The 250,465-nt window shown below is 27.7% G+C and overlaps 5 protein-coding genes across 10 annotated transcripts in view; 1 reads left to right on the top strand and 4 right to left on the bottom strand.

Annotated features, from left to right (window-relative positions):
• Window positions 1-12,877: 12,877 nt before the first annotated feature.
• On the bottom strand, window positions 12,878-27,316 carry LOC129984613 (protein BTG4-like). The gene is made up of 4 exons (XM_056094537.1): window positions 27,105-27,316; window positions 23,616-24,017; window positions 19,094-19,172; window positions 12,878-15,532 (listed from the first exon to the last, which is right to left on the bottom strand). Exons 2-4 carry the CDS (start codon window positions 23,924-23,926, stop codon window positions 15,212-15,214), a joined length of 711 nt encoding a protein of 236 aa, XP_055950512.1. The 5' UTR covers window positions 23,927-24,017; window positions 27,105-27,316; the 3' UTR covers window positions 12,878-15,211.
• Window positions 27,317-30,863: 3,547 nt separating this feature from the next.
• Window positions 30,864-41,995, bottom strand: LOC129984782 (uncharacterized). 2 transcript variants are annotated; one of them, XM_056094739.1, is made up of 8 exons: window positions 41,903-41,995; window positions 41,223-41,384; window positions 39,122-39,188; window positions 36,431-36,497; window positions 35,522-35,579; window positions 35,166-35,209; window positions 31,134-31,348; window positions 30,864-31,048 (listed from the first exon to the last, which is right to left on the bottom strand). In XM_056094739.1, the coding sequence occupies exons 2-8, from the start codon at window positions 41,376-41,378 to the stop codon at window positions 30,948-30,950; spliced, it is 708 nt and encodes a 235-aa protein (XP_055950714.1). In that variant the 5' UTR covers window positions 41,379-41,384; window positions 41,903-41,995; the 3' UTR covers window positions 30,864-30,947. The 2 variants fall into 2 exon arrangements, with proteins under 2 accessions (XP_055950714.1, XP_055950713.1); XM_056094738.1 differs by lacking the exon at window positions 41,903-41,995 and adding an exon at window positions 41,590-41,669.
• Window positions 41,996-42,230: 235 nt separating this feature from the next.
• Window positions 42,231-67,775, top strand: LOC129984649 (COP9 signalosome complex subunit 1-like). Of its 3 annotated transcripts, none has more exons than XM_056094569.1 (16): window positions 42,231-42,388; window positions 43,734-43,820; window positions 48,726-48,818; window positions 50,924-51,105; window positions 52,339-52,500; window positions 52,611-52,746; window positions 53,254-53,331; window positions 53,542-53,682; window positions 57,943-58,037; window positions 58,919-59,024; window positions 59,166-59,246; window positions 60,326-60,463; window positions 61,946-62,032; window positions 62,349-62,396; window positions 64,387-64,463; window positions 67,623-67,775. In XM_056094569.1, the coding sequence occupies exons 1-15, from the start codon at window positions 42,350-42,352 to the stop codon at window positions 64,456-64,458; spliced, it is 1,545 nt and encodes a 514-aa protein (XP_055950544.1). In that variant the 5' UTR covers window positions 42,231-42,349; the 3' UTR covers window positions 64,459-64,463; window positions 67,623-67,775. The 3 variants fall into 3 exon arrangements, with proteins under 3 accessions (XP_055950544.1, XP_055950543.1, XP_055950545.1); XM_056094568.1 differs by having other exon boundaries at window positions 64,387-64,468; window positions 67,625-67,775; XM_056094570.1 differs by lacking the exon at window positions 43,734-43,820 and having other exon boundaries at window positions 64,387-64,468; window positions 67,625-67,775.
• Window positions 67,776-70,831: 3,056 nt separating this feature from the next.
• On the bottom strand, window positions 70,832-229,513 carry LOC129984355 (uncharacterized). 3 transcript variants are annotated; one of them, XM_056094224.1, is made up of 16 exons: window positions 228,820-229,513; window positions 225,566-225,624; window positions 223,085-223,252; window positions 184,044-184,310; window positions 152,759-152,828; window positions 147,862-148,037; window positions 127,866-127,998; window positions 107,258-107,308; window positions 98,703-98,801; window positions 85,632-85,784; window positions 80,642-80,758; window positions 77,662-77,802; window positions 75,440-75,466; window positions 75,242-75,286; window positions 75,021-75,089; window positions 70,832-72,509 (listed from the first exon to the last, which is right to left on the bottom strand). In XM_056094224.1, the coding sequence occupies exons 5-16, from the start codon at window positions 152,816-152,818 to the stop codon at window positions 71,577-71,579; spliced, it is 2,004 nt and encodes a 667-aa protein (XP_055950199.1). In that variant the 5' UTR covers window positions 152,819-152,828; window positions 184,044-184,310; window positions 223,085-223,252; window positions 225,566-225,624; window positions 228,820-229,513; the 3' UTR covers window positions 70,832-71,576. The 3 variants fall into 3 exon arrangements, with proteins under 3 accessions (XP_055950199.1, XP_055950200.1, XP_055950201.1); XM_056094225.1 differs by lacking the exon at window positions 225,566-225,624 and having other exon boundaries at window positions 223,085-223,348; XM_056094226.1 differs by lacking the exon at window positions 225,566-225,624.
• A 15,657-nt stretch (window positions 229,514-245,170) lies between these two features.
• LOC129985135 (uncharacterized) overlaps window positions 245,171-250,465 on the bottom strand; it is a 21,140-nt gene continuing 15,845 nt past the window's right edge. The window contains exons 5-6 of the mRNA XM_056095052.1: window positions 250,420-250,465; window positions 245,171-245,343 (exon numbers count right to left, since the gene is read on the bottom strand). The exon at window positions 250,420-250,465 is cut by the window's right edge and continues 146 nt beyond it. Coding sequence (XP_055951027.1) covers window positions 245,171-245,343; window positions 250,420-250,465 — 219 coding nt within the window. The remainder of the gene's footprint in view (window positions 245,344-250,419) is intronic.

Below are 250,465 nucleotides of genomic sequence, written 5' to 3'. Positions count from 1 at the left end.
GCTACTAAAAAAAACTTTGATATGGCCTGAAAATTAGTTATGTCGATTTATAATTTTTTTTTTTATTTTTTTTATTTTATAGTGATGATGGGAGTTTACCATTTCTACTGACACCAAAGTTATTTGCAGGAAGGTAACGTAAAAAGGATTCAAGAGGAATTCAGAAAAAGTAAGCACACTTTTTTACATTAGATTTCAATTTTGAATTATTTTTAAAATGTAAAAAGTATATAAAAATAATAGATTAATATATTATTCTTATGAAAACTACATAGCATAGATTCTCACAAAAAAAAGTTTATATTTTTTGTGTACTTCCTAACGGAAAAAATTATTTTTACAGTGTGTTCTCTTAGTGTTTAATTTTAAAATGATTTAATATATATTTTTTGCGAATTATAGCGTAAAATCTTCTTTTAATATTTATGTGACATTGCCTGGAATTATTTCTATATTTTTAAAAGATTCAAATTATTATCTTTGCTAATTCAACGAAATAAATTTCATTTCAGTTATCAAAGAATTTTTTGAGAGATTTTTCAGTTCGCTAATTTTTTAAGAGTTACTGAACTCTATGGAGAAAAACTGACGCAAAGCTAAAAAAAAAAATTTTAAGACTATTAATATTCTAAATGTATTTTCTAGATATAAATAACAATATCGGCAGAATATATATCTGTATGCATCCCAGAAAACATTCGTTAAGAATATTTTCTTTTCAGAATTGTTCTTTTGAAAACAAGAAAACAAAATAATGTATGCAAAAAATATTTTTTAAATATCCGATGATTTATGTGACATTTACACAAACTTATATGATGCAATAATTATATCTTAAATAGACAATAACTTAACAGTTATTTTCCAAGCATATTAATCGAAGGTTTTAACTCCCTAAAGCTGAATTCCTTCTAGGCCTAGTATTAACCTTAAAATTTTCCCCATCCTTCATGTATTGATCACAGCCTTTAAATGATTTCTATAACCAACCATTTTTTACTAGAAGGTTAAATACCGCAAACACGATTGCAAATCACAGCTATTATGCGCTTTGAAAAGGTCCATTGTGAATTCCCACCTGCTTTAACGAGAAAAAATAATAATAATAACGAAGCCATAAAAATAAAAAAGGAATGTAATGAGTCGGAGAAGTCGCCACGCTGTCTGGCAAGCTTGTCATTAGCGGGACCTCAGGGCTCTGACGTCATACCGCAGGTGCGTTTCTCGGAAAAAGCCCCACCTAAGCCAGCAATTAACCCTTTTTTAATGCAATGCATAACTTTTTCATCAAGCGGGAAGGGTTTTTCTTTTTCTGGTATTAATTAATCCTCTCTGTAAAAACCGCCTGTGGTCGTTCTTGGAAGTGTCTAGATGGGAATTGGCAACATGGAACTCACGTGTCTCTCCATTAAGAAGTTCTCAACTTATAATCCAGCTGTGCGATTCGAATTCTTGTTGTTCGAATGGAAAAATAGAATCAGAAGATGCTTTCATTCGAAAGGTCAGCGGTGAAAAGAATTTAACCTGTGATGATAGTGTGGATGTCTTCTAGAATGATTCTTCGATCTTATTTGCGTGTTTGTAGTCACGTACAATATCGAATTGACTGATGATTAAAAAAATTCTTTAATCAATGAAAACATCTTAAGATTAACTGTTATAATCGAAAAATAAAAGTTTTTTTAGTGCTATGAATTTGAAAATTTTATATGGCATAGTAATTGTTTTTAAATAATTTATTTATTTATTAATAATTTAATTAATAATTATCAAAATGAGAGTTATAATAATTATTATTCTTTCTGTGTTTTCTATTTCCGAAGAAATTAAAGCACGTGTTTTTGATTTCATAAACAAAATATCGACAGAACTTCGTTAAATTAAATTTAACCTATGTGGCAATATTTGCGATGAATGTTTCGAAAAATGTCGAAAATAATTGCTTTTTTGAATTTTTTGCATGAAATAAATTGAAAAAATATTTATGAAATCAAACTTCACCAGTTAAATGCCAAATTTTTTCAAAAAAATAAAATTAAGGTTTCTTTGGCTAATGAGAGGCAACAAGTAAAAACCTTCTATCTTAGACGCTTATTTTATTTATCCAAAATTTTGTAGATAACTTAGAAAATATATTGCCTAGTTTTTGAACTAAAAAATGAGCTGCATTTCTATCCAATCTTTAAATATTGGGATTCGACTAATAAATAACATGGGATTTTCAATTTTTTAAAATTCATATAGCATTAAAACAACTATAGACATTTTTAAATGAACAGATTGCTTATTCTCTAATTCAGGAACTGCAGAATATATTGAGAAATTTTTATACCAAATTTGAGCAAAAAACATGCATTAGAATTTAATTTATAAGATTTTTTGCAAATTTTTGTAATCAAAATTTGGAATTTGAGAGATAGTGTTTTAAGATGTAAAATAACATTAAAACGTGCATTATTCAAATATAAAAATCAACGTAACTTTCCAAGGATGAACTTAGAACAAATTCAAACAGTTTTATAAAGAAATCTGTTCATAAATTAAGAATATTGGATAAGAACAAATATTTAATGTTTCTTAAAATGGCGACTAACTAGTAAAAGGTCTTTTGCTTTTTAGAAAAAGCCAAATCATCATCATCTGTTTCGATGTAGCGAGAATTCTGTAGAAACAATAGAAAAAAATGTCGGGCACTACATATCTAGAAAAGTCTCCAGGGATAAACGGTGAATCTAATAAATTATTAAAAATCTCCCACACTACCAAATTCAAACTTTACTTAACAATCGCCCTCGTCTTTAAATTTAAACACTTCCCCTCAATTTGAAAAACTACTGCCGTGATTCTTATTTTTAAGCCTGGAAAAGAACCTACTGGTTTGTTAGAAAAAAAATCATGGAATACCAAATGGTTTACAGGATTTATGTAATGAAATTAGAATAGGAGTAATCCGCAAAAAATCAACATTGCTAGTTAGTTGTAAGCTACAAATTCTATAACGCAGTATTTGGAAGATTTCCTCAAGTCAGTATACGATTCCGTTTACATATTGTACCGCCCTTAAATGATCAATTCTTAGAAAACAACCATTTCAAGAAGGTATTAATGAAAGCAGCATCGACCTCTAGCGATAATATTCTCTCTTTTAATTGAATAAAAAAAAAAGAACTAATATAATAGATGAGTAGCCATATTTTTAAAAAAGAAGAAGGGGGGGGAATCGAAAATCCAAAGTCGAAAAATTTCTTGTCAAGAGGTCGGTCTTTGTATAATATTCACCAGATTTTCACAGACTAATTAAGTCTGAACATCTAGTTATAAATGAGAGATTTGATTTAAATTGAATAAAACTAACATTTCTAGCGAACCAGCTGATCATCAAAGGCGATTGATTACCCATCTCTTAGAGTCTTCATAAGAATTTACTTTAAAAAAAAGTCTCTCTCTCAAATACGATTTCAAACCATCTATCCAAAGTACTCTGTTATATTACTGCAGTGAAATGGCGAAAATTCTTCTATTCTTTCTAGTCAGTTCCGACGAGTTACGGAAAGAGAAAGATGGCCCTCAGCAACAGTGCTTTGAAGCTTTTTAAAGTGCGGTCGGCTTACCAGGGTGAGGCGGTCAATCTTCTTCATAATGAATGACAGGTCGCATTTGCGAAAAAACTCCACACAAGTTGTTGAAGGTCTCGAAAACATACTCATCAGCTGTGTCTGTGGAGGAAAACATGTTTGTGTGTTTGCTTTGGTTAATATTCTCCCGCATAAATGCATTTCAGAAATTCTTATCTTTATTTACTAACTTGTTAGAATAGTTTTCAAACTTCATTCTGTTTAGTTAATATTTTCTTAAGAGTTATTTGAATTTGGTTGATAAAAATTTTGAATTACAGAAAATATGAATTACAAATTGCAGAAAAATTGCAAAAAATTCATGATTGGTCAATTAAAAAAAATAATAATGATATATTTTTATTCAAATATTTCATTTGAAAATGCCACACTAAAATATTACACAGGAATCAAATTAATTAGTTTAGAAGTTCAAAGAGAATGTAAGATTGTTCCAATAAAAAAATTAAGTGATCATGAAATTTAAACTAAATAGATAATTTAATTATCTCCAATTAGTTTAGATTTTATGAATTGCAATTATAAAAATACCCACTAGTAATCCATAGTTTGCTTTTGTACTTTTGTCCAAAACGGCAATCTGAATTTTTTTTTAAAAGCCTACTCTATAATAAGAATAACAGAAAAAATGTATTGAAAATATTACATGTTATTATAAAGAGTTACTTTGCAATGACTGATATTATCTATTTTCCTATTAACCAAAGATACAGTTAATTTTAACTTTCAAATCAAAATATAAAATTTAAATAAAAAATAATCACAAAATATATATATAGAGAGAAATAATAATGTCACATATTCGATCATATTGCAGAAATTTATTATATAATATAAAAAAAAACAATACAGAAACTTTATTCACTTTATAATGCTTCATTTGTGGGAAAAATACCGTATAATAATAAATTCAAAATTTTGTAGTTTTATTTTATATTTTGGGCTCTACAAGCCAAGCTGTTTAATCAGAAGCTTCAAATACGTCATGCTTATATGTTAGAAAGTGAGAACGGGTACATAAGAGAGATCTTTTAAAATTTTAATTAATTAAAAATTTTCGTTATTTTCCTTCAAAAATACAAAAATAATTTTTACACAATTTAAAAAATTGTTTTTTATAATATATATTAATTATTGTCCAATTTTTTTCTGCATTTTGAAAAATAAATTAATACTTTTCTGAATAGTTTTTAGCATTGCTGTGAAACTAAGAAACCATATTCAACGTTTCATTGAATGTAAAATCACATGATTTTTTTTTCCATTATTAAAAGATGAGATAAAATGACGCGATTCTGTTTATTATTTGAACAGTTTGCAAGAGGAATAAGCAAATGAAGTTGGAGCATCATTTAAGACAATGTGCAAGTAGAAAATATATTCTTTTCACAGTTAAGCTTTTAATGGTATTATGATTTATGAGCCTGGATTCCATTATACATGTTCTTACGCACATTAAACCTAGTAGGCATAAGATTGTTATATATTATAATTTTATGTCTATTATAATAATGCATAGAATTGTTTAGTTGAAAGAAGGATGAATAAATTATGCATAAGAAATTTATTTGAAATCGAACATTACTATTATTTTCGGCGAGTCGGCTGGTTGCCAAAGACGGCTAGTTTATAATAAATATATAAGAGCACGACAGAAATGGAACATTTTTTTCTCATAAATTTAAGATATTTTAATTTAAGATATTAAGAATTTTTTTAAAAAAATGTTTACATTAAACTGTTTATTATGTCAAGGAACTTTGGAATTTTAAAAAGGTGAATTGGTGAATTTTTCATTTTTTTTTTACAAATAAAATTTATTCCTTGAAAATTTATTTTCATCTCAAAAGTGTCTTCCCACAATAAATTTAAAGTAGCATTACGATAACAGATTGTAAACAAAATAGGTGAAAATATAATTGAAATCTTTGAAATGTTCCTATTTTTATAAGCAATCTCAATACATTTTTTGGGAGAGTATAATAATAAATTTTGCTTTGTAGTACGAATGAAGATATAATTTCCATGACATAGTCAATACTTTTTACTAAAGATTTTTAAAATTTCTTATTCTGAATATTATATATATTTCTAGTTCAACTTAATTATCATCAATATAAGCAATTTAATTCTTGTACATATAGATGGCAGCACTACAATAGTATTGGAATTTCTCAGTTTCTGTAAGATGCAGTGATAAAATTAATGCGCTATGTTCCCTCTATAAAAATCCAGGGCTAGAATAAGGGTTAAGTCTAAAGGAAAAAAAGCTCTTGATCTTTTTTACGTGTTTCTCTTTTAAAAGTGCAATGAATTATTACAATAATTAATGCCATTATCCGGAAATACTAAAGAAATTAAATTTAAAGTGTCACTGTTCACACTACTGTATAGTAAAAACATCACATTTTCATGGCACAATACATTTCAGAACCAATGTTTTGGATGTGTTACGTGGCCTGTACATTTAAACTGTGGTAGCATGGATCAATAAATATCTATTGCGTTCACAATATTGTAGAGGCGACATTTTTAGAACACTGAGTCTGGCATCTGTACGAAACTCAACAGTGGTAATATTGTATGTACGTAAGTTGATCCAATCTTAAATATGTGCAAGGTTACGAACATTTAAAATCTATGTTTTTCAAGTATTAAGATATTTTTTTTTAACTCCAGGGTTCTAATTCATTAATGAGTCTTGAATTCGAGAATGTAACTGAATGTTTAATTTTTGTAAAATGTTGTTGCAATAATTGTTGAACTTCCAGCACTAGAAAGTATACTATCATGTTAGAATACGGTACAGGCGGTACATATCTGTGGATACGGTTCATATCTGAGCGCTACTGGAGAAAATGCTAAAAGAGATAAAATGGAAAGCATCAGAAACCTTAGAAACATATTACTTTTTTTTTTCACTTTTTACGTTTTGAAATAAACCTGTATTTATTCCAATTTTTTTTTTTTTTTAAGTAGTAGGTTTTGTGACTCGGAAGTATATTTTATCCTTCACACTAAGACAGAATTGCCACTCAAATTTGGAGGGGGGGATCTCCTTACGAATATTCAATATACGACGTGCCAAGACGACATACCAAACGTGCGAATTGCACTCATGTGCTCTTTATAATGGAATATGGTTTTAAAGAGTGGAAAAAGCAAGGAGAGGAAGCAACAGTTTAACGTTATTCGAAATAGCATATTAAAAGGAGGTTTATAATTACATATAGGAAAATAATTATCGTTATTTATTAAATAGAATTTGGCAAGACAAAATTTATAAATTAAAGGGGGGGGGCATATTTCTCTCGTGTTCCTTAAATGTAAGTTGCACAAATTTAAGGACTCGAGTGAAATAAATTACAAAACATTTTTGTTATCATGATACAAATCATTTAATGATTACTTAACAAATATACATTAAAACGCAAAACTGCTTTTTTTATATACATTTTAGCCAATTCAAGTATTTGGGCATTGATTTCTGCAGATTTTTCAACCACCAGTTTCATGGAGCTAATAGATCTAATCCGTAACAAATAAGGTACATTTTTTAATTATTTCTCTTTTAATGAGCATATGTGAAAATATTTCTGATATATCATTGGATGCATTAAAGGATGAATGCGCGCAACACATTTTAATGCCCATAAATATTTAGCTTTAAATGAACGTTCTTGAAGCTAAAAAGTTAGAAATTGGTTTATTTCTGGACATAACATCTGAGGTGTGATCTTTTCCAGTATTCTTTTAAGATACCAAGTCCAACATCAATGATGACTTTTTTGAACTAGCACGCAGTCTTATATGTTTTCCACATTTGGCATGGCTAGTCAGTGCCTATTTTCCCATAATACTTAGGTTTATTATCTTCTTACAAAGCGAGCAGTACGCATTAAATGGAACCTATTCAGCAAAATCAGGATTTTTTTTATCCGTGCTTTTTGCATTAAATATGGATGTGAGCAACTCATTGTTTTTTTTAAAAAAATCTCTCGTCTACTTAGAACAAGCTCACAGTTTCTCAAATAATTAACAAATCATTCAATAAACTCAAGTATGATTGACTAAACACCACTGTGCTGTTTCCGCGTATTGAATGTTGCTAATCCCGTCAGAGAATGATATTCTGTTCTTTCAGGCAGTTATTAAAGTCTCACGCACGCTCATTAACTGCAGTTCTGGAGTTTCACGGTAAAAGAACAACTGTCGCGCAAATCGAAACTGGAATGATCTATACAGAAAAAAAAAAAAAAAAGGAAGAAAGGAAACGCATGAGTTCTCGCATTACATGATCCCGAATGACACAGTTTCGTTTTTAATAGCTATGACTACGATCATTTTATTCTTGCCAACTTTAGATTATCGGCATTTTTTATGGGAAAAAAATAACTAAGAAACTTCAAATTCCTCTGCATCTTCCGGTGTTTTCCTAGGGGAGTGGCAATCCAGTAGAAAAATGTAACTTCATGCATAATTATTCACCTAATACAAGAATATGTTTATTGCTCCAAAAAATAAATATATGGAAGTGTTTTAAGTTGAATTTCCCATAAAAATTAACTTACATCTTCTCTTCTTATCACTCTGTTGGTATTTCTAAAAACTAAAATTAAAAATAACTAAATAAAATGTCAAAATGATGCACCCGAGTGCAAAGAGTTAATTTATCTTATTTCAGCCTTTGAATTTGACAGATATGCTTTAGATCAACATTTCATGGTCCATATATTTGTACAATGCATAGGGTACAGCAAATTATTTCAGAATTCTTCGATGTGAACTTGATTGTTATATACGTGGTTACACAACTATAATTATTGCAGAAAACACTTATAATCAAGCATAGAAAGATGTAACGAGAGCAAACACCAATTGTTTTTAAAAACAATATTAAAATATCTATTTCAGATATAGCCTGTTAATTCGAAATTCAATTTTTCTATGTAATTCAATATATTTCAATTGAGGATTCTTAAATTTGTTAAAGTAGAGAATATTTTTATTAAATAATTGTTGTTTAATGTATTATAAGATGTATAGAAGTAGCTCTTCAAAATGCTGCGAGCAATATATTGTGTTAAAAAATATATAGGTTCTACGCTCTTAGTATTCATTATTTGGAAAACAATATGCTTACACATATTGGTTATGTTACTATCAATTTCAGACATTCATTCAAAAACATAATTCAAAATTTTTATCATATTTTATATTAAAACAACAACTAAAAATAAAAAAAAAATAAAAATGCACGTGTTTTTTTTGAACCAGACAATCAGAACAAGTTCTCGATAGCACTAGATATTCTATGGAGACTTGAAATGCGTATATCAGAGAGTTGTTTTGAATTTTAATTAAGTACAAGTTAGGATAAATTATGGCGTTTTTTAAGAAAATTTCCGAAAATGTTTTTTACCCATAATTTTTTTTTCAAATCTTTTTAATGACAGTAATTGATTTGTAGTGTGATATTTATGTAAATTTGACAATTGTTTTTTTTTTTTTTTTCAAAATTTTCTACCATAAATTTTTGTTGCTAAACTAAAATTCAAACCTTTTTCATTATTTCATCAAAGCAGCTTATATAAAATAATCTAAATATTTTTAAAAAAAGAAAAAATCAGTTTTTTAAATCTTAACTTTTTGTCAGTATACTTCTCACAGAGTAGAATTCCTTTTTATTCCTACAGTTAATTTTTTTTATATTTACAATTCAAAGTCGATTAGTTAATCTAATTTGTTTCAAATATTTCTATAAAAGAGATTTCTTTTTTAATAAAATGAAATCCAATTAGAAAATTCTCCTGTTTTCCAACGAGCATTTTCACATTGCTTAGTTTCAAGGGGGGGGGGGGAAATGATTCCAAGATTGGCGTAATTAGCCAGATCTGGTCCTTGTGCCGTGAAACCCACACTCACTCACCCATTCAAGGAGGGGGAAAAAAAATCATAATCTTATAAAAAATATGACCAAATATCCTTCTAATAATTCTAGTAATAGAATTACAATCAAAATTTTTAATTTGGATAAGATTTTCACTCATGTGTTCATTTATCAATTTAATTAAAATGAAAAAGAGAGAGAGAGAGAGAGAGAGAGTAGATAAAATATACTTTGTGTCGATGAATAATTGTTTTGAAGAAAAGAAAATAATGATTCTAAAAACACCAAAATTGCAAATATTTTTAGAAAAAACAAGTATTTTGTTTCATAATTTCTAAGTTACATATAAAATAGGAAACAAAAATCAAAAAAAAAAAAAAACTCTTATTTTTATACATTTGTTTTTAAAACATTCGTAGTCATTTTGTCTGAAAATAGAAAAACTTTAAGAGCCAAAAATGATCAAATAATTTCCACAATAAGAAAAAGGGGGGGGGGGGGTAAATAACAATAGTAATAAAAAACGGCAGCAATTAAAGATTTTTTGGTGACCTACATGGACACACTTTTATATGCAAGGAAAATGACAAAATGGACATACTCTTGAATGTTTTGGACAGCTTGCGGTTCGTTGGGCCCTCCATCAGATGAATAGAAAAATCCGATTTCAAGTCACAGTCACAATCAAGTCATCTCAGGTCTTCGAGAAAGAGCGGCGATTGAATTTCCTATTGTCCTTCAAAACCTGGGGTACTGAAAATGCACCAATCAAGCAATGACGGGTGCATTACGAGTGTCGATCGTCAATTGGATTCAATCACGCAAATTATATCACCATTACGGCCGACCCGATTCCGGCTACACCCAGTTTCTTCAAAAATCTTTTTTCTCCTTAAAATATAAAGTTACGAAACGTTACAATAACAAAATGATCTGAAGTGTTACACAAGCGGAAATGTCCAAAATCAAGATGTAAAAGGAGTTGAAAAAGATCTCTTCTTCACAAAACCAAAAATTATTTAATTAGAAAAAATTCAAGAATTTACATAATTCATACAAATTATCCATACTATTCATGTATAACCATTAAAATCGTAAATACAATCCTCACTTTAATGTTTTGCCGAAATTTACAACACTTTCTGTGTTTTCACACTATTAAAAATTTTCCAGTTAATGTTTTAGACATTTTATGCTACTCTCAGTTAAAAGTGCACAAGGCAGTTTCCAGTGGGGGGGGGGGGGGATTGAAGCGAACTGACATCAAATTAACCAGAAATGTATCGAATAATAAGAGATATAAATATAAAACCATTTTGAATTATTTCAGTAGGAAACACTAGTTGTGTTTTTCATCCAGAATAGAATAAATAACTAATAACATTATAAACTAATAGAATACTCGGTATAGCTCGCATTTTTTGCAATTAAAGAGATGTAGACGACTGAAAACTACTATTCAAAAGAAATTATTCCATTAAAACAAGCATACACTTTACACATACACTACCAGTTTTTTTTTTTTTTTTTTGGGGGGGGGGAGGTCCAAAATATTGACATATATATAACCGGGCTATTAAACTATCCATTTGAGATGCATTTAAAATTTCACCTTCATATTTTACAAGGCTAAGAATTATAAATTTAATATAATTAAATTTATTATAAATTACTATGGGTGCAAATTAAAAAATATATTGACTACAAAATTAAAGTGAAAGCAACATCCTAGTTTGCAGTTAATGCCAAAGAAATAATAATAAAACTTTAACACTGGCAAAAGTATCAACTGAATGGTTTGAGGAAACAATGAAATTAGTTTCCAATTCATCATTACAATAAAACATTGTAACAAATTATGTATAAAATTAAACTGAAAAAAGTTCATTAGAATAACTGAAAAAAAATTGCACAGAAATAAAACTTATATCACTGAAAGCCACTTTTTTAAAAGACGATTTAAAAACCCTTTTTGCGAGAAAATACTTTCAGAAGATTTAGAAGGAAAACTTATTTAAGCTTTAATTAACAAATACTTAAAGTAATTTTTGGACTTTGAGACAGCGATCTGTCTTGTTTTAAAGAACTCCATCAAAACTGAATGGAAACTCGAGATTTATGTAAGGAAGACTTATTTCATTACATATATACAATTCACTACATTAAATGTTACATATATACTAGTAATTAAAATTTAAATATTTCCTTCAGAGAAGCAATATTTATTGCCTCTGAAATAATTCCATATTCATCCAATAAAATATAACCAAATTTATTAAAATACATTAAATTAAATAACTATTTTTCTTCAAGTCGGTGAATAAGTAGTATATAAAAAAAGAGAAGCATTAAATATTAATTTATACTGGAAATTATTTAAGGTATGTATTAGGAATAAGTGCAAGTCATACAATAATGTGCATAAGTGAAATGTTTACTTATCTCCCCCTACTCAAGGAATCTTTCTACTTTCCAACAACTCATCTTAAATCTGGAAAAGTACAAAAGAGGGTTGATGTAATAAAATGTCTGCCCAAATTTAGTCATTAACCTTTCAAACTCGTGTCTGGAATAGCAGCCATGAAATATGTAATTATTCAAAAAATGCTGAACATTAAATTCTTTAATTGGATACTTTTTCAGCAATTTAATTAAATTTTCCCTACTATTTTAGAAAGCATTGTTATTTTAATTCAAATTAGAATCTATAGAACGTTTGAAAATGCTATAAATTACTTGTCATATTTGGATCAATTTATAAAATTAAATATATATATATATATATATCATTTATATTTTAACATATAAACAAAGACTGGATACAAATTAAGGAGTTAAAAATACTACAATGGCAAATAGAATGTTAAAGAAAAAAAAAAATCAGCTATGACTGAATGAAAGAGTTAAGAAAAACACACACAAAGATATGTTTGATAATGCCAACCTGAGCTTACATCTGAAGAGTTCAATTTATCTAGAACAAAATTTCCAAACAGCCATGAAATTCTCAATGAAAGAATTTAAAATTTGACATCTGAAACAAATACTCGCGATAAAATTCGTTATTTAAAAAAATTCTTTAAATAAAATGCATAAAAAATAAAATTATTAGAATTTGATAGGTTTGCAACACTTTAGTTCAATGATAAAATTTTACTAAGATAATCTCCAGAATTATAATTCTTATTTTAACATTTCTTTTCAATTTAGCTAAGACAGCTTTATATAATGATTCAATGATTACAATTATCATGACTGATTTATTACATAACTGAAATCTAAATTTCGGAATGGTCTGTGGCTATAGTGAGCAACAGAACCAAAAACAATTCATTAAGGAAAAAAGCCACACTTGTTGAACATCCAAGCACTTTTATTCAAAAAATATCGACAAGTTACAAAAAAGTAAGTTTGTTCTTTAAAAGATAGATTTTCTTTCTTTCACCGTTACAAAGGGGGAATAATACACCATTGCCCTGAGAGTTAGAACATCCTGAATGCAAGTAAACGATTGTTTTTCAACAGTTAGTTGCAAAATGAGAAAAGCTTTCCAACTCTCAATGGCTCTGTAACTAAGAGCCTCGAGCGAAGTCAAGATTATATAAGCGCACTTAGGAAAGGAACAAAAAACAAAATTAAGATTATTTTGAAAATTTATTAATATTGCTGTAACCACAATAAACATGCCTGAATTATATGGTATATGTAAAGGAAAAGGGATTAATATTCAACTGTAAGATAAATTATCAGCTAATGTAAGAACTGAACAATGTTTTAAACATTCCAAGAATTATTATACATATTAGGATAACTACATTATCATCTAATTGTTGGTAAAATTTTTATTACCTGGCAAAAGCTAAATTTCTTGTTTAAAAATCAATCAAATTTGATTTCTTTCAGAGCTTTGAGCTCAACTTTACATCAGTGGAAAAAGTTCAGAGCCATAAATGTTCAATGACTGGCAATATTTTTTTATAATCCCGATTAATCTGCTGAATTCTAACGCTTCTTTCAAATAATTCTAAAATTTAAGAAGAAAATAAATAGCAGAATGTAACTAACTGTATTAAATTTAATATATTTTCTTTTACTTGATAATTTTAATATGCAATCCAACTTTTCAACTTAAAGAAATATTTTACTTATAATTTATTTTGAGGTTCATTATTAGTGCTTCTTACATTTAACTTATCTGAACTAAGTAACAATCGAAAACTGCTAGATCGCAAATAAAGCGATCCTCAGGAGTTGCAATTATCTCCTTACAATGGGCAGATATCAATCATGAAATACAAAACATTTTATTTCTCACTTCAAGAATATGCATTGGTAAAAAGTGTAGGAATGAGATATTTAAGTAAAGACTTATTGGGTCCTCAGATTAACTTACAAGGCCTTATGGTGCATATATTCAATTTTCCCCATTCTAAATTGATATACAACAGTGACTCCAAAGAGAGCAAAAATGAATTGCTTTTATTGAGAATAGTTTGCTTTTTAAAAAGAGATGTGTGCTCAAAGACATTTAAAACTGTCAATAGCAAATGACAGATGTTACAAAAAGGATTGTGCATAAGCTTCACTAAAAAGCATTTTCTACAATTAGTCTACTATTTAAATAGAAAGCACTGCGAATTATCACCTCACAAAATGCTTTGAATGGAGTTCTTTGAACTGGAACCAGACATGAATGAAAGTGAAACTGGCTCTCTTCTTCCTAAATGCCCGAAATAAAAAATAAATTACGTTCTGGGACTGCAAGACCAACTTTACAAGACTAGTATTTATAGAAATTCTTAGAATGACAATGGGTAAAAAGCATTGGTCTTGCAACATTTTATACAATGCAGTTTGAACAATGACAAACTGAGATGAGAAAACATGGAATAAATTTACAGTTTACAATAGAAAAAATTACACAGATCTAAGTATATTCATATAAACATGGTTTTTAAACTGTGGAATAATTTACAAAAACTTAACATTGCCAAAGTTACAATCTAGATGATAAATCCTGAGAAAGTTTTTTTTTAAAGCACATCCTTGGTCACATCTATATATAAATATCAATTAGTATACCTCTAAAACAGGTACCTCATATATTTGAGGTATCTTTGTGCGTTTTAATAGAATAATACTAATTTAATATCCCTCATATAAACATTTAAGTGAGGTGAATATTAGACGAATGCTAAGATAAATATGCAATGCATTTGTTTGTTAACCAAAAAAAAAAAAAAAGGCATACCAAAAAAGTACATTAAATAGATATAAACTAAAATATTAAGTGCAGAAATACAAAACTATGTATAAAGGTTTTTAAACATAACATATCATTAAAAAAATGCAAAATTATGCATGTATAAAAAAAATGGCAGCTACAATTACATAAAAGAATCATACAATTTCAAAACATTTAATAATCATACATACATTTTTAATCAAAATTCAACAATTGCACCTCAATCATATAAATTACAATAATTTCTTAACTTGGAAAGCTCACATATATAAAAGGAATAAAAACACCGGGAATTAAATACATTGATATATAACCCTTTGATCTTAATACATTTCTGATTTTTAAATCTTCAACTTTAATCACAGAATCATAAAATAGAATTTAATAATAAATGTAAAATCTGAAATCCTTTTCTTCTGTACAAATAAGTTGGTGCAAAAATCACTTCCTTGCCCAATGATATCTGTCATTGGGGTAGATGGGGCGAATGGGTTTCTTGGGACGACGGATGAATGGCAAATCCAGCATATTGGATCCATTGTTACGAGGATATCGTGCAGAAATCGGAATACCCGCAGGACTCCAGTCGAAATAGGTATTAAAGTAGCAGGGGGCACCTTTGGAATGGATGAGAGGAGATTTAGGATTGAAACCTTTCGGTGGACAAGGCTGAGTAGTGGAGTTTCGGATGGTGGTAGGTTTTTTCTGCTTTTCTAGAGGCTTTCTCCGGTTCTTTTGTTTCTTTTGGCATTCAGGTGAGTTCTGAAACATGTTTCATGTTATTTAATTCATATTATAATTAATCCTCTAAGAATTAAAATTTTACATGTGAATTCAAGTTCAATCAAGTGAATAAACTTTGAGAAATTACACCATACTTTTTTACAAAATTCTTCATAACAGTTGCTTTATAGAATACAAAGTTTATGTACCTTTACTGACTGAAACGGTTCAATTTTTAGTTAAACTTGGAGATGGCAGTCATATTTTAAATCTCAAAATAATTGCAGATTCACAACATTGTAAGCACATCCAGTTATTTAATTTTAAAATCCAAAAAATTTTGCTGATTTTAAATTATTTTTATGAAATGTTTATCACATACCAAATACATGAAATGATTATGTTAAGAGAAATATTCCAGAAAATTATTCTAAATCTATATCTTTATAATAATATTACATAATATTATAAAAGTATATAATCTCTAACCTTTATAAAATTAAATTACTTATATCTTAATACTATACTTTAATACTAATAAGGCAAATTTCCTTCCAAAAAAACTTCTTCATTTACTATACTTTGATACTAACAAGGTAAATTTCCTCCCAAAAAACTTCATTTTTCAGGTTGGAAGATGATTTTGCATTGACAGCATAATATATGAATTCTGCCCAATTACATTTACTATTAAACTTCTTTAATATAAGATCTTAATAGAAGAAATAGAGCTAAAGAATAAACTTCTCATTCTGAACAGATTTATCATATATTCACAATGTGAAAATGCTTATCAAAAAAATTTCACATCAGCAATATTGCTTCAAACTGAACATTAATCGTTTAGAAAATGATCTTTTAAGTTGTTCATGTAAAAGTAATAAAGATGCATATATAAGTTGCACAGTTTGACAAAAATTGGATATTCTATTTGAAATGAATATTGTATCTCATTGAAAACTATTTTCCTAAACACATGATTGCTGCTATTTGGTAGTTTCTCATGCATGGGATAGCATTCGGAAGCTGTTGGGCTTGAATAAGAACATTTTGGCACACATTTTTTCTAGCCTTAAGCAATTTATATTAACACACATGATTAAATACTAAATAAAAAAGAAAAGAAATGCAATCATAACTTTATTTAAAAGTAAAAGCAACATATTAAATTATTCCAGCAATTTAAAATACTTTGGCAGTAAATACAATTCTTCCATCATTAACAATACAAAGTACAAAGAAAAAAAATGGCTTTGCAAGGAAGCACATATGAAAGCAACTATGTAAATGAGAGTCAACTTGAAAATATACATTTTGAGTTACAACTATTTTTAAAAAAGCAATAGAGGACAAAATAAAATCTAATAATTATAATATTAATTGGTAGCTAATAGCAAAATAAAAACATTTTAATTTATAAAAATATTTAAATTATTGTAAAACTTGCAATAAGGCCTCAATATTTCAATATTTATGAGAAAAATTCAGCTATGCATCAAATGACAAAAAAAAAACTGATATCAAATCATCTGTATCACTCACTATATGGTAATAATGTCCATTTGAAAACATACAATTAGCACCCAACAGAAAAAAAATATTAATGCATATATAAAAAATACATTTTTTAATAACTATATTTTAAAGTAAAAAAAATATTTTTAAATACTCTTAACATCCACACCTTTCTCTGAAATAAAAATAAAAATATCAAATGAAATTTTTTTTTTTAACTGCCTGCTTCTCCTCTTCCCCTCCCCATAAAAAAACATCATACTAAATAATTCCTAGAAATTGATAAAATTAATTTTTTATCTCCATATGATAATTATTTTTAGGAAGATCAAAAATTTCACTAAAGAATGCGAGTAGTAACTTGGACACAAATGAACTCGACAGTTTAAAATATCTAAAATATTTTTATTCAATAGGAATAATACTTCTCACTATACAATTATCATTTCTACACCTGGAAACATTTACTGCTAAATTAAAATTAATTATTAAATTGCCTCTCATGAAATTTTATTCATGTATCATAGTATTTACAAACTATATATTTATAATTAAAAAAATAGATCGCTAGTTTGAATTTCTGTTGCATTTAAATCATATATGAATTTTCACTTTTATTTATATAAATTACAATATCAATAATTCTTTATAGATTAGATAGCTGGTTCAATCATTACAATAAATATATTCCTAGGTACAGTTTGCAAAAGTGAATATAAGAAATCATAAATGATTCTCAACTTTACAACTGTTTCTATTTATCATTGCATATAAAAGAATATTTCATTCTTGTTGAATAGATGCATAGAGAAAGTATACAGAATTTGCTTTAGGATTTGAGTCTCAAAATATTGCTTAAAAGAAACAGACAAAACACATTTTAAATGTTTAATCACTACTGCACATCTTGAGACAAGACTAGAGCATTTTAGTAAAACAGTTAAGAGTTTTATGAAAATAATCTATTACTGTTTTAGATTATCATTTATTTCACTAATAAATAAGTGATTAGACAAACTACCCAAATCCATCTTTTCGATTGTTTTTAAATCGAAAAATTTCATTATGAAAGTTCTATTGCTAGCAATTTAAAACATTGAGTTCTGCAGAAATAAGCTTTTCATAAATCAAATTTCTTTTATTGAAAATTTTTTTAAAAAATAATTTAAAAGTATTTATATTTAGTTCAAATATTTTTATCCACTTTTTCTTTTGATAAAATGAAAGGTGAAGTTTTGAATCAATATTAAGAACATAATACATATAAAATGGAAACATAGAAATGATATTTTGAAAATAAGAATTTGAAAATTTAAGTAAAAGAATAGAAAGGGTGAAATTTAAACAAAAGGTGAATTCAATATTTGTATAGTATCTGCACATATAAATGGCAAAATAATGATACTGAGTGGCTTTGTTATGCAATGGATTTGTTTCAAAAGTAATTTTCAAGATGTAATATTGAAACTGATACCTAACATATATTAGGGGTCAATTTATTTAAATTTTATTTGCAATAAAAAAAAGATATAAGTCAAAAAAAAAAAATCTAACACGAAACAACCAAATTAGATCGGAAAAAAATTGAAAATTAGTTACAGATTAGTTATGACTACTTCTTTCTTTTCTTTTTTTTTTTTTATTTCCATAAAGCAGCTTGAACATATTAAAATAGAATTACAAAATGTTTCTTTGAAGATAAAACAGTACAATTTTTAAAGGTTTTCATCAATGAATAAAAAACAATAAAAGAAGGGGGGAGGGGAAAACGTATTTTATATTTGTGAAGGGTTTGCAAACGAGTGGAATGTCAAACATATGACTAGTCATTCTAAATTCAAATTATTGTTTCAAATGAAGCTACAAACTAAGGTATTTTCATTTCAAGTAACAAAATATAAAGGAACTGAACTAGACAGTTTAATAATAACAAAAATAATACAAGACTAAATATTAGCTGCAATAGTTGTTTCTTTCAAAAATAATAATCTACAAAAAAAAAAAAAAAATTAAGTTTATAAAATATAAAGTTAAAAAATACATTTCCTATCTCAATTAAAATATTTACAAAGAAAAATTGCTTACTTGAACATTATTTGAACAATTTTCTTTATTATCTTTAAAACAAGCGACTGTACAATATGAACCTTCATTTTCCCCAAACCTGAAGTATAAAAAATACATCAGCTTATTTCAGTATTAAAATGATTTAATTTTAAAATACAAAAAAAAATATATGATTAAAAAAGAATACAACATTTGCATTATTTGATACATTTCCCCTAGTAGGGATACACTTTAATTAATTATTCATGACAAATTTTGTGACATATATGTTGAATGTTTAGTAGCATTTAAACATTATATTAATCGAAATACCAGTGAAATAAAATTAATGGAAATAAAAAAAATTTTCAAGTATGTCTTCATATTTCAAATACCACGTAAAGACAAACATTTTGCTAAATAAAAGAAACATCAAAGAGGTCATTTTTTATATTAGGAATTTATATAAAGTTAAAAAGTGGTTACTAATACTAAGAAAATGTTGACAATTAAGAATTATAACAATTAAGAATTATAATAAGAGTTAAGAATTATAATAATTCTTAACTCTTAGAAGTGTTCCATCAATTAAAAGAAAAATTAAACCTACATTAAGAATATGAACAATTTCTTTTGCTTATTAATCTTATCTATTAAAAAAAAAAAAACTGCAATAAATGGTGAACAGAAAATGCTTGAATTCATAAAACAAAATTTTATATAACATTAAATAAATCCCATTGCTTGATTATTAAAAAGAACAAACATCTTTACAAAATGCATTGCACTCTTCTAAATATAAAGTAATCAGTTTTGGATGAAAATAATTAAAAATTTAAAGGAACAGAAAAATGCACATGAGCAATTACTTAAATTACATCAGTTTAGTTTCTGAATCAATATTGTAATTATTTTTATAAAAAAATTAAGACATTTTTATAAGAAAAAAGAGAATAAAGAAAAGAACAAAATATTATGTAAGCACTTTAGTAATACTATAAATTTTTTTAAAGTTGAAATATCAAGAGTTTATGAAAAAACTGAGTACTAGAAAAATTTTTAATAATGAAAAAAGTTCTCATAAAAAAAATAAAAAAAACAGGATTACAGATCTGCAGTAGCTTAAGACCACAGTCCATTAAAAAAATTATGAAATTGACATATAAATTGATCAAAAATATAAAATGAATGAATTATAATGTATAAAGATAATATTAACAAGTAAGATACATCATTAGAATCACTAACAATATTTATAAATAGTGAGCATCTATTTAAATAATAGTGAATACAAATGTGAAATTAAACAATCATGGATTATAATAAATAAAAACATATGTATTTTCAAATGTTACCCCCCCCCCCAAAAAAAAGAAGACGAAGAATTCATCAAAATGGTATAAAGATAAAAACATACAGAAATGTGAAATTACCAGTTTTATATAAAGATGAACCCAATACCATGTATTGAAAAAATCTAATACTGTAACTGAATTGGCTCATTTTCCTTCCAAAATATATGAATGCAATATATGGGATTCAATTACAAACAAATGCAGCTTAAACAGATTACTTTGTTTTACAAGTAATTTTTCCTAATAATATATATATATATATATATATATATATATATATATATATATATTTCCCATTTTGTTTCAAGTATTCCATTTCCAACTGAGAGAAAATTGATGCTTTTGAGATTCCATCCCATAAATATAAACAATGTCAAATGAATGCATGAAAAGGCAACAAAACTTTGAATATCCATAAATATAAATAATGTCAAATGTATGAAAAGATAACAAAACTTGAAAAATGTAAAAAATATGTTTGTGGAACATGCACAGCTAAAAATTAAGAAATCAGCAATCTGGATACACTGCTAAATCAAATAATGAAAGGAATACATTTGTATACATCTTAATTCATTTCATAGTGAAAATTGATGAGGCAATTCATAAAACTTTAATGTTTCAAGAAAACTAGAAGAATTTTCGACTATTTTAGTTCTTTTTTTTATGTGTATTCAGATTTTTAAATTGTCAACATTTAAACTAAACCAGAATTATAATATTAGCAAAAAGCATGCCTTTTCTTTTATTCAAAGCTGCTATTCAAAATGATTGCTGAAATGAATGATTGTTACTGGTATATGGGAATAATAATTTTAAAGAAATCAGATGTTCCCCCACAATTCTATTCACAGAAGGGGGGAAAAGAATTTACCAGTGTGAAAAGACTATTCATATTATTATTGTTTGTAGTACCATATAAATTCAATAAAAATTTTATAATTTGTAATTTTTTAAAAATATCTTTGCAACACCAAATTGTGTTTTGAAGGTTACATAATTTCTACTTAATACCAAATAATTTAAAGCTGTTATTAATCTTTAGCAAAGGTTTAACCAACATTTACCAGAATATTAGCAATTGAAAATCGCAAATTCCTTTAGGACAATGACATTCAAAATTAGAGATTCGTCATTTGAAATTCTCTTACAAAGAAAAACATAAATTTGCAGATGTTTTGCTGTTGTTACTGCTGTCACTAAAAATAATGATCAACTCAGAAAAAAAAATTACTTCATAAAAACATAGTTTACATTTGTAAGAATCTTTTTCATGTGTTTCTTTGTTTTTATGTGATTGGCTACTGTGACAAATTCTTTTTTAACATAATAAAGTCGTTACAAAGAATACACAAGATTTTTCCTCCCACACTACACTGTATTAATTTTTCCCATAGTTTCTTTTTCTCACATTTAAATTTTTCTCTTTTTCTTTCTTTTATTTTTCCAACAATATACTGCAATTTTGCTTTATCAGAAATGACAGTCCCCACCCTAATGAAAGAGAACAAAACTAACAACAATAAAATTAAAACAACTATAAAAATGTTTTAAAAATATTGCAAAGATAAAATAGCTATTTTCGCAGAGAGCTAACAATCATTTTTTTCTCTAACACTCAAAATTTGGAACAATTGCTTCCCTTCATTTCAGATTGGATGAAACGAAAAGTGAGAAAGAAAAGAATTCCACCCAATGCTGAAAAGTAATCACAAAACACAAGCAAAACCTCACTATTCATCCCATGGCTTATGACAGGACTCAGAATGGCTTATGGCAGTATTATACAATTTGCTATGAATTCGAAATGCTTTTACATTAAAGCTGCAAGTAAAATTTGCAAAGAACGTGCAGATTTGTTTGCATACTGCCTGTGTCTTCTTTGACATGCCTTCCCCCCACAGGTGTGTTGTGAAATTTTGGAGGGGGGGAGTGCCAACTCAGATGTTATCTTCATCATCTGATCGCAGTTCAAAATTACAAGGTCCATCCCAAAATAGCCCTAGTGTTACTTTAACACAGGACGCTAATATAACTAAACCAAGCTAAACTTCACATGCTTCCCTCCTCCCAAGTTACAAAAACTTCAATACAGATTTACATGAATCCCATGAATGATAAAATTCGATTCCAAAAATGCCGATATCTGCATTTCTGTGGAAAAGTTTTCTGCTCGCCCCCTTTTTACACATTTTTTTCTTCCGCAATGTTTAAGTCCTTTTTGGTTTTTTAGCTGTGTTACAATTTATAAAATACTGCTCATATAGCTCAGGCTTATTTGAAACTTTGCTTATCATTTCCCTAGTTGAAGGTGAGCATTTATAAGCTTCTAAAACAGAATACACAATACCTAGATCAAATCTACATAGTATTTCAGCAAGAATGCATTACTAGTAGGAAAGTTATTATTTTGGCCAAAATAACATGTTAATACTTAAAGCACAATAATGATTACATCATCAAAAAGTTCAAATAATTCTCAAATCAATTGCCATATTCTTATTTAAATTCTTCTCATTGACAGGGTTTTTATTTTATTTTATGATTTCAAATTGATAATTCATTAACAGCAGAAACTAAAGAGTTAATAAAAATTTATTAGGCATATGTAATGCTAGATTTTTCTTGCTGATTAAAATAAAGTGAAACCACTAATGTAAACTGCATCTGCATTATGTCATCTACATTTTCTCTATTAAATAAAACTACAATATCCATTATATAGTTCATATAGTTAGCTTTTTTTATATTATTTTTATTCAAATTTTTATGTTTTTTTTACACAAAATCACACCAAACACTTGCACAAAATTTCCTAATGTAGTCCCAAACTATATAATTTCAAAATTTAAATATTTATTTTTAGACATTCACATTAAGTCAGTAATGTCAGATTTCTAAAGATATTGATGAACTTTTTATAACAATAAGATTATTGTACAAATGAAATCTTTTAGAAGTAGAATGTTTTAAAGAAAGTAAAATAATAATAGTAGGGTTGAAATTGCACTCATTTTTATATTCATCATATTTTATTATCTCTCTATTCTCTTTCTCAATTCAAAAAGAGAACTGACACAAATAAGACACTAATTTCAAAATCAAAAAAATTTAAAAATAACTGAAATTTAACATATTGTGAATCAAAGGATAAGAATCCTTCATGAATTTTTTTTATAGAAGAAAGAGAAGCAAAATACACATACCTACAACAAACTTCAAGAGGGTCAACCCATACAGTTAATTCAGCTGGCAAATTCAAATTTTCATATCGAAGGCCACATTTCTCAGCTGCTTTTTCCAGGACAGGATCCCTCCGTTCATTGCCATTGACCCTGATACAACGGTAAGCTTGGCCTTTATTAGGTTTTTCTGGAAACCAATGTCCTTTAAACTTTTCTGTAAGAACTTCAATCAGTGTATCTTGGAAATCTTTCATTTGATCTTCACTAATACCTTCATATTTACTAACAAGACGAGTTAAAAAGTTAACTGCAGCCCAGATTTCTTCTTTCATTTTGGATTTCTTGGGTGAGTACGTAACACAGAAAAGAATAATACATGCAGAGAAAATGGATTCAGGCTGTACAGAATATATTATTTTAAAGCTAGGGAAGAAAAAAAAAAACTTTTATTATTGGATTTTCCAATTACAATTGCTACACAGCACCATAAGAAATATATAGTGAATTTTGTACTTTTATTTCGCGTTAACAAATAATAATAATTTCAGTCTGCAGAAAAAAGGTAATTAGAAATGAAGTATTTAAACTATACCTTTTCCAAATATTAAGTATACTATGTGTCAACTAGGGGGACACCTCTCGCCAAATGTTTTTGTTTATAGTGAGTGATCATTGTATAAATAGATTTTGATAGGGAAGATCCATTTGAAATAAGATGGAAGTTACTTTTTTCTTGGCCATCAATATGAAGCAATAAAAATAGCTGCTCACCATTTGTCTTCTCACTTTAGCTGCAGTTGCATGTGTCTTTATATTCGCTAAGTTACTTTTTAAATATTTTATTATTAATTATTATAAATTATTTGTAAAGTTGTTTTAAAAAGCTTGTGACAATTGAAAATAAGTTACAAATCAAATTTAGATTTTAAAAAATTTAAAAACTGATAAAATGATAATTGTAAATTTTGTGTTTTTGAAAATATTATACACATTAGAAAAAATAAATAACGCGCACGCACACACATATACATAGAAAAAGTTTCAGGCATATTTAATAATGAACATTTTATTTTATACTAATATATAAAAAACCTTTTATAAAAACCATGAAATAAATGATTAATTACACTAACATTTTTATATTAAATTAGACAAGATTATTTTACATTTGCTCCAAAGAATTTGATGTTAATTACTTACATAAATTTAAAACAAATGAAATGAAGACAATTTTTTTGTCATGAATTGATTCTACTTTAGATTACATAATAGAATTTTTATATAGAACAATTTGATATTTAAATAATTATTCAGCTTTTCCATTTGATTTGTGGTTTTCTTCACATACCAGACATTTTCAAGCTCCCAAGTATTCAAATACTTTTAAGCTTAGTAAAATATTTTTTTAATTTATTTTCAAAAATTAAATGCAATAATACCATATATCACCAATGTGGTGATAACAAGCCGATGCAAGAAACTTGAATGAACTTCTGCCTATGCAAAATGAACTCTTTCTATATTCTTTTCTTAGAAACCACCATAAATAAAGACATTTAGAGATAAGTGTTCTAAAAATAGACACAGTTTAAAGCAACAAAATTTAAAGAGTGCAAAAAGACGAAAATGGTATTAGTGATTAACGATGACAAAATAAATTATTGATTTCAAAATATTAAATATACAATATTTACTTTTAAACAGCTTATATTATAATTTAGATCTATTTCTATATACTTCTATGATAATTGTTCTCCAACTTTAATGACATAATAACAATGCAGCTGCAGAACATATAAAAAGATTATAACATGAAAGTAAGCTGCAGCATTCAATCAAATGATCCTCCATCATTTGCTAAAAGAATGTTCTATAGTGTAAAAGCTGAAATAATAATGTGATGCATTTAAAACAGACAATCACATATTTTACTAAAATTTAAAACCAATATCCAGTCCATTCTTTTTTCTTTTCAAAATAAAAGTAAAAAGCATAAAATTGATTCTCCAAAATTTTAAAAAAAAAAAAAAAGAGAGAGAGAGAGAGAGAGAATTTTACATATATTAATTAATCCTGGCATTATTCTTAAGAATTATTTGTAATAAACAATATCAATTCATTATACATGGCACATGGAAATTTGTTTATAAATCTTTATTCCATTTAACATTGAGTTTATAAATATACAAATAGAAGTGTAAAAATTAAAATATAATAAAAAGAGAAGAAATTTATGACAAAACATAATGAAATATATATCTCAATGATATTATATATAACTCAATTATATTCTTGTACACAGATGGGCAAAAATTGCAAGCTGAACTAAAAAATATATACATATGCTTATTTTTTTAAAAATACAAAAAATTAATTTTTGATTTTTTATTATTTACATTTATTACTTACAAATATTTTTCATTACTTACAAAAAAAAAAAAAAAAAAAAAAAAAAACAGAAAAATGTGATCACCTCTCTAGAGAACAGCTTAAAGTAGCTTGAAACACTAATATTCAAAACAACATATTGATACAAAGAAAAACATACGAAGAAATATTAATGAAATAATATAACTGTCAATCTGAAAAAAAGTTATCCCTTTTAATAATTTTATCAAACAAAATAATTTCAAAATAATTTTTTTTTAACTAAATGTGAAAAAAAAAAAAAAGATACATAAAAAAATTCCAAAAGTAAATTATTCTTAATATAGTGCAAAATCAAAGGGTCTAAAAAGATCTACAAGAACTCAAAATAATGATTTGTGTGAATGACAAACGAAATAAAGCTAACTTTTTTTAAAAATCCAATTAATAATTTATATTCATTATCAAAATTAATTTGCATAATTTTGAATAAATTCGCAATAAATTTATAATTCTAAATATAAAAAACTTGTACTGCAAACTTTGATTCGTTTTTTTTTTTTTAAATAATATTAAGGTGAGCAAAGACTGTATCTCTCTTACATTATTATATGCAATCGGTATTGTTTGAAAACACTGCATATGTAAAAACAAATATTCACATAGTACATGTGCATAAAAAGCATGATAAATTTATTATTTATTTCAAAATCAGGTAAAAATAATTAATGCAACAAATTTCATATATTTTAGAACGCTGCAAATACATTTATGGAAGGTACTATTTAATTTTTTAAAATTTATAAACTTACTACAAACTAATATCAAAATCAATTAAACAACTACAAAAATTTAAAACAATACAATAACAAATCATTTAATTTTTGGAAGAGCAAACTTTTCAATATTTACATTTTGAAAACGGAAGTATATTTGCATGCAACATATGTTATTGAACTTTAAGTAGTGCGCAGGAAGTATGCGTCCTTCAAAACAAAACACTTTTATACTAAGCAAAATTTAAAAGATGCATCTTTATTTTTCAGTATCACTCAAAAATTTGGAAATTTAAAGGTAAACAGAAATTAAATTTCTGATGACACACACAAAAAATATCGCATTAACCCAGATACAAGAACTAACCTTTTGCAATCCACGATCAGGATAAAGTTTAAATATAATTTAAAGAATTCCGTAATCTACTAACATAATATAAACTATTTGATTAATTTAAATCTAGCTCTTAAGAATATTGAAGACAATAATTAAAAAATAACAGTAAACTTAATTAACAAATGCCACAACACAAATTCACCAATTGAGGTGAGAAAATCGAAATTAAGTTCCAACTTCTACGTTGCCAATTCCGATTTCGAAATAATATAGAATATCCGATGCTGCCAAATCTTAACTATATCCTTTATATGGTTGATAATTGCTACTTTCAGTTACTCGAATAATATACAATTGAAAAAATGTTTCTGAACAAAAGATCTTGGAATTTAATATTCGGATATGTACTATATTAACCTTAGGCCATATCGATACGAACTGAGACATAGTTTTTTTTTTTTTTTTTTACAAAAATCTTTTTATACGATTTTTGCCTTTGTTCTGACCATCTTTCTCTGTGGTTCTGACCATGTTTGCAATTTGGTTCTGTTTCTGTTGATTTTACTTGATAAAAGTGCTAAAGTTAATATAGATATCTGCCTGGTTCATTAGGGACAGACGACTTCTGTTGTGCTCAAACTAAATTATCTTTCTTTCAAATTTCAAAAGATTTTTTGCAAAAATTGAATAAATCAAGCTTTAACATTTCTGGCATGTGTTCATTTTCGAACACAATAGATTCCTACTAGCACAGGATACTGAGTGATATTTCTACAATGTTGTTCGATATCTTTTATAATATCATGAAGATATAAATAATTTTGTTGAAACTTTGTGAGATAATAGAAAGGGTTAATAGTTTTTGTTGCTGTAAATCTCTAACTCATTGCTTCTAATCTTAATAAAACAAAAATTTTTAATCTGAAAAAAATAAAGACTTTTCATCTTTTTTTTAGAGCAAAGATAAAAACAAATAAAATAAAACAAAGATGAAAGCAGTATAAAAATTCAGAATTAAATCTTTTATATGTACTATTTCAGATACATATGAGTAAAAGATTCAATTAAGATTGCGATAAAAGAGAGGGAGGGAATAAATCTTTTAGAAAAGAAGTTTTTAAATATGAAACTTTTTTTTGTGATGCATATATATTTTCAGTAACATACATTTATTAATTGGCAATGACTTTAATTAAATACCTAATTGATTAATTGTTATATTGATGATTTATGAAGTAGATATAAAATTAATGTCATTATTATGAAAATTCATTTATAAATGCAAATATTGAATTGAAAAAAAAAAGCAGCTTTCAATAACTACTTCATATTTTAACTTAATAATTATGATACAAATTAACTAGATCAGACTCTTTTGACAGATCCAGCGATAGTAAAAAGAAAAATAATTACAATAACTTTTTCGGAAAGAAGATATAAAAGCTAATCACCAAACGGTTTCCTTAATATTGTTGATTTATTCTTGTCTTAACAACGAAATGGTTGGCAAGAATATTCTAATTATTCCCTTTTCTCACAAAATGCCCAATAACATTGTTATGAAATCCTCACAAAGTTGTCCAGCATTTAAAATATCGAGCAACATTATGTAGATATCGTATAATATGTTGTGCTAATATGATTAATACATATGGAACTTCAGGAACGTACTGTAACGATTTTATTGACTATTTTGAATTAGTAAGGCTAGAATATTATTACGATATCTTGAAGTAAAATTGGGTAAAGATACCGATGGCGTAAATATTTTCATTTTGAATTCAAGAATAACACTGCCAAACATATGCTACATAATGGTAGTGACATTGATTTTAAAGAAATCAGTATTCATCAAATATTATTCACATTATTTTCAGTTTTTTTTTTTTAATACTAGGTAGCTTTGCATACCATTGACCTTGAAGTAACAAAGCAGAAACTCATTCCACAGTGCAGCGCAATAGCGACACCACAACAAAAGGTTCCGTGTTTGTTATCTGGGTTATAGTAACTGGATCTGTTACCATTGTACAACGAAACTTTCGAAGCGAGTATGTGGTAATGCGCCTCTGGACAAAACCAATCTACTGAGTTTAAAGAAACAGGAAGTGTGTTGAAACAAGTCGTCTGGTAGGCCAAGAGTGTCTAAAGAAAATGTTACTAAAATCCATCCTTTATTCAACGAAGTCCGAAAAAATTGTTGAGACAACAGTCTTCATTTGGGCATACTCAAATCAATTATACATATCAATTACATAAGGTGGTTGTCAAAAGGCTCTGCCTAACTGCATACAAAATATAACGTGTACATGAAATCAAACCAACAGACAAAAACCAGAAACTAGAGTTTACTGTTATTATGTTAAACATGATATATCTAATAATGATTTTTTTTTAAAAATGAGATTTTTACTGATGAGGCCACCTTTCATGTAAGTAGTACTGTGAACCAAAACAGTAGAATTTGGGGTTCACAGCTGCCTCATGAGTTCTTGAAACATCAACATGACTCACTGAAAGTGAATGTTTGGTGCAACCTTAAGCATAACGAAGTTATAGGTCCCTTCATTTTTGTAGAAAGTTTCATAAATGGTGATGCCTACTGTGAAATGTTACAGGAGTATGTTTTTCCTCAGTTGGTTGATGCTGAAGTGGAGAAAGCTTCTGTCTACATTTAGTAAGATGGAGCATCACCTCGCTTCAGCTTAAGTGAAGCATTGGATAATCTATTCGGCAACAAGAGAACTGGATGGGCAGGGCCTATTTCTTGGCCTCATGGATGTGAAGGAGGATGTTGCCAGTTTATGTTTCACTTCATAAACAAGGTTTATCTCAAAAATACAGAAAAAGATGTATAAATAGCACTTCTAACAGTAAAACAGAATATGTTTGCAGATTGGTACTGCACAGAACAAAATCATTCAACATAGTGCTACTAAATTTGGCACAAATAAACTTTGGAGTGTGGGAATGAGCACCTTGGAGTAATTTTAGAATAGAATGTGTACTAAAAATCAGACAAGAATTCAATTTTTCTGCAATAATTTCCAAATCTACAACTCCACAAAAATTTTATACCATAACAATGATTTTGAACTGGCATCAAATAAAATGTGTAATAATATGTAATGGTCTTTTGTATCATTAGGTCTGCAGTATCAACAAAAAGTGTAAATGTATATGTTGAGATATATAAAAATAAATTCCAAGATTCCAAATTTAAATAAAATTTATTGAAAGAATTAAAACAAAATTTAACATTATTACATAATATAGCAGATAAAATAAAAACAAAATGTAAAAAAAGTTTTTAAAATACATAAAAATGAGAATCAGTTTCTTAAAATATATCAATAATAAATTACAGAATAAAAAATCATTTCATAAGTTTTAATGTGACTAGCATTATTTCACATTTTTATTTTTCTTAAATTTTTCTTCTGTTCATTATTAAAAGGAAATCATATTCTAAAACTATCAAATTTATTGAAAATAAGCATTGTCTACAGCAAAATATGAATGAGAAATGTATAACATTTAAAAATGATAATAAAAATATAGTTGCGAAAATATAAATAAATTTTATATAAATAACTTAACAGATAATATAAATATGACCAGAAGAAAAATCTAAAATTAAAAATTAAGTACAAATTGAATTCTGAAACAGGATGATGTAAATAGACATAAAAAAAAAATCCTACAAATTCAAACAGATGTAAGAGAGAAAATACAAATAATCTTTAACTAGAAATTTTAGATATTTTCTCTAAAACAAAATTACACCAATGATATATATAAAACATAAAATGTATCATTTACATATTTTCATAAAAATTATAATAACATCATTTTAAATCAAAATATATTATTTTATATTTGGTTTAACTCAGCTGAAATTTCACTTGAAAAATAATTTTGTCCTTCAAAGAATAGGAGAGAATCAGACCCTTCTTCACATGGATTAAATTCATCTGTAATATAAAAAGAAATAAAAAGAATTTCAAAAGTGTATCTTCAGTAAGAAAATAGACAGAAAACTTTGAAGAGAAGGCTTACTGTCATTGAACCTGGTGAAAGATGGAAGCATGCCACTATTCTCAGATGGATATGGCAACAATTTATTCTTACTTTTATTAGATCTAGCAGGAAATCCACCAAAAGTTTCTGATGTTGGAATACATGTTATCATTCTTGGATCACAACAAGAAGATATTTGAGGACACTCTATAATTGAAGTAAAGTTTTTCTGTTGCAAATTCAAACTTTTGGACCTAAAGAATCATAAATATTAATAATTAAATGCGAATATATAACTTTTCTATTTTATTATTTTCTGGTAACAATGCCCTAATTTATGTATATAACTTATCTTTTTGAAAAGTCAGAGAATATTCCTTATTGCTGCATTTTAAATAAGAATATTTTTTTTCATACATAAAATTTAAATATTTCCATAGCTTTTGATACAAAGTATATGCCCATAATGGTGTGGCATTAAAGTTGGTTGTTATAATAATAATAATACTAAAAAATCCATCCAAAAATATTTCAAGAATTTATACATAAAACGATAAAACATAACAAAAAAAATATTGGAAATGTTTATAATAATAAATACAATCCTCAAAATAGAATTTTAAAAGAAATATTCATATATCATAGTTTGCATTGCTACATGGAAAGATAGAAAATATATAAGATTGTTCATAAAATAATGCGACAAAATTTATTTAAGTATCAATATCATTTAACAATGTTTGCTACATAAAAAATATTCCAAAAAATACTTTTATACCAGACAATAATACTCAGATACATATAGTATATTATTTATTGAATAAAATTGTCTAGTTGGTTTTTTAAAAATAAAATTAGCATATATATAAAAAAATAAATAAATTTTTTTATAAAATTATCATAATATTAAAAATAATTTATTTTTATTGATTCTGTTTATAGTTATTGCACATTGAAATATTGTTTCATACTTTTGAAATTACAGAACAATCTAATGCATATTAATAAAAATTAAGAGAATTACAATCATTGTTATTTCTTTTTCATTTTAGATGATTTTAATGTGTATTTTAGAAGTTTATTACTATTGTATTTGGAAATTTTATAACAGGATTATTTGATAAATAAATGAAAGTTCTTGCAACAGAATCGATACAAAAAAATTCTCTATAGTTAACATATTTTTTCAATTTCATATAGATTCTTACAACTTCATTCTTTTCAGAGATTTTATATGCAGTGCAAATCTTTAATTCAGATAACGCTGAATGTGCATGCAGACCATTTGATCTGGAACCACCAAACTTGGCACATATATAATTTGGAGGGTGAGAATGTAAACCTTCAAAACTTTAAAAAAATTAATTAGAATTGCCACTAAATAAAATTTTGGCCTTTTTCTACAATAACTTCCAAAAATATTACACTACAAAAACAATTTGTATATTTTCTTAAAATTCAAAAAAATTATCTTTTCAATGGTATCAGTGTTTTTATCATATAATATTGTTTCTAAATTTTAATCAATTTTTAAAAAGTTATTTTAAGTAGATTTTTTTAACAAGAATCATAAGAATTCTAGATGAATATTAAATATAGTATTTTAATTTGCAGAATCTCAGCTTTAATCTCATTATTTCTTACTTTTATCTGAAAATTGATAATTTATATCTATTTGCATTCATTATAAAATTTCTCCCTATATATTAATTTGAAAAACATTGCATACTTCTTTTTACCATATGATATTAAGTATTACTGTTTAAACTTTTATGTCTATAAAGAGAAAACAGAATTCTACAACAAACTGAAAAAGCAATTTTGTTTGCATAGTTATTATTTTAAAAAGCAAATTTATCAAAAAAAAAAAAAAAAAAATCATTTTGAAATAAAGTTAATACAGTAGACTCCCGATTATCCGCGCCTGCCGCACAAAGTTTTTTTTTTTTTTTTTACTGATTTTTTTCAAAAAGGTGCAGTTTTACAGTTATGCTTTTGTAATTACATAATACATTACAGTATTAAAACAGTACATATGTATTAATTTTTCTATGTATCCTTGACGCCTCTCGTAAATACAAAGAACTTTTCTGTTTTCATTAACAAAATGCATTTTAGGTTAGTTTTGAGTGATATATTAGCATTAGTTAAACTTTTCCTGCTGTTTATTTTACGTTTTATTGTACATAAAACGATTTTTCAAAGTTGGAATGACTGTTTTCTTTTTTGCTATACTCGTTTTTTTTCGGATTATCCGCGATTTTTGTTATCCTCGGCGGCCGCGCCACCCAATTCCGCGGATAATCGGGAGTGTACTGTATTTATTAATTTATTAGCTACTTTCAGTGACCACTTGGTTAGCAAGGATTAACAATTGCTAAAATTTTCAATGAAATATTTTATAAAACTTCGTTCTTTAAGCGCAAGCTTTCTATGAAAATCATTTTTAAGCTTTATATTTTTATAGTCATATAACTTATACTAATATAGAAATTTTATACTTCTGTTCACAGTACTATGTATTTCTCTAATTTTCTGTTGGCTCTCATAAAATTTGAACCTTAAAATTGACATGTAGCGATTAAACTTTAAGTAATACAAAAACTCTTTTGCTGGAATATGCTTTTTAAAAACACGAGTACAGAGAACAGTATTAATCTAATTCAGTATTAAAGTCATATTTGTACTACACAATATTTTTTTTATAATTTATAAAATATCTCAAAGATGTAAAAAAAAATGCTTTGCTTCATCATAAAATTCAGTTTTTAATTTTACTATCAAAAAGATTTAAATGATGTAGACAGCAATATTTATTTTATTTCAGTAATAAATATACTTCTAAAGAATTATGAAGTCTAAATTTATACTTTAAGAAATGGTCTTTAAGAATCAAATTCAGTGAAATATTACTGACACACCAACTTTCAAATTAAAAAAGCAATTCTATCACTCGCAACCAATTATGAAGTTTTGAATATCACTATTTAGGACAACCATCAATTTCATAATTTTAGACTAATCAGTGTTAGACTGATTAACCTATTTTCTTTAAGATAGTCAATAGAGTGGTCCAAAATCATATGTTTTTATAAGATAGTGATATTCAAATTTTTAAATCTCTCAGTTTTAATTACAATACAATAGGTATTTCTTTTTTTTTTAATTTTAGTGTCACATAAATAATTTGCTAAATATGACTCGTAAGAGTGAGAGACCATATAAAAATATAAAATTTGAAATTCATCACAGCATTTATCGACTTAAACTACATAAAATATAATTATTTACTTCATTTAGATCATTTTTTTCTGGATGTATATACTTAATATAAATTTAAAAAATATTTTGTATATTATTTAGAAATTATCTGCTCAAACCTTATAAATGTTAACCTGTATATATACATACATATATATATATATATATAAACCATGTTTGCCTCAAACACTACAAAATTATTCAATATTATAGAAGTATTAATCGATCATGGAAAACATTTTCTTTCTAGAAAATATGATATTTCATGCTTATTTTATTTATTTCAGAAGTTTTTTTAACTTATATGGTTTAGTTTGTACTAAGATTTAACTTAATTTTTTTAATTTGATCCCTTATCAATGGATGGCAATACATTGAAAAAACCTAATTTTCTCCATGCACACATAACAAGCTCGTGCGTAAATTTAACGCACAATAATAAGCAGTGAAATAAATAGAAAGAAAATGCGCTTAAAATTTTTTTAATTGATTAAAAATAAAAACTTAATTTATGTATTAAAAATGGGTATCATTGAATATATATATATTGAATTTTATAATGATGAAAAAGTTGATTTTGTGCTGTAATAGTTTTGGAAATTATTATGAAAAAATGCCAAAATTTTCCCTATCTTTTTTAATTAATTAAAATTTTAATTGACCTTTTTTATGGGAAGAAATATAAGAATGTGGGAGTAAAATATTTAACAACAGCAATTCATAATTAACTTTTAGCCCAATGAATAAATAAATATAAATAGGAAATAAATTTATTGCACACAATCACAAAAAAAGTAAAGCATTACTAACCAATTAGAACTTGAAAAATCTGCTTTTTTACTATCCATAAAATCCTAAAAAACAGAAAAGAATAAAAATTAAAAATAATGTGTTCATTCTTTAATGTAAACAAAACAGTCTTCAGTTTGAGACAGAAATGCAATGATGTTTTAAAGTTTTTTTTTTAAAAAGTTCATTATGCTGTTATTACAATAACAATGTTTAATATAGCGCAGATCACCAGCACAAGTGAAAATTTTATTTAAAATACTTCCTAACACAGTACAACTTTCTGAGAATAACTTGAACGCATTCAGAAATTTATGAAAAGTGATTGTAATAATTTAAAAAAGGACAATATTATTTAGTGATGAAAGTGCTCCTACTCGTGAATTTAGAGTTTCCTCCACTTTTCTCCACCATTTCACTGTGTCTTTTATTTTCCTAGAAGATTAAAAAAAAATGTATTTTTTTAATAAATCATACACATATCTTTTCAAATATTAAAAAAAAAATACAGTACTGACAAAAACAAATGCAGTTTTTGTCAAAGTATTACATGATTAAATGTTTTTGCACATATTTAGTATTCAGATTTTTAAGAATTCTACCTTTTAAGATTCTGGTCATTGATTTAAATAATTTTTAAGTATAAAAACAAATAAAAAATAAATTTTAATATCAGTTTAAATAGTAAAATATAAATTATGTCTAATAATCATAGATTAAATGTGTAGAATATAATAAAAGAAAAAAGTGTGGAGTCTGTTTAAGATGGTAGAATTTACATTAATTGATATAATTATATAATACTGTGAGACAAATTTAAATATTGTAGTTTATCAAAAATAAATTTAAATTAGATTAAAAACTTAAGAAGATAAAATTTGAAAATATTTAAGTAATGATTTCCAATAAACAATATTAATTTTATAATATAGAACTCATATTACATTCATTAATAAAAATATTTTCATTAAATAAAATAAAATGTTGTGGACCCTAATTTTTCAGAAGCATAAAGTAACATAGGAAGGGTAAATGACAGTAGAAAGCACAAGCAAGAGAAAAAGGATTTATCATATGGATGCTGAACAAATTATTATGTTGCATGTGTACAAACAGGATTAAATTGATTTATTTTTAAGAACATTCTTATTTATGCATGTTTATAGATAACTTCTTTATTTATTACAAAAATTAATTTTTAGAAATAATAATTTTATTATTTAAACATGGAAAGAAGATAAAAAATTTCATTACTGTAATTATTCATATGCCTCATCTTTACTTACCATAATGCTTCTTCATGAAGAAGAAAATTTACAAAATCATCTTGGTAACTTTTCATTTCATCAGAACCTAAATTAGAATTTCATCAAAATCAAAAAGTCATTTTTATCACTGAAATAAATAACATTTTAAAACCATTCACAACAAAAATCAAATATAGAAAATATTAGATATTTTATCAACAAAATACAAAATTCAGGCAGCCTGAATTCAGTAAGGTAGAACATAATTGTATAATTGAAAACATTAAATACTCTCTGAGTACTGCTAATGTAATTGTAACTGCAAGGTTGAGGGTTTATTTAGACAAATTATAAAATGTAGAAAGTATAATAAAGATACGAGTTTCTACCTTCTTAACACTGAATCTGACATAAATGGTCAAATGACTATTTTCCAATGGTGAAATTCTGGTAGGTTTGGTGTTAATTTCTATAACATTTTATTTTCTTTGGATACACAAACATATATACTAAAAAGAATATTTGGTATGAGAGACCAGGCAAAGAGTTCTCTGAAATGATTTTCTTACTTCTTTCTAGAATTCAGAAATTACAATAAAATTGAAGTTTGAATTCAAATGATTAGAAAATAATTTTAAGAATGAAGGTAAAATGAAATTATTATATATATTTGTTTAGTAGATGATATATTGACTTTTCCATGATAAAATATTTTCAGGTGATAAAATGATTTGATATTAAAAAAGATATATGTTTTCAACATCTTATTAAAAAAGGTTTCTACTTTTATCTGCCAAATAGGTGACTATTTTGCAATAAGAGAACATTAAAAAAACAACACATAAACACGTATTTCTTTTAACAAGATAAATTCGTTCTGTGAAACTGGGAATATTGCTGACAATTCAGGATAAGTTGAATTTCTACTAAAAAAATATTTTTAGCATGTAATAATGATTTAGATTTGGAGAGGATTTAGAACATGAGAAAAAATAAGTTATTCCTTATTGCAAAGAAATTTCTTTATTATTACTTTCACAAACAACTCATTCACTAATGAAAAGGATTTCATGCCTGAAAAAATCCCATAATTACCAAATGGCTAAACAATGGTTAAAAATTATTTTATAAAATTAATTTAATATTCAATATTTAGATATGATATTACAAAGGAACACTTTTTAAGGCACAGGTGAGAACATCCTTCACTTTACAGCATATAAAAATTAATAGGATTAAAAAAACAAAAAGACTACTGTTTTGATTTAGAAATTGGCTTTACATAATTAAATGAAAATCTACTCATATTCTTAAGATGACATTTTTAAATAAACAAATCTAACCTTATTCCCTACCTACATTGCACGAATTTCTACATTTTGAGCTTTAGAATATGTTTAAGAACACACCAAAATGTATAAGTGCATATAAATAATGAATTAAAAAAGTGAAAATTTCATAAACAATTATAATCAACTATATCAACAGGCAAATGATTAAACTAATACAATGAAAAATTTAATTAATATTTTCCTATAGTTAAATTTCACTTATCAAAAGAACCTTAAAACTTTTACTGATTAGTAAAAACTTTATATTTAATAAGAGATTTTAAATAACTGTTAATAACAGTTAAAATGTAAAAAACAAGTACAATTTAAAATAATCTGAAAAAAAATTTCACACAATACTAATCTGTACTAATAATAAAGATGAATGTATGTGCTGGTGCTCAAACAGTAGTCTGATTGCTGCCACCAAATTTAGAGTATATATACCTTAGCAGGTAGAAATGTGCAATTCAGAGAAGGCTTTTAAAATTTTACTAAGAATTGTAATTAATGAATGTATGTGCAGGTGCTCAAACAGTAGTCTGATTGCTGCTACCAAATTTAGAGTATATATACCTTAGCAGGTAGAAATGTGCAATTCAGAGAAGGCTTTTAAAATTTTACTAAGAATTGTAATTAATTAAAAATTAAGCAGAATTTTCAGGTGTTTTTCACTATAATTTCCAAAAATATTTTTACATAAAACTAAATTTTACACTATTTTAAAATTCTGAAAATTATCTTTTAAATGTCAATTTAACAGTTGTGCAAATTTTAGCTGAATTTTGGCAATTTATTAAAAATATTTTTTTGTTACATTGCTGCTATGAAATTCAAATTATTTTCCTTGTTTCACCAAATATTTTTTCTATTGTTGAAATCTAAAGAAGGATTCTTTTCAACTTTAAGTTATAATACTATAAAATTTAAAAAGATAAATGAAATTGATATTTGTGTTTTTAATAGCTGTATGATTGATGGGACAATCTCCACTAGAAACTTCATGTATACTATAAATAGAATTTAAGTTTAACAATTAGAATAACATGACTTTAAAGCCAAAAATCATTGGCATAAAGTTGTATTTAAATGATTTATTTGAAATCAAACATAATAAATAGTTCCAATGAACCAGTTGGTCACCTGAGGTAACTATAAAATATATAAAATGGTTTAAAAGTTTTGAATTAGGAAGACTTCATGATTAGTTACAATAAGAACAAAACTATCATGAGTGTAAGAGCATTATAATTTCTAATATAAAATTTAAGAATAATATGTTCCATGCTAATAAAATATTAAACAAAATAAAAATTAAATGTTACATAAAACTATAAATACTAGGGCAGCTTAATAACATTTCTGTTGGATGATGACATAAAAATTAATGCAAACTTACCAACTTTTTCAATAATTTCATCTTCTAAAGACTGGATACGTAATAAAGAGACACTTAATAAACTGTCCTAAAAAATACACAATAGAAAGAAAAAAAATTACATATCATGAGTAAGCAGAAATTTTGCACCTGATATATTATGTAAGAAAAAGTGATTTGCTTGATTAAGTGATCCAAAATAGTTTTGAACATTGTGAACCAGCAAGAGTTGTCTTCCCCAAATGTTTCTAGATATTCTCTAACAGAAGTGAATTTGTATTTTAGATATTTTCCCCCTAAATTACTGAAACCAAAGTTTCACACAGAACAACAATTGCAATCAGAAAATCGCATACGAAATTTGATACATTTAAGTCATTGCGTTTTTTGAGCTGTCATATTTATATGCTTCTGAAGATGCAGACATTCAAACCCTAGTTGGATTTGGCTTAAAGTTTGATAAGTTTCTAAAATATAGATAATAAATTGATGTATTGAATTCTGTTTATCTAGCTCTCTTTGTTATGTAATTATCAGGTTAACTTGTATTGAAACAGCAGTCAGACAAACTTCCTCTGAATAAATCTTGCTCAAAGTTTGATAGAAATCTACGAATTTAGTGGGCAGACCATATAACAAATTTCATCTGTCTAGCTCAAAGCATTTTTATGTTATCTTTATCACAGAGAGACAAATAGATTGACAGAATACTAAAAATGTGTTTCTGGAAGGCCTAAAAACATAGAGATTAATCAAAATTTTGAGTTTGACGATTAATGTACTTTATATTTAATTACTAATTAATTAAAGGATTAATGTACTGATATATTTTATACAGGAGAAACTAGAAAATTACATATCTTGATGTATTTAGAGCACTTTAATAATTAATGTTTTTCTCTATTTCCATAGATATAAAACCTTAATTGTGAGATCATTTTGTACTGTTGAGGGTACAATCATTAAAAAATAAAAATGCTAAAATTTAAAAGAAACTGATTATTTAAAGAAAATTTATATTATTTAATTTATATATTACAATTTTAAATATTATTTTAAATTTATATTATTTAATTTATTGTTTGAATGGTTTTTATGTATAAGCTTTCCAGCTTGCACAGGTAAAATTACTACAATTCCTTTATACAGAAATATGCCATTGAATATTGTTAACTAAAATACTATGCTTAATTGGTCTCTGTATGACAAATAACAAGTATATTAAATTAAATTCCTTGCTTAAAATAAAATCCTAGACAGCTATAAATATCATTAATAAACTATTTGCAGAGTAATGTTTTACTATGGGAAATAATTTTCTCCAAAACTGAAGAAATAAATAGCAATGGATATAATATTAGAAAATCAGTTGATCTTGACATGCAGTATATACACAATATAGTACATACAGTATATCAGTACAGCATATCATGAACTTATTATAGTTTCATTGAAATATAATGAAAGTAATAATATATCAGGTGGAGGTTTAAGAAATCGTATGATGCAATTAAATATGAATAAGAACCATAGAGAGAAAGAAGATCTTCAATAGTTAAATTGAAAAAGAAGAAATATTGAAATTATATAGAAGTTTAAAATCAATTCACTGCATTCTAAGATTTTATTCATTAAGCCTATTCCAATTTTATGTTCCTCGATTAATAGAAAAATGATGACTAACAAAGCTGGAATTAAGTAAACTACTAAGCACTATTAAATAAGATAGCATGTGATGGGTACATTCCATTTTCTATTAGTACTAAATTCAAAATAATTAAATTTATTTTGAGTAGTTATCTGTGCGTTTATTAATTTTCAAAGCAAAATGTTAAAAAAATTAAAAATGTTTAATGTGTTTAAAAATTCCCTTTGAGATTAACAAAGCAATGATCACAATAATACAAACTGTTTTCAAAAGAAAAAAAAATGATGCTATAAAAGAAATATTAGCAAATTAACATATTTCTGTAGTTTTTTCCCAATTTAAAATCACTGAAACCTTTCTGATTGTTGAAAAAAGTAAAAAACAGTAAGCATTGCAGGCCTCAACAAAGTTAAATTTCTCAATAAAAAAAATAAAAATAGAATATTTATGAGGTCAAAAAAGCTAAAAAAATACCTTTGTCGCTCTATTTTGAGACATTTCTTTCAATTTTGAATATAAGTACTGCACATTAGAGCGATATTTAGTATCAGCATGGCGATGTCTAGTTTTGAGAATATTAGCATCTAAATGAAATGATTTACGGATTCCATTCTTCGGTAATCTGCCCATAATTACCTAGAAAATAAATAAAAATATAGCAATAAGTAAAATATTTAATTTCACTATTGCTACATTATAAATAATGAATGACGGAAGTTAAATAAGTTTATGAAAATTCTAGCAAAAATGAATTAAAAATTAAAGAAAATCCTATATAAAAATATAAAAAGCATAATCATTTCTATACTTTTAAATTAATAGGAATAATTATAAAACAAACCGATATAATGAATTGAAACAAAGGTTCTTTTCTAATACCACCAATTTATTCAGCATATAAAACTGAATTAAATAATTAATAATGGAAGAGGGAAATGTGCAACTTCTTATTTTTTAATACTTCCTATATGAAATAAATTTTAATAAAATAAAATGATTGCAACTTTGACAATCCTGCTATTTCACTAAGAACATTTCTATAAAAGAACAAAACTAAGAACAGTAATTTCGAACAAAGTTTCAAATAGCATATTATCATGATAGAGTAAAAACAAAAGAGGTAAAAAGAAAACGGCAAAAAGAAATGCTCTTACGATCGTTGAACTGAAATGCAAAACAATTCAATTCTACAATAACATTAACAATTAAAGAAATAAAGCGTATTAAAATTTCGAAGTCAAGAAAAGCGCTCACAAGAAACTTAGAATCGAATAACATGATGCCATATTATCGTAACAAACAAATAGCAAAAAAAAAAACTGATGGCAAAAATAACAAGATGCACTTTTAATAAATTAATTTAAAAAATTTAATTACTTCACGACGAATATATTTGTATTTTACAGAACAAAATTTTTTGTTTAAGTCATGCCATCTTCAATAAATTAATCGGATTTTGTTGAATGGCAACAGCTAATGGGCTCCAGTAGAGCGATTACTGTGATATGATGCTCGTGTATTTTGCTTTTGTGTTTAAAATTTGATGGATATCGGCTTTATTTTCTTGTAAATATCTTGTATTGAAATATAGATTATTTAAAATGCCGTTGCCGGTTCAACCATCCGCTGGTTTATTTCAGGTATTTACTTAATTTCCTGTCTGCGATTTTTAATTGTAAAAGGGAAAACGTTTTGGATCTACTTAACAAAAATTCATGCATACCTGACTTACGAAACATTAATTTTATTTATATATATTTGTTTCAACTCTAGATTGACTTCCACTTATAAATTTTTTCCCAGGAGTTTAGGATAAAAAGCTCTGCATATTTGTTTCCTTCTTAAATTGTTTCATAGAATTTTAATTGCGTAGTGATCTAACTGTCAAAGTATGTTTCTAACAATTTGCTGGAAATTCTATAGAATTATATGCAATCCGTAAATAAAACACAATAATTATATCGATCGAAATTATATTTTTAAAAATGTTTCATAAGAAGTTTTGTCAATATTTATTAAAATTTAAAAATTCCTTTTGATTGTTATTTTTTATTTTCTGCTTTTGAGACTTATTGAGAATAAGGACTTTTAAACAACAAAATTGTTCAGAGAATGCGACTTTAATTCTTTGGATGCATTAAAGAGAAAACTTTGTTTATATTTTGCTTTATTTTAGCTTTGAAGTTTATTCCAAAGCTCTAGTTGGAAAATTTATTTTGTTTACATTTGCTTGGGCGAGTTGTATCATTTTGAAAGAATTAAAAAAAGATTATAAATCAGTAGATATTTGGGTATTTTTATGCATGTTCTTGAAATATAATCATAGAGACGAAGTAGAATATGCATTTTATTTTATTTTTTGCCAAGTGAAGGAGAGGATGTAGTAATCTTACTTATTATGGCTCGGAATATAGTGATATTTCTTAACTTAGACAATCAAACAAATATGTTTGTCATCAAGTATTTTTCTTATCTTTAAAATCTTGATTTTTTTTTTTTTTTTATTGAGATGTTGACTATTATGTAAAATCTTGCATAAAGCATTGGCTAGATCATTGAAATGCATAAAGCATTTGGCTTGTTTCAGATGGTGATCATGATATTGAATATTTCTAAGTGAAATTGTAATGTCGTCATTCTGCTAGTTGTGTTTTAAGTTCCACTTTGTGAAAGAAAATTTTAATATTTTGATATTAGAGGCAAACAGTCTGAGAATTTGCATCAATGCAATTTTCTTTCCATGTTGCCTTATATATATATATATATATATATATATTTGACCACTTTATTTTTTATAATCCTATAAAGGCAAATAATAATATGTTATTCAAGATGAATTTTTATTGAAGATTTCTTTCATCTTAGATTTTGTGCTTTCTACACAGTTTTGATACTGTTTTTTTTTTTTTTTTTTTTTTTTTTTGTGGCAAATAACATTGCTCTTTTTTGTTTAACTACTGAATGTAATTTCTTCTCTTAATTCAGAAGAATAGAACTCATACTAGACGAAATACAGAAGATGGCCCTATGTTTGTTTTTAATATCAGATCTGTTGATAATAGAGATATGCAGGTGAGAGATTTTACATCATACAAATTTTTTCTGGCAGAATTCTTGTGTTAGTCATCATTATCTTGTAATTTTGGTTGTCTTAAGAATATCATCAGTTAAGTGCTAGTTTCCCCCCCTCTTTAGAAAATAGATGTTTGATTCAGAGTTTCCAGAATTGGTCCAGATTTTTATTTTTATTGATAGAATATGCGAAAAATCCTTATTCTATACAAATAAAAAAGCAGCTGGTTTATTCTTATTTAAGTTAACATTGTTGCTTTTTAACAAATGAAAGCCTACATATTAGAAAATTTTTTAATATTTAAAATAAGCTACATTCTGCATTTTTAAATTAAAAATATAAGATAGATAAAAGTATTCTATTAAATGAACAAAAAGAAATGTGATAAATAAGGCACAATAAGCTGTTCATTTCTTTAGATTGATAAATAAAATTATCAAAAAATGCTATCCTTAAGGCACAGTTATATAGAAAAAAAAATTTTAATGTCTAAAGACTGTTTAATGTATTCATTAAAAAAAAAAAAATAGTGGGTAAAACGCTATTACAGTACTGATTTTTCAACAAACTCTGCTAATTAGTAGTGTGTTATTAGAATAATAAATTTTTTCATGTAGGCTATTTTCTATTTCTAATGTTTGTTATGTGAAATGTGTATATATACAAGTTGGAAAAAATAATTCAGATATTTCCTTTTTTTTTTTATCTTTAAATGCTGAAGGAATTTGTATGTTCTGTTGCTTTAAGTTACTATAACTGATTGCTGTGGATACTTCTTTATATCTTAAATATGGAATAATTATTGTCCTCTTCAATTTTATTTAGAGTAATTTCAAGGTGAATCATCAATATATTAGCTACTATGCAACATAATCTGAATATATTTTGTGTACAAATATAAAGTGCTAATATATTTATTTTTGGATTATTAATATGGTGCATTGATATATTGAGAATTTTGAAAATGTTGCATATTCAGCATTAATGTCTATGGTATATATAAGACTGAAATACCCATTTCTTTGTTTTATATTTAAAGCTAATTTTGTTATCTCAAAGAAATGATATTTGCATTGTTTTATTTTTAATTATATTAGAAAACATGTAAAACTGGCTTGAATGATGTTTTTTTTTGTTTATTTCGTACATATATATAATTATAATAATAAAGAAGAATGTGTGTGTTGGTATTGTGCAAATTAGACCATTTCACCTAGAATTATCAAACTTTAATACATATATACTTTAGAGGAAAGAAATGTGCACCTTGATTTTCTTTTTGAAATTTTATTTATTTCAAAATTAAATGAGATTCTGACATAGCTTTCGACTTTGCCATAACTTATGGGTAGTTTGACCAGAAATTATTCTTACCTGTTAATATTAAAAACATTATTTTCCATTGATATCAATTTTGTTGCTGTAAAATTCTTTATCTAGATTTAATTAACTTCTTAAAACATTTAAAGGTGTTTTTTTTTTTTTTTATTGACAATGTTGCCGCCACAACAATCTCATTATTGAAATGAAATGCAAATTGCTTTTATTGTTGCTACTAATATTTCATCTTGGCATTCCATCCACCCACCCCATTGTTAATGATCAGAATATTAAAATTCGGCTTATCTTTTCATGCTCAGTTTAAGTATTAGGCATGCTTTCAATAAATTTTTTGAATATTATGGCAATTACATCCAAAGTTCAACTTCAGAAGTATGCATCAATACATATTTAATACCCTGACATTTTTAAATACTTTTATAGTCTCTCTTAATATTTTCATTTCCTGTTGCAATATGTTTCTGATTTTTTAAGTAAATGAAATATATTCTGGAGAGCATGCAAAATTTCAGAAATAAGACTTTTCTTTCTGTTATATTCTTTTATTGTTTTGATACAACAGGTATATTACTACATTAGTTGAAATACAGTTATTTTCTGTTTCAAATTAAAGTATGAATTTTATTTAAGATGGCAGGGAAATTAAGAAATCTCATAGCACTATGAATAGAATGATATCCTAATATAATATGAATTGCATGATTTTCAGAATTTCAGCTTTAAAGTTACTTTGCTAAAGAAGCCTTTAAAGAGTAAGTTAAGTAGAAAAAAATCAATTAAAATTTTATATTTGCCAATAATTCTGATGAACCAGCTAATCAACTAATGTAGCTAATATATATAGGCTTTTAAAATTATTTTGTAACTGCTTCTATTCAAATTTTAAAAAAATACAATAATAACTTAACTAAATTAACTTCTTAGTTGTGAAGGTTTATGTCTTTTCCACACTTTTCAAGGTCTAATTTATGTAACTATAGTTATCTATTAAGTTGCTGTAAAACATGAAAATCATGAGCTTAAAATGAAGGATTAATGAAATTTTGAAACCTTCTGGAACAAATCTCCATGTATTTGAATGTGTATAAAAACTAAGCACTTTTTCACGATTTTTTTTTCCACTCAAACATTTATGCTGTAAAGATGCAATCGATGGCTGAAAATACAACCATAATGAAAAGCCATAAATTAGTTTATTTTAAGCTGAAAACTTGTTGAGTTAAAGTTAAATTTATTGCTAAAATATTATTGTTTCTTTTATCAAACCATGATCATGAGAGAGGTATGTGACAGAGTTTCGCCTGTAAGAGGTTCAAAGCAAAAATAATGAATTGGAAAAATTGGCTGTTTTGTAACAGATTAATTTCAGAATTTTTATTTTGGAGGTGAAACTGAAACTAAAAGGAAAGAATTATTTGCATGGATGTGTAAAACAATTAAAGATACCGCTATTTGAAACTAAAAAGTATAGAAAGTTTATGCTTTAATCTGATTGAATAGAATTGATGTCTTTTTGGATTTTGTATATAAGTTGTGAGAAAGAAAATTTTAGAAAGTTAATAATTTGTATTCTTTACTTATATATAATAATTTCAAATTATCTATTCTAAAAATAATTATTTCTTAATCACTAAAATGCAAGTTTTTTTACTGTATGACCCAATATCCAAATGTCTTTGTGAAATTTCCATTTATTATTTCCCATTTAAAGATATATAAATGCTAAATGGGTTCCCAGTGTCTTTTTCTCTGCTTTCTATCTTCCTGCCTTTTTGTAAGTTAATATGGGAAAATGCCAAATCTCTATTAAACTTTAATTAAAATTTTTTAAAATTGTTCTAAAATGCATATTTAAACTACTTTTGCATCAAATTATTAATTCTAGATCAAATAACCTCTTCTATAATGCACTAGCTCACACGAACACATGCAATTTTTCCTTTATAAGTATCTAGTTACCTTTAGCAATCAGCTAATTTGTCACCAATATTGATTATATTTTATTGCATTTAATTTGTTTAGATATTACTAAATGTTTATGATTTCATCTATGTCTTACAAAGGCATTACATAGATATTTATAATTTCATCAAAATATCAGATATTAAAACCATGTTAATTGCTTGACAAATGTACTATCTATTGTGTACATGGATCTTTCGAATAGTTATCCATGCAATTATAGCGTTGTTAAAAATGTAAACATGCAATACATGAAAATATTAAAACTCAGGAAGAAGCAAATATAATTGTTAAAAATATAAATACTCTTCTATCTTTTAAATTTTGTGGTATTATAATTACTTTTTTTTTTTGGAGGGGGGGTCTTGTAAACTACATATATATTTAAAAAATGCTTCTTTAACTTTTAACGTTAAAAGAAAATTGAATGATTAAATATCTTATGAAAAACTGAAGATGGGTTGAATTTCAGGATAACAGTACAATCTAATAGTGTAAATAAGACCAAAAAAAGTTACTGGAAATTCAGGAGAAATTTTTATAACTGTTAAATTGGTAATTAAAAAGTTAATTTTGAAATGGTGAAAATATATTTTTGTGCAGTAATATTTATAGAAGTTATTGTGGAAATATATTAAAATTCAGCTTAACTTTTAATTAAGTTTCGGATTGAAATTTTTACCCTTCAATACTTATAAGTGCCAATTTTCTTAGCTGAAGATCGGATATCTGTTTTGTGGAGCAATAACGCACATGCACATATTCATCTTATTTATTATTAGAGATAATAAATATATATAAAGTGAGAATATATTACTAGAAAGAATTAATAACTTAAGATTGATATCATTTGATTAGTAACATTCGTACAACTGCTTATAATTAAGTGGGCAACCAATTATTCAAAGCTGATTAAGAAATGATCAGTTAAAAAAAACTTTTTTATTCTGTTCATTGATTGATAAAATCTAGGAGGAATAGCTATTTAAGGAATGCAAAAGCCAGCATTGCATAGATGTCAAAATGCTTTTGTGCTATCTATTTATTTTTTATTGTTGCCAAAAACATTCAGTAGATTGTAATAATTTGTAAGAGAATTTATTTTATCCAAGACTGCATCTTTAAAACTATTCTCATACAATAAGCTAAGATATGGACAGATGTAAATTAGTTAAAATGTCACCTACAAAAGTAGAAGAATTATATAGCAATTCTCGACTTTTAGTATTAGACATATCAAATCCTAAATAGGATAAGATATTTTTGATTTAAATATAAAAAGTAGGTTAGATAATAGTATAAAAAATTTGAGAAATATTCATGTTCTATATATAGTCTGAAAACTTGTGCTAATCCAAATCAGGGATTCAGCCTTCGTAGCTTACCCAAAAAATTTCTTTTTGTATCATCACAGTGTAATTTAATTAATTTCATCTAAATGCTGAAAGCAAAAAATAAATTTTCTTCAGGTGCACCTTTACTTTTGTTAAATGCAGAAGAGTACCAATGAGTTTTTGGATATATATTTATATATATAACTGTTCTGAGACCTTATATTTGTGTATTTTTTTATACTTGACTTTTCTTTTCTTATCTTTCAGAGCTCCTCGGTTGAGCCAATGCAAGTAGATGCACCACCAGAAGAAAATGATGTTGCTGAAGTAGAAGTGTATCTTGTTGAAAATCCTACTCTTGTAAGTTGTCTGAATTTTAATAATTATTATAGAAAATCTGAAATAATTTTATAGGCTTCATAAAATTTCAATGTAAATTTTTTTAGGTTTTAATAATAATTATTATTATTATTATTTTGTCCTTACACTTTATAAATTTTTCATAAGAAATGTTTAATATGTTTTTGTCATTTTTTAACTAATAGTTTTTAAAAGTCAATACAGAAAGTGGAAGAAAGAAATAAGTAGACTCTAAAAAAGAATGAGTAATTGGGAGGGAGATTTTATTATTTTTTTATTAGTTGACCGCATTACCACCAAGTTAACTGTAGTACAAAGTATTTTTCAGGTTTTTTTAAGAAGCCCTTTAACCCAAAATGTTTGATTGTTCATAAAGTGTAAAAACTTTATGGTGCACCCATAACCCTACAAAATCCCCAGTGCATACTTAACAGTGAACAGTTACTTTATTTGGCATATTTTGATAATTTATCCAAAAGGAAAATATTTGGAATATGTTTCAGTTGCTGTTGGTTTACAAAAAATTTAAATTTTTTCTTTTTGCATTCAAAAACATGAGTTTTTGAAAAAAGAGTGGCAATTTACTCTTTATAGATTTCATTTAAATATTTTTGACAAGACAAAATTTAATTTTTAATTTTTTTTTTGTTTGTTTTTTGAATTCTTCTCTTTCCCTTCCTTTTATATGTTCACTTATTATTCTGGCTTAAATTTCTAAATACGAGCATGGCATATACAACCCAATAAACTTTTAAAATCAATTTAAATAATTATTAGTAAAAATATTTTTTGAGGGTTATTGACCATTATTTTCAGTCTCCAGCTTAAAAATCATTTGAGGGTGGGGGATCCCACAAATTTAGCTTATTCAGAACCCTTTCTCTTCACTTGTGAGGAAAATGTGGAGAAAAAGATACGAAAAGGTTTATTGTCAAAGGTTAAGATGATATACTTTTCTGCTGTGAAATCATTCAATTATTATCTTGAAATACAATATCTAATATATTTTATTAGATATTTGTATTTTATTATTTGAATGCAAAAATTTTTTAGGAATATTGGCAATAGCATTCTAAGTGTAATATTAGGAATTCTGGTTATTACACATTGAATGCTGTGCTGAATTTCTTACAATGTAATTTATATGGGCTCTCTGGTCAACAGTGACACCCACAGCAGTCATCTTATTAATGACATGTGTAAAACTTTGTGTCACTGTGTTAAAATTATTCATTATATTACATGTGAAATTCATAGTTACCAGTATTTGTTTAGTAAAATATTGTATCAATCTTAAGAATTTACAATTTATTGTAAGGTTTGATCTGTTTAAAAAGTATTTGATCATTCTTATTGCTCATAATCTATAAAATTCAAGGGAAATATCATTTATTTTCAAATTATGTCCTCTTTAAAATATGTAAATTGCATTTGCATAAGAAGTCATCTGCATCTTTATATTTTCTATTGCCTTTAAATTTTTTGATTGCAAATTCTTAATTTTTTTAAAAAATTAAATAACTCTGCACGATGACAAATCTCCAGAAATTAAGTATTTCAATGTTAAATTTTATTAATTAACATTGTATTTTGCAAATATGTAAAAATGTTTTATGAGTTTTGATTTATTCTGCAAGTGACACAGAAATTGTCTAACATGTATAAGAATTTTTATTTTGTAATTATAAGAATTTTTCCATCCTAGATTTTTGTCATTTTCATATCTAATAATTGTTTTGCATTGCATTTCTATACGCCATTTTCAAATATTTCATGTTAGCCATCTCGCAAAATAATGTTCTTTTTTCCTTGTTTAGAAGCTATGCTTTTAGATAAATATTTGCAATCCCCCTAGTGGTAAATCTAGAGATTAATTTCACACTGCAAGAAAATAAAATATACAATAAATACCAACATATATGCTTGATAAAATCAATACAACTACTAAAGAATAGGAACATGATGAGAGCAGGATATATATTTTGGAACTCCAAATATAATAGCATTCATGTGTACTTAAATGATATGCTTAAACATTTTCCTTCTATAACATCTTAAATCAATTCATTCTGATTAGAAAGTAATATATGTTCTTTTTTCCCCAGGATTTGGAAGCTTATATAACTAGTTATACTGGCTTAGCCAAATTGTACAGATTACTTTATATAGCTGATCATTGTCCATCACTACGAATTGAAGCTTTAAAAATGGCTATTTCTTATGTACAAACTACCTATAATATAAATATGTATCAAGTGATTCATAGAAAATTGCTAGATGCTGTTGGGTATGTATAAAACTTTATTATATCATTTTATTGTTCAAAAGCTAATTATTATTAAATTAAAATAATTATAATGCAGAAGCTAAGTATTAAAAAAATTAAGAAATTGAACTCATGTAGAAGCTATAATAGCTATTAATTTATTTTAAAAAAATAACATACATATTTTCTTCAAACAAATTTCAGAAAACAATCTCTTACTTTACAAAACATTTAATTTGATTTCTTTTTTTTATAAGGAATAATATTGATTGGCTTAGAAGTGGATGCTAATTGTCAATGTTGCTGCATCTGTTTTAAAATAAAATTACCCTAACTTTCTACGCTTGTTAGATTTAAGCTAAAAGATTACATGTGAAAGAATTATTATTCTTTCCAAGGTATTTCTAATCTGTAACTATGTAGATTGGGCAGTAACGTGACATTTAATTATAATGTCATTATCAAGCTGAAATGTAGATCTTTATATTTTGTCAAAGTATTTGTCGTATTTTCAACTATGATAAATTACTATGTTACATTTAGTTCTGCAATTTAAGTTCAAACAAAGTCATATGAATATGGCTTTTTTTGAACATCCTTCTCATGTAATATGCAAACAGATTATCAACAGTTCTCATTTTAAGAAGATAATTAATGTGTTGCACCACATTTTGATCAAATGTTTTGTAGCAATCAGAAAATGCCTCTTGCAAACTATTCTGTGCAAAGCATTAAAAAGTAGTATGCTTTTTCCACCACCTCAGATATTACATTGCGAAATATTCTTGAAATGTTGTTACAGTTGTAATTGCTTTAAGAATTATTCTGTAAAGGCATCAAGTTTAGAAGTTTGTTATTAATATTTAAGATTAATTTTCAAAAAAACTTTTATATATAATTGTATTTTAAATATAATCACCCAAAAATATTTTATATATAATTATTTATATTTATTATAGAATATATGAGGCTTTGTTATGACAAGGAAAAGTATTTTTGTAAAAGAGTAGTTTAAATTTTCAATGGAAAATATGTAAATTTGAAATTGTAATCGTACATTATATATATAATTAAAAAAAACTATTTATTTATGACTTTGCAACTTATTCTTTTTATGATGCAGCTTGTTTTCTCACAATTTTTTAAAAAAATATATTGGGCATGAAGAGTACCATAAATATTTTTATTCCTTTTTCTCCTTAGAGAATATGAATTTTGTAGGTCTTATATTTTATGCATTATTATTATTTTTAGTAATTCAAATTTACCAGATGTTACTGGAGGTTTGAATGCTGGAGTTGTTCCATTGGATACTCAATGGATTGAAACAAAAAGTAAAAAAGCTGCACTCAAATTAGAAAAGTTGGATACTGATTTAAAGAACTACAAAAGCAATTCTATAAAGGAAAGCATCAGGTATTTAATTTTTTTGAATCATTCTCTCTCTCTCTCTGTGTGTGTTTTTTGTTGCAAAGGTCATTTTATAAAAATTTTATTTCTAAACTCTGTTTTAACTTTGATCATAGACGAGGTCATGATGATTTGGGTGATCATTACTTGGATTGTGGAGATTTAAGTAATGCTTTGAAATGCTATTCGAGAGCCAGAGATTATTGCACAAGTGGAAAGCATGTTATTAATATGTGTCTTAATGTAATTAAGGTAAGTGAATTTTCTAAGTTAATTAATTATTCACCTGTTTTGATTTTAATAAATAAATTATTGATTAAATATGCATTTTAGTAAAGTATTTTATTACATCTATGCCTATTAAATTATTCAAATTAGTTAAAGCAGATATTAAGTAATAGGAACATGCATCATTGCAAATGAAGGAATTATACAATAGTATATACCTATAATATTATCCAATCCGTAACTGATTACATAATTTTTCAGAATATTGTCATTTTATAAAATCATCTAAAGATCTGACATATGTTGTTCAGAATTTTTGTGATTGCTTATATTGTTTTTCTTAAAACCAATGCCTTAGATAAACTAAAAGAAAATTGATATTATTTGCAAACTCGCTAAGCAGTAGTCTTTGTAGTGTTTTAAGTTTTATTTTCTACCCTTGTGATTACATGAAACTTTTCACTGTTTATTTTAACATCCTTCTCATAATATCATTTGTACACTTGATATTTCATTTTGAATATTATTTAGGTTAGCGTATATCTTCAAAATTGGTCCCATGTATTGACTTATGTCAACAAAGCAGAAGCTACTCCAGAAGTTAATGATGTAAGTTTAGCTTTCATTTTTGTGCTTTTTCTGTAGAAATAATCACATTTTGAATTTGTTATATGTTGAGATTTTCATTTTTTGTAGAAGTTCTGTTAATTGTATCTGAAATGTGAATTTTTTATTTTTTTAAAAATATATTGTAAAGAGTGAAATGATATTATGATACATTTTTTTCCTTTATTGTTAATATTCTGAATTTAATTTTAGATTAATAGTAAAGATGCAAATCAGTTGGTATTGACAAAATTGAAGTCTGCTGCTGGTTTAGCTGAATTAGCAACCAGGAAGTATAAGTCGGCTGCTAAAAACTTTTTACAAGCTTCATTTGATCACTGTGATTTTCCTGATGTAAGTTTTATACATTTTTGTAGCAAAAAAATATACTATCAAATTATTTCAAATTTTTTTTTTTTAAATATTTTTTTATGCACATTGTATCTAGTTATTTATCATTGCAGAGCATTGCATTCTTTTTGTTTACCATTTTATCAAAGAGAAAGTATTTAAATTGTCAAAAAATTAGACCTTGAAATTTATGATGATCCTTGGTCTGACAGTATCTTTTTAAAATTAAGTTCATCTGTGTATGGACGCATTAAGTCAAAAATGACTTGAACGTACTGAAATTTAATATGTGGTCTTGTAAAGAACATTGTGGTTATGAATTCAATTTGTGTTCTAATTAGATAGAAGGAAATCCAAATTGTGTTTAATTTTCTTCACTGTACATACATGTTTCACAAAGCATATATGTAGTGGGGGAGGAGAGGAGGTGAGGACATTGGAATTATGGGAGATAATTATATATACATATACATACCTTCCAAATAGCCAGATTTGTTCATTTCTTTATATTCAGCTCAACCTGGCTAACTCATTATTTTCTCCATACACTTTTACAGTTTTTCCACTGAAAATTGTTCAGGTTATAATTATTTAAATATGTGCATCAAAAATATTATTTATCTTTTTAATCATCTGTTTGGAATTGGAAATTAACATATCAAAATAATTTTAGTTTGTAATGGTAAAATTCTGCAATCACTTCAACATTAGGGAATTCAAGTAATGCATTGTAAACATAGATCATCATATATTTGTATCTGAGTATCAGTTACGAAGACCAGTTGTTTCTGTACCTTTCTTTTTTCTCTTATATATTAATAAGTTTTTTATAAAGTTCACCCTGCCCTTCACAATTATCCTTTTCCCCTCAAATTTTTTAATAATAATTTTAGAAGATTTATTTTTGATTTTACATTTTATTCAACTTTTTATAACAGTTGTACTAATGAATAAAAACTAGCATTATTATAATCAGTTATTCACAATCAACTTCTATGTAATCTTTGGACTTGTTTTCATGGAACTAAGTTTTATAAAGTCTGGTTCAAATGAAGATAATTTTGTTTGATCTTTGTTAAATGTACTAATATACCTTTTATTTATTAAATGAAGATGGGCTTATATTTCTTTTCTTATGAGCTTCTGAATCTTTATTATTATTATTATTATTATTTACTCAAGTACTGTTGCTGTATAAAGCATCTTTTCTGCCCTGTAGCTTTAAAATTTGTGTTTTTTTTTTTTCCCCACACAAACATGAGAAAGCAAAATTTCATTTCTTTATTTTAATCCTTTATCTTTTGTACTTTCTATCATTACAAGTATTACTTTTGCATACTCCTAACTATTTTGGGGCATGAAACTGTACTGTACTGTAACATTTGTACCTCCTACAGGCTATGAACTTTTTTATATCCTGGTTGGGTGAGGTTCGCTCTATTGATAGGGTTACTTTGTCAGATATTTGAATTAATCTTTTTGCTATTTTGTAAAAGTACACAAAAAATAAATTTAAAAAAATCAATGTCATAACAAGGCTAATTAAAGCACTGCAGTTAAAATGAATAAATTATACATAGTATAATTGTGGCATTTACATGACTAAAAGGAAAATTGTTTTTAATGAACTTAAATTTATTTTACCATGGTAGCAGGGGTGTTTGTGCTCCGGGGAAACCCCGGCATTCCGGGGATTTTGAACTTCGATACCCGGAAATTCCGGGGATCGTCGTTCAAAAGGAAGTAGGAATAATAATGAATTATTTATTTTGATCTGGGTAATTTTGTTTGCTTTGAAAGCAGAAAACGCAAGGGCAGTGTGTGTGGTGAAAACTTTTCCTTTCTTTCGCCAAAGGCAGTGATAATGCGTGAAAAGGGGGGAAAAACTTCTTTTTTGTTCTTTCCTTATTGCGAGTTATGACTCATTCCCCCAGTTCTTGGACATTCTCTTCTGGATTCTTTTCGGCAAGTAGGCGCGGCAGAAAAAAAAGGGAGAGACTTCGTTCGACCAGATGTGCGATCACGTGACTCTGGGTTCAAAGGTCTTATCTCTCCTGGCGTGGCGCCAATAAGTAGAGAAGGGGGATTTTTCGCCGTATTAGCTATTTGTCATTGATCGCTTCGCAACTTTTTTTTTCTCCGCTGTGTAAAATTTTCGTTTCATTTATTGATGCTCGTGTAAATTTTTCGTTTCGCTTATTGAAATATTTTTTTATTTATGTACGCAAGAGAATTTCACTTTGAAATTTCAGCACATGAAACAGAAATTACCCCTTAAAAATTCATATCTAATTAGTTTTACAGCATTAGATACAGAGCTAAGAGGTAAAACCAGTACAATATTAGCTTTTGAAAAATTATCATCTTTTATGTCCCATATTTTTAGTGATAATGAAAAGTCAAAAGTAGAAGCTGAAATAAGGTTATACCAGAGTGATATTGATATCACCAAAGAAATGCTCTACACATCTGATGAAAGTGGAAATCAAGTCAAGTGTACAATTGATAAATATTGGTCTAAAGTTTTTAATTTAAAAGATGATTTCACAAATGATTATAAGTATCCTACATTGGCTAAATTGGTCAAAGCCTGCCTTAGCTGCTTCCATGGTCCATTAGTGGAAAGTGCATTCAACTTAATGGATACACTTGTCACTGACTATAGAACCTCTCTTAAGATTGATTCCCTAGATGCAGTGCAGATTATTAAATATGATGTAATGGCTTCTAAAGGAACCTCATGTGAAAAATATGGCTCAAAAAATCCAATGACTGATCCAATTCACAAAGATCTCTTACTGAATATGAACAGAAGTTGGAAAACAAATCAAGAGGACTTAAAAACAAGTATTTCAGATGAGTCACCTATAAAAGTCTCTGAAAAACCTTCTACATTAGCAGAAAAGCAAACTGCTTCTACCTCTGCATGTGAAGTTCTCGAGGAAATTTCTTCAATTGTAAATGAGGAAAATAAAAGTCAATCTTCCTGCAATTATGAAGTTCACCACAAAAGAAAGACAAGCCCACAAACATCCGAAAATAAAAAAAAGCAGCAGAAATTAGATAATTTTTTTTAAAGAATTAATTCAGGTAATTTAAAATATTTGCATAAAATGTAGTAGTTTATATGTTTGAAAATTTATGGTTATTAATTTTGCAAAAAAAAGTAATTAATTGAACTTTTATAATTAGGTCATTCAATATTTCATAATTGTAATTTTTCATCCCCCCCCCTTCTCGAAACTCCAAAATACCGATAGTAAGTCCGTAAAAGTTTCAGGGGATTTTTTGGGGTCCCACAAACACCCCTGTGGTAGGGATGTGTAGTTCAAACCAGAAGATAAGAGTGAAAGTGACTATTTTTCCCTTTAGTGGTTTTATTATGAGGTTTCCATTAGGTATTTAATTGATACGTGTCAACTTAGGGAAGGGAATCTTGGGTATCTTTGAAACATCTGCATAGACACTAGGGATTATTATCCCTTTGCTTGTGTGAGAGATGAAGAAAAAAGAATATTTAGAACACATGTTGGTGATAATTAAATAAAAAGTGGAATTAGGATCAGGAAAAAAGAGAATATTTTGGTAAAAAGTAAACATGGGTTAATTTAAAATAGGAAATTAATTAAGATTTTAATTAAACTAGGATCTATCTATCTATATATATATATAAAAGGAGATGTAATTAATATACACTTAATATGTAATTAATATACACTTGAAAAAGTTCTTAGCATAATTTAATAATAATAATATATATATATATATATATATATATATATATATATATATATATATATATATATTATTAAACTATTAAATTGCAATTGCATATTTAAAACTTACAATATTGGAACATATTGCTCTTTAAATCTACTGATCTCTCTCTGATTATTGATTATTTATAATCAGAGAGAGATCAGTAGATTTAATCCAGTTGATTAGATATATTTTATCAGTAGATCTGATTATTTATTATCATAACTTATAAAATTTGAATTAAAAAAGGAATTGAAATGCAAACTTATACAATTGCTTCTTGGATACCAGTTTTTGCCAATATAATATGGAATATAATTAAATGCATCCTGCCTTTGATGCAGGAATAAAATTAATGGTACTTATAAAATATTAATTTCAGATGTGCATGCAAAATATTTTTTCTCCATTTTTTAAAATTTACTATTTTTTCAAATTTTAACAGTACTGTGTTTAGCGGATAAAACAGTTTTTCATTATTCTAAGACATCTTTGCTTTTGCAGTTGTTGTCTGCAAATAACATTGCCATGTATGGAGGATTATGTGCACTTGCCTCTTTTGATAGACAAGAACTTTTAAAACATGTAATATCTAGCAGGTAAGTCAAACTTATAAATCTTGATGCACAAACCGTGTTTGGTGTATTGACAAAATATCTAATTGCTTGATACCAAAATTTCAAAAGTTTTTATTCAGTACAGCTTCTAGAGGGAAAATACCTAAATAATTGCAGCACAAAGTGTTTTCTGGTTTGTGTTTGAGGTTGCCTCTTGATTAGTTTCACAAAAACACACACACACACACACACACAAAAGCATGTCATATACAGTTTATTTCCTATTTTATGAGGTGTTAAAATGGATGACATATGGCAGTTTTTTACTTATTATTTGACAGCTTTGTATACTTATTTTTGTTTGTTTGCTATTTTGAAGATTCTTTTTTCCTCTTATTCCATAATTCTATATGTAGTTTTCTCTCATTACAATTCTTTTAAAAAACACATTAAATTTAAACTTGTTGAATAAAAGAAGGATCATACATTTTATTACATCCCTGGTATTCACCAAGCATTTGATTTCACCAAATTTTTTTTCATTCCTTTTTATCTTTAATGTAGGTACAGTTCAGAAATTCATTCATTTCTGTTTTCACAACATTGTAATTAAAACTAATGAAATATAGTAAAAAGTAAAACTGGAATTGTTTTATCAATGTCTCTATTATTGAGTTTTTTTATGTATTAGTTTTGAAATTCTGTTTTGTATGTGAATTTCTAATAAAAACAATTCAGAATATTTAGTTGTTATCTTTTAATATCAGCATTTTGTATACTTGCAAGAATTCTTAATCATTTTTCATGTATGAGGATGCATGCATACATATTATGAGTTATTTTTAAAATTTTTATAAGAATGCCAGCTAATTGCAAGTTTTCCCACTATTTCCTGGGGGATTGATATCTTTTTTTTTTTGCAGTAGTTTCAAGCTGTTCTTGGAGTTAGAACCACAGTTGAGAGACATAATATTTCGATTTTACGAATCTAAGTATGCATCATGCTTAAAATTGTTAGATGAAATTAAGGTATGGCCATTTTTTAGTATATAATTTTCATAGATTTTTAATAAATGATAAATTCTGAATTTATTATTTATTAAATTTACCTTATATACTATTGCTATTTACTTTATGTACTTATTTACTTACTATAATTCTTTACTGTAGGATAACTTGCTTCTAGATATGTATTTGGCTCCTCATGTACTAACGCTGTACACTCAGATACGTAACAGAGCTCTTATTCAGGTATATACTTAATTTTCATATGTAATTAGTAGATAATTTAATGACCAAAAGTAATAATAATTAGTTTGTTAGATTCTGTATGATTTCATACAATAGGAAATTTTTTTTATTATTTCTGCTGTATGAAATTTCTATCAATTAATTGTTCATTATACTGTTGTATTCCTGAATACTTTTGCTGCAAACAGTTTATATTATTAAACTTTGATGAATGAAGAAGCTCTTTCTATATAATGTGGTAAGATTTTTAAAACTTGTAAAGAAATCCGTTTATAATTTGACAGTATTTCTTATCATTTCTGCATTTTTTTTAAATGATTTATTAGTGATTTGTATTAAAATTTTTTAATTTATATTTAAATACTTTTTATTGGTTAAAAGGTTACTTATCATATATTAGTAATGTTACAATATTACTCTTGAATATTAGTAATATTATTATTTTAACTTTAATAAAATATGCTGTGCTCGGATATTTTCAGAATTCCCTTTATCCCCCCTGCTGTTTTTTTTTTCCTCTTAACATACAAATTTTAGATATTGTTCTTTTTTTTTTTTTTACTTCTAAAATTATATATAATATATAATTTTGTCTCTTGTTGCCTATCGCATTTTTTAAAATTTTATATTATCAAAATGCCTATGAGATTGAAAGGTGTTCTTTATCATTTTTTTACTTTTATTTTGGTTTTTGAAATGCTTATGAAAAATTTGTTATTACTTTCATTAGATTGATAAATCTGTATATTAAAAATGGAATTGCTGTTAAGTTGTTTGGAATCAGATGAGTAAATATGGAAATTAAAATTCAGTATTTCTGTTATGAATGGAAAGGAAAGGCACTGAAACCATGCAATTTCTTGATGTAAAGATTAAATATTATGCATTGCAGATATCTGAATAGATTAAGATAATTAGTAGGTAACGAAATTTTTGAAGAATTACGATTATTATAGTTACCAAAGATCTTTTGATTTTCAGCTTCTATTTTAGAACTATCATCATTTAATGTATTACTGAAAATGTAGTTTTTTTTTTTTTTTTGTTAAATTAATGACATAAATTTATCTTTATTTTAGTATTTTAGTCCATATTTATCTGCTGATATGAATAAGATGGCTGCAGCTTTCAATACAACAGTTAATGGCCTGGAAGATGAGCTCACTTTATTGATTCTGGATAACCAAATACAAGCAAGAATTGATTCTCATAATAAGGTTTGTATAGTTGAACTTTAGAAAATCATTGTATACCATAAAAGCAAAATTACTGAATTACAGTGCTAAAGAGAATCTTTATTCTAATTGACCATTTAAAATTAACAAATAAATCTGATTTAAATCAACATATATATTTATGCATAAGATTTTTTAAATTCTATTTTAAATTAACATATATATTTATACATAAGAACATACTATTCTATCTGTTATTTAGTAGATAATGTTTCATATGGATGTAGGATTATTAAAAAAGGAATAATAAACATGTAGTCAGATTTAAATCTTGTAAATTTCTTGAAATTATTGCTGATTAATGGTGTTTCTAATTTTGTCAGATTATTCAGAAGAAGAGAAAAAGAAAGAAAAATCAATCATTTATAGCAATTCATTTAGGATCATATTCAGGATTGTCAGGGTGTAATAGTACTTCATGAAGATATTTCTGTACTGTAAAATTGAGTTGTCATTAATAATAGTTTAAATAATTCTAAAATATTTAAAATAATTTTATTTCTTATGGAAATAAGTTTACATTTTAACAATAAAAAGAATGTGCAATGTTATTTAGTTGATTGCTCTTTGTTTAATTTGTCAACATTTAAATTCATTCATTTTGTATGTTTTTTTATTGGATATAAAAAGTTTTCTTGTAATTGTGACCAACAAAAATTAACCTTTTCCGGATGAGATTCCTCTATCTTAGACGTATACATGGGATGGAGTGTACACGAAAGGAATCATCATACAGGATGGGTGTTTTGCATCTCTAAGCTTAACTTTGAAAAAAGAAGGGGGGGGGAAATCACAAAAAATAAAGTTTAAATTCTAACAACCTTTTTTTTTTTCCCCCTAACTTTTTTAAAATATTAGTTATTTATAATATGAGCACATTTTTCCCTCTGACGAAACGTTTTTTTTTTTTTTTTTTTTTTTTTGTAATAAAAAGAGAAGTGCGTGAAATGCATCTGAAAACTGCACAAAATACAACAGAACTAACTGATGGTAAAGCCCACTAAGGCTAGTTACAGTTGCACAGTAATAACAAAAAAAGGAAAGAATTCAGAGGGAGATCAGAAACACAAATGATTCTATCAAGTGGAAAGTTACCCAATCCAGCTCTGTTTATTACATTACTATTACCTCCCTTCTCCCCACGAAACAGTTGATAAGTAAAATACAAAAGGCTGAATATGAGCAAACTTTAGGCCATGATACTAAATCTATATTTCAAAAGTAATGGACACAGGGAACTATCTAGTTGTATTTAAAAATTGTTCCATTTTTAAATGCATCAGAGTCCCATCAAGTTCGATTTACAGAAATGCAAAGGTGGTATGCCTAGCTGCGAGAGATGTTCGCTGGTGATGCATATATCACATGCCCGTTGCGAAAGGGTTAATACAAAAATCTATATTTTGCTTTTCCATTTATCAGTTTTAAATAGATTTTGAAGTATTCTATTTGCTTTCAATCTAGATCTTATATGCAAAAGATGTTGATCAGAGGAACACTACATATGAGAAAGCTATTAAAATGGGCAAGGAATACCAAAGGCGTACAATTGTAAGTTTGGCTTCTAAATCATAAATTTTATGATTATTTGTTATATTTATAATTTACAGATACAAATCATCTTTGATTTTGATACTGTAATTAATTATTAAATTATTTAATATTTTTATTGCATTTGATTTTTATTACAAATAATTATTTATTAATTATAATTTATTTAGTTGCTTAATTTTATATATAATTTTCTATACAATATCTTAAATAACTTTATAGTTTCAATGAAAAATTATTTATGCAAGATTTATTTTTGTTCTTCGTATTATGATATATAAGGTTTACATATTTTTTTTTGTTTACTTTTGATTAGCAACTTATTTTGAGGTCAGCCATGCTTAGGAATCAGATTCAGGTTAAAGTAAGTGAATTTCTATTTTTCTTATTATACTGCAAAATTAAATAAATTATATATAAATAGCATTTATAGTAAAAAAAAAATTTTAAGAACAGTTCTTGTATTGAAATTTTATTATTTTTAAACTTAAAAAAAATGCATCACAATATATGCAAATACTAAATTCCTGTGGACATTTTCCTCAAGAAAGTGGCATATTTCAAAGTTATTTCCTCTTCCAATATAAATAATTTTCATGAAATAATTTAAAAATATTTTATAAGAATAAAATTACTTAAAATTTTTCTACATATACATTCCTAATTACTACTAAGTGTAATGCAAGATATAATTTTGTGAATTTAAAGTTACTACAAATACTTTATTCAGCTAATTGCTGGGGTGGAGGTCATGGAATTAATTGTTAAAAATTAATTAAAAGTTAAATCATTCTGTAATGTAATACTTAAAACCTCATTAATTTTATTTTTGTCAATTTTTAGAATACTATAAAGTTTGTTTTTTTTTTAATTCAATGTAGCATATCACATTTTCATCAACACTTTGATTAAAGTTAATATAAAAAATGTCATTCTGTTAAAAGTTTGAAGGATGACAGTGACTTTCCCAATATACTTTATATGAAAAATTTGTCTAAGCTATTCAGTGCTTGGTGCTTAGCAAGAAATTCTATAACAAAATAATTTGCTTATATATATATATATATATATATATATATATATATATATATATATATATATATATATATATATATATATATATATATATATATATATATGTTGAAATCTGATTGCCAATCTAAAATTATGTTTGTTGAAATGTATCAAATACTTTCACTGACATTTAAAAGAATCAATAATTGTTTCATGATGCTAAACATGTTTCTGATCACTTTTCCCAATGGTTAGAAATTAATCAATTTTTGGCAATTTTATGATTAAATTGAAAAATATACAAATTGTCTAATTGTAATTAACGTGGTAGAGTTTACTATTAATCTCCCATTAGTGTAAATATTGATATGATGAATTACGAGGTTTACCAAAGAGATCACCTCTTATTAGCAATGGTTGGCTCTGTGTTAGTATCATCACCCTTCTTGTTTGCATTTTTAGATCCTTGAATCTCTTTCACAAATTGCGATTACCTTGTTGAGCTTTGTAGATTATCATCATCATATATATATAGGAAATTTCAGATATTTCCTATATATATAAATATATATAGGACATTTTTCAGAAACTTCACTTCTGTATTGAAATTTTCTTCTAAAGTGATGATTTCTTAGAGATATTAAAAGTCATATGTGCTTGACACAAGCATTGAGCAGATTGATTCTGTATGAATTTTAAAATGTTCATAAGCCTAAGGCTGTAGATTTTCAATGAATGAACTGATAGAATTTGCACCTTTAAGTCGTGACGTGCTTTCAAAATATTTTCAGTACAGCTATATTAGAAACAAAATCTTGTTTGTTTTATGAACAGATTCATCTTAATGGCTTGAATAATACTAAATTACATTATTATCATTATTATTTTGTGATTTATGTTTTTGGAATTTTCTTAGTTAAGATTTTTTTAATGAAAATAACATTAATAACTTTGTTAACATTTGCAAATTTTTCCAAAGTTATAGGATTTTTCTTTTGACCTAATTCTTAAGTTTTCTTATACTTTTACAATGCATAATTTCTTGAATAGATGATTTCAGATCAATCTTTTTACACATCTCACTTTCTTTGATCATTTTACTTTTTCACTTGTGTAATTTCTTAGAATTTCAAAAAATGCCTTCTAACCTTAGAGGTAATATTTTGCAGATTTTGTACTGCTTTTAAAATTTCAGTGAAAGTATTTAATATTTATCGACAGTGTGGATATCATTAACTAAATTTTGGATAGTCATTATCCATTTCTAGTAAATATGATAACAATAATTTAGTAATGCTACGGATGGTGGGCTCTGCAATAAAATCTGTAATTTATTTTAGAGTCCACCTCGAGAAGGCTCACAGGGGCTTGATGTATCTGTTTCTCCTCTCAACTGCACGCCCAGAAGTTAATCCTGCTTGAGTAAGTTATAAGTTTTATTGGTTGCAGCTCTTAGATTTGAAGCAAATTTATATGAATTTTTAAAAAATTATGCATTATGATATGTGAAAAATCCAACAAAACTAAATTGCATGAAATGAATTACTTTTATTTTATTTGAAAGGTTATATATTTTGTATCATAACTTTGCAATGTTCATTTGGTTTAATTCATGCAATTAATAACTAATTTAAGCTCCAGTTATCTTCTTTTTTGCAGATTTTTTTTTTAAGAAAAAATTTTTGTTACATAAATTTTTAGAAATATATTATTTCAAATACAAATAGAAATGCATTTCATGCATATTTTAAATGTGCAAAAATAAGTTAAAGTTAATAAAAGTATAAAATAAAAAAATTGGAAATTAAGAAAACATCCTAAATAAAGCTTTACAGTTCTCAGAATATAATTCAATCATTTGTCATAGAAGTGGGAAATATTTTTTATTTGATCAAAAACTATCAAATAGACTTAAATATTAAAATATGAAAATCGATTTCTTTTGAAGAAAATAAAAAGTAACAATCATACAGCTGCACAAAAACAAATTTGGGTGTAATATGAAATATATTATGGAGAGATTTCATGGAACTCATACATATTTGAAAAGAAATTTTCTACCCTAAACATATTCTGCATTAGTTCATAAGGTTTTTTTAAATCAAGTATTACTTTTAACTAAAGTATACTTTTGCATAAGAATGTATGACATTCTTTTGACCAGAAGTTGAAATAAAATTCTCTCAAAAATATAAATGCCTCAATCCTCTTCAGTGAATGATAATCTTACAAACGATTAAGAATTGCTGGAGAGAATCCTTTGTTTTTGATTCTCGCACCGCAGAATTGCCACCTCTGTCATTTCCACTGACTGAAGTGTATAGTGTGTAATGAGTTTTCCCTTTCTTACTCTCTCAATGAAATGTTTCATCAGAGTTGCCACACCATCAGGAAAAAATCAGGGATTTTTAAGCTTCTTAGCCCCCACCCCCTCCCAATCTAAAAAGTGCCGATCTCTAAAGGTTAAAAAAAATAATTGATTGTAGTCATAGCTCTCAAAAATGAAACAATACCATTGGCAATTATATAATGCGGGAACTCGCCCCTTTTCTATGCTCTCCCCTTTTTTTTCTATATAGAACAGTCCACTTTCAATTTGCAAGACTGTTGTTCTTTTTCCTTGAGATACCCAAATTGCAACTAATGAGCATATGTGCGACTCCTGCAACTGCGCAAAAGAATAGAAAACGTTTCTCTGACAGGAACATTCAATCTGTGGGAGCAGCACAATGATATTTATTCTACCTTACTTGAATTTATTGAATGGTTTGTTTATTATTTGAAAAACTGCCAGTTTATTGGAAGTAGATTAAATAATATTTTTAAAACAATGAACTGCTCAAAATCCATATTTAATATAAATTGGGTGGATAAAAAAAAATCAATCCTGATTTTACTGAATGGGTTTGATGAGTTCCTAAAAATCCATTTGTTCTGTACTGCTTGCTCTGTTAGAAGATAATGATCTTAATTAATATGGAAAAACAGGCATCTAGTAGTCATTCCAAAAGAGAAAATCTTGCAAACGTGTACAGTTCATAAGAGTTATCATTGATGTTGAATGCATCTTAAAGAAATACAGGAAAAGATGTTATGTCGTTTAATGTCCGAAAATGAACCAATTTCGAATTTTTTAGTTAAAGTACAATAATTTAAAGCTGAATTTTTATGGGAATTAAAACGTGTTGTATCACATTCATCCTTTAAAGCATTCAGTGATATATCAGAAATATTTTCACTTGTGTTCTCTGAAAGTGAAACAGCTAAAAAATTTACATTAGGACATACAAAATGTCCTACCTTATTTATTAAGGATGAATTTCATGGAACTAATAACTGAAAAATCTGCAAAAGTTCCTGAAATTTATGCCTAAATACATAAATTGACAAAAATGGATAAATTAAGAAAAGCAATTTTTACCATGTTTTTTTGTTGAGTAATCATTAAATGATTTGTATCGTATTGGCAAAAATGTTTCGAGTTTTTATTTCACTCATGTTCTTAATTTTGTGTGACTTACCATTAAAGAGTATGAGAGGTAATATATCCCTTCTTCCTTAATATATAAATTTTGTAAATTTTTTTTGTACATAAATATAAACTTTCTTTTAATGTGCTATTATTTTGAATAATGTTAAATTATTGCTTCATTTCAGTGCATTTATAACTAGCAAATGCATGCTATTCACACATTCCCTCATATCTTAAATGTATGAACAGGGAGGAAAAAAAAAAAAAAAACCATAGGGAAATTTTTTTCCAGTTTTAAGTGGCAACCCTGTTTATGTATTGTTTAAATTATAACCAAATGTTTTTTTCAACTTCGTAACATCTTTCTAGACTTGAAGAAACATCTGTTATGTTTCCATTTAAATTCTAATGCGTGTAATATGTGATAAATCACCTCATCCCTTGTTCTATTAAACTTTTCCGTGTTTAGATTAATTCTGTTCTGAATTCTTTCATAATTTGTTTTGAATATTTAAAGAAGTCTCATTTTATCTGGAAATATCTTTAGAATGCTAAATTTGCAAATTAGATTTAATAATGCACACTATTCAAGCTTCCTTTCTGTTATGCTATTTATGAAATTTTTACTCTTTTACTTTAATGGTCATGAGCTAATTTGGAATTTTACTATAATTTATATAGTAAAAATCTGAAAAATTCCAGAGAAAAAAAAATGACACTGTGGAAAATACAAATAAGATAGTTAAGAATTCTTGCCTCATCTTCATCGATTGAAAGACCATTTTCTTAGATTTGTGAAATGAAAAATGTCATTTAATCCTTAATTCTAGAAGTGCTAGTGTTAAGTTTTATATATGAATATTAGGTGATTAATGTTATATTAAATAACTACAGAAATACAAAATTATTAAAAGTTTTTTTGCAGAGTTATTTTTAAACTATGGTTTGAAGAAATATTTCAATGTCTTTTTTTTTTCTTAATTATGCAAGCAGTAAATGTTGATTAGATATTCAAAACATATGTGTAAAATTTTATTAATTTGACTGTCTTTAAAAAGTAATAGTTATTTCCAGAAAACAGTGTAAATTTTTGTTGATTCTTACAGTCACAAGATCATGAAAATGGTGAAATGAATGAAAGTTATCCTAAGAAAAGGCAAAAAGTCAGTTGATGTCATCTTCCATTGTGTGGAGGAGTCTCTCATGCTCTTCACAGATTTGTAAATTCGATATGTAATAAAGACTGTGTGTTTAGTTCTAGGTGTACAGGATTTTGCTTTGATATGAAAAATGTAAGATGGAATATAAATCTGACCCTTTTTTGAAAAGCAAAAATATTGTATGATTACCATAAGTTTTAAAAAAAAAATCTATGCATAACTATAAAATTTATGTTTTATTGTTTTTTGGTAAAATTGTGATTAAAATGTTTGTAGAAATGTTGATTCATATTTAATTTTTTCTGAACCTTAGAAGAGACATATAATATTAATAAATTGAAAATTAAATCGCTAAGTTGTTTCAACTTATAGTTTTGAGGAATTTCTTTTTGTTGAAATTATTTTAGAGTATATTTCTAGTTGAATTCACAAATAGGGAAAAAAAAAAAAAAAATTATGACAGAATAACCATTATAACCATTACTTTCAAAATGTGAGGATATATATTAACATTATTGATTACATTAGAGCTATTGCAACAAACATTAATGGAAGAACATTTTTGCAATAAGGATTATAAATAAATAAAGCTTTTTAATCCATAGACTTAAAACAGTAACATCAAATAAAACTGTGCCATGTATTTTTTGTAGTTCTTTCATCTTGTGTTTGTATATATATATATAAATAAAGCCTCATCATGCTTTTATAGTGATTTCTCTTGATTCAGAACTCACTTTTAACTTCTCCAAGGAGGAGTTTTTTAATTTAAAAATGATTAAACTATAATATATTTTTAAAATCTTCTATAAAATTTATTTTGGTAAAAATTTAGTGACCCTTGAAAATCGAACAGGATTTTCTGAAAATTAACCCAAAAAGTTAAAAAAAAAAAAAAAAAAAAAAAAATTTGAATTAAAAATAGACATGTATGTTAGTGTGTAGGAAGCAGTTAAATAAGCTTTTATTTATTACTGTTTTTTTTTTTGAAAGAATTTATTTAACGGATCATGCATTTATTATTTTAATTACATTTGGCTCTAAATATAGTGTAGTCCCTTTCTGTAGAAGCAGCTTTCTGTTTTCTTTCTTCCCCACCCCAATTTAAACATGATGCATTTTTAATTGAAGTTCATTATCTTTCTTAAACCATACATTTTGCTTTACTGTAGTGGAATACAGAAAAAGCAAAAAGATAATAGGATGCAGAAACTTAAAGTATAAAACTTCAAAAACCATGCACATATCAAATTAGAGTCAGAGTTGGATGTAATGAAGGTATACAAAAATAATTCTCAAAATCCTAAAATATTTTGAGAATTTGCAGATTGAATGAATTTTTCATTTTGATTGCATGCAGGAATGAATTTTCTAGAAAAGTTGGTAATTGCTGAAAGAACAATATGAAAGTCGCTTGTTACCGTTTGTAAATTGTCATTGTTAATAATATTTTATGGATTTGAAATGATTTCAATAGTATATGTTCCATTAAAGTTCATTTCTATACTAAGTGTTATCTAAAAGCTGAATACTTGGATTCGGCTAGTGAGGAATTTATGATTAACACGTTGACTGCTTTGGGGATCATCGGACCATATGAATAAATTACATTGTGAGAAATTCAGAGTGCCAGTCAACATTTTAATATCAGAGTGATTTCACGATTATGATAGGGAATTGATGAAACTTTTTTTAGGGGACTTAAAACTGTTGAGAATAAGTTGTATCTAGTGCTTTTGTATGAAAGCACATAAAATATCTATACTGAAATTATTGTTGCAATTCATAGAAGCATGAAATGTTTAGTGTTGAACCATATTTCAAAGATATGGTGAAGTTATCCTATATGGACTGCCTGGTATGATAAATAAATTTGATAAAGGTAATGTTGGCTCAGGTTTCATTTCAACACGGTTCAAATTAATAAGGTCCTTTCTAAAATGGGATGATAATACAATTAACATATAATTAAAAAATATTGCCAAGTTCAAAACTTAAAGTAATTTTTTTTATGCAAAAGATTTTTTAGTGGCTATGATTTTTTTGTGATCTGTGTAATCTTAATGGATCAACAAAAAAGAGTTAAATTGCATTGCTTATTTAAAATTGATGTGTTGGAACACATCAAAAATTGGGCATTCAGCTTTATCATGAAATCACTCAATTTGCAATATCTGAGCTTTCTCTACATTTTTCCAAATTCCTTTGGCTATTCTGTATCATATTACCACAAATCCTCTGTGCTTATTATGCTACAAATTTTGAGGAGCATAAAATGGGTTCATCTTTGGATTTTTTTTTCTTTCATTACACTTGGGAAGAAGACACTTTATTGCAAAGATTTATTACGATATCTTAGATCTGGATATCATATATTAATTTTCAAAACCAACAATCAATAGAATGGAACTTGATTCTGGAATACTAAAAAAAATGTCTCATAGAGTTTGGATTTTATATATGAATTCCTAATCACATGTCATAATGCAATTACGTTCATCTGCCTGTGTATTGGCATTTCATTTTTTCTCTGTAAGATCATAATAGATTCTAAAATGAATTAGCCATAACACATTTGAAATGCATACATGAGCAGGGATTAATTCCACTGTAATTTATCTGAAAAAAGGGACATGAGCATTCTGTTTTTGTTTAAGAAAAACGGTCCTGGGTTTTGAGGCACTGGAATTCTCATATCAGATGGGGCATAAAGAATCTTTAAAAAGCACAGTTGCTCATATGATAAAAAGCCTCAGACCCAGAAAATCCATTTATGGAAAAAGTGCTTATTGTAATACTTGCTGTTACCCGTTAAATGAGCACCTAGAGAGGATTTTGTATTGTCTCTCTGAAAACAAGAATTGAATTTTTCTACTGAAAGAAGAAATCCGTTTAAGTCAAGTTAACAATAAAGCATATGTGTGTAGGTAACTATTTTCTTTATTCTTTTAAGTGATGACATTTTTTTCTTATGTAATGTGTTGCAAAGCATAAATTTGATATTGTATTTTTTGAGTAAAAAGAGACATTTTAAGTAGATTTTTTTATTTTTTTTTTTAAAGAAAAATAAGTTGAATGAACACATTTACCTCATTCTACTTTACACATATATATATTTATTTTTACAATCAATGAAAACATGACAAAACAATTGAGAAAATATCCAAAGAGTGGAAATAATAATAAGGAAAAATTACCAAAATATGCATTCCTCTTTTCAGTTATTGTTTTAAATGTTCGAGGCTAAATTTAAAATATTTTCAATCATATAATTTATTTTAGTTCTTGAAAATCTGTGAACACTTTTTAAAAGAAAAATGTTTTTATTTTTATTAATAAAAAAAGAAGTAAAAGGCACAGTGGCTGTGATAAGAATAATTTCTTATGCCGTGAGCCATTTTTTGAAGTGCAACTGTTTGAAACTAAAAAAATAAACAATCAGGAAACATTTTCATATGCATTTTGCACAAATTCGACTTGAGAGTCCTTTCTGAAACTTAAACATTATAAAAGAATTAAAGGGGGAAAAAAGTTGCCGGTTTGTTAAAATTATACTGAGAGTTGATATTGCAATTATAAATTATTTATCTTAAAAGTCATTTCGCTGTCATATCTTGCAGTACAAGTTCTGTGTTGTTAAATATTTACTCGTCTTAAGCCAAACCGACAATTGAATCAAACTTAATCATTATCATAAATTCAAACTTTCTTTTTGAAATTATTCTTTAGTTTTTTTAAGCATTCACCCAATGCTTGTTTTTCTTATCATTCATTAACCACAACAGTTCACTGACACTACTTAGTAGTTTTCAGTTAATGTTTTTCCTACTCGTTCTTTCTTAAAATTTGTGGTTTAATGACCGGCGAAAAGTTATTTATGTCAAAAAACGGACGTTGATTATATCCAACCACTAATTTGTTTGACAGCTTTGGTTATTTCTCGGTGTACCAGTGCACTAATAGTGCCACCTGAAGCTGCTACAGAAACCCCACAGCTATAGTCTGGCGGAGGAATCTGTGGGCAGTCATCTAGTTTCTTGTTACCCGAATATAAGTCGCATGTACTGTGACCTCTTACCAGAAAGTTGTTGCGGTATGCCGCAGGTAATTGATATGATGGTGTAATCGCAGTTTGCCGTCCACCAGGGAAGCTTGACACCTTTCCGCTTTTGTCACTTATAGGAGACGACTGTCTAGAATTCACGTCTGTGTGAGGCCTTCTGACCATGAAGAAATTCGACGAATCGACTACTTTAGTTTCTCCTTCCAACTGCTTCCGGGTCCTGGAATCGTTCGTTTCCCTCCTGTCTTCAGACCGACTTCTTTGTGCCAACTTCCTGTTGGGACCAAGTACAGGATAGCGAAGAGGAACGATTGTTTTGTTGCCCTCGATTAGTCGCGAAGACGCCCGACTGACTCGGATTTCCGATGGTGGCTCGGGTATGTCCGGGTAACTCCAGTTCAGTCCACTGTCGGATTCGGACTCACTTAAAGCCGAATCTGCAGAATCTTTGTCCGAATTGGTTTTCGATCCAAAGCCAGTGGAGGTACTCGAAGTTGTGATGGTCTTTGTTGTTGTGTAGATGTTTTTCTTGGAAGAATTGTTTGAGGAATTGGATTTGGTGCTGAGGTTTGGAGAATATTTCGAGTTATCTTCGTAGCTGGAGTTGTCCGAACGGAACCCGACTGGTGGACGAATAGTTGGGACATCAATGAAGATTTCTTCTGTTCCTAACTGGCCACTATCGCCAGATAGGAAAGCTTCTTCGTCCTCGTCTATGAAATGGCTTTTAATGTCTAACAGATTGAGTTGATTCAATTCTGCAACAGCCTAAAAAGAAAAGTGATTTAATGCCATTGAATTGCATTATTTTGTAAACATATATCAGCAACCATGGGAACGAATGCTATGTTTTGGCAGATCAATTGCAAAGGTGATTTAAAAAACAACATATTAACTGAATATTAATACCAACTTTCATAGAAAATTGTTTGAATGAGTGCAAAATACAACTTAATGTAATTTTTCTGAAAGTATCAGATTATACTGTGCTATAATTCTTTACAACAGTATATAGCAAGACATTTTGTGCCTATGAATCATTATTTCTTTTTATTTTCGAATATATATATAAACGCAACTAGATGTCTCTACTTGCGAATCTGTATGACCACAGCCGGCTTTTAGTCTATTAGATGGATTGCTTCTAATAGAACTCCATGCCGGAGTATTACAAAAGTATATAGAAAGTTATTCAAAATTAAATCTATGTTCAATCAAAGTATCTGTTTACTTTTTGATAGTCACTTTCAAGATTTTTTTTATGCTTTTAAATTCGCTTGCTGATTTATGCGCGGTTTATTTATTTATTTTTTTTTTTTTTGCGGGATAATTTTTGTGATGATATATTAAAAAGTAAGAAATAAAATACCAATATAAGAAATGACCTACAATTGGGGAAATACTTTTAAAATCAAAAATAGCAATTTTAGCTATAGGTATAAAAATTTTATTTAAAAAAAATTATCAGTTATTTTGGCTGTAAGCGTAATTTTTAAAAATTTAAAACAATAATTGTGTTTAAGAACATTTACTATATTTCTTCTGCATGCAGTATAGAAATCTTACATATTATGTATTATTTGTTGTAAATAATTCAAATCGGAATCCATACAATGCCATTAATTGGATTTATGTCTAATTATGATGATTCTATGACAATCCAGCAGGAATGGTCTCTTCATAATTTTCTCGCATAGTCTTTAATAAATATATTATGCCCTTTCCCTCGCATAAAATTGTGGACTTTGGATAAGGTTACAAATGCCTAGCATGAAACTGGAGAACATTAGTTACGAAATGGTGATCTTTGGCTTGAATATAGTGTTTTTACTAAATCTATAGTGTGATCCTTGGTTGCATGTATGTGTGTGTATGTATATTTTGGCGATTAATCCATGGCATGTGGATAATCGTACATGAAACCGAATTTCAGTTTTAGACGCGATTTTCCAACTGATTGAAATAAAAATTTAACACAGAACTACAATTGTAGTCAAAAATCACATACCAAATTTGACTTGTTGAAGTGACTGCGTTTTTGAATTATCGCTTTTGCACGTTTGTGAAAGTAAAGACCGACAAACGATTAATACCTAGACCGATTTGATCCCAACTTTTATAGGTATCTACTCTTAGATGTTAAATAAATGTACCGTATTTTATCCATATGATTCTCTTCATTCAGTAGTTATCGCGTTATATTTGGACAGACAGACTTTCTCTGAATGCATTTCGTTCAATATTTGACAGAAATCTACGAATTTAGAGTAAAGATCAAATATGAAATTTCATTTGTCTAGCTCTAAGCTTGTTTGAGTTATCGTGTTCACAGACCATCAGACAGATATAATGTCAAAAATGTGCTTCTTAAACTCAGGAAGAACCGTGGAGATATTTCAAAATCTTCAATTTGACAGTTGCAATATTTTTTCTATAATTCATATGCGAGAAAGTAAAAAAAGGTTAGATTACTTCAACCTTCTTTCATTTTGTCGACTTCAGCCTTTTTTTAATCTATTGATTTCTCTCTATGTATATATTGATTTTAACGTTTAAAATTTCCAGTGTTTATAAGACTATTTTTTCTATCTAGAAAGAATTCTATTAGAACAAATATGAAAAGTTATAAAGGAAAGTCAAATGCTCATGATGAAACTTTTGGCGATCGCCATTCTTGGTGCCTATATTGTTTTGATGATAATGGCGAACAGATTTAAAAAAAAAAAAAAAAATAACTGTATTTTGGTATTTTTAACTAGAAATTTTCAAATCTAAAACCCTGTCACCAATGATATAAAAAATCATTTCTTTTTGTATAAAACCATAATATTTAATAATGAATTTTGACAAACGATAGCTAAGCAAATTTAAAGCATAAAGATTTCATATATTTAGAATTAAAGAGAATAATTTACATATAATATTTCTGATTAAAACTGCGATTATTTTATTCTCTTCAAATTGGACTACGGAGCTGGAATATAATATCAAGCAGACAGCATAATATCGAAGGAAAAAATATTGGAAGTAAAAAATAAAGTAAAATAAATCTACCGAAGAAATTCTTACGAAACGAAGAAAAATATTTATTTTCCCATTGTATGTAAAAAATTGTACAATATACGGCGCATAGAAAAATCTAGTTCATTCAATTTTTAAATAGGATATTCCTATTAAGAATCCCTCTTTTCTGACTTCGTTTGCTTTACAAGTTAGTAAATGGTTAATAATATATTGATTAAATAGAATAAACCAAATTTATTTTTCTTCCGGACTAACCTTCGGTTTCTTCATTTCACTTTTCAGAGTAGTGACTTCTTCATTCAAGTCTTCACACTTTTCTTTCAGCTGAAAAAGAATACCTTCATTAAAAATGTTTCAATAAATTTGTTTATTGTCATAACAGATACATTTTAATAATTTTATTTACATTTATAACCTTTTCTTGAAAAACAAACAGAGAAAAAGATAAATTCTATTAAAAAATAAAGTGCACTTACTTCCATTTCTATTTGCATTAAATTGATCTTGTCTTCTTCAAGTTTCTAAAAACGAAAAACAAAATTTTACACACATCAAGAATTTTAGATAAAATAAATGGATTTATCTTTTATTTTGAAAGGATAATTTGACAACAGAAACAAAAATAATTATTCAATAATAATAATTATAAAAATTACTCAGAGCAAACAAATTACCTTAAGTGCTTGCCGGAGTAATTGAACCTGGAAAAAAACAAAGAAAAAAAATTAAGAAACTTTTTTTTAACATCGATATTTTGAAGATAACAGACGCTATATATTTTTCTTTTTCTTTCAAATTATAATAATGTCATTAGTTTGCTGTGATACCGATGCAGCTATAAGATCAAACATTAACTCTGTATTTCATTAAAATATTTTGAATGGTATAAAAGTTTTCCAATTTATAATAAAAACATTATACAGTTTTATAATATACCCAAACAGTTTTTATAATATAATATCTTTTTATATAACTTATTATAATATAAACAGTTTTTAATGTTATCATGATTGTTGAAATGATTGATTATAACAGTAAATACAATTTTTTCACTATCCCTGCACTTTAAATTTTTAAAGTATCCTTTGAAACGCCTTCAATTAAACCATCTATGGAAATAATTGTTTTTACTTAAATTTTTTCATCATTTAAAGAAATTTCTGTTTCTGTATATGAAATAATTTCAATGACTCTTATAAAATATCTCTAAGCCTGAGTTTCAGCATGATAAAAAAAAAAAAAAATTCTCTTTCACTTCCAAAATAAATTTTAATATTATATATATATATATATATATATATATGCAGCAGAACATTGATTTTTGAACAAACAGAGGACGTCATACTGATAAACAAATAATTTTGAATCTATTTATATTTATAAGAATATCAACGTCTAAAAAAACGGAAGGCAACAATTAAATGATATTTTTTGTTTCACCAAAAATTTATGCTTGAATTTGATAATCAGAACAACCCATTCCCTTTTATCCGTAAAAAATAATTCTAGTTCTTTATTTATAAGTTCTTCATTTTAAATGGCTCCAATTAGAATTAACTTGCATTCTGATGGCCTTGCAAAAACAAGAGAAGACAAACAGATAAAAACTAAGAAAAAATAAAAAACATAGATCTTCCCAAGCAAATTTATGGAATGAACTCTTTCAAGATCATATATCTCATTTTTGATTAATTTAATATGGTAATTTAATAAAAATAAATCTTTCATTCTCTGTTAATTTTAATAGGTATTAAAATTAATCCGAATTTGATTTATAGGAATATAAATCTCCTTATGAGAATAGTTAAAAACTTTCATATATAATAACTATATACGATCGCATCTATAAAACGTAGCAAAATAATTTTTCGAAAAGCATTTATATTGCTACAGTATCATAAAATTGTTATTAATGGCATTAAACATGAGCATGTCATTTAAGATCCAAGTTATCTGACGCTATATTGTGATAGCGGTCTTGCATATTGCCTTACTTCCAATTTAAAATTCGGATTGCTCATTTGGTATGTTCATGTGATAACGAACTATCTCTTAATATCAGAATTTATAATGTCTCACAGTTTAGACAATTTTCTTTAATCTCATATTTGCTGGTTTTTATATATATTTCGTGTAGGGACAAAATAAATGAATTAATAATTCTTGCATCTATTATTTACAAATTATTTGCCAAAAGTTTAAAATCTCATTCATTTTTTCCAGTCTCATAAGAATGAAGCCGCATCTGCTTTGAATATTGGCCATCAAATTGATACTAGCTGGTCGTTTGACTGAGAACGAAATATATATAGTTATGATAATAAACATTTTGTTATTAAGTCATATCGAACATCTAAAAATAGTTTTATCGTATGTATAAATTCTTTTCTTTTTTTTCGAAATAAAATTTTATGCACCCAATTTGTTGTAGTTTTTTTTCTTTCTTTTTTTTTTTTTTTTTTTTTTTTTTCCTCCTTTTCTTTGCTGGAACACAAGTGAGACAAACGGTATCTATCAATAAGTTTTACTTAACTCTTATATCCTACTCCTCCAAATTCAACTGCGACTTCGAAAAAAACACCATGAATGTTAACATTCTATAAAGTTTAAGTTAACACTGAGAAAAATGTAAAGAACATGTATTTATATATATGAAAAATATATGCAATAAATGAAATTGTGCTAATAAAATAAAATAATCTATTTCAGATTTTCAGCACTATTTGTGTTCGTAGTTTTAAATTCACCTTCAGCGCTTATGCAAGCACGAGAAAATTTATTTTGGGTATAATTTAAATTTTTCTCATCCCCATCAAACAATACGTGCCCAGTGGCTATCACCACAGACATACCCTGTATCATGGACATAAAAAGATAGGTTTTGGAGGGAACTCACCTCATTTTGCAGACGTTCATTCTCCGTTTCAAGGTTGTGCTTGCCTCCTGTGACGTGCTCCATGTCCAAATAAGATTTTCTCCATACTTCGATCTCCGCCCACACGCTGTCTGTGCAGGGCACGCAGCGGGCTCTCAGCTCCTGTCAAAGAAAAGGAAAGGGGGGGGGGTCATCATTTTTCTGATTTCTATCAACAAATATCCTTTCTTTCAAGGATAACAAGTTGACGGCAATCGTTTCTGGGTAGATCCAATTATCTCGGCACATAATTCAGGATTAAATGGAGGATTAAGGTTGCTGGTAGTGATAGCTGTTGAGTATTGGAATTAGATGTTTCATTGGAGCCTGTTCCTGATTTGTTTGCAATGTAAATAAAAGCTATATCTGTTGTAACATTTGACTCATCATATGTAGGTCGTCCTTAAGTTACCTGTAAATCAAGTTCCTTTCATTTCTTTCCGATTATTGTAAAAGGAAATAGATATTTTATTCGGCATCCTACAGATGTGGGATGGGTTTGCTTTTTTATTTTTCTCGTATATGAAGCATGCAAAGAGAAAGTATTGTAATCGTCTTAAAATTCGACCTCGAAGTCTGGACCAGTCTTCATCTTTTAAACCTTCTTAAACCCTTGACATTCATTTTTGAAACAATAACTATCTGTCAACTCCAATGCATTTAGACGGAAGAAATTCTGCGTTTAGTCTTTATTTCAATATTGTAGATAGGCTTCAAATCAATAGCAAATCATTTTTGCCAAAGTGCACCCTACTCAGTTTGTGTATGTGAATATGATGCCCTCCTAAACTATAACAAACTATATGATGGAAATTTGGCATCGTTGTCTTTTCACCGAGACAGTAGATATCTATTTTATTTTAAATTAAACTGGTCAATGAAGAGAGGAGGTATCGTTTTAAAATGTATCTTAACTTTTTTCACTAAACAACGAAGTTAAATATAAACGCGCTGTATTACGGAAGTACAGTGAAAGCTGCGGAGAGAATATATTCATATATTGAACATATGAAAGTTTGTTTAGTTTCTAAACCTCAAAAGATTGCTTTCATACTCTATTTATCATAAGTTTTTCTTGTTTATATTTACCACAGGAAAGAGGATGAATATGAGGTCTAATGAGAAAATTTAAACAGTTATGCAACTTCAACAAAAGCTCTTATTCTAATAAGTATCTTCACAATAGGATACAGATTTGACAATAAAATTTAAATACAACATTTAAGTTGTTGTTTTTTTACTTCCTTGATATTTGAGGACTACTAATTACACTATTTTTAATTAGAGCGAGATAATTTATGGTATGAAGCTCAGAATTATTCATTTTATTTTTTCTTTCTTTCATAGTATTACTTACATGAAAATAAAATCTGTTGAATTTATTTCAAGTTAATTCTTATTTTTATACTTCATGCTTATCTATAAAACTATCGATTAACAATAACAAAATGAAAGACACATTTTCTTTTTCAAGCTTAAATAGATAAAAATTAAAATGTATTTTTGCATTTCTCTATTTTTTAATCTACTTTATAGTATAAGGAGTTATTAATTTCTTATATTTAAAATTAGAACTAAGGGGATAAGTTATAGAATAATCGAATCTGCTTAGAACATTGACTGGAGATAATTCCAATTCCAGCAGTCTTCGAAAATTCAGCATATTGCAGTGTCTTTCTCTCTCTGGATTACTTTCTATTCAAAGATGCATCAACAAGAAAATCGTGAATATGTATCAACTGAACTGACATTAACAATTTAGGAAAAGGGCTTGGACAGAAACCAGCGCAAGTAGTCTCCCTGAAACTTTCGAACATACTATCCTATAAATGTATTTATAGATTACTAAGTGCATGCCATTGACGAATGATAGTTACGAAAGAGCCTATTGACATTAGATCTTTCACGATTTCCTTTGGAGATGGATTGCAGTTAATACACAAGTATCAGAAAATTGAATGTACTTTTTGGATGCCTTTTGTCCAACTGACTGAAACTAAAATTTCAGATTGAATTACAATTTTATTCAAAGAATCGCATACCGAACTACATTTGTTTAAGTTAAGTTTTAGCTATCGCATTTTCACGTATGCGAAAGTAAAGATCGACATTCGATCAACTCCTAAACGAATTCTGTTTCCAAATTAGACACAGATATACTTTTTAGATATTACATCTGTACACCAAATTTTATACATCTAGTTCTTTAATTTTTTATTTATTGTGTAAGCTTATATTTGATCTCTATACAAACTTCTGAATGGAAATTTGACAGAAATCTACAGACTTTGGTATAAAGACTATAAACCTAATATCAGTCATTTAGCTTAAAGAATTTTTATGTTAATACGTTTAGAGATGGACAGACTGATAGACATGAATTCAGAAATATACTTTTCGTATTCAGAGAGGTTTGAAACGTAGAGATTCATCAAAATCTGAAATTGGAACTTTTTCACGATTACAATATTACATAGAAAATGTTGTATTAGAAGGCAAGAGATCTATGGCGTTATAGCCAATCTTCTGGGCATTTGTAATAAATAAATAAATACTACAAAGAAAGTAAAAATAGAAGAAAAGTTTTTCTTTTTTGATGTTCATCAAAACTGTTCATTAAAAAAGCCAATCTTCTGGGCATTTGTAGTAAATAAATAAATACTACATAGAAAGTAAAAATGGAAGAAAAGTTTTTCTTTTTGATGAACTGTTCTGTAAATAAACACTTAAAATTAATAGTTTTAATCACTAAATCGGAGCTTCTAATGTAGCATTAAAGAAAAAGTCAATATAAATCGACAAACGAATATGAAATCGAGGATATTATTATAAAATTGTTTAACACTTAATCGTAGTGAGTTGATAAGCATTAGTTCTTATAAGCATTATCAAAGTTTTAATTTTTGAACATGCAAAATCAGTTCATAAATTAAATAAAAGTTATTAGTGAACATTTTCTTACCGTCTCTAAGGCGTTGATATCTAGTCCAGCTTCTTCTAATTCGCACTGAAGTCGTATTCTGTCGGCAGGTCTCGGACTAGTTTTCAGCAAGGTATTTAGGAATTTTAAAGCTGCAGTCTGAAAGAAATTTGGAATATTTATTATGAAATTAAACTGAATAATTTCTTAACTGCTTTGCTAAGGGGAACGCAGAAACTGTCTCACTTTTTCCGGACAGTTTTGCATTTGACGCTAATAAACCGTGATACTTTCGTTATTATGGCGAACTTTGCGTAATCGTGGCATATAAATAGCGATTTAATATACCCTGCCCTTAACTTTTACCGGCTACTCCGACCGGATCACAGCGACAGCAACATTTGGTGGGAACAACTGTGGTTGAGTCCTAAGGACGATCACCGGCCACAGTACAACCCTTCCAGCGGGAAGCACGTCCTATCATCGACATGAGGCAGCCGATCCCAAACCATTACTGTACCCATCTGGGTGGCGAGAACCAACTACTATACCGGAAGCTTCTCTTCCTCATTTCCGAGGTGATCCCCCCTCCCAGTGGGATTAAACAAGGAGGTAACTTTTATCTTTAACCGACCATTTCAACCTCCCGGAAGGCACACGGATAAATCTGATTGACTGGACCGCCGTGACAACAATACTGGCAAGAACTATAATTGAGTCATAAGAGCCATTCTGGCTACAGTACAATCTTTTCATTGGAAGTACGTCCATCATCGCTAGGATGTAGCCTACCCCACTATTCTGTACCCACCAGTGTGGCGAGAACCAACCACCATATCGGAAGCTTCTTTTCCTCATTTCTGAGATGACCCCCGGAGGGAGATACAAAGAGACAAAATAAACCACGTGGAACTGAAATGTGACTGCAATAAAGGAATACAAAATTAACAGAAAAAATTTAATCCAATAGAACGTTAAATTTTCCAAACATATTTTCTTTTTAATAATTAAAAAGAATGATTAATTTCTGAAATAAAACTTCCAGAAGAGAATATATTCGTTTTGACAGACAATGGTTTTCAAACTCATAGAAATGTGAAATGAACTGATATCACAAACTAGGAATGGAACATAGTATTATGTAACGGATTGAGATATAATTGTGAAATGGGCCATTTCCAGCTCTGTTCCCAAAGAAAAAAAAGCATAAGTAATAAGAATCAAATTCTGAATTGTTTGGATGATTTTTTTTTTATTTTTTAAAAATCTCTTTAATACAGTAATTACTGCAATTTATTTGGATATTTTCAAATGAATTTATAAAACATAAAATATCTAATTGATCATGAAATCCAAATTATTCTAATTTATATACTGCAGATACTGTTAAATGTACCGGTAGCAGAGAAAGTTTTCCCATCTCATTACAATATTTAGTTTTTAAAACATAAAATGTTCTTTGCATTAGCATTTTATCTTTATGAGACCTTTCAACATTGGCATTATATTCATCAATATATCCTTGCCCTCTTGTTGTTACACCATTTATTGCGAAATCATTATTTTCAAATATTGATGGAAATGTTGATATACTTTTACGAAATGTTGATATCCAAATGTTGATATACGTTATATAAATGTTGATATCGAAATGTTGGTATACGAAATGTTGATATACAAATATTGCGGTTGATATACTAAATGTTGATATACATATATAATGTTGATATCCTTCAAATATCGATACACTGATGATTGAAATATTCATGTATTTTATCAAAGATAAGTTAAATTCGGCTTAATTTTCTAATTTTGAAAATATTCTTATAATAGAAAATAAAATAGACGAAATAGTATTTCCACTTAGATCTGATAGAAAAATTATTACACAATAATGAAAAATTGGCATTTTTTTATTTCATTGTAAAAGTATACATATTGCGGTAATTTTCAGAAATGTGCAGTTCAGATGATGATGCTTTCTTTTTCAGATGAAATACAATAATTTACTATCAAAGCAGTAATTTTCGATGATCTCATCTTTTCAGAGAAAGGAAACAATCCTAATTTCCATGTGATTTTTTTTTTTGTCCTGTCACAGCAATTTATAAGGTCCTGAGAGTTTAACCTTAGAAAGTGAATAAGTATGCAGCCATAAAATCTGCAAAACAAAGAACGTTGGTGGTCTATATTTGGGAAAAATTCATGAAATTGCGTAATTTCCCCAGTTATGTTTAAATTTATGGAATAAAAAAATATTCTACATCTTACAGTATGCTTTGACACTTAATTCTATTTCAAGTCAAACCTAAGGTAAATAAGATCAACGATGCGGAAAATGACATAAATTTCGATTGTCTGAATTTTATAAAATTGCCTCGAAACTAAAATGCAGCCGCACTTTCACGACTAAAAAGAAAATTTGAAAGATATATTAGAAAACTGTTCAGACTTTGACCTTTTTATTGACTGTATTTCTCAGGAAACTTGATTTTTCTATTGTTTGCAGATGTGACTTCGAACGTGAAACGATAAATATTCTCGCTATCCGGAGAACTAGAAGAAAGTGAATTTAATCATTTGTTCTTAAATCAGAAAACGATTTTTCTTCAGCAGCAAGTGAGAATGTTTCTACTTACCCCTCTTTTTACGTACTTTTTTATTTCTATTTCTAAGAAATAATCTATAACATTTATTAATCTCATTTCTGTCATGGTTAATTGAACTAATAAAAAAGGAAATAAAGAGATCGATCAATTGAGAATGTGTTTCGAATGGTTGTGAATATTTTCTTTATTTATCAATATTTTTCAGTTTTAATGCTCTTATGGCAGGAAATGAAACGATAATGCGATTAAATTTTTCTGAAGAGAGGAAAGCAAGAGCGTGGAATTATTTTTATAATTTATTTGTTTCAAAATTAAAAACAGGACGGAAAAGAGAATATATTATCTCATAAAAAAAGAAAGAAGGAAAGAAAAAAAGGAAAGATGAATCTCTTAGAAATACTTATGATTATAAATTCACACATTTGTTACGCTAATTAATAAAAGTTGCCACAAAATAATGTGAATTTTATTGAAGTAAAAGATAAATACGAAAATTTGATACATAGAAACGACAGTCAGCATAATTTAAATAGAAAAAGGGAAAATAGTTGATGTATCGTAAGACTTAAAGAGAATAAATAAATTTATTACATTAAATTTAAATTCCAATGAGAGAGAAAAATATGAATTAATTATATAAAAGAAGGGGGAAATGATTAAATGCAAATCATAAAAATTGACAGAGGAAATAAAAAATAAAAATAATCATCTTACGAATCTGCTAATAATCGATGAAGAAAATAAGTTTTCAGAATTTTTTTTTTTATGGGAATTAGAAATGGAATTACATTTGTAAAAATTATTTATCCTTAGTAAATTAAATGAAAAAAAGTAAAGGCTTAATTACATGCAACAAATTCTTCTTTCTCAACAATTAGAATTTCTTTATCTAGATGTTTGCAGACGATTTCGTCCTCAGTAGTCATCGTACATCTTTCATTAGTATTCAAGAACAGATATGCATAACTCTTAGTATAATAGATAACTTAATACATATGCATAACAAATAATGTATTGGAGGCGAAAGAGAAAGGATTGATCTTTAAAACGATATAATTTGAACGACAAAATAATTTTAATTGGGAAATAGAAAATACTAATGTAAAAAGTTTCAAGTAATTAAATTTTCCAAATATAATCAAATACACTGTATTTAAGTGATGTATTTGATGGATTCTTTTAAAGAGGATTCATAATAAATTTTTGCGCGAATGCACAAGATTAGTTCAATTATTTAGAGGATAACTAAAATAAGTGAATAATTTAATTTGCAAAGTGGACAGCTGACATTAAGTGAAAAAGTTCTGAAGTCTGCTTGATTCAAAGAACCTTACATCTCTTCTTTATTATTTAAGGAATTTAAGAAAACTAAAATTTAATTTTGGAAGATTTCTTGATTAAAAAACGAGAAAAAAAAATATTCTGTTATTGTTTCAAGAGGCATCTCATTCTTTAGCTTTAATGAAAGAAGTACAAATATGAAATAGAACCCAAATAAATACAAGAATATAGAACATTTTGTTATGTTGAAATGTTCTATTTATGGAAATAAAGAAAGATCCTTGCAGAAACACATTTTGGATGTGATTTAAAGGCAGTTTTAAGGAGAAAATGTTTTATAATGGGTTTTCGAAAATATTTAAACAGTTCCAAAATTTTTTCAGTTTTAGAATTTTTTTATAAAACATTCGAAATCTATAGAGATGTCAAAAATTTACTTAATTATAATGACAAATCGGATTGAATGCAGGAAAACTAAGAACTAATGTACGTAAAAGAGTTGCTTGCATTAATTCTTTAGATGCATACTAAAATTAAAACTTTAAATATGAGCATTTTAAATATAAATATTTATTTTCTAGATAAAAGAACACACCTTATTTGCAATTATGATAAAACCTCCTGATATCATTAAATTATTATATCAGATAAGTTGAAAAATTTAATACATTGAAGCTATAATATAATTGTACAAATAAATAATTTTTTATAATTGTAAAAATATAAATTTTATAATTGTAATGTTATAACTGTAAATATTAATGCATTTTTTTTGTGCTGCGTAATTTTTTTAAACAAGAGCAATAGTTTTAAATTATTATTAGGTTATAAAATTATTATTATTTTTTAAAGTTAATTATTAAATTATTATTATTAAAATATACAATGTTAATAGAGTTTTTTTTAGGAAGACAGATTTTTCATTTCATTTAGCTCTATGAAAGAGTGCAGAAATTAAGCAAAGGTAAAAAAGCTTTAATATTTCAATTCTTTAGAAATTTATTTTTTCAAGATTTTTTCTTTAAGCTTATGTTTTGATTTTTAATTTACTTTCATATATATATATGATTCATCAAAACTCGTAAATTCCCTTATGATTTTGAGAGTTTCATTAATATATTAGCAACAAAAAGATAAATTACCTGAAAGGCAGGCGGAGAAGCAATACTACTTTGCAGCAGGCCCACCAGAAACTTAAATCTCACTGGTTCTCCGAAAAGTACTCGAATTGCTGTGAGAGCTTCAAGAATCAGTGCGTGACCGCGACTAGAGATCTCCAGAACACGGACCAGCAGCTGAAAGAACAAAATAAAGCGGCCATCAATTAAGCAAATTATACTTAGTTTCTATTCCCTTTCTTCCTCCCCAAGCTTTGCAACTAACTACCTCTTTTCGTATTCAGCCCTAAAATAAAACGCAACAATTAAACATTGCTGAATTAGAAGCTTAATTTGACACCGAAAAATATGATCACGAAAATGATGCATTGTTCTTAATATTCTTAAAGTTTTCGTGCAGAAATTGGAACTATTTTTTTTTAGATGGACTTTTTAAATAATTATATAAATTAACACTGAAGCATTCTCTTTCCTTTAAACGGAAAACAATTCTAAAAACAGAATGCAAATGATAGTTGGAAATTTCATTCCAGGTTAAGTTTCAATAATTGTTAATGTTAAATAATATATTAAATGTATTGGGTTTTCAAGTTGCGAAAGAATTAGATCACAAATTTAGGTAGTGTTTGCTCAAAGTCTTTAACGCATAATTAATGCGCATTAAGGGAAATAAAATTAATTCAGCGGAACTAATACCTATCACCTCTTAAATAATTTGACATTAAAAGTGGAACAAATTTGACTTGGATTTCAAAATGATTAAAAAAATGCAAGATACATATTTCTATTTGGAAATGATCATACAGATAGTCACAAGTTTATTAAAACAGTTATTTTGCTCTTAATTTTCCTAATAGAAATTTGATTCGTTAGGAATAAGGGAATTTTTTTTTATTTAATCAAATATTAAAAATTTATTAAAAAATTTTTTTTGTTTATCGGGATACCAAATATTTATTGAAAATTTTTAATTGCCATACTTATTTTCATTAAACAGAGATTTAAAAAAATAAACCGTCAACAATTTGGCGAACTTAGTTCAACATTTTATAAGAATTCGCATTTTAGATGCTAAACCTGCGTACCATATTTTATCCATCTAGCTTTTTATGTTTTGCAATCATAAGTTCACATCAAGCAATTAGACAAACAGGCTTCCTCTGACTTGACGTCTTCCAAAATTTGATACAAATCTGTACATTTAGTCTTAAGTCCATATGCCAATGTTTATATGTCTAGCTCAAAGCGGTTTTGAGTTTTTCATGCTCGCAGATACACGTTTTTCGAAATGTGTTTTTCGAACTCAGGGGATATGAAAGGTGGAATTTCGTCAAAATCTCCGATCCGAATTTTTCAAAGATTACAATACTTTCTTTGTATTTCTTATACAAAAAAGTAAAAACGCAATGGAAACAGAATGAACTAATCTCTTGAATGTGAATTTTGTTTCACTTTCTACTTTTAAATAAATATCTTTAAAACAGAAAACATAGTAAAATATTTTTAAAGAGTTGTAACACAGACCAGCTATTTTGTGAAACAAATCAATACTATCGTGAATTCAAATCACAAACGTCAGTGGAATAAACTTTTTATTATAAAAGTTGTAAATTCAACCTTGTTATTTTGCTCGTTTTTGTGCAACAATGTTTCACTTCACCGCTGACAGAAGAAAAAAGAGCAAAAGAAGAAAGTGGACGATCCAGAAATTAAAATTCAACAACAAATCAAGATTCTATCGTAAATTCGAATCACATCATCAGAGGAATCAGTGATAAACAAAGCAAAAGAAGAAAGTAGATGGTCCAGAAATTAAAAACAAACAAATCAATATTCTATGGTGAATTCAAATCATAAACATCAGTGGAATAAATTCTTAATTTTGCGTTGTTATTCTGCTCGTTGTTGTACAACAATGTTTCATTTTGCTCCTGAAAGAAGAAAACAGAACAAACGAAGAAAGTAGATGGTCCAGAAATTTAAATCTAACAACAAATCAATATTCTATGGTGAATTCAAATCATAAACATCAGTGGAATAAATTCTTAATTTTGCGTTGTTATTCTGCTCGTTGTTGTACAACAATGTTTCATTTTGCTCCTGAAAGAAGAAAACAGAACAAACGAAGAAAGTAGATGGTCCAGAAATTTAAATCTAACAACAAATCAATATTCTATGGTGAATTCAAATCATAAACATCAGTGGAATAAATTCTTAATTTTGCGTTGTTATTCTGCTCGTTGTTGTACAACAATGTTTCATTTTGCTCCTGAAAGAAGAAAACAGAACAAACGAAGAAAGTAGATGGTCCAGAAATTTAAATCTAACAACAAATCAAGATTCTATCGTGAATTCAAATCACAAATATCAGTGGAATAAATTTTTAATCAGAGAAAATGAAAACGAATAATTCTGCTTCGTTATTTTGCTCGTTTTGTACAACAATGTTTCATCTCACTGCTGACAGAAGAAAACAGAGCAAAAGAAGAAAATGGATGTTCCAGAAATTAAAATGATTTCTTTTGCGACAGCCTAGTGACAGGTCGCTAAGTTGAAAAGTAACAGTCGTGGCAATTTTTTATTCCCGTTCATTTACCAGCAGAAACGTTGCCGACAAATGGATGAAAAAAGAACACGCAATCAGCTGCAATGTAATAAGAACCATTCATTTTATTTTCCAGGCATTGTTCTTTTAGAACAAAATCTTTCATCTTCTGAGAATAAGACATCGACGAATATTAATGATTATCAGCTTTCATTTTTCGGAATTCCTTTTGAAAAGAGTTCGAAGACCATTTCTCATATATTAAAGACATTACATGGCATCAACATTTTAATCTAAGGGCTGTTTGCATTTAAAAAAAAAGAGGTTTTAATGACTTGTGATTTTTTTGTAAAAGCAGTTCTTAAACTTGCTTGAAACAGTGATATATTGCAATGTCAGTCGAAACTTCAAATTGGTTTTTTGCAGCTGCTGCTATACTTTTGAAGACAAAATGATCGATCATATTTCGTTTGCATCAGCAGATGGAGAACGAATTGAATGCAGATGATTTGCGTAACCAGAAATCTTGAATGGATTTAAGTTGAACGACCCTTTAAATATCTTTTTATTCTACTGTCAGATGGAATGCTTTTCATGGTTTGAATCTTATCTTCAGAATAGCGCAGAATCAAAATAACATTGTTTGATGGAAATGGAAATTCATGAAGGAAAGTCGTTCTTAGAGATAAACAAATTAAAAATTTTTTAAAAAGAAAGATGCTGTTTACTTTTCATTTTTTTTTAAAAAAATCTTTATTTACTCAAGATAAGTTTATTAGGAAGGCTTTTGACTTTAAAGGGCGTTACTAATTTTCGAAAAACTCTTAAAGTATTCAAAATACTTTTGCTCATTTTTTAAAATAACATTTGCCAGAATAAATTAGATTTTCAAGTAAATAAAGTCAATAAAGGAAAAAAATACTTAAAAGCGTAAATAACTATGTTTCTATTTCATTAAGCAGGTTATTTCATTCTAAAGCAGGCCTGAAGAAATAAAAAGTTTTGAAGCAAAGTAAATAATAATTTATTTGTTTAATATTATTTTTCCAAATCCATTAAGGATAAAATATTCGAAATGAATCGTGTTTGGGAGCTTATCACTACAAGAACAAGTTAAATAAATGATATTTAAATCATTTTGATTTCAGGTTATAAATTAAGAAAAATATTTTCCCAAGGAAGACCACACAGACGACGAACTCAACGTATTTGTCGCCTGTAATAATAAATACTCGTATTTTCAAATCCACATGAAATGTAGTTAGTAGTCTGAGAATTTTAAAATATTTTCAAACAATTATCTTAAGTTGCATCTGAATGTTGATCTACTTGAAATTATTTATCAATCTATTTTCTTCCTTTGACTGTTTTTTAAAGTGTTTTGTTTTTGTTTCAAAGCATTTAATGCGTTTCGTAATGTCTTTACTGAAGTTCTAGAATACAATTTTAAACTGAAACCATCAATCCCAAAAGTTCAATGACATATGTCAACAAAACTGCCGTTTCGCAAAATTTGAACTGACAAAACTTGGTTACTGAAAACAATTTTGCAAAGCTATTTCTTAAAAATTGTTAGAAATGTATCTGTTTACAATCTGGATATTATAAGATGATTGATAAAAGTTTAGTTATCAATTATGCGACGCTGTTTTGAAAAATTCCGAGTAAATTGTAAATTTATTGCCTTCACTGTTCTATGTTTTGCTGTTTTCTTTTTCTAAATTTATGAAAGCTACAACATCTATTTCCCGCATATTTAAATTGAGTCATCTTTCCATTTTTGCTTGACTCTTTTATTTACCAACTGACAGTTTAGAATATTATATATATATATATATATATATATTCGATACAATTTCGAATTTTAAACTTCGCTTTTATTCCATTCCGGGAGGCATATTTTATGCACAATAAACGAGTTCGAACTGACGCCCATTCATCACCGATACAAGAACAGAAAAGCTTAAAACGGGACAGAAAATATTTTTACAGGGTTATTTATACTATGAGATTTTGACAGGGATTTCTTTACACGTATCGATTTAGGTAAGGGAATTATAGGGATCTTTTAAAAAGAATTCGCTTTGATTGACAATTTTTCAACACAATTCACTCGGAGCGTTTGAAAGTGCAGATTTAAGCATTTTTAGAGCTCGTGTTGAATTAATTAAATAAATAAAATGGAATTATGTGAGGAAATAAGAGAACATTTTAGAATGAATTTAATATGGGCTAAATCAAGATAAAACTTTGGAAATTAATTAGGATTAAATTAATTTATAAAATATCACACACACTATATTATATATATATATATATATATATATATATATATATATATATATATATAATGATATTTTAACTTTAATTTCAATTTAATTAACTTCCAAGAATTTATCTTAATTTAGCCCATAGTAACTTCATTCTAAAATATTCTCTTATTTCTTGATCCAATCCCACTGTCTCTACTTAATTAATTCAAGAGAAGCTATGTAAAATTGCTGAATCGATTAAACGCCGACACATTGTCATGGTCCGCTTGAAGGGATAGGAAACTGTCCAGTAAGCACATTCTTTTTTAAAAGATCCCTGTGTTTCCTTTACATGTGATTGCCAGGCGTCAGAAATCTTTAATATGTAAGCATTATTTTACGTGAAGCAGAATGCAATTTGAAGACTGTGAAGAGACTTTTGATTTCGTGACGTCGTTTTATTTTATTTTGAAGAAGCAGGTATATGTACAAGCGATGAGCACACAGAATGACACAGAAAGGAATATGAGGAAAAAGCTCTTGGACATTTTATCCCTGGTCTTATATAACCAGAGAAATTGATAGGGAAAATATTTCTTTACAGTGCTAATATATAATGAGATTTCAATAGGGATTTTTGTTACATGCGCGGACAAGGTAGGGGAAACACAGGGAGGTTTTAAAAAAGAATTTATCTCATCAGCAGTATTTTGTCTCTTCACACAGCGTGTGTGAAAGTTAGTTTTTTAGCTGATTCAGCAGTTTTATAAAGCTTCTCTTGAATTAATTAAGTAGAGACAGTGGGATTGGATCAAGAAATAAGAGAATATTTTTAGAATGAAGTTACTATGGGCTAAATTAAGATAAAACCTTGGAAATTAATTAAATTGAAATCAAGTTAAAATATCATTATATATATATATATATATATATATATATATATATATATATATATATATATATATATATATATATATATATATATATATATATATATATATATATATATATAATTGTTTTTTTCCTACCAATGTTTAGATAGTAGTTAGACATGTCAGCATTTAGGACTGAATGATTAAAGACATCATAAAAAAAAGAATGGAAAAATGAATCATGGTTTAATTATATGATAACAATCTAGATAACCTTTATTACTCTTAAGATAAGTTTTCTCTTTAGATAATTATTATTTAATAAATTCCTTCTATAAAAAAGTCACGGTTCATATTACGAAAGAGTATCAATTCATTTAGTGTGACTGATTGTAATTTTAGTCATTTATACTGTAGAATTTTATTTCACTATTATATATTTAAATATTAGAAAGTTTAGAGTTCTCTTAAATAAAATTGAAGAAATTTTTAAAATAATTCTATATGACTCTATAGTAATTGGATGCAAAAAATTGAAAATACTTTCATAAAGCTACCTATTTAAATGAGCAACGAGTATAGAATTTAATTTGCTGTAATTATCTTTTGAATTCATTACAATTTGTTTAAATAAGAAGAGTAGTTTGCTTTTCCCAAAACTTATGCTTATAATTATGATTGTTTAATGACTATGAGTGTTTTAACAGATTTATAGAGCTAAATAATTGCGAAACATCTGACTTGTCACCATTCGAGAATATTTTATCCTAAGGACTAACTTTAAAATCAGGAATGACAGGATTCATAAAGTTTTTAGTTATTCCAAATGTATTTGTATTTGTATAGAATAATAAAATTTGTTTTGTATTATTTGTAAAATTTGTATTTGTGAAGCATTTGTGATTAAATGTGAAACTTCTAGAAATTATGTATAATCTATACCAATTGACGAATCAATATGAAAACTTAAAACATGATATTTCTTTCTGATAATTACTGCATTAATAGTATTTTTATTATAAATCAAAATATAAATTGCCTCTTTGTGTCGTTTCGTTTAGTTAGTGCAATTATTTTATTGTTATGCAACATTTTTTTAACAAAGAAAATGTAGTCCAGTCATTAAAGAATTAACACCATTAAAAATATGAAACATCCATAGAAAAAAGTAAATTATCTGATTTCATAACTTCAGAAAAATTTGAAAAATAATTTTAACAACCGTAAAAACATGAATTTGCAATCCCTTCAAACTAAACTTTGAAACCACAATAAAACAACGACAAACTCCAAATGAGCCCAAAGAATACCCAGCACCACCTTTTATTTCGAAATTCTTTGACTATCTTTTGCAGTGGCAAAGAATATGAATATTTTGTCACCACCCATTTGTACCACTTCTGTCGAAACAAATCCATTGTTTTTAGCCTGCTTGAAAGACAAAGATATCACTCTCTCATTTGAATTTCTAAGCATCCATGCATGATATGCAGTCGCTGTCCTACAGCCGTAGAGGAATTTCACTTCTCGTTGTAGTTCTTCCTCTTCTAAGCGGATAAGTGTGTCACATTCATGGCTGGTTAGAACTTAATGATTTAACAAGTAGCTTTCACACCTTAAATAATCCATTCGAATAGCAATTAATGGTAATCAAGGCTTATTATAGAAAAGCTAAATATAGGCATTCTGCAGATCTATTTTCCAACATCCGTTTGTTGGCAGAGCTGAAAGCATGAAGGATAAGTTACATTAACATAGGAAAAAAATATTTTTTTTTTTTATGTCATAACGTGTATATTTATAGATATTTTTAAATAGGAAAACGTTGGCAGAATCATGAAAAGGTAAGCAGGTGAAATGAGACCTAAACTTTGCACTCTGACTGTCTTTCATTGACGTTAGACAGAAAAGAGCATAAATGCAAAAAATTATTTGCTTCAATTTAAATAGTATTTTAATTAGTAATTTATAGTAGTAATAGTATTTAATAGTATTTTATTCAATTTAGATAGTAATTTAATAGTAAACAAATTCTATTGAAATTTGTTAACATTTTAAAAGTGAACGACGAAATAAAAAGTATTTCCTAATAATATCTCACTAATTTTCAATGAAATAATTCAAAACAATAATCAAGTATCGTATCAAGTATACTTTTGGCACTGACAACACATACATTATTTTGTTAATAGAATTATGAATATAAAATTATACATAAGAGATTAATCGATATTTATCATTTCGGAATTTATATAAAGCCTGAAATTTGAATTGCCCTCCTTTTGAAATTAAACGCTACCAATATTCAAGATAAATCAGCTGGCCGATTTATCTTGTACAATATACACATAATACACATAATTACAATATACACATAATACACATAATTATAATATAAAAGAATTATTAATCATTGTTATAAAATGAATATAATTTAAAGTTAGGAACTGAAATCAAAGTTGAATCCGTTGGATATAATTTAGACACACACGCGCGCGCGCGCGAATGCATTCACGCACACACGCGCACACGCACGCACACACTTGCTTTATTGCTATTTTTATTGTTTCTACCAAATTGAATTTATCTACACTCACACCTAATTGCAATCAATAAAATGCTTTGCAGAGAAAATATATCAATTTTTAACTGAATATTAGCAGAAATGCTGGAAAGAGAGTTAAGGCAAGCAGACCTCCGTCTTAGTTTAGTTTTAAAGATATAAATTCAAATACTAAAAAAAAATCTGCATTTTAGACATCGGTATACATTGAATATAAATATACTGCGTAGTAACGTGTTTCTGTAAATAGTATTCATTCAAAAACTTGAAAAATGATAGAATAACAGAAGTCAGGTTTCAAAATATGATGAGTCATTATATTTAAAATGAAAGTCAATTATATTTTGCTTCCAGAAAATTGAGAAAGTGTTGTTTTATTTGAGATTTTTTAAAATTTGCTTTTGATGAGTTATTTTAAACATTTTTTTCCTATTTTCCAATTTGTGGAATATCTAGTTATCATTAATTCATTGTTTATCTTAAAACTTATCAAAGATATTTAAGATAAAATTATTTATAAGGAAAATATTTTTAAAATATTTATATTTAAATTAAAAATATTATTAAAATATTTTTCTACTCTTCATCTAGATGGTATTTCAATATTTAATTGGTTTTCGAAATTATTAGGGAAGAAAAAAATATGAAAACATGGAAAAATAAAAATAAATTTATAACAAATGATTCTCAAAAGAAAAGTCGTATGAACACTTGAACCTTAATGCACTCAAAACATATTTTTTTTCATATGCGATTTTACAGCATTAGTTAATAAAATACTTATCTAACTATTAATTTATCTTGAACTATTATATTATGAATTAATATAATAATTCTTTTAATTCTTTTTATTTATTTATTGTCTGTTCTGTTTCCTCTATGCCTGTGAAAGTAGACGTATCTACAGAAATGGAGGGCAAAGAAACCCCTAGGGCAACAATTGGGGGTTGCTGAGATTTAATATTTTTGAATTTATTATGTTTTTGCCTGCTGATATGGCAAAGTTGGTGAAAAAATTAAATACCGTTCGAATCATCTATATTGTCTATTGTACAGCATTACTGAAATATACTAAAAATAATATCGTTTGATTTGTAAATTAAAGCATTTCCGAACTTCATGAGTAATTTCTAAATATATTTTCTTAAATAATTCATAATAAAATTAATAAATTCATCTAGAGGTTTTATACATTTTATGTATATTGATATATAAATTTCAAAAGAACAAAATTAGGGGAAAAAATAATCGTTTTTTTATATATATGAATTTGTGATTCTGTCTCCCGGCCATTTTAAAATCTTCAATATTCGAAATTTTCCAAGGATATTTTCAAATATGAGAGGACTATGTTTAATTTGAATTTCATTTTAGCGATATCAGAAATGTAAAAATATAAAAATTCTTCAGAAATGTAAAAATATAAAAATTTTCAGTATGCTTTACAGCTTTCAATTTCTAATGCGAATTAAAAATTATTACAGAAACGTTTAAAACAAAAATTTTCAGGTCTATTAAATCTGAACTCGTAATTCACCATAATGTCTTCTAATAACAGGCAATTTGTGATTTTTAATCAGAAGGAAATAGAGAATGAAGACTTACAGAAAAAAAAGGAAGCGGAAGCTTATGGATAAAATTAAACGTTTTTAAAAAACCGTCTAAAGGAAAGTGACTGCGTTGTTTCAAGTCATTTCTTACATAAATTCAAAAAATATTGAACGGATCAACATATTTTTTTAAAAAACAGAGGATTTAAGAGGCATGTAATTATTCTTTTAATGTTTTGTGCGCATCAACAAAAGAAAATAGTTAAGTCAAGTAATAATATACCGTAAATGTTTATGATAAAAAACGTTTATGATAAAAAATTGAACAAAATACCGTTATTGACTTAATTTACAAAATTAGAGATTTTTTTTACAAGATTTAAATATTTATAAACTGAAATTTTATCAGAGAATTAATCGAAAAGAAAAACATAACTGAAGGATTTAAAAAAAAATGAATTTTTTGTAAAGTTTTGTTCAGTCTTTTTTAAAAATGAAATTATCGTAAAGTAAAAGTCCGAATTATTGTTTTATCAGAATCAGCAGAATTACAAAAAAAAAAAAAAAAAAAAAAAAAAAAATTCGAATCCAAATCGATCGCATTTTTATGAAACTTATTAAAATGGGCTGAAATTAAGTCTTACAACAATTATTTTCCAAGATTTATCTAGTTTTAATCTAATTGAGTTTTGGAATTTCTAACAGTAAGACGTTTTAAAATTGTTTACGAAATTACCTCAAAAACCTCGTAATTATTGATTTCATCCCTTTCTTTTTATTATATAGCTTTTCACTAATATAATAAAATTTATCCCACCTAAAAAAATTCTGCAGGATAAATAATGAACTAGAAGTTTTGGCCTGAAAACGGACAAAATATGTAATATTAAATTTGACATTTCTTATATTTTAACTTTAAAATTTTACTCGTTATTATGGGAGCTATTAAATAACTCTTAATTTCCCATTACAAAACAAAGAAATTTCATATTTACAAAAAATAAATTGCAAAAATAAATTCAATTTAAAAACCGTAATATTAATAGCGCTATTAATCGTGATTTCCATGAATTTCTTATATCACATTTTTGAATTCAACACGATGCATTTATTTCAAAATGAAATCTGAACTCCGTGAACAATTAAAGTTAGTCACAAAAAAATCCAAATTTTAACTCATTTTATTGAGACATTTTTATATGACGACGACAACACCTAAACCAGCATTCTCCCTCTAAGTTCCACGCCACACCAACGAAAGATCGTTTGATTCTTGATACTAGTTTTAACATTACCGACATTAAACTAGATTTTCTAAATCTCCCTTGGCGAATTCCGAAAGTAAAAGCCGAGAACTTACCACAAGATCACCACGTTCTTTTCGATACACACAGGAAAAAAAATCTGAAATATTTTAACTCAAGAAGCAGTTTATGCCATTTTATTCCTAAGTTCTGCTTCTTCACAAATCTTACTAAAATTTCTTAAATTTATTACAGGGAGAAAATGTATCTGTGATTAAAAGAAGACATGAAAATACACCGATAATGATTGACTCAGGAGGATATAAAATATTCACATTATGATAAATGAAATGTTATTTCAAATTTAAAATTGATGCATTTCTATCAATATTTTGTTTGAAATCGTGATTATATAAAGTCTTTTGTTAAGACATCTATTTTTCTATCAAGCCATTTTATGAGTCTCAAACTTTTTTAAATACAAATCAAAATATGTTGTGTTTGGAATTTGTTAAAAAAAATTAATTAATTTGTTTATTTAAAAATTTATTTATTTAAATTATATTTATTATTATTAAAAAATTAATTTATTTGTTAAAAAATAAATAATATCTATTAACATGAATACAAAGAATCAGTATTTACGTTTCAAAGAGATAGTCAACATTTGTTTGCTGAAAAAATAATGTAGTGAGTAATAATTAAAATTTTTATTTAGTCAAGCAAAATTATGTTGTTTTATATTAAAAAAAAATCCCTAGAAATTATCTTAAGTTAATTTTAAAGAACATAGAATTTCAGTTTGAATTTGTCGAAATCTTTAATGCTATTTAAATAATTCTTTCGAATTTCAGAAAAAAAAAATATTTAGTTCGATACTGCTTTTTATTTCTATAATTCAGATTCAAATTTCTTTTAAACAAAGTAAAGCAAAATTTTAGTTGGGAAGATCGTAGGATTTTATAGCATCTGTGTATGATAAGAAAAGTAAATGAAAAAAAAAAAAAAAAAATGAGGCATTCTCATTATAAGAAAGCATCTTACGAAAAATCTCGTTAGATGTCGCCACGACAAGTAGCAGAAAAAAAAATGAAAGAAAGAAGTAGAGGCAGAAGAAAAAAAATCTTCCATAACTTTTCTCAATATTTTTGAAGAAAGAGTATAAAAAATATCGATTTTTTTTTAAAAATTTTGAAAAAACTACGATAAAATAACTGAGAAACTTTCATTCTGTTGAAGCAGACGAAAATGCAGTACAAAATGCGGGAAAATTTCATCTTCAAATATTAATTTTAATCATAAATTTTCGTTTTTTAATTTTGTAAAATTTCTCTGCTATCTGTTGAATATCGTATTTTATACATAAGAACATACATATAAAATATTTGAAATTAGATTAGGCTTATATCTCAGAACTATAGGGTCATTAAATATCAATAGTTTAACTTTTCAAGAAAATGTAATAACTCGGAAAAAAATTACTTTTTATCTGTGACAATTACACTTTTATAATGCAATCAAATAGAGATAGAATCTAATTTCACACGCAAAATTGTAAAAATCTGAAAATTATCATTTTGCATAAATGTTTATCTGGTTCCGAGATGTAGATATTATAAGAATTACTTTTTAAGTTATACTGATACAAAATCATTATCTTTTCATAATTTGGCATTTGAAATCAAGTTTTCCATATGAATTTGATTATTCTGCTTTCTTCCGATGAATTTTAGAAATTAAAAGTCGTACACACATTTTTATGTGCCATTAATCAGATATTAATTGAATTGGACGAAACACGCACGCACCTATAACCTAATTTTATGTTTTATTTTATCATTTAGGAACTAAACAAAATGTTGTTTTTTTTATTTTGTTTTCAATAGAAAATGTTTATAATCATTTCTCCCCATTTTTCCTGCCTTTGCTTCCTAAAAGGGCCACAGAATTGTATCTATTTTTGTGACTTCAACATCCACAGACATTTGCAACGACATCATTATTTTAAAAATATTTTCGATTTCGATGCTATTTTAACTTAAAAATGAATGAATTTTGCTTGAACTTACCTGCAAAGCAAGTATTCGGGATTTTGGAGACGTGCTCATGAAACAAGAACAGATGCTCGACAAGCCGTGAGCGTCGTCTGTCACACGAATCACAGACTTCTGTAAATAAAGAAGGGAATTGATTCGTATATAAAGAATACAGTTTCCAAATATATGTCAATCAATATAAGTCAAATTGTTCGAAACGGAAATTTTATTATATTGAGCTGAATTCTAAGTTAAATTTTTTTAATAATAGAATAAAGAAAAATTGAAGCACCAATAAAATTTCAAAAATGAAAATTTTCTGATATATTTAATTAATTAATGATGTCATCAGAATTTGTTAAAAACTAAACTGTCAGTTAAAAAAATGTGACTATATGAATTTCTAATAAAATTTGATTTGAAGATGGATTCGTTGCTTTAACAATAAAAACATCTTAGAAATCAAATGATTTTATTAAAATGTTATACCATTCACATTATTTTTCTGAATATTATTGAAATAATTATTTAAAATTAAAGACACTATTCCATTAAATTTTCGCAGGTGGAAAAAAGTCCACAAAAATAGAACCTTTAATGCAGTAGTACTTTCTGTAAAATTGTTTTCTGGTCAAATTTTTATATTTTTGAAAATAAAACCTATTTATACAAAACGTTATTAAGTCATTTTTCAGTAATAATTAATTTTAACATATACTTAGATCATGAAACTCATAGCTCCTTAATTTATTGAATTATTTTTATATAATATTTATCCTCTTCAACAATTCACATAATATTCCAAAAACATTTATTAACAAAAATGAAGAAATCTACATTTCATTTTTTGTAAGGGTTAAAGATAATAAAAATATTTAAAAATTCACTTTTATTAGCTTACAGAAATACAATTTTTTTTTATCTTAAATATTTTTTAATTTTTAAATTTTAAAATTATAAATAACTATTAGGAAATCTTATTATCAATTTTTACCCTCAACTTCACAGCTAGGTGGCGCTCTCAAAATGTAATTATCTATTAATTGTTCTGAAAATTGAAATTGTGTGCTATCATTTAGAACACATTAGTATACAAAAGGGTTCAAAATAGTATATTAGAACACCAGGAAATGAATAAAAAAATTGATTATAAAATTATTATTTGTACAAACTTGACACAAATCAAGTTAATTAAAAGTGTGTAAAAATTTTTTTAATGAAATTTGTGGCTTTATTCATTAGCGATTTAGAATATTAAAGTTTCTGTTACAGATTAATGTTTTTTAGAAATGAATACAATCGTTCTTAAGTAAAGTAAGCACCAACACATCTTTTAACTTTTTTTACTATTGAAAGAGTTAAAAAAATTATTGAGCATGATTTTATAATTCACTTTTCTGATATTTTATGTTTAATCATGGACCATAATGAAGACATTAACTACACATCTATACCACACTTTCGATGAATAGTTCTCCCTCCAGAGTAAAAAAAAAAATACAAAAACAAAACATGTACTAATATTTCCTTCCACTTTTATTTTGTGTATTAAAAAAACAATATATAAATTTGATACTGTATTTTCTCGTTTATAGAATTACAATGATAAACCAATAAGAAATGAGAGAATATAATAGCTGTGATAAAATTATAAATATCTTAAGAAATTTGTTAGCTTAAAAATATATAATAAATAATTTTGAAAAATTAATGAAATCTTTAAATTTGTTGGATTGATGGCATGTTGAGCTGTGAAGATTTTTGTATAGTCATCAACAAAAATAATGGGACACCTTTGAAACTTTACTGTTTATTTTTACATCTTCACTAAACTAGCATCGATGGAAATAGCGTAAAGGGACAGGTTTGTTTAGATATATTAATTGACTGGGTTAATTAACATAGTTAATTAGTATCTCGAAATTGTCCCATTACACCAGCCAATTTTTTTTCTCTCAATAGATTGCTTATCAGGAAATTAGCCACCATAATTTCTTTTGTAAGCTGCTGATGAAACTTTCGAGAGTTATAAAGTTTTGAAAAATGATGCGTCCGATGTTAAATGGATCATAAAAGCTTTTGGCGATATCTCGAAAATTATATTTCTCAAATATTTTTAATTTATGAAAAGAACATAGTTTTACAACATAAATGGTTGAAATAAATTAAAAATTTTAAAAAAATTAATGATTTTTTTTGTACATGTTTAAATATGACTGTGATAAAAAAAATGAATTGTAACATAGCAAAATTTTTACATGACAGCAAAGTTAAGATATTAAAATATCGGAATCCTAAAAATTGTGTGAATATCTATAATAGTTTTTGAAATATATATAAAATTTTTTTGTAAAATACCCACTGCCGATTGGTAACGCTTTGACATTTTTACATGTTGAAGGACTATATATTATTTCTAATTGTTTCTATCGATTCACTTATTGTTTAGTTTGAACAAATTAAGATGACTTTTACACAAAGTGGAATGTCTTTTCTTATCAGTATTTAATCAGTAGATATTCAAGGTGTGGAATATTAAGAAAAATTTCTTATTAGAAGAAAAAATACTAATGGTACTAAATCGCAATTTTTAATGAATCACTTATATTTTTTTTACCTTTTTTCTAAGATTTAAGGATTTAGATGTGTCTTAAAAATATATAAAGAATTTTAAGAAAAATTTAAACTATTCTTTTAGTTTAAATATTTTCGATTTTATCTTTCGATAAGGATTTAAAATTAAGGCGATAAAAAACTGCTTCATTTATAAATGATAGTAAAAAATAGTGACAAATTTCTGCTTTTCATATTGAAAAACCTTACTTATTGAGAACTAAAAAGAATGTTATTTTATATTTATTTAAGATATTCTATGGTTAAAATTACTATGTTATCTGAGGTTTAAATATAATTCTATATTTTTTTCCAAAATATGCACATTAAGATAGTGTATCGCAAAGAAATGAAATCCTTGAAACTAAATGAAATAGTGGTCAACAATTACCATAACGACTAAAGTAAATAAAATTTAACATAACGTTTTCTGTTTCAATAATAAGAGTCCACGCTTTATACTGAACCACATCTGTAAATAGTTTCACTTCAGAAATTTAGAATGTAGATACCAGAAATGGTGTCTATCAACATCGATATTGAATAACCGGTTTTATGATGAATTTTCTTCTAATGTGACAGGAATGTAGACTCCTTTTATTTCAAATGTATTCACTTTTATATCCTCCCTTGGTGCTAATTCAGCTGTCTATTCTTATTGAATTTCTCGTTTTATATTGCTAAAATAAATCTCGTTTGATATTGAAAAAAAAAATCTCGTTTTATACTACTACTCTTAGTTTTTTCATGTTAATTTGGTTATGTGTGATTAGCAATAGCAACATAAATGTCATTCTCATTCAAATATTCAAACCAAACAATAAACCACGTTTTTTTTTTTTTATCCCATAACGTTACTTTATAAAGATAACTAAAATGAAATTTAAAAAGAACGAAAGTTATATATCCTTAAAATAAAAGTATGTTTTAAAAAATCCGATGATATATTCTTATTTCATATTCGATACAATCCTGCTTATTGCTTCTCACATTTTTATAATTTTAGGTGCGAATGAAAAGTTACATTATCGTAAATTTTATACGTAAATTAACAATATTTATAGATTTTTATTGTGATTGTCCTCATGGTTGTAGACATACTGTTCCTGCATTGCATTTGAATACAGTTACTGAAAATATCCAAAATAAAATTGATTTTTTGTTGCTTTATAGTAATAAAAACATGTCTTTTGAAGATTAATTGATTAAATCGAAAATTCAGTTTATGGCTGTAGTTTTGGAGCTAAAACTACTCGACATATTTCATATATCTAGCTTGTTGCCTCTCTAAGAAATCTCGTTAGAACGCTCAGGAATCGATAGACTAACTGGTAGTTTGACAGAGCTGATCCAAACTTTGATGCAAATTAAGTCTTGCGATAAAACATTATTTTAAAAATCATAAATCCGACCTTTTTATGTCTTTCTCACACATGTGGTAGGAGAGAGAGACATAATAACTTCCTTTATTGAAAGTTAATCGAAACTTGATATCATGCTACAATTTTGTTGTAAAGAATAAAGACGAAATTTCAATAACTCATTTGTTTCCCTAACTCTTCCCTTTTTTTTTTTTTTTTGCATTTCATTCTTGCAGACAGGCAGATATAATTCCAAGTAATAATTTTTTTTATTAAAGAGGAGGTATAAAAAGGATTATATATTAAGAAGGTATAAAACATTAAGTTTTAGTTAATTCATGGGATCAAATTATCAGACGATTACAATGTCTTGTATATTTAGTATAAGAGAAAATAAAAAAAGAAAGAAATATTTAATTATAGTGGAATAAATGAGGAAAAACATTTATTCCGGTGATGAATCATTTTATCATCAGAAATATCACCGCATACAGTTATTAGAAGAAGTCAATGGAATTTTCTTCAGTGAATCAACTTTTATTTCTGTAGTTTAAAATCAAAAACTTTCTTATTCTTTTGATCTGATTAAAATATTGTTGAAATCTGTTTAAAGCCAAAGTGCAATACTTTTATAATAAAAAAAAGTTCTCAGCTTAATGAATTTTCTATCCGATTAGCAATTGATTCTTCCTTAAAACAAAATTTCCTTCTTTAAGTAAAGGCTATAAATTCATTGGCTTAAAATACCTTTGTGTGAATTAGTTTTTTCCGACTGAAGTAAAATTTCGCTTAAAAAGGCGTGGAACATTGCATTTCATTCATAATAAAAATTTCAGGGTGTTATTGAAATATCTATGGCAGGATAGAAAATATTTTGAAAATCTTTAAATTTCTAATAAATTTGAAATTCCATGTGTTAGTTGAACTTTCAGAATGAAAGATCAGACCGAGCTTGGAAGGTTTATTTTTTATTTTTTTGGAATTTCAATGAAATAAAATGAAATAAATGCATTTTTTGCTTTTAGCAATTTCAGATTTACTGGATATACGGTCCTTAGTGGGTTGCCTCTTTTCAGGCGGAGTTTAAAGCGAAAAAAAAAAATTAATTATATCTCAAGAATTACAGTGAATTTTGGAATGAAATTTGATACACAAATAGAAAAAACATACCGGAACGAATTATTGAAAAATCTCGATTTGTATAATGGGAAAATTCTTAGATGTTATTTTATTAATTCACTGAATCAGTTTTTCGATCAAAATAAATCTTGAACAATTTCCATTGACTCCAATTTTGTGAAAATGGGATACTAAATAACAAAATTACAGAGACGTTCTATTATTTCTGTTGACGTCAGTAATTATTTCTAGATTATTGTACAGTATAAATTGTACTAATCTAATCTAAATTATTGTACAGTATAAATATTACGATTCCATTATACTGCCTAAGTTAAAAATATTCCCTAAAAAATATAAAAACACACATAATTTGCTATTCATTTTATAGAAAAAAAATCTTTTATACAGAATATGCTAAGCAGTGTTTCGAACTTAGTTTTATTTGCTGTTGAAAAATGACATTTTAAACAATTGTAAACTTTAAAGTTTTATCTAATAATTTACAATATATTCTTTCGCTTTTCTATTATATGTATCATGCGAAAAGGAATAAATTGAATAGATGTCTAAGAATGTAAAACTTTTGCTAAGAAAGTTGATGTGTTTTAACACGATAACGGCTTTAGACTGGAATTATGTCTGTAAATTGCGTGATTAAGAAATCATTACACACTAAGTGCAACGGCTGCTGATATCTAACAGAATGAATAAGCCTGTTAGTCGATAAGTTATGAATAAGCCTGTGAATCGATTATTTACACGCGCTATTAGAATCGATTTGTCTTTTCATTATTTTCAGTGAATGTCTGTTTACCAAACAAATTTGAATTATTTATTTGTTTTCATCTTTCTCAAAGTTTCCAAAAAGTTCTATTTTTATACTTTTTTACTTATACAGATATTTTTCAAAACTGTTTGGGATTTTACTTAAAATGCTATCGGCAAGCGGAACTCGGTGAAATTGCTTAATGCAAGAATTTCTCTTTTTAACCTAGCTAGGTTATTAACTGGCTTTCTTTCTATAAAATGTAAGCTTTGCATGTAAAGCCAAGTCTAGATATTATAATGCCATATTGATTAAAATTAGAAGTTCAAATTATTATTTTTTTTAATTAAAAAGTATATTTCAAAAGATTATTTCTAAATTTTTATTGAATCTTTAAGAATATGGAAAGAGAAAAATGAAGATTTTATATTTGTCAGTTTCATGTTAAAATGACTGAGTGGATTACAGAATTGTTGAAAATGATATCGATATTCTTTTAAAGTCATTTATTTTATTAAAAGAGGTTTAATGATTGAAGGTCTAGGTAGGGCCAACAACTGGTACAGTACATGAAATTGCAGTCAAAACCTATCAATTTGCCTATGTATAAAGATTATTGTTTATTTCTATATCTGTCTATTGTATGTTTTCTATGTCGGGTATTTCAATGGGTAATTACCAATAACCATTGAAAATAGTTTTTTTTTCTAAACGTAAAATGGTTCTGGCACTTTATTCGAAATGTACTAATTTTTTATGATTTCATTTTCTTCGATTAAAAAAAAATATTTTGGATTTCCTTGAAAATGAGAAATTATTGAAACAGATTTCATAATTCATAAAATACAAGGCCTTTATCTTCGCTGAATAGTTGCTTTCCTTCACGCTAAATAAGCAAGAATTGTAAAAAGTACATAGGTCATAAAAAAGTTTTTTGTTTTCATAGGTGTAATTAAATGCATACGGTATGATCATTAAATCGCTTTGTTAATGACAGAAATAAATACTCAAGAAAAAGTCACCCATAACCAATAGAGAGAACCGAATAGAAAGCCAAATATCAATGAATAACATGAAAAAAAAAAGGAAATCGTGAGAATGAACTTATTAGATGAAGAATTTGCATTCAAAAAAGGATCTCTTCAAATTACACGGATATTCTCTAACTCGAGTAACTGCTTTTTATATACATAATTAAACTATTTTTTGGTCGTGAATTCTTGCGTGATTTGCTTAACGCTTGTCTCTAATCCGCAATCACTGAAAATTGCGGAAGACAATGAAGACATTAACCCGAATTTTCCGTTAAAAGATCCCACTTGAACTTTTTTTCCTCGCCTGAATGTAAATCATCATTAATTTTGGCAGTTAAGCCTTGTTCCCGTCGACGCTAATGCATCTACTATCAGTACTTAGACGTAACCTTGGGTAATATTACATGCATAGAAAAAATAACATTGAAAAATGAAAACAGGGAAGGGCAAAAAAGGGAAGGGTGAGAGTAATTTTATTGTTTCTTGTCGAAGCAGTTTTCACATTCTATTTAGGGTTAATTAACTTTCGAAACCTGATTAAACAGATGTGTGATGTGTTGCCGAACAGCGGAAGCTTGTTTAGGGTTTCCAAGTGCTTAATTTGCGTAAATTATTTCTGGTGAAAAAAAAGGAATCATCAAATGAATATGTGCTGTTTGTAGTAAATGATTTATGGTTGTATTGATTCGAGGCAATAGTTTTTGCATCCCTTCTTTTCCCCCGGATTGGTTAAACAGTTAATGTTATATTATCGCCAGAAACGTGCAGGCAGAGAATATTGGGTTAGCACTATAGGTAATAAATCACGACATACATTAATGATTATTTATTACGCAGAAATTACACAATAATTGAACAATGGCATTGCCAAAGAAAATATCGACTTTGTAATACGACTTTGCAATACGATACTCATCTAATTATTTTGTTCTTCACTATCTTTAAATTTTGAAACGAATTTCTTTTGCTAAATAAATGAATATTTTTGTTAAAAAAAAACTAGATGAGTTAGTTCCTTTATCTACACATCGATATCTCCTACTTTCTCTTTTTTTTTTTAATTCTGCATTTTTAGATAAAACAGCAAGAATAAAATAAAACATGTGATAAAATTTTGAAACCTTTGCTTTCATAGGATTCGATGATGGGGATTATGCACTATTGAAGTCCCTGATATTTCTTTATTTTTCGTTCATTTATTATTTATTACTTTAATTTCTTAAATTTTATTAATTTAAGAAATTAAATTAATTTAAATTTGTTAATTTAAGAAATTAAATTAATTTTAATTTATTAATTTCAAATTTTATTAATTTCAAATAACATTTCATATTAATGTTCATTGAAATACACGAATGTATGAAAAATTCTCAAAAAAAAAAAATAATTGACTTGTTTAAAGCAAATGACAAAGTAATGTATAAAGCTGTTGTTCACTGACTTCTAAAGTCAGTGGACTTGTCTATGACAAGTGCCATTAGAAACAACAACAATAAAGCTGTTTTTATATTGATTGATATCAATGTTCCTCCATAAGGAATATACAGTAAAATTAGATTATTATATAACTTTTTTCTTAATTTATATTTTAAATGGAAATAAGTCATAAAAATTCATAAGACATAATCGAGCAATTTTTTTAGAAAAGAATAATAGGATAACAAAAGAAAATTTAAATAAACTGTTACTTACTGGATTTTGAACAGTGTATTTTAAGCACAGCAGACAGTCATACTGAGAGCTCTAAAATGAAAATGAAAATAATTTAGTCTCTGGTTAAAATTAGAAAATGATTATATTAAATATTGATATATTTCTTTATTTTTAATCAATATATTTGTAACAATTCTATGGCAGTTATTGTTATTGGTAATAATATAATTTTAAACTCGTGATATCATTTAACTAGAGTAATTGCTGTGAAATTGGGAATAGCTATCATTCTATAGCTTATTTTATATCTATTAAAAAGTTACAATTTTTTAATTACTCATGATATTATTATAATCTTTGACATGTAAAATAAAATTATGTACAGTGCTTAGTAAAAAATATATTATTGACTTTTGAAGTACTAATATTTTAGATTTTTAAATTCTTATTCTAATTTAATTTAACATCTTTACGAGCTTTTAACTATCTTATTTGCACATAATAATTATATATCCGATTTTGTAAAAATCACTCAGGTGCATCTTTACACAATAGCAAATAAATAAATAAATAAAAATCATGAGCTATTACTTGAAAATATGATTAGTTAGGACAATCAAATACATAAAAAATAATTAGAGAATTGTTTTAAACAAACAATAGAAGGCATTGAAGGATTTCTAATTTCTTGACTGATAAACTCAGAAAGAATTAAAAATTACTCAACATCAAGAAAAATTACATCCAATAAAAGTTATATTGCCGAAAGATAAAGTTTACATTAAAATAAATTCTTTCAAAAATCGATTAATTTTCAAAATACGAAACATTTTGTTAAGATTTTATAGAAGTACTTCCGCAAATTTCACATTAAAACAAATTCTTTCAAAAATCAATAAATTTCAAAATGCGAAAAGTTTTGTTAGGATTTATTAGAAATACTTCCGTAAATTTAAAATTACAACAAATTCTTTCAGAAATTGATAAATTTTCAAAATACGAGCAGTTTTGTTAGGATTTGATAGAAATGTTTCAATATATTATTGTTTAATTATATCTTCAATATGTCACCTTTACGAGAGAAAATTTTTCTTACATAAAAATAAATTACCGCTACCTTCGGCCGAGCCGGTGTTACCTTTTAGTTACATAAAAATAAACTTATACATGGTCAAATATTTTTATCAAGAGAGCTAATGATGTAGCTAAATTCAGTTTCCAGTCTTCGAAAGAATCATAATTCCAACCATTAGATTTATTTCTTTTCTTTAACAACTAGAGCAAATCTTTTATAAATCATTGAAGAAATGGTGATTTACGGCAGGAAAAAGTAGCACTTTTATTATTATGTAACATACAAGGAAAAAAATGCACACACACAATCCACTCCCACCTTTGTAAATATTTTGTATTTTTAGAAGATACATTAAGTGCAGAGCGATTTCTTGTAGAACTTTCTTTCATGGAATGATAAAGGTACAAAACGCAAATCTATTTTGGTAAAAGCATCATTATTTGAGGTCTATTACTGATACAGAAGTTAATGCAATTTACACACCCTACGATCTGAATACTGAAAATATTATGCTCATTCAACTCGTCGGAGTTTTAACAAAAGAATAAGATACTGTTCACAGAAAGATTGCAGAAAGGTATATTTTCTTGATACTGTATAATGATGCATTTTTATGGTTTGTTTTTTCTGATGGTAAATTCGATAAGATAAAGTAATGATAAGAAAATATTAAACATTTCCAAACATTGTATAACAGTCATTTTAAATGTATATTTAGAAAATCTGAAATGGGATTACAATATTTTTTTAATTTTAAAATAATTTTATATTTATAGCTTAAAAATAAAATTATTAGGAAAATTAAGTTTGAATAGTCTCGGAAGAATTCCTTGATAAGAAACAGGTGAGGATTTTTACAGTTTTGAATACAGCATAGTTTATTGAATTTTTTCCAACTTTTAAATGAAATCTAGTATCTTCATTTTTTATAATAATGTATTTTCTATTATAGTTTAATTCAAATTGCGTTCTGTTTGAAAGCAAAATTACTATTACTAAAGAATCTCATTTAAGAAATATTTTTGGAATAATGGATTAAAATGATCCGAATTAAATGATTATGTAGTTGGCTATCTAACTATAAATTTTTAAAAATACAATTTCATAACTTTACCAAAAAGATTAGATATTTATATTTTTGCATCTGTTGAATGCAGTGGTTTTTACAAAAGTATTCAAAGACTTAAATAAGTGCGAAGAAAAAATATTTCATAAATTTAGTTTTTGCACGTATTGAAGCGTTCTCAATACATTACGGTTACGAAACTGCTATACTCCTTCAAATGATCCAAAAATGAATATATTAAATTTTTCATACTGAATGGTTGTTATCTAATATATAAACATGAATTTTTGGTTGTTTGTATTTTATGCACTGCCGTATCATTCAAATAAGTGCGATAAAACTTTTCCAACTTATTGCTTGCACTTGCGCGAAGGTTATAGGCATAGTACAATTATTATACCTAATAAGTAAAAGTGAAAGGTTACAGCCCGTAGTAGAATTATTATATTATATATAATATATAAAAATGAATTTTTGCTTGTTCGTATTTTATGCACTGCCGTATCATTCAAATAAGTGCGATAAAACTTTTCCAACTTATTGCTTGCACTTGCGCGAAGGTTATAGGCATAGTACAATTATTATACCTAATATGTAAAAGTGAAAGGTTACAGCCCGTAGTAGAATTATTATATTATATATAATATATAAAAATGAATTTTTGCTTGTTCGTATTTTATGCACTGCCGTATCATTCAAATAAGTGCGATAAAACTTTTCCAACTTATTGCTTGCACTTGCGCGAAGGTTATAGGCATAGTACAATTATTATACCTAATATGTAAAAGTGAAAGGTTACAGCCCGTAGTAGAATTATTATATTATATATAATATATAAAAATGAATTTTTGCTTGTTCGTATTTTATGCCCTGCCGTATCATTCAAATAAGTGCGATAAAACTTTTCCAACTTATTGCTTGCACTTGCGCGAAGGTTATAGGCATAGTACAATTATTATACCTAATATGTAAAAGTGAAAGGTTACAGCCCGTAGTAGAATTATTATATTATATATAATATATAAAAATGAATTTTTGCTTGTTCGTATTTTATGCACTGCCGTATCATTCAAATAAGTGCGATAAAACTTTTCCAACTTATTGCTTGCACTTGCGCGAAGGTTATAGGCATAGTACAATTATTATACCTAATATGTAAAAGTGAAAGGTTACAGCCCGTAGTAGAATTATTATATTATATATAATATATAAAAATGAATTTTTGCTTGTTCGTATTTTATGCACTGCCGTATCATTCAAATAAGTGCGATAAAACTTTTCCAACTTATTGCTTGCACTTGCGCGAAGGTTATAGGCATAGTACAATTATTATACCTAATATGTAAAAGTGAAAGGTTACAGCCCGTAGTAGAATTATTATATTATATATAATATATAAAAATGAATTTTTGCTTGTTCGTATTTTATGCACTGCCGTATCATTCAAATAAGTGCGATAAAACTTTTCCAACTTATTGCTTGCACTTGCGCGAAGGTTATAGGCATAGTACAATTATTATACCTAATATGTAAAAGTGAAAGGTTACAGCCCGTAGTAGAATTATTATATTATATATAATATATAAAAGTGAATTTTTGCTTGTTCGTATTTTATGCACTGCCGTATCATTCAAATAAGTGCGATAAAACTTTTCCAACTTATTGCTTGCACTTGCGCGAAGGTTATAGGCATAGTACAATTATTATACCTAATAAGTAAAAGTGAAAGGTTACAGCCCGTAGTAGAATTATTATATTATATATAATATATAAAAATGAATTTTTGCTTGTTCGTATTTTATGCACTGCCGTATCATTCAAATAAGTGCGATAAAACTTTTCCAACTTATTGCTTGCACTTGCGCGAAGGTTATAGGCATAGTACAATTATTATACCTAATATGTAAAAGTGAAAGGTTACAGCCCGTAGTAGAATTATTATATTATATATAATATATAAAAGTGAATTTTTGCTTGTTCGTATTTTATGCACTGCCGTATCATTCAAATAAGTGCGATAAAACTTTTCCAACTTATTGCTTGCACTTGCGCGAAGGTTATAGGCATAGTACAATTATTATACCTAATATGTAAAAGTGAAAGGTTACAGCCCGTAGTAGAATTATTATATTATATATAATATATAAAAATGAATTTTTGCTTGTTCGTATTTTATGCACTGCCGTATCATTCAAATAAGTGTGATAAAACTTTTCCAACTTATTGCTTGCACTTGCGCGAAGGTTATAGGCATAGTACAATTATTATACCTAATATGTAAAAGTGAAAGGTTACAGCCCGTAGTAGAATTATTATATTATATATAATATATAAAAATGAATTTTTGCTTGTTCGTATTTTATGCACTGCCGTATCATTCAAATAAGTGCGATAAAACTTTTCCAACTTATTGCTTGCACTTGCGCGAAGGTTATAGGCATAGTACAATTATTATACCTAATATGTAAAAGTGAAAGGTTACAGCCCGTAGTAGAATTATTATATTATATATAATATATAAAAATGAATTTTTGCTGGTTCGTATTTTATGCACTGCCGTATCATTCAAATAAGTGCGATAAAACTTTTCCAACTTATTGCTTGCACTTGCGCGAAGGTTATAGGCATAGTACAATTATTATACCTAATATGTAAAAGTGAAAGGTTACAGCCCGTAGTAGAATTATTATATTATATATAATATATAAAAATGAATTTTTGCTTGTTCGTATTTTATGCACTGCCGTATCATTCAAATAAGTGCGATAAAACTTTTCCAACTTATTGCTTGCACTTGCGCGAAGGTTATAGGCATAGTACAATTATTATACCTAATATGTAAAAGTGAAAGGTTACAGCCCGTAGTAGAATTATTATATTATATATAATATATAAAAATGAATTTTTGCTTGTTCGTATTTTATGCACTGCCGTATCATTCAAATAAGTGCGATAAAACTTTTCCAACTTATTGCTTGCACTTGCGCGAAGGTTATAGGCATAGTACAATTATTATACCTAATATGTAAAAGTGAAAGGTTACAGCCCGTAGTAGAATTATTATATTATATATAATATATAAAAATGAATTTTTGCTTGTTCGTATTTTATGCCCTGCCGTATCATTCAAATAAGTGCGATAAAACTTTTCCAACTTATTGCTTGCACTTGCGCGAAGGTTATAGGCATAGTACAATTATTATACCTAATATGTAAAAGTGAAAGGTTACAGCCCGTAGTAGAATTATTATATTATATATAATATATAAAAGTGAATTTTTGCTTTTTCGTATTTTATGCCCTACTATACTGTTCATTCTATTGCGATAAAACGTTGCAAACTTATGTTTTGAACCTAGAAAATCCATGTTTTTCATATGGTCAGTTAAATGCTCACGAGTCTGGTAGCCAAGAAATTGATTTGTTTTTGCTGAAGACGGAAAAACAAAAAATACTGTTTGCCCTAAAGTACACTTGAAGAATAAGGTAAAAAGAAAAAGGAAAGAATGTTATTTATATTTCTTTTTATATAACTAAATTTCCAAGAATGCATTCCTTGTCGAACAAGAAAATAAATCTGTCGTTCCTAATTAAATAAGATAACTATATCAAATTCCAAAAGATATTTCCAAAATTATTTTGTCTGTGGCAGCAACGCGTCGGGCACCAGCTAGTATTGAATAAAATTTACGATAAAACATCCCAAAAGTTGCTGCATTTTCAGTAGCTGATATCAGAATATTTCAAAAATATTTTTTTTCAAGAGTTTTGGAACAGCTTCTTCTAACGATTTGAAATAAGCCCATTTAATTTAAATTTATTCCATTTGATAAAACTATATTCTTTCCAATTTTTTTTATTTAAAAATTTTATTTAAAATTTATTAGCGTCATCTTATGAAATACCTCATTTAATCAGAAAATTGCATATTATCTTACTTGAAATAAATTACTATAATGATAAATAGACAAAAGTCGAAAGATATTTTTTAAGTTATTACATTAAGAGGCAAATCATTAATCATCTACGAAAAATGCATTTTCTACGATAAGAAATTCGCTGCTGCATACCACTGTTATGACGAGAGATTAACTGAAAAATTTCTAAATGCTGAAAGAAGCAAAAACAAACCTGACTGAATATGAATTGAATTTAAATATACCTCACGTAGCTTTCTTTCACTTTACTACTTTGATAACTACTATTGCCCTTTGCCTTTTACTGAAAATTCCCACGGTAGCTCTTGTCAGTAACTAATCTAACTTAGTAATTTCTTGGTCGCTTCCGATACCTGCAGTTTGAATAATTACTCCGAAAGGTAACTCTCAAATAGAAATTTCTTTTGGAGCCCAATTCATTAACTTGGCATATTTATGTGCGGAGTCGGCCTTAATGGACTTTTCGTACTGCCGCGATAAGAGAGTGCAAAGAACATGCCACCCAAAACGAGTTCCTAAAACGATTGGGTATAATCAGTTGTCAGACGTAACAAATTGGATGATTTTGTATGCACGGCAGGAGACGAATGATCAGACATTAAATGGTATCATTGTCCTTGTGATCTGTACCTCCACCAATTAATAGCCGGTGTTCGATCACCAATTGAATGATATAATTAATATGATGCGGAAGCTAAGAACGGTTATGCTGGCTTGTAGAACACCAATAAAGGATCTCTTATGCAAGAGAATTATTTCGCTAAGTTTTCTTAATAACGGGCCTTTTATAGTCCTTCATAACAACAAGACCGCACACAATGGTAATAAAAGTTAAATAACTGATATGGTAATGAGCTAATGAAATTAGCATACCATTATTGCTTTAGAACATCATAAAAAAAATTCAGCCTGTTTTCACCACATGTTTAAAAAAAAGTTGATTTGACAAGTAGTATTGCTTTGCATATGATTGTCTATACTTATATAAAGCTCAGTGTGTGTGTGTGTGTGTATGTTGGCGCTCTAAAGACCCGACCGTTCTATCTACAGCTACCAAATTTGGCATATACATACCTTGGAGGTCGAAAATGTGCACCTGGGGTCCCTTTTTTTGAATTTTCAATTAGAATTTTATTATTAATTAAAAACTAACTTTCACGCCAAATTTTTTTTTTCTATTTCTCCACCGCTAAATGAGTAAGGCTTCAGTTTTTTTCCCCACTCTAAAGAGGTTAGGCTTAACAAATTTTCGGCCGATTATTTCAAACGATTCTGTTAAATTTTCTTAATATTTCATGCATTTAAAATTAAACATTGTTAATTAATCGATCTTTCAGATTCATTCTGAAGTACTTTTGAATTAAAATAAAACAGAATAAATGAAATTAAAAATTTCTAATTTGCATAGCGTTACCCCAACTAGCGTAGAAAATTCAAGCATTTGCGTTACCATAATTGGCGTTGAAAATTTACGCATGCGCATTGTGTTCTGATTGTTGAGAACTATTTTCATCTAGTTTAAATAAAATGGGTTCTAGTTTAAATAAAATGAATCTAGTTTAAATAAAAATGGGTTTTCAGAAAATAAAGAAGCATGTTTGTTTGTTTATTTCGTAAATAAATATAAAACATAATTTCTGACTTTTGAATGCCTAATTTCAACCGAATAGAGCTTTAATACAGAAAAAATAAGTATAGCGAGTTTTCAGGATATGGCTCCTTTGAAAAATAATGCTACTAATGGCGACTATAAGGTACTTAAAAATGTATGCAAAATAAATCCTTAATTTATAAGTACTAATATTTTCATTTAGTACTGTTAATGTATTACATATTATTAATGTTATGTTTCATTATTACAGTGATAAATTGTCATGTGATAAATCGTTGCATGTGTTGCGGTGATAACTGATCCGATATACTGAGAGTCATTGATGTTTTCGGATGTTTGTTGAGTAAATGGTTTGAACATAGTCAGTAAGTATTACCTACAAATTAGACCTTGATAAATCACAGTCTTTAAGATATATACCACAAAGAAGTAAATGCCACATATTGTAATTAGGAAAAAACAGGGCACATGATCGTGAAAATGAAATAATACGATTTTAAATTATACAATTATAGATCAAAAAATATCCCAGCTTTTTGCAAGCCTTTTTTTTTTCTTAGCTCACAAATGTATAAAGTAAACCAAAATATAGAAATTATCTGAAGTCTGATAGTTTAGCATAAGATTGGCAGGAGATTTGTCTCTGAACTGAATGGAACGCTTGTTTCTGAAAAAGAAACTTTTCCCTATTCCTTGAAAGAAAATAACTTTCACAATAGCGTTTATTATAATAATAGTCTTTGAAATATCAAATATGAACATGGAACATTCCGAAAGAAATCTGAACAAATTATTATGTAATTTTTATTTTAAAGCACTTGGTGAACGACCAATCAAAATTTAAATGTAACTTCCTTCTAAAAAGAGATCTTCAACTCCGTCAAAACCAACACATTGCGCAATGAATGTTTTTACAAAATAATAATAATGATAAACTTTAGTTTATAATTAGTTAATTCGAATTAATGTAGCACTAAGAAATAAGAAAATAATTAGAAAGTAAAACGACTAAATAATTTTTCTATATTAATAAATATTTTTGTGGGGAAAATTGACATATGGCTTATATAGTTTTTTAAAGCAAGTTCTATTCCATAGAAAATCAAATAATAAATTAATATGGATTGATCTTTATTCATGTTTACGATTTTAATGTTTAAAAAAATATTCATATTAACCCTTCGCACTCGGAATGATAATTCGTTGCATTATTATTCACTCAATTCATGGACCTGTTTATTACACCAAAAAATAAATACAAGCAACTGTTTTAAGTCGAGTTTCCCTGAAAAATGAATCTAAATCTTTTTAATATTCTATAAGTATTTTTAACAATTAAAATTAAAAATTACATAAATAAAATGTCAAAATGGTGCACCGTCTTGAATAGTAACTGCGAGAAAACATTAGAGTGCAAAGAGTTAAAATATTAATAATATAATATTTTATTGTGAATACACATGTTGCCTTACTGATGTTTCGTGGTGCGTTTTCAATTAATATTCCATTAATTTCATCACGAGAAACTAATAATAATAATAATAAATCTTTTATTTAAAAGTGAAAAAAATTAAATGAAGCATCACTATAATAAATGAAATATCATTAGAAATGGTAAAGTTGAAATTTAAGTAACATATTTGATATTCAATTCAACTTGTAATACAGAACCTACATGCAAATTATATGTTTCCAGCACTCCCCTTTCTGCCACTTAGTTAAAAAAAAAAAAAAAAAAAAAAAAAAAAAACTAAACATTTTTTTATAAAGACTCTGTGTTATGTGATAAAAATTAAGACATTTGGCGACGTATCAACAAGGAAATTCAGTGGAATTTAGTAGTATTCACATAAAAGGAACAAATTACACTTCGAATATGATACACTAAAACAATGATTTTATTTCTGTGTTATTGAAAAAGTATAAAAACGAAGAGTAACAAATGCGATTACACTGTTAGTTTAGATACTGTTTTCGATTATTTTAGAAAGGTTCGAAAATGTATACATACGCTGCCATAATGCTAATGAGAATGCGTAAAAACACCAGCCAGTGCTCTTTTATTTCTTTGAAGGAAAAAATAAAGTAAATTGGTATGTATTTTACTATGGAGATGTTACAGAGAAAGTCAAAATATAGCATCTATGTTTTATGGTTTTCGAATATCTTATCATTTAAATTACTTTATTTACAATATCTTCAATACCCTATTCCATCACATATTTATATTTTATACATGGTTATGTTTTTGAATATATTTTTTCTTAACAATGTTTAGAATTTTCGACTCGCGGTTATTTACCTCTTATGTAGAGGACAACAACAATTTCTTCTATGTAAAAAGCGTCTTCTATGTAAATAATTCCAGCAATTTTCCTTGGATGTTCGAAAACATTTAAGCAAAAGTAAAATAAAGTTTTCTGTCTTCTTATTCGTTTGTTAACAAATCAGACAGATTTGTTCAAGGCCTTTGTTATTCGAAAAGGATGGAAATAGTCAAATTCTTTTACAAATAAAATTTATAAAAATAAAAAAAAAAACAATCGCCTTTTCAAAAACTGATTTTTGAAATATCATTAAAAAAAACTAAAATGAAGACAATATAAGTGTTTTATCAAACCATAAGTAAATCTTAAAAATTCAAAATATATTCCGTGTATGCTATCAAAATGATTAATGACTTGCGTGTTTTCTCATTTTGCATCCTATATCTGATGTTAATGATACTTTATTGATACTGAATTCTATGGTGTATTTTTTTTTAAATTCATCTGAAATTTTTTCCTGGACAATTTTTAAGAGGTTTTCTTTTCCTTCTACAAGAATAATGAATCACTAAAAGTGCAATTCTGGTTTTATCTGATTCTTCGTTCGACAAGCAAACATTCCCACACCCAGATTGGATTCTTGGACTAAGGAAACAAAGGGCAAATTCTTTCGAGAATAAATAAAATACAAAAAGATTTCTTCCGATATGACAAACCATTCAAGGTCGAGGCCGTAGCACATCAAAACTAGTTATTACGATTTATTGCAGATATAGTGTGGAAAGCGAAAATTTATACTTCCTGATAATCTGAGAGCATGTATCAGGAGAAACAGGTTGCGAGGAATTTTTAGTTTGCCTCGGTCGGTCCTGAGAATTTGATCTCACTTTAAATGAAGTGTGCGGTTTTGCAACGTGCAATTACAGCGGACGTCGATTTTTTATCGATACGGTTGCAGTAACTTCGGCGACATGTTGCAAAGAATTGATGCTTTATTGTTCTTCACGTGAAAGGTAAATAACCGAGAGCACTTCGGGATGGAAAATTCCTAAGAACAATACAAAAGAGCAGGAATATGTACAAATATAAATAAATGATGTTTTTTTAAGTGTTTGTTTTGTTTCGTCCAGAGGTCAATGCTGAAATTCTTAAAAAAAAAAAAAAAAAAAAAAACTTTCATTTATTTTGGATGAAAATTATTTTCTCCCATCCAGGAAGAAAGATAAAGGGAGTTTCTTTGATCAAAAATGAAAACAGAAGATTATTTTGGTTTAATGCTCATTTCGTGGTTTATTTTGGTTCTAAATATTGACAGAAATAATTACAGAGCGCGGTTTAAGTTCAAATTTTCTGTTTAAAATACTATCTGCCTCGTATTTAGATAGAGGATAACCTTTGCATTCAAGAGTTGCTCTAAATAAATAAAAAAAAATTAATTTTAGAATAATAGTAAATATTTAAATTTGTTTACTACTACTTTTTTTCATTATTTACCTTAAACCATATTTACTTTATCGTAGTGAGATTTTACAATAACTGTGGAAACACTGGACCTCATCTAGAATCAAATTAATTTCATTACTTACAGCAATTGATACTGCAATATATTTATCATTTAACTCTCTGACTGCTCAATTCTTTAAAATCACTATTTAGATGCTATGTTTGCAAATAAGTTCAAATATTTTTTAAAGACAGTGAACTGATACTATGTGTTACACGATAATAATATTATATAATAAAAATCTGTAATTGTAAAAAGGAATACTCTAAACTGCGAAAAACGCGGGATGCAACTTGAAAATGGACTGATTGCCAACCCGTGGAAATCGCGGGATACGCAGCTGGAGAGTTAAAAGCCGATACGATTGCCCTCAATTCCTTAGAAGATAATATTTTTGAAAACTGCAAATTGTGCTGTGTTAAATAATATATTTTAATTGTGCATAAGGGTTTTAAAAGTATTCTAGATATCATTTGTATCATAGTAAAATCGTTTATCATATTTTTTTAATCGATAAAATATGAATTTCTTAGATATTAAGCACGTAAGATATCCCAAATCTCTTAAAAATGAGTTATATTTGGTTATCAAAGACGAATTAGGTAAATGATGTGTGTGATCAAATAATGAGAAGGTTATATTTGGCTGATCATTTACTTATTTGTATACTACATTAATTTGAAAGCACAAGATTTACAATACATTTAATCTTTATCCAATGATTTAATGGAACTTATATTCGTATTCGCAGCCATTTTCAACATGCCTGAATACGGAATAGATAAAGAGATTTAAAGATTAATAAAATGCGAAATATACAGGGTGCTCATTAATTATTGTCGGAGTTTCCGTACCTCATAACTTTCGAAAAAAAATATTATGCAAAAACCGATTACGTATTTGTAAATTACAACTCAAAGAATTTTATTAATGATATTAAAGTGTAAAACTTGCACAATTTGCACTTTGTAGGCATTCAGCTGAAGGCGATTCTTTGAGTTGTACTTTACGAATACATAATTCTTTGAGTTGTAATTTACGTATTCATAATTCTTTGAGTTGTAATTTACGTATTCGTAATTCTTTGAGTTGTAATTTACGAATACATAATTCTTTGAGTGGTAATTTACGAATACATAATTCTTTGAGTTGTAATTTACGAATACATAATTCTTTGAGTTGTAATTTACGAATACATAATCGCCTTCAGCTGAATGCCTACAAAGTGTAAATTGTGCAAGCTTTACACTTTAATATCATTAATAAAATTCTTTGAGTTGTAATTTACGAATACGTAATCGGTTTTTGCGTAATATTTTTTATTCGAAAGTTATGAGGTAGGGAAACCCCGACAATAATTAATGAACACCCTGTATATACCAGCAATTTTATTGGTTTAAATTATTAATTGACTATCCAAAATAGTTTGCACCCGGATAAGTTATCGGCTAAGAGTTGGAGGTGTGGAGGAAGTTGAGATGCCGGTTTTTCCTTTTTTTATAAAAAAGCCACTCATCTGAGAGGAAAAGATTAAGAGTAATTATAGGTATTAAAAAAATTTGTAAAATGAATTGTCGAATGTTACAATGGCTTAAATAAATCAAGAGTAAATTTTAATTAAGCTCAAATATGGGAAATTATTTTTATTTTTTAAAAAAATTGGAGCAGAATTTTATGAATTTCAATTAAGTAAGTATTAGATAGAAAGAAATAGCTGGTAAAACGTTCTTGCATATCTGCATTATTTTTTCGAAAAATGACTTTTTTGTTTAAAGAAAAATAGGATCGTCAAAAAATTATCTATAAGTACGTTTTCATCAATCCGAATTCAGAATTTGCCTATCCAAAAAAAACTTTATTCTAAACGTGTAATTTCTTAATTTCAAATAATATCATGATGGTCGATTTTTCAAAACAAGAATGAAGAGTGAAGTAAGGCAATGACCGTTTGGCTCGCAAACACTAACTATTATTTAAAGTTTTTCGAGAATCTAGCCCCCACAAAATAAGACTTTTTTTTTAGTTTTTCAAATTTAATTTTCCTTATCTTATTGAAAATTGACCATCATGGTATTATTCATTAATATGCTTTAAGAACAGCTTTTTTTTCTTTTGCTTCATGAATTCAGATTTTAAAAAAGTATTTGCAAGCATTTTTCTGACTATCCTGTTTTTTTTTTTTTTTTTTTTTTTGACAAAGTCATTATATATATAATTCAAATATCAATCTGATTTTTTTTTTTACCAATTCCTTTTTATTTAACAAGAATTTAAGCAAAATTCCAAACATTTTGCTCAAGTAAAAAATATTTGTTTAAAAATTTTATTGCACTTAAAAAAACATTTCTGACTTAATTAAGCTACCAGAACGTTCCACATCTCATTTTTTTTTATTTAAAATTTCCCTCTCAAATTAACAGTTTTTGTATTTAAAAGCGAGAACCGGTATCTCAACTTCCACTTCCCTTCCCAAACTTTATTTAATAATATATCCGGGTGCAAACTTAGAGGCCTCTTTTGCATAACCAACTCAACAACTTAAGCCAATAAAATCTCTGTTACATATTTTTTCCATTCAGAGTACACTCCAGCTGGATTAAGCTGAGCTTAATCCTTCTTTTTTTTGTTGGGCAATCTTAATGAATTATAGGGTATAAAGTCATAAACAACAACAACAATAAAAAAGACGAAGTGAAATATGAAGGTGTTTAGAAAAAAGTACATCTCTGAAAACAACCAAATCGGAATTTCCCTTATAGAACCACGGAACTATTTCGATTTTATGAGCTCCAAGCTATAAAGACACTCATCCTCCTGGCGTTTCGCAACTGAACACCCACTTTCTCCTACAAGAGCTCTTGACCCTCGGTCATCAACCGGGCTGAATTTCGAAATATCGCGCTAAAGGAACGGTGGGAGTGGATGGAAAGGGTCGGCGAAAGTAATTGGCCGCTCCCTTCTCGTTTTCCTGCACTTGTCGCAACATGCAATGCAAATCGAGAGTTCGAGGAGGTCACCAAGCACAGCTATAGTTCTCGTGTGGCGAGTAACAGGTATTTTCCAATCTGCATAATTTCCGGCATGGAAATCCTATTAGAGTGGCTTGCTTCAGGGGGCATTGCAAATGGCTTTCTTGATGATGGAAGTAAGGAGTTGTTAGAGGCTAATCGTTTGTTCTCAAGTAAGATACACGCGACTCGGTTAGTTCTAAAAATGCGATGTGGTGTCTATTCTTTTGAGAACTTGAAAAAGTTATGCAACCCGGAATCAACTGTCATTTAACCCTTTATGTACCAAATTATTTTACCTCCAATTTTTTCAAATTTATTTTTGAACCATTAGTTAAGTTTTGGTACAGAATAAACCCAGGAATAAGAAGGAAAAAAATTTTTTATAATGAATTAAAATAATTTAATTAATTAAATTAGTAATAAAAGATTTTAAAAGTTATTTTTAGTTGATATCTACTGCTTCCGATTGGAAATACGTTCTTCATGTTCTTTCAAATATTTTTAGAAAAAAATAGTCATATTGTGAAGATATCAACCGGATTCAAACGGTACTTTAAAGGGCCATTGGTAAATAAAGGGTTAATGAATTTGAAGGTTATTTTTGAAAATTACACCTAATAACATTTAAGTTTACCAAGCGGAACTAAGCCAACGCTATTGATTATGCAATACTTTATTTTGGACTCAAACAGAAATTCTTTTATGTTTCTTCAATAATTACAAATTCTTCTTTTATGTTTTTAAAGCGTATATTTCGGATACAAATGACATAGCGTCCATAAGAGCAGGTGCCTTTATGATAATAGATACAATTTATTATTTGGATGCCAAAAATAGCATGGCATCTAAAATCTGGATGTGATGTTATGTGCATTGGATAATCCTTGGTTGTGTTTGTAACTTCTCTAAAACAATTAAAATGATTTATCAATTTAAGGAGAAAAGAGGGGAACCTATGAAAAATTCATTGATAAATACAGTAAAATTTAGGTTAAATATATTTTTAAAAAATCTTATATTTAAGATGTTAAAAAGCTTTATTATATACATATATTAAAGTTCAAATTACAATGATTTGTCAATTTAAGTAAAAGGGGAAAAATCCTGACGAATGCATTGATAAATACAGGAAAACTTAAGATTAAATGTATACAGTTTTTTAAAAATACTTTTAAGTTTCAAAAATTAGATTTAGTTTTGAGAATATACTTGTAAATTCGGTACATAATTAGATAAAACCATTCCAACATTAAATTAATTTTTCAATATGTCTCTTAAAATCTAATTCCAGTTTTGAAATAATGAAGTTCTTAAATTGAATATACTTGTTACATCATATATTAGCTTGCAACAGCTAATAGAGATATAAATTAATTTAATATCCACTAATACATTTGATCAGAAAATTAAAAAAAAAGTTTACTGGAGACTTAAAGTTACATTAAGGAAATAGAAAAAAATTAGATTTAAATATTTTGTTATCTCAAGTTAGAATCAAACATGATAAAATCTACGTAAAAATTATGGATAATTGTGAATTTGCGCTTATTTCTTTTCGTATATGTCTTAATTGCACTTTATCTTATCTTATCTTATGAGCCTAATATCAGCATTATGTGAAAAACTACAGTTGTTTAAGAATACTTTAATGCTTAATCATAATGCATATTAAAATTTGCAGATTATTTGATGTTTGCAATAAGATGTAAAATTAATACAAGAGCCCTGAGAACCGAATACGAACAAGAAAGAAAAGAAAATTAAACTTTTCAGAAATTTCCGTCATGTTATTTTAACATGATACAGAAGTAATTTTGCCATTATATTTTCATTTACTATTCAAACAGAAACTTGATCATCTGAAAGTTTAATATGGCATGCTGCGATACTAATTTATAATGAAATACAATAGCTTATGAAAATTTACAAATATATATTGTTGAAAAACTAATTAATTGAAAAATCTAAATTTATTTCGTGATTTAATGTTAATCATATTATAAAATTTTGCAATTTATCTTATTAAATCAGGATAATAATTTTTGACATTGAATTAATATTAATTTAAGATTATATATATTATATCCTTATTATAATATAAAAATTTATTATATAAAAATTTTGCAAATGTGGCCATATAGCATTAATTATAGATACCATATGGAACAATAATTACAGAAATTAATTACAATTATTAATTACAGACATCGTATGGATGACACACGAAACATATAAAAAGCATTTATTCTTTAATTGTGATTTTTGTTGAAAAATATAAAATTTGGTATAAACAATAACGATTAGAAACAACAACGATAATTTCTGAAATAGTTAATACTATCTGCATTCCTCAAAGAAAGCGAATGCAAACTTTTACACAACACAAAGACGTTATTTTAAGAACTTCCCAAATTGTTCTAGTTGAAGTTCGATTTGCGTTTACTTTCGAATTATGGATATGGCATTTGATTCATCTTAATAACGAACAATATTTCAGCACTATTATTCTTTCCATTAATATGCTTAATGGGACACAGGTGTGTTTCTTAAAATGAAAATGCATCACTAAATTTTTTATATAATGAATGAATAATTTCATTCATTAGGTTTAATTAACATATTATTAAAAAAGAATAAATTAGAAGTATCTTTTCAAAATCGAAAATCATAGCATCCATTACAAGCAGTTTTATGGGTCACTTTGAAGAAATAACGTAGCTGCTGATGAAAGTAGCCACAGTACATTTCAATGCTTGACAACATGCTAGTTTATCTTCGACAATTTCAGTAGTACTTGGTACGTCATCTTAAATCATTCAGAAAAGTTGGTAAGATGATTTTATCTTTGATGTTCTTCGAATAGAAAAAAAATTTGTAGATGCCCAAAAGCAGTGGGATTTTCTATTACGTAAGAGCAGCAAAATCTTGTGTTTTACTCAGATAACTGTCAGAGAATTCAGTAAATAATCGTTTTTATAAATAGGATAATTTCGAACAAAAAAAAATTAAGGATCAGTAAGAATAGAAACGACGTGGATTAGAAACGTTTTTAAAATTTATTGTCAGGTAAGAGGAATTATTATGGTTGTTGTTAATTTAATACTAAACAATTAAAAGTTGAAGGTTCATTTTTTAAGGGGAAGATAAGAGCAGAGTTTTATTTCGAATAAACCCAGATAAAAAATAAAGGCCATTTAAAAAAAATGCCAGATAAACCGGAGTTCTATAAGCGCATTTTTTTCCCACCATTACTAGAAAACAAAGTTTTTATACCAATGCTGAATTGTTTTATACCAAAGTTACAATACGTGTTTTCTCACTTATTGAGTACTAAGCCCCACATTCATCATCTCAAGCCACGTAGAATATGAATTCGGCGGCGATCCTGTTAAAAATAGAAGCAGTTGGCGGTAACGTTTCGAGTTAAAATAGAAGGCTCTGTGCTGGTAGTTTATATATGTATATATACTGCACAACAAGAATTTATTAGATTAAAAGTAAGTTAAAGGATATAAATTGTTCACATTTTAACATGAATTCTGTATACTTCACTGTGGTATGCTTAAAAAATGATTAAGCATACCTCAAGAACAATTTACGAATCCTATACGTACTGTGCCGTTACAATCAGAAACAGCGGCAACAATTGAGGTCCGTTACACACTGACGAAACAATGAACAACAAGCAGAAGGCTGTTCTTTACCTGTCACAACTTGTATTTTGCAGACGACACGTAGGAGGATCCTAGCAGACGCCCGCTTCCAATGCCTTGGCAATGTTGCCAATTCAATGCCTCGCCTTTCTCAATTAATTACGATAAAGAAAATTAGGCCGGATAGTACGGAAGCCGGATAATCGCTAACTGGATACGTGGGAGTGTATTGTAAATGAATATCATAAAGTTGCATGATGCTCAACATTCATTAAATGCATTTGTTACTATTTTAAGTTATTTCATAACAATTTGTGACTTATTTAATGACTTTGCTCATTCTTTACAAGTTCCATTTTACAAAGTCACTTGCAGGGATGTATTTTTTTCTGACATTGCAGAATCGTATGCTCCGCTGCAATTGCAAGTGAAAGCATGCAATTTAATCCTTATTTTTTTTTGTTTTTGGTCGAATGCCTCTCCTTCAACAAATGTATGTCACGCGTCGCCAACACTTTCTAGTGATCAAGACATAATATGTATCAGGTTCTACGCCATTTCTAGTTTTCGCCCACCATAACATTGGTGTCGTTTGGAATGAGAGAGTAAATAGGACTTTCGCTGTCATTTGTCTCTCTGTTCAACAATACATTGTATCAGGCTTCAAGGCGGAAAATCTTTTTTTTTTCTGAATAATTTTTAAATTTTTTTAATAGGCAAATTGTTAAGTGGTTGGTGGTAACACTTTCTATACTTTTTTCCTTGGGTAAACTTCACTTGAGTGACATATCAGAGTAAACGCCCAAAAACTGCTACAAAAGCTTTTTAAATTGCCAAGATACATACTGAGTATATTACTAACATAAATAATTGAAGATAAATGTGACATATTTATGATTGCGTAGGATTTTAAGAAATCAAAGATTTAAGATAAAGCTGTAATCTATACGATTTTGTCTACGTATTTACTTATTATTTTTAGCGCAACATAATTAAGAATAACACAAATTTTTTTTTTGTAATGCTAGCGTAGGTATTCAAAATAAGCAAGTAAAATATCTTTTAAGGGGGATAAATTCGAATATTTCTCTCTCACTTTTATAATTACCATTTAGAGAAAATGGTAATTATCATCATTTCATTTGAAGACATGAATTAGTAAACAAAATGACTTGAAAGCATACTTTAAGCTAATAAAATAATATTAGAGATAAAGCATACTTGATCTCTAATAAAATATTTTGCTTTCTCCATTTGTATTTTATTAGAGTAAATATGATGGAACCTCGTAAAAACTACAGAAACCACGGATTGTCCGATGTTAGGAAACAGATATTCACAATAAAGAACTGTCAAACATAGTCAAATGAATTCTCATAATTTACTTAGAAAACGGGCTGAAATGTAAAAACCATAGCAGAAATATCTGAACAATAAAAATTTCAAATGATACTCTAAAAATATATAATCATAAAAAATGATATTTCAATGAAGATTTTTTTAAAATATGCATTAATTTTTGAAATTAAATTTTTTTTTAATTTATCTTTGCTTATATTTTTAATCTATTTTCTGAATATTATCATCATATCCTTCCTATTAATAGGAATATTTTTTACAAACGTTGTTAAATGCAATTATTTGCAATTCATTATTTAAAATTTGTTTTTTGTACTTCATACATAAAAGAATAAACATAAAAAATACATACATAAATTATTATACATTATTATAATAATTAAATTAACATCAAACATTTATTATCATTAAATTATTATACATACATTATTAATTTTTTCATACATAAAAAATTAATAATTAAAAATTTTTTAAAGCAACTTAAAATGATCATTTTATGTAAATGTTCTGTAAAAACATCTATTTTAATGGTCTAATTTTAAGCAGTGCATCAGTAAAAATTGTAAAATAAGGTACTTCAGTCAATACGCGATTCATATATAACTAATTATGCAAAGTTCGATTGAATAATTTTTTTTTGCTTTTAAAACAAAAAATATTTTCCGTTGTTTTATATTAAATAGTATTTTTTAAGTACTTTAAAATAAATATCAAGAATAATTTTTTTTATCAAATTCATCTTTATAAAATTAATTCAATTTTTATCATAGTAATTTTCTGTTAGTTTTATTTTTACATATTGGAAAATATAGACGTGATACAATAAACCGTCAATAAGCTAACAACCTTAGGAATATCTGTATACTGACGACAATTTTAGAAACAGATGAAAATTAAATTACTAAAAATGTTTAAAATATATGTCCTGGACATCAGTTTTATTACCAAATTTCATTAATCTAACTTCTTTCTTTTTGAATAACTAATTGAATGTATTGACTAATAGAGAGACAATGCTTTTAAAACAATTATTATTATTATTTCTTTCTTTTTTTTTATCTCGGAAAGGGTAAAGCATTTTTTAAAATTCAATTTCCATTATAAGACATTCCGAAATACTTTAATATTCTAATAAAAGACTGTTTTCGGAAAAATTACTTACGGATATTTTTTTCTGCATAGTTTGCTGGTACCTGCCCTTCGGTGCTTTGGTGTCGTTTTGGCGAGCTTGGCACACACGAAGAACTTCCAGCAAACATTCCACGCCACCAGAACCAATAAAATCTTCCATGAAGCTGCAAAATTCCAAAATAAAATTAATTAATGCAATTTAAAGTGAAAATGTATATTAATTATTAGGTTAATATAGAAAAAAATTGGTAAAAAAATTACATTTTTTTACTTAATGCAATATATATCATATTTTTAAATTTGAAACAATGTAGACAAGAAATAACAAGGCACTCGACTTTCTTCTGTTGATAAAATAAGTTTAATTGTATGCTTTTCTTCATTTAAAATAATATTTAACTGATTGGGAGGAGAGGACTTGTAAACTTCGCCAGTCTGCAAAAGTTTTAAAAAACCGTAATTAAAAGAAATACTAAAGAATTATATTAATACAACCTTTTAGTGCTATTTTTAAATGTATTACCTTGCCATCAATAAATAAGAAATTGGATTTTTTTTATAATGAGCAAATTTTAGCTTATAATTCTGAAATACAATATAAATTTGAAATTCCAAGAACAATGCAACAATGTCCAATAGATGAATAATAAAAATAAAAGAGAGAGAGAGAAAGATGACAAATTATTCGGATTTAAAATCATCTCCATATATTATATTCGATAAAAATGCAAACAGTTTCCGGATATATTCTTTTTATAAATAGAAAGGGAGTATACTGTTCAATATTATATATATATATGATTATTTTAGGCTTTTAACCATTGGCATTGGATTCTGTATCATAAGCATAAAAAATTTGCAATTTAAGCTTATAATTTCAAAGCTCAACAATATTCGTGAAAGGAAATTCGACACAGTTATTACAATTAACAAGTATTAACAATAATTAGCGCGCTAAAATGATATCTTGTTTAAAAAAACTATGAATGAATTTTATTTATTCTAAGGTATAAAAATTAGGATACCAAAATTCCAAAGTAATACCCCCCCCCCAAAAAAATAACATTCCAAAGCAATACAAAGAAGATTAACATTCGAAAGTAACACTAAAAAAAGTTTAAAATTCCAAAGTAATGCCAAAAGAAGCGTGATGGTCTTATATTAACAAAAGTGACATGTCTGGAAATAAATTATAAAATACAATAAATTTCAGTTGAAGGTTCTTAAAATGCGAATTTTATATTTAAACACATTCAAATTTTCACATTTAGTGATAGAGACAGAGCAGAGTTTGAAAATAAAATGGATCTCAAGAACTTATTTTTATTGCTGAGATTCCTTTAGAAATTCTTGAAATGGGTTTGGAATCCTGCTTTTATTTTATCAAAATGTCATGTTTTTTCCCCCTTAATTTATACTATATACAAAGATTATCAGCAAAATATATGCCAAGCCTAAAAAAGTTTTCTTAAGTGTTGTTAAAATTTTAAAATGAGGAAATTATAGTTTCTAATACGTCATACAATACCCCAATTACGTAAAAAGAAATAATTTTTTAACAAAATAATAGGAATGAAATAAATAATACAGTTAATGAACACTAGTAATTTTCTTTTATCTTTCCTCATTTCCATTATTTTACTTTAAAATAGGTGCTAAATAATTATGCTATTATTTTATAAAAAAAAAAGTTTTTCAAAAACAAGGAGTACAGTGAAAAAAATGTGTTGAAATAGACAACAGTATGGAGGAAAGAACTAAGTACTACAGATTTAAGTTGCATTTCTTAAAACTGAGCATTTTTCAACAAGTGTGTGAAAAATTTTTAATTGAAAAATTGGATGCTTACATATTTTTTTCTCTGATAATAAGCATTTGAGAGGAATTCCCACTGAAAGATTTCCCGTTTTGCTGTCTTTTCCCCTTAGTGATTTATGAAAACAAGAAATAAATTGTACAACCAATTGCATTCCTCATCAAGCTCCATTAGAAGCCAACGTGTTTATTTTCTTCAACAAATCACAATACTTAGAACAGGTAAATTTTAAAAAGTTCGTTCTGAACAGAAAAGAATCGTTCAGTCGTTCATTTGTGCTCCTTTCTTGTTTTCCCGGAACCACCAGTGCAACTAAGTGTTCTGCTCATTGTGGTGAACACAGCAGCAGGCATCGGAATTCAAGTTCAAGGCTCACTCGCATTGCTTGTTCATTTGGGAATTGTTCTTCTAATTGCATGGGATACGCTTTTGGCTTTCTCCATTCGGGTGTGAAAACACCGTTTGTTGATGAGCAATAATTCGGATGCGCGTGATCGCCCGTCCATGCATGGTTGGACGGAAAAACAGACATTTTACCTCAATCAAGATTGATCGGCATTTAAGTACTTTTTACTGGGGGGATGTTGTTAACAAGTTGTTCGTACTTTCTGGATACCGTCGTAATTTGTATGGCACTCTTCAGTATTTGGAACATAGAAGGGTCCGAACATCTGCAGCAGGAAATGTCTGTCAAAGGCAATAAAATTTAATGGCTGTTATTTTTGGAGAATGGATCTAATATATCATTTGTTATAAACAAATGGAATTTTTGCGGGAGATTTATGTTTGAGATAAGATGCTTGTGTTTTCAGGCTATCTGACAAGATGTTTATGTATTCCAGCAAACACTGTAATTTATACGGCATGTGTGAAATGGATGCGGCTTTTTTCTGTCTTTGGCAAGAATGTTTTTATGCACAATGAAGCATAATAACGGTCATTGATTGCCAATGACTTTCTCTGTCATATATCTTTTGTCAAAGATGTATAAGAGCATTGATAATATCTTTCTTGGTAGTTTGTACATGTTATCATACCGCATAGCTATTTTCGTTTGATATTTCCGAGATTTTTTGAATTACGAGCAGTAGCTTTATGTTTCTGACTGAATTCTTTCACGTGAAGTAAGAAATATCCACTATGGCTCTAAGGTATAATAATCATGGACATTACAATAAAGCTAATAACGTCACTTTATATTTAAAATTGCTCTAAAAAAATTACAAATAAAGAGAATATTGACGGAGATTTCATGAGGATTCAAACCTGATTGTTTCTGATGTTTTATTTTTGGAACGTGATAAAATTTATGCATTTAAGATAAATTTCTCTATTCATCTGGAAATATTTGGTTAATAAAAGTCTCTGAATCTTTTTTTTTTTTTTTTTTTTTTTTTTTTGGCAAATAGGGTTTTTTTCTCCGGGCTAATAATTTCAACTGATGCTAAAAATCTGAAAACAAATTTTTGCAAAAAGTTGGTTAGCACCAACATGTATTACTTTTGCTCTTCAGTTTTTAATTGTATTTAATCAAGAACATTAAAAATTCAAGTAGAAATAATATTAATTTTTATCGATCAGACTTTTTTAACTTCCTATTTCTTTGCATCTTTTGCGTTAGAATGTAATTTACAATAACAGTAAATAAATCTCAAGACCAATTATTTCTAGTAAAGTTCATTATGTTAAAGAGACAATCACTATTTTTTATTATAATAGCTTTAAAAAACTTTATTTTGATATAAACCAAAGATGATTATGATCAAAGAATTGCGTCAAAATACAGTATGAAGTAAAAAAAAAATTTCCTCAAAAACAAGCTGGAAGTCAAAAGTAGATTCCTTTACATCTGAGTTACTATCTGACAACATAAATTGTTGATGTTTGAAACAGTCAAAATTAGGGCGTGAAAATCACTTTTCAGTCGCTAACTTTTAAGTTATTGACAAACTTTAAATACTAAAGATGTTTGTCTTAATGAGGCGCTAATTTGGTTGATGAGATTTACTTTTCTATGTTCAATATTAAGAAAGTTATAGGGAAATGAAAATTTCAGTCCCCCCACCATTTCCAGCCCCTTTGAGCTGGATGGGCCATTTACGAACTCATTCGAGATTTTTACATCTCTAATAACTTATTCCAAGCCAGTTAAAATCCAATATTATATATATATATAAACGAAAGGTGGTTTTAAGTTCTAGGGATTAAGATTGGAAAAGAATTGAAGAAAATTTTTCCTAAGTCTTGTAATGAGAACCATTGTAACAGGTAGTCTTCCTATTGGAATCTGCTTAAAAGTGAATTTGAAATATTATTTTTTAAACAGCAGTTGAACAAGAATGTCCATTCCAAAAAAATTACAATGAAAAGTTACTTTCTCTAAAACAACCAGCCAGCCATATATACTTAATTAAGTATATATAGTTAATATACTTAACTCCAGATATGAATAGGAAGCAAGTATATATTGAAGTACATGTCTGATTTATATCAAACAGGTTTATTTAAAATCCATTGCTTTTGTATCTTCTATAACTTATTCTGAATAAAGAGGCCTCAAATACTCAAATCTTTCACGTTGCCTTAGGAGAGCTTCAAAATTATATCTAAAGCAAGGCCATAAAAAAACAATAAACATGATTAGTGAATGGATTTAACAACAGCTTTTCAAGAAAAATAAGAATTTGGGTGATTCATTTGAGTAGTTTTGATATAAAATATTAAAACTCAAAGGGTTCCTATCCTCTAGGCATCGCCTGGATTTCTAAAAACGGATTTCAAAAGGTATCAAGCTATTATCTCATTTGTTTTGTGTTTACCATAGCTTTGAAGAAAAGATTGGAAAGTGATAAAAAAGGATTTTTAAGCTTACAGAAATGTATTTGTATTAGGTTGAATGTGTAAAAGTGTTAATCGTGCATTAAAAAACAAACAAAGAGAAGATTAAATAGACAGACAATAGCCTCCGGTTTAATATTACCATTAATCACTTAACCCGGTAATAAAACTAGATCGCGTTTTAAATGTCAGAAACATATTGACTTGTTCTATATTTTATAGACATTACGATTTTACGAAGCTTTTCATTGAAGCTTTCTTTCTTTTTTTGATATTACATGAAATGTCAAGGAAATGCAAGAAATAATAATTGTTTCATACATTTCCACTGCAAATTCTACCCAATATCTGGCTTTCATACATTGCCGGTAACACCGGATTCTCAATAAACGTCAATTCAATTTTTAGAGCCAATAAAGTAGAAAACTCTCAGTACATAAATTTATACAAAATTGTAAATTTTTAATATAATAAATAATATAATATAAATTAATGTGCATAGTATAATATGCACGTCATTATATGTTAAATATCGGTTATGTATTATTTTATTTACTTGTCAACTCCTTGATGTGTTTGCAGATTTGATACAAATCTATACTTTAGATGTTAAATGATCTGTGTGTCAGATTTTATCCATCTACATCATATTGTAGTTATCATTTTAACTTATATTTGGACTATCGGAAAGACAGATTTCCTCTGAAGGAATTTCCCTCAAAATTTAATTGAAATATATATATTTGGCATTAAAACCATATACCAAATTTCATAGGTCTAGTTCAAAATATTTTTGGATTACCGTGCTCACAACAGACAGACACAATTTCAAAAATGTGTTTTTCGGATTTTGAGCGATCTGAAACATAGAGATTCGTCAAAATATCGAGTTTGAATTTTTTGATGATTATAATTTTCTCTTTTTGCATAGTTTGTATACGAAAAAAGTAAAAACGTTCTCTGTTTTTGATTTCCTTTTGTACTTTCATAAAAGAAGAGCCCTTTTAGTGTACGATCAAAAATGATTTTACTTATGCGTTGTTATGCAACTAAACAATTGCATTAAAATAATATTTTTGTATCTAAAAATTATTAGATGCAGAAGTTTTGCAGAAGATAAGGCATAGTACTATTCAGAATTTTCCGTGTTGAAAACATCGTGACTTCTAAAAACCTACGGATATATTGTGAAAAAGACATACACACACATATTATATTATATATATATATATATATATATATATATATATATATATATATATATATATATATATATATATATTGTATGACATATTGTGAAAAAGCGATGAAGATATTACAATGAATGAATGATTCACAAGATATTGACAGATTATTAAAGAAACCAGTAACAAGAAAAATGTTAATAGTATTCGTGACAATTCAGAGAGGATTATAGTTTTAAAAAAATGTTACAAATAATGTGGTTCAATTTTTACAAAAGTATAAAAGCATTTATATAAAAAGTGCCTTTTATATAAAATCTATACAAAATAGAATCGTAGAATAGCGGTAATGATGATCGCTATGAAAATGAATCGCAGAATGCTTTTTAGGATATGAGTTACAGTGAATAAAGCGGGGTAAGAAGGATTCAGTCACCTTGTTTTTTTAAGAATGGATACATAAATTTCTATTAAAAATTTTTTCTCACTAATCTAGCTTCTAAGTGGAATGATCAGACTTTATTATATAAAGAGTCGATTGTAATTATGCAAAATCACTATTTTAAAATTTATTAATTTTTTTAAACAAAAATTTATTAAAAATTGAAGAGGCTTCAAAATTTCAAAATTAGTTTAATGATGGTAATTTGACTGTCGCTATCTTTCTGATTGATACGGAATTCTCTTAAAACTAATTTCTCATTATATTTATGAAATCTACCGAGCAAATAAATGGTGCTCAATATTTTAATCTTTCTGATGGTATAAACAAGTATCAGAAAATGCAATAATTAAAAATGCATTTAGTGTCTTCTATGGTTGTCAACAGCGACAAGCGTTAAGAGGATAACATTTTTGTAAAGATGGCGTTCTTTAATGTACTTTCATAGTTATAGCGAAGGAAACATATGAAAAAAATCTTTCTTTTGGAAATATTTAGTTTAAATTTTGATTCATAGATTTTTTTAAATTGTGAATTATGATATCTCGTTAGATAATTAATTTCATTTATCTAGCTCGTTTTGTTTTTGAGTATTCATTTTCACATACATATAGACTATACTTCCAAAAGTGCTTTTTTTTAACATAGAGAGATAGTACGGAACTTCGATTTCTGTATCTATTTTTTTATACATAGAGTAATTCTATTAGTCTGTTTAGAATACCAGGAAGCAAAAGTAATTTCAAATGATATTTATTTGAAAATTGATTTAATACGATATTAAAAATTCATGATTAAAATAATATATTTGTTTTCTACTTATCTTATGCATGTTATTATGAAATGATTGACAATGACATTCATTTAACAATGATTTGTAGTACATTTATTGATTGCCATGGATTCCACATCTCCATTATTTCCTTAAAAACGGAAACGTATAATAGGGTGCATTGCAAACAATATAATAAATGATGACAGCAACGTACTATTACGAATTTCGCTCAAGCAGTATAATTTATAATCCTCCCTTTGCTACCTTACAGTCTCAGTGAATTACTTGGCCATCATGGCTGTAATGTGCAAATCACGATTTCCAATCATTTTTAACAATATTTGCACCAGAGTTTTTTCTTTTTTTTCATCAACGCTATTGTCCAGAAAGTAGCGGGGAGTTTCAGAAGAAATTAAAAGACGTCAAAACACGTGTCAGAGACTCTGTGGCCAGACACCGGTTTTGTGCACGTGTGACCTCTGGGTTCAGCCACCTTGCTCATCTATGTATCATTTTTCTTTCTGAAGCCTCGTAATAGATGGTGTCTGCTTCTTCGAGAGGTAATTTCTCGCTTTAATGTAAGGGAAGGGTGAGTCATTCGCAGAATTTAAATTTATCAGACTGCGTGTTCCCAGGCGGGGTGCCGAAGATCACAGATTCGCGGTTGTAAATTTGATGGATTCTGCCTATTTTATCATAAAATTGTGTATAATTTGTAGCGTCGGTAATGGAAAAGGACGATGTATCTTTTTGTGAGTGGTTGGTCAAAAGGTTTGGCTGAGTTTCACCATCCAAAGCCAGATTTTTTTCTTTTACTTTTTGACTTGTAAAGAAGGGGGCCGATGAATAAAACTGACCACCAAGTATTGAAGAATAAATAAGCAAAAGATGGAATATTAAATAGCATATTAAAATAGAATCTTCCAGAAAAAAAATTTCAAAACGGATTAGATATTAATTTTAAATTCCTTCCGCTAGGCATCATCCAAACCGTAAACATTAAAAATGCAAATGGAATTTAAACATTATTTAGTTACTTAATTTTGAAATATAGTACACTGTCGAGTATCCTATTCCCAACTATCCGACTTCCGTACTGTCCGACCTCGTTTTCTGTTATCGTAATTAAATGAGGAATGCATTTGAAATATTGCATTCCTCATTTTTCCTGCATTACAGAATTTATGTTAAAATGTAAACAACTTATATCCATCAAATTTACTTTTTCACAAATAAATTTTTGAAACCTGCAATGCAGTATATAAATTTATATAAACTACCAGTACAGGGCCTTCTATTTTAACTCGACACATTACTGGCATGATTCAAAGGACCGAAGCCTCATGGAATGTGAACGAAGCCGCGATCACATTCTTTGAGGCTTGAGATGAAAAGAGGAGTTAAGAAGGCACTAAGAAGAGAGCAATATGAAGTGAGCAAATGCGTTTTATAACGATGAGTTTTGGTACAGAAACTTTGTCTTCTGGTATCGGTAGGCAAAGAGAATAAGTTCCTAGAACACCAGCCTATCCATGTTTTTGTTATCCGCCCTACCCTTACACCACATTACGCCAGACAGTGGGGAGTGCACGGTATTTAAAAAAAAATTAAGACAGGTTTCATTTTAATTTACTTAATAATTCTTTCTACTGATTAATTTTGTATCCTATTCATTCTAACAGAGACTGACTTACTAATAAATTATTTTCACAAGGAATTTATATTGTAGAGGGTTACGACATAAATGAAGCAATGTGCACTTTTATACTATTTTTCAATATCACAAAATGATTTTTTTTAAAAATCAGCCATCATATGATACATACTACTTCAGATAGTTTACAGTAATATATTAATGTATTCTACAAATTTGGCAAACATTTGTCATGAAAAAGCATTTAGTATAACTCTTGAAGAGAATAAAAGCTTGGCAGAAAATAAAGTAAATACACAAATTTAAGTCTCATATTAATTTATTGTATTTAACATTGATGGATTTGTTCAATTTAAATAAAAATCGAGTACATATTTCCTGAAGAAAATGAAGTGGATTATTACAAATAAAATAAGGAATTTTAATGATTGATAATTTGGTAGCCAGTTATTTTAATAGGAATTAAATAATAAATTTTAATAGAAATATCATTTGATTTTAAATTTTCTGTAAATAGTTTTAACCATTAGAACATAAATTCAACTAAATAAATAAATAAATAAAAAGTAATAGCAAAAAGATTCAATAACTTATTTTGACTTCTGCTGAGAGGGTTAAATTCCCTTTAATTTACAAACGTTAAATATAACGATGAGCTAAAATTAATCTTTAATGAATTGTAAATGATTCTTTCCTCACGATTCATTGATATGCAAATAGCATTTTATAGACAAATTAGAAAATAAAACACGAAAAGTCATCAACAGAATTCCTGTCAAAAGAAAAAAAAAAGAAAAAAAAAAAAAAAAAGGTCTTCTTCATTTTTATCTTCTTCACACGGTCTGTTTCATCAACAACACCTATTCATTAACATTATCAATTTTAATCTCCTGAATCACGCAGGAAGGTACTTTCTTAGACAAGTAACGGGATTGGCATTCAGTCTGCGCTTGGTCATGAATCAATTTTGCTTATTAAAAAGGATTCCCTTTCTTTGGGGCTAACAATAGAGCATGCGCAGACCAAGGGCCGTCACGCAGATTTAACTGTCTTAATAAGGTTTCAAGCGGCACTTTCTTATCTTGATCAGAATAGAATAGAATTTGAGTGCGAGTTGTCTTCAAGCCTTCCTGGGACGAGAATACAAATTATCAAAGAGTGTAGTCCATTTGTATTCCTTCGACGTCAGCCTTTTTTTGTTTGTTTGAGATTTATTTTTTTTGTTTAAAAATACTACGATCTTCAAGAGTGAAAATCTTGACCTTGAGTCTATGACAAATGCGCAAGGAAGGCTTTACTGTTAGACTGACTGAATAAAAGAAAGGTGTGGTCTTATCGCCGTCTCTTCATCTCTTACTGTTATTCTTTGTTGGTTCTTAACTTTTTTTTTGTTTTGTTATTAGAATTTTACTTCGTCCCCTAAAAGAAGCTTAGTTTTGTCTTGTCTCGCTTACTCATCTCAGTTACGAAACAGGCTCATTGTTTGGACTTCCGTTACCTCTCTCAAATATCAGCAGACAGTCCTCTCGGGTTTTTCCTTTCCGTTTCTTTAGAATTGATGGACCCACAATGAACTTGAGAAAGAGATAACTACGCCATCACCCAAGGCGTTCAGATAAGTTAAAATCATATCATTACTTAAGACATGTTTTGCAGTTTTTTTCTTCTTTTCTTTCTTGAAAACTTGATGCATATTTCAATTGGTGTCGCTTATTCGGGTAGGCAACTTTATATAGAATAATAACAAGTTTGCAATCTCAAAAAGTTTTTACATTTGGTACACACATTTTAATTTTATAAGGAAGTTCTCTGAAATGATAGTTCTCCTTCAAGGACCCCACTACATTAACAGTATGATTTTCGCTCTAGAAGAGTTAAATGCTCATCTGAGAAGCATCGATGGAATTCGCTTGTTTGAGTAATTAATAAGTGAGTAAGCAACTTAGAACAACGAAGGTTTTCTGGATTCAAATCATTCGCACATAGTAGTATCAAATCCCTTAGTTTAATGACATAATTCTTCCAATTTCTACAAATCATAAAGAAGAATATATGGCGGGAATATTGGCGTTCTATAGGCCAGAGCGTTATACTTACAGCTGCCCCACCACATTAACAGTATGATTTTCGCTCTAGAAGAGTTAAATGCTCATCTGAGAAGCATAGATGGAATACCTTCGATGGAATTCGCTTGTTTGAGTAATTAATAAGTGAGTAAACAACTTAGAACAACGAAGGTTTTCTGGCTTCAAATCATTCGCACATAGTAGTATCAAATCCCTTAGTTTAATGGCATAATTCTTCCAATTTCTACAAATCATAAAGAATAATATATGGCGGGAATATTGGCGTTCTATAGGCCAGAGAGTTATACTCACAGCTACCAAATTTAGTCCAAAGAAAGTGGAAATCGCCTGAAAATCATAGCAAGAAATTTTCTTACAAATAAAAATCTCTAACTAGTAAACAATTTTTCAAAAGCTTCTTTAGGAAAAAAATTATTAAAACAGACATTTTATATAAATGAATAATTTCTGACTCTCTGCTGATAATAATGAAGAATGTATGTGTGTGTTCGTACTTTACTGTTAGATTATTTGAATTACAGCTATCAAATTTCGCATATACCTTGAAGGGTGAGAAGAGCGATGCACCGAGGAGCGATTTTTTGAAATGTTAATTAATTAAAAATTGTTCTGAATTCTATCATTTTCTCTTGATAATTCTCTTAAATAATATTGCACACAAATCTAGCCATTTTTAAAAAACATTTTTTTGTGTAATTTCCAACAAAATATAATATTAATACCCTGAAATCCAAATCGTCATTGCTTCATTAAGTACTAAATTGAGTGATTTTCTTGAACGTTCAAAGTTGAGAAGAAAGAATTATCTTTAATATCTGAGAACTTTACAAGATGAATAAAAAAATGATACACAATAAATAGAACTTACATATGATAGTTAAAATAACATGACTTTAATGTATGTCAGTTTGGCGGAGTCATAGGCATTCAGTTACTTTAAATGATTTATCTGAAATTAAATATAGCTAGAATTCCCGGCAAACCAGCAAGTCGTCATGGGCGGCCAGTTCAGTGGTAAACAACAACCATTTCTCTCATCAAACATGCGTGAATATCTTTTATTATATTATACCTAATTCCAATGATTGTATACTATTTATTTAATATTCTTTACTTTTTACGGAGCATATAGAAAATATTATATTCTTCAAGAAGATGCGAATTCGAAATTTTCATGAATCTCCACGTTTTAGATCACCCTGGATTGGGCAAAATACATTTTTGACTATGTCTGTCTGTGAACGTGATAACTAAATAACGCTTTGAGCTATGAGGATGAAATTTGGTAAATAGGTTTTAGGACAAATTTGTAGATTGCTATAAAATTTTGAATGAAATCCATTCAAAGAAAGTCTGTCTGTCTGCGTATTCAAATACCAGCGATTTCAACAACTTCAAAATTTAAAGAGCCAGATAAATAAAATTCACTATACAGATTTAGTATCTAAATCTTAATTCCAAATTCTTATCTAATTTTAAACCAAATCTGTCAAAGAGCTGACAGTCGGTTTGTAATTTCGCAAGCATCTAAACACAATAATTCATAAACAATGACTTAAATTAATAAAATTCGGTATGTGATCGTATAAATGCAACTACAGTTTTGTATCAAATTTTCATTTCAATCGGTCGGAAAAAAGGCGTCCAAAATACATATTAGCAAGATCGATTAAGTAAAAATGTTAGATCCACGCCAAATATCTGTAATTTCGTAATTATGTTCGTCAATGCATGTAAGGCATTCGTGGCCTTATCCAAGGTCCGCGATTTTATGGAGGGGAGGAGGATAAAAGAAAAAGAAATAGGCGAGAAAGTTTCAAGGGGACTACTCTTTCTGGTTAATATATTTTTATTAAATCCATATTGAAAAGTGCACAGTATCCAACTGTGTATCAATTCCAAAATACAAATTTTCATAAATTGTCATTTTTGGGATTCATTAAGAGAAAAGTTTATTGGCGCATTTTCATTGAATTATGTTGTACATTTTAGATGGTCCGTCGGGACTACGGATTAAAATTGGAGAAACATTACATAACAAAAATTAAATCTATTTATCATTTGCTATTGTGAAAACAATTAGTTGTGCATCATAGCTAATTGGCGACAGACATAGCATAATTAACAATTATTCTTAGTTTTTTTTCCAAGAGCACTACATATTTTGAGGATCTCACTTTCGGAAATTTCCATGCATGTCATTAATTAATCAAATTAATATTTTTATTATTTAAATTTATACATTAATGAAGCATAAAAAGCATTATTTTCATATGATTGGTAGAACAAATCTTTTAGCAGTATCATTACTCATTTACCGATCTATAATTTAAATTTGATTTTACAATCTCTTGAAAAGCCTATATAAAATTTTTATTCAAAATATAATACATATTAAATTTTGATCTCTATTTATAATCAACACGTAAGCACAAAAACAGTATCTTAGAAAGAATTCTAGTGTTTATTTTTTAGACATTCGCAGAAAACAGAAGATAACGAAACTTACCTTTCATCACTTTAGCGATAATTTAATTTTTTTAATTGTAAGAAACAATGCGTTCAGGAAATATTTAGTGATTCACGCAGCACATATGAGAAGCACTAGTTTTAATGTACTAGTACAGTATCATATTAATCCATTTTAATATTAAGCATATTTTTTTAAGTAAACAAAGAACTTACAACACAAAATTGATTACAAGAGTTTTTTTTTTTTTTCTTAAATGGTCTCATAGGTAAAGATGAAATCCGATGAAGAGCCAATAAATGAATTTCACTGTGTTACTATAAATGCTCTATGATATGCTCTACATCAGTGGAATGTTGCTTTCAGCGATTAGCTCTATTTAAATACATGAGCAAATTTTAAAAAATTAGATTTAAGAATTTTTTAATAATGTCCATTTTTTGATTTAGAGCAATAAAAATAATTCTAGTATTTAATACTATTTACGTGATGTAATTTTAGATAAGCTCCAAATTTCAAATAATTTTAATCGCATTCAAAGTTTTTGATGTCATTTTGGTTCGATTCGCTAACTAACAAACTCGAATAAAGAAGGCATGCACCATTAAATGTTTAAATACGCTAATATCCCGTTGAATCGGATTTTGAATCGTAGCGAGGATTTGTTAACAGAACCTCATGGTCTCATGAAATCTGTTGAAGTTTGCGACATTTAGAAAAACGAATGTGCATTTGTTCTATTATGTTTTCTTGAATTTATGCATTTTTCTAAATAAGAGTTATTTCTGAAGAAAATAACATATGGACAATGTAGCTGAAATTTTAATTTTCCCTTAAATCAAGTTTTTATCGAAAATTTAAATTTAAAATTATTCCGAATTTCAACAATAACTACTTAAATTTTAATCTCACTACCTAATTTCAACAATAACTATCAATAATTTCTACTATTAATAAAAATTATTGTGTATTAGTGTATGTGAGTGTTGGTACTCTACAGCCAGACCAATTGACTCACAGCAAACACATTTGGCTCATGCATATTCTGGAGAATGGAAATAGTACTTGGAAAAATTATAATTAGGATTTTAATTAATTAGAAATAAAACTGATTTTTGGCATTTTTCCTCTATAATTTCTAAAAATATTACTACACAAAAACAAATTTTACATTGTTTCAAAATTTAACAAATTGCCTTTTTAGTGATACTGTTTCGTGAAATTTTCTGAATTTTGACAATTTTTAAAAAACAATATTGCTTAATTGGCAACACTAAATTACTATCATGAAATTCGTTCGTTTTCCTTGCTTCATCAAATATTTAATCACATGATTTTTCTTCTATTGTTGAAAGCTGTTGTTCTTCTTAAGAAGAATGTTTAATATCTGTGCAATTCACAAGGTTAATAAAAAATGGAACTGCAATGCCGCGAATTTTAGAACAAAAGTGAACCCCACATTTACATTTTCAATAGCGCTATGATGTCATGGAATTGTTCTCCGTTAGAAAGACTCATGTATACGATGAACAGAACATATGTAAGACAATTGAAGTAAACGGCTTTAACATTTGGAAATATGGCGGGTCCAAGGCAATGAAACTTTGTCGACACAATTTGACTGAAATTAAATGATTCACATTTCCTGGCTAAAACGCTAATCCCCAGACAACTAATTGTTAAATAAAAATAAAATGATAATTAGATTAGTATTAATTATCATATATATTGTGAGATTCATTGAACTTTTCATCCCGTCTGCTGCATAGCAATTTTTATAATGACAGCATAATTACATATCGAGGTGCAACTAATAACTGAAATTAGCATTATGTTATCAATGACAATCTTATTTCCTGTACGCAGTGATACCTATCAAATTCTACAACTTCCTCTCTATTTTGTATTAAAAGTTAACAAGTGCACATTTCAGTATAGTTTATCTTGTACATATAGTTTTATTATAGCTTCTCTAAAAATAACCCACAGCTACTTTGTTTAGAATTTCTTTGTTGCATTACATTGATACTGTTTTTTTTTATTTCAAGAATCAATTTATTTTCTAGACATTTTGAACTAGACCCACTAAAATATCAGCGTAGATTTTGACACATACCATGTATACTCCCACACTTAAAAAATTTTGATGTAAAAATATTCACATTGTATTTTTATATAAAAATTCAATTTAACACTAAATACATATAATTGCACTAAGCACACATTAAAGTAAATACATAACATTATTACACATAGTTTTAATTTTTTTTAGATCTTTCATTGAGATTTAAATGGCCTGTAAATGACATATTCAGGTAGATAATAAATTTGGATGAAAAATGCGCATTTTTATTTTTTGCAGCTTTAAAAAAAATTGTACTTTTCGATTACTTGTGATATTTTTATTTTGTCTCTATGTCAGTTAGAAGACAAAATATAGCAAGCTATTGGCATGTAAGTGATGCTTATTTAAAAGAATCTAAAAATTTCAAATCTATTTTCTGAAGAACGACTTTTCATAATTCTCCTGTACTGGTATTGTCATATCTCAAAAAATAATCAAGATATCTTAATGAATTTGTAATTAGTGCTCGAATTTAGATTGAGCAGAATTTAATGAACTAAGGATTTAATATGGAAGGGTCTAGAAGTGGATTTATGATCTTTTGATGTAAATATTGTTGAAAAAATTCCAAAATTTCATAGATTATTTCATATATTGCACATAAAAATTTAATTTTGAATATAATTCTTATATAAAATTTGTTACACTCTAAGATATATTATACATGTAATGTTTCAATGAAAAATGAAAACCCGTAAAATTTTTTCTAGTTTTTTGCAAATAAAGAAAAATTGCATCATCAATATATGTTTTTTTAAACGCTACGCTACATATTTATATTATAAATATAATGATATTTTAAAATCTAATTTAAATTAAGTTCCTAATTTTTAGCTTAATTTAACCATATTAACTTCATTCTAAAATGTTCTCTTATTTTCTGATCCAATTCCAAATGTTTTTATTTAATTAATTCAACAGGAGTTCTAAAATTGATGAAGTCGACAAATTCCCACACTCGGAGTGAAGGGATAAAAAATTGTCTATCTAAGCGAATTCTTTTTAAAAGGTACCTAGATTTCCCTACCTAAATCCTCACGTATAAAGAAATCCCTATCAAAATCTCACAATATATAATCACGGGATAAATATTTCATTAGCTTTTCCTCTTTTCACTCGTCCTGTGTTGATGTTCTCGTCGCTTCTGTTTGTACATAAATTATGCCTCCCGGGAGGAATCGAATTTTAAAATTCGAAAGTTTCATCTCTGTTTTAGGTCACAATTATGCTTTCAAAATTATGTATATACATATTTAAAATTTCAATTTTATTGAGCATTTTATTCTTGTATTAATAAAAAAGCGTCATGTAAACACTAAAAATATATTTTAAAAAAATTATTCCGAACCTAGACGGATACCTTAAGAAATGACATTTGATCTCATTTTTTTTCTCGAATATAATAAACTTTGTGTGAAAGTTCCGAAGTTTTTTTAGATTGCAATAGTCTGAAAAGTTATTTATAAGTTTTGCCCACTAACAAGATGATCAATACGCATGGAACTTTCTTGTTGAGTTTCGAACATACTTTTCAATCAAGAAGATAAAACATACTTCTTAAGGAAGTTTATAATTTAAATGCAAACAAGATTGACGAAGATAAATATATAAGCAAGATTGTTAATTTGTCCTTGCTTTGTTTAAAATCGTCTCCACCTAGAAAAACAACAATGATTTGAGTGGTTAATTGAAGTTAAACACGTAATCACGTTGTCAAATTACAGAAATTATCTTTCTGTATTGGATGATCAGCGAAGAAAAGATTTAATTTGCTGGCCATTGTTTAGGGAGACATGCCCTTGAGGTACTGATAGTTAAGGCTTCATTGATTGCAGATAATTGAGTTGGGCGTAGCAAAATATCGTGGACGAATCAGATGGTAATAACATCATTAGATAAATATTGATTTGAAATGTTTTTTGTTGTACGCATATTAGAGGTTTATAAATTAAAAGAACTATGCTTGTGTTATGGAAGTTAACGTTTTAATAACATTTAGAAGGTTATTCACTGTATTGTCAAATTAATTTTTCCGTTTAAATTATTTTTTTATTGCCGAAACTAATCAGTAACTAATCCATAAATATTCAAACAGTTCTGCAGTTGTAACAAGACGTATAGTATTATGCCTTCTGAAATTATGCTTATCTAAAGATTTTAATATAACCGCTTATGACTAAAGTTTATTTGATATAATACATGAAAAATTATACAAGTTTCCAACACAAACACTTCTCTGAATAGTATAGGAAAATCTTTGCAATTAATCTGCCTTTTGACTTTTTTGAAATTAAGATCAACTTTTCAAAAATAAGATGCATAATGACAATATATAAAGACTTATTAATTTAAAAAAATGAAACAGATCAGAGAACTAAGTCTCCTACAATGTGTTTTCGGTAGAAAGAAGTATTTTCTTAAAAAGTTAGAATAAGTAAAGTCAAATTTATATTGGAATAGTACTATATATGAATGCAAAAAAAAAAAAAAAAATCAATTCAAGTCCTACAACAATGAAAAAAAAAAGAACCAACAAGAATGGTTCAGAAAAATGGTATAAACTTTCTGAAGAAAACATTCAGTATTTATTTTGAGGCCAGTATAAAAATATGTATGTATAATAAACCACCAGTAAATTCTGAACGGATACTGAAATTTCTTAATGAATTGATAGATAAAGTAGAAAAATATTTTGTCACGTAGGATTCATAATGTTGACATTGTACCTATATTTAACCTGCTGTATAATGTTGACATTGTACCTATATTTAACCAAACTTACATACAAACGTGATATCTAAAACTATTTTCCATTTTCTTATTAAAAGAGATTCTGGCATTCAAATCAACAGCGATGTATTTGTTTCAGACTGCTCTTACAGAAAAACGGAGCAAGTTTAGAATTACTAATGGAGCACTTTAAAATTTTGCATGCCTAACTTTTCGTAATTATAAAAAAAATTAGTAATAAAAACCTCATATTTTAAAAATTATAAATAACATTTTCTAATAATGATACCTTCGCTTGTAAAACATAGTAACTGTATATAACACAAATGTTTAAATTATAAAAAAAAAAATGTATAATTTAGAGTAACATGCTGTGAGGGCGCTGCGGATGATTAGAACCAGAAAACGAACTGAAGGGAAGAGTGTGGAGAAGGAGTACCGCGGGAGAGACGGTGCCGAGAGAAAAAGATGGATGTTCGGAGCTCTATGATTTTCTCGTGCTAAATTTTGTTATACTGTTCTTGTATGTTATGTTTCGTCCTACGTCAATTAAATGTTGTCAAAAAATTTAAATATGGTGTCATACCAATTATTTTCGTTTACATTTACTTACTAAAAGGGCAGTCTTTGCCTTATTAATTTTTCTGATGAGAAATAAAAATTAAAAAAGCTCGGCAGCGCCGACACATGCTATGGTATATTTAAGAAATCCTCCAGTTTGTGATAATATCTTACTTTATCACTATTTTATTTAAGGCAGCCATCATTTTGCACAAATATAATAATATTGTAGAATACATGTAATATATATTTTTTATATTTTATACTATAGGTATACTTTGCTGAAATTTCTTTTAAATTGGCGAAATTTTCAAATATTTCCTCAGAGCTCACAAATCTAAAACATAAGTAGACATTTAATCATTCTTTATATTACTAGGAGTATTCAAATGAAAAAGTACGAAACGACACTGTGGGTATAAATGAAAACTTTATTCAAAGTATACACCATAGGCCTGAGCATAACGACCCCTTTGATTAACGAGCCGAAGGATTCCTTGTTCCCAGAATTCCTGTGGCCGTGACGAAACCCAATCCGTCACAGCTCCTTCGGTTCGCCGTCCAAATTGTAGCGCTTCTCTTTCAGATGTTTTTTCAGGGGATCAAACATATGAAAATCGCAGGGCGACATGTCCGGGCTGTAGGGCGGATGGTCGAGCTGCTCCCACTTGAACTTGGCCAGTTCCATGTGTGTGACCCTGGAGATGTGGGGATGCGCGTTTTCATGAAGCAGAACCACACCCTCTGTGAGTAGCCCCGGTCTTGATGGATCTGCGTAGCCTTCAGAGTGGCTCCTCAATCATCGAATTTTGCAATGCGAACGCCATCCTGTCTTCCCATGCACTGTCACGTCAATTGGACGGAGCTCTTTATAATAGATTCTGCTCTCTCCTGCGCATACGGGGGCCCGCGCATGTCCGATCTACACCGGAGACTCCAATCTCATCTCTAGATGTCTCGCTACGTTCTCCCATAGCGGCATAGGCAAATATGTTAACGGTTAAGTTATTACGACGTTTCGTATCTTTTTATCTGAACACTCCTTGTATTATGACAAAGTATGATGAAGCACCATATTTCACACCTCGGAACTTACAGTGCTAAAATTTAAGCAGATAAGTGATTATTTCTTTATGCCAATATGCCGAAATGTAATGAAATACAATATTCCTCGTCTTTTCGCCCAATCAAAGAAAAGCTCAAAATAAACAAACATGCGGAATGCAAGTAAATATATATAGGTGCCATGCAATTTTCAGGGTTTTTTTCACTCTTAGTGCATTTTTAACATAAAATAATTTAAGAATATTATTTTCGTCTAGTTTAAAAAAATAGCAAAACTTACATGGTGGTGGCGCATCTGAGATCGTCCTTCAAGGAGGAGAGCAATTGTGAACACTTTGGAGCCTCTGTGAGACCAAGTTCTGGAACTTTAATAACACTATCCAGATCCTTGCCTTCTGTAACCACTTTACTATAGCGCTTCAGGAGCACAGCATAATCCTTAGCCAAAAGATTCATCTGCAGGAAAAATGTTTTGTTCTAAAATCAAAATTTATGCAGAAATTATCAGCTTAAAATTTTCTCTTCTTCCTGCAAGAACTGAAACACCAGTTCATGGCATCAATATAAAAAAAAAAAATGTTGCAATAATGGCCAAAAATTTCTTGAATATCCATCAGACTAACTTTTAAGATATAGTGATAATGATCTTCAAAAACAATAAGCAGATATTATTACAACTATGAAATCATGTTAAATCCTTTTTTTTCTTCTGATTATTTAATGTGTTTTAGTAATGTTCACATTGTGTAGTTATATTTCTCTATCCATAATTATAGGCGATATAAATTTATTTTTCTTCTAAAAATTAAATTATAATTTATAAATTTGGAGAATAAACATCTGTTTAAAAAATAAGATATGAAAACATTAATTAAAATATTTGTAAATAGTTAATTTGAAATAATTTAAAAAGAAAATAAATTAAAAATTTAAAAACACGAGCCCATGACTGTACTCGGGTTTTCGAATACTAGACCCTCGACTTATCCACAGCGCCTTTGGGACCCTTGGCAACGGGGACTTATTATTAATATATGTTATTATGAAAGTTTGACGGCCATTTTCACGAAATAGGCTGGCTACTGCGTTTTAATATTTTAATAAATGAAAACCTAAAGGCGTACTTTCGTTATATTAAATCTCATCTCGAACTCAATTTTTCAACCCATGTCCTCCCATTTTAAGATCCGGGGATACAATCTGGTCTGTCCATTCGTTTTATACCTTAATATTGTTACCTTTCAATATTCCTAACTTATTGAAGTTGGACAACTGTTTAAATATCTGGCACATGTGGCACCATCATAGAGTTTTACATATTGCTGCATGATATTAGTTCGATTGTAAGAAGTCACATTTGAAACATATAAAGGTCAATGGGACCACTAGAGAAATTTCGAACTAATCATGTGTGCATTTTAATATTTATTAGTGGCATTGGATTACGAAACAGAATGATAATACAATTTTATATGAATTCTTAATAAATAATTTGAAAATTTAACCTCCATTATTTTTGCTTATGCTCTCAATAGGATGGTATTTAGAACAACAGCAACAAAGTAACGCATGCTAAATTTATCAAGAGCCTAATAAATTAATTTAGATTTTCTTCCCGTCCGACCCCAGTTTTGATAGATTGTCTACGCTCATTGTACGAAAGGAAAATTTTATTGACTTTTAAGACCAAATATCTTGGCAATTATTGAGATTTATTGTCAAACGAATGTATACTCTTCTCAATTACTGCTCTTGTTTAAGGCGTCATAGTTTCTTTAAAAAAAGTTTTAAGAAATTAAAGAAAACCAGAAAAAGAACGAAACCAATTTCTTTTAAATTCATGCTTCTAAATTAAGAAAACGAAACCTTTTACTCTTTGATTTAAATATCAATAAATTATATTAATAGATAATCCTTAAAACTTGCCCTTAAAATTAGCATTGTTGCTGGACATATCCTTGAAATCTAAAACTTAACAATAGCACCGACACAATAGAGTTAATTCTTTGGCGGTAGATTATGAGAATTAAGCGTTGTCATGATTTACAAGGAATGTTTAAACAGTGGAATGATTATATCAATCAATTACTGAGCTAAATTACACTAATCGCACGAAAATAGATATCTGAGATGTGTATTATTCTAAGGCGTGGGTGAACTCTTCTGTACGCTGAAGAACCACAGATAAAAATCTCTTCTTAAGCTGATCGAGGATAGGATTGGCAATTCAAGAAAATCAATGACATGAAGTACAAAATCGTGAAACCATGATTATGATTTGTATTGCGATCAGGTTATTGTCATTATCACCGTATCGAATTTCATCAGCTACCGTTCACGTTTTTGACATTGATACGTGTATTTATGAAAGTTAAGATCACGGATCTAAATGCATAATACAAACAGGGCTGAGCACAAAAGTATAATGCAATAGGTTAATGTACTTTTGAATATTATTGGAAGGTAATGAAAGAGTTAAGTAGGAAGAAAAAATAAAAAGCTCCTCGAAAATGTCAATAACATTACTAGTTAAAAGTAATAATAGTGGCATATTTTTTATCAAGACTCTTTGTCAGTATAATACAATCTATAGAAAATATTTTTTTTATAAACTTTATATAACATTCGGTTTAAAATTTTAATAGGAAGTCTGTAATATCTTGAAAAAAATTTAATAAAATGCTGCTTATAACTGCTTTAATATGTTTTGATGCATTGTATTATATTATTTACTAGATTCATATTTTCTTTTTTCTATTATAACTCTTATTACATTATTTTATTATTATTTTCTTTTACTATCATATAATTAATCAAGAACTTTTGAATAGAAGAATATAGATTGATGGATAACTTTAGAATTTTGGCACTAGGATTGCTTAATATCACCATATATTTTGTGAAATAGTATGCCTTGTATCGAATTGTTGTATTTCGAATATCGATTATGCTGGCGTTCTTCGGGATTGCTAATATCTAAAATTTTAATTTTAAAAAGAGGCAAAATTACATTAATCTAGTTATATTTTTTCGCCGTAAAATTTTATGTACATCTTGAAACTAAAGATTAAAACAGGTATAATTTTTGATATTACACTTAAAGATTTTAAAGGCAATAAAAATATAAAATTTATTCAAAAATTTAAAAACATATTCTTAAAGTTGTAGTAAACGTACTACTTTCTGACGCCACTGATACGGAATCCAAACTTAACCTAAGTAATGCTTAACAGATAATTAAGTTCTAAAAATAATAAAAAAGGTCATCAAAGATATATAAATATACAGAATTTCATACTTCTAGAAAATTATTAAATGAGTGAAAATCATTTGCCAGATTATCTTTACAGATATGAAAAAAGTCAAAATAAATAAAAATGCATAATAATTGGTCAAGACGCTCTCAAATTAATTAAATATTTAATTAAAATTTTTCTATGAAAACTAAAAGTTATATTATAAACTATGGTTTTTTCCATTATTATATTTATTCAAATGACTTTGGGAGACATATTTTGAATCATGGACATGAAAAATAAATCTAAAGAATTAAATTTAGAAAATTTTTATTTAAAATATCTATGCATCCATTAAAAATATAATGAAAAGGAACACTAATGTGTATATCTTGATTGAAAATTCTTGGTAAAATAGTTGTTTGAAACTGCTAGAAAATTGTCTCTTAACATCATTTTAGTCTTTGGATAATTTTGAAAATGTTTCTATAATTTTGGAAGTTATAATATATGCATTAACATATCGTTTTATGCACTGAATAAATTAATTAAAGAGCAAAAGATTAATAAGAGAAAAAAATGAAAATAAAATTTCGCCATATTTTTGGTGTTAACTAGAACATGAAATTCTTATATAGCTGCGGGAACTTTGAGGAAATTATGAAAATGGAATCTTAATATGAACGCCAATAAAATATTTATGAGTTTTCGGTATTTCGGATAGAGATTTTATTTGGCTACAGAAGTATTTTTCCCTTTGCTAATTCTTGCATGCGACAAAACTACATCCCGGCACGGATGCGTGATCTGAAACTCGTATATTTTTTTTGTAGTACTTAAAAGCGAGTTTAATTACTTTACATAAGTAAGGCTTCGAATCTAAAAGAATGATCACGCATTGCATGTTTGAGCACCTCATTTCCAGATCAGCATGAATTCCCATTCTTAAGTAATGAGATATAGATCAGGAAGATTTTATTGATCCTGAATTAATTTCGGCATGTTTCTGGTATGGATGAAGAAGAATCGGAAATATTTTGGAAAAAGCACCATTTTTTGAAAACATGAAAAATTGAATGCTGTACACAAATATTTTATAAAAAAAATCATCAGTACATGAATGTTGTCAGTAGGTGTCACTGATAGCAAAATCTGTCATTAAAAATACGTTTGCGTACGAGGAACGTGATACGAATTTTCGTAATTCAGTCTGAAAGTTAAAAATTAGTTTGAAGAATTTTGTTTAAAGGGCAAGGCTTTCTTTTGAATTTTCGTGAAACTTCGATTAATCGCTTTTATATTTCAGCGATGATAGTATGGTGCTTATTTCCTAAAAGAGATACCACATTTTCGACATTTAATAACTTAAATCGGAACGGTTATTTAGTAACAGTTTTTTTTAAATAAAGTTTCGGGAATGTGTTGAAAAAAGCACCATTTTTTAAAAACCTGAAAAACTGAATACTATACACAAATATTTTATAAAAAAAATCTGTCAGTACATAAATGATATCAATTGTAATCAGTATTGCACTGATAGCGAAATCTGTCATTAAAATGCGTCTCCATACAAGAAACATGATATGAATTTTTGTAAGTTAATCGGAAAGTTAAAATTTATTTTGAAAAATTTTATTGACAGGGCATGGCTTTATCCTGAATTTTTCGTGAAATGTTAATTAATCGCTTTTATATTTCAGTGTGGAACCTATTTAATAAAAGAGATACCACACTTTTGCAACATTTAATAACTTAAATTAGAACGGTTATTAGTAACAATTTTTTTTAAATACTGTTTAACAATGAAATTCGATTGCTGCATGACAGGGCTAGACAAAGAAGTTTTCAGAGATATAGAAAATTCAGTAACTTTATTTTGAATAATTCAGAAATTAAAAAAAAATTAATTGCCACATTTATTTAATTGCACATAAATTTTACCTTTTTAATGGATCCCTTGTCAGGGGATTTGCCTTTGTATTTATCTATTTCTGGCAGCATAATTTCTTATCTAAAAAATAAACAACATATTTAGTAATAGTTCATTCAAAATTTACACACACATTTAAAAAAAATAGCTTTAATAAATTTCAATAAATATATAGCGCGAATGCAAAATCCAAAATGCAATTTTACAATATATTCATCACTTTTAATAACGAAATGTTGAGTATAATTGGATAAATAAAAATAATGTTATGCAAAAATTAACCTTTCAACTTGTTAGATAAATAGGATGTGGAGAATTTCAACTTGTAAAACGTGTGAATTTCGAATAAAGAGTTAGCAACAAAATTTGGTAATGTCAATGTTGTCAAACAGCTATGCAAATTTTAGCCGAGTAACAATTGCTATACTTATATACGCAAAAGTAGCACCAGTAGTTGCCACTTTTGGAAATGATGTGCCTCCAATGAGTAAAAAATATCTTGCAGAGGAAATTTTCATTGGGATTTATCTATTTATTTTTCGATTTTATCCCTGTAAGAAATATGTCTTTATTCCACCAGAAATATTATGATATTTACTGTGAACATATAGATTGCCAAGTCCTAGAAGCACTTATACATGAAAGCGTACGTAGGCATGAGTAACCATAGTCTCAAACATTTTTTAGGACAGAAGATATTATTGTATTTGGTCAATTGTATTTGGTGTATATTGCAAAAAATTACAAGATTTAAAAAATGATCAGGAGAATACGCGTCTTGTTTTTTTGCAAGAAATTAGATGCATCTAAACCGAAACTATTGCTGCAACTACAACAATAGATTTCTCGTGTTACTGGTGCATTTTACAAAATAAAATTGATAAAATTCGCATGATCTCCAACAGTGCCAAAAGAAGTTTCGATACGTTTAAAACTATTAAAAACTGTTATGTGTACTACAATAATTCAGAATAAGTTTCAAAATCTCATGATTTTTTAATTGTATAGTAGAAAGTTAATGAAATTGATTTGCATCATGCATTAAAAATGCTTGTTTCTAAAAAATTCGAATTCATCTGCTCGAACTGTCTGTCTATTATCTATATGGCCTGGCGAATCATATTTTTCAATAAACGTTGCTAAATGTGTCCATTTGTAATTATGTCGGTTTTGAGATATCACATTTATTTATTATAATTCAAAACCCCCTTTTTGTAATGTGAAATATACTGTTGGATACTTGGGAACGGAAGCAAAACAGTACTTTCTATTTACAAATATTTTAATTAAATGTCTTCTCAATTTAAATATATCGCATATATTCTTATATGTAAAATCTTTGTGAAAAATGTGATAAGAAAATTGTTAAAATTTATTTAAAGAAAGTTCTGGCTATCCAAATAACACATTACTTAAATTGAATTCAAAGATTTATAATTTTATCATCGTATTCTATTACTGCGTTTTGTATGAGCATTATGTAAAACTGAATTATATGAAAGCAGCTCCAATGAATCAGAATGACACGATTTGAGACTAATGTGATGTTTTTTAATGCTGAGATAATTATTTCTTTTGAAATGTATGGAACCAGAATAATAATTTGCATGGAAAAAGATTTCAAAAGATTTTGACAAAAATTTTGTACTCTACTCTTTAACTGCGTTACAACGGGCTGTTCAACTAGAAGGTAAATAAAGCTCTGTCGAAAATGCAAGAAAATTATCATCATTACCCCCTCCCCCCTTCTTTCTCTCTGTCGGCCAGACCATATCCCTGTGTTTGGCAGATTATAGACTATGATCCCTGTTAGACAGACTCCAATGTCACTAATGGATGTTTGAGGAAAATAGTCGCACAATTCTGCTTATCAAAAGGCAATATTTTTGCCCACTTAACCCAAGTTCAAATAGATACTTCAGAATTATATTATATATTGAAATGTTGTCTAGTTACGGAATAATTATTCGTTTGTTATGTGAAGAAAAAAATGCCTTTAAATAGAAATATAAAAGATCAATAAAAGAATTAAAATTTTAAATTTTAATTATTTTTAAAAAAATTAAATTTTAATGATTTTTAAAAAATTTAAATTTTAATGATTTTTAAAAAATTTAAATTTTAATGATTTAAATTTTAAATATTTTTATTCAATTGAATTTACATTTAAAAAATAATATTTCAATTTTTTTAAACTTCCAGGATTTTTTTTTGAAATGTTCAGAATTTTAACATGTTTTCGGAAAAAAGTCGTTTTTGTATGTACACACACCACTGTTTTGTTTTGCTCCACTTCAGAAAATTGTTTTTATTAGATATTTGTGAATAAATCACTTGCTTTGTCGAATCTTCTACTCATGGTAAATTTTTCTTTTCCATTCTCTAAGGAATCATCCTTTTTCGTCAACAGAATTTTAAATACACAAATTATATTACAAACATTGAGTTGCAACAGTAATATTGATATTTTAAAACAATGTTGAACTTGCACTTGTTTGAGTTTTTTTTATATATTTTTATTCAATTCTTATTCTACCATAATTGCTCAAAGTATAAAAATATCTTTTTTTTTTTTTAAATACTAAAAAGTACAGAACGGCTTTAGAGATTATTTTATAACATCTAAACCTATATTTCCCAAAATATTTGCCTACATAACAAATAATTTTATTAATGCAGCATTTTTTATATTTTCTTTAATATTAACTACATCTTTTATTACCTTCACTAAGGAATCGGCACTAATAGGAGAATAATTCTGAACGTAGTTTAAATTTTTCATAATATTTAAAGTAGTTTCACGCGTTGGACATAAAGATATCTAACTAGAAAACAAAAACTATTGAAAAAATAGCTATAAAAGAGCTACTCTGGCAAGCTTCAAAGTATTCGGAAAATAACTGAAGGACTGGAGCAACTCGGCACCATTGGAGAGAACTACAGTTGAATCTTAAGGGCCATCACTGAGTAAGTTACAACCCCTTCCGTAGGAGACACATCCTATCATCGGTAGGGGATAACTAACTCCACACCAGAGTGGAGAGAACCAGTTACCCTATTGGCACCTTCAGATTACCATTTTTGAGGTGCCCCTGATGAATATTAAAAAACATTATAAATAAAAATTCAGACGAACAGTTCTCCATTTATACAGCGATTCATCCGCCTGTGTACTCATATCTAAATACATGCTGCAGTATTCATCAATCGTTATACAGGGAATTATAAATGAATATCCCAATTGCGCAGGGATATTAAAAGGAAATAAAACAAAGGACAGCCTTCGTGTTCATCAGAAATTTCAAATAACAGTTGAAAATTTAAATTTAATACAGTTATAAGTGTTCATTATAAGCACACCAAAAATACGCGCAATATCAAGCATGTCAAATGTGATGTTTTGAAAGTCTACAGATATGTACGTCATAAGTGCATCCACATCAGTTGGTAAAGGGGAAACAAACACCTACTGTTTGATATAGTCCCGGAAAAAGAAACCAAGTAATGGCATGTATATAGTATATATGCATCCTTCCAAAGCTTCACACTAGACATGCAAATAAGTGAGTAAATAAAAAATGAAATCTACGATCGCAAATTTAAAGTTATCATGTGAGAATATTATTATTTTTGTCATTATTTGTCTTAATTAATTTAAGTCATTAACCAGTTTAAACCGGTTTGAAACAACCACGAGACTTCTCTATCGGTCTCTATCCCTCTCTCTCTCTCTACATATATATATATATATATATATATATATATATATATATATATATATATATATATATATATATATATATATATATGATAATTTTTTTAAACTTTCATGTTCAATTTTTCTAGCTGGCAAACAAAGTTTTGGTGCTCCACCGATTCTGAGATGAAATAACAGCTATGATGTCAAAATTTTAGGTCAACCTTTCAAAACCGCATCTGCTGCCAAAGAAGCATACGTAATAATAAAGCAATACTGGTAAAAGCAGGTCAACCTTTTAAAAATGCATCTACTTTCAACGAAGCATACGTAATAATAATAATACAATACTGGTAAAAGCAGGTAAAAAAATATATGCGATTAAAAGATGATGATGAAAATTGCCATTTATGCTTCATTCATTGCCTACGTGATTTCGAGCTTCAAAACCCCCTAACCAAAACAACATCTTGTTCTCACATGATAAAAAAAAAAATGTGGAATTACTTTTGTACTGATTTAGAATTATCCGTACTTCTGGAGGAAGTCAACTGTAATGATACAACTGTATTGAGCTCAAACTTTTAACTGCTATTTTTGATTTGCAATAAACAGTAAGGCGGTTCTCCTTTTTGTTATCATTTAAGAGACATGCAATGTCACCCTTCATTAGAAGATCTATAATTTTTCTTTATCTTTACAACAAACTATATGTATTCCTTAAAATTAAAGTCATTTAAGTGTGGAACTTTCATTAAACTAAACATTCTTTAATGGAATCCTCACCAGAAAAGACAAACCTGTTGAAGGAAATTACGTGGGAGATCTTACAGTTGGAGATAGTTCGTGGACGTTCGAGAAACTCAGAATTACCTAACAACTATCATAAAACTTAAGGTACTAAACAGGGCATTTACCTTGTTAAACTGTTTTATGAGTCCGAAAGCTATAAACATAAATCTTTTTGACTATTTTTAATACTAACCACAAGATAACATTCCTTTTTTATATTTTTTATTAAGGGATCTGACACTTTTCAGTTTATCTTAAAAATGGCTTTCCCATAAACGCCCAAATCTTTCTTAGAAATCAACAGTAGATGTCAAACGTATCTAACAGATACACCAAGAAAAAAAAAACTGAATAATTACTTTTAAAATGATACTTGTATAGATAAGATGGAGACTGATATTTTATAATAGAGATACAATGATTTAAATAAATATATAAATTCTAGAAACCTTGTATATGTTTCATTTTAAATCAGACTCATGCTGTCTTTAAATTATGTTCTCAGTGGAATGATGTAAATGTGCCAGTCTCAAATGTAGGAGGATCCCAGTATTTTCAAGGACAAATGTGAGTAGGTGGTTTGAGAATTGATGGGTAAGATTTTCTTTAAGATGACGAAAGTATATGTACCATTCATTTAAATGCATGAGTACAATTCTTGCATTCAACTCTAAATGGGCTCATATATTTTTTGTTTGAATTAATTTACATGTCCAAACTGTCTTATTAATTCACACTTTTATACTAAACGGATCAATTCATCACATGATAATGAATCAAAAATATTCGGGGTAATTAATTTCTTCTGAATAAGCATAAAGGATTAATTATATAGTTATGAAACTTATATAATTTTTATTTATCATTGTATTTTACTTAAATAAGCTATTGCTGGATAAAATATGTTTTCACCATTAGAAAGATGACATTTTGAACTTTTATTTTTCAATACTGGGAAAAATATATATCTTTATAGAAACAAATGCTTGAAAATATGCTTGTACAAATGCTTTTTATTCTTATACTTTAGAAAATATTTCAAAATTCATTCATTCAAGGCAATTTCATGTAAAATGCTTTTAGATTCATTCGCATCTAAATTACTTAAACAATTAAGACATAACAAGTGAAATTGAAATTATTATTGTATACAAAGCGAAAAAAAGTATGCTATTTCTTTCATCGAATCATGTAGTTCGAAGAGAGTTGATTTTCCTCGAAATTCAATTGCAGACTGTTTCCTTAAAGAATTGATATAATCTAACATTTCTTATCTTTTATATAGCAGAAATATATAAAAAAATAAACAGAAAATGAATAACATATCTGACATTCGAATTCCGTTCAGTTTTAGAAAAATTAAAATAAAACAATCAGTATCTCTACATCTTGCTAAATGCAATTTAAAATTAGTATAAACTATTCTTAACTTTTACTTATTTTTTAAATTTTCAACAAAAAAAATTTAGAGCCTTTATATTCATACTGGTCCAAAAATAGATAACTTATAATTTCTTTATAATTTTAATTCTATGACACTTTTAGTAAAAGTATAAAATTTGAATAAAATGTTATATGCAATTACTGGAATTTTATAATTCCAGTATACACGTAACATGTAAAGAACCAATACAAAATTTTTACATACTATGTTTTAATGATGTGAAATATGTCATACTCCACTATATAGTTTCTAAGCATTTCATTCATTCAAATAACATACAAATTCTAAAACGACATAAAAAAATGTTATTTTGGAATCTATTGTTAAAAGCAAAATGAATTTGTAGAGGGATGGGACTCCTAATAACTTCATTAGGGAATAGATGAAAATAATAAACGAATTTCAGGAAGAGTTATTTAATTATTTTCTAAGTTCCACATTTTGCAAAACAAAACAAGCATGAACACGAAAAAATACGACTCTCACTTGTAAACAATCTAATAATGATCCCCAAGGAGGATAATGGGAAAAATACCAGGATGTTAATAAAATAACGCCATCTGTTGTATCAAAAGAGAAGGTAGTAGAGTTATGTAACCGCTACAATTTTTGTTCAGAAATGAGTTTTCAAATATTACAAATTTAATACTTAAAAAACTTCTTTAATATTAAAACATTTCAAATTATTTAACAAGAGACAGAAACGTCAGCTTCCATCAGCTTGGTAAAGAAGAAGGAAAAGTTATTATAAGGCACTGATATTGAATACTACGTGGTGAAATGAATGGAGTGAGAGGACAAGAGAAGAACCTGTAAAACTGCTATTAATGTGAGAATTCATTATGACAGAAATATATTATGAATAACTTGAAAAAATATGAGGTCGGGAGAGGAGGCCAAGTCCCGGAATGCCATCTACTTTTTATAAAGAAAAGAATAATCTTTCTTCGTAGGATTGAGCTTTGCGAAATCGATACAAATATTCGAATTCATAAATTTACCAATAGTAAATATAATCCTTGTTCTTATTTTATTTGACATTCACATACTACTCAAATTAAAAATAAATTAAACATTAACCAATTTTTGTTGCTCAAGAGACACATATTTTCTTCTTGGTGGTCATTTTGAGCTTTAATCGGAGATAAATACTCTATAATTTAGATACATCACAAAGTTCATGTGAAGGAAGTCAAGTTCATTCCATTTATAAACGTGCAAACCGAAATCTCTTTGACATAACAAAATTTTCATAAAATGATCGATGAATGTGCCATCAACTGTCTGAATGCATATTTAATCAATATAATAAATGGAAATTAAATCGGTTTCGTAAAGATATTACAGCTAAGTTAAAGAAAATATTTCCATCTTCCTGCCTTATTAAATGTAGAAGCAAACATATTTTGTTCTAGTTAATGGATATATACTATGGTAAAACATTATCGTACGTTATGTAGGAATTTTTCATGCTTTATTAACTGTTTAGTGATTCGTCTATGATGAACAGCAATATTCCTTTCTTGAACAAGACAGCTATCAATTACATTTTAATTTTTGTGAAATCCCCGAGGTGAAAAATACAATTCCCATTCATCGTTTTTATATAGTTTAAACAAAAAAAATCCTGACTTATTTATTTAAAATTAAATAATAGATAACAAAATAGCGATGATTAGTGATTGAATCATATTAGGTTGAGCGATATAGCACGAAACAGCGAATTCCATGGATAACCCATAAGTTATCGAAGAAAGACACAAATTAAAACAAAAAATGTTTTGAAACAAACTTTATATTATATTCTATATGATTTTTTTTGTGCAAAAAAGTCAATTATTTTTTTATGTAAAGCATTTTTTTGTTTGTGATTGAAATTTTTGGATAAGATTTTTTTCATGGAAGACCGTGGATAACAACCAACAAATAATGATAAGTTGACTGTAATTTAAAAATTACACTTTTCTTTAATTGTTCAATGACTGTAAAAAATATTTTTTTGAAATTTCAATTACATAAATCATTTTGGCAGTTAGAGTCCGGAAAGAGGTCAATTAAAACCAGAAAACTGATAAAAATTTAATAATTAAAACAATCCCATCAATATTAACTAGATATTTGGCAATGCCAAGTACATTTGTTGATAAATTTTTAATATGAATACAAATCATAACATGATAGCTTATCGCTATTATCTACAGTTTTAATCAATAAATTGACTTATAGAAGAATTACTGTTTTTAAGATCTATAGCATGTAACAAAATCATGAAAAACATCTTGGCCGGCAATGGGGCAATTTCAAACCGCCTCACACAATGAAACTGGCACTTAATCAAACAAAATAGAACCCATTAAGAACTTTATTTGTTTTGAGTCTTCACACAGAGATATTTTGTGTCATCAGTGATGGAAATTTACCCAACTCGCATCATTTATTTACCACCATGAGAAAGGATAAACCGTTTATCTGTTTAGTAACTTTCTAACGTCGAACTCGAAGCGTCCTTTCCTATTTGTTGTAAAGATCAAAGGCACATTTAAGATTTTATCTCGAAATATTCTTCATGCACGAGGAAATATTAAAAACTCTTTGTTAAAACAGCTTGAAGAGTGTTCAACAATTCAGTCATTTATTAAATTTTAAAATGGTATTCCAATTACTAAATTCTGAACAGTTATTTAATAATTTATTACTTCCGTGAGGCAAACAAGAAAGAATCAAGAATAATTCTATTTCATATTCTGACTGTTGATTCAACACAATTGGTTTGCTGCCAAAATACAACTTATAACTGACAGTAATTTGATAGTTACTAAGTGTTTTTTTCTCATGATTTGAAAGATTCGATGCTGTTTCTTTAATCGTTATGTGTAACGTTTAGCTTGTATTATTTTAAAACTAAGTATCTATTTGGATTTTTTATACGATGTTATATAAGTAATATAAGCTATTGACATCGCTTAGATTTTTAAATATTCAACATCGGCAATGTGAAAGAATCCCTAACATGCTACTAACTGGAAAAAGGGAAAACATTAAATGGTCATTGTTTAAATAATCTAGTCACCTAAGAGATTGTAAAACGGCGATTTTCATTGCATCAGACTGGAAATTTTACAGAAAATATGATTTAGAATTATATTTCTATTCTTGCTAATATCCTTACAGAACCATACAATCAGCTTCTATAAACAATAAGGGGTGGAACGAGAAAGAACATTAACCTATGACAAAATATCATAAGCAAAGGTAAACAGAAAATATAGAAGAAAGCAAAAATATTTTAATTCCTCTTCTAATAAGCTTTGACGAAGATCCAACAAAAATATCCCCGTGTGAATCAAATCGGAGATTTCAAAACATGATAATCCTTCCAGGGAATTTCTTATTCTTGCATATCAAAGTTAATAATAGTTAACTTCGACCGTAAGAACAGGTGGGAAAAATCAGATTGCGTAATCATGTATCGCTTAACACTAGATGTCAACAACTTACGTTTTCGCAGTAGACTGAGTGAAAGAATGAGTGATTGAATTATCACTGAATTACGTCAACCGAGGTAATCATAATAAATCGAGATACCCAGCTGTATAATCCAAGGTGCAGATCTTTACTACAGAATAAAATAATTTTCTTAATGCTGCATTTATTTTGTAGAAAGGAATTTTAATTAATCTGTGTATGTGAGAAGAAATGCAATTTTCTTCTCGTCATTAATATATACAGAAATCTTAAGATTAGAGTTCGAAAATAATCTTGAGCGAAGTTGATTAATTGGAATTATAAGTTCGTTAAACATTCTCGTAGGTATGGCAATTAAAACTCAACAAAAAAATCCAAAAAATATTTTTTTTAGTCTTTTTTCTCTAATCATTAGAGAAATAAGGAATCATCGCATGTTATATATTATTAATTAATCCTTTACTATTAATAATTTATAGTTAAAGAAAAATGCTATTAATTATGACTTAATAAATTTTCTCTATGATAGTAAGCAGACATGCCGACGATTTATTTCTGTGTCCTTTCATTACATTTTATTCTGTATCCTTTCATTACTTACATTCCAGTATCACATGCTGAATTACGACTAAGTCTATTAGCAAAATACACAAAAACTAAACAAAATAAGTATAATCATGATGAATTTATCAGTTAGTAATCTTGAATTTGCATACTGATTTATTCTAATTAGCTAATTATTTTAGCTCTGCAAATTTTTATCCACTATTCCTTGAAATGAATTCATGAAAAAATATATTAATTATATAGCGTGTAACTATATAACGTAAAGTAATTTGGAAAAACTAATTACTAACATTATTTAATATTTCAAAGCACCTTATTTTACACTGTGTAGTAAAACCATATTTTTCCCCCTCCTGAAAGATGTATAATGGATTCCAATATTAAAATAATGCAGTGCATTTCATATCCCAACAACATGAATTAACACCATTGCATTTATCATTGAAGAATATAATACTCCGTTTCCAATCTTTTCAATATACGGATACATTTTAACACATTTCTGGTTGATTAGAAACTAGATACAAGCTCGTAAATATATATTTTATTTTTAGTGCATAGTAATCATAAACTGACTACTCCGACCCACGGAAGGCACACAGAAAAACTTAAATGACCGGACTGCCATAACAGCAACACTGGCGGGAACATGAGTGAGTCTTAAAGGCCATCACCGGCCACGGTACAACCCTTCCCTGAGGAACTACATCCCGTCATCGATGGGAGTAGCCAAACCCTCACCATTTCGTGTACCCAATAGGGTGACGAGAACCAACCATCATGCCTGAAGCTTCTCGTCCTCAATTACGAGCTGTAATACCCCGTGGAACTTTAGCACATAGTAAAGATAAATATTTTGAAAAAAACGATTATAAATCTATTATTTTTGTGTGTAATTTTTGGAATTCAGGATATATCCGCAATATGTAAATGAATCATATGATATATGTTTTTATAACGTCAACTTTGCAGTTATTTTAATATCCATTCAGGTTTCTATTATTTTTAATTTAGATATTGATTTAAACAATTCAAATTCACTCTGTAACATTTCAAGAATATTTTTCCTCAAAATTTACCACCCGTAATGGGAAAAAGGTTTAAAGGAGATTTGTATCCCCCATACAAAAAATCGCAGCTTGACAATGCAAGAAATCATAAAATAAATTTCCCTGTTTAAGAGCATCAGCAATGAAATCTAATGAATTAATCATGGAATGAAACTGAATTTCATATGAGATCACAGGAAAATAAATCCCCCCCCCCCGCCACACACACGTCAATGCAGTATAGTATTTATAAAGATACAATCATTAGATTGAAAATATGATCCTAATGTTGATTAGTAAAAGAGTTATCTGTTAATTTCATATTACATGTCATTTATTGCACATGCACTTTTTAACCTCCGAATATTTATGAAATATTAAGTAATCCATTTCCCGAGTGTTCTTTATAATCATTGATTTCAATGTTTTCATTCAAACATCGCTGAAATCTTTCCTATCAATGCTTTTGTAACTATTCTTTATGCGATTCTTTTTTTTTTTTTGCAGAAATTTTATTCATTCATTTATTATTTATTGCTGAAATTTTTTTATGGAATTTGTCTTCACGTGTATTTAACAGTCTGTATATAAAATTTGATTTGATTTTGTTCATTAATTTTAGCTTCAGAAGCCTCCAAATAAGGAAAATTATTTCATGGCTATCGTGTATTTTAGGATTTTTTCCTTTTTGTCTTCATTTGGCTTGATGCATCAATCACTGTATTCTGTAAATGATTTTTACATCACTATACAGAAAAAAAAAGAATTCTGTGAAGACTAATGATAAAAAGTATTTTTTTTAAAAAAATCATATCTTTGTACGTACCTAAAATGTAAAAAAGTCAAATAACAAAATGCGTCTTTTATATTCATCTATGAACAAACAAAATTTCACTTTTTCACCTACAAAATTTGGAAAAATATGTTCATTTTTAAATTTTAGGGACTTATCACATGTTTTGATCAAAACATTTACTTCAACAATGGAAATGTATACAATACAGAAAAATTGTCATATGTAAACATCTGTTTAGTAGTACGTCATCCAATCGTTATGTTTTCAAAGAAATTTGTTAATCAGGCATAATGTTGTTCACATTGGCTTCGACTAGGATTTCGACTTTATAAAAAAGGAAGAGAAACTTGATAAATAGAAAGTTTAACACAGCTAAGAGAATCCTAGAATGCCGAGAAAGAAAATAAAATTATTTGCTAGCAGTTCCGTGCTTTCTAAAGAATGATATATTTCAGTAAAAAGGAATGTTTGCATATTCTGAAGATTTTTTTTTCTGTATATAATCGTAATGCCGGTGAAGTTGTAAAAGATTTCTTCTTACTTGTCATTTTACGAAATTTTGGCATGAGTCCAGAACAGCAGTTTACAGAATATTTCAATATAATAATAACTGGCACCCATACTATATTGGAAACAAAAAGCAAATCAAGTCAAACAAAATTATGTGATAATCCTGATTTTTTTTTTTTTTATTGAAGAACACAATATGTTTATTTGGCTAAAAATTTTCAACACAGGAAAAAGAAAGTTATTGGCAGATTGTTATTATTATTTTTTTAAATTATTTCCATTCCCATGAATACAGGTTTTTAAAGACTCAAGAAACCGACTTATCAAAAATAATAATAAGAGAAGTCAGACGAATTAATGAGTTAGGATCATTAAATTTAAATAGAAAAAATAGTGAAATCCAGGAGTTCAAAAAACTATCGTACGAGTTTAAAATGTGCGAACATATTTTTTCTTTTTTTGAGCCACTTGTCTTCATCAGCATGTAAAATGAATAAATGGAAGTGATATAGATGTTTATAAAAATGATCACGTTTCCCCATAATTTAAGAGAAACGGATGTCATGTGTTTTAAAATACGAACTTTGTAACAGCTTCGAGTATATCCATCCTCGGCAACGGATGTAATAAAACAATTTATCATTAATGCATTCCATGGTTATTTTTCTTGCTATTTTCTTTTTGATGAAAGCATTTCTCAAATGTTACCTTATGATTCTGCTTTTTATATTTTGCTATCGCTAAAAAATTATTTCCTATTATTTAGTAAATTTCATTTGGAAAACTTTTCTTATTTATCCATCTCTAAAAAACTTATTTATACGAAAATTCTTCTATTTGCGTATTTGGGATTCTTTTAATGCAAATAATCATTTTTCTTACATACGTCACTGATGCAATCTTTTTTTCTCATGCGTCAAAGGTCCGAGCCCTTTTTTTATATAAAAAGTATCACATTTTAATAGACAATGAAATAGTGAAATTTGAATTTTATCACAAAAGAAACGGATTGGAATATTAGTTCTTTTTTGTGTTTTTTAGTTGTTTTGTCTAGAGAGGTTTTTATAATGATGCAAATATCAAATTTAGTGAAGCATTCGATTGTTCTTTTAAAACGGTCATTGATATAACCAGTAAAAAAAAATTAGACAATTTTTTTCTCTGAATAAACTGCCTAATTATAATTCTTAGAATACTTTCACTACTACCCCCATAGCCATGTGAAAGTGTTCTGGCGTCAACATGCAGCTGTTTTTTTTTCTGCACACCAAACAAGAATGGCTTGTTTACCAGAATACTTTACCCCAAAGAACTGCTTAGCCACTAATTAACTTAATAACAACGATTATCGTTCCTTCAATGTAAAAAATGCTTCTCCTTAAAAACCAGAACACTACTTTTTACAGTGGCATAGTTAAACGAACCCAAGGGCTTCATTCCAAGAGACCAATCCATAATTCCATTCTGTATTTCTTTTACTTCTCTCAATCACTGCTTAATTTAAATGGTCCCCAGGGCTAGTGGTGAGTCAATGTACTGTCCAGATGGCATTGTCGCTCTTGTTGTTTCTCCTTTGCCATCAAAAATCGACATCGGGCTCTCGCTCTCGATCTGGGACTTCTGGACGATGCGCCATTTTGAATTGCGCTCAAGTCGTTAATGTGCGAGTCACGCATCTCGACAAAGTGTTGAAGTTGAATGGGTTCTTAATTACAAAGAGTTCAATGTTCGAAATTAGCTTTTATGGGGGGTTACAAACAGACGGCGGTTTAACCCTGCACTGGAGGTTAAGTCAATTTCACCTTTGACTTGAAAGGATGAAGAGTTTCAGTGAGTGGTTGGGATTGCGTCGAAATTTTATGAATATAAACTTTTTAATTGTGCAACTATGTGGAATATTAATTAATTTTTTTAGTTTCTTTTTCGTTAACAAGCAAAAGATTTTATTTTGAAATTATTTTTCTTTAAACAATATATAGCAAAATAAATTCATTTTTCTATTGTGTGAACATATTTCTACCTTTTTAATTTTCAATAAACAAAATAAAAGTTTTTTCCACAGATATTTTGATTTATTCGCTATTTTTCTATTTAAATTCAAGTGAACTTTTTAAAAGGAGTTTCTTTTGAATTCTTTGAATGCTGCTGAGTTAGAATAAATAATTTCTCCATGTAATATAATAAAATATTTGTATTTCTTTTATATATAAATATTGTTTTCGAAACGGATAGGGTCCAAAATGGACGGATAGAATTTTTTTATATGTTTGGTATTTGTAATACGTGTTTAATTTGTAATAAGAAAAATGTTGGTTCTTGAAAGGTATATTACTTATTCGAAACATGATATGCACTTTCAAATAATACAATAAGCATATTAGCAAGTTACAAACAGATTAAACCTGCTTGAAGAATAGTACCGACAACATAATAGCAATGGTTTAGATATCCTCCTCAATTAATTACAGTTAAGATTAATGAAATTCATTTATAAGGTTATTCAGCTTCAAGGGTGGGAAGGGATTTGATAAATGAAATAAAATAGAAGAAGTTACAATGTTTCAGTCTTCTCGATACTAGGCAATAAGAATATAAAAATATTTTCTATATGAAATAAACAAATACATTGAACCAAAATTAAACGTAAGTACATGGCATTTTTAGTAATAACAAAATATTTGATAATTTATTAATGTTGATAGTTGAAAGTTCTCTTTCTATGGTCTTGTTCATTGTTGATTTAGTTTTCTTCGGCTTTCAGTTTTTTTTTATAGTTTTCTTGCTAGTTTTTTTTAAGCAGCAAACATTTTAAGAATAAAATTTTCTTTATTTTTTTTAAACAGCGAATCTTTAAAAAATAGAATAAAAGCTGAAACACATAAGTCGAAATTATGGTTTTTTAAAAAGGCAACCATTTACCAGAGACTGACATTTCAAAGGCTATATCATATCAACAACATTAATATCAATCGTAGTGTTTTCAGTCAAATGATCATCTACAAAGCATATAATAAAAGGTATCGAATGAAAACCAAAACCAAAACAGAACAAATGGATCGTTACAGCTTTATGGAGGTTAAGGTCAAAAGCACTCGCAAAATCTAAAAGCAACTTACCAATATGCTCTTTAAAAATAACATCTAGAAACTCTTTTTCGAGTATTTATGATACGACGATAAATATGCAATAAAACTAATAGGACTCGAATCTTTTATAAACTGGTTCTTTTCGTTTTTTGCATATTCAAAGCTATTGAAAAGAATTTCCCTCCATTTATTTCAACATCATTTTACTATATTTTTTTTTACACGATAAAAGGTAGGTGGAAAAGAAATATTTTTTTATTCTTATCCTAACAATCGTATTCTTCTTCCTGTTAACATTAAAATAATTAATGCAGCTACTTAAAAGTGCTGAGATGGCTGATTAAATAACCACTCTTTCTACTTGATAAGAAACATATACTTTAGAAATAAGGAAGTTATTAAACATGCTGTTAGAGAATGTTTTAAATTTAAATATATATTGATCTTGAATTTAAAAAGAATGCCATTGTTAAAGATTTTTTTTATGGAAGCATTCATGATTTTTAAATGAAATTCAAGGAATAAGTTCGTTTTATAGCATATTTAAGCACTTAAGATATTTTTTGCCTATGCCCAGATTTAAAATTTCAGATGCTCTTAAATTATAGCATGAGTGCAAATTTAAAAAATTGCTCCGATGTAATCAGCATCATTTGACTTTGGAGGTAAATTTTAATATCCTTCTTTAAGCCTTTTGTTAGAATAGGACACTGTTGTATTAAATTCAATGATATAATTACCCACTCTAAGTAAGAATCTTATAAATAAAATTTATTTCAAAAGAGCAAGAATGACGATGATAAACATTTATAATTAAATGAAGCAAAGAAAAATTTAATCAGAATGAATAAAAATTAATTTTAATTTCATTTTAAACAGTTCTGTCATATATCCAAAATATACTTGGAAAAAAAGCTAATTACTCTTTCTTTTATAAAGATAATTTTATATCAAAAGTTCATGATTTGGAATGAAAATGTTAAAAAATGCTTCGTTGTTAAAAAGAACAAGAAAATTCCGTCAGTAAACAGGAATACGAAGGTAGATGTCTTTTATCCGGAGATATTATAAAAGGAAGAGGGAATTTCATATCCCCTCATTTAGTTATTTAATCCTCCATGAAGGCTGGAGTTATCAGGGGATGGAAACCAACGCAACTGATGACAGTTTTTCCAATAAGGTATTCCGAGTTTAAATCAAAAACAATCGAAATTGAAGTAAGTTAGGAATATCTCTTATCAGTTTCTGACTTCACTTATCAGCAATTACTATTATCGAATATTTTTCCGTTCAGAAGTTGATGAAGCAACAATTCAACTAATTAAAATTATCTTTTTGGCTTCAATCAAAAGACAGATAAGAAGTTAATAAAAAAATCAAAACTGATCCTTCATCAACTCGGTCGAGATTATTATGCTCACATGATTACATGAGTATTGCACATTAAATAACCATTATGAGAACCATTGCAGTTGGAAATATTTCTACATAAGGAATCTAACAACCTTCTAAATATAAGATTTTTTAAGCATAAGTCTTATCTTACATATTGTTCTAACAACCTTCTAAATATAAGATTTTTTTTAAAGCATAACCTTATCTTACACTTATTTATATTATAAACTATTTTTAGCACTAAACTATTGATACAAATCACAAAGTTATCTACTATCGGTATATATAATAGAAAAAAAATGACTGCTACACCCATTTAGAATGTATGGATTTTCGTAATGATAATGCTTCACTTGTGTTCTAGAATTCGTATACTTCTCCTTCTAAGGACTTTTCATTCATTGATGTTCTTTAATGTTTAAGTAAAAAGACGTGTAGTATGTCCCTTTTTATTTATCAGAAATATAAAGAACGCATCGTTAAACAAAGTGTGCCAAGCGTAATAAAAAGGTTTCTTCCTTTCCATTATATTCAAAGAATAAAAGTAACCAAGTCCGATCATTACGGTAACTCAATAAATTGCTTTGTGAGCGTTGTCTCAAAGAAAAGCAAATTGTTATCTTCGACTCGATGCGATAAAAAAAAAAAAAAAAAAAAAAAAAAACGAGCCAATAATTAAAAAAGAAAAGGGCACAGAATCATTTAAAGAATAGTTCAATGTTCCCTGTTGTCAAAATTAGGTAAAATTATTGTTCCAATGAAAGAAAAAATTCATCGATACTTAAAATAGCACGTGCTATTTATAGAAGGAAAATATTTTTTATTTACGACCGAGCTGTAATTAACTGACAATTAAAAGGTTTGATTGCGGAAATGATAGAGGTCACATTTCTCAAACATTCTCCGGAGATCTTTAAGCAATAAATTTTTTGCTGAAAAATACATTATACCTTCCTTCTTTTCTTTTTCTACATTTTCTACACATTTTCAATCTTATAAGTAAAATGCTTATGATGATATAGCCGAAAATCTATTTATAGATGTAAGTGCAACGAATAAAAATGTAATGAATGTGTGAAAATACTTTGTTTCTATTAATTATTTATTTATCATACAATTTACTAGAACCTTTGCGAGAGATTAAAGAAAATTTTTATTTTTTAAAAGTGTTTGACATTGAAAAAAAGATTATGTTATTTTGGAACGTTAATTTTCTTATAACTTGCAATTTTTCTACAGTAATATATTTATTTTCTTAAATTCAGTTTTTTTTATCTTTGTGCCATTTTACTTGATATGATAATGATTAGAATATTAACAGAAACTTGCATCATGCGATGCATAAAAAATTGAAGGCCTTCAAGGTTCATCATTGGACCTAAATTACCAAGTTTAGGGCGTAGTTACATCTTAGGTACTCGCTAAGAAGAAATCTCTCAAAATTAGAATTAAAAACTAATATTTTTCTTAATAAATTCAATATATATTATTATATAATATCCATTTTTAAACCAATGTAACAATTCCACTTTTCAGTTGCGACAATTTTATTTCCATGCAGTTTTTCTTCTGTAAAACAATACTTTTGAAAGTTTTAGAAACACATTTGCGTTAGAACGATAATAAATGCATTTTTTTGTGCACACATTATCACTGCTTTATAATTAAGTGGCAAATTTAAAAATAAAACAAAAATGAATCAATTAAATTCAAAATATATTTGAAATGTAATTAAAATTTAAAATGATATGCAATTCTTTATTTTTTAATGGAATCATTTTTCAATTTTACCGTCAAACTGCATTAATTTTAGATTATTTTTGCTTCGAAAAAATAAAAAGGTATTATTAGACTTCTTTAATATGACCGCAATATCTTTATAGAAAGTTTTAAACCCAATTTCCCATTATTTTCTAAAAAGCGAGGTAGAGTTCTACAGATAATCAGCCAAAGTGCAATCATCTCTGACTCGGCAATCATTTCTATTTCTTATTTTAAGAATTACCCAATCTTGCTCGGAACTTCGGATTAAAGCTAATCTCTTTATGATTCGAAGAACTTCAAATATTTGCAATCTTTTCCTTAAGTTACTTTCATGATCCAGTCACGGTTCAACAATAAGAGGAAAGGGTAGCTACGAACACAAAGTTTCATCACTTAATTCATTCGCGCCATTTTGTGAAAAAAAGAAGCGTGGGATTCTAATTGTGGTCATTTGCTGGAACAGAATCTATGTATGGAGGCACAAATGCATGAAAAATGGCGATGGTTATCTCTTACGCCTTCAGACAGGCGATTAATTAAAATGTCGAACTCGGTCGCTGAGTTAAATGTCTCACTTAACAGCCTCCGTTATCTGCAGTAGCGAATGTGGCCAATCAGCTAAAGTGAAGTGAGGAATTGTTGGTTCAGATTGACAGGTGATAATGGCTGTCAGTTTAAAAATAATTTTTTTTTCGAATTTAAAAGTTTCATGAAAAGAATAAGCGAGTCTTTTATATGAGTAGTAACAGAAACTATAAATATCTTAAAAGCGTTTACATGGTATTTTCATATCTGTTACGACATGACATTTTTTATTGATGCTATGACCAAGAATTATAATTTTGAATAAATGAGTACGATTATCAAAAACTGCCAGTAAAGCATATCATTTACATTGAACTGAATTTTGAAGCAAAATTATATAGTTGTTCAGCATAAACGCCAACTTTTTTTATAGACATCATTTAAGTGACTTGCATTTGAAAACTATTTCAAAATCTGAAACAATTTATACATTTATGTGCAGAAATAAAAGTTAATGAGCTCGAATGTCTTCAACGCTTAAAACATTTTCTTGAAATTTTGGGAAAGCATTCAAAATCATTGCGTCTTATAAAAGATTGTAAGCATTTTATATTTTACTTATTTTAAAAACATTTTCCAACAATTTCACTATGAGTGTTGAATATATTAACAATGCATAGTTCAAAATTCATGATTTAAAAAAAAATCTTAAATAACACGAATTGTAGATTACATAAAATTCGAATATATATATAATTAGAAACTAACATTTGAATTTTGGGAAATTTAAAATTACCTAAAAAAGAGTCTTTGAAAATCACATTCCTCATTATTATAATATTAGTTACAGATTACACAAATGTAAAGTTTTTATCTTTTTAATATTTAAATAATTTAAAGATTTTAATTCTAAAAAAAGGCTTACATAAAAACAGATTTTTTTAAATAAAATAATTTTATTTTTAATGTGTCCTTCTTTATTAATTCAAATTCACTTTCAAATAAACCACGAAAATCATGTAGATACAAAGAAAAATGAGTTAAATCTTTATAATTTTTTTTAAATAGAAATTCTAGTTTGTAATCTTAATCTTTTTACAGCAAAGCTAGAAACGTAATCGAAATAAAAATATAATTAGCAACATCTTTATATAATACTTGACTGAGTAATAAATTTTTTAGTTTCTATGTTCAAAGTGTATATTTATATTATATATATTTTCTACACACAGACGTTTTTTTTTAAGCGTTTGGACTTACTTTTTTTCCTTCTCCATAAAGAATTTCTGGTTTGCAGACATAAAGCTCGTATATTTTCTCTATTTAATTGCAATTATTTCTTACAAGGTTCTCGATGACAAATAAAAAAGCTGCAACTAATATCTAGAACGGTTTTTCAAGGAAACTGTGCTGGATTTTGCGTCGTTATTTGTCTATAATTGCATTTCTAAAGACGTAGGACGTATTTGCTAGCTTGTAATTGCTGGATAATTATTTAAATCGACAATTTCCGATTGCAATTATTTTGAATTAAGTTGGAATGTATTTGTTATTTATTTATTTGACTTTAAAAATTTATTTAAGACATGAAATAAAAAATAAGTATAAATTGCTTTAAGAATTATTTTTGGCATTAAACCTAGTGGTATATCAAGCAGAATTTGCTGTATTCAAAGTTGCTAGGGAAAATTTGATATATTAGAAAAACTAGAAAAAAAATTGTAACTTTCATGAAATAACCTTTAAAACGAGGAGACATTATATTTTATACGCTTAGACTACAAATGATAGATAGTTAAAAGGCAATGGTATATACTCGAATATATTTAATTTTATAGTTATCCGATATTGTGGAATTATGCAGTCAAATATCAAATACTTCATTTTACATTTTAAATTAAATTTCTCTCTAAGAACCTCTACACTTTTAAGCTCTTTCAAGCATGACTGCTTATTTCTGAACGTTATATCAAAGTATTTAATGCATGAGAGTGCAGTTTTAACATCTTGAAGGAAAAATATTTTTAAACTTTAAAATGATTCTTTAAAAATATACTTTTTTTTATTAAGTGGTTTTACAATTGAATAAACATGCTTTGAAAAGTTTGATATGAGTGGTTCAGGAAATAAATCATCATGCTTTAAAGAGTTACCCTTAAGATTTCAGTTCATATTTCTTTATTTCAAAAAATTTCTCTGGTGTTCTCGAATTTTTAAAATGAAATAACGTTTTCTTATTCCTTCTTTATCTGTGCATCGGCGCCTAGTTTTAAAGCTGATAATCAATAATTCCATTATTAAGTTTTAATTTGTTTACGAGTTAATTATGTAATAAAATAAATCATTTCTTTTCATGGAAGCATAATATTGACTTGGGACAATGCAACAGCCATTCAGATGTTGTCCTTCACGCATGTCATAACGAAGAATTTAAAAACCGTTATTATAATACGAATGGAAATTGCGTAACTAGAGGTGTTCCAACTCCAACTCGAGATCACGAGTATCAGCAATAAATAAAAAAAATTTCCCACTACCTTTTTCGCTCTACTAACGAGGCAGAGAACATACAACACGCCGAATTCCAATTCAGGATCAAAGTGAGGAAGTCGTAACAGCGTGAGAAGGTTGAAGTCGAAGCACCTGGATTTGATATCATTGCAATGGAGCGGAATTTTTAGAGAAGTCAAATCAATTTACCGTTTTGATACTTTTTCATTTAATTTACGAACATAGAAAATAATAGGCTAAATAAATCATTAACAAACATATGCTTACATTTAGTATTTATTATGGATTAATAAATGCAAGCACTTTCACATTGAAGTGATGGACATTAATTTAGTTTGATAAGATTAACGTCCAGTTTTGATATTACTCTAGACCTTGCAATCAAATGATGAGAAAGACATCTAAACCAGTAAACCACTATTAAAATTTCCAAACCATACAATCGCAATGATGTTCGAGACAGCGGTACTCTACGCTTGCATAAGTGAGGAAGTTTCAGAGGAATCGGGTTTCGAGGCTGCATTTCTCTTTTCCATTATTTCCAAAGTTAAGATCGTTTTATCCAGGCGAGAATGCCTACGGTAATCACTTTAAAATGTCATGAAGATTGCGTCACACTTAGTATTTTATAAATTGTTATCCAGCAACGAAGACTGCGCTACTATATCACAGTTGCTAGCTTATAAGATTTTTTAAAATGCCATTTTTTATATTATTATTTATAATTACATGAAGGAAAAACAATTTTTTCCCCTTTATTCTTCAGCCACTGACAGCTTTTATTCCCGATGCTTAATTTTTTTTACATATATTTGGTGACTCCGTAATTATTTTTTTCACATGTAGAGCTAAGGTTTTCTGATCAATAAGAAATAATACTTTTATAATGCATAACTTTTATTGTAATACAGCATTCTATTTTCATTGGCTTCAGTTCAAGGTATTTCCAATGTAAGGATTAATAAGGACGCTTTTATTCTCTATATGCTTATAAAAGAACTATGCATTAAATATGCTAGCTATTTAATATAGGAAACATTATATAAAGTTTCACACTCTATCATTAATGGTTACGAACTAAATTGTTTAAATATAAACTTCTTTCAAAATACACATTAATTTTTAATAATAAATTAATTATTTTATTATAAAGTAGTAACCTTAGTTTTGAAACTTCACATTAATTTAGTATGAAAATATCAGTTATAGTGTTCTCAAATTTGCCTCCATATACACGATAGATTTTATGTATTCTTTATCTAGAATAGAAATCCAGTAGTGATGCCAGTTCACGTATTGTGATTATCATCTAATTACGGTTCAAAATCGTAAAATTCGTTTTTATTGCATGAACGAAATTTAGAGTCCATTCAAAAAATGTGGTTTACACTTTAAGGAAATTAAGAGAGTTCCATTCATAAACAATTATTCAGCTGATTAAAATCATTTGCAAAAAAATTATCTAGTTAAGTTTATACATCATTTCAAGACAAAGAAAAATAAAATTCCTTACACCAAATTCAATACATCCGAATTTTGTTTCTTTCTCGAGGAAGTAAACCGAATTCTGAAAATATGAGGAAGCAAATTTCATATTTTCTTATCCGTCTAAAACAAACTAATAATCAATGTTCGAATATATGAATAACGCGCGAAAAATGTACTCTATTCACAGCCCGAAGGAAAAAAAATACGGATGTTCATTGTTTGTTTTTCATAGTCAATTAGGAGTTTGTTGTTTATTGGAAGGGAAAATAAATATCTGATCGATTTTAACTAAGGACTCTCTCATTGGCCCATTTATAAACTTATCACTAAAAGAATTGAACGGAAAGTCATTGTCCTGAAATCGATTCTATCTAAATTGGGTGAGTCTCCAATCTTAGTGCTTCAAGCATGCTTTCCGAGGTGTAGGAGGTTAAGCGGAAGTATTCATCAAGAATAATTAAGCATTCTTTGAAAAATCAAAACAAAAGATTAATGCGCTTAGAATCAGCGATGCCAATCATCAAATAAAGTAAGTGATCGCATTAAATCTATAAGTTTTATTGTGTGTAGATAGCTAAAAGGTAATAGTAAGATTTATTTGAATATATTTACATTTTAAGAGGCATATTTTAATAAGTGATTAAATATTTCTAGTTCAGAAAAAAACTCTGCAGCTTCTGTAATGCTACAAAATCGGTTAATCACCATCTTTGATAGGCATTGTTTAATTTATAATGCTCGACTTTAACTAAGTGGTTCTGACTAATTTCATTTCTGACCATCATTATAGCATAGTTTATAAGTAAACTCTGAAATATGTAAATTGTTCATCGAAAATCTGCACAAGATTGCGTTTAGGATCTTGTATGGCAAATTATTGCACATTAAAATTTACTAGAACTATAAGAGATCTTTGCCTTGCATCGAATCAGCTTGGTTTTAGTAACTGAAGAGGGGATAAAAAGTTTCATAATTTTCATGTACATATAACATAAATGCTTGATTAAGCAATATACATATCCTATTAATTCGATGGAAATCCGTTTTTAATTTAAAGCTATTATGATTACTTCATTTTTATACCATGCATTTTAAATTAAAGTTCCTTAGTAATATAACAGCAAATATTAAGTATTTGGAATACTTTTTAACCTCTTTTCTATTATTATAAAATAATATTTTACTTTTTCAATAACAATTTACAATATCAAAATTTTCAACTCAATTTACAACTCAAAATTTTCTATACAAATATTTCAACTGAATCAATTTACAATATCAAACAATAAAGCCTTTTATTGACAGCTCAAAATTAGAGAAAAATAGTTTTAACTTGATTTGATTTCCAAAGCGAGTAAGAAATATAAATGTTTATTAAATAATAAATAGTATTAAAAAATACCTCTATGTAAATGAAAGTAGTTTTTTTCAAGCTTTTCTTTTTACAGAAAACTATTTTCTGAGAAGATCTTATTATTAGAAAACGTTCTCAGAAATCACAATGAAAAAAAAATCGATTCACAAAAATAAGTTATGATTTGCTAAAATATCCATGAAGATTCTTGATTTTTAAATCAGTGATTGAAAAGTTCTTTGAATGGTCCGCCAATTAGATTTTACATGTACTGTTTTAATTCTTTACATAAGGCCTTATGACTCCCCCTCAAGATCTTCGACCCCTGATAAAAGCAGCCGACTTCTAGAAAATAATGGCCTCCGTGGGGAGAAAGTGGGCCCCAACCTGTTTCAACATTAGTATCCCATGGGCCTTGGGTCTCAAGGTTAAAGGTTCTTTGCCAGGAGACAGTAATTATTGGTTTTTGAATTTCGATTCGTTTTTGTATTCAAAAAAACAAAAAAAAAATGTTGCGCCATGCTCATTTTTGATTTCTCTAGGCTATTTTCAAACGTCTTTTCCCATATAAGTCGTATTTTTATCTCATTATAAATACACAACTTCTCTTTTTTGATTATCTGCGAACAAAAACTGATATTTTCCTATTGTGATTCTTAGAAAAACATTAAAAATAATATTTTATGTCTTTCTTTTTCCAACTCTTATTATCGTTTCTTAAATAATAATGAAATAAGATTCAGCTCTTCCTGAAAAATTCGTTCAAAGATAATCCTTACCTATTAAAGAAAATAAAGTTTATTATTTGCAATGATTTTTATGCTTTGGAAACGAGCGTTTTCTTTTCTTGAAGAATGAAAATTACGTACCATTTTTTTCTTCTTTTTATAGAATTTAGAAAATGTTTGAATTCTATAGAAAATTTTAATTTAACTTTAAAAAGTGGTCCTACATCTGAACAAAATATAGCTATGAAGACTAGTTTTTCAAAATGGTAGAAAAAGAATTTCAAGAAATATCGAATACAGACTTTACACAATAATATAATATTCTTGACATTCTACAGATGAAATTTTGAACTCTTTTCAAAACAATATAGTGATAAATCTGATTAAAAAAGAAAGGAAATCTCCTGATTTTCTATACACAAAAAAGAAACAAACACACACAAAAAAATTGTTTAGCGTGAATTAAAGCAAAATAAAGTTTTTCGATTTTTTTTGGCTGGATTTTGAATAATTGAAATCTTTTGCAAAGTCTTTTTTTTTTCAATAGTATTTATTAGTTCAGTAAAAATGAAATAGCATAGATTGTGTAAAATAACACCATATTTATAAAATTTTGTAAGTTATAAATGATAAAATAATTCTCTTCCCCTTACCGAAATATTTAAAATTTTCAAAACCCTACCAATGCATGCTTATAAATGACTAAATTTTGATGTGTTTTGCACGATGAGTTGAAAATTTTTAATTTTTAGTAATGGAATTTTTCAAATCACATTGAATTAAACTTTTATTGAGTAAAAATTTTTACTCAGTTTTAAAATTTCATTGTATGCGTGTAATTTTTAAGAAATCCTACAATCACTTACAAATTTTAACTGGCGAAGCCTGATCTTACTGGAATTGCCTAGCCTACTTTCTAAAAAAGATGTTATTTGACATGCCCGAGTTTTGACATGCTGGAATTCTTATACAAAGCGGGCTCACAGAGTTAAATCTAAGTACCAAATTTTATCCAGCTAGCTTTTTACATTTGAAATTATCGCATTCACTTGTACTTGAGCAATCAACTAGACAGACGTCTTCTGGATTTCATTCAAAATTCATGACAGGCATGATTTTAAAAATTTGTTTTTCTGAATTATGGAGATCTGCAAACGTGGATATTCATCAAATTATCGAGCTCGAATGTTGAATGTACAATTACTCTTCCAATGCTTCGTATGCAAGAAAGTAAGAATGGAAAATTAACAAACTGAAATAAAAATGGAAATAAAATGATTATCATGAGTTGACATTCACTTAATTTTACACCATTAAATCATAAAATGGAGTGTTTTATAATTTATTAAAGCTATAATTTATATTAATGGAATTAATTCCTTTAATAATCAAGAATTATGTTCAATTTCGCTATAATCAAAAAAAGACAATATCAAATACCAAGGAAACAAATTAAATAATCGGTTAAACATGTTCAGATTCCAAGTAAAATTAACTTTGATTTATTTATATCTTAATTATTAAGCGTCATTTCATTATTTATTACTGTTATATAATTCATCTTTTATTATTTATTTGTATTAAATTTTTCTGAGTTATACTACGCTTGACATTGACAATAAACATACCTTTTTTTTATCACATCCTGCCAACGAAGGGAAAATATTTATTATTTATACCCGAAACAGGTAGTAATGCGATAAAGGACTGTTTATACACTTTATTCTGATTACGCTTAAGGCTAAGAAATAATTCATTTGCTCGGCCCTCTTGGATAATAAATTGTCCGCCTCCTTTCATTTTCTTATCTTGTAATTCGGTGACAGAGCAAAGGTATTTTATTTTTTGATCATATTTTTAGTGATGTAGAAAAAATTGCTCTTCTCTTTCAGTAGTGTTTTACTGCTGCTTTGGTTTATTAGCATTCCTGCATCCGACGTAAGATAGTTACAGGAATGTGTTACACTCAGCTAGCAATTCTCTTCAAAGCGTGTTTTGAATTTATACCCTATTAAACTAAAGGATGCACATTAAAAATGTATCAGGCAATAATTTCACACTGCTCATATCCATATCAACAGGTTGTCAGTAAAATGCATAAAATATGTGAGATAATTTGATTTATAATTTTTTTTTTTCTTTGCTGCTAACTTTTTTTTTTTTTTAGTTTTGAACTTATGTAATTGGTCATTGTCCTTCATGACAAACTAATTTAGAATCTGAGGTTTAAAATCATATTGAAATTTTAAAGGATTGCTTCAAATTCTAAGGGAGAATTTAAATAATAAATCATTTTGATTTATCGATTATCTTTTTAATTCAGTTTTTTTTAATCTTTTTACAATTTATTCTTTTCAATTATTTTGTAATTCAATTCTTTATTTATTAATTTTTAAAATGATCATTATTGTAAACAAAAGTTTTTTTTAATTTATGTTTGAATTTGAAATATATATTTGGCAATTCGTATGACTAAAATACTCGGTGTATTAATTTAACAAAGAAAATTTATTAAAAAAAAAAGAGGTCAATATTCAATAGAAAATTTCTTGATATTCTGGATCAATCGTATATCTGATTCTATTTTGACGTAAAGATTATCATTATTATTAAGCTAGGTGTGTAATATTAAGACATCCAATCGCTTCCAGATCAGTTGTTTCATGGCATCTGGATTTGGTGCTTCAATATATTTGTGCTATAATTTCAATATTATTAATAACTTTTTGTACAGATAAAAATACGAATCTTCTTATAGTTTGAATATTTACATTTATATTTTTTAAACAATATATAAGATGGATAATTTCTAAAGGAATGATACTAAACACATAGTGTTGTAATTAAAACTGACCAGATATAAAGACACACATAAATATATATACCCGATTTCATAGAAATATAACAGAATTTGATTTGCATTTTTTGTATGTAGAACAGTTTATTCATTTCTTACATAAGACTGAGAAGAAACAATAATGGGACATTTTCTTCATAATATAATATGCTAGTGTCTTTAACGACCAGCTGGTTGACCAAAGACGACAAGTTTATACATTAATTATATTTTAATAATATTCTTAGATGGGAATATTATTTATATCGTTTAAATATAGTTTCATGCCCATGATTCTTAAAGCTATCAGACATTAAAGCAGGGTTATTTTAATCCCTCACATGTTCATTGTATATGCGAACTGTTTTCAAGGAGACTAGTCCAAGGACTCACAGTGTTATTAAAAACGTAAATGTACTGCTTATATATATTCTGCGATTCATTTATCTGAATTTAGCCATCCTTTCGTGCATTAGAAGATATTATTTACTATTTTATTTCACAGTTGGTATTGATAATATTATAACAAAATTAGCACACGATGTTATTAAGATTACAATGATGATCCATTGTGCAGAATTAATAAAAGATATTATTAGGATTATTTAAAATAACTAAACGAGTTCACGGTTATTATTACTAAAAGATTTCGCAGTTATTATTTCTACAAGAGTTCACGGTTATTTTTTTGCCTAGCATAGGAAAAACACATGGGACAAAATTATAAATTGCATCTCAATTAAATAGAATCAATTCACATAACATTATAGTTTCAAGAAAATTATAATTTATCATGTCATTTGGCATCTTACAGCAAGATATGCTAGACAGTAATGTCACGTTCTCCCCATAAGATATGCAATAGGTAGCAAAATTGAATTGGCGCAAAGATTGTATGACCTCTACTTTATTATAAGTCAATAATCATATGACTGATAAGAACAAGATGAGACTGGTAATGAGATTGATAAGAACGCGATTTATGGAAAAGTTGCAACATTTGAGACGTTATCTATAAAGAGAAAATTTGGCGAAATTTTACTAATATTTGGATGGACTTGTATAGTAACTACTTTGCGTATAATAAAAATGAATAAAAGATAAATTGATAAAAGATTATAAAGATAAATTGTGCATTATAAAGTAAAATTAAACTGCATTTTTCTTTTTACCAAGGATAGAAGACTTTTAGTGAATCTATATTAAGAACACTATCTATCTTGTTGATGAGCTATAGATAAAATTTATTCAACGTTGAAGACCCGAACGCAATACCACTTTAAGTAAAAGTTCTAATACTTGCCGTAGTCTGTATGGTGTATATCAAGTGCTGAATAATTGATTCTATTAAATCTTAATACCTTGAATGACTTTAATAAAGTTAGTTGAAGATATATTTTCACAGTTTTTTTCTAAGTGGTAAGAAATTAAAATTGTAGAATGAAATTTTCTTACATCATCTCCAAAACTAGCTAGTGTTTTCTAGAAAATGCTATTAACATTATCTTCAAGTATATCTTCTTAATGCTGTTATTTTTCTTTAGGTTGTGTTTATAAGCGATGAGTTTTGAATAGATAAAATGAGAAAACCTATCACACGGAGATGTTGAAATCCTCTCCTCGAAGTGTACAGGGGGTCGTCTTTCGCAATGGCACAACCTGTTGCCATTTAAAGATTTGACAGTAATTGCAGCCGCCCGGGGCCGTAATTATTCAGGGAATGAGAGCCCCGGGGCGACCGGATGCTGCCTGATGGAGGTCACGCAACTTTCTCTTTTACGCGGCAGAAAGTCTAATGATGGGAATATTACATGGAGGGAATAGAAATATTAGCGATAAACAAATGTCTCTCTGTATAATGTGGTTCAGTGTACCTCAGTGCGCGTTTTTGTTGGAGGCAACGTTTTATGATCCATCTTGTTTAATGTACTTTCTTTTATGGGATTTTCTGTTGACTGTACTCTCACTTTTTAAGTTTTAGGTTTGACATTAGTTTTAATTGCTGGTGCGAAATATAAAATCTGAATCAAAGTGGGGCTGCAGAAAAATATATATAAATATTTATTTAGTTGGCGCAATGACCTTGAACGATAGGGAATTCTAAAACATCTTTCGCATTGTTCGGATAATTCTATGTGTATTTTTTAAACAATTTTAGAATTAAACGCATACTGTTTTAGTAAACATCGTTAAGCATATTTATTGTTTAGAAAAACATGGATCGAAAATTTTATAATTAAAATAAATTGGAAAAAAATTAAATATCTGTAAATTTTATTTCTAAGATGATTTTGTATATTTTCTATAGTATAGTTTTGTATACTACATTTAGTAATCAACACATTAATGAGTTTTTTTATTATTATGCTTTCAATCTGCTTTGGTATACGCTCATCCTTATCCAAAATTGCCGGCACCCATAATCAAAATATTCCTAGAACGTGGAAATACTTTGTGTTTATAGGCTTAATACTTAAAAAATCAAATTTGGCTATGTTGTATCAAACGAAATCTAAATAAAATTGATATAAATAGGACTATAAACATTCACTAGTAAAACTGAAAGCTGAATGCAATTGCCGTAAAATAGCAGCAATAAAATAATTTAAAAATTGTGTGTGTGTGTGTGTGTGTGTGTGTAAGAGAAAATAAATCTTATTTTTTTTTTTTTTTCAAAACGGGAAATTGTTTTACATGTAGCAAATGGCCTTCTGGTTTTGTTAATAGTATGTAGTTTTTAAGGACTTTTAAAATAAATAATGACATGCCATGAGCAATCTAAAACTATCATAACCAAAACATTTTTTTTTTCAAAACATATTTAATTATATATTTTGTTGTATGAAAATGTCATTCGATTGAAAATTATGCATCAGTGATCACATTTTTCTAATCTCTATACACCATGCTCTTGAATAGCTCAAATTTTCGATCGAAATAAAATGTTTCGATGTCTTTCTTTGCTGAGTATTTTATTTAATCCGATTGTCTTTTATTGATATTTCTCGCAATATTTATTATTTTATTTAAATCAGTGGTGTAATATTGAAACATTTTATTAGTTGTTTTAATTTTAAGATATCTAGAGATGTATTATAATTCACAGGAAAGAATTCTTCCCACAGAGAACATTATTCAAACATCAAAACCCGGATCAACCAACAATCGATTCAGTGTTTCTTAAAAAAACATACCACAAGCAGTGAAACCATTCGTGCCGAACCACATATCACTATCGAGAATTTTCAATGCTATCTGATGGAGTACATATAAAAAAACAAGCACTTACATCAACGCCCGTGGGGTATCTGTTTCCTGCGGTAAAGTCGTGCACCCCTCTGTTGGATTATCGCCAGAATCAAGGTGATCTCTTTAACAAGCAGTGTGTGACTCCATATCACAGCTGGATCTTAGGTGGGCAAGTTTATTGTCTTTGTGGCGAACCTGAATAACCTCTCATCAACTATCACTGAAAAGACCAGACTCGCGGTTTGAACATGGGATGCATTGTTGCGGGATGGTCTAGCATCCTCTGCTCGTCAGATGCTCTCGGTCGCTAAAAAGAAAAACGTATGTTTTAGTAACAGTGTAACAGTAATGGTAGTGAAAACAAATGAATCAAATTTGACAGAGATTACCCGTAGGCGAAGGTAATTGATTTATAAAATTAAAGGTTTAAAAGGTTACTAGGACGAAATTCTTACTGACATTTGCAGACCTGAGTGTATGTATCTACTTTCAGGGATACGCATTATTGATTCTTTTTTTTAGATGATTGATTAGATTAACATCTCGCTTGCATTTAGACTATAGAGTGATATAAATAAAAATTTTAACCTGAAATTTAGATCTAAGGAATAATGTATCACAATGCAATGTTTATGAGAAAAAAGTAGAATATAAATGAAAAACGACCATTGCTCACATGCAAATTCATTTTATTACAATTTATAAAATAAAAATAAATTTTTTTAATCAATACCATGTAAAATATTTTCATACTGAACGATGAAAAGACAGAATAAATGTAAAATATTTTCATACTGAACGATGAAAAGACAGAATAATTATCATAACACAATCATTGTACATTATTGGTGGTTACCCTGACTTCGCTTAAAGGTATCATTATACCAATGCTAATACATGTATGACTTTTGAAAAGAAATTATATTGTCACAATAACTTATACAAGATATAAAAATTTGAACATGTATTTCATTAAATTTTCTTCGATCAAGATTTCATTAATTTAAAATTAATTAATGAGAAAGTAAAAACTATATGAATACAAAACTAAGTGTATACAAACAGAAAAATTACTTTAAAAAAATCAGGAGTTTTAAATGAAGAGGAACAGTTTTCAAAATCAAGAAGCGATTGTTTGAATATGATCCTTTTAAATCTGTCATGGTAGTTTTTTTTTACGTGGAAAAAATAAATTTCATATAAATGATGAATTTTATATTATTTTTTACAGAAATATTTCATGATTAGATTAAAATTTATCAAAACATATAATAAATAAATTAATAAAAACTAATCTTTATCTCTTTTTATAGAACCTTGTAAAAAAAATTTTGAAGCTTGTAAACCTCTTTCACTTTATAGATTTTATTTAAATATAAATTGATTGTGTCCCATTCATTTGGGGAAAGCAATCATTCATCACCTATAATAATTTTGATTGAAGTGTGGAGATAATTCTGCATCATCTCTCTTCAACAATAATAAGTTTATTTAATACAGATATTTAACTGCGAGAATAAATATAATTGATTCTCCTCTCAGATCGAATGAATAAAATTCAAATACAATAGATATGAATCTAGTTATTTTTAATAACTTTTATTTAATGAATAAATTGTTTCCAAACAAAAAACAATACCATAAATTAAATATCAATGTTGAAATAATAAGTATTGAGCAATATTATAGGACAACAAATAAAAAATAATTAAATTTAAATATACTCTTATACAACTTCCTTTTACGAATTCGAAAATAGATAAAATATTAACATAATAACAAAAGAAAGCTAATCCTCAATAAAGGGAAAGATACAATACAATCATTAATATTATAATAAAATATTTTATAAAACAGCATATATCGATGGCTTTCCTTATATTTAGTTAACTTTATTTCATTATTAGTTAATTTTTTTCTATAAGTTACATTTTTGTTCGATATAGTAATGAACGAAATTACACTTCTTCCACAAGAAAATTACTTTAGCAAACTAAAATATAAATTTTCAGATAGATAGTATTCATCTCCATATCCAAGTATTTAAAATACTATTTGGTGTTTATGTTCTATGCAAATTGTGATACTTCAATTAAATTAAAGCTTGCAATATTTCGTGATTTAATATATCATAAAATTTTACTTAAATTTGTTGTCTGATAATTGATTTGCAAACAAAAGATCTATCACTTCTTAGAATATTTATTTTACTTTGGCTCCCCTTACATTGTGAATTTCACATTTTTACGAAATATAAAAAAAAATGTAATTACATGATATGTTAATGGAGGTATTATTGTTAGAATGTTCCAAAAGATTATCAGTATTTGAATAAATATTAATTGTAAAAACCTATCAACAGTAATCGTTTCATGGATATGTTTGTAATTTTTAATAAAATATACGCATATATTTACCTTCTAAAATTCTTGTATCATTATTTTCGAAAATGAAAGCGCTTCTTTAAAAATGCAATTGATTCTTTTAACTTTTTCCTTCGACAAAAATTTCTTCTATGCTTTTCTTAAAATGCTAACTATCCACCATGTTTCAGATTTTTCAGTTTGCAAAGAAATTTAATTAAGATAATTTTCGTTATATGAGAATTAACATTAAAATTTATAAATATAAATATTTTAAATCAAATTTATCAATGTTCATCAATTATTAATTCATTAACTCCATTTTTTTTGAAATTTTTGACCAGATAAGTTACATGTATATACACAAAAAGTTGTGTAAATATGCGATTACTTTCAAATTATATTTTATTTTGAATATCTTCGATTTTTTTTTAAAAAAGGGTATTGTTATAAAATGATCAGTAAAATAATTTCAATAATAATAAAGAAGTTTATCGCTTGTATAAATAACAGATCGTTACTATAACTGCTAAATTACACATTTATGTAAGAAATAATACAAAAATATATTACATTATAAAAACCAAACCAAAAATATAATGCTTCAAATGTTATTCCTATATGTTCAATTATTCAAATGTTATGTATATTATTCACATATGTTCAATTCTGTTCCGTTCAACTTCGTTCGGTTTAACTTAAGATGAATTTCAAATTTGTTCACTTGTTGTAAAGAAACGAAGCACAGAATACTTTCTGCTACATACAGTATTGACTGATATAGTATATACAAAATGAAATTAAACTTCAGACGTGATAATTATATTTTTGGCACCGAGTGGTGTACATAAAATTCCAAAATCCCAAAACGGGGATCGTGGCAGCTAATGGGTTAAAATCCCATACTATTTTCCTCGATAATGTTTTTTAAGGTAAAAACAAGAGGGTACCATATTTTTTCATTTGAAAAAGCGTTGCAAGTGAAAAAAGTAAAATTCTCTACCCTCGCTGAGCTTCATTACTTTCATAAACTTCTGTGAATAAGAATTCCCTTAAGTTGCATTTAAATTCTTTTTCATAACTATTAATTGTTCAATAGGAATCCGTATATCCCGCGCTTTTATCGCTCATAATATCCTCATTTTGCAAATCGTGCTTATTTTATTTTCAATTTGTATATTAAAATAGAGCTTTTATAATTTATTTTATCATTGTTAGCTTATGTTTAAAATCTCATTTCGGTAAGTCAGTAAGCAACGGTAGGTTCCTATCTATCGTAACTAATTTAGTTACATTAACATCCCATTTTAAAGCAACAATAGGGCTACTTTTTGGGACGGACCTCGTAATTTTCAACCGCTGTCAGATGACGAAGACGACACCTGAGCTGGCAGCCCTCTCACCCAAACTTCCACATCACACCAGCGGAAGGAAGTTTGGTAGTCACGGACTCACTTACACGATTGTTCTTCGGTGGAATCGGGTCTCGAACCTGAAGCCCTCCGGTTCCGAAGCCAAGACCTTATTACAAGGCCGCCGCGGCCTAACATTATACCAAAAACACCACAACTAGGTTCAGGTATCTTTAGAAGAATTGATTATCGAGTTTGAGATCTTCTGGTTTCCAAGCCAAAATTTTACATTCTATTTGTTTATTGTAATGAAGAAATATTTCTGGATGATCAACAACAAAATTGGCGAAGATTTTCAATTTATCTCTACAATATATTTCTTACTCATTCGGATCCGGTAAAATTTACTGGATTTATCTTATTGAAAAATTAATCTTTATGTTAAATATGGTTAATCATGAGTTAAAAGTGGTATAATTTTTGATTCTAGAGACCATGATAGTAGAAAATATGAGGAATTTCCCCGAAATTGTCACGAGAACCTTTACATTAAGAAGACTCCCTGAAAGAAATCAACCTAAATATTCTATTAGTTTCGGTTAATCACCTGAAATAGTCTGTTTATGCGCTATAGACTAAATCTAATTTTAAATCGAAACAATAGTATTGACGACACCCAATTAAAACGAATAAATACCCATTATATTAGACAATCTTCGATTCTACTTTTTCCCATATAATTCCCAATTAACGAATAATGAGTCCATTGAAAATCATCTTGTTTACATATATAGGCAATCGCTCTAGATCTCAGCTTTTGAAAAAAGAAAACAAGAGCTCCCACGCCTTTAGTTGGACCCAAAAAGGAAAAGACAAGAGCCTTATTGACCTGGCCTTAATTTGGAATCCATCGAAAAACGATTGCGGAGAATCCCAATTCATCTAGGAAAAGATGAACGTCGGAAAGAATGAAGGTCAGAAATACGAACCCTTTCGCCTTATTATGAGACAATTTAATTCATAAAGGACCAAAAAACAGTTTGCAATTTGCGGGGGCTGGACTCAGGTGAAGTTCATGGTGTATGGAAGACGTTGCTAAAAGTGGGGTACGGGATCGACTCATATCTGAAGATTAAATCACCGTCATTATTTGAGAAAATGTCGACTGTTCGCACCAAATGAATTGTTTTCGTTTGAAACTAAGGTTGGATAATGATCATTTGGCTCATTATAATACAGTTGGTTTATTCAAAAAGTTCGTTGAGAAGAAAATAAAACTTACAGGAAGTTGTTTCAATTTTTCAAGGAAAAATAACCCTTATAAGTTCTTAGAATAAAATGAATAGAAAATTTATTTTAATATGAAAATTATTACTGACTTGAGAATATATAATTTTCATGCTATTTTATGGATATTTAATATTTAATATAGTAAAGCCAGGTAGATTAATTTTTTCTGTTCTTCAAAAATATATTTCTATGCCTAGGAAATTTCTAAAAGTTCTAGATTTGACTTTGAATGCTAAATAAATGCTTGGTGAAGTTTGCTGAAAGAATATAATTTAATATAATTTCAAGATTTAACATCTATTTTTGAAATTTAAATTCAGAATTTTCTACGGATTTTCTTGGTCCAATATTAAATTAATCAAAATAGACTCAACCGAAATTTGAGGATAGAATCATTTTTAATTTTATGTTACAGAAAGTTGTAGCAAAAATTCGAATAAATTGATATATTGTCATATAGGATACTTAAAGAATGTAATTATAAAAATAAAACTTAAATAAAAAAAATAGAAATAAATAAATTTGACAATTTAAGATTATTATAACAATTAGTTTTTGAATATGAATGGATCATAATAGAAAAACACACGGAATAATTTAGAAATAATTAAACAGAACATAAATGTTTTCTTCGCAATAATGTTCAATTAAGTAGTTAAAAAACAAAACTGAAAATTAAATTTGTTATTCTTAATTAATCGTTCAATTTAAAGAGAATAAAAAATTTAATCATAATTATTACATGAATCGTATCACATTTTAAAAAATAAAGCTGTAATTAGACAAATAATTATATATATATATATATATATATATATATATATATATATATATATATATATATATATATATACACACACACAAATGAAATTATTACGAAATATAATGACGTCTAATGCAATACTAATTTATTCTTAACATTTTCAGTTTGTTCTTGATGTTTAAGAAATGAATATGAAAGAATATGAAAGAAATGAATATTTATATATATATAAAAAATTATATATATATAAAATCCTTAAATGAATTTTTCAAATTCATTTAAGAAATGAATATGAAATTGGAATTAAAAATGTAGGAAGTTATGCACGATGTCTTTTCAATGTAATTATTCTCATAACAGAAATTCTGCTATAATTTCTTTAAATATGGTCTAAATTTTTATTTAAAATTTATTAAATTTATTCTAAAAATTTAATCCTGTAAATTTTACATGTGTTCATGCTCCAGCGCATTTTATAATATAAGCTAAACGAATTTTTACTATGTTAAAAGAAGATTCAAGGAAATAGATTTTTAATATCCTTAAAAGAAGTAAAAATTAAAATATTTTCATTTCCTTTGAAAAATAAGGAATTCTCCCTCCTTTCTGTGTTCCCCCCATTTCTCAGATATGAGAAAAAAGAATTTTTAAAAAATGCAAAATTGCATTTACTACTATAACAAACCATTTTATATTCTAATTTTCACATTAAGCTACTGTAACTTTTTCATCACAATTTCAACACCTCAGCAATACAGATTTAGCTTTTGCAATCAGCGCCCGAAATAACAGTTGAATCATTGAGTTCACTTAGCCTCTCGTTTAAGAAAATATTCTGCTTAAGAAAAAACATAATTATCTCACAAACCAGTTGAGATACGAGTTTACGATCTGCTACAATCGTGCTTGCTTTACGAATGAAAATTTATCTCGATAGAGGAGAAAAAAAAAAGAAATCATCATTCAAATTTTATACGCCATTCTGAGAACTAAGTTCAGAGATAAAAACTGCTTTACATTCAATATTTGTCAAGAAGTGAAGAAAAATACAAACTGATTTTAAATATTTCATAAAGAAGAACAAAACTAAGTCTTACGTCAATACGAAATTTGTGAAATTTCACGGTGCAAAAAAGCTGCAGAATAAAAGAAATGCGTAATATTAAGTTTTAAAATATTCATACCTGTTAATTTATACCTAAAATAATCTCAGAAGTAAAAGAAAAATTGAAAACAAACAGATAATTTACTCATTTAATATTATGTTTACGAAAATTTTTATATTTATTTATATTACATTATATTTAATAAAAGAATAAATAAAAATCTAAGATTATTTTCAGTCTGTTGCCATTACTTTAATCGCAAAATACTCACATAAAATTTTAAAAAAATACCCAACGTTTATATATTGTCTTATGTTTTCGTAAAATAAAATAATGATATATATTTGAAAGCTTTAAGACTCGGTCTGTTCAAGAAAGTTGTTTAACAAAATAACTCAATATTTTTTGATTTAGAAATGGTATTTAATTAAAATAATACTTAGCATCTCTCATAAATTTAATTTTTTAAATACTCGAATAAATTAATTTTTATAGGAAATTAATACATTCATCTTTATTCACTAATATCTTTATTTACACAATAAAGAAAATCGTTAATTTTTAATTAATATCACATGGTAAATTAAAATTTAAAAAAATACATTATATGACATGTATTTTAAGTAGCCATATATTGCAAAAAAAATGTTTTTTTTAATTATAAAAAGGGCTTGAAAAATTCCAGTTAAATGAAAATATTTATTAATATTATAATTCGAAAATATTCATAAGTAACTGAAATTCCTTAATTTCAATATTAAGAAAATTCTAGAAAAAATTAAATGAAATAATTGCGATAGGATATCAATAAGAGAAAAAAATTACTTTCTCTGACATTAGTTTTTTTTTTTCCTGTTCGAAATATTAAAATTAATAAATGGATTAAACAAATATTTTTTTATCTATAATCAAAATCATTAAACACGATACTCACTTTATTTATAGGTTGCGAAATAAAATGAAATTATAAATAAAAATATGTTAAATAAAGTTCCTAAATAATTTAAATTGCTACTCTATGTTCATGAGAAAATACACGAATTGTGTGCTATTTAGAATGTGAATAATTTCTGAAATCTAACTCAATAAAGAGGGGGGAGGGGATTAGATATTTCAATTTGAAAGTTTTCTGTAAGTATTCTCTATTCTATATATTTCTGTATTCTTACATATAAAGAACTTTAAGAAATTCGAATATTTCTATATTAATTGTGTTTTTTTTTCATGGAAATGAACAACGCAATTTCTTTATGATTTTTAATTTGGATTAAAAATCATAAAGAAATTGAGTTGTTCATTTACATGAAATTGATTTGGATTAAAAATCCAATTCCATTCATTCTTATTTGTGGCTTAAAAATAATTTTTTAACCAGAAGCCCATAAGCAAGTCCATAAAACGATATAATTTTGCAATTTTTGCTCGACCCATCGCTTTATTATAACATTATAAAAAGTTACATATCATATTACTTGTAAATACGATTCGTTCTAAAAGAAAACTCGGTTGATTGTAAAAAAAAATTGCATATCATGATACTTGTAAATACAATTCGTTCTAAAAGAAAACTCTGGTTGATATTCATATATTTTATACGATCATTTATCATCATTAGCGTAAGCAGTAGAAGTCAATTATCGCAATTTAAGATTGATTGACGAATAGCGAATAGTAATAGCTCGTGATATTCATTACAGAACTAACGAGTAAAATTACGCGACGGAAGTTCTACAAGTATTAAAGAAGCAGAGAAGTTACCTTAAAAAGTATTAACTAAACACGAAACATTCTTGTGAAGAGTCACGGGAGAAAAAAAAAAGGTAAAGAGACGCAGTTCGTTGCACGATATGAGAAAAAAAAAAATTAATTTGGAAGAGTCTGAGGCTTTTGGATGTTTGGTTTCCCATAAATTATTTATATATGAGTAGCATGACTATTTTTTTCATAAATGCCTTTTCTACTTTATTATTTTTAATGTAGTTTTTAAAATAAGTTTGATTGTTGCTTTCAGTATCATTTCCGAATCATTCTTCTTTCAGTGTTTTGTTTAGTAAAACACTTTTCAGTTTCTCAACCAAAGATATTTATTATAGTACGAAAATTATTAATTTTGTAATTCGCAAATTTACTATATATTTGGATGGTAATTGCGGTTTGAAAATTTAAATGACTGGCAGCTCTACTGCAGACGTTGTATACAGAATAATGGAATTGAAGAAATAAAAATAATAATAATAAATAAAAATAAATAAGAAAAAAATTATAAATGAAAAAAACAAACAGTTAAAAGTCGATTCAATTTATTTTCATGGTAAATTATTTTGTAAACTTTTCAAAAAAATTATAAAGAAATTTACAAGATTTCTTGTTTGGGACATCCTAAATATTTCAAAAGGTTTGTTGTCTTCTATTTTTTTTCTCCGGATATAAGACCATAAATATTTACAATTTTTTTTCCTGGCATCTTTGATGTTATTTATAGGCGAGATTATATGCCCTAAATCACATTTTTAATGCTTCTGTTCCGAATCCTATTGATTTATCTGTATTCTGTTTACAGTTCAATGAAAAAAGATGTAAGCAAGCATTAAGACGAAATAGAATTTTCTAAATTTGGTATACTTTTGATCGAAGAAAATTCCTTAAATTGAATTTTATTCGTAAGTAATTATAAAATGTTCTCAAGAACAATATATTACAAATGCTAATCTATCAGAATAAAATATTCTGCTTAGTAATTAACATAGCCAAATAACGAATAAGAATATGAATTTGTAATTTTTTGTTTATTTATCTGTGAACAAAAAACTTGTGAATACTGCTCGTTTTGAACTACGCCCTTTTTCAACTAAAAATGTTTTCTTCTTATGGGAAAGTCACTTTTTTAAAATAGAAGTTGAATAACCTTATTCAGAAAAAAATAATTCGCGCATGCTGTAACTAAAGTTTAGCTTACTTTACTTCATAATTATTATAGGGGGAAGTAGACGTATTCCATTCAAGACGCCAACAAATATTTTTCAATTCATTTTTAATAAACGCTTTTACGCAACAAGGATTTGTACAATTTCAATTCTTTTTTTATTAGGAAAGAAAGCTTTTATATGCAGTTTTAATGCAAAAATATGTACTGAAAGAAGAATTCTTTTTTTTAATACAGTTGTGCTAGATATTATTAAAATATGAAGCGCTCGAAATAAGGTAAAGCATTTTGAATTTGTATTCTTCAACAAAATGTATTCGTCAAAGCGAGAATTCACAGTATACCTATATAATAAACATATTATGGTGATCCTCATCATATTGCTCACAATGAGTTTGATGTGAAAAAAAAAAAAAACCGTTTTTTTCTTCTTCGCCCACATGAGATACAAAATATGATTATTCCTAGATACTAATTTAATTTTACATTACTATTCATGGGATGCATTCTAATAATAATTTTACTACAGAAGAATATTATATATTTTAGTATTTTGCATTCAATCGAATTTAAATATTTGACTATCTAAGTGCAATGAACTTATTTGTATGATATTATCTTATCACAATTCTTTTCCTCCGCAACTTCTTCTAATCAGTTTTTACAAATATTCAAAAACTCTAGAAAATACTAAGGACATATTTATTTTTTAAAAAGAGATAGAAGAAAAAAAATTGTTATAAAAAGTTTGACAACTCATTAAAAATATTAGTTACAAATTCTGATAAAGATGCAATGAACTTAGCATGATCTACTGTTACGTAGATTTGGCATGCGGTCGTAAACTCCCAATATTATTGCAAGTGGGAGATCTTTTCAAATAAAAAGAACGCCTCCTTAAATCCTTATGCTTGTACACTTTATGACAAGCGTTCAGACAGACAGGATTTCCGATGTTCAATGACCTTGAAAACTTTCAGATTGGATAAATTTTTCTGCAGGTATTTTAGAGAGATTTTGACCATTGCGGAGAATCGAATAAATCTTTATTTCGGCATTAATATGATTATTTTTAGTTTTAAACAAAGTGCATTCTCATTATTGAAAAAAAACCCAGATAATTAAAAATAACGCAGTTATACATTGACAAATCGTTGCTTCCAAACTTTAAAATTGTCGATTGTAAAAAGGAATCTTAAAACCAAAGTAAAATTTTAGAAATTAATGAATGCTTAAATACATGAGTCAGTATATTATCATGAAAAATAATGCAAATAAAAATATTTTTTAAATTGTATTTAGTATTTGTTGCACAAGGTAATATAAGCTGATCAAAATTGCTTTATGAGTTTTCAAAATAAATTTTTCCCCAAGTTTTATGGTCTGGTTAAAAGTCATGATTTTATTTTGTTTCATCGCCAGTCTATATAATTTTTCCTAGAGAAAAACGATATGATTCAATAATTTACAAAACGAAATAAATTCCAGCTAAAATAAAACGTGTCAAATTCATTACTACATCATTTTAATTTGTGTATTCTGAAAAAAAATTTCTTCACATTACAGAGTGCCATGATGTTAGACGACATGAGCGGTGGAATGCATCATGTGATGAATTCAATTAAATTTATCTTGAAAAACAATTTACATTTAATTAAAAAAACGACAAATTTTCCGAGATTGATTTAAATTTTTAAGGAAATGACAATAAATTAAAAACTTTCCCAGGTAAAAACGCATTCAGTAATTAACAATTTTTTTTAAACAACGAGTAATTTATGAAGAAAATAAAAGTTTCATCAATCAAAGTTTTTCGGGAAAATACCCAGACACTTCAGGATTTTTGAACATCTATATTCATTGTGAAGAAAATGTCCTCCTATTATTACTCTAAATTTCGAAGAATAAATATTCTCTTTAATTTATACATAATTTATACATTTAATATTCTACTAGAATAGGAAATATTTACATCCTATTGATAATATTAAAATTCTACGAATACTTTTTAAATTTTCTTTATTTCTCTTATAATATTTTAATGTTTTCTTTAATTCATTTTCTAATCAAAAATATGGATCTCAAAGAATAAAAAAGCGAAAATTCTGACAGAATACTCATCATAAATGACAGTTTTGATCACATTTAAAATACATAAATTAATTTTGAATTAATATTCCAGAATTTATTTGTAACACAATTTATTTCTTCAGAACCTATTTTATCTTAATTCCTTTATAATATTGTTTGGTCTAAGTTTAAAATATATTTACTACTTTTTTATTATAACTAATTAAAAGGAATTAAAAACGCTTTTATTTATATTAGTTACTGCTTTTAATATATTGCTTAATCCATGTTACAAATAGTATAGAATCTAACAATTAATACTTCAAATTTATTTCTAGATAACTCCACATTTGTAAAGTCAAATTCTTTCCTTTTTTTAATGCATCAAATTTTTATATAGTTTTTTATATGCATCAATTGATATTTAAGAGCTTTAAAATTGTTAAAATATACTAACATCAAATTCAATATTTACGCAAAAGTTTCAAAGTTTTAGCATATTAGGAAATAAGTAAAAAATTGAATACAAATCGCATCCTTAAGAACATGAAACATGCAAAGTTAAGTAAACATGTATAAAAACTAAATCTGCATGTAGTAGAAACCATTCTTGTAAAAAGTAATTATTTATAAATTGTATATATAGTTTTCATATCTTTTTGAAGCAAAAGCGAAATTAAAGTCACACATTTAAAGGAGAGTTCCCATCTCTGAATAGCGAATTTAGATCAATTTTTCTTGTTTCAAAAACTAAATGAATTTTCTTTATTTTTCATCGCAAACTTTCATCAAAATTTTCATACTTTATGAAACGTGAAAAACACTTTTAATTATTTTCTTTTATTCTTTCTGTGAACTTTTAAAGTGTTCATCACTCTTGAATTTAAAAAAAAAAAAAAAAAAAAAAAGAGAGAGAAAAAATAATTAACTAAGTTAAGCCTCAACCTTTCATCAGGAATAATGCAACTTGAATTCCGTTAAGGTATCCGAATACGTTGAAATGGCTATTTTTTTCAAAAAATCGTATTTTTAGTTTTTGGTTTTATTGAATAAAGCAGTTATTTAGCTTTACAAAACAGCTTGTACTTTGTTTCTACGTCAATTACAAGCCGAGATATTAGCAAATTAGTAAAGCTCGGTAAACCGGAAGTGGGTGTTCAAGTAACCGGAAGTAAGCATTTAAATGCCCATAAAACTGTCAAATTTGATTGAAATTCCGCGATTTTTTTAAAAAATAATTTTAGTATATTATTAATTTAATATTTAAAATAATTCTGCACCTTAAGGATATCTGGCAACGTAAAATTTAAGGAAATCTGGCAACATTAGTTTGTTTACATTTGTAGCGTGCGTTGCGATTTTGTTGTGATCTTCTTGTTTAGTTTTTACAAAAATAATAGTAATCTGCATTAATTTGATAGATTATTAGTGAAATTTTAGAAAGTGTTAGTGTTTTTAACAGTGCTAGTAATGGGTAATAATAAAAACAAGTGTTACTCTCGCAAACGGAAATTCGGAGGGAACAGATACTCCAGTAAAGCTACAAAAAGTAGTAAGTTAGATGCTTCACTGTTAACAGTCAGTGAAACAAAATTAAAACAATCTTCGAAACCTTCAGATATTCCTATAAACAACGAAAAGAATGTGCTTATTAATTTCCAAATCCTCAATGACATTATTTCATCATTATGTTGTCCTGTGTGTTTTAAAAGTGGAGTTAGCATTATCCAGGAGTCTGTATTTGGCTTAGCGATGAATATGACATTAAAGTGTAAAAATTGTGACTATTCAATATCTTTCTGCACCTCTCAAAAGGTAAATAAAATGCATACCATAAATCTTGCATTTGTTTTTGGTATGAGAGTTATTGGCAGGGGACATTCTGCAGCGAAAAAACTGTGTTCTGCGATGAATGTGAATGTGCCTTCGAAAAAGTCATTTGGCTATCTCGAAAAAAAACTGGAAGCTGCTGCTAGTAACGTGGCATCCAAAACAATGAAGGAAGCTGCATTAGAAATTAGAGGTGACTCAGTAACTGAAGAAATAGCTCAGTGCGGTGTGTCAGTTGATGGCACATGGCAACGAAGAGGGTATTCATCTCTGAATGGATGTGTCACGGTCATTTCAATAGACACTGGAAAGGTGTTAGACATTGAAGTGATGTCGAAAGTGTGTAGAATTTGTGACAAAAAAAACAGCGAAGCAATAAACTCTAGTCATACCTGTACAAAACATACAGGTTCGTCTGGTGCTATGGAACCTCTTGGTGCTTATCGTATTTTTGAAAGGTCTGCTGACATGAGGAAACTACAATATATAAAATTCTATGGCGACGGGGATTCAAAAGGATATGATGCTGTGAAAGATGTTTATGGGAAGGATAGCGTTACAAAATATGAGTGTATTGGACATATACAGAAGCGTGTTGGCACAAGGCTAAGAAAATTAAAATCGAAGCAAAAAGGTCTTGGAGGTCGAGGAAAACTTACAGACACCTTCATCGATAAATTGCAAAATTACTACGGAATTGCTATCCGTAGTAATGTGAATGATTTGGAAGGCATGCAAAAGGCAGTAATTGCAGCATTTTTTCACTGCTGTTCCAGTGCAAAACAACCAATGCATGGTCAATGTCCAGTTGGGCCCGAGAGCTGGTGTAGATATCAGCAAGCCATATCGAACGGAAAAAAATACAAGGAAAAATCAAAAGGGCTTCCAAAAAATGTCCTCAATAGCATCAAGCCTGTATACATGCAATTATGTGACAAAAATTTGCTACAAAAATGCTTGCATGGGAAAACCCAAAATGCAAATGAATCGTTCAATGGAATTCTTTGGAAATTTATTCCAAAAGAAATTTTCGTTGAGTTGTCAACATTGCGGTTGGGTGCATACATGGCAGTGATTCAATTTAATAAAGGATTTGAAGGACTGCTAGATATTTTAAGGCATTTTGGTGTAAGTTTGGGGGTGTTTACCCTCAAAGGTTTTGCTGAACTCGACGAAGTGCGAGTTAACGAATCCAAGCGACATTCTTTGCCCGGAGTTAAAGTTGCCAGAAAAAAAAATCGGGCAGCTAAAAAGAAAAAATTAGTTAAAAATGAGCAAGCAGAAGGTTTAACTTATAAATCTGGGACATTTTAGGTTAGTAGTCACATGTATATAGCATATATGTGGTAAGTTGTAATAAAAATGCATTTTTCTCAAAATCACTTTTTTTGCATATTTTGCCAGCGATAAAAATGATAACTTGAATTATTCTAAAGCAATTGCTTTGAAACTTGGTATAATCTTTCCTTATAATGTTTTCTAGAGCGTGACCTAAAAGAATGTTCATAATAGGAATATTTTTTAAATTATGGTATGTTATTTGAATAATGGTGTTATAAAATATGCAAAATACCCTGTGATGGTTCTTCGACTAGCTCTAGAAGTTTTATTTATTGGGGTAGCCTTAAAATTTTAGGTCATTCCCTAGGTAATTGCATAAGGATTATTTAAATACTAAATTTATTGAATTTGGTTAAATAGAATTTCGTGTACCATTTTTGAAGTTTTCCTAAAATTTCTTCAAAATTCACCATATATCTACCAATTTTCTAAAACTAAAAAAAATTATTGCAAATTTTAACTTATAATAGCTTATGTACACATAAACTGAAGTCAAAAAACATGTTAATTTGTTTCTATATGATAATTTTCAAAAAAAGTGCTCCGAACGTATTCGGATACCTTAAGCCAATTCAACCGCATCTTGCTCCATTTTTTTACTTTTTTCTTATCTCTGGTGATCCGTTTAAAAATTAAAGTGCCAGCGGTTAAATGAAAAAAGGGAACGCTAACGGATGAAAAGATGCATTAGAGACAAATGTCACTTTTTAAAGAGCACACGGTTAATAGCGTAGATTACGTTTAATACAGGAAAAATTTGATGCTACCTTTTATTCAGTTTCCCTTATTTTGTCAGATCTGTAATTGTTTGATAATTATTAGAGCATTGTTTATTTGGAATGTTGCGCAAAGGATTAAGATCTCAACAGCATCTTGTGTTATTAACATGAACTTTTACAAACATATCATTATATCAAAAAAAGCTTCTAATGAATAGCTCGGGGTAAATGTTAATCTGTCGTAAGTGATTATATGGAACATGTAAATGAAAAGAATACGTTAACTGTATTTGAGGTTAATGTTTTTAATCCTAAGATGATACCTTCTGTGATATTAATTTATATCATTTAACGAGATGTGAAAGTTAATGGTGCGTACAAGGTCGTTTCCATAAGCGTTGCTTCTGCGTTCATCTTCAGGAGTGAAAATTAAAATTTCCTTACGTTACTTGTTTTTGTTACTGATTTCATTCCATTTAAAGCAGAGCAAATTAATCAGATAATTTTGATGGATAATAGAAATGATATATTACAGGATGATTAAAAAGTATTTCGACACATTATAATGATAGAGAAGATACATAAAGACCAAATCAGATTTATACTCTAACTTAGAAACGTCATATATGGCGATTAAATAGCGTTATTTGAATTATAAAGGATAACTAATGTAAATGGATAACAATAGTGGCTTTCAGATTGTGGTGGAACACAGAATTCATTTTTAAAAAAATCAATCCTTTCAAGGGCTGCTGAAGTTGGATATTTTTAATTTAGCATTCACTGTTATTGAGAATGTTCCTTAATATGGTTCAAATGTTTCTTAAAGAGCTTCATTTTAAAAACCATATCACCATTTTTAATTTTAGTTTTATTTTGGAGTATATATATAACTTGCATTCATAAATTCTTTAGTAAAATTATTTATTTTGATTTTTCTGAATTGCCATAAAAATTATTCAGAATCGTTTTGAATTATATTATACCTTTTAATAAAAAAAAGGTCTTAAAGCTAAAGATGATACAAATCGATGTCTTAATTTTACGTTCTTCTCAGTAAATCTTTGATTCCCAAGCATATTATTTTTCTTATAGTTTGTTTTATAAAGAGAATGAACAAAGACTAAGACTGAAGATTATTTTTTTAAAAAATATAAAAAAGCCTTTTTAAGAGATCGTTATACAACAAGTGCTCAAAAGCATACAATTGAGTTCTGCTTGAATTCCACTTTATGTATGGTAGAATTCTATATAACACAATGAACATTTTAGAAGAATATACTCGATTATAAAAACTACATATTTCACACAGAAATTGTAAACAGAAAAAATAAGATCATTAATTACTAAACGATATTTAAATTATTTTAACCGGCATTAACTGTTAATATATATACCGATATATACAACCAATATACTTTTCTTAAAAGAATATTGAAATAAAATCAAACAAATTTAAAAAGCAAAGTTTAAACAAAAATTTTATTAAATATAAAATAACACAATTTTCCTCGAATGATAAAGTATACATTTCCATTGTATTCCGGCCTTCATCGAAATTTATTCGCTTAAACTCCCTGTCGAACCATGGCAATTTTCTGTATATAAAATCCTTTCCAACATAGATGTCACAAAGGTAAAGACATTCTATAAAAGCAGGTTAAGAGAATTCAAAATCATTCTCCTTAGAACAATTCCCTCACATTTTAGGAAAGTAAGAATAACCTTGGATAAAGACTAATTTTGGTACAGACATTGTGCAGCCAGATTAAATCAGCTCGTTGTTTTCAATTATAGACCTTTCCCAAAATCTATTGTTTACGAAAAAGACAGATTTGCTATTGTTAAGATACTTCTCTGATGATGGGAAAAATCGTCAAAATCAGAACGGATGCAGTAAGAAATACAACAAATTGTTTCAGCGTTGTCACATAGTATATGTTGTATGTATACGTAATCACATAGTATATGTTGTATGTATACGTAATCACATAGTATATGTTGTATGTATACGTAATTACATAGTATATGTTGTATGTATACGTAATCACATAGTATATGTTGTATGTATACGTAATCACATAGTATATGTTGTATGTATACGTAATCACATAGTATATGTAAAAAAATATAAAAAAATTGATCACATTAAAAAAATCTGAATAAGATGGCAATAGGGTTCTGTAAATTTATATGAACAAGTTTTGAAATGTCAAATAACCAAGGAAAACTTTTTGAATGCTTTTTTGAAACAAAAGATAAATTAAAGAAAGTATCGCTGTTATTAAAATGTTTTTGAAAAGCAGCTAAAATTTAAATTCGGTGCATAAATTATTTGGCAATCTATAGAACTCTACAGATGGAATCTATAGAATAAAATATACATTATTCTAGATGATGATTAAAATTACATTAGAAAATAGATATAATATGGTTAAAAAAAACTTGAAAACGAAGAATTCATTTTATTTTATGTATTAGTTCTGTACATGATCTGTAAATTGATAATTTCTCAAAAATTTACACAAATTTTAACTAACATTAATTCAACTTAAAAAAAATATGCATGGAACAGTCTTTGTTGGAAACATATGTTTTCCCACAATATTAATATTAATAGCATTAATTCGGTAATGTTAACTAATTTTGATGAATGACATTCTTCTACAATATTTTACATTATTTTAAATTCAACTTGTACAATAAACATAAAACATACAGATATTTCAATTATGTAAGCATAGAGGGAAATTAATTAACAAATAAAATAGGAAAAATAGGTCTAATTATTAAGGTTCTATCGCAATTTTAAGTTACGATATTTTTCGAAAATGGAAGATGAAAGCAAGTAGGTGACAATTGATGACGTATTTAGATGTTACGAGCTTATAAATGAAATCAGTACAATGATCGGGGATGGAAAACTCCGTTCGAAATTTCTTTTCCTATACAGAATGTACTGTAATGTATAGTTTTTGAGATTTATCAAGGAAATGGTGTGTATATGACAGAAGATCATGGAGGAAATATCTAGAGGCCATGAACTTTCATATGAAGTAAATTTGAAAAAATCGGAACAATAGTTATAGTTGAGGTTAGGGCTTAGCTCCTTTGTTTTACTAATTATTTTGAGTATACAGATTAGAAATATTATACTATAATTTTCCACGTAAATATATGTTTTAAAATCAAATTCATGACTTTCTTGTTTAATAATTTTAAGATAAAATATGATACAATTTGTTATAAAAAGAAATCTTTCACGATCACATGCATTATTTCCTAAATATTCAGTCCTTAAATAGAAATAAACATTGCATTAAATTGATTTACCTTTCAAATATCGTAGATTCCAGTTGTAATAGTATTTCACTAACTGATATTAACAAAAGGAGGAAAATTATATATGCACATAGAACAACAATATGTGTTTCCATAATAAACACAATTTATATTTCAAGAAAACCTGGAGATAAAATCATTAAGATAATGTGATCCAGAAACACATTATGACAAAAAAAAAATAAATAAAGCACAAAATAACTGATATTTTATATTTTAATCGCATTACTATAAATTGCGTGTTTGATTTCGTACTTACAAATGTTTTTTTAATCTCTCTGTTGTCTGATTGAGTTCAATATAGAAAATCAACAAAATACATAATACCAAAATGTCCTGATCGTATGCAAGAAAATAAATTTTAAGCTTTTGAAATAATTAATCAAAATTTCCGAATTTTACTATAAATTAAATTTTGAATTTTAAAGAAGTAACTTGTAATCTCATTTTTTGTAAAATTTGGAATACTTTCGCTAAATAGTTTTGCAAATTTTAAATTGATGAAATTTTTAAAACTCCTATGAGAAGTTATATGTCACAAGCCTGAAAAACTTCAAACTGTTCAAATTGAGACACATAAAACTATAAAATTTTGAAAAATATTATAATCCTAATTATTTTAAAGTTTTTTTTAATTAAGGAAATAATCAAAAATAATCAATAAAATTCCAACAGAAAACTGTAAATTATCTAGATTTGCAAACGTTTTATCGTTAGATATTCTGATTCAATCAATATTTAAAAAACATTTCATCAAACACATGGATTAAATTACAATTTAAAAATTCAGAAAACTACACTAGAAATTAGTATTTAATAACATATTAAAAACTTTCGATTAATATTTTATAGATTAAAAACTTAATTTAAAATTAAATTATAAAGTTGAAATCGTTCCGAATTTTTTCAAAAACTTTCAAAGAATTCTTTTAAATATTCCTTAGGAAACTGCATCCATCAAACATGTTTTTCATAAAAATAAAGACATTTTATTATTTTCCTGCTATCAAAAAAAACCACAATCCTAATGATATCCTAACATTGTACAGAAAAGCGACCATAAAATAAGAAACGAAACCATTAACTCCTGATGTCTCATTGTTTCCTTGGCATCACTTCCTCCATCTCCAACAGCACTTCCTGAATGCATAGAGAGTGCTTTGTTTTCTTAAAGATCCTTGAAAGGGAATGTTAGTCCAGTTAATCTTTGCATAATGGGATTACTATCAAGTAGCCATCGTCCGATCTAATAGCATTTGCATTTAAGCTAAGGGTGGCCCCTAATCCTCGACACGCATGGATGAGCAAAAGCGTTCGAACACCTTGTGTGCCTTTTGCAAATTTCGTCTAATGAGAGGTAGGCGTTGAACCGATGACGTGAGTTCGCCTAAAAGGCTTAATGAAATGATGAGGAATTAATGTGGAGGGTTCGCGATAGGGGTGTTTGCTATGGTTTCGGTTCAGCAAGTGGCAAACGGCTTCTGGAATTTCTGGTTGATGAGGAGTAACTGTTGCGGTTTTTTCCCTGTTATCCAACGATGCGGCTTGAGGTCGATGGATTGAGACTCATTCCGTTTTATGATTAAAAAAATTTCTCTCGGCAAGCTGGAAAGCAGGTGAATTCTTTTACATCAAAACTAATATCTCGCAACATAAACGGTTGATAATAGAAACAGTCAATGTTAGGGCATCAAAATCACTTTTCAGTTCCTAACTTCTAAGAAATTGCAGTTATCAAAAAACTTCAAATACACAGAAGTTTCTCATCTTAATGAGGCGCTAATGTGGCTAATTGAATTTATTTTTCTGTCTTCAATATTAAGAAAGTTAGAGCGAAAGGAAAATTTACCCACCACCACCACCATGTCCATCTCCTTTGAGCTAGATGGGCCATTTGCGACCTCGTCCAAGATTTTTACATTTCTAACAGAATATTCCAAACTATTTAAAATCGAAACAAAATTACTCTAGTTTTCCTGTTTACAAGATAACATCGACAAAGTGTTACACACACACACACACTATATGTATATAATAATGTGTGTATATTATATATATATTCCTGAAGTCTTGTAATGAAAACCATTGCCACATCTAGCCTTTCTATAGGAATCTATCTAATACTACAGAGTAGCTGGGATTTTTTTATATAATATTTTCTTATTCGATGATATTTGTAAGATATTTTGTTCTAAAAAATTATAATAGATTTGAGCCTCTAACATTGTAATATGTTAGTATTTAAGGTCAGATTCATCTACCTTTATTTTACATATAAATTTTGCTCTTAATTACATAACAGCGACTATGCACACTCAAAATATTTAAAATTTATATTCCACTGATGAATATAAATTGGGTAACTAAAACATTTGAAAGCATTAATAAAAAAATGTATTTAAAATATTTATTATAGTTAAAGATAAACATTGTATGAAAATAAAATTGACATCTTTTAAAAGCGTATTTTTTTTTCATTTTAAAATTGTGCAAAAATAGTGTTTGTGCAACTCTTTCTATGACTGAAAGGAAAAAAGTTATATTTGATTAAAAATCCAATTAAAATTTTGAAAACCTCTTTCTTAGTGATCGCTTATTATCCAAGAAGAAAACATGTGCCTAATTTGGTTATCCAACCCTCTGCCCAGCAAATTGTTTTGAATTTTTTTTTTTCACCATACACTCTCATGATGTATTTTTCAGATAGCATACCAGTACTTAACCCACTAACTCAAGTTTCTGTCAGTAAGCAATTTAACAAATCTATTTTGGATTCATGATTTAGACAATTCATGTTTTTACTTTCCTGAATACAGAGGAAAAATTCGAGCTCAGTCTTTTGACGAATCTACACGTTTTAGACCTCCCTACGCCCGAAAACACATTTTTGGAATTATGGCTATCAGTCCGTCGGTGAACACGATGAGTCAAAAATGCTTTGAGTTAGATGGATAAAATTTGGTACAAGGGCAAAATTTGTATATTTCTATCAAATTTTAAACTAAACCCTTCTTTGTCAGGTCTTTGTCATTTCGAGTAAAAGAGCAAGCTATAATTATAAAATGCACAAAGCTAGATAGATACAATTTGGCACACAGATTTAGTATCGAAAATACAGATTGCCATCAAATTTTTAACCTGATCCCTCAAAGGGTTGACCCTTTGTCGGTCAGTACTTTCGCATTCATGCACACACAATAACAAATAAACGCAATGATTTAGGTCAGTGAAATTAGGAATTTCATCTTGTGACTGCAAAATATAGTACTTTGTCATATTTTGATTCCGGTCGGTTGGAAAAAAAACGCAGCCAAAATCCATTCGCACAATAGATGCTAGTAAAAATGCTAGATTCACGCAAAATCTTTCTATTTCGTAGCTGTTATTCGCCAATGTCATGCGAAGCATTTGCAAACTTTCCCCAGATTCACAATTTTATGGAGCATGGGGGTGAATATAAGACCTTTATAAAAAAAGTATACGAGAAATTTTCTAGAGACTTTCGCTGGTTTAACTAAATATGTATTTCGAACTGATGCATATATATATACACTAACAATTTTATATACTTTTAACCCTTTCTAGGGCCGTGGGAAGTATGCTTCCCACAAAATTTATCGATCTTTGTATGAATTTATGTAGGTTGGCATAAGTTCTGACAAATTTTTTTAGTAAAACAGAAATTAAGATGCTTCAGTTCTTTATCTCACTCAAAATGATGCGTCTTGATTTGTTACTTAATTATTAATTTACTAAATTAATTAATCAAATTAAATTTATCTAATTAGCTAAATGAATCCCTTTTCTTATTCTAATTTCAAGCCTAAAAATATTTTAACATAATATGACTAGAAAAAAATGGCCCTTTAAAGGGTTAAATCCACTTTTTCCATTTGACATTGTAGACTGTGTAGTTTTACCCATATTTAAGGGGTTAAATATTATATTAAAACGTATGAGCCGATTTAGGAACTGGAAATATTATTTTCAGAAATTGTATGTGTCTGTCTATTAAAATAATAGTGTTTTGTTTGATATTCCATGCTATCGGGATTTACGTTTATGCCTCTACGTAACATTTATATACATTTATTGAAAATAGATAGGTTAAATGGTTTTTAAATCTAAGGAATCATTTATGGTCATGATGCGCCAGACACAACTTGAGATATTAAATAAATTTCGGGTCGCTTATCGCAGAACATTTTTATTTTATAAAAAATTATCAATTTAAATAAGTTTTTGTGCCATTGAAGTTAAAGTTATTTACTCAGCTGCCTAGTTATATATGATTTCAAAGGAGAATACTCATAAGAAACATTTCTTGTTAACATGAAATTGCAATGATGAATGAATTAAATAACAGAAATTGAGATATTATTCAATAATTTTTAAAGAAATCGTTTTTAAAAGGAATATGTGAATTGAAACAAGATTCAGCATTTTAATGAAATAAGAGTTTTGTAATCTTACAAGTTTGGGTTAATGCAGGTAAACAATGTCAAATCATTGGTTAATTGATAATGAAGTAGAAACTGTATATCACATAATCAAGATCTTATGATAAAAAAAATGCCTTGGCGGATTTATATAGTTAAAGATTTGAAGTTCCTTTCAAATCCTAGTTTGCTACATTCATTTCTGAAATATTCATGTATTTCTGGATGGAAAAGGAAACAAATTTTCTCTAGAAAATAATAATTTTCTGTTATAATAATAATAATCATGAAAATCCTTGAAAAACTCAAAACCATGGTCATAATAGCGATAAAACTGCCATCTTTTTATGATCACGTAAAAAGAAAATAACATTTTCCTGTATTTTTATTTGAGCTAGTTTCCTTGCTTGCACAATACAAAATGATGTCACCATTTCTTTGAAATAGAAAATTATGATAAATTATTTTATTCATCAAATAAAATAGTTTTTTCCTGTGATTTTTGCTTAAAATAAATTTGGTAAAAGTTTTTTTAATAACTTTTTTTTGCATTTTATAGCATGGAATACTTAAATTAAAAATTTTGTTTTGATCATTCTTTATAAAAAATATTTAAGCATCGAACATAAAACTGAAATAAATAAAAATGCATAATAAAAGTGTTTTATTAATGTCTTTTAGTTCTGAGATTATCGATCCTGTGTTTCATATGTTTATTTTAATAATTTCGAAACTTATTTTTTTCACCATAATTATTCTAAAATCATATGACCAATTAGCAGTTTTGATAGGAATAAATAAGAGTACTTACAGTAACCATGAATTAATTTAAGTTGCTTTTTTGGGTTGGACAATTCGATTTTTAAAAATATTGCTCAATTTCCGATTCGATTCAATTCTGAATGAAAATTTTTAACAGTCATTCTTTTTGAATAAATAAAACTTTATTATAATTGTTAACAAATTAAATTAACTGTTAGAAATATTAAGTTAACTGAAAAATTATTTGGATTTGTTTATTATTCTTCCATGCGAGGGAAACGCGCATTTTATGTGGCAAATATAAATCTTAAAATGTAAAGAAAAATTTCAAATAAGTTTTGCATATTTCATAATAACCATTATGACATAAATATTATAGAATGATTTATGGGGAAAGTATTGTTACTTCACTCTTACTCTTTCTGTGCATACAAAATCTAAATGATTTGTATGCACAGAAATTAAATTAAGGCCAGAAATTTAATTCAGGCCAGGAAATTAATCTCTGGTGTCTTTTTGTAACATTCATCAGTATGTATTAGAATTACGTTGCTAATTTTATATGTTGAGTAATTATTATAAATGTATTAAATAAATACTGTCAAATGAATTTTATATGCATATAGGTTGCAAGGAAATTCACAATGCCTGAAGGCTTAAACGTTATGTTAATAACGTTAAGTGACCTGAATGAAGGGCAAATAAATCCATTCCCATCAAAAATCTTTTTCCTTGCATATAAAATCCAACAATATCTGAGAAAACCCAACCCATCTGGGCTGCTTTTGGTCAAGAGCGCGCCACCGGCATTCATGCAGCGTCACCTTCAAGCGAAAAGAAAAGCTGCTGGTCTTGACCTGTTTGTCATTAAGAAGCGCACTAAATGACCCGTGACGCGCTGCCTGTCACCCGAAAGAACAAATAACTCCCATCTCTGCCGGCAAAGAAAGAGAGAAAAAAGTCATTATTGGTTCGGATTCAAAGTGTAGCACTTTTTGTGCGAATCGGGCTTTTGTTACTTGGAAGTGGTGTTTTACAGTGTCAGGTGGACTTCCGCTAGATCAGGCCAACAGGTACAATTTCAGCCGTGAAGTGTATACTTTCACCAATTTTATGGCTTTTTGTTTCATGGATGGATTTGCTGAGAGCTAGAAACAGGATGAGATGACCGTTTGTCCTTTTATGTTTCGTTGCTTTAACATCAAGAAGTTGTTTTTATTCATGTTATTTTCTCTTTTTGGTTAGTCCTTCATCGTTACGAGATGGAGGGCTACCATAAAAAGCTTTAAGTAATTGTCAATTGTAGAAAGTTATGAAATATTCATATTATTATTATGTCTGCTTCAGGGGATTCTTATAGATTGATTGTATAGAAAGTTGGTAGTACTCAGTGGCGCAAAATTCGAACATACTCATAACGCAAGGTGAAAGGTGGCTCTTGTATAATCTTATGAATAAGCTGGTCAAAATTTCCACAGTCAGAAAAAATAGTTATATAATAATCTTTGAGCCTAATTAAATCGATTTGTGTATTGCTGAACTGATAAATGCTACGTTTTATGTTCGATTGCTATAGAAATTCTTGGATATAACTCAATTTAGTCACGATTTATTATTCTATAGTCTAATACGTCCGGAAATTAAAATTTCTGGGATTTGGGCTTTTGAACATGAAACAAAATGAGAGTTTGGAATAGTACTACATCTTCAAAAAACAGATATCATACTGTACCATTGCATGCTTATAAATCACAGATCCATCCCACATCGATACAATGGTAGAAATGACCATATACTTCATTTTTGAGCAACTGTTAGATAATGCGAAACTGACAAAAAGTTATTTTCAAAAGGATTACTGATTTATCAAGCATTCAGTGCGCCCAAGTAACTCATTGAGGAATTCTCTCCAAACCTTAATATCTCCAATTAACATCCTTACTTGGAATTGACTGAAACTGTCAAACGTCTTTTATAAATCTGGAGAGTACAATAATTCGATGTTCGTCTTGAACTGATAAGATAACATGGACTTGCTAAAAATTAAAATTAAATACCCCGGAATTTCTTGAATTTCAGAAAAACAAAAAAATTAAGTAAAGTAAAAATGATATTACCTTCTGAATTTTCAACATATCTGGAAGATGGTTACTATACTACCCACACAGCAAGTGAATCAATCTTGATCAAAGAAGATAGGGGGGGGGACATCAAAAATATTATTTATGCTTACTTATCTCTTATAACTATTTCATATTTTCTTATTTTTATTTTTTAAAATCTATTTCCATATCTTTCATATTTAATTTATTACCTAAATTCTAATTCTAGTCACGATACTGAAACAGATGCCCATGTCCTAGAAAAACCCAGATTGAAATTCAGGAAACCTTGCTTTATGTTTACAGAATAACAAACTGTATGCAAACAAGTCTTTCATGCCATGAAAATAGAAAGGAAGCAACTTCATTGAAGTCAGAATCATCCCAAGTGACGTATGTTAATCAGCCGCATAATATCAGCAAATCGGCGTATTGACGTAATTGATAGAAAACGGTGTCTGGGTCAACACGTGAATATATTTTATTAAATACCATATTTTTAGATTAAATCGCGAGTAAATGGAATTACTGTAAATGTAATATGTTTTAAAAGATGATCAAAAACTTTATATATATTTACAAACAATCATAGATATGAAATTGAAAAAAAGAACAAGATGTAATTGGTGAAGGGATAAGTCTCCTATGCAAACAGAATTAATTTGCTGGTTAAAAAAAATTGTTGAAAAAAGTTGTCGGTAGGATATATATCAAAGTAAAGGAATAGGTAAAATGAATGGCAGTTTTAATACTTTTACTAGATTCAAAATGTTAGATATCACTGCATATATAACAATATGCTATGGTTTTCTTTCGAACTAAAACATAAGCGATAATAGAATGCAGCATGTCAAGTGCGCGTAAAATCTCTCTCAGCGAACAACATCGTTGAATTCCGACTAACAGTTGAAAGTCATAGTTGATATAAGCAAGATTTCTAGTATCCTGACAAATAGAATCTCGCTGAAGTCAAATTTGGTAGTCAAGGGCCATTGAAAATAGCAGTGCCTACTAATGATATTGCCTTCCCCCCAAAGAATCTACCATGAAAAAATTTACTGAACTTCCAAAATGACTTGTTGCCCAAATTTGAATTCGTAAAATGACTCATATGAATCCCAGAGCCACTACTATGAAAAAATTTATTAAACTTGTAGAATGACTTGTTGATCACATCTGAGTAAATGTTGAAGAGAGCATTCATTCTGTTCCCTTCAGTTTTTTCCCCTTCATTATACGTCATTCTCAGTAAAAACTCATGCGAATGAATCGCGGGGTCATATAGGCCTCTAAACATTAGTCCTGTTTAATATTTCTAAAATAGTCGCTCTTTTTAGCATCATTTGCCGATTATGTTTTTGCCCTGGATTTTGATATAAAAAGTAAACAAAAAGATTAGCCTAAAATGCTTAGTTCGTAAACTGTTTCACTATCCGATTAGTTTTTTTAAAAAATTAAGAAAAGTTTACGGATTCGTCATTCGCCATATTACAGTAAAGTCAATTGGAATTTTTTTATTAGAGTTTCATATAAACGGTAACCTATATTATTATAAGAGAGTAAAAAAACGTGTTTACCTTTCTCGACATACAGGCAAATGATAAGAGAATCTTAACTCTCTACTGTAAAAAAGAATCTGCTCTTTTATTCTTATTATAGATCACATTTCCTACTTTTGTAACGCTTGATTACTTCTTCAAGAAAGAAAGGAAATAAAATATAAGAAAATGGACAGAGCGTTTTTCCGGACCTCAAAAAGAAGGAAACAGGTTAACTAATCAAGATATAAATGTTTTCCTTTTTTTTTATTCCTGAATATGGACACCATAATATATAATCAAACAGGTTTTTTTTCCTACCAAGCTTTCAATAAGGTGAGTATTAGAAATGTCCAAGAAAATCATTTCAGTTTCATAATGAAACATCTTTGAATTCTTGCCAACCATTTTGTTTATTCTCGAAATTCAAATTATATACTTTTAAGAACCGAATAGAGTCATAGATAACAATTTTTAAACCAATAGGCTCTACATTAATTATTTTTTAAGTTTAAAATTTGTAATTTAACTATTGGTTTCATAGTCTCCTTTCCAACGGAGTACTTATAAAGTTATAGGATAGTTGTAGGTTGATAAAGGAGTAGTTGATAAAAGACCTTAAAGAATTCCGATCTGACATGCTACAATCATCGAAGCTCACAGCCACTGCTATTGCCCTATATTCCAGGAAGAAAAATGGGTCCCATATAAAACATTTACCGAAGCCCTTACACTGTCTAGTTATAATGTTTCTCATTTCATTGAAATTACTTCAGGGTTGATATAGAAATGCTTTGTAAATTTGAGCTGAACACTAATTAGGAAGGGGAATGTTTTATAAGTTATCCTATCTGTAAATCTCGACACAATACCAAAGTAGGAACTTTAAGCTTCCAAAGATTTCAAGTATACAAATTCTGCAAAGTTCAAAGATTCTGCTACAATACTATCCCTAGGATTGAAAAATGATTACCATCCTAAAACATTGCCAAACATTATCCTCCCCACATTGACTAGTTAAACAACTCCTTCGCTGATTGTAATTTTTCTAAAGCTATTTTGAAATGAACTCAAATCAAGAATGAGAGTGCTTTACTTCTCCATATACACTGAATCCATCTCCTACCTCACCATATACACTGAATCCATCTCCTACCTCACCATATACACTGAATCCATCTCCTACCTCACCATATACACTGAATCCATCTCCTACCTCACCATATACACTGAATCCATCTCCTACCTCACCATATACGATCTGTGTTTGAGTGAATGAAATGCGTGAATGAAGTCCGCCCGTAAAAAGGGTTGTGACGTGTGTGTAGCTAAATCGTTCTCTTGGCCCTAGATGGCGCTACTATAGAAACAAGAGGCCCCCCCCCGGCTTAAATCCGCTGTCTTTGAACAGCGGGCTTGCCTATGGCAAGTGCCATAAGAAACAACAAAAACAACCATATACACTGAATATTAAAGTTACGAGTTATGAGTATCCAGAGATGGTAAGATATGTTTGAACAAGTTAGAATAGAATTATAATTATATTATTCATAAAATAAAAATTTTAAAAAGTTTATATATAATAAAAATTTGTCACGACTGATTCATTTTCAAGTATATAAATAAAAGAGATTCGAGTTAAAAGAAAATTCGAAATATTGTATTATAATAATATTTTATATTTAATTCATCTATCTTCAATTTATTTTTAAAAATTACTCTTGATTATAAAGCAGCGATACAAAAAAAGTATTTAATATTATCGCAACACTCGTGTATATGAATCCAATTACTAAAACAATGAAAAGTGGTACAGTAAAATACAATTAAAAATATTTTTACAAACTTATCTAAGGAAAAAATTATACTTAAATAGCACTGATACTACTAAAAAATCCATTTTTTGAATTTCAAAGTACTATAAAAAAATTCTTTCTGCAATAACACGTTTAGAAATGTTTGAAGCAAAAATTTCTATTGATTTTTAATTAAAAACCTATTTTAAATTTTTAAAAATCCTTACTCATGGAGTATTTACTATTCTAAAAATTCTAAAATTTAAGCGCATATTAAATTTGATCGAGTGTTTTCTTTGTATAGCAGTTCGATTTTTTGCATCACCCATATAGTATACCAGCCTATAAAAATTTATCACGTGAAAATCTACCTACTTAAACAATAGCAGGCAACGTATTTAAAGTTCAAAAGAGTGCTACTCATTGGGAAAGTCCCAAGACTCCTCAACAGAATTAAGATGAAATCAAATTGAATTATTAAAGAGAACACGATTATGAGGAGAAAATACATCATTATCAAAGAGAAAACAGTTCTTAGCTTTTATCAGAAGTGTGTGTTATAACTGTAAAAGGCAGAGGAATTGCGGAATATTTTAAGGATAAATAATTTGGAGAGAAAGAAGAATTTTGAAATGTGTATTGAAAATAGGTGAAGATGGAAAACATGAATTGTGATGTCAGAAGGATTTTTTATTAAAAAAATGTGCAGCATAAGGGAAAAAAAGATATCGATTATTGTTTCCGAAAAAAATGAAAATTTATACATTTTGAGAAATGCAGTGGCTGAAAATGAATCAATTTCAAATGATGAGGTTTTTAAAGATTTTATATTGTAGATTATTGAATTCTAGAATATTTTCTTGTAAAAGTTAATTTGATGAAAAATGAAAATTAGACATATTAACACCATATTAAAGCTTCGAGTACAATGACAGCATGACGTCAAGCTGGGTAAAGACGTAATACAAAGCCATAAAGATTCAGAAAGGAAACTTATCGTAATGGTAAGCAATTGCATTGGCCATCGCAGGTGCGTTTTGCATACTTAATCACTGTTTAAGTTGGTACATCAGATAAAATATTTATTCTGGCCTTGAAATTTAATTTTAGAATTAAAATCAACTAGATCTTGGAAGGATCTTACAGAAGAAACATAATATCATTAGCAGTGCAATTCAGGAAACAAGTTATATTCGATATTCAGAATATGGAGCAGCAAAATTGGTAAACATAGTGTGATTTTATTAGTTTTGCACTCGAAACAAAAATTTTTATATTTCCAAATTTGTAAACTATATTGGATTGTAAAATCCAATGAAAGTCCTGAAATTTATTATATTTTTAATGGGTGTACCGATTAATCATTAGTTTTATTATCCTTAAATTTTATAAAGAATTCTTTTTCGGTGATAGATAGAAAGGACTTAGCTAAATGAATGCATTAAATAAAATATATTCAATACTTTGCAATATATAAAACATTAAAAAAAAAACAAATTTCTTAAGAGTAAAAAACATTTTAAGGGTATAAAAAAAGCACTCTTTAAATTCATATCAGATTATATTTAACTGAAATAAAATATGCATTAATTAAATTTTTTGAAAATTATAATGACGCTTACTATTGCATCAGCTTTTGAAATATACTACTTTATGGAAGTAATAAATTAGATTTTGAATAATTACTGACTATTGTTAATTATATTCGTAGTTATTAATAATTATAACCGATAAACCGTAGTCACCGCAACATATCAATTTTTAAAATATTTTCTTCTTTCTTGTTTTTAGCTTATGCCAAGCACAAACCAGGTGCTGGCGTCCTCGTATAGGGTTAACGCGTCTTCCCCGTGATCTGGGCGTACCTAGTTCGAGTCCCGGTTCGGGCATGGTTGTTCTCTTCCTTGTGTTCAATCTGTGAGGTGTGTGATGCCCCCCCCCCTGTAAAAAGGGATTGTGCAAGCGAATGTGATGCATGAAGTAGCTAAGCCGTATTCTTGGCCCTAGTTGCCGCTACTGAAAATACAAGAGAGGCTCACTCAGCTTAAATCGCCGACAGATAACTGTCAGCGGGCTTGTGAAGTGCCATAAATCACAACACAACAGCAAACTAGGTATCAGTTGTTGAGGGCACTATTAAAAAAACTGATATTAATTACAGTAGAATGGTCCAAAATGCGTGTTCTGATTCCATTAAAATACATCCCTCAATAGTTCTACGAGCCGGTAAACATTAATTGAACGAAACTACATAGGAAACTTTCAGCAATATATTTAAAAGAGTGAATAAACGATAGCGAAACTAGACAGTGATACAAAACAGAAAATAAAATAAAAATGCAGTGAATAATTATGGGTGCGCTTAAATATATGTCATAGTGATTTTAATACTTAAATAATGGTATAACTTTAAATTAAATGCTTTCAAATATCTGTTATTTTATGAAAAATTTTCATGATAATAATTGTAAAATATATTTTCATGAAAAAACTAAGACACTCCTTGAAAGTGGGTCTTGAGATGCCTTTTGAATCAAAAATCTTAATTAGATGTCTTTTTATTTTCGATGAAGTATGTCGTGTGCATTCACGATGTTAAACGGCTGCGAAATCTTATGAATAGAATAAAAATTATTCAAATTTCCGAACGTATTTATCGTGGGTTCTTTTGTATGGAGATCAGGCTAATTTATTTCATAAGGCCCACTCATATATGCAAAAGATGTCACCATTGAAAATATTCTTCAAATTGCATCCTAAATTTGAGTAAAGAACGTTCAGAGAATAATTTACACTCATCTATATGAATATTACATGTTCTTTTATTAGCAAAGCACGCGCAGAAAATATTCCGATGCGTAGAATTTCAATGACAGTTATTGAAATTATCACCACTCCTAAGAATTTTATTGTAGAAGATCCTGATGACACGTTACGTTTGATTGAGCACGTAGGATTACAATGCAAAACCGTGTTATTATTAGTGGAGAAGGTTTATAAGCAGCTCGAATATATTATTCGATCTAGAACCTATAATTTAAATCATTTCGAATAGCGTTTACTTATGTAATTTTTTTGAATATTAGCTCGTGTTGGTGGAAAAAGAGGGCGATTATAAGCGTTAATTGACAATTAAAAATTTGAGTGAATGCCCTTGATACTAAGCCTACTTTCCCTGCTTATTATCTATATTTTCAACTAGATTTAAGCATTTTAGATTATTATCGGCAGCATTTATTATTCTTTAAAAAAATTAGGTCGTGGGCAGCCTTTCGTGATTTCTTTACGTTTAAACGACTTAAAAAAAGCACTAAAAATTCTCATGCCATAAAAAGTAAGCAATGATTGCAGACAGACCTTTTCAGGACAATTTACTGTGTGATATTAACACTGAACTTTTACACGCATTTTAACACCGAGGACAAACCAATTAATTCGGACTGCATTTTAATATCATTAGCACGAAACTGTGCATCACGAATTCCTACTTAACAGAACCCAGCCTCACTTTTAATAAATAAGAATTTATTCATTAATGAATAAATATAGTACAACTCATTTTATTCGACAAACTGTTTATCACGGGAAAAATTCATTGTCTTCACAAAGATGATGTGTTAATTAACCGTTAAAGAACCATTTATTACTGAAAAAAATTCACGGTTTTCTGAAAGATGATGTGTTTATTTGTTCATTGTTTTTGTAAATGTCAATAACCAGTGAATCACGAATCAACTTTTTTCACTTTCTCATATACATAGTATAGAGAAAGCATAATAAAAGTCAAAAAATTCGTACTCGATATTTTGATGAATCTCGGCGTTTTAGACCACCCTGAATTCGAAAAACACATTCTTGGAAAATGTCCGTCAGTCTATTTGTAACAAAGATAACTCAAAAATGATTCGAGCGAGATGGTTGAAATTTGGTATACGGTATTTACGCCAAATTTGCAGATATCTTTCAAATTTTAAGTAAAATATGTTGAAAGCAAGTACATCTGTCCGGCTGTTCAAATATAAATTATCACGATAATTACAAAATGATGGGAGCTAGATAAATAAAATTCGGTGCACAGATTTAAGATCATTAGTGTAGACACCTGTCAAATTTTGAGCCAAATTCAACAACATGTTGACTATCTGTCGGTCTGTACATTCATAAATAAGTAAACGCGATAATTAAAAAATCCAACGACCTTAAATACATCAAATTTAGTATGGGAATTTGTGATTACAAGTGCAGTTTTATATTAAAATTTTGTTTCAAACGATTGAGAAAAACGTATCCAAAATAGAAATTCGATTTTTGGAAGCTATTAACACTTACCAGGGATTAATCGCTAATAAAACTCGCCAAGAATAGATTCAGTAAAAATATTAAATTCATGCCAAAAGTTAATATTTCGTAACTATTTACGCCAGTGCCATGTAAGGCGTTCTCTGCCATAAAAGCTTTATAAGAAAGTATGCGAGAAATGTTTGGGAAGGCCACTTCAGTTGTTTTCACTTTTATTAAATTTGTTCAATATTTATAAAATAATACTTTGTAGTCTATTTTATTTTATAACTTCCAGTTGCTTTGCTTTGAAGTTTTGTAAATTAATATATTCATGGCGACATTACACTATTTTAATATCTTCTATCAATTAATTATCAATTAATCATTTAATTTTTTTTCTGTTTTCATTTAATAAGACAGATGCTACCAGGCAGTGAGTTTAAGGAGAAAAAAATGATTTTTAGATTTCTGTTAATAATTATTGCTATAAATTGGGCATTAAAAAGCAGAGTATGGCTAAAATAGAAAAATATGCTAATGATAATAAAAAAATACTAATCAATAAAAATGTCCTTTCCAAAAATAGCTTTTACTAAATTAATTGATTAGGCATATTTTTAAAGCATACGAAATCTTATATGTTTTCATTGATTGGCGCATATAAAAATAACATTGATTGATGGATGGATTGGATTAATACCCCACCCCATATTGAAGTTACAACAGCTATTCTGGTCCGTAGTTAACGACATTGAGCTGTCATCCCACTCCAGTAGTAGTGCAGCTCATGACGGCAAGAGAATAATAGTCCGAAACAGCCGTTGCAAAATAGTAATTTCAGCAAAAGTAGCTCAGAATTGCATAAATTCAGGCAATATTTTTTCATCGCATGCTCATAATTTGAAATTTTATTGAAAACTCCCTATCCTTAGTTGATTAAATATTTTTTATCTATTCTGAATGCATTTTATATTTTAATATGCTTTAATTAAATTAGCCCGTTTTTATGTTACTGTTATAAACATGCTAAAATAGTTTAAAATTTACAATTTTGCTTTTGGTGCTTCACTATGGTGGTTCGATACCGTAAATTAAAAAGAATTACACCTCCTCCTCCCCCCTCTTTATTACAATGGGCCATGGTGTCCCAGCTATTAAATTTTAGCTTCGAGAACAAAGGAATCCAGATTTGAAACCCTTTTCTACAAAATATTTTATGGCTGTGGATATGGTACATTTTAAAATTATCGTAGATGAAATGGCAAACACCCTGATTAGTTGTGGAATTTTGGAAAAGGGATGTCAATTCAGGTGTTATTCTTGTTATAAGACTACCCTCAAAATTACGATGAACGTCCCAAAATAGTCTTGTGCTGCTTTAATACGAAATTTAGAAGTACTAAATTAACATTTTTTTTAATTACAATAAAACTTGATTAAAACGAAAATGTCTGATTCAAATCCATCGATATTTCGGATCTGCTTTTTATACCTTGCATTTCTTATTAACACAATGTTAAAATTTTTTTCAATAATTATTATTTTGACTAATTCACAATAAAAAAACAAAAATTGTCAGAAATTCTTTTTTTCTTATTTCTGCATCGTTTTTGTCAAATCAATACATTATATATCTTGTTATGCAATAGCAGGGATATTTCCTGACACTTAATGACGAAATATTTTAAATAATCCATTTAGTAGCTTGCTTTCATGTAAAAATTAGATTAAGGATCGATTCTAGGTATTTTTTTTTTTACACGCTGTCAATTATGGAGATTTTGGAAAAAAGAAAAAAACATACCAACAAGATAATACTTGTTGATCGCACATATTATTAATAGTCTTCGCAGACACTTTCGATTTACGAGAGAATTAACGATCGGAACTGATAAAATCACGGCTTCCTTTTCTTAATTGAAGGAGCATTTCACTTTATAACAAGGGCTCAGTCTTCTCAGCGGGCAATTTCCGCACTCAATAGATATCAAATCTGTTAGATAGAACGAAAGTTGAAAAATGATTTGTTTATCGACTTCGACCCTGAACATTTCCTGATCTGGTAAAAAGATCTTAATGTTGGCAAAGTGATCTGAACATGAAAGTGAAATTACTCTACTGTTATCAATATATCATGGGAAAAAGTTGACACAAAAAAGGGAGTAACTTTTCTTAAAATTAATGGATTTGTTAATGAATGCAAACTGTCTTTTAACGTTGCTAATGATTTGGACATACTTAAGCAACAAATGCAAAAAAAAAAAAGTTTACGGATTTATCATAAACTTAAGTATTTATAAAAAGTTTTTTTATAATTTTATTGAAGGCTGTTTGAATATTGAATTATTGCGTAATCATCTAAAATAAATAAAAAATATCGCAAATAATCAAAACTCACTAAAAATTTATATATACAGCAGCATCTATTTACAATGGCTGAAGACATCAATTTAGAAATTAGATCTTTATAGAATTCAATCATAGAAAATTATCATTGAATTCACCAGCTAAAAATAAATTTGTAATAAAAGTAGAATATTCAAAATGTATGCAACATTTGCGTAGAAAACATATCTAACGTCTATCTGATTTCTTTTCACAAATACTACCGTAATATTGATTCATGCGTTGTTTATAAGGATGTTGCATTATTTTTTCCGGTTGCAAAAATCACAACATTGCTTACAAGAACATTATTCTTATATATAAGCAACTTTCATTCGATATTTAGCTTTTTTTTTTTTTTTTGGTTTGGATATTTTTTAGAAAAGTATCAACGATATTATTGGCTATATAATCAATCAGATAAAATTTCTCTATAAGAAACAGATTTTTCTATTGAGTGATAATTTTCCAAAAGCAATACATTAGGACAATTTTTGTTCTATTGTCCAATTATTTACTCTATTTACTCTTTTCTCAGAAAAACTTATGAGTAACTCAATAATATGAATTGACTTAATTTATTTAAAACATAAAATAAATTTGGAAGTGTGAAAGAGAATATTCTGGTCGTTAAGAAAGAATTAGTCGCAAATGATAATAAATATACAACGAAGTTGAAAGCGGAAGAATCCCATTAATTAATGAAATAAATAGAAAAGCGACAGCATGAATAAATATTTAAAAAAAACTTTAAACATTGTTTTATTTTATTTTTCACATATTTATGATAAATGAATTAGAAATTTCACAATTGAATACGATTTTCCCACACTCCATTTATTATTGTAAAGCACACCATATTACAGAACTATCTTGGCTTTTTTTCATTATTTTTTTTTCTGTTTTTATTATTTAGGAATCGTTAAACTTGAAAAATATGACAAATTGCTTCCTTTTTGCTACAAAGTAAGATTAAATTATATTTTTAATGTTAAAAAAACCGTTTCATTTTATTATACACCTTTGATTAATGAAAATTAAATTTAAAAAATATTATGTATATTTCATATTATGCAATTTTGAAATGTGAATAACTATACTAGTTCATTTATTTACGCTTTAGGATATTTCGAAAAGTTATAAAAACTTTTAATATAAAAAATTAAAACTATTTAATTCAATTTCGGGAAACTACGGCTCGCTTAGATATCAGGTCCGCTACAGATTTTAAAATAGTAAAATATCCTTAAAGCGATTAGAAATGACATATCTAATAGAAAAACTGTACTTTTAGAAATGAAAACATAGCTTCATTCATAGTATTAGTATTAAACAATTTATTTTAAAAATATTTATTTTGAGTTCTTATTGAATTTTATAAGAAATGACGATGCTTCACCAGTTTTTTTCTTTGCCGCTCCTAAAACGCTTTGCCCATTCTTAAGTACAAATTTCTTTGCTGCTCATCTGAACAGAGACGTGAATTATTATAAAATGAATAAAAATGTGAAATTTAAAGCACTTTTTAAAAGTGTCTCAATCAAAATTCTTCCACCATTCAAAGGTAATAAAGAATCGATTTTTATTGATTCTATTTTCTTTAAAATATAAGAAAAAGGCGTGGATCTAAAAGAAGGGTGATAAAAATTTCAGAATTAGAAGATTACGGATTTGAGACACGATTTCACCGAAGAAGCTCCCTTTATCTTTATCTTGCATTAAATCTATCGTTCAGAATAAAACATCCTCATTATAATGTGGAGAAAATGAATGGAAATGTATGTGCCGGTGGTCCTCGCGATCTGTCAAAATTTCAAAATGACGAGGTTCTTTATAATTTGATCATCGCGTAGTATTAAATTGAACATCTATTTAATTAAATCTAAACTTGAAAATCAGAGAAGATAAAAAAATATCGTAATTACTTTTCAAACTATAGAAATAACAAATTTCAGAGCGTAAAAATGTATGCTTTCTTTATCCAATTATCAGCTTATTTCATTTGCAATATGAGTGTCCTTTTTGTTTAAATGTATGAAGCCTGAAGATATATTTCATAGTAATAAAGAGAAAAAAGTTTTAGCTACTTTGATATAAATCACAAAAAAAAATCTTATAAATAAATATTAAGATACCACATAATATAAGAAAAATCATTGAAGAAAGAAAATGTTAATTAATCATGGAAACAAACTAATATCAATCGCTTTTGACAAACATTTTCGATATTTCATTTACCAATATTTAAAAATTGCTTTCCACATACTATACATTAAATAAATGTTACATTTTGCCACACGAAAAAAAAAAGATTTAAATATGATAAAAGGACATTACTTTTTGGTCCTTTTAGAATTTTTTTGAAGACAATTTTTGTTATAAGTACACAACATAATTTTTATCCAGAGTTTCATATATCCTAAGTCTTCTAAGAAATTACTAATAGAACATATTGTATAAACAAAGAAAAATGACTACTATTTTTGCAAAGCAATATACACTTAAATTACTCAAACTTCATCAACATAAAGCTTTTCTTTTTAAATTCCAAATTACAGAAAGTTTATATATATTTCCCTTAAAATACACTATTCATTTTCCGAAAACCATATATATAACTTCCGAATGACTGAACAACGAAAAATGAATTGAAAAAAAGAAATTAAAAATAAATTTTACCTTGTATGGTCCTTGCGAAAATTACAGGTAATCCCGCAGCTAGTAAATCCCGAAGAGCGTATGAACTTATTCTCACTAAGAACAGAGAACCTTCTGAAACAGAACTGGATGAAAAGATGGTAAGAAGTTGAAGAGCATCTTCTCAAAGTAGGCATGGATCCACGCCCTCTGGTGGTGAAAGAAGGAAGTTTGCGAGAAAAAAAAGGATTAGCTCTCGTTGATCGTCTTGTAGAAAGTGAGAAAAGTGAGACTGATCTGTTTACTCTAAATTGAAAAAACAGATTACCGTAAGATGTTTAAAAAATGAAATTAAGATGCTTAATGATAGGTTTAAATAAAATACGAGGTTTTTTTCCCTTCTAATAATTGAAATTCTCATAGGAAACTTTAATTTAAGATGTGTGCGCTGAATTATTTAATCTCTAAAACTGGGTTCTATCTTATTCTGTTATTTTTTTCAGCACAACTTAAATGATTAAGATCATTTTCTCTGAATTTTAAATGGTGCAAAAATATTTATGTTAAAGTGAGTAATAAAATTTATTTTGTGCTTTCTTACCTCTCCCACTAAAGAGGCTATGGGTAAAAGTTCATATATATATATATATATATATAATCAACAATGGTATGCCAAAATGAAAAAGGAAATATTTCAACGCTTACAGAAACTATCTGAAAAATTACGGAGTAAAATAATCTGTATTAATTTCAATATGTTTGATTTCAACTTGAATGGATAACAAGGATTCCATTACGTAGGAAGAATACAGTAGAAACTTAAATGAATAAAGGATTTAAATCAAATCTTACGTATACAATTACTTTTTTTGTTAAAACTGATTTTCATGGGGTTTTTTTTGTTAAATTTTCTTTCATTGCATAAAAGTTAAATTGGAAATTTCGATGCTAAATTGTTAACCGTCTAAAAAGAAAATTTCTTAGTTCATTAAATGATAGAATGACTTTCTGTTTACAAAATACATTTTGCTACTTACAAGTAATTTGTAAAATATATGTAAGCAGTATTTAATTCATAATCGAATCAATTTAAGTGACGTCATTGTCACATGCAGGAGAGAGTTTCTATCTTTGATTGATTTTTTAATATTTAGTTTTTATTGGCTTCGTATTAAGTTCATAACTCTGTTATGAATGCTGATCTTGAATCCGCTTGGTTTTATATTTCTTAATTATTTTTTAAACTTAGATTTTTTATTTTAACATATTTATTTATTCACTTTAAAAAAAATTTTACACGATGCTCAAAGGTGCAACCCTTTGTTGTACTTTTGACCAAACAGTTTTGTATCTTTAACCTGCATTATTATAAAAAAAAACAAATAAAATGAATTTCATTCACATAAAGCTATTAAATAATTATTTCTGATGAAATCTCGAATTTGCATACATAAAAACAAGTTACTTACAAGAGTTCGTAGTTTTTAGAAGGCTTCCTTCTTTTAAAATATATTCATTATGATACTATTTAATGCATGAGAAAAATCTTTACTGCACTTTAAAATTTATTTCTACTTTCAGAATTTTTTTCCAAACCTTTTTTATTAAAACAGCAGAGTTTGTTTTGAGTTCTTTTCTGTGTTTTTTTTAAAATTTTTTGGGCCATTATTTAATATCAATCTCTGTAAGACTTGATTTTTGGGACTGTCAGTGATTATTTGTTTTAATTTATGGTCTTTCTTTACTTGATCCATTCTACGTTAAACTTTAAAAAAAAATATATTTTTAGGAGATACTACTGATATGTCAACAGAATATGTAAACTGACAAGATTTGGGTCAGAATTTGTGTTGATGAATCAACAATGGCTGAATCATTCTTGAAATATAAATGTATGACGTCCGGTCAGTTACAAATGAAAGTAAAATCTCATCATTAGTAAATATATTCTTATTAAAGGGAACAAAACATATAACATCGAAATTTCATAATATTATTTGGAGTCATATATATCAATTTAGTCACACTTTATATGTAAGTATTTTTGTATATATCACTTGATTTAACAGTAGTTGTTAGTTGTAATAGATTTTGAATAGGTAAAATGCACCTCTGTCAAACGAAAGTATTTGATAATTGTTGGAGGAATGGTGATTATATTCACATGATAGTTGTTTTGTTTTCTCAATGACAGGAAGTTACATGAGTATTGAGATTTTCAAGTAGTAATAGTACAGATTGTTCAGAACTTGCTTCGAAATTAACTTCGAAAAAGCTTGTTAAAGTTTTAAAATAATAAAAAATAGCAGTTTTATAAAAACTTAATAGAAAAACCTGAAGAATTCAAAAATAATCTAAAGATTAAACCACGTAGAATTAAGATTATCAACAATACCATATATAAAATTATAGACTGAAATATTCTTATAACTAAGAAATATTTTCTTTAATTTTTCTGTAAAGGGTAAACCTCTGCAGAGAAATGAAAAGAGAATTTACTTCGGGGCCTAAGAAAATATTTACCTTCTCGCCATTGAAATATTCTTTTAAGACTGGATGGCATATAAATCTCTTGCAATAAGCTGTAAGACAAAGGATCATATAGAGATGGCACAGATAAATTATTATTCTCATCAATATATGAGAAAATGATCGTGAAGGAATCATTCACAGTTTTTATTAAATGAGAAATATTGCACCACTGATCTGGACAAAGGAATGACATATGCTAGTTAAAGATAGAAGGCAAAATTTTACATTTAAACCTCTATAATACATTTATGGTTTAGAATAGAAAAATAAGAGCTGGTACAAAATAAAATCATTAGTTTGCTTATAGCATACATGCACTAATACCATTTCTAAATTATATAAAAAAAATGTTATGAAGGAAAATGTTGTTTGTAATGCTTACTTTTTAGTAGTGAAATCAGATAAACATTTTATTATATTTCTTTAAAATAGAAACAATTTAAATCAAGCACTTAGTGGATAAATCTTTGCACTAAACACAAAAGATTTCAAATTTTGGCTCCTTTTACCAGCACAAACAGAAGTGACCCAAACTGGTACAGTCTCCTTTTATTATATAATATTTAACTACACATTGAAATTCCTGAAGGTGTGACACAACACTAAAAGCACCAAATAGAAGATTTACAATTGGTTCAAAGATCAGCAAATAAAACCGTTGTAAAAATAGAAAATTTTTAATTTTTAAAAACCTGCTTTAAAAATTATCTTTTTTTATAAGGGAAAAAGAAATTTTAATGCAAATTCTTATATTCAATATCCTTATATTATAACATATTTAGAGCATCAGCTGCTTTATTAACATCTAAAATATGGTTCACATATGATATCATTTATTTAATTTTCTGAAGAGAAAAATTTGATTTTCCTTAAACTTTCTGATAATATTTTGCAGGTTTTCTAATGATCACTTGCTGAGATTCCCAAATTTACTCAGAAAAATTTACTCTTTTCATATTTTATTCATAAAGTGACTATAATTAATTGACACGAAGCTCAAATTAAAACCTTTCTTATGTTTCATCCTTTTTGAAAAAATTTAACGTCGCAGCTTGTACTAAATTCTTTAAACATATTAAGATTTGAAGCATAATTTTCTGTTCGAAAAGTAATCAAAGATGGTACAGAAAGAGTCTTCAGGCGATTTGGCGCCAGTAGGCGTAACGACCAAATGCATTTAGTGCCAAATTGGCAGCTAATTTTATGAGTCTACCCTCTTTGCATCACGAGATGCGTGGTTCGCCTTTAAATATCAGGTTGATTAATTTAATTGAAGCATTGGAAAATCGGATTTCGCCGATTTTTAAAATTAGCGGAAAAGATAATTCTTGCATATGATATAACAGTATATACTAAATCGAAATAGCAAAAACAATCATGCATAAAAAAAGTAAATAAAAGCAACTATAAGTAAATAAAAAAGTAATTGACATTTTAGCTTTTTTTTATTCGTTCAACTAAAAAGCATTAAAGCCTACTCATGCATAAAAATAAAAACGTTTTGTTTCAAAATGTTAATGTCTATCGGAATCGGGTTAATAGCTATGTATATTTAATAGAAAGAAACAGACGAAAATGATTTGTAAACGCATCGTGCGGCTAAAAATGAAATTAAAAGTCCAAGAAAATAGTTCATCTCTACTACTGTTGAATGATCGCAACAATGCATTTCAAAGTTAATATTGTTTGAATGATTTCACATTTAGGTTTTCGATAAATAGCATTAAATCTACAGCGTTAAAATATGGACGCCTGTAAAATTTAAAAAAAAAAAAATTCAAACGCTGTTTAACTGTAGTTTTGAGAAATATTTGAAAGATGATTACTTTACGGTGAAAATGCAGGTAAGGAAAAGGAAATTGAAATAATTAAGCCTTAAAACATGCCGACAATAATCTATGCGAATAATAAATATAAAGTATGATAAAGTCGTGTATTTTTATAGTTATTTTAAAATTTTCTCTTAATTATACCATACCGACAGACATACCGACATACACAAAATATTTTCTCGAAGTATGTCTTATAGCTAAAACAAAAAAAGTTTTTATAAAATATATTTAAAATAGTTCTTTAAATTTATGAACTAGCGAGGAAAATAGTACAGAAATATAGTTATTAATGGTATTAGAAAAGAACAGTTTTTGAATTGAGAAAAAAAATATTTAAAAATAGGTTTGGAATAGTAATAAAATGCTATGAATTTTATTGAAGAAAAATATTAATCGATTTTTAATTTAAAATCAAATCAAACTTGTGAAAAATTCTGTCTTAAAAAGCATCCAAGGAATAACTATCTGTCAAATTTGGAACTATAAATCTAATAGTCTTCCTGGTAAGTATTTTATACTACAATTTTACTACGCATGTCGAAAGGTATAACTATAGATAGTAAGCAAGCTTCTATATATTATTATGCAAAAATTACATAAAATAACAGAAGCGAAATAAAAACAATTTAGAACAACTAAATAAATGTCAATTCAATATGCTATTTTAAAAGATGTCAGATTAAAAAAAAAATAAAAAAAATTGGAAAATTAATAAGAAAGATTTTGGCGCTTAAAACCCAATTACACAATACAGAACAAAGAGGGGGAAAAGCATGAGAATAGGTTAAATTAAATTACTTAAGCGATTAACCAAAAAGAATAAGAAAAGATTAAATTCTTCCATTTGAAATACCAGAAATATGATATTGTCTTGCTGATTAAATCATTTTATAAAATGATATTATTTCACTTCTATCATTATATTTATATGAAATCAAAAATGCGAATCTTTGACAAAAAATCAGTCATAAAATTGTGGTTTGATTTAAGTTACGAAATAAAATGTGTTGCAAAAAATATCCTGTCTACGTATTATAGTAAGTTAAGTGCTGTTGGTTTTAAAAGATTACCAACTAAGCAAATGACAATCAGTTTTCTGGGATTCAAGTATTAACAATTAGTATGTGAAAAATATCCTTACCTAGAGTTTTGTTATTGCTAGCAGTTCATCAAATTAGCATTCAGACTGAAAATTTGTTAATTAAGCTTTATTTAAAAATATGCATGCTTTAATTTTAAAATCAAAATTTTGAAGAAAATTTTAGCTTATAGCATTTGGAATAAGAAATTAAAAGGCTATTAAAATTAAACTTAAAGTGGTCTATCTGAAACTTTCTGAAGTTTAAAATAAATGGTTAACAAAATAATTAGTTAATTCGCCATCAAAATATATTCCTTATTTTCAATACTCACATTCAACATGTCTTCCATTGTTGTAACCTCCTGTACTGGGAGTAAGTATTAAGAACTGTTTATAAGTTCTTCGACGAATTTCCTTCTATTGTTTTAAATCATCGACTTTTCAAGGTGAATATGAAGGGCGATAAGTTTCTAATCTGCGCTTGAATGATCCAACAGTTCTTGATTAACTAACTTAATTAATTGTTGATATGAATAGTGTTTCATGCTTCAATCAACAGAAAATGCACAAATTTGATGCAATGCAATATTGATTGCAGTTGTTGTAGCAGACAAAAGTGCGTGAAACTACATTCTGCTGTTACTTAGATTTTTAGCAAAATTATTAATTTTTTAACAATGGTTTTCAGTAATCAAAGTATGCTTTTACAAAATGTGATATTTGGCCTTGCATTTTGAAAGAGGTCCAACTTCTCGTTTTTAGCCAGATTTGAAATATCAGCACTGTTCATAACATTAGGACCAGTGAAAGCAATCCATAAGCATATCGCTATGTTTCAGTTAAGCATAATCAATTTTATAAAAAATTTCTCACAAACTCATTGCTCTTCCATTTCCTAAATGCTAAAAAAACATAGTTCCATTCTTGTAAAAAGTGCAAGAGCGAATTCAACGTTAACGCCAAACAACGTCATAATGATAGAAGCTTTAGGTTGATTTGTTAGAATTCTATTTTAAAAGACCGACTTCTCCTTTGGACAGATCGGTTGCGATTCCGAGTTGGTAAATGAAGATTTGGTAGCGTTAATATGTTGATCGCAGTTATGGTGTTTCTAATGATTACTTCAACATTATTATATGATTTTTATATACTAATATATGGTGCCTCTTACAATTATTTCTAAACCATTAGAAATAATTGTATTTCTATTTCGAAAATGCTGTAAATTTTGTTAAGAATTAGAATTTAAGATGTTTGAGTCAATGAAGGTTATGATGAAAAAGTTACGAAGGCCAAATTTTATGCAGTCTTCCGATCTTTTTAGTATCAGGATATCTTTTTATGTTTAATTTTGTAATCAACATCTTAGTTATTGTTATTTTTAATTTTTAAATTATCAATTTGACATTTAAGGTATAATTTTTATAATTATTTACATTCTGAAATTGCAATTATAATTTTCTAATTTTATGCACGAGTATTTCCAAATAGCATCGTGACCAGGATTCATAAATATTTTTTATTGTCAAATAAAATGTCAGATTATTCTGTTCCTACCATAATATTAAACGTCAATTTTTGTTTTAAAAATTCATTTTTTTTTAGATTGTTCAAAATTAATGAGTTAACTTTAAGTAAATATTTTTCCATTCTCATGTAATCTAATTCAAAATGATTTCTAAGTGCAACGTGTTTTAAAATTTTGTAATATTATATGCACAACTATTGCATAAAGTTGTCGTAAAATACATCAAATCTTCATAATTCAAATTCATTAACAGACATCCAGAATCTTGTTAAGTGTCGAAAATAATCGAAATGGTATTCATTGTGCAGGCATTGTTGGTAAAATAAAGCGATGGAACCGCAAATATCTCTTAACTTATCAGTTGCGTTCTATGTGTATTATCTTTCAATGATTGTTCTCAACTCTTTGTTTGTATCAGGCTTTCAGCTACTTGCACAAATATTATCCCATTTAGTACGAAATGCTCAGTAATACTGTTATGATCACTTCATTATATTCACCGACATTCAGGATATCTAACAGCATTATGGATATGTCGCACAATATTTTGTGCTAATAACGATATTCCAAATATGTAATCATAAAAGAAAATACATCAACTTTAAGTAATCTTCGGTGAATAGGAGAGAGGATTGCCCTAAACATATTTTCACTAAAATTTCCTTAAAATAATTTATTTAATTCGTAGCACATTTTACAACAATTAAGTTAAGACATTAAATGCTATTATTTTTAAAACATTAATTAATCTTAATTCTAAAAAAATATGGAAACATTTTCAGAAAATCCCATTTATTTAAAGACAAATAAATGTTTTGTTAAATACTTGAAATAATCTGATAATACTCATAATTTATTACCTCAAGATCTTTATAAAGCGAAGAAATTGGAAATTGCTAGGGTTTAGGTTTTTTTTGCCTGATTTTTTTAGACTTCATGCCGATGAATCCAAATAAACATCTTAACCTGCAATTTTTATTTCATAGCTACACCTACATTTCTATTTTGAATTATAGCTTTCATACAACTCTGTAGATTACGGTAAGATTAACAGATGTTCCATTCTATATGATATTGATACTGAGAAGTTATTTTACTGTTTCTAAATACTTAATTAGGAGCTACAATCCAAATTCGAGAATCGTAATATCTCCTAGAAAAGCCCCAGGTTATCAGTGTTGACTTTCCTAAGTGGATGTTGTTCAGGTTCCTCATCAAATTCAGTTCTCCTCGAGGAATTCTCATTGCCTTTGCAAGTGGGGCCAAGAATGGGGTTCTCCTGATAAAAATTCCACTTGGACTGAGAGGCGCGGCAAGAAACGCGTTTTTCTAGCAAGTTCAAGAACCCGAAAGAACTAATTTGCTTTATCCACGGAATTTTACAGCACTTTCCCTGGCAGAGATTTCGGTTTCAGCCTATTGAATTTACATAGATGCTGCAATGGTACAAATTTATGCACATATATCATTCCAAAAATCGTTTTTCTTGCTTTGGAATAAAGAGTCATGTTTTCAGAAGAAAGACTAAAAGTAAATTCGGTATCATCCTAGTCATATATCTTTATGTGCCTGAATGAATAAAAAAATTAATGAGGAAATTCACTATGCTATCTTATAGACTTTTTGATGTTCTATTACATTTAATTCCGGTAATGATGATGTCCTATTGAATTAAATTCTGGTAAATACTTGATTTTCAGTATTTAATTCCCTGATGTGAAGTTCAAAATATCCTTTTTGGTGAAATTTTGGCAAGCGTTTCTTTTACTCATAAAGAGCTTTTTTGCTTTTTCAAGTGTAATCTCTCGTTCAATTTGAAATTTTTTTAAGGTTTATTAAGCAGCGTGAGCGAAAGAATACATTTATTATGTAACAATTCGAATTTCAAATAATTTGAATGAAGTAACATTATAGAGAAAAATTATGAGGTAAAAATTCTAAACTTGAGAGTTGCGAATATACCTATTTTTGCATCATTTAAACAGAAAAAACGAAATTTTGTCATTAAAGACAAATTTTGAAAGTTCATTATAAATTTATTATTCCTACAAAACTACATGAAACTACTATGTTTGGTGGGTTAATTTTACTTGATCTGTAAAGGCAGTGAAACACAGAGCGCCGGTATTTATTTTTTTTAAATTCTCCGATTGAAGTCGAGAGAAAAAAATCTCGATCTCTTCCTTGAAATCTGAAATCTTTTAATGCTTAAACACATGCTACCGTAAATAAGAACCATTTGTTCATGGTAAGATAGAACAAGATAGCTATTTATAGTTGAATTATAATTGAAATTTTTAAAATTAAGCTTAAAATAAGAGATTATTTTTAAACTTTGTTGAATTAATAGGGCCTGAATTTCACATACTTGGTCGAAGCCTTCTGAATTTTTTTAAATAAAAGGATTAACTAATACTGCTTATTCATTAATATTTCGGAAAGAACCTTTAATTATAATATATATATTTTTTAATGTATAATTTTTTCCATCTTAAATTTTTCTTCATATTAAATATAAAGTATCTTGATAGTTATTTCATTTTAGGTAGATGTTTGACAAATACTATCAACATAAAATGCAAAAATCGAACCGAAATGCTCATAACTAAAACTTTAAATAATCTGATATTGTTTTTAAAGTCTTTTTATTTATTTTGAAGATGCCTGGTAGAAATTTAATCGAGCTAATATACAGATTCTGCGTTGAGGATTGTTTTATTATAAAATGTCTTTATATTTTTAAACATTACAATAATCTAAGATTCTTATTTCACTTTGTACTTAGCAGGATTTAGTATCAGTAGAAAAAGAAATCGGATGAATTCTATCTCAACAAATCAGGAATCATATAAACACATTTTACAAATACAAGCCTACAAAGCAATTTGCCTGCATGACTGTGTTCCTTCTCAAAATAAAACAACGTTTTACACACCCAAATAAATAAACTCTTAACTATAAAACAGCGAGCACAATGAAGGCAAAGTTCTCGCACCCAACCCTAAAGTTAAGCCTCATTACTATGATAGGGTGCGTCAAATGAGGGGCTCCACACCGTTCTCGAAACGCCCATGCATACTGCCGATTCTACAAGTAAAATATTTTTAGCAGCAAATATAAGAACTACATTCAGTTCATTTTCATGAACTCGTTCTACAGCAGAAGAAAAAGAAAGGGGGAAAAAAAGGTGACGATTTCCCCCCCCCCTTCCTCTTGAAGACGTAACATTGTACTGTTTCTTCAATAAAATGTAACTTTTGCCCACTCGTTGCTCATACTTTCGCCAAACAGGGGGTGAATGTTTTTTAATCCTTGGTATTTGCTTAGGCGTGCCACCTCAGTTGATGTTGATGTTAGTGTGGAGGAAGATAGTGTAGGCGTGGTACTAAATAGAATATAAGCGCCCATTGCACACGGTTGGGTGACGAAATCTTGTTTATGGGACTTCTACTTACTGAGTTGGTTATTCTTTCACTTTAGTTGGTAGATCTTCTGTGTGGTATTTCAGAGCACTTTAAGAAAGGAAAGTTTATTACTTGTCAATAATTCTGACCTTGGAAAGAGGAAAATGAATGAGATAAAGCCTATGGTGGAAAGTGTCATAACCACCACCAGAATTAACTAGTTTTAGATGCTAACTCGATGTTAACTAAAGTTAAATGGATTTTTAAATTTAAATTCGAAGCATTTTAAATTAAATGGGGAGCACAGGACTGAATGCGAGCTAGAATAGAAGAAAAGAGTGGGGAGGTTAATGGACGAAATCCAAGTAAATTTATAAAATAACTAGAAGCGATATTGAGTAATTATTTACTTCTAAAAAATGCATGCAATTGCAAAAAACATGAATAATATATTTTGGCATCACTTTTAATATTTTTTTCTTCCATTTATTCATACGCATTAGTCCCATGAGGGTGAACATTCCATGCTTAATTAAAATAATCTTAGATCCCCAAGGTTACTTGGGATGACATTGTCGTATTCTTGCAAATAAAACGATTAGCAAAAATTAATTATCTTAAATATTTCTTTTCTTATAATCCAGTATTTGTGGAAAAATTCTAAGTATGTGTCATATGCGGAAAAGTAAAAATGTGCTTAATATTACAATCGATGCACATTTTTTTCAGCTCAAAAGATTATTCGATATAAATATTAAACACAATCTCTCTATCATTTAAAAAAAATTAAAATGAGAAAATCTATTGCTTTAATAATTTTTAAAATCTATTAGTTTTTCGAAAAATGACAGATTATCCCTAATGGTTTTTTAAAATCACAAAATGTTACTTTCCTCTACAGTTATCAATAATTATTAAAAATTATGAAAAGTTTAGTTAAATATTGTGAGTAACAACTTAAATATATGTTTATGTTATGGAATGTAGATAACCGACGAAACAACAACATGCCGCTGTATTTCATTTTTTTTTCTTACTGCGCATGCGTTTGTAGAATTTGGCGGGTTTTTTTTTTTTTTTTTTTTTTTTTTTGGCGTGAAAAAATTGATCACTTATCATAGATTAATTCCGGCATTTTTTGCTCTTTGTTTTTTTCTAATGCGAGGTTCTGTGGGTTTTTTTTTTCATTTTATTTGCCATTTTTTTATATAGTTTTCCAAATTTAAGTGTATTGAATTTTTTTTTTATTTTACCGTATTTTTTTGCGTAAATATTCATCGTTTTAATAAGATACGCAGTGAAAAAAAATCCAGGGATGCCAAAACATCAATTTATAGCCAAGCATGCATGGAATATCCAAATCTGTCTTATGAAATTGTGGCAAACATAAATCAGTTTATTTCTACGCATGCGCTATCTACTGGCCGAGTGTAAACCTGGTATTGAAGAAAAAAATTTCAGTTTGAGTAAGGTAAAAGAAATTTTAAATGTCTTTCTTTCCTAGTTTTGGTATTTTTTTTTAAAAAAAAATTACGTTTACTAAGTAAATCGTGAGAATCACCATTTTGTTTGCTGGCGCAATACTGCGCATGCACAAAGGATTCAAAATTTTTAGTTAATAAAAAGCTATTTATTGAATCAATTGTCACGATTTCTATTCTAAAAACTTTCTTAAAATGTTCAACGCTACAGACGAGATATCTTGTCTTTCAAATATTTCCAATTACAGGTTTCTGTGGACTAACATTTGTCTCTTATGCTAGTTTAGATAGGTTGATAGATATGCATTAGAAAGTCCAACCTATCTAAACTAGCATAAGCGACAAATTTTAGTCCTCAGAAACCTGTAACTGGAAGTATCTGAAAGACGAGATATCTCGTCGATAGCGTTGAAAGTGTTAAGATAAGAAATATTTTTTAAAAAAATTTGGAGTACCTTTTTCGCAGTTTGAATTTTTATAGAGGATATGAAATTTGGTATTTTAGTTTTATTTATAAGATTGAAAAGTAAACTTCATCCAAAGCTAAATTTTTTTATAAAAGTATTTTGCCTCATTAAATTTTTAGTGGCTTTATTGATAAGTAAAAATACAGGAAAACTCGAAACGTTTTGTTCAAATTCGTTTTTATTTTTATTTTATTTATTTATTTTAGTTTGGGAGAAAAATATTGAAACTGAAATTGTCTGGGAAGAACATGGTTGTTCAATTTAAACAGTTGGAATTTTTTTCTTTTTATACAAATCCTAATAACTGTTGTAACTTGTAATTTAAAATGTCGAAAATTAACATAAATTGTCCTTGATTAAGAAAAATTAGGCTCCTTTCTCTTTTTTATTTCTACATAGGTTATTCTCCCATCTTTGTTGACATATCTTCTGCAGATTTTATGTGAATCTTCCATAATAAAATTCCTTGTTTAACCATTGTTTTGAATTGCAGAAGCAATTTATAGGCAAATACAAAACCGATGCAATATACAGGGTGTTGCCGAATTCAACCGACAAATTCAGAGGGGTGTTAGTAGGCATCAAGGGGATAAAGAATCACCATACAACATGGGGTCCCAAACGTTGTTTAGGGGGTGAAAATCGCAAAAAAATAGGGAGTCAGCAAACTGTTGGAAACTGTAAAAAATTAAACGTTAAAAAAATAACAAAAATAACAAAAGGTGTTTCAACAATGAATTTTTTTTAAGTGAAAGCACATTCTTAAAGGCAATTTTTCATGTAAGTAACATTCCGATTTGAGGAACCAAGGGGTTGTAAATTATTGAAAACGAAAAAGTAGTTTAGAACCATATCTGCAAAAATATTAAAACTTTAAGAAAAATAAAAGTTTGAAAACTTAAGTAATTTTATACTCTTTAATTTGATATAAGTCTGTAGTGTGAAAATTGAGGAGGTTTTAACATATTCAAGAAAAACTAAAATGTTTGCCGGGAAACATCGCTGCAACATCGGCACCAATGTTTACAGAATGTATTGTAAAATTCTATCGGAAAAATTCTGAGGAGTAATAGTAGTCACAAACGACGGTGAAAATTTATTTGCTGGAATACAGATACAGCATACATTTACAGCACAGAAATTTTAACATAAGAAAGGGGACGATGAGAAACTTTTATAAAAATTGCTCAATGTTGCGGACGCGAAGGTCATTACACAACCGACACCGACGTTTAAAGGACCACCGGGCACGCTTAAACATACCAGGTGTGCTTGCGATTTCTCCAGCAGCGACGACGATCCATGCTACGAGATCTTTCAATGTATCCAAAAGTATCTGATGAACAAGAGATTTCATATGGCCCCAAAAGAAGAAATCAAAGGGATTGAAATCCGAGGAACATGAGGCCAATCAACAGATCCTCCACATCCAATCCACGTCCCAGGATATGTATCATCCAGGTAGTTAAGCACAAAATTCAAAAAATGCGCTGGTGCACCATCCTGCATTAACCACATGTTCTGGCGTGCAATGGCCGGTATTTCCTGCAGTAAATCTGTAAGGACGTGCTGCAAGAAAAAAAGATTCTTTGAGCCACTGAGGCATTCGGGCCCAGCATTTGGCCTCGTTATTTTGAAGGATCCTGTCTCCCGCAACCGTCTATTAATATTTGCAAAGTTTGCTGTTTTGTGGACAACGTCTACTTGGATATTGCTATTGGTATATTCTTTGTGCTAGCCGTCCATTACCATTCGCTCGGTCGTAAATTATGATAATGCATATCCGCATATTCGGCATTCGTGAAATCTGACATGTTGTTTGTGAATGAAACTTATTGACAATCAATTCTGCACTGATCTTTAATGAATACAAGCTGCTTTTATATTCCTCGAACCATCAATTCTGCAATGCTCGCTGCTTTTATATTCCTCGAACGCATAGAAAATTTAGATACGAGAAAGCTTCTTCTCGACTACCTTGTTCCAAATCCTTGCATTCATAGGGCCATTCTCTTCGCCAGGCTAATTGTCTCTTCGATGTATGTTTTTGCGATTTTCACAGAATAAACGTCTCCTGCGACACTATGTTTTTATGATAATTTTTCATCTCCTTAATGTCTACTATCACTTCTCTAAATTTACCTTTCGAATTTGGCAACACCCTCTGTAAACATCGGTACCGATGTTGCAGCGACGTTTTCTGGCAAACATTTTAGTTTTTTCTTGAATATCTTAAAACCTCCTCAGTTTTCACACTACATATATCAAATTAAAGAGAATAAAATTCCTTATATTTCCAAGTTTTTATTTTTCTTAAAGTTTTAATATTTTTGCAGATAAGGGTTCTAAACTACTTTTTTGTTTCCAATAATTTATGACCCCCTGGTTCATCAAATCGGCATGTTACTTACATGAAAAATAGCCTTTAAGAATGTGCTTTCACTTAAAAAAAATTCATTGTTGAAACACCTTTTGTTATTTTTTTATTAATTTTTTACAGTTTCCAAAAGTTTGCCGACTCCTTATATTTTTGCTATTTTCACCCCCTAAACGTCGTTTGGGACCCCATATTGTATGGTGATTCTTTATCCTCCTGATGCCTACTATCACCTCTCTTAATTTGTTGGTCGAATTCGGCAACACCATGTATATTTTTTAACTCTTCTTCCAAATAGTGTCAACAACTTTTAAACACGATTTTTGAATTCTATGCATCTTTCAAAAAAATTGAAGTTTATTTAAATAAGGCTTCATAGCTATATACTATTAGCTTCATACACTATTTGTTGATTTTGAAAAATAAAATAATAGTAAAAAACTTCTTATACAACTTTACAGGCTCTATAAGAAAAATGTAAACTCAAAATGTTCAGTTCGAATGATTAGATTTATAAGTAGAAAATATTGTCAGAATTTTCTTCTAGAATTTATATAAATTGTCGAATTATGTTGATTGTCTAAATTATCAAATTATGTTGATTATCTAAGTTATCGAATTATGTTGATTATTTAAATTATCGAATTATATTGATTAAATTATGTTGACTATCTAAATTATCGAATTCTGTTGATTAAATTATATTGATTATCTAAATTATCGAATTATGTATAATCGAATTTTTTAATTACTTTACAACTAAAAGTGCTAATTAATTACTTTTTTTCTTCTCTAAAATGGTAATTCTAAAAATGATTAGTATAAAAATAATAGTGGTTGCTTAGTTGTAAAAAAAATTCGAAAATGGAAGAAAATAAAATTAAAAGTTTTATTTTTGACGGTTTAAGAATCAAAAGATATGGAATGGAACAATAATAAAAGGTTTAATAAATCGCAATCGATTATTTACTGCTTCTATCTTTCAAAGAAATCAACCTTTATTTCTAATACGAATGCAGTGGCGATTCTAGCATATAATTTTGAATTCTGATAACATTTTATCGTATCTAGTTCAGTTTTGTATCATTTCACTGCTTACATTTTTGCCTTTTTTTTTAACCAATAGTGAATAGATTAATGTTTAGTTTTTAAAATAATTTATAAATAAGTTACTTTAGAAACCAAGGAATTTGACTCATTCTAAAATGAAGTATTTTTTCATTTTTGGAAAATATATTAAAACATGAAATTCCACTATTTCGAAACCTAATTTTTCACTGAGGAAAAACATTACGTCAAAGCACTTGATCGTTTAGAGGATAAAATGCTTTGGTAAAAACTCGAAACTAAAACTGTTTAATCAAATCTAATGCAAAATATTTTTAAGAATTTTTTAAACATTCTAGTTAGACAGACAGACTACTATAATTTGATGTGATAAATTAGAATCTGTTCACTTTTACTAAGATAAACAGGTGAAACATAAACACAAGAATATTTTACTTTAGCTATTACTTTTATCCTAATAATATATATTTATATATTTTATAATATAATTAATTTTAGATTTAATGTTTAAGAAACTCTTTACTCTAGTTAAAAACAGCTTTAAAAGACATCAGAAAAATAAGTTTTAAAGTTCAGATACGTATACTTACGTGTGATTCAATAACAACTTCCAGGAAATAAAAAACATTTTTTTTTTTTTTTTTGACGTTGCACTTTCTGATCTAAAATTTCGGAAAGGTAAAAAAAAGAAAAAGAAAAAAAGAATAAAATATAAACATACCATTTACATTCCACATATACAATACCAAATCTTTAAAAAAAATGACAGCTACAAATGAATAGAAAAAGTACACTTCTTTAGCACAACCTTTAGGTAAATGACAAGTTAGTTTTTTTGAAAAATGGCCTATTCGAGAAAAATGAGTGCTATTCGAGATAAAATAAAAAAGAAAGACGAACCAAACATTTGATCGAAAGCATAAAAGTTTATGACTTAGGTCAAATGATCAAAAAAAGAAAAAAAACCTACTAGGAAAACAAATGCAAACGATTTCTTCGTATTCCTCAACTCTTTAGAATAACAAAAATGCTAGACCGAAAAGTTCTCGTCATATTATTAAAAGAATATTTTAAATTTTCAAAAGCATTATTAAACTACATATCAAATAGATATATTTATATGTTTTGAAAAATAACAGGAATCTTTTAAATAACTTTAATAAGATTTTAAAAAATGTATGAAATTATTTTATTCTAAAGATTAAAATTAAATAATAAATTCCGTTCTAATGATCCGAAAAAAATCCGAGTATCTTCCAACATTGCTATTAAATAAACGAGATTTCGTATTCAGTTTATCACTATCATTTATTTAAGTTCTTTACTTTCCGTTTATTATTTATATTAATGTATTTCTTTTATTCCTACTTTTATTTCTACTTTCAAAATGTCATTGTTTGTTCAGTTTATAGTTGTTTTAGACATTTATCTCTCCGTTCTTATTATAATAAATTGAAACTGATTTAATCGGAATCGATTCAGATTTATCAGGTAAAGGATATTTCTGGACTTTTTTTTTTATTAAACTGCAATGCATGGTATTGTCTTCTTTATAATTTTAGAAAATGTAAGAATGTTAAAATAAAATATTAGAAATTAATCTCTATAAGGGATTTACTCATTTATTTTTATTGAAAGGATTTATTTCAACTAAATGAATTTATTTTTATGAAAGATTCACATTTTCATTCTTTTTTTTCCCGAATAATAAATGTTCTGAGAATTTAAGTCAGTTCAGCGGAATAATTTCATCAAATAATATAAGTAAGTTATTTCAATTTTATGTAAATTATTATTTGTACTCTTTTTTTCCATAAAAATATATGTTTTATCGTCCCCAAAAAGACACAGAAAAATGAAATGATGTAAAAATTTATTTATAAATTAAATATAATTTCCAAATTTATCAATTCAAATGTGTTACATATCAATTACTAGCAGCACAGGCGAAGTGTTTCTTCCAATGTTATTTTTGAAATATGAACTCCCATTTGGTTCTATTACAAACCAAGATAAACAAGCGAAGTGACAAATCAATAACATCCGAGCGAATGGAAAATATTTAGCTACTTTCTACAAGAAATCTGGAAGAAAATTCTTAACATTATCACAAAAAAAAAAATCAATAAAAAAAGGCTTTTCAACCTTTCTTGCTTTAAATTAGAGATAAATTTTCCATTTATTATAGTTAAAAAATTGAAAAGGTAATGAGATTATATATTTGGATGCATATATATATTCAAAAATTCATATTCTTGAAGTTTTTCCGGAGGTAACTGGCTGTATTTTAAAAATTTATCGAAATTCAATTATTGAGAACTACAATTATTTATTTTATTCTATGAGGCATAATTTGTTTACAATCTTCAGAAAGGATACTATGATCAAATGCAAGCAAAAAAGTCACACAAAACATTACAAGATACTAAATAAAAAAATTTCTACAGCAAATTTTAAAATTAGGGTTTCAAATTAATTTAATCAGCTCTACAATTAACTCCTTTACAAGTGCGATTGTTTCATCTAAAGAGCAGACATATCCTTTTCGTAAATATAGAAATAAGTAAACCGACTCCGTTTCATATAAAATCATTTCTTTCCATGTTTACCCAAAAATGTTCAAAAATATTTTGTTGCTCTCATTTTTCTCTAATTTATAAAGAATGTTTCTTCGAGTTTTAGTAATTTTGAAAAATATTTTTCTTTCATTACGTTGAAATATCACGGAAAAAATCTGTAGAATTAAAAGGAAGTTTATTTGGATAACAGTGGAATAATTATCGAAAAGAGAAAAATAAATATTGTAATGGTTACATAACTCTACTACCTTCTCTTTTGAAACAACAGATGGCGTTACCTTATTAACATCAAGGCATATTTCCCATTATCCTTTTTGGGGGTCATTATTAGATTGTATTCTAAGTGAATGTCTTGTATTTTTGTTTGTCTTGTCTTGTGAAATTTGGAACTTAGAAAATAATTAAACAACTGTTCTTGAAACTCGTCTATTATTTTCATCTATTTCCCTAATGAAGTTATTAAGAGTCTCTCTCGTCCCTCTACAATATCAATGAGGATGAGTTGGTTCGCGAAATATTTTAATTAAACTTTTTTTACAATGCTTAGTCTTAACATAATTATTTTTCTTATAATTATTTTTAAACTTCAATCTGTGATCTATAATTAGCATCATTTTAGAAACCTTACGCCTTTCAGTACGTACTATACACTCACTATTAAACTTGCATAAAAATTCGAGCTTTAATATGAAATGGGAAATAATTAAACTGCATCAGATCTAATAACTTGTTTGCTAGATTGTTATATGCTCATAAAATATTTGAAAATAATAAGCGAAATCATTTAGCATCAAAGCTTTTAATACGTTTCATTCTTTTTGTAATAGCTTGGAAAATTTTAGTTTAGAGATTCACTAAAAAAGATTAATGCGCCACCATAAGAAGAGTTCAAGATTGAAAAAATAAATTATATTTTTATGCATCAATTTCATTATAAAAAAGACCTTTAGTGATCCGAAGTGCATAGATTATAAATATTTTTTTGTTTGAAAATCATTGCATTCTTTTGAAGTTATCTAAATCTTTAATCATAGTCAAATCTTTAATTCTTTATAAGTTATATCAAATCTTTAATTATAATCAAATTTTTAATTCTTTATAAGTTATATCAAATCTTTTATTGCTAAAAAACTCGATAAAAATTTTAAAAAATACTTTGAAAAAAAAACTAATTAATTCTTTATAACCTTGCTATCCACGTTGGAAGAAATAAGATGCTTCCAGTAGAATCCAGAAAAAAAAATGTTTATCTATATCTATATCTATACTTATAATAAAGCTCAATGTGTGTGTGTGTGTGTGTGTGTGTGTTGGCGCTCTACAGGTCAGGTCATTTGACATACAGCTATCAAATTTAGTACATGTATACCTTAGAGGTCGGGAATGTGCACCTGGGGTCCCTTTTTTTGAAATTTTAATTAGAATTTTAATTATTAGTTAAAAACTAACTTTCCCGCCAAAAAAATCTTCCATTTTCCCCACCGCCAACTTTCAGTTATTTTTTTCTCCCAACAGAATTGAGGCTAGGGTTAACATTTTTCGGCGGATTATTTCAAACGATTCTGTTTATTTTCTTAATGTTTGATGCATTTAAAATTAAACATTGTTAATTAATCCATGTTTCACATTCATTCTGAAGTACTTTTGAATTAAAATAACACAGAATAAAGGAAATTAAAAATGTATAATCTGCATAGCGTTACCCCAACTGGCGTAGAAAAATTCACGCACTTGCGTTAACTTAACTGGCGAAGAAAATTCACGCATGCGCATTGTTTTCTGACTGTTGACATGGCAACCAACGGATGATTTAAATTATTTTTAGGTTAGTTGCATGCTTTTTTAAGTAAATTGTATTTATGTTAGTTATATATTTTTTGTATATGCTTATAGTTTTAAGTACATCGTTTTTTAAGTAGTTTTTTTAACCTATTTTCAATGATTTAAATTATTTTTAGGTTAATTGGATGCTTTTGTAATTAAATTGTATTTATGTTAGTTTTATACTTTTTTGTATATGCTGATAGTTTTAAGTACATCGTTTTTTAAGTATTTTTTTAAACCTGTTTTCGACCGATTATTTTAAACGATTCATTTTATTTTTTTAGTGTTTGATGCATTTAAAATTAAACATTGTTAATGAATCGATCTGTTCATGATGAATCTGAGAAATTTTTGTTGACAAATTCTTGAGATATTACATAAATTAAGAAAGATATTCTTTAGTGTCCATAAAGTCTAAACGCTCAGTGACTCTATTATCAGTAATCATAGTATTAAAAAAATGCTTTGTTTCAGTAAAAAATATTATATTAATTGCAAATTAATCATTTACACTTTAATTTAAAGCATAATTTCTACGAGGGGTAACAGAAAATTAGATAGATACATATCAGGCTATGACTGAAGGCCCTTATAATATTATGAGTGAATTATATGACTATCAAAATTTGAAGTTTTTAAATATTTTGCCGAAGAATCTATTAAAGTTGGAATTGCGTAAAATATTTAATGGTACGAAAGGAGTTCAACCTCCTGCTTGGAGCAATTTTTAAAAATCGCCAACAACGACCTTGCGAAATGTTCAAAAGCAAAGGAGCGGGATGTTCAATTATAGTGCATAATAAAGATTGCCAGCTTTGGAGCGTTATCGCAACTTGGCGAAGAAGGGGGTTAAACTCCGATTCAACCTATTTAATTATTAAAATTTAAACGAACATTAAGATTGGCGAACCGGCTGGTCGCCAAAGGCGGCTAGTAATAACAATAAAAATGATTTGAATTTTGTAGAAACAATGAAATATATATATATATATATATATATATATATATATATATATTTAAAGTTTAGTAAAATTAGAGGAATTATATTATGGTTAAGATAATTTATAAAATTTTCGAACGATATAGAATTTTTATTATGCTATAATATTTCTTTCAAAGTTATCAAAGAAAAATTTCATTGGACTTCAATAATTAGAATTTTTGGCTTGAATCCAGCGTTTTTGTTAAATTCAGGGATTCTGCTTTGGCGAGTAATAGCCAACATATTTTTAATATGCAAGTACCACAAGATCGAATATGCTTATGATCATCTGCTTTTCTCAATCGATTGATATCAAAATTTGACAATCCACTATAAATGTATTCAAAAGATAACATAGTAAATTTGATTTAAGTCATTGCTTTTTTTTTGTTTGAATTATTGCGTTTACATGAATGCAAAAGCACAGAACAACTCGTGATCAACTTTTTGAGGGATTTGGTTTCAAATGTGATGAGTATCTTGGGTGCTAAATTTGTTCATCAAATCTTATGTATTTAGCTCTTTTCAGTTTTCTTTTCATAGTTATCGAAATGCACAGAAAGACTTCCTATGAATGGATTTCCTTCGAAACTTTAAAGAAAGCTATAAATTTGGTGCTAAGACCACATACCAAATTTCATTCATCTAACTTAAAGCATTTTGAGTTATTATAGTTAAAAAAAGATGTAATTGCAAAAACGTGCTTGAAAGGAAGATTTGTAATTAGGAAATTCGTCAAACGCGCTAGTTTGAATTTTCGACGAGTACAATGATGTAAAGTAAAAATGAAGAGGGTTTCCGTATCTGAAAACAAACAGTACACAGAAGCACAATCAACTATATTAGTAGAAAAGATGGATTCATTTTAAAAATGAACATACTAGAAAAAGAAAAATATTGTTGACATTGAGTTTAATGCATTCAATAGTCTAAATAATCTTTGGCATCTTTATTTATCACAAAATTAGGTGCATTAGACATAAAAGCAGGCAACAGCTGTAGCCATGCCTGCGAATACAATGAGAGACGACAAGGTAGTGATGTGAAAGAAAGCAAATGTTGTCCAGTACAGTACGGAATCGCAATATTCAAGAGAAAAATGATCCGATTCTTCAGGCGGTAAAATGCTGTACACTTTCGCTAAACCTGAAAATAAAATTCATATTAGAAAAATTTCATTTATAAATTTTATAACAGGTTTAAGATATCTCACTAGGTTCGAAGAGGATTTGAAAAAAATAATAATTTTTAAAAAATATTTATATGATGTTTTTCATTTATATAAGGATAAAATGATGAATAAAAGTTAAATTATTTAAATATATATGTAGCTTTTGAAGAAAAAGCATATTTTGATGTGAATTTTAGTATTTATTTACAAAAACTAGAATTATTCTAGAGCAAAAAATTGTAATAGTTTTTCCATTTTTCTTTGTAACATCAGATGTGTAATATATCTTAGAGTGTAACTAACTATGATGTAAGAATTATATTCAAAAATAAAAATTTTGTGTGTAACATATGAAATGATCTATGAAATTTTGCAAATTTTTCAACAATATTTACATTAAAAAATCATAAATTAATAATTTCTAGAGTATTCAACATCAAATCCATAGTTCATTATATTCTGCATAATATAACGAGCTCTAATTATAAATTTCGTTAAGAATCTTGATTATTTTTTGAGATATGATGATGCTCGTGCAGTAGAATTATGAAAAAAACTCATTCATCAGAAAATACATTTAAAGTTTATAAATGCTTATAAATAAGCATCACTCACATGCCAATAGTTTGCTATAACTTGGCTTCTAATTGACATAGAGACAAAATAAAGTTATCACTGGAAACAGAAACGTACCTATTTTTTTAAAACAGCAAAAATAAAAAAAATAGATAAAAATGCAAATTTTCATCCAAAGTCATGTTTTTTACCTAGTCGTATACCTTAAGTTTGGAACCAATTAATTATAAATAAGAAGGTTTATAATAGAAAGTAAATTTCTCTCAATTACAACCGGTGACAAATCGTATACTGCTATAGACTGCTCATATGTTTAAGGTATTTTAGATATGACAGTTTTATGCAGTTATAGACATAGCATTTTCGTTTTCTGCAACTAAACCACGTACTTTCCGAAGGCTTGAAATAACATCATTGTTGAGGCTGAAGACTTTAACTCTTATTTCTTCTTTCATTAAATACAAAGTAATATCTTGGATGCATTTTGGATCAAGAGAAATTAAGGATGTTTAAAATTCATATTCATTTTTGTAGTCTTATCATTATAGGCTCACAGATCATAGATGCAAGTAATTCCAGTCTGTGATAAGGAATGAAGAAAGAGATTATCTCTTTTTCTTAATGACCTTGCATAGTTGCTGTTATACAGCCTTACTAAAGCTTCCATTTCTAGATTTAGAGAATTCAGTAGGCATTTCCAGTAGATACTTCGATTCTTATTGTACAATCTTGTCCCGAAGCAGCACCAATTATTCTGTGATTTTTGTGGCAAAAAGTTGAAGTCTCATAAAGGGATAATGATCTATTAAATGACCAAATTCTAAAAAAGTTTGAAATGTGAAAGAATTAGAGGGAAATTGTGACAGGTATGCATTTTTTCCAATTGTTTACAACTGAAATTTGATATAAACATCTATACATTAGAAATCATTTCACCAACTGCAAAACTTTTGCCTCAATTTATTTACCATATTATTTGAAACGTATGTTGTAATTTCCATGCAATTACTTCAATTAGGTTTTGAATTATCGTATTAACAAAGTTTTGAAAAATTGCAGATGCAGATTTTCTTTTATTAAAAATATAGTTAATATGGTTAAAATTTAGTGTGTAGTGTGTAAAATGTAAAATTTGCCGCAATGACAGATCTAACCTTTCCCATTTCTTATTTTGCAAGAGTTTCTTATTTTTCTTTGGACAAAATGTTTTTTTTTTCGTTGAATCTTTCCTTTTGGCAAAGAATGGTTTTCGGATTGTTAATCAGCTCATTTTCAATTCGTTATGAAGCCACTTAGCATAGAACTTCCAATTCTGAATCTTAAGTTGTTTTAAACTCTAATATAACGTTATTTAAACTAAAATATAGGTATAAATGACCCTTTGCTGCATTAATTTTAACTCTACAAAATATTGTTTCCGAATTCTATAACATAATCAAATATAACGTTATTTAAACTAAAACATAGGTATAAATGAGCCTTTGCAGCATTAATTTTAACCCTACGAAATATTGTTTCGGAATTCTATAACATAATCAAATATAACGTTATTTACACTAAAACACAGGTGCAAATGATAATAGCTGTATTGATTTTAACTTTCAAAATACAGTTTCGTAATTCCATAACATAACATCAAAATAATCATTTGAATATCGCGTTTTTCTTTGCGGAAACTTACATAATAATTCTTTGCTGCACAGTTACTTTAAAATAAGCCTTGTTACGTTTATTATATGTTGTAAAGATCCTGCTGTCTTATCCTTGAATGACTAAGCGAACACTTCTGCTCGTTGATTCATAACCATCAACACTTTTCGGCACCGATAACAGCGAAAAAATAGTGCAAAAATAGCATTTTGCATATCTTGTAAGTTTCCTTTGTTGTTAGAAATCATAATTTCACAGTAATTTTGTAATTTATCGATGCAGTAATAGATAACATTTTCTTTCCCACTTACTCTTTATGAACATCTTTCTAGTGTTTGAAGAAGTATTTCAACAATTTGCTCTTTATGCCCAATTTATTCTAATTTTTCTATAAAATTTACACTATAAGTGTTCTTTATTTTAAACAAAGATGCAGAAAAATTGCAACATATTGCAATCTTAAAGGATTGTTACAAACTGTTTGGTTTTGCTTCAGACAAAGTATATTATAATCGTTTTAGCTTTTTTTAAATACATTTAGAAAAAAATAGTAAGTGGTTTTATAAATAGAAAAGTATGATCTACAATAAAAATGTTAAAAAAAAAAAAACATTTCTAGCTAAAGTTTTCGGAAATTGGTGTTTTCAACATAGTCGGAAAAGTTAATAATTTCCACTGTTTCATGCTACTCGGTATCTTTCAGATCGTTCAGCATTTTTCAAAGTGATGGTTAAAAGAAACTAACGGTTGAACATACTGATCTATAGAGTAAATGCCAGGTTTTATTACAATATAGGAATATAAAAGATTCCACCATATAACCAACTGGAATAGTTTCACCAAAATTTTCTTACATACTCTCTAATGAAACTATTATCCCTCTCAGTACCCCCGAATAAAATTATGGATCATGCACAAGGCAGTGAACGTGACAAGAGCGCAGATTTTTATTTACAGAGTCCCTCGCATAAGAGTTGTGTGCTTCGTAGTATGATAAAGAAAAATGGTGCATCTCTATTATTTGCTACATGTCATTTTCCCGGCACACGTCGATATCGAGGGTAATGAGAAGGCTGATATCCTGGCCAAGGAGACCCGAGAAAACCCTCAACTTTCTTGACTGATGCTGATGCAATAGCCAGCCGCAGACTACTTCCTGCTTCTTTTCAGAAGCCCTCCATCCCTGCCCTAAATTGTGATAGCACTATATCCACAACCATTGCTAGATTGAGGACTAAACACTTCAGGGAAATGAAAATATCTTCCGATGGCCATCGAAGCTACAGAAGTTGTCCTCACTGCATTGATACTGAACTCTCCCCCGACTGTATCTTTGATTTCCCAGCCATTTTGGAGAAGCTCTTCAAGATCCATCTCCATTCACCGCATCAACTCCTCTACTCTACTGAGGTTATTGATGTGGCCAAAGCCGTTTTAGACATTTTTGGACAGATCTAATCCTATTGCACTATTGGACAAGACAACAACAACAACAAACATGTCATTCGCCGAACAATAGCTCCGAATGAATCTACTAGTGTGCTATATTTAGCATTGACGATTAATCGCTAGGATGCAATTAGTACATACATAATTACCAGAAAACCGAATAAGTGTCTTAGATATTTTTTTTTTGCCAACTAATTAAAGCCAAAATTTGGCACACATATATAGCAGGGCAAGTAGATACAATATCATATACCAAATACAATTTATTTAAATCATTAAGTTCTTTGAGTATTGTGTTTACATGCATGTAAAAGTATAGCTTGACAGAAAAGTATATTTTAGACGTTAAAACTGTGCGCCGAATCTCGTTTATTTAAGACATTGCGTTTTCAGGTAATCTCGTTTACATGCTTGCGGAATTCCAGACGGATCGAGAGAAAATTCCTTATCGGATTCTATTCAAAATGTTGACATGTATCTGTCTACACATCATACGCTTCATTTGTACATCAAATTTTATATATCTATTTTTATACGTTTTATAGTTATCGTGCTCAACAGCATGTGAACAGTCGGACAGTCAAACTTCCTCAGAATGAATTTCGTTTAAAATTAGATAGAAATCTGCTAATTTGATGCAAAGACCACTTACCAAATTTCATATTTCTAGCTTAAATAATTTTTGGGTCATCGTGTTCACAGTTAGACATACATAATTCCAAAATACGTTTTTCAAACTCAAGGAGATCTAAATGTGATATTCATCCAATTCTCGAGTCAGAATTTCTTCTCAAATTCTCGGTATACAAGAAAGCAAAAAGTATTTGTTAAGAGTTGTTGATTGTTGCAAATGCTATAAAAAGTTTGTGTGTAATTCTCCTTCCTTTCTATTTTTGGAACTGAGGAAGATTACTTTATGGATAAACATAGTTTTTCCTAAAATTTCGTATATTATATATTGAAACAAATAAGATTAAATTTTAAGATATATTATCTTTGTTCCAATCTTTACTTAATTCCACATGTTAAGTAAAATCTGGAAAACTTGAAAGAAAGGAAACTTTTAAAAAAATCGTGTAAGATTTGTCACATGACTAACATAACTGCTCATTCCATTTAACCGCAAGTCGAATTGGTTGTTCCATGATTCGATGCCATTATTCCTCCTTTAATTAACATACTGGATTTCTAAATAAAATTGGTATGAATCTTTTTACATGGAACATATTAGAATGAGTCGATTCCCATTTTGAAAGTTTTTTCAAACGACGAAAGCATCACTTGAATTAGAAAATTTTTATTAATTTTTCATTTTTGAATAAATGCTACAATTTTTATGAAACTTTTCACTGCAGTTAATTCGAGTTTTGTCTTACCATAAGTGTGAATAAAAAATAACGTGAGTCTCCCCATTCTGGTGAT

The sequence above is a fragment of the Argiope bruennichi genome, chromosome 9 (genome assembly GCF_947563725.1).
Source record: "Argiope bruennichi chromosome 9, qqArgBrue1.1, whole genome shotgun sequence".
NCBI classification, from domain to species: Eukaryota; Metazoa; Arthropoda; class Arachnida; order Araneae; family Araneidae; genus Argiope; species Argiope bruennichi.
This window is presented reverse-complemented; position numbering and strand designations above follow the sequence as displayed.

Bases quoted from the DNA above. Each gene is read 5' to 3' on its own strand.
- LOC129984613 (XM_056094537.1), bottom strand. From the start codon at position 23,926: ATGAAAGAAGAAATCTGGGCTGCAGTTAACTTTTTAACTCGTCTTGTT. The intron at 19,173-23,615 runs GTATGTGTATTT...TTTATACTTCAG, and splicing joins CCTCTTGAAGTTTGTTGTAG to GTTTGGGGAAAATGAAGGTT. The intron at 15,533-19,093 runs GTAAGCAATTTT...AACATGTTTCAG, and splicing joins ATTGTTCAAATAATGTTCAA to AACTCACCTGAATGCCAAAA.
- LOC129984782 (XM_056094739.1), bottom strand. From the start codon at position 41,378: ATGGGCAGATTACCGAAGAATGGAATCCGTAAATCATTTCATTTAGAT. The intron at 35,580-36,430 runs GTAAGTAAAGAT...TTAATCTTCTAG, and splicing joins CTTCATGAAGAAGCATTATG to GAAAATAAAAGACACAGTGA. The intron at 31,349-35,165 runs GTTAGTAATGCT...ATGATTCTTTAG, and splicing joins GATTTTTCAAGTTCTAATTG to GTCCAAAAGTTTGAATTTGC.
- LOC129984649 (XM_056094569.1), top strand. From the start codon at position 42,350: ATGCCGTTGCCGGTTCAACCATCCGCTGGTTTATTTCAG. The intron at 48,819-50,923 runs GTAAGTTGTCTG...TTTTTTCCCCAG, and splicing joins TTGTTGAAAATCCTACTCTT to GATTTGGAAGCTTATATAAC. The intron at 53,683-57,942 runs GTAAGTTTTATA...TTGCTTTTGCAG, and splicing joins ATCACTGTGATTTTCCTGAT to TTGTTGTCTGCAAATAACAT.
- LOC129984355 (XM_056094224.1), bottom strand. From the start codon at position 152,818: ATGCTGCCAGAAATAGATAAATACAAAGGCAAATCCCCTGACAAGGGA. The intron at 98,802-107,257 runs GTAAGTAACAGT...CTTTATTTACAG, and splicing joins AATACACTGTTCAAAATCCA to AAGTCTGTGATTCGTGTGAC. The intron at 80,759-85,631 runs GTAATTTATCTT...AATTTCTTTCAG, and splicing joins CTTCTCCGCCTGCCTTTCAG to ACTGCAGCTTTAAAATTCCT.